Source organism: Coregonus lavaretus (assembly GCF_964263955.1).
Source record: "Coregonus lavaretus genome assembly, chromosome: 17".
NCBI classification, from domain to species: Eukaryota; Metazoa; Chordata; class Actinopteri; order Salmoniformes; family Salmonidae; genus Coregonus; species Coregonus lavaretus.
This window is the reverse complement of record NC_140004.1, coordinates 26,110,930-26,380,826: the sequence shown is the minus strand read 5'-3', so window position 1 is coordinate 26,380,826 and position 269,897 is coordinate 26,110,930. Positions and strand designations below refer to the sequence as shown.

General features: G+C 43.9%; 4 protein-coding genes and 4 pseudogenes across 8 annotated transcripts; 6 read left to right on the top strand and 2 right to left on the bottom strand.

The window, feature by feature from the left end:
• Positions 1-1,190: 1,190 nt before the first annotated feature.
• LOC311144892 (protein adenylyltransferase FICD-like) lies at positions 1,191-3,587 on the bottom strand. The gene is made up of 3 exons (XM_084181062.1): positions 3,416-3,587; positions 2,775-3,121; positions 1,191-2,495 (listed from the first exon to the last, which is right to left on the bottom strand). Exons 2-3 carry the CDS (start codon positions 3,046-3,048, stop codon positions 1,399-1,401), a joined length of 1,371 nt encoding a protein of 456 aa, XP_084037188.1. The 5' UTR covers positions 3,049-3,121; positions 3,416-3,587; the 3' UTR covers positions 1,191-1,398.
• A 77,722-nt stretch (positions 3,588-81,309) lies between these two features.
• On the top strand, positions 81,310-84,146 carry LOC311144502 (chemerin-like receptor 1). The gene is made up of 2 exons (XM_084180528.1): positions 81,310-81,420; positions 81,869-84,146. The coding sequence occupies exon 2, from the start codon at positions 81,889-81,891 to the stop codon at positions 82,900-82,902; it is 1,014 nt and encodes a 337-aa protein (XP_084036654.1). The 5' UTR covers positions 81,310-81,420; positions 81,869-81,888; the 3' UTR covers positions 82,903-84,146.
• Positions 84,147-97,679: 13,533 nt separating this feature from the next.
• LOC311144351 (chemerin-like receptor 1) lies at positions 97,680-102,209 on the top strand (annotated as a pseudogene). Its single transcript has 2 exons — positions 97,680-98,570; positions 101,948-102,209. The product of its transcript is annotated as a chemerin-like receptor 1 (transcript).
• A 12,021-nt stretch (positions 102,210-114,230) lies between these two features.
• On the top strand, positions 114,231-116,858 carry LOC311144350 (chemerin-like receptor 1; annotated as a pseudogene). Its single transcript has 2 exons — positions 114,231-114,392; positions 115,990-116,858. The product of its transcript is annotated as a chemerin-like receptor 1 (transcript).
• A 14,132-nt stretch (positions 116,859-130,990) lies between these two features.
• On the top strand, positions 130,991-133,618 carry LOC311144349 (chemerin-like receptor 1; annotated as a pseudogene). Its single transcript has 2 exons — positions 130,991-131,152; positions 132,750-133,618. The product of its transcript is annotated as a chemerin-like receptor 1 (transcript).
• Positions 133,619-149,395: 15,777 nt separating this feature from the next.
• On the top strand, positions 149,396-152,362 carry LOC311144348 (chemerin-like receptor 1; annotated as a pseudogene). Its single transcript has 3 exons — positions 149,396-149,557; positions 151,155-151,434; positions 151,774-152,362. The product of its transcript is annotated as a chemerin-like receptor 1 (transcript).
• Positions 152,363-162,084: 9,722 nt separating this feature from the next.
• Positions 162,085-165,810, top strand: LOC311144239 (chemerin-like receptor 1). Its single transcript, XM_084180247.1, has 2 exons — positions 162,085-162,114; positions 162,996-165,810. The coding sequence occupies exon 2, from the start codon at positions 163,008-163,010 to the stop codon at positions 164,049-164,051; it is 1,044 nt and encodes a 347-aa protein (XP_084036373.1). The 5' UTR covers positions 162,085-162,114; positions 162,996-163,007; the 3' UTR covers positions 164,052-165,810.
• A 7,264-nt stretch (positions 165,811-173,074) lies between these two features.
• LOC311144521 (sialate:O-sulfotransferase 2-like) lies at positions 173,075-240,635 on the bottom strand. The gene is made up of 9 exons (XM_084180547.1): positions 240,492-240,635; positions 208,352-209,329; positions 201,056-201,170; positions 195,943-196,127; positions 193,016-193,137; positions 192,660-192,834; positions 183,546-183,710; positions 183,208-183,408; positions 173,075-174,749 (listed from the first exon to the last, which is right to left on the bottom strand). Exons 2-9 carry the CDS (start codon positions 208,746-208,748, stop codon positions 174,391-174,393), a joined length of 1,719 nt encoding a protein of 572 aa, XP_084036673.1. The 5' UTR covers positions 208,749-209,329; positions 240,492-240,635; the 3' UTR covers positions 173,075-174,390.
• Positions 240,636-269,897: the final 29,262 nt, after the last annotated feature.

Here is a 269,897-nt window from a genome sequence, read left to right as displayed (position 1 = left end):
AGTGCTAGGGCAAAAACCTAAATGTGCACACCAGGGGCGGGGCCCAGGACTGAGTTTGGGAAACCCTGGCCTAATCTAGTTTAAGAGACTACAAATGTTTGATCTTTAGAAGTCGCTTTCTGTTTTGTCAAATACTAAAATATGGTGTATGCACATTGTATGGTCATTTAAAAATAATTTTGTTGTCATGGTGTTTTCATTTTTCTATTATTAGAACAAATGTAAACTAAACTTTTTTTTTTAACAATTGTCAATACAACTTTCTCTGACGAGATTGTACTTGGTCTATTTTTGTTCAGTGATTATTTTATTTACTGCTTGTTCCAAGTTTTACACTTGTCATTTGGGTGTTGTAAAATTGTCATTTTGTTGCTGTTTCTGGCCTAAAGTTGTTTATTAAAGTAATTCAAATAGATGTTTGAGTTTTTAAACTTAACTAAATCACATTCAACAGGTAATAAAATAATTTATTTTGTAGTAAATAAATAAACTCAAATACATGAAAGTGCTTCAGTAAAATATCAGACGGTATGACCCACTTGGATAAGCTACATTACATCACCGTTCGTCGACACCGAACAGGTGATCTGCTGCGCACAGCCAATGTTTGTTGGTCTGTCTTGTCCGTAAGGGAGAAACATCTAATCAGAATCACAGAACTCAATCTTATCTCAGACATGTACACATACTGTATTACCCATTCGTAACACTTGCAGTTATTGTAATGAATTCGCTAATAAAAAAAACTGATAACAGATGGATAGAATGCAGTTATAGGCCTAAATGTTCTTTAGAAGCTACACTAAAAACAATGAGTAGCATTGCCAAGAGTATGAAACAGCCCCATTTGAGTCTTTGCCAACAAATTCATGACCCTTATGTTAACTTTTTTTTTTTTTTACATTTGTCCCTTATTAACAATCTACAGCTGAAAATGTGTTGTTTTCTAAATCACAACCCAACATAATTAGTTCAAAACACCTGCACCACAGGAGGTTGGTGGCACCTTAATTGGGGAGGACAGGCTCGTGGTAATGGCTGGAGTGGAATGGTATCAAATACGTCAAATACATGGTTTGATGCCATTCCATTTACTCCGTTCCAGCCATTTATGAGCCGTCCTCCCCTCAGCAGCCTCCACTGACCTGCACCTCAAGCTACCTGGTATGAGGAAACCTTAAACCATGAGATATGGGAATATTTGTTTTATGTAAAGATGCAATTTCCCTGTAAAAATGGGCAAGGTCATGCTATCATTTTGACACAGGGCTGCTATTAGTAATACATAAATCAACTGACATATCTTTACACTTAGAGCAGGATTAACCCCAAATTAGTTATCTAAATAAAAAGAGAAATACAAAGCCAAACAGTCATGCACCCTCCCTCCCGCCCCACTCACTCCCGTCCCCTCTCACGGTTGTGGACAGGTATGGTTTGTTTGCAGTTTGGACAGGCTTGGTGGTGGCTGGAGCCAGGCAGCCCCACAGGGTGCTCAGTGGTGGCGATCAGCAGGGTATCCAGGGTGATCTCTGTGCATTTGGCTATGAAGCGGATGAAGGGGCGGACGTCGCCTTCGTTGGCAGTGTCCAGGACGGCGTAGTACTCTGACCTTTGCTCTTTGCGGATGGTGATGGGTGGGTAGCGTGCCTGCATGAGCACCAGGTTCATTAGCAGCCGTGATGTACGTCCGTTCCCGTCCACAAAGGGGTGCACGTACACCAGCTTATAGTGCGCAAGCGCTGCATACTCCACGGGGTGCAGCTGTAGGGCCTCCTCTGAGTTGAGCCACTGCACCAGGTCCTGCATGTGGCGCTCCAGGTCCTGGGGGTGGGGTGGGATGTGGTGGCCTACAAACACCTGGCTGGTACGCAGCCGCCCACCCTCCACAGGGTCTGTATAGCCCAGCACGCGCCGGTGGATCTCCAGGATGTCATTGACAGTGATGGCCCCAGCTCGGGACAGCAGCGTGGTGTTGATGTACTTCATGGCCGCGTCCACACCGATGACCTCGTTCTGCTCCTGCAGGCTCTTGCCGGGTACGGCGTAGCGAGTCTCAATGATATGGCGGATCTCAGACAGAGTGAGTGTGTTGCCCTCTATGGCCACTGTGTGGTAGATGTGGTGGTAGTATGTTTCCTCCATGACACGTCTAAGAGCAGAGTTACCTTTGGGGATGGACATCAGCCTGCGTACTTTGCTGTCGATAACCCCAAAGTGGCGTTGGTCGATTTCCTCCACCAGGGGGAGTGTGCGGTCACGGCTCACCAGGGCCCTCTCGTTGCATGGTGAGATGGCCAGGGCCTTGGTATACAGATGGTCCGCCTGGACAACGTCCTTCTCTTCCAGAATGGTCCCCAGCTCCGTCAGAGCTTCCACAAAGTCTGGGTTCATGTTGAGTGCATGCACCAACAGCTTGTGGGCCTTCTCTCTCTTCCCCTGCTTCTTCATCTCCACAGCCTGTTGCAGGGCTGCCTTGGCCTCCAGCTGGGTCTCTGCAATCAGCACACACCAAATACATTGCATAACCAGGCTGTGCTGTCCAAGACATGTATTAACCCATTCAAAAAAGGTGATTTCATATTTGTACTTTCAAATATGAATCATGAACCGAAGAGTATGGAGGGTGTTATCCTCCCACCCTTAATACACTCTGGAAATGAATTATCCCTATTAGCTGACGGTTGTATTTTCTTTTTGAACAGTGCACTACCACCAACCATTGATTTAGTTCTTACAACCAGAAGTATATTTCATGACAGCTTCACACTTACCTATACTGGGCTTGGCCCTAAGGGGCAGGAGATCAAGGGCTGTAAAGGGGACAGTGAGGCTGGTGGACTGGACAGTGGGGCGCTGAGTTTTACCCCACAGCTGGCAGTGCAACTGGGCAATCCCCTTTAGAGTGGCACAGCATTGGTCCTCCACCCCCACCATGGGCATCAACAGCGCCACCAGAGAGCCCAGGAACAGGCAGAGCAGCGGTCCCCATCCGCCAAGGAGATGGCCACTTGTGTACCGCCACCACACCGTTAATGCAGCCATCATCACTGATGATAGTATCCTCCATTCTCAAGTGACACGTCCCCCATCTATTCGAGTTGGGCTAGTCGAGGAACAGCTGTGTAGAAGAGAGGCAGAAGCAATTTTCACACAGAATTGATGGTCGTTTCATTTTGACAACTGTGTGCATGTCAAACGAAAAACTGCGGAGGCAGTCTTTAGCTAACGTAGAGCTAAAATGTGTTAAATTGAGTAGCTAAATTAGTAAGCCTAACTAGCTATATGGCTAAATATAAATCACAGGATACATAGCTAGCTACTGGCAGTATTTTCGACAAACTAGGCTAGTACTGCAAAGACGGCACTGACAGCTGTTAGCTAGCTAGCAAAGCATCTTCATCAGCGTACTCACCATATTACACCATTCTTGACTAGAAATCAAACAACAAGCTACGTATAAATGTTAAATAAAAGTATCAGTCTCTAAGTAACCACTATCGTTTGTAGACTAAATATACATTAAGTAGCTAAAGCGCAGCTTCGCTAGCTATGAACGTCTTGTAAATACACATCATCAACTTCCTGGGAAAACAGGCCTGGTATATATGCTGGAATATGATTGGTCACAACAAGATTGTTCCTTGCTGTTCATTGGCTCAGATCTCCCAAGCATGCTTTTATTCAGCAAAACAAACACCGGGTCGTAGCTGTCGTTGATTGGATGTTTACTGCAGTACTGTACAAATTGTGCTCTCTTTGCCTGATGAAAATGTAGGCCTATTACCTATTAACCAGAGTTAACAGTATATAATGTAATAACTGTCAGGTTATTATGACAATATAATTTGGTGAGTAAATCGTTATGCATTGATTAAATAGGTCGACCTGTATTGTATAAGCAGCAACCTAGCCTAGCCTGCAGCCTATGTTGACAGTCAGCACTGAATAACTAACTTGGTGATCATGCAACGCTTCTAACACTACTCCTAAATTGCAAATTGGCCTATAGATATTCCCATTTTATTTTACCATGAGAGTCAGTGCTGAGAAGCATCCTCTACCAGTTTGAGCATGTGGGTAATAGGGTCATTTCACTAAATGAGTCCCTTTTGGGTATTGTAACCCCTGTAAAAAAACTGTTTTATTTCACCACATTTTTATATTCTGTCATGAGCACGTGTTCAACTTAATAAAAAACATGTTTTCCCATCTCAAGAGGTTAAATAAAAAAATGACTAAGTACCAAATAAAGTAACACGGTTGACCGTAACTGGTTTGACGATTTCATATTTAATCAGTCTTGAATACCCTTGTGAGAGGGGGAATGGAAGCCCGTTACATGGAGGGGCAATTGAATTCAAGCTTCACCTCAAAAATGTTTATTGTTAAAAAAATTCTAGCCTGTCTATCTATGGGTAACAGGGTTGACATGTTTAAAAAACCATATTAAAATTAGAGTTCATTTCACGTAACAGGGTTTACCTTAAAATGAGGGACAGGTTGTTGTTTTTTTTTACCTTAAAATGAATCACTAATCACATGAAATAAATAATAATTTTCAGAAATTACTTTGTCAAAGCAACAAAATAACCAGGGCTTTACAATGATGGTGAAAACATGGAGAAATGTTGGGGTTAAGTGAGTTCAAATCTTCCTAGAAGTCACAGAGAGTACACAGAGGGACATGCCAAAATGCTGAATTTATTGCATTTTCCATGTGGTCTATATTAAAGGACACTTAATTTAATATAACAGGCTTTTCAAATGTAAAATTGCTGCACAATTTCTACTTAGAATATCAAAGGGACTCATTTCGTGGAACGACTCAATATCAACTCTCTCAGAGGAGACAACTACTAGCAAAGACATCCTTGCCCCCAGAACACTGGTTAATTACTTTCCATGATCTCCTGATTAATTATAGATCCAGCAGCTATTACAGAGAATTAAAACACATCAGTATTCTGTCCCCTGGCTTCCTGCGAGCTTTGAGATCAACAGTGACAAGGCACAATTGTGTCATGAGCTGGATAGTTCACTCTCTCTAACTCTCACTCAAACATATCCCACGGACAGACACAGTGCCTTAAGAAAGTATTGACTTATTCCACATTTTGTTGTGTTACAGCCTGAATTCAAAATGGATACAATATATTTTATTTCTCACCCATCTACACACAATACACCATAACGACAGAGTGAAAACATGTTTGTGCAAATTATTTGAAAATGAGAACAGAAATATTTCTCTAATATATTTGTCTCTAATAGCTTGCACACCTGGATTGTACAAAATTCTTCAAGCTCTGTCAAATTGGTTGTTGATCATTGCTAGACAACCATTTTCAAGTCTTGCCATAGATTTTCAAGCAGATTTAAGTCCAATCTGTAACTCGGCTACTCAGGAACATTCACTGTCTTCTTGGTAACTCCAGTGTAGATTTGGCTTTGTATTTTAGGTTATTGTCCTGCTGAAAGGTTAATTAATCTCCCAGTGTCTGGTGGAAAGCAGTCTGAACCAGGTTTTCCTCTAGCATTTTGCCTGTGCTTAGCTCCATTCTACTCCCCAGTCCTTAACGATTATAAGCATACCTATAACATGATTGCAGCCACCACTATGCTTAAAAATATGGAGAGTGGTACTCAGTAATGTGTTGTATTGGATTTGCCCCTAACATAACACTTTGTATTCAGGACAAAAAGTGAATTCCTTTGCCACATTTTTTGCAGTATTACTTTAGTGCCTTGTTGCAAAAATGATGCATATTTTAGAATATTTGTATTATGTACAGGCTACCTTATTTTCACTGTTATTTAGGTTAGTATTGTGGAGTTACTATAATGTTGTTGATCCATCCTCAGTTTTCTTGTATCACAGCCATTAAACTCTGTAACTGTTTTAAAGTCACATTTGGCCTCATGTTGAAATCCCTGAGCGATATCCTTCTTCTCCGGCAACTGAGTTAGGAAGGACGTCTGTATCTTTTTAGTGACTGGGTGTATTGATACACCATCCAAAGTGTAATTAATAACTTGACCAGCCACCCGGACAGCTGATGAAACGGAGGAGTATTTCTGTCTGTAATAAAGCCCCTTTGTGGGGGAAAACTCATTCTGATTGGCTGGGCCTTGCTCCACAGTGGGTGGGCCAATGCGCCCCTTATATTTTTGTTCAGTATAATAACTTCACCATGCTCAAAGGGATATTCAATGTCTGCTTTTTTTTTTTTTTACCCATCTACCAATAGGTGCCCTTCATTGCGAGGCATTGTAAAACCTCCCTGGTCTTTATGGTTGAATTGGTCTTTATGGTTGAATCTGTGTTTGAAATTCACTTTTCGACTGAGGGACCTTACAGATTATTGTATGTGTGGGGTACAGAGATGAGGTAGTCATTCAAAAATCATGTTAAACACTATTATTGCACACAGAGTGAGTCCATGCATTTTATTATGTGACTTGTTAAGCACATCTTTACTCCTGAACTTATTTAGACTTGCTATAACAAAGGGGTTGAATACTTATTGACTAAAGACATTTCAGCTTTCCATTTTAAATTAATTTGTATACATTTCAAAAACATGATTCCACTTTGACATTATGGGGTATTGTGTGTAGGCCATTGACACACAATCTCAATTTAATCAATTTTAAATTCAGGCTGTAATACAACAAAATGTGGAATAAGTCAAGGGGTGTGAATGCTTTCTGAAGGCACTGTACATTGTTCCACCTGATCATATCTCCTTAGTCCTTGTATTGAATGGATCTGGTGTAGGCCTATCAGCTAAACCAATTTTTTATTGACTCACTGATAATCCAGTCATTGTCGCCTTGAGTAGGTGTTAATTGGAAATTGAAGGGCTATTTCTTTCCGGAAAATACAGTGGATATTTGCAATGTGTAGCATTAGCATATTAATAAACATCTATAGGCAATACTGTGTGATCAGATAAACCCCTCAAGTGTCATGCTTAGCTCTCTCTCCCTGTTACAGCTCAATTAGAGTCCAGGCAGTGTGGAGGGCCTCAGAGGAACACCAGCCAGCGGTGTAATGCAGGAACAGGCTTTGCATGTAATTAGACTGGCACAAGCCAAACCTCTGGGGGAGCAGTTGATTCTGCTCATTTTGATAGGTTAATGAGAGCCCTGTTTTGTAGATCCCTGCTACTGGAGGCTATGAAGGAAATTCATTAAAAGGCATACAGCAAAATATGCATTTGCAGAGAAATATACTTAAAATGTCCTCCTACTACTGATTTCCATTTAAAGCACTGATAAGCCTGATTGAGGTGACAGCTAGTCATAGGTCTCAGATCGATCTGCAACAGACCCACAGGATTTCCCCATAATTCAGTCTTTGTATTTCCATTTGATCTGGATACTTACATTCTAATTTATACAATCACCTTTTAGTCAGTCACTGTAAAGCTGTATAAAATGTTCATATTCTGATCTGTAATATGTTTTTTTTTCATGAGCTGTGAATTTCTCTGTAGTTTCACTTATAAACAGGGGAGGTCAGTATTGCCATACTCTTTACATTTTTCAAAGCCGAATTACTGTGTTTGATAACAGTAATATCATTGAACAACAAGAGTAACACTGCTGCCACAGTGTTACTGCATCATTACCATCGTGAAATATGTTGCCTCTTGTTTTTCCCCACACTGATAAAATCATTGTGATTATTACACCAACAATTTATCATTGGTTTATAGGAGTGGTTCCCAACTCCGGTCCTCCAGTACCCCCAACAGCACACATTTTTGTTGTAGCCCCCAGAAAAACACACCTGGTTCAACTCATTGAGGGCCTGATGATTAGTTGACAAGTTGAATCAGGTGTGCTTGTCTGGGGCTACAATAAAAATAAGTACCTTTGTGGGGACTGGAGTTGGGAACCACTGGTTTATAGTAATGTATCCCTCCCTCTTTTGATTAGATTTTAGGTGTACTCTTTTGGACCTCCTGGGGTACTACTGACTGAGGATGCATCGTTCCGTGTTCACTGTTAACATTGCATGATGGTGTGAATCGATCCCCTGCTACAATCAAAAGCCACCACTGATCAACATCATCAAAGCTGATGGGTAGGCTATAAATAACACCTCGATCCAACTGAGTGCTACACAAACCTCAAGGGAGGACATTTTGTGTAAACGCTGAATGTTACTGATGAGAAAAGGAGGGCATGATATGTTACGAATTGCAATTCATACTGTTAGGTTCTTAACACAGAGTAATGACTCAGACGGATGAATAAAAAAAGCGCAAGCCAAGTTTATTCATACCATTGGGTCATACAGATGCAAAGACGAGATACAAGCACATATATTTATAATGTCCAAGCACATATATTTATAATGTCCAAGCACATATATTTATAATGTCCTACTAGGTGGGGTAAACTTTTACAAATTTAGACAGCCAATACATCTCTGATGCTAGGCAGGAACTTAACTGGTTCCTCTCACTGGTGTAGTCATGGCCCTGCCTGATGCTAGAACCTTCATGGGTGTGGAGGTGTACGTGTGTGAGATAGGGCTGTAGTAGGAGGGCCGTTGGGGTGGGCCCCTCTGGCCTCCCACCCAGAGGTTTCTTCTCACTTCATCTGTTGACTTGACCTCGAGCTGAATTCCTCGCTCCTTCCTAGTCCCGCAGCTGGCCTACCTTATCAGAGACTGTTGCCCTTCGCCTCCCTCAGTAACTTTCCATACACATTCCTTATTCAACCTTCACTGATAGTTATCATACATTTAACGTAATCAATAAGTTGTTTTATAGCGACAGGAATAAGTATATTTCAAGTTAGAACTCAACAGTGTTATGAATTCGCAAAACGTATGATATGTTACAAATTCTAATTTGTTGTGGTTAATGTTAGCTAGGTGGCTAATGCTAACATTAGCTAGGTGGCTAACGTTAGCTGGGTTAGGGTTAGAGTTTAAAGGGCTAAGGTTAGGGGAAGGGTTAGCTAACATTTTAAGTAGTTGCAAAGTAGCTCAAAAGTAGTTGCTAATTATCTAAAATGCTAAAGTTGTCCATGATGAGTTTCGAACACACAACCTTTGTGTTGCTAGACATTCACGTTATAAAACTCAGCCCTTTTTCAGGACACTGTCTTTCAAAGATAATTAGTAAAAATCCAAATAACTTCACAGATCTTCATTGTAAAGGGTTTAAACACTGTTTCCCATGCTTGTTCAATGAACCATAAACAATTAATGAACATGCACCTGTGGAACCCATGAAGGTTCTAGCATCAGGCAGGGCCAAGGAATACCTGGGATAGGATAAAGTAATCCTTCAACCCCCCCTTACCAGATACTGACTGTTGCTTTAATTTTGACCCCACCCTTGTGCAGGGACACATTATTCCATTTCTGTTAGTCACATGTCTGTGGAACTTTATGTTTATGTCTCAGTCAGTTTATGTCTCAGTTGTTGAATCTTATTATGTTCATACAAATATTTACAAATGTTAAGTTTGCGTAAAATAACAGTTGACAGTGAGATGTGAGAGTTTAGTTAAGGTTAGGAGTTAGGTTAAATGGTTAGGGAAAGGGTTAGCTAACATGCAAAGTAGCTAAAAAGTAGACGTTTGAACTGTATAACCGCCCTACTAATTTCAGTGTCCTAGATTTACATTTACTATGTTACGTCTAGTTTTATGAGACCAGGCTACACAGACAGACACTTAATACATGCATGCAGGAGTATAAACACGGCCTTCCCAACAGGCTGAGGAAATTAATGAAACATGGTTTTATCTGATGTGTTTTGAGTGGTTTTCATCTTTTGAGAGATGTATGTCATCATCTTCTGGAGAAGTTATGAGGAATTAGATTAAAACAAACGATTATTGATGTGCGATAGGACAGGGTGTATATCTGCATCATGTTTTGTGTGAAATTAATATTTTTGGATTGCTGATTTATAATTTAATGTTAACGACATATATACTTTCTCTTCCAGGAGAATGGGGATTTCCTTATATCTCATTGGGATGTTTCAAAAGTATGTAGGCTAGGTGGAACAGTTAGTAAAATTAGGCAGTCTTATGTTAGGTCATAAGAGGGAGCTACCAAATTAAATAAGGCCTGGCAATTTTTTGAGGTTTTCCAATAGGGTTTCTCAGATAACCACACACAACCCACCTAGTATGAGGTTTTAGATAGGTTTTTTTTATTTTGATTTTAGTGGGTCTTAAAGGGGCACACACATAATTGTATGATGTGAGTTTTGGGTAAACATGTCATTTATTTTGAGAAGAAATGTCATGGGGACTTCATGTACGCTTGGGATGCATAACATGGTATAAGGCAGTATGTAGAGAAGGCCTGTCTAGGAAACTAGTGAAAATGTGCACTTTCTAATATCAAGGTTTCTACTGACTGGTATGAAGACAGGATGAAGTAGCATAGGGTGTATCATCTAACAATGTTCTGAAGACTTTCTTTCAAAGGGTGAAGGCTTCTCGGCCAGAACTAACAGTAGAATCTGGGCATTTTCTGTGCTGTGGAGACTATGTGGCAGTAAAGGATTAAAGTAGTCAGAGCTGGACAGAATCTAGGGGGAGAGCAGGGACTCAACTTCCCTATTGGTACGCTGCAAGAAGGACACACTACACAGAGCGATGCTAACAGAAATTGGGAAGTATATTAGAAATTGGTATTAAGAATAATTGGTAAAACATAATCATTTGAATAAGTATTTGATCCCCTGCTGATTTTGTATGTTTGCCCACTGACAAAGACATGATCAGTCTTATATATTAATGGTATGTTTATTTGAACAGTGAGATATAGAATAACAACAAAAAAATCCAGAAAAATGCATGTCAAAAATGTTATAAATTGATTTGCATTTTAATGAGGGAAATAAGTATTTGACCCCTCTGCAAAACATGAGGGGTCAAAGCATTCTGAAACTCATCATAACAGTCTAGTCTTACGAGACCAGGCTACACAGACAGACATACAGACAAACACTTAATACATGCATGCAGGAGTATAAACACAGCCAGCTCCAGCTGTTTGTGTCTTCTGCGGGGCCAAGGGAAAGTGTGATTTATAGCATGAGAGAGCTCTCCTCTGCAACCTCACGCAGTTCTAGCAGCCAAGTGTATTTACTGTAAAGGCTCCATCCTGCTCTCAATCGAATTGGGTTGGAGGTGTACGAGAGAGATAAATATTGTTCATTTATGTATTACTTCATATACTGTACATTGCTTTGCCAACAGTGGCAACCACCCATTCATGCCAATAAAGCATTTATTAGAGCAAGAGATATCAATCCTTGGGAGAACTTTAATCAAAATGTTACAGATAAAAGCATATCTGCTGTAGGGAGATATAATGCTGTTAAACTGTCAAACCCCCCTTGCCCTCATACTGTGTGCTATATATGGCAGGTTTGAAGATAGAACCCTGAGTATATGCAATTCTCTCTTCACCAGCCCACATATATTATTACAGGTGTGCCTTGGAGGAGAAGGCCTTCCATAATTCATGACACAAGCCAAGGTCTTATATTGCTGGCCCATGGCAAACAGATATTCTGAGAGAAAAAAACTACCCCAAAGGTTCATCCTTTCATGTGATGATTCAAAGCTTTTATTCCCTCATCTGAAGAAATGTCAGAGGGAGAAGAGAGGTGTCTCTTCACCCCATTTCCCGTAGACAGTCTACTTAGTATGCCATCTAGGTGTGCAACACCATCCCACGCATCCAAACTGCGTGTTTGCGGCTATTTTTACCTTGGCTGTGTGACGGTACTTCAGAGCTGGAATAAATCAGAAGTCCTTCTTCCATCTGTTGTACAGCACATCCTGCTTGATATTGTACAGTGGTATATCTGCTTATGACCACTGGAGCAGAGATAATTCAGAGCCTGAAACCACTATAGTAGGAAGCCAGTTATTATAAATCTCTCATTGATTCTGTGCTTATGAGATTACTGTGTTATAGTTCAGGCAGGGTGTGTCTCTGAGAGACTGCCAATGTTTAGCACTACAATTAAGTCCTACAGGTAAAAGCAACATGTCAAAGTTGTTATTGATGCAAGATCAAAGTTTTACTTTGACTTAAGTTACAGCCATTTAAAACTGATTTGGTCAACTGTAACATTTGATCTCTGTACCAACATCACATGTTATCTAGAGAACTAGATGAATTGCACTGGTAAGTCAATGATAGGGGAGAGTGGGGTAAATTGAGCAATTTTTTACATTCAGCATCACTCAGTCAAGGGAAATACAATATTATTTCTAACAAAGATATCTACATATATTTCAGGATGTTGTGTATCCCTGGAAATAATCAGAATTCATGTGAACATTACAGTTTTGAAAACACAGCTTACCGGGTATGGGGTAAGTTGAGCCCCAAGACAGGGTAAGTTAAGCTGCCTACACATTTCTGTACTGAATGAAATATTTCAACTAGCTTTTAAAACCATCTATCTTTATTTCCCGAACACAATTCATCACAATCGTTTTTATGTCTTAAGTATATTTTAACACCGGCTCAACACCTAACAAACACTTTGTACTGCCTTGCATTACACCTGGGAAGAAAACACTTCAATTTGCTCAATTTGTCACTGGCTCAACCATTGGCTCAACTTACCCCAAGGCAAACAGTTTGACTATATTAGCACACAAAGCAACAAGGATGCGCTTTCATGCTAGGTTTAGGACCTTATATTGAAGCTTATATCAATCTTAAAATGATCTACTTCGTTTTAGATACAAGCATCATGAAACCTTTAACACAATAAATTCATCTGACTTGGTGAAAATCATTTTTATGAACCTAACTTGCTTACCATTTTTTTTCATGTTATATCTTCCTTTACAGACTCCATGAAATGATGACCTCATCCTAAATATTTGGTCAAATTCTAAATTTAATGAATGGTTTCCTAGAAACAAGCGTGGCTCAACTTACCCCACTATCCCCTAAGTCTTACAATACGTTTCTCTCATTCAGACGGTTAACATAAGTCATCTGAGGACAATGATAATTAAATCTCCATCACATAGGGCGGAGCTTTCAACCCGTGTGGCCTCTTCAGACATTTAACAGTGATACTGGCATGCTTGGCTAAAGCCCCTGCTACGCCACAGCGTTAAGACTTTTATAAAGAGCCCATCAAATCAGACTAAAGGGCCACTGCAGAGGAATAAACTGACAGGGCCAGGGAGGCTGCTGGGGGAGGGCCATGGAGCGGCAGGGACAGGCATGGTCAGGGAGAATCTAGGCTCATGGGCAGACACGTCGTAACCTGGACTGAGTTGAACAGCAGGAGGTGTGGCTCTAATTCAGTAGGTGCAGCTGCAGAAGGGTGAACAGACAGTTGTTGAATCAAGTCTCTACAGATTTAAGTACAATGCATAAAGTAATGCCATGGGAGTTGGTGTACAAAGAAATTGCAATACCATTGAACAAGATTAAGAAATGGGATGTCTTTATGTAAATGTCTATCTTACTGCACATCCACATCAAATCAATTTAGCATAACAGAACACACAATTTGTTCACTGAAGGAGTCGGATTAATCTATATTAGAGGAGCATGGTGAATAATTTCATTGCTTTAACAGATGGTAACTGAAGTACAGTGAGGGAAAAAAGTATTTGATCCCCTGCTGATTTTGTACGTTTGCCCACGATCAGTCTATAATTTTAATGGTAGGTATATTTGAACAGTGAGAGACAGAATAACAACAAAAAAATCCAGAAAAACGCATGTCAAAAATGTTATAAATTGATTTGCATTTTAATGAGGGAAATAAGTATTTGACCCCTCTGTAAAACATGACTTAGTACTTGGTGGCAAAATGCTTGTTGGCAATCACAGAGGTCAGACGTTTCTTGTAGTTGGCCACCAGGTTTGCACACATCTCAGGAGGGATTTTGTTCCACTCCTCTTTGCAGATCTTCTCCAAGTCATTAAGGTTTCAAGGCTGACGTTTGGCAACTCGAACCTTCAGCTCTCTCCACAGATTTTCTATGGGATTAAGGTCTGGAGACTGGCTAGGCCACTCCAGGACCTTAATGTGCTTCTTCTTGAGCTACTCCTTTGTTGCCTTGGCCGTGTTTTGGGTCATTGTCATGCTGGAATACCCATCCACGACCCATTTTCAATGCCCTGGCTGAGGGAAGGAGGTTCTCACCCAAGATTTGACGGTACATGGCCCCGTCCATCGTCCCTTTGATGCGGTGAAGTTGTCCTGTCCCCTTAGCAGAAAAACACCCCCAAAGCATAATGTTTCCACCTCCATGTTTGACGGTGGGGATGGTGTTCTTGGGGTCATAGGCAGCATTCCTCCTCCTCCAAACACGGCGAGTTGAGTTGATGTCAAAGAGCTCGATTTTGGTCTCATCTGACCACAACACTTTCACCCAGTTCTCCTCTGAATCATTCAGATGTTCGTTGGCAAACTTCAGACGGGCCTGTATATGTGCTTTCTTGAGCAGGGGGACCTTGCGGGCGCTGCAGGATTTCAGTCCTTCACGGCGTAGTGTGTTACCAATTGTTTTCCTGGTGACTATGGTCCCAGCTGCCTTGAGATCATTGACAAGATCCTCCCGTGTAGTTCTGGGCTGATTCCTCACCGTTCTCATGATCATTGCAACTCCACGAGGTGAGATCTTGCATGGAGCCCCAGGCCGAGGGAGATTGACAGTTATTTTGTGTTTCTTCCATTTGCGAATAATCGCACCAACTGTTGTCACCTTCTCACCAAGTTTGGCGATGGTCTTGTAGCCCATTCCAGCCTTGTGTAGGTCTACAATCTTGTCCCTGACATCCTTGGAGAGCTCTTTGGTCTTGGCCATGGTGGAGAGTTTGGAATCTGATTGATTGCTTCTGTGGACAGATGTCTTTTATACAGGTAACAAGCTGAGATTAGGAGCACTCCCTTTAAGAGTGTGCTCCTAATCTCAGCTCGTTACCTGTATAAAAGATACCTGGGAGCCAGAAATCTTTCTGATTGAGAGGGGGTCAAATACTTATTTCCCTCATTAAAATGCAAGTCAATTTATAACATTTTTGACATGCGTTTTTCTGGATTTTTTTGTTGTTATTCGGTCTCTCACTTTTCAAATAAACCTACCATTAAAATTATAGACTGATAATTTCTTTGTCAGTGGGCAAACATACAAAATCAGCAGGGGATCAAATACTTTTTTTCCCTCGCTGTAAGTCAATGGACAGATTTGGCACCATGACTTGCTGACAAAAACAAAATTGTCTAAATTAGTTTTTAATTGCAGGATAACGGCTCATCTAATGACTCAGGAAATGTGAGTGTTCTCCAGTGATAGTGTACCTTGTTTATGTTGAAAGACAAGGCTACCGAACCCAAGACAAGTCGGGGAACCTACTGTAGTCTGTAGATTATAATGGGATTTTTTATTTTATTTATATAATTATTTCTTTTTTGGTCTGATATTTATTTCCTGGATTGAGCTATTGTACAAATCCCCCAAAGTGTGTGTGTATGTGTTTACAAAAGTACTTGCAAAAGTATTCATCCCCTTGGCATTTTTCCTATTTTTGTTGCATTACAACCTGTAATTTAAATTGATTTTTATTTGGATTTCATGTAATGGACATACACAAAATAGTCCAAATTGGTGAAACTTGTTTCAAAAAAATAAATAACGGAAAAGTGGTGTGTGCATATGTATTCATCCCCTTTGCTGTGAAGCCCCTAAATAAGATCTGGTACAACCAATTACCTTCCGAAGTCTCATCATTAGTTAAATAAAGTCCACCTGTGTTCAATCTGTGTCACATGATCTGTCACATGATCTCAGTATTTATACACCTGTTCTGAAAGACCCCAGAGTCTGCAACACCACTAAGCAAGGTGCACCACCAAGCAAGCGGCACCATGAAGACCAAAGAGCTCTCCAAACAGGTCAGGGACAAAGTTGTGAAGAAGTACAGATCAGGGTTGGGTTATAAAAAAATCTGAAACTTTGAACATTCCAAGGAGCACCATTAAATAATGGAAAGAATATGGCACCTGTCAGAGTGGTGTGTGTAGATGAGGAAGGAATCAAACGCAGGAAACCAGGAGGACTCTCACAGAACTTTAGTCAAAATCTGACAGGCAAGAAACGTCAACCCAACCGGGTGGCGCAAACAGATTACGCACGAAACACTGTGCGGAGAAAACAAGAAAAAGCGCACGCAGTGCGAACTCTCGTAAAACCTACGAGCGACTCAAAATATCGAGCAACAGCTGACAACAAGACAATCACGCATAACACCTGACCCAAACACACGAACTAAATAAGGGAAACAATTAAGACACAAATAAGGGACAGGTGTTATGAAACAGACAAAACCAAAAGAACATGAAACATAGAACGGTGGCAGCTAGTACTCCGGAGACGACGACCGCCGAAGCCTGCCCGAACAAGGAAGAGGAGCAGCCTCGGCCGAAACCGTGACAGTACCCCCCCCTTGACGCGCGGCTCCAGCCGTGCGCCGACCCGGAGCTCGGGGACGACCCGGACGACGCGGAGCAGGGCGCGCAGGATGACCCCGATGGAAATCGGTCAGTAGGGACTGGTCTAAGACGTCCCTCCTTGGCACCCAGCACCGCTCCTCCGGGCCGTACCCCTCCCACTCCACGAGATATTGAAGACCCCCCATCCGGCGTCTAGAATCCAGGATGGACCTCACGGTGTACGCCGGAGCCCCCTCGATGTCCAACGGGGGCGGAGGAGTCTCCTCAATCTCAAAGTCCTGGAGTGGACCAGCTACCACCGGCCTGAGGAGAGACACATGGAACGAGGGGTTAATATTTTTGTAATCAACAGGTAGTTCTAACCTATAACTCACCTCGTTCAATCTCCTCAGGACTTTAAATGGCCCCACAAACCGCCGACCCAGCTTCCGGCAGGGCAGGCGGAGGGGCAGGTTTCTGGTTGAGAGCCAGACTCGATCTCCAGGTGCGTACACTGGCCCCTCACTGCGGTGTAGGTCGGCGCTCGTCTTCTGTCGACGTATGGCACGCTGCAGATGGACGTGTGCAGCGTCCCACGTCTCCTCCGAGCGCCGCACCCACTCATCCACAGCGGGGGCCTCGATCTGGCTCTCATGCCATGGTGCCAGAACCGGCTGGTACCCTAATACACACTGAAAAGGGGTTAGTTGGGTGGAGGAGTGGCGAAGAGAGTTCTGTGCCATCTCGGCCCAGGGCACATATCTCGCCCACTCCTCCGGCCGGCCCTGACAGTATGACCTCAGAAACCTACCCACATCCTGGTTGACACGTTCAACCTGCCCATTACTCTCCGGGTGGTACCCCGAGGTAAGGCTTACCGAAACCCCCAACCGTTCCATAAATGCTCTCCACACCCTAGAGGTGAACTGGGGGCCTCGGTCAGACACTATATCCTCGGGTACCCCGTAATGCCGGAAGACATGGGTGAACAGAGCCTCAGCGGTCTGTAGGGCAGTGGGTAGACCCGGCATGGGAAGGAGACGACAGGCCTTAGAGAACCGATCCACAACGACCAGGATGGTAGTATTCCCCTGTGAGGGGGGGAGGTCGGTAACAAAATCCACCGAGAGGTGGGACCAGGGTCGTTGTGGAATAGGCAGGGGTTGTAACTTACCCCTGGGCAAATGTCTGGGCGCCTTACACTGGGCACACACCGAACAGGAGGAAACATAAATCCTCACATCCCTAGCTAACGTTGGCCACCAGTACTTCGTGCTAAGGCAGTGCACTGTCCGGCCGATACCCGGATGGCCAGAGGAGGGGGACGTATGAGCCCAACAAATGAGGCGATCGCGTACCTCGAGCGGAACGTACGTCCGACCCACAGGACACTGTGGAGGACTCGGGTCGGTGCGTAACGCCCGCTCGATCTCACCATCAACCTCCCACACCACCGGAGCAACCAGACAAGACTCCGGTAGTATGGGCGTGGACTCAACTGACCTCTCCTCTGCGTCATACCGCCGAGACAGAGCATCTGCCTTCCCGTTCTGGGACCCAGGGATGTATGTGATCTTAAACACAAACCGGACTAGGAACATAGTCCAACGAGCCTGGCGAGGATTCAGTCTCCTAGCTGCCCGGATGTACTCCAGGTTACGATGGTCAGTTAGAATGAGGAAAGGGTGTTGAGCCCCCTCGAGCCAATGCCGCCACACCTTTAGGGCCTGTACCACGGCTAACAGCTCCCTGTCTCCTACGTCATAATTCCGCTCCGCCGGACTGAGCTTCTTGGAGTAGAACGCACAGGGACGGAGTTTAGGTGGAGTGCCAGAACGCTGGGAAAGAACGGCCCCTATCCCGGCCTCTGACGCGTCCACCTCTACTTGGAACGGTAAAGAAGGATCCGGATGCGCCAACACCGGCGCCGAGGTAAACAGGTCCTTTAGTCTCCCAAATGCCCTGTCCGCCTCAGCTGACCACCGCAAGCGCACCGGACCCCCCTTTAACAGAGACGTTATGGGAGCTGCCACCTGTCCAAAACCCCGGATAAACCTCCGGTAATAATTCGCAAAACCCAAGAACCGTTGCACCTCCTTCACAGTGGTTGGGGTCTGCCAATTACGCACAGCTGACGCCCGGTCTACCTCCATCTTCACCCCTGACGCAGACAACTGGTAACCCAGAAAGGAGACCGACTTCCGGAAAAACAGACATTTCTCTGCCTTGACATATAGGTCATGCTCCAACAGTCTCCTCAATACTCGGCGCACCAGGGCTACATGCTCAGCACGGGTAGGACTATACACCAGAATGTCGTCGATGTACACAACTACTCCCTGTCCCTGCATGTCCCGGAAAATCTCATCGACGAAGGATTGGAAGACTGAGGGAGCATTCATCAACCCATATGGCATGACTAGATACTCGTAGTGTCCGGAAGTCGTGCTAAACGCTGTCTTCCATTCATCGCCCGCTCGAATGCGTACCAAGTTATATGCGCTCCTAAGATCCAATTTTGTAAAGAACTGCGCACCGTGCAGTGACTCCGTCATAGTCGCAATCAGAGGAAGTGGATAGCTGTACTTCACTGTGATCTGATTGAGACCGCGGTAATCAATACACGGGCGCAGACCTCCATCCTTTTTCTTTACAAAAAAGAAACTTGAGGAAGCGGGTGAAACGGAGGGCCGTATGTATCCCTGTCTCAGAGACTCAGAGATGTATGTCTCCATAGCCTTTCTCTCCTCTTGAGACAAGGGATACACATGGCTTCGCGGGAGAGCTGCTCCTGACTGGAGATCTATCGCACAATCCCCCCGTCTATGAGGCGGCAGCTGCGCCGCCCGAGTCTTACTGAACGCCAGTGCCAAATCCTCATACTCGGGGGGAATCTGCAGTGCTGGCATTAGATTCGGACTCTCCACCGAGGTCGCCCCTATGGAAACACCCAGACACCGCCCCTCACATTGAGCAGACCACCCTTTAAGAGCTTTCTCTCGCCACCTAATAATAGGGTCATGAGTCATCAACCAGGGAAGACCCAGCACTACCGGATACGCAGGAGAGTCAATCAGATAGAGCTGAATTCTCTCCTCATGACCCTCCTGCGCCGTCATCTGAATGGGTGCTGTGACTTCCCTAATCAACCCAGACCCTAACGGACGGCTATCTAGGGCATGGACGGGGAAAGGTTTATCCACGGGAAGGAGGGGAATCCCTAACTCTATACAGAACTGGCGATCTACAAAATTCCCAGCTGCGCCTGAATCTACCAGCGCCTTATGCTGGGAACGAGGTGCAACCTGTGGGAAACAAACAGGCAAGGTTAGGTGCACGACAGAAAGCTCTGGGTAAGCAGGGCGCCTACTCACCTGGGGGGACCCCCCAATGCGTGACCTGCCATCTCCCTCACTGGAGGACCCGCCCCAACACCTAGCCGCGGTGTGTCCTCCACGACCACAGTTGGTGCAAGGGCCGGGTCCCCTCGGGCTCCTCCTCCTCCGTTCCCTAGCGCCAGCACCTCCGAGCTCCATAGGGCTCGGCTCGGAGGTGCTGGAGAGTGGAATGGGCGAACCCCCCCCTCCGGGACGCCCACGGGTGGCGAGCAGGGTATCCAGCCGGATGGCCATGTCGACCAGCTGGTCGAACGTCAACGACGTGTCCCTGCACGCCAACTCTCGCTGGACGTCCTCCCGGAGGCTGCAGCGGAAATGGTCGATAAGGGCCCGCTCATTCCACCCTGCATCAGCCGCTAGGGTCCGGAACTCTAAGGCAAAGTCCTGGGCGCTCCTCATCCCCTGTCGGAGGTAGAACAGACGTTCCCCCGCCGCCTTCCCTTCCGGTGGATGGTCGAACACAGCACGGAAGCGGCGGGAGAACTCCGCATAGTTCGTAGTAGCGGCGTCCATTCTCCTCCACTCGGCGTTGGCCCACTCCAACGCCTTGCCGGTGAGACAGGAGATGAGGGCTGAGACGCTCTCGTGTCCCGAGGGCGCCGGGTGGACGGTGGCGAGGTAGAGCTCCACCTGCAGCAGGAATCCTTGACACCCGGCAGTGGAGCCGTCGTACGCCCTCGGGAGCGAGAGCCGAATCCCACTAGGTTCCGGAGATGAGACGGGGGGGCTGGCCGATGGGGCTGGTTCGGTTCCTGGAGGGGTGGGAACCCCGCTGGTCTCCCATCGGTGCAGAGTATTCATCACCCCCTCCAGGGCATGACAGACCTGGTTGATGCGGTCCTCCTGACCACGAAGACGTTCAGCCATCTCGGCCGTCGGCGCGGTCGCTCCTGCTGATTCCATGTTGGGGATGCGTGATTCTGTCAGAGTGGTGTGTGTAGATGAGGAAGGAATCAAACGCAGGAAACCAGGAGGACTCTCACAGAACTTTAGTCAAAATCTGACAGGCAAGAAACGTCAACCCAACCGGGTGGCGCAAACAGATTACGCACGAAACACTGTGCGGAGAAAACAAGAAAAAGCGCACGCAGTGCGAACTCTCGTAAAACCTACGAGCGACTCAAAATATCGAGCAACAGCTGACAACAAGACAATCACGCATAACACCTGACCCAAACACACGAACTAAATAAGGGAAACAATTAAGACACAAATAAGGGACAGGTGTTATGAAACAGACAAAACCAAAAGAACATGAAACATAGAACGGTGGCAGCTAGTACTCCGGAGACGACGACCGCCGAAGCCTGCCCGAACAAGGAAGAGGAGCAGCCTCGGCCGAAACCGTGACAGCACCAAAACAAACCTGCCAAGAGAGGGCCGCCCACCAATACTCACAGACCAGGCAAGGAGGGCATTAATCAGAGAGGCAACAAAGAGACCAGAGATAACCCTGAAGGAGCTGCAAAGTTCCACAGCGAAGATTGGAGTATCTGTCCATAGGACCACTTTAAGCCGTACACTCCACAGAGCTGGGCTTTACGGAAGAGTGGCCAGAAAAAAGCCATTGCTTAAATAAAAAAATAAGCAAACACGTTTGGTGTTCGCCAAAAGGCATGTGGGAGACTCCCCAAACATATGGAAGAGGGTACTCTGGTCAGATGAGACTAAAATTGAGCTTTTTGGCCATGAAGGAAAACGCTATGTCTGGGGCAAACCCAACACCTCTCATCACCCCGAGAACACCATCCCCACAGTGAAGCATGGTGGTGGCAGCATCATGCTGTGGGGATGTTTTTCATCGGCAGGGACTGGGAAACTGGTCAGAATTGAAGGAATGATGGATGGCTCTAAATACAGGGAAATTCTTGAGGGAAACCTGTTTCAGTCTTCCAGAGATTTGAGACTGGGATGGAGGTTCACCTTCCAGCAGGACAATGACCCTAAGCATACTGCTAAAGCAACACTCGAGTGGTTTAAGGGGAAACATTTAAATGTATTGGAATGGCCTAGTCAAAGCCCAGACCTCAATCCAATTGAGAATCTGTGGTATGACTTAAAGATTGCTGTACACCAGCGGAATCCATCCAACTTGAAGGAGCTGGAGCAGTTTTACCTTGAAGAATGGGGAAAAAATCCCAGTGGCTAGATGTGCCAAGCTTATAGAGACATACCCCAAGTTTCACAATAAAACATATTTTGCATCTTCAAAGTGGTAGGCATGTTGTGTAAATAAAATTATCCTTACCCCCAAAAAATCTATTTTAATTCCAGGTAGTAAGGCAACAAAGTAGGAAAAATGCCAAGGGGGGTGAATGCTTTTGCAAGCCACTGTACATGCATATACGAACAAATGGACATATCTCGGAATCATTCAAGTTATCAAGAGGGACAAGACAGGGAGGCCCTTTGTCTAGATATTTATTTTATTTAGCCACAGAACCCCTAGCATCAATAATTAGAACTCATGGCTCAATCCGGGGCATAGAGATTGGTGGAGATCAACGTGTGATATCATTGTATGCAGATGACATTTTACTTTACTTATCTGAACCAGAACAATCTCTGTCATCTATTTTACTACTGATCAGGATTCAAAGTGAATTGGGAGAATTTCTAATTATGATTTCTCAAGTTTAGAAAGTACATTTAAGTGGAAATGGACAAAGACACATGAAATAAACCATGTATTTAGATTGTAGGTAGGTATTGTAGTTAGGTATTATAGGTAGTTTACTCAGGTAGTTATTGTAGGTTATTGTAGGTAATTATTGTAGGTAAGGACTGTATTCGGCGGACCCCGGCGAAGCACGAGGCTAGCTTACCCACTACTTGGACCAACAAAGCTAGCTAGCTAGCGGGTAGCTACTGGTAACTTTTAGCAACAGTGGTTAATTGTTTCCAATGTTATTTCACGCTTAAGAGTACCTGTGATTGAGCCAGCTAGCCGTCACCATTCAGCTGTTTTTCTAACCTCATTATCATTAACGTTAGGTGGTTGGTAGCTGCTGTACTTAATTACGGCTACTGATTGCAGTCTGCCAGTTTGGCTTTATACATAGCTTGGGCTTTGTCGAGTAAGGCTTAAACTATGTATTTAGATTGTAGTTAGGTATTATAGGTAGGCATCGTGGGCTGTATATTATTAAGTAGTATAGGTAGGCATCGTGGGCTGTTGTGGGTAGCTGTTGTGTAGTTATTGTAGGTTACTTTTGTATTCGGCGGTGCCGGGTGTAGCACGAAGCTAGCTAGCTAACTCACCTCCTGGATTAGCTGGCGAGTAGCTATTAGCAACGGTAGCAACTAAAAGCCGGGTGTAGCACGAAGCTAGCTAGCTAACTCACCTCCTGGATTAGCTGGCGAGTAGCTATTAGCAATGGTAGCAACTAAAAACAATATCCTTTTAGCCAGCTACATTCGTTCGCAGCGACGCCGTTTTTCAAACAAAGTCAACACAGCAGCCATTGCTAGCTAGCCAACACTACCAACTGGCTGTACTGTGGTAGCTAAATACAATATCTTTGTGCTAGCTACCCAACGTTTAATCATTGCTGCGTTATGAAAGGTAAGCTTGGCTTCTTATATGGTGTTGAGTTAAGCTTAAACCATGTATTTAGATTGTAGGTAGGTATTGTAGTTTGGTATTATAGGTAGCTTACTCAGGTAGTTATTGAAGGTTATTGTAGGTAATTATTGTAGGTAAGTATTGTATTCGGCAGACCCCGGCGAAGCACGAGGCTAGCTTACCCACTACTTGGACCAACAAAGCTAGCTAGCTAGCTAGCGGGTAGCTACTGGTAACTTTTTGCAACTGTGGTTAATTGTTTCCAATGTTATTTCATGCTTAAGAGTACCTGTGATTGAGCCAGCTAGCTGCTACCATTCAGCTGTTTTTCTAACCTCATCCGAGGCATTAACGTTAGGTGGTTGGTAGCTACTGTACTTAATTACAGCTACTGATAACAGTCTGCTGTAGTTTACAACAATTCTAATTTCTAAAGTGGAAGTTGGGAGAGTTTTACTCGGGTGGTTCAGTGAAACAATTATAGTTTCTGAGGTGGAAGTTGGGAGAGTTATATATATTTTTATTTTATTTTTTTGGTGAGGGAGGCCTGCTCTCTCCCTTCCCAGATGTTTAGTTCATTTCATTCCGATCTCCTCTGCATTATTGTAGCCATCTGCTGCAGCCTGTCAACTATGCCTCTGCCTATCCCTGTTCTCTCCTCTCCGCACAGGCCATACAAACGCCTCACACCGCGTGGCTGCTGCCTCTCTAACCTGGTGGTCCCTGCACGCACCACACACCTGGAGTTCCAGGTCTCAGGCAGCCTCTGGAACTGCCGTTCTGCCGCCAACAAGGCTGACTTCATCCCAGCCTATGCTACCCTCCAGTCCCTCGACTTCCTGGCGCTGACGGAAACATGGATTACCACTGAAAACACTGCTACTCCTACTGCTCTCTCCTCGTCTGACCATGTGTTCTCGCATACCCCGAGAGCATCTGGTCAGAGGGGTGGTGGCACAGGAATCCTCATCTCTCCCAAGTGGTCATTCTCAATTTTTCCCCTAACCCATCTGTCTATCTCCTCATTTTAATTCCACGCTGTCACAGTCACTAGCCCATTTAAGCTTAATATCCTTGTCATCTATCGCCCTCCAGGTTCCCTTGGAGAGTTCATCAATGAGCTTGACGCCTTGATAAGTTCCTTTCCTGAGGATGGCTCACCCTTCACAGTTTTGGGGGATTTCAACCTCCCCACGTCTACATTTGACTAATTTCTCTCTGCCTCCTTCTTTCCACTCCTCTCCTCTTTTGACCTCACCCTCTCACCATCCCCCCCCCACTCACAAGGCAGGCAATACGCTTGACTTCATCTTTACTAGATGTTGCTCTTCTACTAATCTCACTGCAACTCCCCTCCATGTCTCCGACCACTACTTTGTATCCTTTTCTCTCTCGCTCTCCTCCAACACTACTCACTCTGCCCCTACACAGATGGTAACGCGCCGCCGCAACCTTCGCTCTCTCTCTCCCACTACTCTCTCCTCTTCCATCCTATCATCTCTTCCCTCTGCTCAATCCTTCTCCCTCCAATCTCCTGATTCTGCCTCCTCAACCCTCCTCTCCTCCCTTTCTGCATCCTTTGACTCCCTGTGTCCCCTATCCTCCCGGCCGGCTCGGTCCTCCCCTCCAGCTCCGTGGCTTGATGACTCATTGCGAGCTCACAGAACAGAGCTCCGGGCAGCTGAGCGGAAATGGAAGAAAACTAAACTCCCTGCCGACCTGGCATCTTTTCACTCCCTCCTCTCTACATTTTCTTCATCTGTTTCTGCTGCTAAGGCCACTTTCTACCACTCTAAATTCCAAGCATCTGCCTCTAACCCTAGGAAGCTCTTTGCCACATTCTCCTCACTTTGAAAAGAAGGTTGACGACATCCGATCCTCGTTTGTTAAGTCTAATGACACTGTTGTTAAGTCTAATGCTCACACTGCCCTACCCTATGCTTTGACTTCTTTCTCCCCTCTCTCTCCAGATAAAATCTTGCGACTAGTGACTGCAGGCCGCCCAACAACCTGCCCGCTTGACCCCATCCCCTCCTCTCTTCTCCAGACCATCTCCGGTGACCTTCTCACCTCGCTCATCAACTCATCCTTGACCGCTGGCCATGTCCCTTCCGTCTTCAAGAGAGCGAGAGTTGCACCCCTTCTCAAAAAACCAACACTCGATTCCACTGATGTCAACAACTACAGACCAGTATCCCTTCTTTCTTTCCTTTCCAAAACTATTGAGCGTGCCGTCTTTAGCCAACTCTCTTGCTATCTCTCTCAGAATGACCTTCTTGATCCAAACCAGTCAGGTTTCAGAACTGGTCATTCAACTGAGACTGCTCTTCTCTGTGTCACGGAGGCTCTCCGCACTGCTAAAGCTAACTCTCTCTCCTCTGCTCTTGTCCTTCTAGACCTGTCTGCTGCCTTTGATACAGTGAACCATCAGATCCTCCTCTCCACCCTCTCCGAGCTGGGCATCTACGGCGCGGCTCACTCCTGGATTGCGTCCTACCTGACCGGTCGCTCCTACCAAGTGGCGTGGCGAGAAGCTGTCTCCGCACCACGTGCTCTCACCACTGGTGTCCCCCAGGGCTCAGTTCTAGGCCCTCTCCTTTTCTCCCTATACACCAAGTCACTTGGCTCTGTCATATCCTCACACGGCCTCTCCTATCATTGCTACGCTGACGATACACAACTAATCTTCTCCTTTCCCCCTTCTGATAACCAGGTGGCGAATCGCATCTCTGCATGTCTGGCCGACATATCAGCATGGATGATGGATCACCACCTCAAGCTGAACCCTGGCAAGACGGAGCTGCTCTTCCTCCCGGGGAAGGACTGCCCGTTCCATGATCTCGCCATCACGGTTGACAACTCCGTTGTGTCCTCCTCCCAGAGCGCGAAGAGCCTTGGCGTGACCCTGGACAACACCCTGTCGTTCTCCGCTAACATCAAGGCGGTGACCCGATCCTGCAGGTTCATGCTCTACAACATTCGGAGAGTACGACCCTGCCTTACACAGGAAGCGGCACAGGTCCTAATCCAGGCACTTGTCATCTCCCGTCTGGATTACTGCAACTCGCTGTTGGCTGGGCTCCCTGCCTGTGCCATTAAACCCCTACAACTCATCCAGAATGCCGCAGCCCGTCTGGTGTTCAACCTTCCCAAGTTCTCTCACGTCACCCCCCTCCTCCGCACACTCCACTGGCTTCCAGTTGAAGCTCGCATCCGTTACAAGACCATGGTGCTTGCCTATGGAGCAGTGAGGGGAACGGCACCTCCGTACCTTCAGGCTCTGATCAGTCCCTACACCCAAACGAGGGCATTGCGTTCATCCACCTCTGGCCTGCTGGCTTCCCTTCCTCTGCGGAAGCATAGTTCCCGCTCAGCCCAGTCAAAACTGTTCGCTGCTCTGGCACCCCAATGGTGGAACAAGCTCCCTCACGACGCCAGGACAGCGGAGTCACTCACCACCTTCCGGAGACATTTGAAACCCCACCTCTTTAAGGAACACCTGGGATAGGATAAAGTAATCCTTCTACCCCCCCCCCCCCCCCCAAAAAAAAAAAAAAAAAAAGTATAATTGTAAAGTGGTTATCCCACTGGCTATAGGGTGAATGCACCAATTTGTAGTCGCTCTGGTTAAGAGCATCTGCAAAATGACGTAAATGTGCCCTTGAGCAAGGCACTTAACCCTAATTGCTCCTGTAAGTCGCTCTGGATAAGAGCGTCTGCTAAATGACTAAAATGTAAATGTAAAAAATGTAAATACCTGGGTGTACCGATACCATGCAATCTGGAGGAGGCATATAAAATCAATGACGTTCCTTTTAATAGATAAGATTGAATCCGATGTTCAGAGATGGAGCTCTCTCCCTATTTCTTTGTTAGGTAGGGTCAATATAATCAAAATGAATATATTACTAAGGTTGACGTATTTATTCCATCCAACTTTTTAAAATAAAATAATGGCCTGCTCCAACTTTATTTGGAATGGAAAGACCTAGAATCAAATTGACTGTTTTACACTTACCCTATAAATCTGGAGGACTACCTCATATGAAGATGTATTACTGGGTTGCACAACTGCGTTCACTTAAACAATGGACAGCAGACCATCCTTGTGCATGGAGGACTGCCAAAGCCACAAAAGTAATACCTTATGATCTAAAATATATTAACTTCTTCGGGTCCAAGTTGTTGAAGAAAAAAACTGACAATCCAATGATTCTCAATTCCATTTGTATTAGGGAAAATGTACATAAATTCATGCGGTGGAAAGAACCAACATCGCCAGGCACCCCTATTTGGAATAACCCCACCTTAACTCCAGTGTTTAATGACAGCGCCTTTAAGTCCTGGTTTCAAAGTTGCATCATTAATTTTGAACATGTGTGTACTGGTGCACGGGTCAGCTGTTTGTTCACCTGCACCCACCCGCAATTGCTAATCCATCTGCAACTGCCCGACTATACAGTGCCTTCAGAAAGTATTCATACCCCTTGACTTATTCCACATTTTGTGTTTCAGCCTGAATTCAAAATGGATTAACAATACCTCATTTATTGACAACGAATTGTAAAACATTTTTTTACATAAGTATTCACACCCCTGAGTCAATACTTTGTAGAAGCACCATTGGCAGTGATTACAGCTGGGAGTCTTTCTGTGTAAGTCTCTAAGAGCTTTCCACACCTGGATTGTGCAACATTTGCCCATTTTATTCTTTTCAAAATTCTTCAAGCTCTGTCAAATTGGTTGTTGATCATTGCTAGACAACCATTTTCAGGTCTTGCCAAATATTTTCAATTACACTGAACAAAAATATAAATGCAACATGCAACACTTTCAAAGATTTTACAGTTCATATAAGGAAATCAGTCAATTGAAATAAATTCATGAGGCCCTAATCTTAGTGCTTGAGGCGTCACTACAGACCCCCTGGTTCGATTGCAGGCTGTATCACAACCGGCCGTGATTGGGTGTCCCATAGGGCGGCGCACAATTGGCCCAGCGTTGTCCGGGTTTGGCCGGTGTAGGCCGTCATTGTAAATAAGAATTTGTTCTTAACTGACTTGCCTAGTTAAATGAAGGTAAAATAAATATAAGTAAATTCATCTGTTGGTCACAGATACCTTTAAAAAAAGGTAGGGGCTAGGATCAGAAAACAAGTCTATCTGGTGTGACCACCATTTGCCTCATCTCCTTCACATAGAGTTGATCAGACTGTTGATTGTGGCCTGTGGAATGTTGTCCCACTCCTCTTAAATGGCTGTGCAAAGTTGCTGGATATTGTCGGGAACTGGAGCATTCTGTCGTACACGTCGATCCAGTGCAACCCAAACATGCTGAATGGGTGACTTGTCTGGTGAGCATGCCGGCCATGGAAGAACTGGGACATTTTCAGCTTCCAGGAATTGTATACAGATCCTTAAGACATGGGGCCGTGCATTATCATGCTGAAACATGAGGTGATGGCAGCGGATGAATGGCACGACTATGGGCCTCAGGATTTCTTCACGGTATCTCTGTGCATTCAAATTGCCATTGATAAAATGCAATTGTGTTCATTGTCCTTAGCTTATGCCTGCCCATACCATAACCCCACCGCCACCATGGGGCACTCTGTTGACATCAGCAAACCGCTCGCCCACACGACGCCATACACTCTGTCTCCCATCTGCCAGGTACAGTTGAAACTGGGATTGAACCGTGAAGAGCACACTTCTCCGGTGTGCCAGTGGCCATGGAAGGTGAGCATTTGCCCAACGAAGTCGGTTACGACGCTGAACTGCAGTCAGGTCAAGACCCTGGTGAGGACGACAAGCATGCAGATGAGCTTCCCTGAGATGGTTTCTGAGTTTGTGCAGAAATTCTTCAGTTGTGCAAACCCACAGTTTCATTAGCTGTCTGGGTGGCTGGTCTCAGATGATCCCGCAGGTGAAGAAGCCGGATGTGGAGATCCTGGGCTGGCGTGGTTACACGTGGTCTGCGGTTGTGAGGCCTTTGACATACTGCCAAATTCTCTAAAACGTTGGAGACTGCTTATGGTAGAGAAATTATCATTCAATTCTCTGGCAACAGCTCTGGTGGACATTCTTGGAGTCGGCATGCCAATTGCACACTCCCTCAACTTGACATCTGTGGCATTGTGTTGTGTGACAAAATTATTGTCCCCAGCACAAGGTGCACCTGTTTAATCAGCTTCTTGATATGCCACACCTGTCAGGTTGATGGATTATCGATTATCTTGGCAAAGGAGAAATGTTCACTAACAGGGATGTAAACAAATTTGTGCACACCATTTTAGAGAAAAGCTTTTTGTGTATATGAAAAATGTCTGCTATCTTTTATTTCAGCTCATGAAACATGGGACTGACACTTTACATGTTGCATTTATATTTGTGTTCAGTGTATGTTCGGCTATACACCTTCAGTAAAATAACCAAAGACCTTGCTGTTTAATGTTATCTGCAGCTATTCTCCCAGTCACTTTGACTGAGAACACAGTCAAAAGATCTCTGATCTGCAGAACAGTGACATCATATAGCTAACCCTCTGGGTGAGAATTCACAACAACACTCCAGTTGAAAATAGAGCATGATTGAAAGGGAATTCTCTTTGAGGCAGAATGAGCAAAGGCTCAGGGAAACATGAAGTTATGAGATGGATGACCCTCGGGTCATAATTTGGGCTAATTCTGCGTCCATCTGGCATATGCTGAGCAGAAACCTCTCGGCTGCAAGAATAGGATAAAACTGTGTGGGTGAAGGGATGAAATCCCTGATGAATGCTAATTCAGAGCACTTAGTGCAGATGCAATTAAATGCTTATGTCACTTTGGCATTATTATTGAAATGAAAGTCTTACAAAAACAGGTTAGGCGCCTGTTTATCTGGGACAAATTCATATTCTGTTATCTCCCGGCTCAGTGCTTCTACGTTATTGCTATGCATGGTACGTGAACAACGGGCCAGCGGTGAGAGACCGGCATACTGTACATACCCCTCACCAGGCAAATTGTATAATGTCTCTTTTACGTGTAGGTACTAGTGTTTGTATGATCTGCATAGGGATGAATCAATGATGTGATACCTGCACTATGCTGGTATAAGATAGACAATTCATCACGTCAGGTATCATGTGTGTGCTCACAACACAGGCCTGTGAACACAGAAGCAGCACGAGATCCCCCTCCAGACTGAGACTGATACAGAGTGCTCCATTACAGACAATTAAAAAAACACACTGGTCTCAAGAGATAGAGAATCTATCCAACCACTGGGAGAGAGAAAAGAGAGACCTATCAGGCTCAGTGAACAAATCTTTCTGGCACAGACACACACACTCTCTCTGTCCCCCTCTCCCCAGACTCTCTCTCTTCTTGGCCCAGCTTTTAAGAGCTGTGCTCCTGTCTGTGGAGAGGCTTTGTTCTGGGTGACAGAGCTGGGTGTCACAGATGGAGGGATCTCCTTAAACTGTCAGAGGGAGAGAGCGAGCGGGGGAGAAAGATGAAGGGATGGCCACTCTCTTTTCCGTTTGAGTATGGATGGCTCAGAGGGCAGGGAATGGGGGGGGGGGGGGAGTGGATGGAGAGAAGGCCTCCCTGATGTACTCATTCCACAGCTATTTCAGTGTCCGACTTTGCCTCGCGCTCAGAATGAGAATTGGCTGCCTGTTATAGTGAACATAAATCAACATGCAATATATTGTACTGTATAATCCGAGCGAGCATACAACAAATATGCTTTTACAAACAGTTTATGGTAATGTCCTTATCAAATAATTTCTGACCTCTAACCCTACTCCAAATCCCACAGTTGTGTCCCAACTGACCCTGCCTTGTTCAGCATGGTTCAGTGAACTATTGCATCAGCTATGTGGATAGCTCATTCTGCAGAGAGGTTAGGCCACACACCAGTAGACTGGGAGGATGGATTGGGAAGATAATCACTCTTAATGCTATGCGCTTCCAAAATTAGACAACTAGGCCTGCGGGAGAGGGGCTTTTTTCCACATGACTTTCTGTCTATAGTCTCCACAGTTGGCATGATTAATTAAGTTTAAAAAAAAAAATTATTTAAATTTTTTTTATTTCACCTTTTATTTAACCAGGTAAACCAGTTGAGAACAAGTTCTCATTTACAACTTCAACCTGGCCAAGATAAAGTAAAGCAGTGCAATAAAAACAACAACAACAACACAGTTAGATATGGAATAAACAAAATCAAAACGTACAGTCAATAACACAATAGAAAATCTATATACAGTGTGTGCAAATGTAGTAAGTTATGGAGGTAAGGCAATAAATAGGCCATAGTGCAAAATAATTACAATTTACATTTACGTCATTTAGCAGATGCTCTTATCCAGAGCGACTTACAAATTGGTGCATTCACCTTATAGCCAGTGGGATAACCACTTTACAAATTATTATTTTTTATTTTTGGGGGGGGGGTTAGGATTACTTTATCCTATCCCAGGTGTTCCTTAAAGTGGTGGGGTTTAGTATTAACACTGGAGTGATTGATGTGCAGAAGATGATGTGAAAATAGAGATACTGGGGTGCAAGTGGGCAAAATAAATAACAATGTAAATAACAATATGGGGATGAGGTAGTTGGGTGGGCTAATTACAGATGGGCTGTGTACAGGTGCAGTGATCGGTAAGCTGCTCTGACAACTGATGCTTAAAGTTAGTGAGGGAGATAAGTGTCTCCAGCTTCAGAGATTTTTGCAGTTCGTTCCAGTCATTTGCAGCAGAGAACTGGAAGGAATGGCGGCCAAAGGAGGTGTTGGCTTTGGGGATGACCAGTGAGATATACCTGCTGGAATGCATACTACGGGTGGGTGTTGCTATGGTGACCAATGATCTAAGATAAGGCAGGGATTTGCCTAGAAGTGATTTATAGATGACCTGGAGCCAGTGGGTTTGGCGACGAATATGTAGTGAGGGCCAGCCAACGAGAGCGTACAGGTCACAATGGTGGGTAGTATATGGGGCTTTGGTGACAAAACGGATGGCACTGTGATGGACTACATCGAATTTGCTGAGTAGAGTTTTGGAAGCTATTTTGTAAATGACATCGCCAAAGTCAAGGATCGGTAGGATAGTCAGTTTTACAAGGGCATGTTTAGCAGCATGAGTGTAGGAGGCTTTATTGCGGAATAGGAAGCTGATTCTAGATTTAACTTTGGATTGGAGATGCTTAATGTGAGTCTGGAAGGAGAGTTTACGGTCTAACCAGACACTTACAGTGGGGAGAACAAGTATTTGATACACTGCCGAATTTGCAGGTTTTCCTACTTACAAAGCATGTAGAGGTCTGTAATTTTTATCATAGGTACACTTCAACTGTGAGTTGAAGTGTACCTATGAAAATCACATTGTATGATTTAGTAATTAAGTAGTTAATTTGCATTTTATTGCATGACATAAGTATTTGATCACCTACCAACCAGTAAGAATTCCGGCTCTCACAGACCTGTTAGTTTTTCTTTAAGAAGCCCTCCTGTTCTCCACTCATTACCTGTATTAACTGCACCTGTTTGAACTCGTTACCTGTATAAAAGACACCTGTCCACACACTCAATCAAACAGACTCCAACCTCTCCACAATGGCCAAGACCAGAGAGCTGTGTAAGGACATCAGGGATAAAATTGTAGACATGCACAAGGCTGGGATGGGCTACAGGACAATAGGCAAGCAGCTTGGTGAGAAGGCAACAACTGTTGGCGCAATTATTAGAAAATGGAAGAAGTTCAAGATGACGGTCAATCACCCTCGTTCTGGGGCTCCATGCAAGATCTCACCTCGTGGGGCATCAATGATCATGAGGAAGGTGAGGGATCAGCCCAGAACTACATGGCAGGACCTGGTCAATGACATGAAGAGAGCTGGGACCACAGTCTCAAAGAAAACCATTAGTAACACACTACGCCGTCATGGATTAAAATCCTGCAGCGCACGCAAGGTCCCCCTGCTCAAGCCAGCGCATGTCCAGGCCCGTCTGAAGTTTGCCAATGACCATCTGGATGATCCAGAGGAGGAATGGGAGAAGATCATGTGGTCTGATGAGACAAAAATATAGCTTTTTGGTCTAAACTCCACTCGCCGTGTTTGGAGGAAGAAGAAGGATGAGTACAACCCCAAGAACACTATCCCAACCGTGAAGCATGGAGGTGGAAACATCATTCTTTGAGGATGCTTTTCTGCAAAGGGGACAGGACGACTGCACCGTATTGAGGGGAGGATGGATGAGGCCATGTATCGCGAGATCTTGGCCAACAACCTCCTTCCCTCAGAAAGAGCTGGGTCTTCCAGCATTACAACGACCCGAAACACACAGCCAGGGCAACTAAGGAGTGGCTCCGTAAGAAGCATCTCAAGATCCTGGAGTGGCCTAGCCAGTCTCCAGACCTGAACCCAATAGAAAATATTTGGAGGGAGTTGAAAGTCTGTATTGCCCAGCGACAGCCCCGAAACCTGAAGGATCTGGAGAAGGTCTGTATGGAGGAGTGGGCCAAAATCCAAGCTGCAGTGTGTGCAAACCTGGTCAAGACCTACAGGAAACGTATGATCTCTGTAATTGCAAACAAAGGTTTCTGTACCAAATATTAAGTTCTGCTTTTCTGATGTATCAAATCCTTATGTCATGCAATAAAATGCAAATTAATTACTTAAAAATCATACAATGTGATTTTCTGGATTTGTGTCTCTCACAGTTGAAGTGTACCTATGATAAAAATTACAGACCTCTACATGCTTTGTAACTAGGAAAACATGCAAAATCGGCAGTGTATCAAATACTTGTTCTTCCCACTGTAGGTATTTGTAGTTGTCCACATATTCTAAGTCAGACCCGTCGAGAATAGTGATTCTAGTCGGGTGGGCGGGTGCCAGCAGCGTTCGATTGAAGAGCATGCATTTAGTTTTACTAGTGTTTAAGGCAGTTGGAGGCTACAGAAGGAGTGTTGTATGGCATTGAAGCTCGTTTGGAGGTTTGTTAACACAGTGTCCAATGAAGGGCCAGATGTATACAAAATGGTGTCGTCTGCGTAGAGGTGGATCTGAGAGTCACCAGCAGCAAGAGCGACATAATTGATATACACAGAGAATAGAGTCGGCCTGAGAATTGAACCCTGTGGCACCCCCATAGAGACTGCCAGAGGTCCAGACAACAAGCCCTCCGATTTGACACATTGAACTCTATCTGAGAAGTAGTTGGTGAACCAGGCTAGGCAATAAGAATGTGGTGATTGACAGAGTCAAAAGCCTTAGCCAGGTCGATGAAGACGGCTGCACAGTACTGTCTTTTTTATCGATCGCGGTTATTATATCATTTAGGACCTTGATCGTGGCTGAGGTGCACCCATGACCAGCTCGGAAACCAGATTGCATAGCGGAGAAGGTACGGTGGGATTCGAAATGGTCGGTGATCTGTTTAACTAGGCTTTCAAATACTTTCGAAAGGCAGGGCAGGATGGATATAGGTCTGTAACAGATTGGATCTAGAGTGTCACCCCCTTTGAAGAGGGGGATGACCGCGGCAGCTTTCCAATCTCTGGGGATCTCAGATGATACGAAAGAGAGGTTGAACAGGCTAGTAATAGGGGTTGCGACAATTCCGGCTGCTAATTTTAGAAAGAAAGGGTCCAGATTGTCGAGCTAAGCTGATTTGTAGGGGTCCCGATTTAGAAGCTCTTTCAGGACATCAGCTATCCAAATTTGGGTGAAGGAGAAGCGGGGGGGGGGGGGGGCAAGTTGCAGCGGAGGGTGCAGAGCTGGTGGCCGGGGTAGGGGTAGCCAGGTGGAAAGCATGGCCAGACGTAGAAAAAATGCTTATTGAAATTCTTCATTATCGTAGATTTATCGGTGGTGACAGTGTTTCCTAGCCTCAGTGCAGTGGGTAGCTGGGAGGAGGTGCTCTTATTCTCCATGGACTTTACAGTGTGTGGTGTCTGAGCAATTTGTGACTTTGCTAACGTTTGCAAATGGTATCTTAGAGGATGTTGATTCAGCTTAGGAGAGCATCTGGAGAGCAGTTCTATAGGGGCACCCTAAAACAGAGGAAGTCTGTTGTGTGGAGTCATGGTATTGGTATGTAGGGGAAACCACCCATATCATGTTAAAGATTATAAATACTTGGTTGGGACAAAGGAGGACAGAACAACATATTATTTTGGGTCCGTTGTTCTCCAGATGCCTGCAGATGTCTGTAAATTTACGCTGAAATCTTTTGAAATAATAAACCTTTATAATCAAAGTACAGTGTAAGCGGACTCCTTGTTCTCACAGCATAATTAGCAACATATATTTAGATACCACAAGTGTCCCAAAACATTTTGGAGTTAGTGCTACAGGATGCACATTTCTGTTTGAAAAAGCTAGCCTTTGCTTTCCTAACTGATTGTATATATTGGTTCCTGACTTCCCTGAAAAGTTGCATATCGCGGGGGCTGTTCGATGCTAATGCAGTATGCCACAGGATGTTTTTGTGCTGGTCAAGGGCAGTCAAGTCTGGGGTGAACCAGGGGCTATATCTGTTCTTAGTTCTGAATTTCTTTGAATGGGGCATGCTTATTTAAGATGGAAAGGAAAGCACCTTTGAAGAACATCCAGGCATCCTCTACTGACGGAATTAGGTATCCGGGCCAGGTCAATTAGAAAGGCCTGCTCGCTGAAGTGTTTTAGGAAGCGTTTGACAGTAATGAGGGGTGGTCGCTTGACCGCGGACCCATTACGGACGCAGGCAATGAGGCAGTGATCGCTGAGATCCTGGTTGAAGACAGCGGAGGTGTGCTTAGAGGGTAAATTAGTCAGGATGATATCTATGAGGGTGCCCATGTTTACGGATTTAGGGTTGTACCTGGTAAATTCCTTGATCATTTGTGTGAGATTGAGGGCATCTAGTTTAGATTGTAGGAAGGCCGGGGTGTTAATCATATCCCAGTTTAGGTCACCAAGCAGTACGAACTCTGAGGATAGATGGGGGGCAAGCAATTCACATATGGTGTCCAGGGCACAACTGGGGGCTGAGGGAGGTCTGTAGCAAGCGGCAACAGTGAGAGACTTATTTCTGGAAAGGTGGATTTTTAGAAGTAGATGCTCAAACTGTTTGGGCACAGACCTGGATAGTATGATAGAGCTCTGCAGGCTATCTCTACAGTAGATTGCAACTCCGCCCCCTTTGGCAGTTCTATCTAGACGGAAAATGTCCATTCCGAACTACAACATTTCTGAATTTTTGGTGGCCTTCCTAAGCCAAGATTCAGACACTGCTAGAACATCAGGGTTGGCAGAGTGTGCTAACGCAGTGAATAACTCAAACTTGGGGAGGAGATGTCGTATCGGATGAGTGGTGGCAATTATTGCTGATGAACAAAAGGAGTCTGCTCATACTGAACGTTGATCATAAGGTTTATTCAGATCACAAGCTTCAGCATGAGTGACAGGTGACATGACACCCGGAGAGTGACGCCTCAGAATGGCTGCTCGTTCTGCCCTCTCCTTCGTTTTCCCCCCTATTTATCTCCCTCTTCTGGCCAATCACCAGTCTCCCCTGGGGCGTCACCCTAAAACATTCCCTTTTGATACTAACATAAACAACATTCCTTTCTTCATGAAAAACATTTAACAAAGACATAATCTTAATACACTACATATTTCCCCCCTTCGAGACAAACTAAAAGTCTCGAAAACAAACAGAATAGGATTATGACTAGTAACCATTTATCTTATTGAGTATCTTTAACATTAAACCAAAAACATTCTCCTCTAGAGTGTAAATACCTTTCTATGAGATATGAACAACTGTTTATGAAGTGTGAATACATTACTATGACATATGAACAAATCTTTATGGATTGTAAGAGCGAAAAACTGTCCGGCAACCTTCCATCCATCAATCAAGACAGTAAAATTCTCTCACGGTCCCTCTGCCCCAGGCAACCACCTTCGGTACTCCAGATAAACTCATAACCCATGTAAATGCATTTGAAACTATGATGCAATTAAATACACATGTAAGCCCCTGCAAACAAAATCCTATCCAAAAACATCCACTTGTAAGGCTGGTCAACCCATTGGACCTTACAGTGAACCTCTCCCTGCCTAAATTCCTGTCCCTAAACACCACCGAAATAAACAAAAACATCTAAAATCCTCACATGTATTCAATAACATCAAACATCATTCTACAAAAATTAATACCTAAGAATATGACACAGTTATGTATTACACATGTCTATATTTCATTGCAGACACTGGAATGTAGTCCACTACACTTCATCTCCCCGTAGTCTCCTCTTCCAATGGACTGTTGATGATGGAATCGGCCACACCCTCCTTGTTTCATCTCCTCCAATCATATTGTCCTTTCATATTGTCCCTTCATATTGTCCCTGTTTGAGTATTTCAATCTCCATATGTTCCCCAAATGCTTCTGGAAGAAAAGAAAAAGACCAAACAGTATCTTTTGCAAAACAACACTTTCAAATTGACCATCAATATCAACTAAGAATATAAAAATGATATATAAATGATGCATGAATCACATAAACCCATTCCCCCCTTTGATTCATAAATCATACTACAAATCACACCAATATTGAAAAAATTTGTTTTTTTTTAAATGATCAAATAATCAAAAATGATATTTATCCATTCAGTTCCACTTGTCCATCTTTATCCAGATCAGGAACAGTCAACACCGGCATCTAAGTGTTGTCTCCAGACATCACTCTCCAACCTATCTCAATATCATAGCTTTCTCAAAGGTCAGTAACAAATTACAAACCTCACACACAGTGTTATCAAAGCTGCCATTAAATGTAACCCATCACTGCCCCTACTGGCCTACCTGATCTTGCAACCAAATCTTCTCAGATCTCCCAAACACATCCCTTATATTCTTAAATGCATATATAACACTCGTGACATTATCTTGACTCAAAATATCTACTAATATTATCAATATGATCTTACCAAATGTTACACCATACCATGGAAAAAGTCCCCCCTTCTCCCTTAGATTTATCCTTCACTGATAGGCTTGAAGCCTATGACATGTAGCCATGTCTCTTTTCATCCAATTTCAAATATAGCTTCAGATTTCTGTCCGGTGCTACCCCTCTTATAATGGTAGAAACCTCATATGGAAGCTTCAACGTATATGTAACAAAATCCTGTCTATCCATAGGGTAAGAATATATATGCTTTATCACCACAAACCCTCCAAATATCTCTAAAATTCCCCATAGTCACATTGTCAGGCAAAAGCTAATCTTTTAACCATCAAAGTCCTGCTGTTCCTACTACCTGGTACATAAAAAGTAACATATTTCTCATTACTACCCTTAAGGTCATACATACCCAAAGTTATCATATAACATCACAATCTGATATTCCCACAAACATACCCCTTACCTCATATGTTTTATTAGAACAAACAACTTTTAGCCCTCAATGGTTACACCTCAAATGCTTCAGTTACGCTGTTACCTGATTTTTCTTTACCATCCAACAAATTCACACAAGTTAATTCACTTAACCCAATTACACCTAACCCTAGGCTTAAACAAATGTTTTGACAACGACATTATTTTATCTGTTACTGATTGTTGCTGATACCACAGTCATGACAAAGCATAAAATTGACACATACTTGATAGAACGACCGTCTCTAACATGTTTGGTGGTGGAATTATCACCAGACATGGACCCTCTAGATTCCTCACTGATCTTACAGAATGAGTTAACCGCTGGAACCAAAGATTCCTACCTCTAATTTTCACAACAGAAGAATCAAACCACTCCCTTTAGTTTCTCTCTCCCCTAACGAGCGGTACTGCAGATACCTCTCCTTGTCTGTCATTAAAATCAAAGACCTCATCCTGTATCTCCATGATAGTATCACTATTTCAGATGAATCTATATTGTTCTCTACTACTATCTGCTCTCCTATTTTAACCCTATTCGTCTTGCTACCCCCTTTAATTTCAGAAAAGTTGTCGGTGTCATACTTCCTACATTTGCTTATTGCCATCGTATCCTTAATCCCTTCCAAAGTTACCATTAAAGTAGTTGATTTAGCTGATGTATCAACACTCTTCACTACCGATATCCTATGTGTATTATTTACTGTTGGAGTGACTACTGTAACATATTCTTCCTGAACTCCCTTGGTGACTGTGAAACTTCAACAGATTTCAAATCTTCCATCATAAGCGTCACTTTACGAATTACATATCCTTTTAACCAATAATTCTTAACCGGAACAACTTCTAATGCTTGCCCTAGATAAGTATACTTTTTCTCCATAATTATCTCTCCATATGGGAGGAACGTCCCCATCCTAACCCTAACAAGTATTTTTTTCCCTAAAATTGGTGCTGTATTGGTTCCCTTATAATCAAATGCGATATATTTATGGCTTTAATAACTATCAATGTTGAAAGAGTTAAATTGCTTCTCACTGTTGTTATAATAGACTGAAGTGTTAATGTCCTTAGTTACTTCTAGTTTTTCCCAAAGAAAAGTTGTCTTTGCTTGTACTTCCATCTATCACCACTAGTGTAAACTTTTGATTATAAAAATACACCTATAATTACCTTGATCTCCCTACTCTAAAGTGTCCTTCACCACTGTTCTCTCTCTCTTACTACTAACTTTGAAACGTAGCTTACTGTCTTAGAGTTCCTTCAACCTAGTTCTCCTAACTTATTTTAATCTAATATTTTCCTCCTAACCTTTTAAAAACCTTTTCCACTGATTTATTCACAAAATCCCTTTACCACCAAATGTAGACTATGTGATTGGGAAAGTTCCCACCTGTTTCTGACTTCTTCACACACAGACTTGGCAAAACGACTAAACACCCTTTTAGCCTAGCATGAAATCTCTTGGTGTAAGAATGTAACCCCGAATAACAGTCTCCCCTTTTAACTTTATTTTTCAGACAGATTGTCTAATAGACAGTCGTCTAGTGTACATCTTATTGTACAATTCAATTTAAACAATGCATCTCTTCCCAACACTGCAATAGATTTATGTCCTAATATTAGTATGTCTATTTTAATTTCTCTTTGAGTTCTTATAGCATAGCTCAATTGGTTCCCTAAGAGTAATTAGCTGTTTACTACCTCAAATCCCTATCCTAATTAGTCAATTTTACATAGTGAGATGTTTAACCTCTTTAGGCTGAACACAGATAAGTTTTTCCACTATTCACCATCACTTCTAATGGTCGGTTTTTACTTCAATTGTTAGCTATTTTCTCTTCTTCTCTAATCGATGCTCTCAGCTGACACCCCCCTTCCGGATCTTCTAGGCACTAACAGGTGATCTTCACTTGCTCCTTTATCTTCCTCTGTTGTTTTCTCCTGACGCATTTCCATCACAGGTAAAGTACCCAATCTGTCCACAATTATAACAGTCTTCTGAAAGTTGCTGGAAGGGTAGCTGAAATCTTCCTCCTCCTTCTAAGCCTTCTCGTCCTCTTCCTCTCCAATTCTGTGTCTGTCCAGAAACTGGCTGTGGATATGGAACATTTGGTACCCCCCTTGGCTGGTACAATTGCATTTGATATTGTTCAGTTGAAGCTGTAACAGTGATTGTTGATTTGGTTCACTCTGATTCTTCATAACCAAAGCTTCTCTTCTCCACCAGTTGTATGATTGAGTTTTCTGAGAGCTTCTTCGTCCTGTTCTTTCTTCTTCTCCAATTCTTGGGATCCTCTCAGCAGTTTCTCCTCTTCTGTATCTTCAGCTGTGTTACTTCTAAACTATTTGCTTTATCCAGGCATGATAAACATCGGTCTATATATCTATTTCTTCTTTGCTAGTCATTGTAGGATAAAATCCTCTTGAACATAAAGCACCTTTAATCTCCAAATCTTCATCGCTTTCTTCATCTTTGCTTTCATCAGAGATCAAATCTCGTGTATCCTTCTTCCTTCAACTTCCATCAGAGATCAAATCTCTAGTATCCTTCTTCTTTCCTCTCTTGCCAACTTCCTTCTGATCACAGAGTCATATCCACCCATGACCTCTTCATCATCCTCATCTTCTTTAAGTTCCATCCTCCTTAACCTCCCTCTTTTCTTCCAGACATCTCATTTTCTTCTTCATCGTCGTTTCTGCTTGTCCTCTATCTATTATTCGTTCATCTTCATCTCTGATGTAATAATCACCCTCCTGGATGATCACCGGAAGCTGAGAATAAACATCCCTAAGCTCTACTCCCTAAGCTCTACTTCCTTCTCATAAGGTGGGTGTCTTTTTGCTGAATCCGTATGTGAGAAAGGTGTACTAACTTCTGCCATTAGTTTCTCCTAACACTACTTTAGTTAAAGGATTACTATTTTTCCCCTATATCAACCCTTTTATATTCCTTTATTGTGAATTATTTTATTTTAGCCTGTATAGCCTATGGCTTCCCCCCCTGTAATTATTTTTTAAATAAATCAATTAAAAATCATGAATAATTAAAACCAATTTGTATTCCTATATCACCAATTTATCAATTAGTGTTGGCTATCTTACCACAACCCATCAAATGCAAGTAAATGTAAGTTAGTCAACTTCAAAGCAATCCCAAAAACAAAGCCTTCTAACCTTACAACCCTTTGATTTTTATCAATTCCATTGTTTAATATGCACCCAAGTATCTTAATTGCAGAATAATGTCAGTACCTGATTTCCAACACAATTCCAATCAAACCCCAGTGATGCACAGAGCCTCCAAAATGCAATTTTTAATGAATCATTTGCCAAGCCTATGTAAAATTGTCATAACATCACATATTTTGTAAGGGATGATTTTGTGAACTAGCCTGATATCTGATCCTCTGCCGCGTCACACCTTGTCACGTGACGCACGTCAGTCACACGTTAGCCCCTCCTCTCTCCTGTCGTATCGTATTGCTCCTCTCATATGACAGAAAAACAGTGACACAGAATAACATTTTAGTAGTCAATGCAATCACTGAGTTATCTCAACCATATTCAACATTCCTTCGTTCACCCATTATTCACTCTAAGACTAAACTCAGAACTAAATAGATCGCTCAAAAACATTTTTATTTTATTTTAATCCGTCACTTAATTTAATTCAATTTATTATAATCCGTTACCATATATCTAATTTATAAATTCAATAGGTCACAAAACAAGTTTCATCTTTAACCCGCCGATGTAACAACTAGAAGATTCGTGTTAAAATTTCTCCTTTGTCTGTCTATTTCTCTGTCTCCCCCTCGCAGGGTAACCCCAGATGGGACCTATGACCTTTACCCACAATGCAGTTTTGTAGTCTTAGCACATAACCTCATGTCGTAGTTTTAGCCCCGTAAAATCAAGCGCATGCGCACATCCCCTTAACCCCATGCTTACCACACTAGAGAACGCCAGCGTTCTACCTTAGTTCTCTATTTTACCCTTATAGCCAGACAATAACACATAACAGAACTCACATTTGCGTAGAACTTTCAGTTCCCCCCACATACAAACAAGTTTAAGAGGCTTGAATCCATCGCAGTGGACCTCTAAGGTTATCCGTTAGCATGTAGCACGCAACACAATTAGCATTTAGCAATTAGCATTTAGCATTAGCTTTAGGTACAATGTGACACAACACACATTTAGCATTTAGCATTAGCATTAGCCTTTAGCCAACTGCGGCCTACAACATGTAACAAACCCGCATTGCGTCTTAAATTGATTACTGTTTCGTTTGTCCTAAATTTATTCTGCCGTGAGTATGGCTATTTCTATGAGCGATCCCCCCCATGCAAATATCCCGTCGGACAGAAGATGAGCAAGCAATCCCCAAGAAAATGTCCCACCAACCCCAGTCCAAGACTGACCTGAAAACTCCTAATGCGTTGCCAGGATTTTGTGGCCCACCATGCGGTCGCCCCGTTCGTCACGAGGGCTTATCTAAACCTGCAATGCTCTAAAATTGTATACATATCTTGGCCCCGATTGTTCTTGACTTACTATTCAAGCAACACATCTCTACAAACAATCCATAAACTCTAACCACTTTTGCGCTGTTTTTAAAATTGTATAATGATTAGCCAGACCCCCCCAGTCATCAGCAAAAACGCCACCCGAGGCACGGTCGTAATGGTACATTCCTCCAGTGTACACAAGCAGTAACAAAACTAACAACTTAGCTGTGAGGAACACTCACCCTGGTCGGGTCATGACTCCCGACCGAAGTTAGCTTGAGTTCGCTTGGCGGCTGCAAATGCAGCAGAGGAGGATTGCAGACCACTCCTGGCTAGCTCGCCATTTGTCGTATCGGATGAGTGGTGGCAATTATTGCTGATGAACAAAAGGAGTCTGCTCATACTGAACGTTGATCATAAGGTTTATTCAGATCACAAGCTTCAGCATGAGTGACAGGTGACATGACACCCGGAGAGTGACGCCTCAGAATGGCTGCTCGTTCTGCCCTCTCCTTCGTTTTCCCCCCTATTTATCTCCCTCTTCTGGCCAATCACCAGTCTCCCCTGGGGCGTCACCCTAAAACATTCCCTTTTGATACTAACATAAACAACATTCCTTTCTTCATGAAAAACATTTAACAAAGACATAATCTTAATACACTACAGAGACTTCTGATGTTAACATGCAAGAAACCAAGGCTTCTACTGTTACAGAAGTCAACAAATTATAGCGCCTGGGGGGTAGGAGTGATACTGGGCGCTACAGGGCCTGGGTTAACCTCTACATCACCAGAGGAACAGAGGAGGAATAGAATAAGGATACGGCTAAAGGCTTTAAGAACTGGTCTTCTAGTGCGTTGGGTACAGAGAAAGGGGGCAGATTTCCGGGCGTTGTAGAATAGATTCAGGGCATTATGTACAGACAAGGATATGGAAGGATTTGAGTACAGTGGAGGTACACCTAAGCATTGGGTAACTATGAAAGAGATAGCATCACTGGAGGTACCGATTGAGCCGGTCTCCGCGTGTATGGGGGGTGGGACAAATGAGCTCTCTGAGGCTGGTTGAGCTGAACTTGGGGCTCTACAGTGAAATTGTATAATAAGAACTAACCCAAACAGCAATAGGCTAGGCATATTGACATGGGAGAGAGGCATAACGCAATCACAGGTGTTATTCGAGAGGGCTAAGACAACAACTGGTAATGTCGATGAAAGTTTGGGCTGAGGCTAAACAGATAAACAGGATGGGGTACCGTGTAAAGGAACAGTCCAGCAGGCATTAGCTGTGTAGCTGAGTGATCATAAGGTCCAGTGAACAGCACTAAGTAAGTCCGGGAGCAGATCGTAGGTTGCTAAAGCACAGGCGAGCAGGAGGCACGGCTGTTGATTGCGCGTGCTAGTGGGCCGGGGCTAGCAGATGGATCTTCGTGGTCGTCGCAACGGGAAGCCTCATCAGACGATTACGTCAGCAGACCAGACACGATGGATTGGCAGGGCTCCGTGTCGACACTAGGAGGTCCCGTCCGGTTGACAGAGAGGTAGATAGCCGGGAGATGGGCCTGGCTCGAGGCTAGCTCAAGGCTAACTGGTACGTCAGGAAGTGGATATTAGCCAACAACAGCCATTCAGTTGCAGCTAGCTAGTTGCGATGGTCCGGTGTTGGGGTCCAGTGATTCAGTGATTCCGGCAGAAAATCCGATATGCTCTGGGTTGATAGCACGCTGTGCAGACTGGACGATAATTGCCCAGGCTAGAGCTGGCTGGTAGGTACTGCAGGCCACGGACAGTGCTGAAGACCGCTAACGGTGGCTAATAGCAAGTAGCTAGTTAGCTGGCTAGTTTCAGCCGTAGGTTCTTGATAAAAATAAAGAAATAATTGAATCCGTTCCACATTGGGTGAGGCGGGTTGCAGGAAAGTATATTTAGTTAAAGGATGGAAAGTGAGAGAGAGAAATATATACGAATAAAAGACAAAAAACAAAAAAAACAGGCTAGTTACACGAGGACACAACACAATACATGACCGCACTACTATGCCATCTTGGAAACAACAAGATGGCAACACTTGATGCTCTTATCCATCCTTCCTCTTTACCTCATTGACACAGCCCCCTGAGGGTAGCTATTCACATTGAGGCATCCTTTATGAATGGCTGAACACAGAGGATACTCTCCCTCTCTCTTTCTGTGGGCATACAGTAGCTGTGTGTGTAGGCCAGGGACAGCCAACCTGGACTCAGGAGTAGACGTAACATAGTAAATGTAAATCCAGGACACTGCAATTAGTATGGTATTGTAATGATGTCATGTTATAGGATTGTGAGGACAGAGGAAGAGTTAAGAGATGAGTGGTTTGGGGCCATGAAGTCTACATTCCATTATGTCAAGGTAGATGAGTGATGTTTAGGATACTGACTTGGGGTAAAGAGTGATGAACATCAAAGACAGGGAGTGCCCATGGAGACTTGCCAGATGTATGCCAGGAAGAGGGTAATAAAGGGTATATAAGGTAGAGTGTCTTCTTTGTTCAAGAGTTCAACTGACGAAGGGCAAAGCTATGTCCGTTGGTTAGATGAACCCACAAGCTCGTGATTCAATAAATACTTGGTATGAAATCTCCACAGAATGTCTAAGTATATCCTTGCATCCTTGATTCTTTGATACCTGAGAAACTCATCATAACAGGTATGTATTAATTAGTGGATGTACATCATCCATTTTGTATTATATGTTACGAATTGCAATTCGTAAGATATGTTACGAATTTGCTAAACGTATATGTGACGAATTCCAATTTTGTTTTGACTAACGTTAGCGAGGTGGCTAGGGGTTAGGGTTAAGGTTAGAAGGTCGGTTGAAAGGTTAAGGTTAGGGATGAGATTCGAACACACATCCTTTTGAGTTGCTAAACATTTGCGTTATAAGCCCACCCAGCCACCCCGACCAACCACCCTAATTTAGTTTTTGCGATAAGTAACCTGTCTTATGTAACCATACCAAACGTAACATATCATACTAATTTGAGTGTCCCAAATTTATATTTACTATGTTACGTCTAGTCTATGAGACCAGTCTGGGACAGCAGGCACTTTCTGAGAAAAGTGAATCAGTGTAGAACATTGAAGTAAATTAGGACCTACCCAACTCTTTATTTAATTTTTTCTTGTGATTACCCCCCTTCCCCTGTTCATCAATACCATATTCATTGATCAGTTCTAGAGAGTCTAAGGAACACTATAGCTATGTAAATGTGGAACAAAGAACCTCTGCATAACAATCCCCAGAAAATAAAATTCAATATAACAATCTTTATAGAATGATCAATAACATTTATGTTTTCTGTCAAATAACCTATTGTAGGCTAGCCACAGTGGCAGTCTCCTGTGGTGTGGTACCTAGCGATTCCTCTGAGATAATTGTATACTATTGGACTCCAGCAGTGCCACCAGCTGATGAAGTGGTGTATGGGCTACAGTAGCGTGCAGAGTGACAGGAGATAGAAATAGCCCAGAACAGAAACCTCAGGCCTCTGCTGTAGGGCAACAACTACCAGAGGCCTCCAAGGGACTCCTGTTTCACTTACCAACAATAATCACCATCCGACATCTGCTTTCTCCTGTACAGCCAAATGAACCAGATATGAATCCCAAATGGCACCTTATTACCTTGTTAGTGCACTACTTTACTACCATAGGGCTCTGGTCAAAAGTAATGCTCTATATAGGGAATAGGGTGCCACTTGAGATGCAGCCCAGGAGTCAAATACTAACAGGGACATGTCTCAGTACACAGAGATCACTCAGCTTCTGTGGGTGGCAGGAAAATATAATCTTATCATACACAGAGAGAACGTGAGGTGGTTGTCTGGTGGGTTGACTTGATTGGTTGTTATCACACATGTTTTGAAGTAAAGTACTTGCCTGAAATTTACTGGAAACCATACATGAAAAATAACACTGAAAATATTAAATGCAATTCCTTTGTTTAACAGCTATACTAGGTAGATTCGGAGGGGCTTGTTCACCTGCAGTGGGGTAAAACGAAAACTAAGGAAGGTAGTCTCAAATCCTCCCTGTAACAAGACCCATTACAATAAGCAATGTGGTTATAATGGCATACTGATATATGCCATTTATATGCACCATGAGATGCCTTTCCAGTATTTTTCCTGTCCAGTTTTTATTTCATGTTCTGTCTATGGTTGGTCAGGGAAGAGAATTGAGTTGTGTTATAATATGCCTCAGATGTAATGTTTTCCTCAAACACAAAGATGAGTGGATATCAAATGATCTGAACAAGCATTTCACAATAACATCTGCTAACCATGTGTATGTGACCAATACATTTGATTTGAATAAGCTGCCAGCAGGTGGGGGGTTAGGGGGGGCTGGGGGCACCAATTGCATTGTCATTCGATTAATCATCACAGTCCCATATGGCGGTTAAGCATGGCGCTTCCATCTGGCGACATGCTCCTTGTAATATCAAAACAAATACCCAGAGGCACTCCCAATCCCTCAAGCACCACATCTGCAAGGCCTGTGAATAGTTGATGTGCTCAATCCCCCAGAACCAGGGTGTGAAAGCTTCAGCAGCATATCCACTCTAACAGTTCTGTATGAGTGGATATCAAAGGAAATTGGCCTCAGCCCAACTGCTCCACAGGCCTGCATGAATTGAAATATGACAGGGAAGGTTTTGTGGGACGTTACTGGTCCCTTTGCTCATTATTTGAAGCATAGCCACAATGATAATGCATATCCAGTTGTGCTTATGCATGGGATGGCAGATTATTAATGTCAAACCAGAAACAGAAGTGCCTGAGGAGCATGTGTAATCTGAGTGTGTGGGTATTGATCTGGACCACTGGGAATTGAGTTTCACTGTGCTGGAAGTCAGAGGACATTGCTGAGTAAGTAGAGGATTACATGTATGATGTTCAGAAGAATAGGATATGAGAATAACTGAAAGAATGAACCCACTAGGCTTGATCCCGAAGCACATCATTCAAGGTCACTATTAGGTATAATCTTAAAGGCCCAATGCAGCCGTTGTTATATCAATATAAAATCATTTCTGGGTAACAATTAAGTACCTTACTGTAATAGATTTCCATTAAAATTGACAAAAACAGCTTTTTAGCAAAACACTGTTTCTCAAGCAAGAATTATGCTAGGACTGTCTGGGAGTGGTCAAAGTGGGGAGGGTAAAACTGAAAACTAGCTGTTATTGGCAAAGCGGTTTGGAACTCTGTTATTGGTCAAGCAACTATCAGGAAACATTTTTTCACACTTTTACATTGTTAGTTTCATCAGCTTTGTACAATATGATATAAAACATAGGAAAAACAGAATCTCGACTGCACTGGGCCTTTTAAAAATTAAGTCTAAAGAAAAATGTTTGATATTCTGCTTTCTTGAATGGCACATTTCTATGTCGCTTCTGAGTGGTTTGTGGAGAATGTGTCATGCCCTGACATTGAGATCTCTAGTTGAGTTGGTCAGGGTTTGAAATCTAGTTTATATGTTTCTATGTTGGCCGGGTGTGGTTCCCAATCAGAGGCAGCTGTCGGTCGTTGTCTCTGATTGGGGATCATACTTAGGCAGCCATGTTGCCTACCTTACCTTGGCGAAGGAAGAAGCCCAGGCAGGAGAGAAAAAACAGCGACTCAAAAGGTCCCGATCACGAAGGAAGCCCGAGAGGCAGCCCCAATAAAAAAAAATTGGGGGGGGCACACGGGGGGGGGGGGGTTGGCGGAGCAGCAGGAGGCCCTGGAAGGGCTGATTGTGGAGCGGGAGATAGCGATAGAAGAAGCCACTATGATAGATGCCCTCCAAGACCCGCAGCTCAGTACTCTGAGAGAGGAGACCACCGCCTTACGGGAGCTGTTAGTTAAGAGGGAGAAGATGCTCTCCCTTCAGAAGGAGGCGCTGCAGGAGGCCCACAGGGAGAAGGAGTCAGTGGATGCACGGAGAGAGGAGCTGGCCAGGCAACAGGAGGAGCTGAGAGAGGAGTTAAACCTCCAGCAGCAGAGAGCTCAGTCCTTAGAGCAGAGGCTGGCGGAGCCAGGTTTAGCAGAGCCAACTCCCTGCACTCGCTTTGAGGAGCGTGTGACCGTGCAGGCACCAGGCTATGCGCCAGCTTTACGCACTGTGCCACCAGTGCGCCTTCACAGACCGGTACGGCCCGTACCTGCTCCTCGCACCAAACCAGTGGTGCATGTCTCCAGTCCGGTACGGCCCGTACCTGCTCCTCGCACCAAACCAGTGGTGCGTGTCTCCAGCCCGGTGCGCCCCGTACCTGCTCCTCACACCAAACCAGTGATGCGTGTCTCCAGTCCGGTACGGCCCGTGCCTGCTCCTCGCACCAGACCAGTGGTGCGTGTCTCCAGCCCGGTAAGGACCGTAACTGCTCCTCGCACCAAACCAGTGGTGCGTGTCCCCAGCCTGGTACGCCCCGTACCTGCTCCTCGCACCAAACCAGTGGTGAGTGTCCCCAGCTTGGTACGGCCCGTGCCTGCTCCTCGCACCAAACCAGTGGTGCGTGTCCCCAGCTTGGTACGGCCCGTGCCTGCTCCTCGCACCAAACCAGTGGTGCGTGTCCACAGCCCAGTGCGTCATGTGCCAGCGCCCCGCACTTGCCGGGCTCCAGTGATGATCCATGGCACGAAGCCTCCAGTGATGATCCATGGCACGAAGCCTCAGTGATGATCTATGGCACAAAGCCTCCAGTGATGATCCATGGCACGAAGCCTCCAGTGATGATCCATGGCACGAAGCCTGAGTGATGATCCATGGCACGAAGCCTCCAGTGATGATCCATGGCACGAAGCCTCCAGTGATGATCCATGGCACGAAGCCTCCAGTGATGATCCATGGCACGAAGCCTCCAGTGATGATCCATGGCACGAAGCCTCCATTGATGATCCGAAGCCAGTCCAGCTCCGGTCAGCTGCTTCACTCCAGTGCCAGAGCAGTCCGCTCCACCGGTGCCTAGTCCAGCTCCGGTTATCTGCTCCCTACCAGAGCCGGGGCAGTCCACTTCACCGGTGCCTAGTCCGGGTCCGGTCGTCTACTCTTCCCCCATGCCGGAGACATCCGCTCCACCGGGGTCCGAGCCGGAGCCAGACGTCAACCCCTCTCCAGGGTCGGGGTCTACCACACCAGGGTCCAGACAGGACTTGGTGCATTGCGGGAGGACTGCTGGGCCGGGACCAGATGTCAGCCCCTCTCCAGGGTCGAGGGCTCCCACACCAGGGTCCAGACAGGGCCAGGCGTGCAAAGGGGAGGCAGGATGGGAGAAGAGTTTACTGCCTACGTCACGTCCGAAGCCGGAGCCAGAGCCGCCACCGAGGCTGGATGCCCACCCGGACCCTCCCCTAATGAGTCAGGTTTTTGCGGCCGGAGTCCGCACCTTTTTTTGGGGGGGGGGGGGGGGGGTACTGTCACGCCCTGACATTGAGATCTCTAGTTGAGTTGGTCAGGGTGTGAAATCTAGTTTATATATTTCTATGTTGGCCGGGTGTGGTTCCCAATCAGAGGCAGCTGTCGGTCGTTGTCTCTGATTGGGGATCATACTTAGGCAGCCTTGTTGCCTACCTTAGTTGTGGGATCTTGTTTCTGTTTGGCTTGTTTGATGTTTAGCCTCTTGAACTTCATGTTCTGATTTTGTTATTTTGTCGGTGTTTATTAAAATAAACGACTGTACGCATACCACGCTGCACCTTGGTCCGATCCTTTACACAACGAACGTGACAGAATGTGCTGAAACTGGGAGGTGTAAACTCTCTTGTGAGAGGCATCTGCTGTGAAGAAGCATCTCGCCTTTAATTCATGAGCTGTTTTCACCCTGCCCACGCACAAACTGTCTTGTTAGAAGCACAACCAATGGATGGAAGATACACAAAATTAGAGCAGGGGGAAATGACAGCCACCACAGTTATGCCCTCAAAGCATCTGAAAATGGAACCAAAATCTGTCTGCAAAACAATTTGTAACCTTAGTTGTGTGGAGGCACAGGGCTGTCACAACTTCCGCCGAGGCTGCCTCCCTTCCTTGTTCGGGCAGGTTTCGGCATTCATCGTCACCGGCTTACTAGCTACTGCCGATCCATTTATCATCACTCCATTTGTCTTGTCTAATTAATCACACACACCTGGTCCTTATCCCCAATTAGTCATTGTATAAGCGTTCCCTCTGCTTCCTTGTCTGTGTGGGTGATTGTTTGTTGTGAGCTGTGTGTAGCTCTTTTGAGCTACCCTTACCTTGTTGTTTGCCAGGGTAAATATTTCCCCTGTGCCTGAGTTTTGTTGTCGCATGCTTGCGCAACTGTTTATCAACGGAATAAACTTTTGGGACGCGTATTACTCTCCTGCGCCTGACTCCTATCACACGCATCACAGAATCACCCACCCGCTATGAAGTCAGCGGGAGAAGAGCGCATGCCTGGAGTCGTGGCACGGGTCCAGGAGCACTCCACGATGCTGGCCAGCTTGGGGGAAGCGATGGATCGGGTTCTTCAGGTAGTCCAACGCCTGGAGGGGAACAGACCCGATCTGTCGAGACCAGCTGGCCAACCAGATCCAGACACCTACTCCCCAGGATCCAAATATCTCGACCACGGGCGTTTGAGGTATTGAACACCCACACTCGTTCAGAGCCCTCTGCTGCGCACTGTAAAATACTCGTCTCCTTTCTTGAGCACATGGATGTTCCCAGGTGTAAGGCGCTAGTCGATTCAGGTGCAGCTGGGAACTTTATGGACAGGGCATTCACACACCGTATAGGCATTCCATTGATTCCCCTATCCATTCCACGGCCCATCAGAGCACTTAATAGTCGACCATTAGGGTCCGGGTAAGGAAGTTACTGCACCAGTCACCATGATTATCCAGGAGAATCATTGTGAGCAGGTGACTTTTTCCATTATTGAGTCTCCTGCTTTCCCTGTGGTATTAGGTATCCCTTGGCTAGCACTCCACAACCCCACCTTTTCATGGCCGCAGAGGGTTCTCACGGGGTGGTCGCGAGACTGTCAGGGTAGGTGTCTAGGTGTTTCTGTTGATGCAACCACGGTGGAAAGTCCAGACAGTACCTCCACTGGGCGCATTCCCCCTGAATACCTAGATCTGGCGCAAGCGTTCTCTAAAAAGCAGGCTACTAAATTACCACCTCATCGGGCGGGGGATTGCGCGATAAACCTCCGGGTAGACGCTGTCCCTCCCAGGAGTCATATATACCCCCTGTCACAGGCTGAAACGGTGGCTATGGAAACATATGTCACCGCGTCCCTGCGCCAGGGGTATATACGTCCCTCCACTTCACCCGCCTCCAAGTTTCTTCTTTGTGAAGAAGAAGGACGGAGGTCTGCGCCCGTGCATTGATTATCGACCACTGAACAGGGAGACGATAAGATTGAGTTATCCTCTCCCCCTCATTCCTTCAGTGATTGAATCAATGCATGGGGCGTGCTTCTTCACCAAATTAGATCTCAGGAGTGCGTACAACCTGGTGCGTATCCGAGAGGGAGATGAGTGGAAGACAGCATTCAGCACAACCACGGGGCATTATGAATACCTGGTGATGCCCTATGGTTTGGTGAATGCTCCCTCAGTTTTCCAGTCCTTTGTGAACGAGGTGTTTCGGGACATGCTTGTGTGGGTGATTGTTTGTTGTGAGCTCTGTGTATTTCGGTTGAGCTACCCTTGTTGTTTGCCAGGGTAGATATTTCCCCTGTGCCTGAGTTTTGTTGTCGCATGCTTGCGCAACTGTTTATCGACGGAATAAACTTTTTGGATGCGTATTACTCTCCTGCGCCTGACTCCTTCTATCACACGCATCACAAGGGCAAATGTCATAATCTGAACAGCACACAACTCGCAGCAGGGTGGGACTACTGGTATAACAGGATCCCACTGTGATTACATGCAGAAATCCTCCCTGAGCCCAGCCAGGTCTGTCTGGGGAGCTGTGGCACTAATTGACCTCTTACAGTGTCATCGGATGTTTCTGATTGCAATAACAGGATTTAGATTTATGGCCAAAGCCAATAGAGTAATCGCATAAAACCTCAAGCCCTCTGAGTCGGCTTCTTATTGGTTTAATTTCATTAATCCAAATGCTTGCTTTTTTTTCTTCATGTTTCAACTCACTGTCCAATTGGCTTGTTCAGATGAGAGCGAGTGTAGATAAGAGATTGACTTCTTAATCCTCTATGATAATAATGATGATAACGGCCAATGTGTCCCTCTGATGTGCCTTGCCATTGGAAATTTAGAGAGCAGCATCTGTAATCCCCACTTGGATCACTTGAGTGACCCTGTAGATTGGTTGCTATGGCAGGTAGCCAGCTGGTGTGGTAAGGAAGATAACAGTGAGACCTATTATTATGGTAAAGGCCATTTTTATCTGTTTTGCTATTTGTATTTTATTGCTGAGCATGGTGCCAACAGATTAGATATTTCTGCTTTACATTCCCAAAAGCCAGGCAGAAAGGCAAACCCTTTGCTAAGTGTTCTGTTCCAGACAAATCTGCTATGAATTATCTTACAAACACCCATAAAATTGTCTGTAGTCTTCTTGACAATCTGGCCATATTAGAGCCAATGTTCTTTCTTACCCAATTACATTTAAGTTCTTTCCAGTCATGTCCCCAGTCTCATGCAATTACCTCCTTACTTATCTCCTCTCCTTTCTCCTCCTCCTCCTCTCTCTACACATCTCCTCTCTCCTCTTCTCAGAGATGTGGATGCAGGGACTGTGACCATGCTGCCGTGTTAAACCAGGTCAGACCACTGAACCAGACTGCTGTGCCATGCTTCGTTTCCAGTCTGACAAGCTTCTGACTTTCCAAATGCCTCTGTTCCAAGCGAGATGTCCCCCTGGCTAATGCGTGACCTTCCCTCCACTGAGTTGGTTGGTACAGCACTGCAGTTATTTAGCTGGATGCTTCTCTGCCTCTCTGTGTGTCCCTCAGGAGCTCTCTCAGCTCGGTCTTAAACACAACCACCACTCTGCATCTCATATCTGGTCTTATTATTTCTCAGCATTGTAGAGAGAACAACTCATTTCTAGTGCACAGATACCTGTGAATACATTTTCTCAGCCGGCTCCATGAATTTCAAGCAGTGATTTCTAGAGCCAATACATCTTTGAGGCTCATTTTTGGGATAAAAATCTAAGTGACAGCATAGCGAGGCTGGGAGTAATGGGGTGAAAGATTCAATATGAAAAATCCCATTCATGCAAACAAAGAACTGTTGAGCAGAAAGAACTGTGGATTGTAGAGCATAGTGAAACAGTAGGCAATACTGTACAGTGCTGGGGTTCAGAGTGTGGGGTGAAGGTCCAGTCACAGTATAATGGTCAGATATGAACTAGAGACTAGGGGTTGGAGAGTCCTACTGCTCACACTATAAATGTGTGAGAGAAAAGGAGAGCCATGGTTTTCCTGGCATCCCTCCCTCCCCTGCCTATGTGGATAAAGCCTGTTAATGTAAAGATGTAACACAGAGCCATGTTGGCCCATCTGTGCTTATGACTGTCGGCACACTGCCAGCTCTAATCCTCCAGGGTGTTAACTGGGAAACCGTGTGTGTTTGTGAGTGCATCTCTGTGTGTGTGACTATGTGCATTCCAAATATATGCATGCTATTCCCCTACATAATCCATATGGTAGTCATATGGTTCCACACAAATACTATTTTTCCAGGTTAAACTAAGGTCATACACCAGATACAGTATTAATTGCTCCAGACATGTCTGTGCTGTTCTTGTTAAAGTTCAACGGTCGTTACAGCCGTTACTCATAGCCTGCCTCTAGTTTTCCAAGCCCCACACACACATTTACTGGCTGGCCAAACTACGCATTCCCCTCACTCACTGGAAAAATCATTTTGACAAAGTGTCCAACCCCTGAGCCCAGTGAACTTTTTTTCCATTGGAGGTCACAGGGTTTGGGCAAGCAGCATCAGCTAGCTAGAGTTGGGTATTTTGTTACGTATAGCAATGTTCAGAGCGCAAAATCAATAGCAACAGCAAGAGCCATTGTTTGCTTTGGCAATGTAAGTGGTAAAACTTTCCATGCCAATAAAGTATTTTAAATTGAATTGAATCAATAGCACTGGCACACATGTGAGAGATGGGGGGCCATATGTATGACCTGAGTCTATTTAGATAACAGGCTAATTAATGTATCTAATGAACTACTGTGTGGGTAAATAGAGTTGGAGCAAAGAGTGTTTTGTCTGCAGTGAGGGTGTTACAGTGGGGAAAAAAAGTATTTAGTCAGCCACCAATTGTGCAAGTTCTCCCACTTAAAAAGATGAGAGGCCTGTAATTTTCATCATAGGTACACGTCAACTATGACAGACGAAATGAGGAAAAAAAATCCAGAAAATCACATTGTAGGATTTTTAATGAATTTATTTGCAAATTATGGTGGAAAATAAGTATTTGGTCAATAACAAAAGTTTCTCAATACTTTGTTATATACCCTTTGTTGGCAATGACACAGGTCAAACGTTTTCTGTAAGTCTTCACAAGGTTTTCACACACTGTTGCTGGTATTTTGGCCCATTCCTCCATGCAGATCTCCTCTAGAGCAGTGATGTTTTGGGGCTGTCGCTGGGCAACACGGACTTTCAACTCCCTCCAAAGATTTTCTATGGGGTTGAGATCTGGAGACTGGCTAGGCCACTCCAGGACCTTGAAATGCTTCTTACGAAGCCACTCCTTCGTTGCCCGGGCGGTGTGTTTGGGATCATTGTCATGCTGAAAGACCCAGCCACGTTTCATCTTCAATGCCCTTGCTGATGGAAGGAGGTTTTCACTCAAAATCTCATGATACATGGCCCCATTCATTCTTTCCTTTACACGGATCAGTCGTCCTGGTCCCTTTGCAGAAAAACAGCCCCAAAGCATGATGTTTCCACCCCCATGCTTCACAGTAGGTATGGTGTTCTTTGGATGCAACTCAGCATTCTTTGTCCTCCAAACACGACGAGTTGAGTTTTTACCAAAAAGTTATATTTTGGTTTCATCTGACCATATGACATTCTCCCAATCCTCTTCTGGATCATCCAAATGCACTCTAGCAAACTTCAGACGGGCCTGGACATGTACTGGCTTAAGCAGGATTTGAGTCCCTGGCGGCGTAGTGTGTTACTGATGGTAGGCTTTGTTACTTTGGTCCCAGCTCTCTGCAGGTCATTCGCTAGGTCCCCCCGTGTGGTTCTGGGATTTTTGCTCACCGTTCTTGTGATCATTTTGACCCCACGGGGTGAGATCTTGCGTGGAGCCCCAGATCGAGGGAGATTATCAGTGGTCTTGTATGTCTTCCATTTCCTAATAATTGCTCCCACAGTTGATTTCTTCAAACCAAGCTGCTTACCTATTGCAGATTCAGTCTTCCCAGCCTGGTGCAGGTCTACAATTTTGTTTCTGGTGTCCTTTGACAGCTCTTTGGTCTTGGCCATAGTGGAGTTTGGAGTGTGACTGTTTGAGGTTGTGGACAGGTGTCTTTTATACTGATAACAAGTTCAAACAGGTGCCATTTAATACAGGTAACGAGTGGAGGACAAAGGAGCCTCTTAAAGAAGAAGTTACAGGTCTGTGAGAGCCAGAAATCTTGCTTGTTTGTAGGTGACCAAATACTTATTTTCCACCATAATTTGCAAATAAATTCATTAAAAATCCTACAATGTGATTTTCTGGATTTCTTTTCTTCTCAATTTGTCTGTCATAGTTGACGTGTACCTATGATGAAAATTACAGGCCTCTCTCATCTTTAAGTGGGAGAACTTGCACAATTGGTGGCTGACTAAATACTTTTTTCCCCCACTGTATGTGATAACATGATAGTTTGTGAGGGTGATGCAGTGTTAGTGATAACATGAGGTTATTTCTCCCTAAGGATTTCAATAAAGAACAGCAAAAAAAAGGACTAGGCCAAAAATGGGTATCTGTATGTATCTGATTCCATTGACAAAACTATGGTCATTATATAACAAAGTATGTGCTATTTAATCTAACTTTTTAAAAATGGAGGGACAAATGGTTGTCTTAAGAATAATGCAATTTCTGTGCCCCAAAGGTTACCAATACCACTAGCCTACTATTTAATAGTGAGAATTTACTATTGAAATTGGACCACAAGAATAGGAAACAGCTGATTTCTTCAGGTAGTTCTGTGAGTTGACAAAACAAGCAGAGAGAGTCCTTTCAGAAATCATGTCAGTATTTGTTTTAATACCCCAGTCCAGGACCGTATAAGGCAACACCATCAACCACTGACTGAGGGTCAAATAACAATTGTAGTAACACAAAAGTGCATTAAATCATATTAAGGGACAAATTGTTGTATTTTTAGATTAATGCCAGTTCTGTGCCCTAAAGGTTACCACTACACATAATAACCATCCATTTATTACCTCATATTTCAAATATCCTCTCATTTAATCTCCATTGTTGAGCTGGATTTTAGGTAAGCAGATTTCTGCAAGGGAGCACATAGCCTAATGCATTTCTCTTCCACTCTAATCTATATAATGGCTTTGAGTATGCTTTCATGCATGGGGAGAACACTAGAACACTCAAGTTACTATAAAAGACAATCCAAATGGCATACTAATTGACAGGACCGGAATCTGATGTGGATATTAGGGCAGAGTAGGAAAACAAGAGAAGGGCAGAGCACACTCCCCCTGCCAGGGGAGAGAAACAAGCCCTGATTCTGCGCTGCAATTATATTCATGACGACAGACTGCTTAAAAGGATAGTTCACCTAAATTACACATTTTGTTTCCTTACCCTGTAAGTAGTCTATCAACAAGGTATGACAGCAATTCATGCTTTGGTGTAGCTTCCCTGTACTGTTTCCACATGCTAACGTTTTAGCATTTGTGGCACAAATCCCATTCAAGTCATAGGACCGATATTAGCATTTTTTTCCGCACATGTCCAAATCATCTAAAGTATCATCAATTAATTGATTTGAAGCTCAACAAAGTCACATGTAGATGATTTGAACATGATGCACAAAAAATGCTAATATTGGACCCATGATTTGAATGGGATTTGTGCCACAAATGCTGAATGGCTGTAGGTTCAGATGGATTACCAGGACGCATGCGCTGACCAGCTGGCAAGTGTCTTCACTGACATTTTTAACCTCTCCCTGACCCAGTCTGTAATACCTACATGTTTCAAGCAGACCACCTAAGTCCCTGTGCCCAAGAACGCCAAGGTAACTTGTCTAAATGACTATCGCCCCGTAGAACTCTCATCTGTAGCCATGAAACGCTTTGAAAGGCTGGTCATGGCTCACATCAATGCAATTATCCCAGACACACTGGACCCACTTAAATTCGTATACTGCCCCCACAGATCCACCGACGACGCAATCTCTATTGCACTCCACACGGCCCTTTCCCACCTGGACAAAAGGAACACCTACGTGAGAATGCTGTTTATTGACTATAGCTCAGCTTTCAACACCATAGTGCCCACAAAGCTCATCACTAAGCTAAGGACCCTGGGACTAAACACCTCCCTCTGCAACTGGATCCTGGACTTCCTGACCGACCGCCCCCAGGTGGTGTGGGTAGGTAACAACGCATCCGCCACGCCGACCGTCAACACGGGGGCCCCTCAGGGGTGCGTGCTTAGTCCCCTCCTGTACTCCCTGTTTACCCACAACTGCGTGGCTGCGCACGACTCCAACACCATCATTACATTTGCAGACGACATGATGGTGGTAGGCCTGATCGCCACCGATGATGAGACAGCCTACAGGGAGGAGATCAGGGACCTGGCAGTGTGGTGCCAGGACAACAACCTCTCCCTCAATGTCAGCAAGACAAAGGAGCTGATAGTGGACTACAGGAAATGCTGCTTTCCTCTCAGGAGGCTGAAAAGTTTTGGCATGGGATCCTCAAAGAATTATACAGCTGCAGCACTGAGAGCATCTTGACTGGCTGCATCACCGCTTGGTATGGCAACTGCTTGGCATCCGACCGTGAGGCGCTACAGAGGGTAGTGCGTACAACCCAGTACATCACTTGGGCCGAGCTCCCTGCCATCTAGGACGTCTATACCACGCTGGGTCTCCATCCACCCAAGACCTAATGTTCTCTCTGCTACCGCATGGCAAGCGGTATCAATGCACCTAGTCTGAAACCAACAGGACCCTGAACAGCTTCTACCACTAAGCTATAAGACTGCTAAATAGTTAGTTCAATCATAGTTTTTTGTTGGTATTTTGGTATTTTATTAGGATCCATATTTACTGTTGCGAAAGCAGCAGCTACTCTTCTTGGGGTCCACATGAAACATGGCATAGTACAGAACATTAATAGACATGAACAGCTCAAGGACAGAACTACATCAATTTAAAAATGGCACACGTAGCCTACATATCAATACATACACACAAAATATCTAGGTCAAATAGGGGAGAGGAGTTGTGCTGTGAGGTGTGTTGCTTTATCTGTTTTTTTCAAACCAGGTTTGCTGTTCATTTGAGCAATATGAGATGGAAGGGAATTCCATGCAATAATGGCTCTATATAATACTGTATGCTTTCTTGAATTTGTTCTGGATTTGGTGACTATGAAAAGACCCCTGGTGGCATGTCTGGTGGGGTAAGTGTGTGTGTGTCAGAGCTTTGTGTAAGTTGACTATGCAAACAATTTTGAGTTTTCAACACATTGTTTCTTTATAAAATAAGTAATGCAGTCAGTCTCTCCTCAACTCTTAGCCAAGAGAGACTGGCATGAATAGTATTTATATTAGCCCTCTGATTACAATGAAGAGCAAGACGTACCGCTCTGTTCTGGGCCAGCTGCAGCTTAACTAGGTCTTACCTTGCAGCACTCGACCACACGACTGGACAATAATCAAGATAAGACAAAACAAGAGCATACAGGACTTGCTTTTTGGAGTGCTGTGTCATAAAAGCAGAGCATCTCTTTATTACGGACAGACCTCTCCCCATCTTTACAACCATTGAATCTATATGTTTTGACCATGACAGTTTACAATCTAAGGTAACACCAAGTAATGTAGTTTCAACTTGTTCAACAGCCACACCATTCATTACCAGATTCAGCTATGGTCTAGAACTTAGGGAATGATTTGTACCAAGTATAATGCTCTTAGTTTAAGAGATGTTCAGGACCAGTTTATTGCTGGCCTCCCATTCCAAAACCGACTGCAACTATTTGTTAAGAGTTTCAGTGACTTCATAGCTGTGGTTGCTGATACGTACACTACCGTTCAAAAGTTTGGGGTCACTTAGAAATGTCCTTGTTTTCGAAAGAAAATCAATTTTGTTGTACATTAAAATAACATCAAATTGATCAGAAATACAGTGTAGACATTGTTAATGTTGTAAATGGCTATTGTAGCTGGAAACTGCTGATTTTTAATGTAATATCTACATAGGCGTACAGAGGCCCATTATCAGCAACCATGAGTCCTGTTCCAATGGCACGTTGTGTTTGCTAATCCAAGTTGATCATTTTAATAGGCTAATTGATCATTAGAAAACCCTTTTGCAATTATGTTAGCGCAGCTGAAAACTGTTGTGTGATTTTAAAGAAGCAATAAAACTGGCCTTCTTGAGACTAGTTGAGTATCTGGAGCATCAGCAATTGTGGGTTTGATTACAGGCTCAAAATGGCCAGAAACAAATAACTTTCTTCTGAAACTCATCAGTCTATTCTTGTTCTGAGAAATGAAGGCTATTCCATGCGAGAAATTGCCAAGAAACTGAAGATCTCGTACAATGCTGTGTACTACTCCCTTCACAGAACAGCGCAAACTTGCTCTAACCAGAATAGAAAGAGGAGTGGGAGGCCCCGGTGCACAACTGAGTAAGAGGACAAATACATTAGTGTCTAGTTTGAGAAACAGGCGCCTCACAGGTCCTCAACTGGCAGCTTCATTAAATAGTACCCGCAAAACACCAGTCTCAATGTCAACAGTGAAGAGGCGACTCCGGGATGCTGACCTTCTAGGCAGAGTTGCAATGAAAAAGCCATATCTCAGACTGGTCAATAAAAAGAAAAGATTAATGGGCAGTCTGAGATATGGCTTTTTCTTTGCAACTCTAAAAATGTTTGGTTGGAGACTGCGCCATTGGCCACGTACACTACACCCCCCCCCCCCCCCCCCCCCCAGAGGAGAGAGGGCAGAGCAAGGTGTTAAAGAGCGACTGCCCCTAAAAAGCAACTTCTTCTTTTGAAAATGGCCTATGTGGCATCGTTATGAGTCAAACATTTATTCTAGTGACATAATTGACTACAAAGTGTAAATAGGATAATTTTGGTCATAAAGTCAGTGTCATCCAAAACGGAGATTTGCGAGATGATAGGAAAAAATGGTATGTCACGGAATGAAGGGTACCGTAACAGTTTTCTGTGGTTTGGGTTTATTTGAATCCTGCCCACATGCCCACAGCTAGCAGCAGCCAAATAATCATCAATTCAGAGCACAGCTGCTCGAGACCCGATCGTAATGCCCTTTAGTCAATTTGGTTTGACATTCGATATCCCTACGCGACTAGTTAGGGCCCATCAGTAAATTACACAATGTATATGGGATAATATTTTAAAAGGTCAATAGCTCCAAATTTCAATGACTTAACCTCAAGCCAACTAGAAATTCACTGCGTGGCTTTGCACGACACCAACTCCAAGTTTGCTGACGACGTTACGGTTGTAGGCCTGATAACCAACAACGACGAGTCAGCCAATAGGGAGGAGGTGAACTGGTATTGTGGTGCCAGTACTGTAGTAAACACACAATAGATGTATAGTTCTAAGCGTTGATAACTTCTAATTTGTATACATATGAGTGTTAAAAATCAGGAAGTGGAAGTATTGTTCTGTTTTAGATATCTACCACATTGCTGACAGAAGTTATTGAAAAATGTGTGAAGTTGTTCTTTAAAAAATTGGTCCATGTAAATGTTTTTCAGAGGTGTTTATTTGTAAGACTGTAATATACTATTAATGGCTGTAATATAATGAAGACTTTGTTATTTGCTGCTGTACATTGCAGTAGAGCGAAAGAGGAAAGGAATGCAGTTTTGTAAAATTCCCTTCAACATCTTGCAGATAAAAAACAAACAATGGTTGCTGGTTGTGCCCTACTCCCAGTCTTAATATTGGGGAACATCAGTACCTGTAAGGGTGTGATTAGTGTGGCTCTACGCTACCTTTCTATACCCATAGCAAAGATTCATTACTTGTGCTTTGTTTTACAGGGGATATTGAGACTATTTTTGGCCCTAGAAGAGTGATTATTTATCTATTGATTTTATTGATTCCTCTACTGAGGTCTCTCTCCCTCTTTATCTCTCTCACTTTGTCATTCCCTTTCTGTCTCCCTCTCTTGCTCTTTTGTGTGTATTTGCGTGTGTGTGATACTCTAGAGTAGTAGTTATGTTTGCGCACAATTCAAACACTAAAGCGGGTGTCAAACTCATTCCATGGAGGGCCTAGTGTCTGCTGTTTTTTGTTTTTTTCCTTTCAATTAAGACTTAGACAACCAGGTGAGGGGAGTTTCTTACTATTTAGTGACCTTAATTCATCACTCAAGTACAGGGGAGGAGCGAAAACCCAAAGACACTCGGCCCTCCGTGTAATGAGTTTGACACGTGCTCTAAAAGCTGAAATGGCTTGACTGGCTTCCTCTCTGTCCTATACAGTGCAAAAGTATTCATCCCCCTTGGCGTTTTTCCTATTTTGTTGCATTACAACCTGTCATTTAAATGGGTGTTTATTTGGATTTCATTTAATGGACATACACAAAATAGTCCAAATTGGTGAAATGAAAAAAATAACTTGTTTCAAAACATAAATAACGGAAAAGTGGTGCGTGCCTATGTATTCACCCCGTTTGCTATGAAGCCCCTAAATAAGATCTGGTGCAACCAATTACCTTCAGAAGTCACATAATTAGTTTAAATAAAGTCCACCTGTGTGCCATTTAAGTGTCACATGATCTGTCACATGATCTCAGTATACATACACACACCTGTACTGAAAGGCCCCAGAGTCTGCAACACCACTAAGCAAGGGGCACCACCAAGCAAGCGGCACCATGAAGACCAAGGAGCTCTCCAAACAGGTCAGGGACAAAGTTGTGGAGAAGTACAGATCAGGGTTGGGTTCTAAAAAAATATCAGAAACTTTGAACATCCCACGAAGCACCATTTAAATCCATTATTAAAAAATGGGAAGAATATGGCACCACAACAAACCTGCCAAGAGAGGGCCGCCCACCAAAACTCACGGACCAGGCAAGGAGGGCATTAATCAGAGGCAACAAAGAGACCAGAGATAACCCTGAAGGAGCTGCAAAGCTCCACAACGGAGATTGGAGTATCTGTGTCACGCCCTGACTCAGGGGACTCTTATATGTTGAGTCAGGGTGTGAATATTCTATGTTGTGTTTTCTATGTTTCAGTCTAGGTGTTGTATATCTATGTTTGGCCGGGTGTGATTCCCAATCAGAGACAGCTGTCGCTCGTTGTCTCTGATTGGGGATCATACTTAGGCAGCCTGTTGGCATGCATTAGTTGTGGGATCTTGTTCCGTGTGTAGGCTTGTTTTGTGTTCAGCCTTAGGACTTCACGTTTGGTTTGGTTTGTTGTTTTGTTGTGTGTTTATCGGTGCAATAAACATGTACGCATTTCACGCTGCGCCTTGGTCTGACCCGTCCTTCAACGAACATGACAGAAGATCCCACCAAACACGGACCAAGCAGCGTGCCCAGGAGCAAACACCCTGGACACAGGTGGGGAAGATTTGGTGTTGGGAGGAGATATTTGCGGGGAAAGGACCCTGGGCGAAGAAGGAAGCCCAGGCAGGAGAGGAGCAACGGCCACACAGAAGGCGCCGGCCGAGGAGGAAGCACGAGAGGCAGCCCCAAAAAACATTTTTGGGGGAGGGCTAAAGGAGTGGTCGGGGAGCGAGAGAGAAGAGCCCCGACCACTGCACCCAGTGGGTTTCCAGATTGAGTCCCTACGACCATGGGAAGAAGAGTGGGAACAGTATTATACTGAGGAGTCGGAGGATGACGACAACGATGAGTTTCTGTTCCCTAACTCGTGGGGGCTCCCGGAGGAGTCCTCACTGGAGGAGGAGTGGATCTGCAGGGTAAGAGAGGAGGCCACCATATTACGGGGGCTGATAGATAGATAGAATAGAGCGGGAGAGATCATTCAAGAGGAGGCACTGCAGGAGGCTCGTAGGGAAAAGGAGGAAGTAGAGGCACGGAGAGAGGAGCTGGTTAGGCAGCATAAGGAGCGGGGGTTAATAAAGGAACCCAGGTATGCGGAGATACGCACTGTGTCACCAGTGCACCTTCCCAGTCAGGCCCGGCCCGTTCCTGCTCCTCGCACCAAGCCAGTGGTGCGTGTTCCCAGTCCGGCCCGGCCTGTTCCTGCTCCTCGCACCAAGCCAGTGGTGCGTGTTCCCAGTCCGGCCCGGCCTGTTCCTGCTCCTCGCACCAAGCCAGTGGTGCGTGTCGCCAGTCCGGCCCTGCCCGTTCCTGCTCCTCGCACCAAGCCAGTGGTGCGTGTTCCAAGTCCGGCCCGGCCTGTTCCTGCTCCTCGCACCAAGCCAGTGGTGAGTGTCGCCAGTCCGGCCCGGCTCGTTCCTGCTCCTCGCACCAAGCCAGTGGTGTGTGTTCCCAGTCCGGCCCGGCCTGTTCCTGCTCCTCGCACCAAGCCAGTGGTGCGTGTCGCCAGTCCGGCCCGGCCCGTTCCTGCTCCTCGCACCAAGCCAGTGGTGCGTGTCGCCAGTCCGGCCCGGCCCGTTCCTGCTCCTCGCACCAAGCCAGTGGTGCGTGTTCCCAGTCTGGCCCGGCCTGTTCCTGCTCCTCGCACCAAGCCAGTGGTGAGTGTCGCCAGTCCGGCCCGGCTCGTTCCTGCTCCTCGCACCAAGCCAGTGGTGCGTGTTCCCAGTCTGGCCCGGCCTGTTCCTGCTCCTCGCACCAAGCCAGTGGTGCGTGTCGCCAGTCCGGCCGGCCCGTTCCTGCTCCTCGCACCAAGCCAGTGGTGCATGTTCCTAGTCCGGTCCGGCCCGTGCCTGCTCCTCGCACCAGACCAGTGGTGCGTGTGTCCAGTCCGGCACAGCCCGTACCCGTTCCACTCTGGAGCCAGAGCAGTCCGCTCCACCGGGGTCTAGTCCAGCTCCGGTCAGCGGCTCCAGTCCGGAGCCTGAGCAGTCCACTCCACCGGTGCCCGGTCCAGCTCCGGTAAGCGGCTCCAGTCCAGACCCAGACGTCAGCCCCTCTCCAGGTTCGGGGTCTCCCACACCAGGTTCCAGACAGGGCTTGGAGTATCGTGGGAGGAAGGAGAGGGGAAGCAGCGCGCTGAGGTCCAGACCAGGGGCGCAACAGGGAGGCGGAGAGTATGTGGTCATCACGCCCAGAGCCGGATCCGCCTCCGAGGCGGAATGTCCACCTGGCCCCTACCCTGTTATGTCCTCTGTAGCTCAGCTGGTAGAGCACGGCGCTTGTAACGCCAAGGTAGTGGGTTCGATCCCCGGGACCACCCATACACAAAAATGTATGCACGCATGACTGTAAGTCGCTTTGGATAAAAGCGTCTGCTAAATGGCATATTATTATTATCATTATTATTATGACCACAAAGGTCGGAGTCCGCACCTTTGTGGGGGGGTACTGTCACGCCCTGACTCAGGGGACTCTTCCGTGTGTAGGCTTGTTTTGTGTTCAGCCTTAGGACTTCACGTTTGGTTTGGTTTGTTGTTTTGTTGTGTGTTTATCGGTGCAATAAACATGTACGCATTTCACGCTGCGCCTTGGTCTGACCCGTCCTTCAACGAACGTGACAATCTGTCCATAGGACCACTTTAAGCCGTACACTCCACAGAGCTGGGCTTTACGGAAGAGTGGCCAGAAAACTGCCATTGCTTAAAGAAAAACAAACAAAAAAAAACACGTTTGTTGTTGGGAGTGGGAGACTCCCCAAACATATGGAAGAAGGTACTCTGGTCAGATTAGACTAAAATTGAGCTTTTTGGCCATCAAGGAAAACGCTATGTCTGGCGCAAACCCCAACACCTCTCATCACCCCGAGAACACCATCCTCACAGTGAAGCATGGTGGTGGCAGCGTCATGCTGTGGGGATGTTTTTCATCGGCAGGGACTGGGAAACTGGTCAGAATTTAAGGAATGATAGATGGAGCTAAATACAGGGAAATTCTTGAGGGAAACCTGTTTCAGTCTTCAAGAGATTTGAGACTGGGACGGAGGTTCACCTTCCAGCAGGACAATGACCCTAAGCATACTGCTAAAGCAACACTCAAGTGGTTTAAGGGGAAACATTTAAATGTATTGGAATGGCCTAGTCAAAGCCCAGACCTCAATCCAATTGAGAATGACTTCAAGATTGCTGTACACTAGCGGAACCCATCCAACTTGAAGGAGCTGGAGCAGTTTTGCCTTGAAGAATGGGCAAAAGTCCCAGTGGCTAGATGTGCCAAGCTTAGAGACATACCCCAAGAGACTTGCAGCTGTAATTGCTGCAAAAGGTTGCTCTACAAACTATTGACTTTGGGGGGGGGGGGGGGGGTGAATAGTTATGCACGCTCAAGTTTTCAGTTTTTTTTGTCTTATTTCTTGTTTGTTTCACAATAAACAATATTTTGTGGTAGGCATGTTGTGTAAATCAAATGATACAAACCCCCAAAAAATCCATTTTAATTCCAGGTTGTAAGGCAACAAAATAGGAAAAATGCCAAGGGGGGTGAATACTTTCGCAAGCCACTGTATCAAGCAGGACACTTCTTGAGGGATCTAAGCAGAGCTGCATAATTAGCTTGATACATCCTGAGAGTTTTTAAAGAAATCACACAGTCCCTGTATGGGGGAGTTTCAGGTCCCTCTGTGTCAAATCTAAATCAAGAGACCTGTGGCCTCATTTATCAATATTGCATAGAAACTATTCTAAAATACTACTTATGAACAGCATTTTAGATTGTTCGTACGCATAGAAAAACAGTGATTTATCAAACAATCCCACGAGCTGCATACGCACACCGGTAGGCGATAACAATTGATAAATACCAATTGCTCTCAGCCTCAGTGCTCGTACACGACCTTCGCTATTTGCATTTTGAAACGCCCCTAATTAACCATATATGGTCAGTCATCCTTTTCAAGCCCATGGGTAATATACAACGCTGTACCATTAAATACAACAGCGTAACCAAAAAAGCTAGGAAAAAATACCTTTTATGAGACTGAAAAAGAGGTGCTAGTGTCAGATTGAGTACAACAACGGATTTATTTGGCTGCTTCTGTTGTGGCTTGACCAGTAAAAATAAAAACATAGCTACAAAGAGAGGACCATTAGGACAATTTAAAGTTGCCTTAGCAATGGCAAATATACACTGAGTGTACAAAACATTTAGGAGTGTACAAAACATGCTCTTTCCATGACATAGACTGACCATGTGAAAACTATGATCCCTTATTGATTTCACCTGTTAAATCCACTTCAATCAGTGTAGATGAAGGGGAGGAGACAGGTTAAAGAAGAGACAATTGAGACAAATCAAATCAAATCAAATCAAATCAAATTTTATTGGTCACATGCGCCGAATACAACAGGTGCAGACATTACAGTGAAATGCTTACTTACAGCCCTTAACCAACAGTGCATTTATTTTAAACAAAGAAAAGTAAGAATAAAACAACAACAAAAAAGTGTTGAGAAAAAAAGAGCAGAAGTAAAATAAAGTGACAGTAGGGAGGCTATATATACAGTAAAATAAAGTGACAGTAGGGAGGCTATATATACAGGGGGGTACCGTTGCATAGTCAATGTGCGGGGGCACCGGCTAGTTGAGGTAGTTGAGGTAATATGTACATGTGGGTAGAGTTAAAGTGACTATGCATAAATACTTACATGGACTGTGTATGTGTGCCATTCAGAGGGTGATGGTAGTATGGTAGGAGGTGCCAGGCGCACTGGTTTGATTGTGTTAAGAACTGCAACGCTGCAGGGTTTTTCACGCTCAACAGTTTCCCGTATGTAACAAGAATGGTCCATCACCCAAAGGACATCCAGCCAACTTGACTCAACTCTGGGACGTATTGGAGTTAACATGGGCCAGCATCCCTGTGGAACACTTTCGACACCTTGTAGAGTCCATGCCCTGATGAATTGAGGCTGTTCTGAGGGCAAAAGGGGGTGCAACTCAATATTAGGGAGGTGTTCATAATGTTTTGTACACTCAGTTTACTTCAAATGAGTAGGCAACACTCACCAAAAAGCCATCCATCCTCAACAGCTCCCTCCTGTAGGCATATAGGCCAACATTGCTGTTCTGCAGAATGAGCTAAATTAGTTGTACGTTCCACCTTGCCCCCACATTCAGCAGTGTCGTTTGCGCATCACATAACCTATCACCTGCACATAAACAGTGGAAGCCTTTTCTGTTCACATAGTTGAAATCATTTTGCGGTGGTGATTTTATGGTGATGTGGGTGTCGTCTATTGCTATTGTTCGGATTCTGGAACCCATTGATGGTATTATGGAAAAGAAACCCCTCTTGACTTCAACCTGTTGTGCGATGGTGTATGGACATTGTATGTGTTATTGTTCGTTTTGCCAATGATTGCATTCAAACCCTTACAAAAAAGTCCTGCAGGAATTTAACCTTTTGTGAAGGAATTGTACAGGTGTCCTGTAGCATTGACAAAACCCTGCAGGAAAAGTCCCTGATGCAGGAGTATGACTTGTCCTGTAGAAATGTTGAAAATCCTGCACAAACATGACAATTCCTGCAGGACCGAACCCTGCAGGATTTTGAAGTGCCTGCAGGATATGGCAATTCCTGCAGGACCATGTACATTCTTGCAGGAATCATGCAGGACCAAGTACATTCCTGTAGGAATCATGCAGGTCTGAAACCTTCAGGATTTTGATATTCGGACAGGATATGGCAATACCTGCAGGACCAAATACATTCCTGCAGGAATCCTGCAGGATTTTGATATTCCTGCAGGATATGGCAATTTTCAACTTAACTACAGGATTTGAGATACAGTATGTTGTGACAACAGAGAAAAGATACTTTTGAAATATAGTGCAATATCAGATATTTCAACTCAGCAGATGAGAACTGTAATATGGTCCTCTGTAGCTCAGCTGGTAGAGCGCGGCGCTTGTAACGCCAAGGTAGTGGGTTCGATCCCCGGGACCACCCATACACAAAAAATAAATAATGTATGCACGCATGACTGTAAGTCGCTTTGGATAAAAGCGTCTGCTAAATGGCATATTATTATATTATTAATAAATGACAATGTCCACATGCAATAAATATAGTGGATACTATTTTTATTTGATAGATACCAACACAATTGATAATGGATTCAGTAGGCCCACAGTTCAGTCAATGTAATAATGCATTTATATATCATGCTGCCAGTTTAAGAAACACCTTCATTCATACATACTCTGAATAAATAAATACAATGTAAAAAAAGGTTGTATACAGTTAAGTTAAGCGGTTCAACCCTTTCTCAGTCTACCTCCCATTTGTTGGGAGGTAGATCACAGCCACATCACATAGGCCGAGTCAGGCTAAAGTGAAGGTTGTAGGCCAGGAGTTCCCAACCTGTCGTCCACTGACCACTGCTTTTGTCTGTGATCTGGTGGTCCCCGGAAAGGAGAAGGTTGAGAACCACTGTTGTAGGCTATCAGTTAGCATTTTGAAGAACTCACTTTTTAAAACCTGTATTTTCAATCGATTCAAGGAGTTTTTCCTCAGAGGTAGTTTGATAGCCAGAGTGATGCATTTTGATTTAAAATAAGTCCACCACAGTTTGTTTCTGACCCAAGACGGTAGGCTTGGCCTAAAAAGTATTTTAAATAGAAGCTGAATAGAATCGTTTTTTCCCTCCCCACTCGCTCACAAATAAGTGCTTTTTTGGATCGGCCTCGGTTGATGTGTGTGTGTGTGTGTGTGTATATATACACTACCGTTCAAAAGTTTGGGGTCACTTAGAAATGTCCTTGTTTTCCATGAAAACATACAGTTGAAGTCGGAAGTTTACATACACCTTAGCCAAATACATTTAAACTCAGTTTTTCACAATTCCTGACATTTAATCCTAGTAAAATGTCCCTGTTTTTGGTCAGTTAGGATCACCACTTTATTTTAAGAATGTGAAATGTCAGAATAATAGTAGAGAGAATTATTTATTTCAGATTTTATTTCTTTCATCACATTCCCAGTGGGTCAGAAGTTTACATACACTCAATTAGTATTTGGTAGCATTGCCTTTTAAATTGTTTAACTTGGGTCAAACGTTTCGGGTAGCCTTCCACAAGCTTCCCACAATAAGTTGGGTGAAATTTGGGCCATTCCTCCTGACAGAGCTGGTGTAACTGAGTCAGGTTTGTAGGCCTCCTTGCTCGCACATGCTTTTTCAGTTCTGCCCACACATTTTCCCTAGGCTTGAGGTCAGGGCTTTGTGATGGCCACTCCAATACCTTGACTTTGTTGTCCTTAAGCCATTTTGCCACAACTTTGGAAGTATGCTTGGGGTCATTGTCCATTTGGAAGACCCATTTGCTTCTAAAGCTAATGGGTCTTAAGTTTCTGCCATCGTCTCTTATAACCAAAAAGAGCTTCTGGATATCAGGACAGCGATTACTCACCTCGTATTGGACGAATAATTTTTCTTCAACGAGGCGGCCGCGAAGGATATCCTACAGACACCCGACAAGGCCCAAATCCCCGTCATTCGCATGAGGAAGAGACGGAGATATCGTGGACGTAGGTCGGGGTGACTTGTAAGGATCCGACGGCGAGTGAGTAAACTGCCGCTCCCATCAATCCTATTAGTGGATAAGAGCGTCTGCTAAATGACTAAAATGTAAACCAATTTCTGTGTTCATGCAAGTGACTGACTGAACAAATCCTCACTATCAGTAGCTGCAATTTGGCAGTACGCCTAGGCCTACGTTTTGAGAATGGAAGATCTCAGTTCCAAGGTCTCAGCTTAGAGATAAGTAGCCTCGTGAGGTATTGGTCTGTCACATGTTATGAACCAGTATTGGTTGGTCTCATGAATGAAACAAAACGCTAATGATGAATTAATTATGCTAAATCATGCAAATATAACTTGTCTGTGTATTGCCGTATATAAGACAACTGCTGGGACTGCCCCAGCAGAGCTCTTGGTCGTCATGTGTACATATGGTGCATTGAGTTGTTTGGAAACTCTCCAGCACGCTGACAATAAACAATGGTTCATTTAAGATTGACTTAGTGTCCCTAGTGGTAATTTCCACGACATGGTGTAGAATTTCCACGACACAGCCAACAAATACAGTTGTGGCTTGCACCTCTGTCATCAACCTGTACTTTGGTATTGTTCCCATATATTGAGCCTACCCTGTAGTCTTGTGGTAAGAGTTTCTGTTTTGAAGTCAGAAGGTTGGGTGTTCGATCCTGGCCAAGCCATACCAAGTTTCTAGAAAATGTGACTGTATGAGTCTTTGTTAGGCACTCAGCATTAAATATATTGCACAGTGGATATTTTAAACACCACCCCCAAATTTCTGACCTGTTGAGGAACTACATTCTCATTTTACATAAAAACCTGTCAACTTCTAGTATGGCTAAGTGATTATTGCAGTTACTTTTCGTCACAAAGGTTGAGCGTTCAAATCCCTTCTGTGACAAATTCACTACTGTTTAATGGTGTCAGTCTACCTTCTAAGTTCATGCAATTTCAATTGCTATGTTTTACCTGAATGGACGGATGCTGGCGGTCTTGGGTCACGCGGCGATCGACGTCGCTCTCGGATGAGCTGTCCTGTGGGGAAGAGCCATGCATGTCAGGTGACTGTTGCAACTGTCAGTAATGTTTCAGAAAGGAGTGAGTGTGTGTGTAGCACTGCTATGCTGTTTTACCAGAGTGGATTACTTACTGTAGCTCAGAGTGGTCCTCTGTAGCTCAGCTGGTAGAGCACGGCGCTTGTAACGCCAAGGTAGTGGGTTCGATCCCCGGGACCACCCATACACAAAAAAAAAATGTATGCACGCATGACTGTAAGTCGCTTTGGATAAAAGCGTCTGCTAAATGGCATATTATTATTTATTATTATTTACTTGTAGCCATGGCTTATAAGCCGTTTTCCTCTTCCAATCTAAAGATTAAGGATACAGCACAGACAAAATACAACCAATCGTCATTATCAGTAGACAGTTTTGGTAGACTGTCCATATAGGTACATTCGATTTGTTATGAATGTCTGAAAATCATCCAGTAGCTACCTTTCTTGTTGTTGACCCGTGGCCATCTCCTTTTCGTCCGTCTTGGGACTGACGTAGGTTATTGGAGGTAGGCCTTCAATTCCATAACTATTTCTATAGGCTAGATGAAATGAATGGAGCAGAATAGGTAAGAAGGCATTGAAAAGGAGATTAAAATAGTGAACCAAGATACCCAGAACAGTGTTTCCCCTAGGATGGTAGTAGGCCAATGGCACGGTTTTAGAGGCCCTCTTGGCTGCAGAGATAACATTTTGCTATTTTAAAGCTAGTTTCCTGCAATTCTACACATTTTCCCATGGCTTATGTCGTGTTCTTATGCTATTTTACATTTTTTGTAATTCTGCAAACACTCTTATCCAGAGCGAGTGCATACATTTTTGTACTTTTTTCGTACTATGAGTGACTCAGACATTATATCAAAATCAATGGGGGCCCCATGCCATTTAAAAAATGGTTTATTCTCCCTGACTGTCTAGTTTTTATTTAGGTTATTCTTAGTTCTCAGAGATTATCTTATTAAAAAATATATTGCTCCATTATATTTTCATTGGATTTAGTCGTTTAAGTTTACGCAGATTTCTTTTAACCATCCCGCTTTTTTATTTAAAAAAAAATGGAACTGGCTCTCATGAGGACCGCCACAGGAAAGGAAGACCCAGAGTTACCTCTGCTGTGGAGGATAAGTATATTAGAGTTAACTGCACCACAGATTGCAGCCCAAATAAATGCTTCACTGGGTTCAAGTAACAGACACATCTCAACATCAACTGTTCAGAGGAGACTGCGTGAATCAGGCCTTTATTTATTTAACTAGGCAAGTCAGTTAAGAACAAATTCTTATTTACAATGACGGCCTATCCCGACCAAACCCGGACGACGCTGGGCCAATTGTGGGCTGCCCTATGGGACTCCCAATCACGGCCAAATTCCAGCAAAGAAACAACTACTAAATGACACCAATAAGAATAAGAGATAAGAAGAAGAGACTTGCTTGGACCAAGAAACACGAGCAATGGACATTAGACTGGTGAAAACCACTGTGTCTTTGTCAGACGCAGAGTAGGTGAACGGATGATCTCCGCATGTGTGGTTCTGAAAACAGCTAGCTGGTCTGTACATGCGCTGAGGGCTTGGCTAGGGATGCCGTCTGGGACAGCAACCTTGCGAGGGCTAACATATTCTAGTCCACGTTATCAAAACAGTCTTGGAGCATGGATTCTGATTGGTCAGACCAGCAGAACATCCCTCTTGAGACTTTGTTTGTAGGAGAGAAGGAGCAAAATGGAGTCATGGTCAGATATGCAGAAAGGAGGACGGGAGATGGCCCTATACCAATGTCGAAAAGGCGTGTAGCAGTGGTCCAGCATAGAATCTCTGCGAGTTGGATAGTCAATGTATTGATAGTAATTCGGGGGCACGGTTCTCAAATTACTTTTGTTAAAGTCCCCCACGACAATGAACGCTGCCTTCGTGTACGCGGTCTCCAGTTTGTTCAGGGTCCAATGAAGATCTTTGAGTGCATTTTTGGTGTCTGCTTGGGGTGGGATGTATACAGCCGTGGCGATAATCCCTGAGAACTCTCTCTCGGAAGGTAAGAAGGGCGACATTTGATGACCAAGTATTCCAAGTCGGGAGAGCAGAAGCTTGCAAGTCCCTATACGTTTCCCCCATCGCATCACTTGTTATTGGTCATAAAGCAGAGCCCTCCGCCTTTGTTCTTGCCAGAGAGAGCGCTCTTCCTATCCGCTCGATGAACTGTAAAACCCGCTGGTTGTACCCATTTGGATGTCATAGGAAAACCAGGTCTCAGGAAAACAGAGTATGTTGCAGAATCTGATGTCCCTCTGGAAGGAGATCCTCGTTCTGAGTTCGTCAAGTTTATTCACTAATGATTGAACATTGGCGAGTAGTATGCATGCATTGGAGGCTCTGGAACCAACCCTCTCACCTCACACATCCCCCCCAGTCATACCCCTGATTCATCATCCTGGAACTCTAGACAGTTTGGTAATCAAGGGATCTGAGCTGTAAAACAAATTAAACGATTTGCTCTGAAATGTAGAGCGTTCTGTTCTGTTGTAGGCCTCGGTTGAATGCTAAATAATTGCTTTGTTTCTCACTTCCACCTTGTGTCCTAGAGTGGGTCTCTGGTGTGCTTTCGCCTCTATTTTCAGTACTACCTTTCTAAAATATTGTTGTTATGGACAGTGAATTTATGACTGACCAATTAATGGTAATATGTTAATAGGACATTTGACACTTCAGCTCTCTCTATAATTCCCTACAAGAAACACTGCTCTTCTTTAGCATGCTCTTCCTTAGCATGGTGAATTTTGCAAATGTATCTTCAGAGGCCTTTTCAGGAGTGCGTTTCAAGTAATTCTTTATAGCCTATTACAACACTTCCACTTGAATTAGGGAAAGATATCTATCAGGTTAAATCAAGGTAAGAATGTGAGGGATACACCACCACCAAATGTTTTAACATGATAATAGTATCTGAAGTGGAGAATAGCTTCAGGCTCAACATGCACGTTTAGACAAAACAAATCTGGTATTGGCGCCTCAAACATTTAATAAATGGGTAGAAATATGTTTGAAGAGCTTGATGTTTCTTTTGCAGAGTTGTAATCAAATACAGTCATTCCTGTAGTGGTAGGTAGGCTACGGGAAAGTGAATAGATAATTGTTCCTTCACTTGAGACTGACAATGACCCTCTGTAGCTCAGTTGGTAGAGCATGGCGTTTGCAATGCCAGGGTTGTGGGTTCGATTCCCACGGGGGGCCAGTATGAAAAAGTATGAAAATGTATGCACTCACTAACTGTAAGTCGCTCTGGATAAGAGTGTCTGCTAAATGACTAAAATGTAAATTTAGAAAGGGAGTCTGGATTACACCCAAACTACAACACTGCCCCAAGCCCCTAAACAGAACCATGTGAGACCATGTTTTGCTGAGGAAACACAATGCACATTGATATGAAATATGGAGAGCCCTCTTCCTGTCTGGCATGTTTCCCAGACAGCCTCCTAAAGAGGCAGTTCAAGGCCAACAGGAAATCGAGCCTGAATCCCCCTCAAGTTTTCCCAGGGAGAGACTGCCAGAAACCAAGCCATTGTTGTGTGTACTGGTTAATTATTTGTAGCTAGACCTTCATTAGGAAATCTAATCTGCAGGGTACATGAGCAGGCCTCCATGTACTCCAAGGTTAAAAGTGACTTTGCTGAAGTACGTCAAGGTGGGTCAGATAGGCTGTGACATGCAGTAGGCACTGCTGCAATTAAGTATTTACACACAGAGGCGTCATGCCCATAGGCGGCACAGGGGCACATGTCCCCTCAGATTTGTCCTGTTTTTTTTTTTTTATACTACTAGCCACTTAGCAATTTTATGAAGTTGGCTTTAGCTATCCCTGATAGGTACCCAACCTCATAACTAGCTACCAAGAAGCCATTTCAGGCTATCAATCACGTTAGAGTAGCTAGCCTGTCTAACCATCTTAGCTGGCATGCCTGCTGGCAAGGTTGGTAGACTTTAGAAAAGCAAGCAATAACTAAATATACTGAATAAGACACACATTCCTTTCAATATTTTACACAGATTAACAGATGCAGAAAAGCATATTTAGTTTCTTTAAAAAAGAAACACCAGTCAGGAGGATGGACACAGCTCAAGAGGTATGCTTAGATATGCAGAAAAATAATCATAAAGATTATGGCTCTAGATTGCAGGGAAAAAGCTGTTTCAGGTGTTTGAAAAATGCAAAATTCTCCAACTTAAGGACAGGGCAGCATGAACACTACGGCCCCTCTCCTCCAACTGTGGGATACTACTCAGCACCAGGTGGGGTCACATCCCCAACAACCCAGCATGTGGATTATTCTTCTACGTTGGAGTACCAGGGAATTGCAACACCGTGGACATCGCTGCATACGTCATATGGAGTACAGGAAGCCCGTTTTTCCCGTATTGAACAGAATATACAGAGTCGTCTTCGCATTATGCAACAGAAGAAAACAGTATGAAAAATTTATGCACTCACTAAGTGTAAGTCGCTCTGGATAAGAGCGTCTGCTAAATGACTAAAATGTCTAAAATGTTAAAGAAGACCAAATCCCGGGCTTCCTCCTGTCAGGGGCGCCCTCTCCAACAGGTTGCAGTGGAAAACATGGGACAGTCATATGGAGGCCAGCAGCAAGAAGTTGTCTCTTCGGCCCGGCACCGTTGCTAGGTGTGACTGTGACTATTGGGTGTGACTATATTGCCTCTCCAGCCCCGGCACCATTGTCGGGCACGGCTGCGACTGAGACCGGGCAGGGACATGTCATGTCCTCAGCCCCCGCTGGTCCTCAGGAGTTGCCTGCTTCAGAGACTGAGCCCACACCAGATGTCATTCCCAATCCCCCCCCCCCCCCTCCACTGCTGTGGAGTCTGGGGGAATCCTCTCCCTGACTCGGGTGGCCTGTGTGATTCCAGCAGCATCTCCACACGGTAGTGAGCCTATGTTGCTGACTGGACCCTGTTCCTCACCACCACCACATCATCACCAGCCAAAGCTATCCAGTGAGCCGCCGCCAGTGGCAGAGGCCCTGTCTGCTGCTACCTTTGATGACCGGTCCAACCCTGACCTGGCCACACCCCTGTCACCAGCTACTGACAGTACAGCTTCACCTGACCCAGCCACAGCCCTGGGTCCTGTTCGGGGTGTCCAGGATGCCCCTGCCCAGCATGCACCACCTGACCGAGCTCCAGTCCTGGTCCTGCTGGACTCAACCCCCGACGTGACTGTGGGGGACACACCAGTCCTCATCGAGGGCGGCCACCCAGACTTCGCCCCCCAGTGTCCTGTCCCAGGGGTACTACCTACTACTGCTCCTGGGGTCCGAGCTGATCCACAATCTGCCCTGGACTCACCAGCACTGCCTCCTGATCTGGCCCTGACCCTGGGTCTACCATTGGGGCCTGCCCTGGGTTTCAGTTGGGGAACCGCCGATGCCATGCATGTTCTTCTCTGCTGGGGCATGGCCCGCCTCAGTTGGGGACGCGCTACCGCAACCGCTGGGCTCTAGACTGACATTCTGGTAGGGAATTCCTTATTTTGTAAATATGCTGCTTATATTTAGAGGTGGATCTTACGAATTCCTGCCAGTGACTGTTATCAGCACCTCACAACCCTGAGCTGCACACTCCAATCCCCATCCCACCACGACCGGAGCCTGAGAACCTAGGGAGTACCATAAACCTGCCTCTCAAACTCTCCCTGACCTGTGTGACCTGTGCCCTGATATGTTGCTAGGGAGGTTACTAATAAGTCTGGCTGCACAACTGATTGGCAAACGTTTTGCAAATTGAGAAATCATGTGACTAAACTGAATAAAAAGAAGAAGAAACAACACTATGAAACAAGGATAAATGACATAAAGAATGATAGTAAAAAGCTTTGGAGCACCTTAAATGAAATTTTGGGAAAAAAGGCAAACTCAGCTCCATCATTCATTGAATCAGATGGCTCATTCATCACAAAACCAACTGATATTGCCAACTACTTTAATATTTTTTTCATTGGCAAGATTAGCAAACTTAGGCATGACATGCCAGAAACAATTGCTGACACTACACATCCAAGTATATCTGACCAAATTATGAAAGACAAGCATTGACATTTTGAATTCCGTAAAGTGAGTGTGGAAGAGGTGAACAAATTATTGTTGTCTATTATCAATGATAAGCCACCGGGGTCTGACAACTTGGATGGAAAATTGCTGAGGATAATATTGGACGATACTGCCACTCCTATTTGCCATATTTTCAATTTAAGCCTATTAGAATGTGTGTGCCCCCAGGCTTGGAGGGAAGCAAAAGTCATTCCGCTACCTAAGAACAGTAAATCCCCCTTTACTGGCTCAAACAGCCAACCAATTAGCCGGTTACCAACCCTTAGTAAACTATTGGAAAAAAATGTGTTTGACCAGATACAATGCTATTTTACTGTAAACAAATTGACAATAAACTTTCAGCATGCTTATAGAAAAGGACATTCAACAAGGACAGCACTTACACAAATGACTGATGACTGGCTGAGAGAAATTGATGATAAAAAGATTGTGGGGGCTGTTTTGTTAGACTTCAGTGTGGCTTTTGACATTATCGAGCATAGTCTGCTGCTGGAAAAACGTATGTGTTATGGTTTTACACCCCCTGCTATAATGTGAATAAAGAGTTACTTGTCTAACAGAACACAGAGGGTGTTCTTTAATGGAAGCCTCTCAAACATAATCCAGGTAGAATCAGGAATTCCCCAGGGCAGCTGTCTAGGCCCCTTGCTTTTTCCATCTTTACTAATGACATGCCACTGGCTTTGAGTAAAGCCAGTGTGTCTATGTATGCGGATGACTCAACACTATACACGTCAGCTACTACACCAACTGAAATAAATGCAACACTTAACAAAGAGTTGCAGTTTCGGAATGGGTGGCAAGGAATAAGTTAGTCCTGAATATTTCCAAAACTAAAAGCATTGTATTTGGGTCAAATCATTCACTAAACCCTAAACCTCAACTACATCTCGTAATGAATAATGTGGAAATTGAGCAAGTTGAGGTGACTAAACTGCTTGGAGTAACCCTGGATTGTAGACTGTCATGGTTAAAGCATATTGATACAACAGTAGCTAAGATGGGAAGAAGTATGTCCATAATTAAGCGCTGCTCTGCCTTCTTAACAACACTATCAACAAGGCAGGTCCTACAGGCCCTAGTTTTGTTGCACCTAGACTACTGTTCATTAGTGTGGTCAGGTGCCACAAAGAGGGACGTGGGAAAATTGCAGTTGGCTCAGAACAGGGCAGCACAGCTGGCCCTTAAAAGTACACGGAGAGCTAACATTGATGGCATGCATGTCAGTCTCTCCTGGCTCAGAGCGGAAGAGAGATTGACTTCATCACTGCTTGTTTTTGTGAGAGGTGTCGACAAGCAGACACCCATGCATACCCCACAACACATGCCACCAGAGGTCTCTTCACAGTCCCCAAGTCCAGAACAGACTATGGGAGGCGCACAGTACTACATAGAGCCATGACTACATGGAACTCTATTCCACATCTGGTAACTGATGCAAGCAGTAGAATCAGATTTAAAAAACAGGTAAAAATACACCTTGTGGAACAGCGGGGACTGTGAAGAGACACACACACACATGTACACTCACTCTACACATACGTACACATGGATGTTGTATTGTAAATATGTGATAGTGGAGTAGTGGCCTGAGGGAGCACACTAAATGTATTGGGTAAAGTGTTATGAAATATAATGTCATGTAATATTTTAAATTGTATATAACTGCCTTAATGTTGCAGGACCCCAGGAAGAGTGGCTGCTGCCTTGGCAGCAGCTAATGGGGATCCTTAATAAATACAAATACTACGGGGCCGGACATCTGCCCATCCTGACTCTGCAGGTCACACAATACTTGCAGTCTCCCTCAAGCAGTGGCAGAGAGCAACATCTTATGAAAGAGGTCTGTGTGTTTAGAGTCTGTTCCCCGGCTCTAAAGACCTTCAATACTCTTGAGAGCAGTAGCGCTCTTTATCTCAATAGAAATACTGCATACAATAAAGGAACATTTAGCATAAAAAACATCTAGATAAATGAATATCATTGTGAATATGTACCATCCAGCTATCGCCAAAATAATGCAGTCTTATTTAGATCAGATTGTATGGGACATGCTGAACACTAGAGCCCTGTCTGTTAAAACATGCCACAATGCAAGTCAAGTTCATGCATTACAAATTATTATGAATATGTTTTGTTCCCATAGCACAAAGCGCTAAAATATTGTCATAAAGAATACGTTTTCCAATCTCAAGAGGTTAAATAAAATAAAGGACTATAGTAAGTACCTAAGAAGTCTACCAGTTTGAGCGGGTGGGTAATAGGGACGTTTCACGAAATGAGTCCCTTTTGGGTAGTATAACTTAGTGAAAAAAACGTATTTCACCTCATTTTAACATTCTGTCATGAAGTGCACATGTTCAACTTCATAAAAAACATGTTTTCCCATCTCTTAGGTAAAAAATCAGCTCACCTGCTTTTACACTATGATTTGACCGTAGATGTTCAATGTTTCTTTTGAAAAAATTTGTTTTAAAATAATAGTTTCACCATATTAAAACAAGAGTTCAGTTCATCTAACAGGGTTGTTCTTAAAATGAGGGACAGGCATAAATGAATCATTAATCACATTAAATAAATAATCTTCCAAAACGAATTTGTCAAAACAACAAAATAACTAGGGCTTTACAATGATGGTGAAAACTTGGAGAAATGTTGGTTAAGTAGGGTAAAATCTTCCTAGAAGCACGGAGGGACATGTCAAAATGCTGAATTTGAGCACTTTACCAAGTCTTTATTCATAAAACAAATCTGACTTATTGAGTTCTCTATGTGGTTTATATTAAAAGGCACTTCATTTAATATAACAGGCTTTTAAAATTAAATATTGGTGCTCAATTTCTATTTAAAATATCAAAGGGACGCAAAGGGACTCTGTTAGTGAAATGGCCCGCCTTATGTAATCAGTTCCGCATTCCTTCCTGTGGAGTATTGTTTTTTTTAATGTTGCATAAAGGGATCAGTGATAACATCACTTGAATACTTTTTGGGAAGCTGCACTTTTTCTCTACGGAATATTCTGCATCTGTTCACTAAGGTAAGGTTAACTTTGGTGGGAATCTTTACACCAACAGCATGTGTTCGTCTTGTGTTCCTTTAAACTCTTATCTTAGACCATACAGTATCAGCAACACTTCTGAACTGGAAGCTGTTAACTTCCAGACATTAGGACCATTGCTATTGCCACTCTTAGGCTACAAACAACTTGTTTGACGGAATGGCTTTTCAATTAGCATAACATTCACTTAAACTTAGCATTTTGTTGATTTATGTGTTGTGTTGAATATATCCAGTCTTAAGAAAAGTTGCAGTGGTCAAGTACAACATGGACAATCTGCATGTTTTTATTTTATATCTAGCAACATAAACATTATTTACTGATCAACTGGAATGAAGGAGCATTTCATGTTCTTTTAGTTAGCATTAAGATGCAGTCATTGCAGACAGGACCTGTTCTGACAAGCATTGCATTCCTTTTTTCTTAGGGTAAAAAACTACTGAAATCATGGTTGCCTCAATCAACACATCTGACTATGATGACTACAATGATTTAGTGGTGTTACCATCTCAGTCCCCAGTCATCTATGAGATGTATCAGATGAGGACTGGCTTTAGATTTATGTATGTGTCGGTCTACTCAGCCAACCTTCTACTGGGTCTACTGCTCAACTCTGCTGTCATCTTCATGAGTGTCTGGAAATACAGGTCCAAGAAGAAGCTGAGTCGACGGATGTTGATCCTTGGCCTGGCTACCACCCACCTCATCTTCTGCCTCTTCACCCCACTTTACCTGATCAGTGCCTGGAACTACTTCTCCTGGACATTTGGGAAGGTTGTCTGCAAGCTGGGGTCCTACGTGATGTTTATGAACATGTTCTCTGCCTCAGTAATGATCACTTTCTGGAATGTGCGCTGGTGTGTCCCCAGATGTTTTGAACACCACATGTCCAGCAGCGTGGTTCTGCTGTCCTTGTTCATTGGGGCCATACTGAGCGCCCCCTCTTTACTGTCCAGGGAGGTTCAGTACACTGCTGATGGATACGTCTGCCTTGACAACTATGATTATACTGAACAATCTCAGATCTCTAAAGAGGGTAAGGAGAGAATGATGGCTGTGGTGATCTGTCGCTTACTTTTCGGGCTGCTGCTCCCTTTGGGTGTGACATGTGTCAGCTGTTGCTGCATGAACAGTAGGGGAAACAATCAAGTGAGGTCATTGGTTATTCGACCTGTGACTATTGCCCATTTCCTATGCTGGGCTCCTGTCCTCTGTCTCTCTATGCTACAAGTCACAGTGGGGACAGACAACAGATGGTTCAGATACACATTGTCCCCAGCCACTGCCCTGTCAGTCTTAAACAGCTGCATCTATCCTATCATCTGCATCTGGCAAGGAAATAAAGAACTGAAGCGTAACTTTCACTCACAGCCTGAGAGGACCCCTCAGACAGAGGACAAAGGAGAGGAGGGCCATGAGATGACTTGCCTGGATAGAGAGGACAATGTCCTTGAACAGTAATGGGAATACAACATACTGTAAATGCAATTTGCAATTGAATAACATTTCCAGCTTGAAATATACTTGTAAATACTGGTATCATGCAAAATATATAATATTTTGGCCAATATTTTCTATGAATTGTAATAAATACTCACAGTATGTATAATTACACATTGTTCTAAATCCCTCTTGATCAAGGTAACAAATGACTTATTTTTTAAAAACCTGTATTAATTTCCTATTCAAATGCATATTAAATAAAGATTTGACAAAATATATAACCATGAACATGTCTGAAAATATCTCATTTTGAATTAAATGTTACAATATGCCATGGGAAAAATATCCCTTGAAAAAAAAGTGACATTTTTTTTTTCACGTTTTTTACTGTATTACATTTACAGTATGTTATTTACATACAGTATGTTCACATGTTAACAGCACCTTTTCACGTGAGGAGAACATCTTTTTTTTATCATGTGAAAATCGAATTTAAAGTTAAACATGTGAAACACTTTAACATGTGAAAATCTAACTTTCACATGTTGAATTGCAATTTCACATGTGCACTCCAAAAAAGATTTAGGCTGCTGTTAAGTTTGTTAACATTACACCAGGGGTAGGCAACTACATCCAGCTGCAGGCTTATTTTTGTCGGAGCGAATGGTCGGGGGCCGGAAATTAATTAATTATAATTTGTACACTGCAAATTCTCCACAACCTAGCCCAAAAAGCGATTGTATTTGAAAATAACATTCATTTCATACATTGATTACATTGAGACATGATCACATATGTCAATTTTTTTAATTTGTGGGAATACTTGGGAACATACTTCCTAATTTGTTTTGTTTCGTTTTGGGGCTGAATTCCTGGTGATTCCAACCCCCACTCAAAACTTTGGGGGGCCTGTCATGCCAAATAATGTCCCCCGGCCAAAAAGTGTCCCGCTCTATGTCACAATGGGATTCGATAAACTAAAAAGTGTCCTAATGATGACCTAATGATTGGAATTTTGGAGATCATTACAGCCTAAATGAAGTTCTTTTCATCATCGCTATGCAAACAAGGCTGATTTCCGTGACAATTTTGCTGTTTAAACAAGTTTTATTTAGCTAATAAAATGAAAACATTACTTTGAACTACTTTTGGGTACCTTGTTAACATTACAACATGAAATCCATGTCTTAACCGTTGCTACGTTTTGGAAATGGCAAATAAAACGTGTAATCTGCTTGACATATTAAAGTTACTTACCTTACAGATCACGAAGTCGGCTAATTTCCACCCCATTCATATGCAAATCCTTTTGATTCATACACTGGATTGTCTGGCTGTCATGTTTTTTTTTAACCTGCCCTTACCTTATCTACACTGAAATAATATAATTTCAGTAGTCCTCTATCATGATTCATTTTTTTCTATCTCGCATAGCTCATTAGTACACCCTTGTGGTTGAAAAAATATATATTCAACCAAAAGGGTGTACTAATGAGCTATGCGAGAGAGAAAAAAATGAATTATATATACATTTACATTATTTAGCAGACGCTCTTATCCAGAGCGACTTACAGTTAGTGAATACATTTTTTTTTTTTTATACTGGCCCCCCGTGGGAATCGAACCCACAACCCTGGCGTTGCAAACGCCATGCTCTATCAACTGAGCTACATCCCTGCCGGCCATTCCCTCACCTACCCTGGACGACGCTGGGCCAATTGTGCGCCGCCCATGAGTCTCCCGGTCGCGGCCGGCTGCGACAGAGCCTGGATTCGAACCAGGATCTCTAGTGGCACAGTTAGCACTGCAATGCAGTGTTTTAGACCACTGCGCCACTCAGGAGACATATATATATATATATACAGTGGGGAGAACAAGTATTTGATACACTGCCTATTTTGCAGGTTTTCCTACTTACAAAGCATGTAGAGGTCTGTCATTTTTATCATAGGTACACTTCAACTGTGAGAGACGGAATCTAAAACAAAAATCCAGAAAATCACAATGTATGATTTTTAAGTAATTAACTTGCATTTTATTGCATGACATAAGTATTTGATCACCTACCAACCAGTAAGAATTCCGGCTCTCACAGACCTGTTAGTTTTTCTTTAAGAAGCCGTCCTGTTCTCCACTCATTACCTGTATTAACTGCACCTGTTTGAACTCTTTACCTGTATAAAAGACACCTGTCCACACACTCAATCAAACAGACTCCAACCTCTCCACAATGGCCAAGACCAGAGAGCTGTGTAAGGACATCAGGGATAAAATTGTAGACCTGCACAAGGCTGGGATGGGCTACAGGACAATAGGCAAGCAGCTTGGTGAGAAGGCAACAACTGTTGGCGCAATTATTAGAAAATGGAAGAAGTTCAAGATGACGGTCAATCACCCTCGGTCTGGGGCTCCATGCAAGATCTCACCTCGTGGGGCATCAATGATCATGAGGAAGGTGAGGGATCAGCCCAGAACTGCACGGCAGGACCTTGTCAATGACCTGAAGAGAGCTGGGACCACAGTCTCAAAGAAAACCATTAGTAACACACTACGCCGTCATGGATTAAAATCCTGCAGCGCACGCAATGTCCCCCTGCTCAAGCCAGCGCATGTCCAGACCCGTCTGAAGTTTGCCAATGACCATCTGGATGATCCAGAGGAGGAATGGGAGAAGGTCATGTGGTCTGATGAGACAAAAATAGAGCTTTCTGGTCTAAACTCCACTCGCCGTGTTTGGAGGAAGAAGAAGGATGAGTACAACCCCAAGAACACCATCCCAACCGTGAAGCATGGAGGTGGAAACATCATTCTTTGGGGATGCTTTTCTGCAAAGGGGACAAGACGACTGCACCGTATTGAGGGGAGGATGGATGGGGCCATGTATCGCGAGATCTTGGCCAACAACCTCCTTCCCTCAGTAAGAGCATTGAAGATGGGTCGTGGCTGGGTCTTCCAGCATGACAACGACCCAAAACACACAGCCAGGGCAACTAAGGAGTGGCTCCGTAAGAAGCATCTCAAGGTCCTGGAGTGGCCTAGCCAGTCTCCAGACCTGAACCCAATAGAAAATCTTTGGAGGGAGCTGAAAGTCCGTATTGCCCAGCGACAGCCCCGAAACCTGAAGGATCTGGAGAAGGTCTGTATGGAGGAGTGGGCCAAAATCCCTGCTGCAGTGTGTGCAAAGCTGGTCAAGACCTACAGGAAACATTTGATCTCTGTAATTGCAAACAAAGGTTTCTGTACCAAATATTAAGTTCTGCTTTTCTGATGTATCAAATACTTATGTCATGCAATAAAATGCAAATGAATTACTTAAAAATCATACAATGTGATTTTCTGGATTTTTGTTTTAGATTCCGTCTCTCACAGTTGAAGTGTACCTATGATAAAAATTACAGACCTCTACATGCTTTGTAAGTAGGAAAACCTGCAAAATCGGCAGTGTATCAAATACTTGTTCTCCCCACTGTATATACAGTACCAGTCAAAAGGTTGGACACACCTGTTCGTTCAAGGGTTTTTCTTTATTTTGTAGAATAATAGTGAAGACATCAAAACTATGAAATAACACATATGGAATCATGTTGTAACCAAAAAAGTGTTAAACAAATCAAAATATATTTTATATTTGAGATTCTTCAAATGGACACCCTTTGCCTTGATGACAGCTTTGCACACTCGTGGCATTTTCTCAACCATTTTCACCTGAAATGCTTTTCCAACAGTCTTGAAGGAGTTCCCACATATGCTGAGCACTTGTTGGCTGCTTTTCCTTCACTCTGCGGTCCGACTCATCCCAAACCATCTCAATTGGGTTGAGGTCGGGGGATTGTGGAGGCCAGGTCATCTGATGCTGCACTCCATCACTCTCCTTCTTGGTCAAATAGCCCTTACACAGCCTGGAGGTGTGTTGGGTCATTGTCCTGTTGAAAACCAAATGACAGTCCCACTAAGCCCAACCAGATGGGATGGCGTATAGCTGCAGAATGCTGTGGTAGCCATACTGGTTAAGTGTGAATTCTAAATAAATCACAGACAGTGTCACCAGCAAAGCACCCCCACACCATCACACATCCTCCTCCATGCATTATGGTGGGAAAAAACCATGCGGCGATCATCCGTTCACCCACACCGCGTCTCACAAAGACACGGCGGTTGGAACCAAAAATCTCAAATTTGGACTCCACTGGTCTAATGTCCAATGCTCGTGTTTCTTGGCCCAAGCAGGTCTCTTCTTCTGATTGGTGTCCTTTAGTAGTGGTTTCTTTGCAGCAATTCGACCATGAAGGCCTGATTCACACAGTCTCCTCTGAACAGTTGATGTAGAGATGTGGATGTCACTTGAACTCTGCGAAAAATTCATTTGGGCTGCAATTTCTGAGGCTGGTAACTCTAATGAACTTATCCTCTGCAGCAGAGGTAACTCTGGGTCTTCCATTCCTATGGCGGTACTCATTAGAGCCAGTTTCATCATAGCGCTTGATGGTTTTTGCGACTGCACTTGAAGAAATGTTCAAAGTTCTTGAAATTTTCCATATTGACTGACCTTCACGTCTTAAAGTAATGATGGATGGTCATTTCTCTTTACTTATTTGAGCTGTTGTTGCCATAATATGGACTTGGTCTTTTACCAAATAGGGCTATCTTCTGTCTTCCCCCCTTTTATTTTTATTTATTTCACCTTTATTTAACCAGGTAAGCCAGTTGAGAACAAGTTCTCACTTACAACTGTGACCTGGCCAAGATAAAGCAAAGCAGTGCGATAAAAACAACAACACAGAGTTACATATGGGGTAAACAAAACATAAAGTCATAAATACAACAGAAAATATATATACAGTGTGTGCGAATGTAGTAAGTTATGGAGGTAAGGCAATAAATAGGCCATAGTGCAAAATAGTTACAATTTCGTATAACACTGGAATGATAGATGTGCAAAAGATGATACTCTTGTGCAAATTAGCAAAATAAATAACAATATGGGGATGAGGTAGTTGGGTGGGCTAATTTCAGAAAGGCTGTGTACAGGTGCAGTGATCGGTAAACTGCTCTGACAACTGACGCTTAAAGTTAGTGAGGGAGATAAGAGTCTCCAGTTTCAGAGATTTTTGCAGTTCGTTCCAGTCATTGGCAGTAGAGAACTGGAAGGAATGGCGGCCAAAGGAGGTGTTGGCTTTGGGGATGACCAGTGAGACATACCTGCTGGAGCGCAGACTACGGGTGGGTGTTGCTATGGTGACCAGTGAGCTAAGATAAGACGGGGATTTGCCTAGCAGTGATTTATAGATGACCTGGAGCCAGTGAGTTTGGCGACGAATATGTAGTGAGGGCCAGCCAACAAGAGCGTACAGGTCACAATGGTGGGTAGTATATGGGGCTTTGGTGACAAAACGGATGGCACTGTGATAGACTACATCCAATTTGCTGAGTAGAGTTTTGGAGGCTATTTTGTAAATGACGAAGTCAAGGATCGGTAGGATAGTCCGTTTTACGAGGGCATGTTTGGCAGCATGAGTGAAGGAGGCTTTGTTGCGAAATAGGAAGCCGATTCTAGATCTAACTTTGGATTGGAGATGCTTAATGTGAGTCTGGAAGGAGAGTTTACAGTCTAACCAGATACCTAGGTATTTGTAGTTGTCCACATACTCTAGGTCAGACCCACCGAGAGTAGTGATTCTAGTTGGGTGGGCGGGTGCCAGCAGCGTTCGGTTGAAAAGCATGCATTTAGTTTTACTAGCGTTTAAGAGCAGTTGGAGGCCACGGAAGGAGTGTTGTATGGCGTTGAAGCTTGTTTGGAGGTTTGTTAACACAGTGTCCAAAGAAGGGCCAGATGTATACAAAATGGTGTCGTCCGCATAGAGGTGGATCCGAGCGTCACCAGCAGCAAGAGCGACATCATTGATATACACAGAGAATAGAGACGGCCCGAGAATTGAACCCTGTGGCACCCCCATAGAGACGGCCAGAGGTCCAGACAACAGGCCCTCCGATTTGACACATTGAACTCTATCTGAGAAGTAGTTGGTGAACCAGTTGAGGCAGTAATTTGAGAAACCAAGGCTATTTAGTCTGCCAATAAGAATGCGGTGGTTGACAGAGTCGAAAGCCTTGGCCAGGTCGATGAAGACGGCTGCGCAGTACTGTCTTTTATCGAGCGCGTTTATAATATCGTTTAGGACCTTGAGCGTGGCTGAGGTGCACCCATGACCAGCTCGGAAACCGGATTGCATAGCGGAGAAGGTACGGTGGGATTCGAAATGGTCGGTGATCTGTTTGTTAACTTGGCTTTCAAATACTTTCGAAAGGCAGGGCAGGATGGATAAAGGTCTATAACAGTTTGGATCTAGAGAGTCACCCCCTTTGAAGAGGGGGATGACCGCGGCAGCTTTCCAATCTCTGGGGATCTCAGACGTTATGAAAGAGAGGTTGAACAGGCTAGTAATAGGGGTTGCGACAATTTCGGCGGCTAATTTTAGAAAGAAAGGGTCCAGATTGTCTAGCCCAGCTGATTTGTAGGGGTCCAGATTTCTCAGCTCTTTCAGAACATCAGCTGTCTGAATTTGTGTGAAGGAGAAGCGGGGGGGGGGGGGGGGGGGGGGGGGGCATGGGCAAGTTGCAGCAGAGGGTGCAAAGCTGGTGGCCGGGGTAGTGGTAGCCAGGTGGAAAGCATGGCCAGCTGTAGCAAAATGCTTGTTGAAATTCTCGAATATTGTAGATTTATCGGTGGTGACAGTGTTTCCTAGCCTCAGTGCAGTGGGCAGTTGGGAGGAGGTGGTCTTATTTTCCATGGACTTTACAGTGTCCCAAAACGTTTTGGAGTTAGTGCTACAGGATGCAAATTTCTGTTTGAAAAAGCTAGCCTTTGCTTTCCTAACTGATTGTGTATATTGGTTCCTGACTTCCCTAAAAAGTTGCATATCGCGGGGGCTGTTCGATGCTAATGCAGAATGCCACAGGATATTTTTGTGCTGGTCAAGGGCAGTCAAGTCTGAGAAGAACCAGGGGCTATATCTGTTCTTAGTTCTGAATTTTTTGATATGGGGCATGCTTATTTAAGATAGAGAGGAAAGCACTTTTAAAGAACAACCAAGCATCCTCTACTGACGGAATGAGGTCAATATCCATCCAGGATACCCGGGCCAGGTCAATTAGAAAGGCCTGCTCGCTAAAGTGTTTTAGGGAGCGTTTGACAGTGATGAGGGGTGGTCGTTTGATTGCGGACCCATTATGGACGCAGGTAATAAGGCAGTGATCGCTGAGATCCTGGTTGAAGACAGTGGAGGTGTATTTAGAGGGTACATTTGTCAGGATGATATCTATGAGGGTGCGCATGTTTACAGATTTAGGGTTGTACCTGGTAGGTTCGTTGATAATTTGTGTGAGATTGAGGGCATCTAGTTTAGATTGTAGGAAGGCCGGGGTGTTAAGCATATCCCAGTTTAGGTCACCAAGCAGTACGAACTCTGAGGATAGATGGGGGGCAATCAGTTCACATATGGTGTCCAGGGCACAGCTCGGGGCTGAGGGGGGTCTATAGCAAGCGGCAACAGTGAGAGACTTATTTCTGGAAAGGTGGATTTTTAGAAGTAGAAGCTCAAACTGTTTGGGCACAGACCTGGATAGTACGATAGAGCTCTGCAGGCTATCTCTACAGTAGATTGCAACCCCACCCCCTTTGGCAGTTCTATCGAGACGTAAAGTATTGTAGTTGGGGATGGACATTTCTGGTGGCCTTCCTAAGCCAGGATTCAGACACTGCTAGAACATCAGGGTTGGCGGAGTGTGCTAACGCAGTGAATAACTCAAACTTAGGGAGGATGCTTCGGATATTAACGTGCAAGAAACCAAGGCTTTTACGATTACAGAAGTCAACAAATGATAACGCATGGGGAGTAGGAGTGATACTGGGGGCTACCGGGCCTGGGTTAACCTCTACATCACCAGAGGAACAGAGGAGGAGTAGAATAAGGATATGGCTAAAGGCTTTAAGTACTGGTCTTCTAGTGCGTTGGGTACAGAGAAAAAAAGGGGCAGGTTTCCGGGCGTTGTTGAATAGATTCAGGGCATTATATGTACTGAAAATGATATGGAAGGATATGAGTAAACCTAAGCGTTGGGTAACGATGAAGGAGATAGCATCACTGGAGGCACCGATTGAGTCGGTCTCCGCGTGTATGGGGGGTGGGACAAAGGAGCTATCTAAGGCAGGTTTAGCTGGGCTGGGGGATCTACAGTGAAATAGTACAATAAGAAATAACCGAAACAGCAATAAGCAAGGCATATTGTCATGGGAGTAATTCGAGAGAGCTAAGACAACAGCTGGTAATGGCGACAAAGTTTGGGCTGAGGCTAAACATAAACAGGATGCGGTACCGTAAAAAGGAACAGTCCAGCAGGCATCAGCTGTATAGCTGAGTTATCATAAGGTCCGGTGAAAAGCAATAGGATAGTTCGGAGGTAGTTCAGGGGCTGCTATAGCACTAGCGAGCAAGAGGCCACGGCTAGCGTGTGCTAGCGGGCCGGGGCTAGCAGATGGATCTTCGTGGTCGACGTCGTAACGGGAAGCCTGTTGTAACCACATCAGACGATTTCGTCGGCAGACCAGTCGTGTTGGATCGGCGGGGCTCCGTGTCAACACTAGGAGGTCCCGTCCGGTTGACAGAGAGGTAGATAGCCGGGAGATGGGCCTGGCTCAAGGCTAACTCAGGGCTGATTAGCCAACCACAAAACGTCAATTTGGTTGCAGCTAGCTAGTAGCGATGAATCCGGTGTTAAAGGTTCAGTGATTCCGGCAGAAAAAACGATATGTTCAGGGTCGATAACGCGCTGTGCAGACAGTGCAGACTGGCCGAATAATAGTCCAGGTTAGAGCTGGCTGGCTGGTAGGTTGTCACGATCGTTACAAGATGAAGCGGACCAAGGCGCAGCGTGATAAGCGTACATACTTTATTTAGTACTTAACACCCGAACAAAACAACAAAACGATACGTGAAGTCCTGAGGTTATAACACACAAACCTTAACGGATCAAGATCCCACACAGACTGGTGCCAAACGGCTGCCTAAGTATGGTTCCCAATCAGAGACAACGAACTACAGCTGCCTCTGATTGGGAACCACCCTGGCCAACATAGATCTACATGAAAAAAAAAAAGAAAACAGGCTATTTACATAAAGGACACTACAGAAAACACGACCGCACTGCTATGCCATCTTGGTAGTGCCCTACCTTTTCACAACACAACTGATTGGCTCAAACGCATTAAAAAGGAAATAAATTCTACAAATTAACTTTTAAGCAGGCACACCTGTTAATTGAAATGCATTCCAGGTGACTACCTCATGAAGCTGGTTGAGAAAATGCCAAGAGTGTGCAAAGCTGTCATCATGCAAAGGGTGGATATTTGAAGAATCTCTAATATAAAATACATTTTGATTTGTTTAATACTTTATTGGTTACTACATGATTCCATATGTGTTATTTCATAGTTTTGATGTCTTCACGATTGTTCTACAATGTAAAAATAAAGAAAAACCCTTGAATGAGTACGTGTCCAATCTTTTGACTGGTAGTGTATATAAAAACAATATCTAAAAAGATCCACACTCGTACTCACATACTCCTAGAATATATTCTACAGCATAAACAAATCCAAGTCAATGTGAGGCATGCTACAGCATTCTCCCACTTTATCTCCCTCTCTCACAAGCACGTGTTTATACACACAACACAACACAACACACACAACACCTGGTGGGAAAGCCCAAACATTCTGAATTCATTTACAAATACAGGTCTTTGAAGCTAATCTTGTTTAGTCTGAAATCCTAACTGGTTTCTTTGATTGAATGTTTAGTTTGTGGGAACTGTAGAATTGTTATTTTTTACCTTTTGCTGTGGAATAAGTGTGGTCCTTCATATTATGAATTTAATCACTTTTTGACTGCACCCTTTTTGATTTGAATGAAACCTTCCATACATGTTTGCCCATGGTAGAAGTGGTCAGAAAGTGCTCAAAGATTGCCCATTTTGCATACCCCAACCTACCATGACACATCCCCACCCTACCATGACACATGTCTGTGGAATGTGTACACATGTACTTGTGAGAGAGGGAGAGAAAGAGGGAGATGTGGGGTATCTTTTGACCAATGGGTAAAATATGTTAATTGTGTAGACAATCCTATAAGAAAACAAACCAATGGTCCAAACTTCATGTCTCTATCATAATCCGTTCAAAGGTTATTGGTGTTTTTACCCTTGTATATTGGCCAGAATTAGGGTGACTAAATCAATGGAGGCAAGAGAAAAAAGTTGGCAAAAATCTGGAAAATTGCATTGTATTAGCTAGGCTGGAGTCTGTGCATGAATGAAGGCTACTGGCTACCTGGCAGGCTCACTTTCCCATTGAACTCGTCATCTTTCTTCTCCAATCAGCAGGACATAAAACAATATAGAGGTAAGATGGATATCGATTTTGAGTCATGACATTAAGTATTTTCAAAATATTTTATTATAGGGGGGGAATTCAAAATATATGTACATATTGGTCCAGGATATATTTATGAAATATGTAACTTGAGCACATCATAGAATATGTATGTAAATATATTTTTAAAATATATGTGAATGAAAAAAAAGTCATGCTGAATTGTAATGTTGAGTCTATTGACCTCTGGTACCTTGGCATTAGGTTTCCAAAGTGGGGTTTGCGGAAGGGTACCAAAAAATGTCTGCAGCCTTAAATGTCCCCAAGAACACAGTGAGTAGCAATGTTTTCTTGATAACATGAGCAAGGAAATGGTGATTCGATAGTATTTCGGTCTCTATGTTGCTGGTAATTTGCTAATGCAGCGCAATCTGTATCGATAGTAGCTATCACTGTGTGTCGCGAAGCTGCAAGGCAATATCAGTGATACATTTTACGGTGTCATCTCAGTCACGTTACTTAGTGATTTGCGCCGGCTGTCACCACACTTTGTTACATGACTTCTGATCATTATCTTGGAACCCTATTCCCTTACACAGTTAAACTAGAAACGCATTTACAGTGGGGAAAAAAAGTATTTAGTCAGCCACCAATTGTGCAAGTTCTCCCACTTAAAAAGATGAGAGAGGCCTGTAATTTTCATCATAGGTACACGTCAACTATGACAGACAAATTGAGAATTTTTTTTCCAGAAAATCACATTGTAGGATTTTTTATGAATTTATTTGCAAATTATGGTGGAAAATAAGTATTTGGTCACCTACAAACAAGCAAGATTTCTGGCTCTCACAGACCTGTAACTTCTTCTTTAAGAGGCTCCTCTGTCCTCCACTTGTTACCTGTATTAATGGCACCTGTTTGAACTTGTTATCAGTATAAAAGACACCTGTTCACAACCTCAAACAGTCACACTCCAAACTCCACTATGGCGAAGACCAAAGAGCTGTCAAAGGACACCAGAAACAAAATTGTAGACCTGCACCAGGCTGGGAAGACTGAATCTGCAATAGGTAAGCAGCTTGGTTTGAAGAAATCAACTGTGGGAGCAATTATTAGGAAATGGAAGACATACAAGACCACTGATAATCTCCCTTGATCTGGGGCTCCACGCAAGATCTCACCCCGTGGGGTCAAAATGATCACAAGAACGGTGAGCAAAAATCCCAGAACCACACGGGGGGACCTAGTGAATGACCTGCAGAGAGCTGGGACCAAAGTAACAAAGCCTACCATCAGTAACACACTACACCGCCAGGGACTCAAATCCTGCAGTGCAAGACGTGTCCCCCTGCTTAAGCCAGTACATGTCCAGGCCCGTCTGAAGTTTGCTAGAGTGCATTTGGATGATCCAGAAGAGGATTGGGATAATGTCATATGAAACCAAAATATAACTTTTTGGTAAAAACTCAACTCGTCGTGTTTGGAGGACAAAGAATGCTGAGTTGCATCCAAAGAACACCATACCTACTGTGAAGCATGGGGGTGGAAACATCATGCTTTGGGGCTGTTTTTCTGCAAAGGGACCAGGACGACTGATCCGTGTAAAGGAAAGAATGAATGGGGCCATGTATCGTGAGATTTTGAGTGAAAACCTCCTTCCGTCAGCAAGGGCATTGAAGATGAAACGTGGCTGGGTCTTTCAGCATGACAATGATCCCAAACACACCGCCCGGGCAACGAAGGAGTGGCTTCGTACGAAGCATTTCAAGGTCCTGGAGTGGCCTAGCCAGTCTCCAGATCTCAACCCCATAGAAAATATTTGGAGGGAGTTGAAAGTCTGTGTTGCCCAGCGACAGCCCCAAAACATCACTGCTCTAGAGGAGATCTGCATGGAGGAATGGGCCAAAATACCAGCAACAGTGTGTGACAACCTTGTGAAGACTTACAGAAAACGTTTGACCTGTGTCATTGCCAACAAAGGGTATATAACAAAGTATTGAGAAACTTTTGTTATTGACCAAATACTTATTTTCCACCATAATTTGCAAATAAATTCATAAAAAATCCTACAATGTGATTTTCTGGATTTTTTTCCCTCATTTTGTCTGTCATAGTTGACGTGTACCTGTGATGAAAATTACAGGCCTCTCTCATCTTTTTAAGTGGGAGAACTTGCACAATTGGTGGCTGACTAAATACTTTTTTTCCCCACTGTAAGTAACGTGAAGACTGGTCGGAATTAGTGTGTTGTATAGCTAATCTGCAAGAGTAGGTTTAGGCTGATTTATTAGCCATGTTCTGTCATGCATTTTACGTAGGTAGTCCCTGTCGGTCAATATTTGCATTCTAGTAGTATTATTCTAGTGACAGCATATTCTTATTCTATCATATGCTATTGTGTTGTATGCTATTGTAGTGATCACTAAATTCTAGTCATGTATTAGCTCCTGTTATTCATTAATCTTCTGCTTGCATTATCTTCATGTCTTACATACTTTTAAAAAAATAGTTACTTTTAAAAATGTATTACATTCAGTCATCCAGCAGACACTCCCACCCAGTCGAATTGGGGAACCGAACCAGCGACCTCCCGGCCACCGGCCCAAGCTCCCAACCGCCAGGCCACCAACCATCCAAGATCCACCCCCACAGTTCCCCTCAAGTGCTGCCCCTCAACAATCCAAGACCCACTGACAGTTCCCACTGTAAACCTTGTACAGGCTTCCTTTTCAGTTTGTTACTTACTTTAGTATTGTGGAATAACTACAATGTTGTTGATCCATCCTCAGTTTTCTCCTATCACAGCCATTAAACTCTAACTGTTTTAAAGTCACCATTGTCCTCATGGCTCTCCGGTAACTGAGTTAGGTAGGACGCCTGTATCTTTGTAGTGACTGGGTGTATTGATACACCATCCAAAGTGTAATTAATAACTTCACCATGCTCAAAGGGAAATTCAATGTCTGCTTTTTTTTAAACCCATCTACCACTAGGTGCCCTTCTTTGCAAGGCATTAGAAAACCTCCCCAGGTCTTTGTGGTTGAATCTGTGTTAAACTACAATCTGTAGCCATGAAGGGCTTTGAAAGGCTGGTCATGGCTCACATCAACACCATTGTCCCAGACACCTTGGACACACTCCAATTTTCATAACGCCCCAACAGATCCACAGATGATGCAATCTCTATTGCAATCCACACTGCCCTTGCCCACCTGGACAAGAGGAACACCTATGTGAGAATGCTGTTCATTGACTACAGCTCAGTGTTCAACACCATAGTGCCCTCCAAGCTCATCACTAAGCTAAGGACACTGGGACTGAACACCTCCCTCTGCAACTGGATCCTGGACTTCCTGACGGGCTGCCCCCAGGTGGTGAGGGTAGGCAACAATACATCCGCCACGCTGACCCTCAACACCGGGGCCCCTCAGGGGTGCATGCTTAGTCCCCTCCTGTTCAACAACTGTGTAGCCGTGAACGACTCCAACACCATCAAGTTTTCAGACGACGCGATGGTGGTAAGCATGATCACAGATGACAATGAGACAATGTGTTTGTACGGTATATCATAAGTGACAGTCAAAGCTGTATTGACAAGGTCTGTAAGGTAGGCTATTGTCTTTCCCTTCCTTCTGGAACCATTATTTCAGATAATCTGATGTTGGCTGGGCTCCCCGCTTGTGCCCTCAAACCCTTGCAACTTATCCAGAATGCTGCAGCCCACATGGTTTTCAACCTTCCCAAGTTCTCCCATTTCACCCCGCCCCTCCGCACACTCCAATAGCTTCCAGTCGAAGCTCACATCCACTACAAGACCATGGTGCATGCCTATAGAGCAGCAAGAGGAACTGCCCCTCCCTACCTTCAGGCTATGCTCAAACCCTATACCCGAACCTCTAGATAAGATCTTAAGTTAATTGATTGTCAAGTACTGTTGGGATGTTTTCAGTGCTTGCAAAACATACAGTATGTTAGATTTTCAAGTAGGCCTAAAGACGTCAGTATTTTATCTTTTTTTAAGAGCACTCTTCAGTACTTTTCAGATATTTTATTGAAGAGATAGGACAGAGTAACATAACGATAGTGAGGTGAAAGTTTGACAACGTAGCGATGGGTCTGGAATTTGAACCCACATGGTCATGAGCACATATAGTACATTTATGTGTTGAAGGTGGTGCTGTTGACCACTAGACCACCTCAGACGTGTTTGAAGTGGATATGTTCAGAAACAGACATGTAGATTACCCATGTGTACAAGACAGACTCTGAAGGAGGAAGTAGGGGTAGAGAACTAGGGGTGATCAAAATCGTTTCCTAACTACAATATCTTGTCTTGACAGCCAAGAAGCCAAAGAACTGCTACACAATGGAGGATTCTGAAACCATTTATGGTTTTGATTATGAATATGGGCATTACAGCAATTACACCTATGACAATGTTACTCCTCATGAGGAGAAGGTAGCTTTCAAAACCCACAAGTCATGCTTCACGGAGGTTTCATGCGTCTCCCTCATGGTGGTCAATGTGGTTATATTCTTGCTAGGGGTTTGTGGGAATGGGGTGGTCATCTGGATCGCTGGTCTCAAGATGAAAAAGATGGTCAACACCACCTGGTACCTCAGCCTGGCAGTCTCCGACGTCATATTCTTTGCCTGTCTACACTTCAACATTTACACGGTAACAAAGGAGTGGATCTTTGGGCTCTTCATGTGCAAGTTCACCTCTTTTGATATTCCTGAACATGTTCAGCAGCATCATCCTCCTGGTCGTCGTCAGTGTTGACCGCTGTGTGTCAATTATGTTTCCAGTGTGGGCTTAGGACCACTGCACCATTTTCAAGGCCTTTGTATTGGTGGTCCTGGCCTGGGTTGCCTATGTCGCACTCAGCATCCCCTCCTTGGTGTTCAGCGACGCCAAGACTCATGTAGGGAAGAGCATGTGTTTCAATAACTACACCGACCAACATAGCCACAAGACGATCGCAGGGGGTTCATCAGGGGGTTTATGCTCCCATTCCTCATCATCTTCTGTTACTGTCATCATCCTGCAACTGAGAACCAACCGGATGATGAGCAAGCCCTTCGAAGTTGACTGCCCTGATAGCCTGATAGCCACGTTCTTCATCTGCTGGCTGCCCTACCATGTCTTTGTTTTGCTTGAGTTGATCCACCAAAGCTACGACCTGGAGGTTATAAGAGCTGGACTGATGGTGGGTAACACTGTAGCCACAGCTAACAATTTCCTCAACCCAATACTGTATGTTTTCATCCATCTTAGACAGCTCCATAGTGTCTAAGATGGAGAATGCCATGGGAGAGGAGGGCTGCACCACCAGCCACTACCTCTCCAGGTCCAGCTCCATGGAGAGCAGCCGCAGGGACTCCACACATATCTAAATGTCTGAGGATGGTAAGGCCTCAGTGGCGGCAGAGACTAAGAACACAATTTTGTTCAGCAATGCTTTGCCTTGTTGAAAAGTCATGTAAGGTGTATTTTCACTTGAGGGTCTAAGAGACTAATGATAATTGTCATGCATTTGTACAATCACAAGTCGTGTTCTTTGTCTCTTGTTAACATTCTGTCCAACCAGTTTGATTTGTTTCTCTCATGAGCAAACTGAGTATTGTGATGAGTACTGAGGATATGAAGAGGCAGGACGCAGACGCAGGAATCAACAATGTAAAGGTTTACTTAACACTGAGCAAGAGAACAACAAAGAGCGAGTACACGACAAGACACTGACAATCACACACAACACAACACTGAACAGTCCAGGGCTATATAGGGGTGGTGATGAGCTGAGGTGCAGGTGCGCTGGAGGTGATTAGGGCATTGGGTTTCCATTCCGGTGTTGCTGATGTGGTGCGCTCAGACCGGTGGCTCAGTAGACCGGCGAATCAGAGTGCCGGAGGGGAGCAACAGGAGGAGACGTGACAAGTATGGTCTTGTGAAGATATTGGTCACACTTTATTTGGATAATCCAGATAACCTTAATGTTTCTTATACAAATAAGTAATGCAGTCAGTCTCTCCTCAACTCTTAGCCAAGAGAGACTGGCATACATAGTATTCATATTAGCCCTCTGGTTACAATGATGAGCATGACGTGCCGCTCTGTTCTGGGCCAGCTGCAGCTTAACTAGGTCTTTCCTTGCAGCAGTCGACCATACGACTGGACAATAATCAAGATGAGACAAAACTAGAGCCTGCAGGACCTGAAACATACAGATGTAGGATCTTAATTTGTGCCAGTTTTCTGCAGCAGCAACAGGAAATGTGAATTATAATTTGGGTTATACATTTTTGTAGGGGTTGATAAATGTAAATGTGGAAATTTAAAACCCCAGACTTTTTAAACCTCAAATACACTACGTTTTACATTTCCTGCATTTTGTCTGAATTGTATCTTTAATTTTGCCTTAGATATTGCAGACATCTATACACAACATATCGTCCAGCCCTATCCCAAAAACATAATTTGACTTCAGGGTCCAAAAGGGTAATGAATTGTGTAAAAATACAAGCATTTTTCTGTTCAATCTACCTGTTTGATTTGTTTTTCTATAAATACAATGAGTATACAATCTTGTATTGTAGATATTGTAACATGTTTCTGGTTATTTTTGTAAATAGTCATGGGAAACTGAAAAAGAAGCTGCTTGCTTTTAATGAACTGAGAAGCAGCACCAGGCTGTTTGTGTTGTGTGTGGTGAGTGCATTTTTCTGATTAAATCCAATGTTTTGACGAATAGATAATTAACTGGTATACAGTGCATTCGGAAAGTATTCAGACCCTTTGACTTTTTCTACATTTTGTTACATTACAGCCTTATTCTAAAATTGATTAAATTATTATTTTTTGCTAATTTATTAAAAATAAAAAACATACCTTATTTACATAAGTATTCAGACCCTTTGCTACGAGACTCGAAATTTAGTTCAGTTGCATCCTGTTTCCATGGATCATCCTTGAGATGTTTCTACAACTTGATTGGAGTCCACCTGTGGTACATTCAATTGATTGGACATGATTTGGAAAGGCACACACCTGTCTATATGAGGTCCCACAGTTGACAGTGCATGTCAGAGCAAAAACCAAGCCATGAGGTTGAAGGAATTGTAAGTAGAGCGCTGAGACAGGATTGAGTCGAGGCACAAATCTGGGGAAGAGTATCAAAAAATGTCTGCAGCATTGAAGGTCCCCAAGAACACATTGGCCTCTATCATTGTTAAATGGAAGACTCTTCCTAGAGCTGGCCGCCCGGCCAAACTGAGCAATCGGGGGAGGAAGGCCTTGGTCAGGGAGATGGCAAGAACCTGATGGTCACTGATAGAGCTCCAGAGTTTCCAGAAGGAAAACCATCTCTGCAGCACTCCACCAATCAGGCCTTTATGGTAGAGTGGCCAGACCGAAGCCATTTCTCGGTAAAAGGCACATGACAGCCTATTTGGAGTTTGCCAAAAGGCACCTAAAGACTCTCAGACCATGAGAAACAAGATTCTCTGGTCTGATGAAACCAAGATTGAACTCTCTTTGGCCTGAATGTCAAGCGCCACGTCTGGAGGAGACCTGGCACCATCATGCTGTGGGGATGTTTTTCAGCGGCAGGGACTGGGAGACTAGTCAGGATGGGAAAGATGAACGGAGCGCTCAGGACCTCAGACAGACTTCACCTTACAACAGGACAATGACCCTAAGCACACAGCCAAGACAACGCAGGAGTGGCTTTGGGACAAGTCTCTGAATGTACTTGAGTGGCCCAGCCAGAGCCTGGACTTGAACCCGATCAAACATCTCTGGAGAGACCTGAAAATAGCTGTGCAGCAGCGCTTCCCATCCAACCTGACAGAGCTTGAGAGGATCTGCAGGGAAGAATAGGAGAAACTCCCCAAATACAGTTGTGCCAAGCTTGTAGCGTCATACCCAAGAAGATTCGAGGCTGTAATCGCTGACAAAGGTGCTTCAACAAAGTACTGAGTAAAAGGTCTGAATATTTTTTTTTTTTTTTTTTGGTGCAAACATTTGTAAACTTGTTTTTGCTTTGTCATTATGGGGTATTGTGTGTAGATTGATGGTGGAGGGGGGGGGGGGGGCATTTTAATCCATTTTAGAATAAGACTAACGTAACAATGTGGTAAAAGTCAAGGGGTCTGAATACTTTCCGAATGCACTGTACACTAAATAGGCTTTATTTTGTTCAATAGTCATTCCATACTGTCTTTTTCATGCAAATTGCTGTATATCAAATTAAAAGTCATACCTGCAGTTGTGACCAACACAAATTGTTGTGTCAAATAATCATTCTACTTATGCCATGAATCTAGGGTGAACAGTTTATTGGAAAAGTGCGTGTTAAACATGAGTTTATCAAGAGTTACAAAACAACGAACCTGCAGTCTCTGATGTCCAAAGTCTCCAATTTAATGTTATGTACTGTGTGCTGTGCCTGAACAGTACCATATTAAGGTGTAGTCTACTGTCGATTTAGTATAATTCAAAGTTAAGGTAAATTATATTTTCTCTTAAGTCAAATTTCCCAATTGCATGTACATTTTAGTTCCTGAATTTAAAAAAATTTAAAAGGAAATTACTCAATAATTGTTCACAGTTTCGTCATGTAACCACAACCACAGATGGCACAACAAGTGCTTTACCAAATACCCATCCCAAAACAGCCACCTAACTGTAGCTGTCAGTCGATTTGTCAGTGGCTTTGTGCTCCCGCTCCTCATCATCTTCTGCTACTCTGTCATCATCCTGGGACTGAGGACCAACAGGATGACCAGGTCCTCCAAGGCCTTCAGAGTCATGACTGCACTGATAGCCACGTTCTTCATCAGCTGGCTGCCCTGCCATGTCTTCATCAATCTGGAGCCAGATATTAAAATTATCTAACCATTATTCATGAAGGGCTAAAGATATCTGCGACTCTTGCTAGTGCAAACAGTTGCCTGAACCCATTTCTGTATGCATTAGTGAGCAAAGATTTCAAGCAGAAATGCTGGAGCTCTTTAGTCTCTAAAATAGAAAATGCCTACAAATGTCAGATTGCCTTTCAACAAATACTGTAATTACAGGGCAAGTGTATGCTCCTTAAGGACATGTCCATATTGCCAATCCAATGACAAGGATCGTGACAAGAATTAATAGAATATTCGTTCTATGTTATCTACAGTACCAGTCAAAAGTTTGGAGTCACCTACTCATTCAAGGGTTTTTCTTAATTTTTTTTACAATTTTTTACATTGTAGAATAATAGTGAAGACATCAAAACTATTAAATAATACATATGGAATCATGTAGTAACCAAAAAAGTGTTAAACAAATCAAAATATATTTTATATTTGAGATTCTTCAAATACCCACCCTTTGCCTTGATGACAGCTTTGCATTCTCTCAACCAGCTTCACCTGGAATGCTTTCCCAACAGTCTTGAAGGAGTTCCCACATATGCTGAGCACTTGTTGCCTGCTTTTCCTTCACTCTGCCGTCCGACTCATCCCAAACCATCTCAATTGGGTTGAGGTCGGGGGATTGTGGAGGCCAGGTCATCTGATGCAGCACTCCATCACTCTCCTTCTTGGACAAATAGCCCTTACACAGCCTGGAAGTGTGTTGGGTCATTGTCCTGTTGAAAAACAAATGATAGTCCCACTAAGCCCAAACCAGATGGGATGGCGTATCGCTGCAGAATGCTGTGGTAGCCATGCTGGTTAAGTGTGCCTTGAATTTGTGACCAGCAAAGCACCCTCACACCATAACACCTCCTCCTCCATTCTTTACAGTGGGAACTATACATGCGGAGATCATCCGTTCACCCACACCTCATCTCACAAAAATAACATTCATTTCATACATTGATTACATTGAGACATGATCACATATGTCAATTTTTTTAATTTGTGGGAATACTTGGGAACATACTTCCTAATTTGTTTTGTTTCGTTTTGGGGCTGAATTCCTGGTGATTCCAACCCCCACTCAAAACTTTGGGGGGCCTGTCATGCCAAATAATGTCCCCCGGCCAAAAAGTGTCCCGCTCTATGTCACAATGGGATTCGATAAACTAAAAAGTGTCCTAATGATTACCTAATGATTGGAATTTTGGAGATCATTACAGCCTAAATGAAGTTCTTTTCATCATCGCTATGCAAACAAGGCTGATTTCCGTGACAATTTTGCTGTTTAAACAAGTTTTATTTAGCTAATAAAATGAAAACATTACTTTGAACTACTTTTGGGTACCTTGTTAACATTACAACATGAAATCCATGTCTTAACCGTTGCTACGTTTCGGAAATGGCAAATAAAACGTGTAATCTGCTTGACATATTAAAGTTACTTACCTTACAGATCACGAAGTCGGCTAATTTCCACCCCATTCATATGCAAATCCGTTTGATTCATACACTGGATTGTCTGGCTGTCATGTTTTTTTTTTAACCTGCCCTTACCTTATCTACACTGAAATAATATAATTTCAGTAGTCCTCTATCATATGATTCATTTTTTTCTATCTCGCATAGCTCATTAGTACACCCTTGTGGTTGAAAAAATATATATATTCAACCACAAGGGTGTACTAATGAGCTATGCGAGAGAGAAAAAAATGAATTATATATATATATATATATATATAGGTGTGTCCAAACTTTTGACTGGTACTGTATATATATGTATATATATATATACAGTACCAGTCAAAAGTTTGGACACACCTGTTCGTTCAAGGGTTTTTCTTTATTTTGTAGAATAATACTGAAGACATCAAAACTATGAAATAACACATATGGAATCATGTTGTAACCAAAAAAGTGTTAAACAAATCAAAATATATTTTATATTTGAGATTCTTCAAATGGACACCCTTTGCCTTGATGACAGCTTTGCACACTCGTGGCATTTTCTCAACCATTTTCACCTGAAATGCTTTTCCAACAGTCTTAAAGGAGTTCCCACATATGCTGAGCACTTGTTGGCTGCTTTTCCTTCACTCTGCGGTCCGACTCATCCCAAACCATCTCAATTGGGTTGAGGTCGGGGGATTGTGGAGGCCAGGTCATCTGATGCTGCACTCCATCACTCTCCTTCTTGGTCAAATAGCCCTTACACAGCCTGGAGGTGTGTTGGGTCATTGTCCTGTTGAAAACCAAATGACAGTCCCACTAAGCCCAACCAGATGGGATGGCGTATAGCTGCAGAATGCTGTGGTAGCCATACTGGTTAAGTGTGAATTCTAAATAAATCACAGACAGTGTCACCAGCAAAGCACCCCCACACCATCACACATCCTCCTCCATGCATTATGGTGGGAAAAAACCATGCGGCGATCATCCGTTCACCCACACCGCGTCTCACAAAGACACGGCGGTTGGAACCAAAAATCTCAAATTTGGACTCCACTGGTCTAATGTCCAATGCTCGTGTTTCTTGGCCCAAGCAGGTCTCTTCTTCTGATTGGTGTCCTTTAGTAGTGGTTTCTTTGCAGCAATTCGACCATGAAGGCCTGATTCACACAGTCTCCTCTGAACAGTTGATGTAGAGATGTGGATGTCACTTGAACTCTGCGAAAAATTCATTTGGGCTGCAATTTCTGAGGATGGTAACTCTAATGAACTTATCCTCTGCAGCAGAGGTAACTCTGGGTCTTCCATTCCTATGGCGGTACTCATTAGAGCCAGTTTCATCATAGCGCTTGATGGTTTTTGCGACTGCACTTGAAGAAATGTTCAAAGTTCTTGACATTTTCCATATTGACTGACCTTCATGTCTTAAAGTAATGATGGATGGTCATTTCTCTTTACTTATTTGAGCTGTTGTTGCCATAATATGGACTTGGTCTTTTACCAAATAGGGCTATCTTCTGTCTTCCCCCCTTTTATTTTTATTTATTTCACCTTTATTTAACCAGGTAAGCCAGTTGAGAACAAGTTGAGGTAGTTGGGTGGGCTAATTTCAGAAAGGCTGTGTACAGGTGCAGTGATCGGTAAGCTGCTCTGACAACTGACGCTTAAAGTTAGTGAGGGAGATAAGAGTCTCCAGTTTCAGAGATTTTTGCAGTTCGTTCCAGTCATTGGCAGTAGAGAACTGGAAGGAATGGCGGCCAAAGGAGGTGTTGGCTTTGGGGATGACCAGTGAGATATACCTGCTGGAGCGCAGACTACGGGTGGGTGTTGCTATGGTGACCAGTGAGCTAAGATAAGACGGGGATTTGCCTAGCAGTGATTTATAGATGACCTGGAGCCAGTGAGTTTGGCGATGAATATGTAGTGAGGGCCAGCCAACAAGAGCGTACAGGTCACAATGGTGGGTAGTATATGGGGCTTTGGTGACAAAACGGATGGCACTGTGATAGACTACATCCAATTTGCTGAGTAGAGTTTTGGAGGCTATTTTGTAAATGACGAAGTCAAGGATCGGTAGGATAGTCCGTTTTACGAGGGCATGTTTGGCAGCATGAGTGAAGGAGGCTTTGTTGCGAAATAGGAAGCCGATTCTAGATCTAACTTTGGATTGGAGATGCTTAATGTGAGTCTGGAAGGAGAGTTTACAGTCTAACCAGATACCTAGGTATTTGTAGTTGTCCACATACTCTAGGTCAGACCCACCGAGAGTAGTGATTCTAGTTGGGTGGGCGGGTGCCAGCAGCGTTCGGTTGAAAAGCATGCATTTAGTTTTACTAGCGTTTAAGAGCAGTTGGAGGCCACGGAAGGAGTGTTGTATGGCGTTGAAGCTTGTTTGGAGGTTTGTTAACACAGTGTCCAAAGAAGGGCCAGATGTATACAAAATGGTGTCGTCCGCATAGAGGTGGATCCGAGCGTCACCAGCAGCAAGAGCGACATCATTGATATACACAGAGAATAGAGACGGCCCGAGAATTGAACCCTGTGGCACCCCCATAGAGACGGCCAGAGGTCCAGACAACAGGCCCTCCGATTTGACACATTGAACTCTATCTGAGAAGTAGTTGGTGAACCAGGCGAGGCAGTCATTAGAGAAACCAAGGCTATTTAGTCTGCCAATAAGAATGCGGTGGTTGACAGAGTCGAAAGCCTTGGCCAGGTCGATGAAGACGGCTGCGCAGTACTGTCTTTTATCGATCGCATTTATAATATCGTTTAGGACCTTGAGCGTGGCTGAGGTGCACCCATGACCAGCTCGGAAACCGGATTGCATAGCGGAGAAGGTACGGTGGGATTCGAAATGGTCGGTGATCTGTTTGTTAACTTGGCTTTCAAATACTTTCGAAAGGCAGGGCAGGATGGATATAGGTCTATAACAGTTTGGATCTAGAGAGTCATCCCCTTTGAAGAGGGGGATGACCGCGGCAGCTTTCCAATCTCTGGGGATCTCAGACGTTATGAAAGAGAGGTTGAACAGGCTAGTAATAGGGGTTGCGACAATTTCGGCAGCTAATTTTAGAAAGAAACGGTCCAGATTGTCTAGCCCAGCTGATTTGTAGGGGTCCAGATTTTTCAGCTCTTTCAGAACATCAGCTGTCTGAATTTGTGTGAAGGAGAAGTGGAGGGGGGGGGGGGCATGGGCAAGTTGCAGCAGAGGGTGCAAAGCTGGTGGCCGGGGTAGTGGTAGCCAGGTGGAAAGCATGGCCAGCTGTAGCAAAATGCTTGTTGAAATTCTCGAATATTGTAGATTTATCGGTGGTGACAGTGTTTCCTAGCCTCAGTGCAGTGGGCAGTTGGGAGGAGGTGCTCTTATTTTCCATGGACTTTACAGTGTCCCAAAACGTTTTGGAGTTAGTGCTACAGGATGCAAATTTCTGTTTGAAAAAGCTAGCCTTTGCTTTCCTAACTGATTGTGTATATTGGTTCCTGACTTCCCTAAAAAGTTGCATATCGCGGGGGCTGTTCGATGCTAATGCAGAACGCCACAGGATGTTTTTGTGCTGGTCAAGGGCAGTCAAGTCTGAGGAGAACCAGGGGCTATATCTGTTCTTAGTTCTGAATTTTTTGATATGGGGCATGCTTATTTAAGATTGAGAGGAAAGCACTTTTAAAGAACAACCAAGCATCCTCTACTGACGGAATGAGGTCAATATCCATCCAGGATACCCGGGCCAGGTCAATTAGAAAGGCCTGCTTTCTAAAGTGTTTTAGGGAGCGTTTGACAGTGATGAGGGGTGGTCGTTTGATTGCGGACCCATTATGGACGCAGGTAATAAGGCAGTGATCGCTGAGATCCTGGTTGAAGACAGTGGAGGTGTATTTAGAGGGTACATTTGTCAGGATGATATCTATGAGGGTGCCCATGCTTACAGATTTAGGGTTGTACCTGGTAGGTTCGTTGATAATTTGTGTGAGATTGAGGGCATCTAGTTTAGATTGTAGGAAGGCCGGGGTGTTAAGCATATCCCAGTTTAGGTCACCAAGCAGTACGAACTCTGAGGATAGATGGGGGGCAATCAGTTCACATATGGTGTCCAGGGCACAGCTCGGGGCTGAGGGGGGTCTATAGCAAGCGGCAACAGTGAGAGACTTATTTCTGGAAAGGTGGATTTTTAGAAGTAGAAGCTCAAACTGTTTGGGCACAGACCTCGATAGTACGATAGAGCTCTGCAGGCTATCTCTACAGTAGATTGCAACCCCACCCCCTTTGACAGTTCTATCGAGACGTAAAATATTTTAGTTGGGGATGGACATTTCTGGTGGCCTTCCTAAGCCAGGATTCAGACACTGCTAGAACATCAGGGTTGGCGGAGTGTGCTAACGCAGTGAATAACTCAAACTTAGGGAGGATGCTTCGGATATTAACGTGCAAGAAACCAAGGCTTTTACGATTACAGAAGTCAACAAATGATAAGGCATGGGGAGTAGGAGTGATACTGGGGGCTACCGGGCCTGGGTTAAACTCTACATCACCAGAGGAACAGAGGAGGAGTAGAATAAGGATATGGCTAAAGGCTTTAAGTACTGGTCTTCTAGTGCGTTGGGTACAGAGAAAAAAAGGGGCAGGTTTCCGGGCGTTGTTGAATAGATTCAGGGCATTATATGTACTGAAAATGATATGGAAGGATATGAGTAAACCTAAGCGTTGGGTAACGATGAAGGAGATAGCATCACTGGAGGCACCGATTGAGTCGGTCTCCGCGTGTATGGGGGGTGGGACAAAGGAGCTATCTAAGGCAGGTTTAGCTGGGCTGGGGGATCTACAGTGAAATAGTACAATAAGAAATAACCGAAACAGCAATAAGCAAGGCATATTGTCATGGGAGTAATTCGAGAGAGCTAAGACAACAGCTGGTAATGGCGACAAAGTTTGGGCTGAGGCTAAACATAAACAGGATGCGGTACCGTAAAAAGGAACAGTCCAGCAGGCATCAGCTGTATAGCTGAGTTATCATAAGGTCCGGTGAACAGCAATAGGATAGTTCGGAGGTAGTTCAGGGGCTGCTATAGCACTAGCGAGCAAGAGGCCACGGCTAGCGTGTGCTAGCGGGCCGGGGCTAGCAGATGGATCTTCGTGGTCGACGTCGTAACGGGAAGCCTGTTGTAACCACATCAGACGATTTCGTCGGCAGACCAGTCGTGTTGGATCGGCGGGGCTCCGTGTCAACACTAGGAGGTCCCGTCCGGTTGACAGAGAGCAGCATTCTCCCACTTTATCTCCCTCTCTCACAAGCACGTGTTTATACACACAACACAACACAACACACACAACACCTGGTGGGAAAGCCCAAACATTCTGAATTCATTTACAAATACAGGTCTTTGAAGCTAATCTTGCTTAGTCTGAAATCCTAACTGGTTTCTTTGATTGAATGTTTAGTTTGTGGGAACTGTAGAATTGTTATTTTTTTAACCTTTTGCTGTGGAATAAGTGTGGTCCTTCATATTATGAATTTAATCACTTTTTGACTGCACCCTTTTTGATTTGAATGAAACCTTCCATACATGTTTGCCCATGGTAGAAGTGGTCAGAAAGTGCTCAAAGATTGCCCATTTTGCATACCCCAACCTACCATGACACATCCCCACCCTACCATGACACATGTCTGTGGAATGTGTACACGTGTACTCAGTGGCGGCTCCTGAAAAAATTCTCAGGAGGGGCAATTTTTCTGATGATTTAGGTGACCTACACACATTTTAAAAAAGATATGTCCAGCAACAACATGAAGACAGGGGCAGCATATAAGTCAATACCAGAAGCATTTATTGACTGATCTGGGGAGATGGATTCCAGTTTCTGTGACAGATTATAAATAATCTCTGATGCCTTTGTTATATTAGCTTTTGGTTGAATGTACTGTCGTAGAAAATATATAATGTTATAGCTTGGTCTGACTAAAATCTTGTGCATGACCCATTTTGTGTTGGGCCTTTGTATTCAATACAATGAACAAGAGTCCTATCTTGTCAGCCTTGTCAGCAGGTGGCTAAGGATAACACCCACGCCATAGGTCTCTCAGTTCTTCCAACTCACGAGTTCTTGCCCTGAGGACACACACACACACACCCACACACACACACACACACACACACACACACATCATCACTGATAAACACACACACACACACACACACACATCATCACTGATAACAAACACACACACACACACACACACACACACACTGATAACAAACACACACACACACACACACACACACACACAAATCCTCTTCTCTTAGGCTGAACATCTGAAGACAGAGAACCCGACTCAGAGCCAATGCAACAGTGACACTAGCCTGGAGGTGACCTCGCCCAACTCATCAGGACCAATCAGAAGATCAGAACTACTAGATTCAACCTACTTCATTTTATTGTATAAAATGTCAGCACACAATGTTTAGGGGCTCTTCTGATAAACTCCCTACGAGTTTGACGAACGGGTCCGTGCACGCGATTCCAGATATCTTTACCTCTGAATAAACTGCCTTATATTATACAATTATCCACCTTGTCCAAAAATCTCTACTTGGTCTCCGTTCTCCAGTAAACTTGTTTTATCAACAATAGTAAGGTTCAATGACACAGAAAGCAGTTCAATGTCGGGGTACAGAGTCGCTCTCTTACCAGGATCGCGGTCCGCTCTGACCAGGGTGAAGCCGGCCGGCTGTAGTATTGTCTCCCAGCTGTATTGGGATTCCGCTGCCAGCAGCGTTTTCATTATTTAGTCCGTTCGTAGCGGGTATGTACACGATCAACAAGATCAGTCCAAAACCGAAGATCAGTCCAAAGCAGAATGTTTGCAGAATGTTTGTAAACTAAGTCTACAAATTAAAAACATAAAATAACGCCACACTGCAGATCGCAACATAGACGCTGCTAGCCGCCATTGTCTTAGTTACGTTCAACGTTACGTCACGTATGACGAAAGCGCGTAAGTGCATGCCCACAGACCCCCATAGAGAATGTATTGAAAGCTTTGAAATGTGAAAAAAATATATTTTACATGACAGGCTATGAGAGACTTCTGGGCGATTTTCAACCTGACTGAAATCGCCCAAAAAACGGGCGGGGCCATTTGAAGCACGACTTTAGCCTGATTTGACATTTAGTGGCTGGCAGATCAGACGTGAACACTGATAACTGCTGTTGCCGTGATATAATTGATTAGAAAAAAAATCCCTTCCTTTTCCCGTTTGGCAGTGCGTCGCCCATATCGCCCTATTGAACAAGCCGTCCCTGCGTGTACTTGTGAGAGAGGGAGAGAAAGAGGGAGATGTGGGGTATCTTTTGACCAATGGGTAAAATATGTTAATTGTGTAGACAATCCTATAAGAAAACAAACCAATGGTCCAAACTTCATGTCTCTATCATAATGCGTTCAAAGGTTATTTGTGTTTTTACCCTTGTATATTGGCCAGAATTAGGGTGACTAAATCAATGGAGGCCAGAGAAAAAAGTTGGCAAAAATCTGGAAAATTGCATTGTATTAGCTAGGCTGGAGTCTGTGCATGAATGAAGGCTACTGGCTACCTGGCAGGCTCACTTTTCCCATTGAACTCGTCATCTTTCTTCTCCAATCAGCAGGACATAAAACAATATAGAGGTAGGATGGATATCGATTTTGAGTCATGACATTAAGTATTTTCAAAATATTTTATTATAGGGGGGGAATTCAAAATATATGTACATATTGGTCCAGGATATATTTATGAAATATGTAACTTGAGCACATCATATAATATGTATGTAAATATATTTTTAAAATATATGTGAATGAAAAAAAAGTCATGCTGAATTGTAATGTTGAGTCTATTGACCTCTGGTACCTTGGCATTAGGTTTCCAAAGTGGGGTTTGCGGAAGGGTACCAAAAAATTTCTGCAGCATTGAATGTCCCCAAGAACACAGTGAGTAGCAATGTTTCCTTGATAACATGAGCAAGGAGATGGTGATTCGATAGTATTTCGGTCTCTATGTTGCTGGTAATTTGCTAATGCAGCGCAATCTGTATCGATAGTAGCTATCACTGTGTGTCGCGAAGCTGCAAGGCAATATCAGTGATACATTTTACGGTGTCATCTCAGTCACGTTACTTAGTGATTTGCGCCGGCAGTCACCACACTTTGTTACATGACTTCTGATCATTATCTTGGAACCCTATTCCCTTACACAGTTAAACTAGAAACGCATTTAAGTAACGTGAAGACGGGTCGGAATTAGTGTGTTGTATAGCTAATCTGCAAGAGTAGGTTTAGGCTGATTTATTAGCCATGTTCTGTCATGCATTTTACGTAGGTAGTCTCTGTCGGTCAATATTTGCATTCTAGTAGTATTATTCTAGTGACAGCATATTCTTATTCTATCATATGCTATTGTGTTGTATGCTATTGTAGTGATCACTAAATTCTAGTCATGTATTAGCTCATGTTATTCATTAATCTTCTGCTTGCATTATCTTCATGTCTTACATACTTTAAAAAAAATAGTTACTTTAAAAAATGTATTACATTCAGTCATCCAGCAGACACTCCCACCCAGTCGAATTGGGGAACCGAACCAGCGACCTCCCGGCCACCGGCCCAAGCTCCCAACCGCCAGGCCACCAACCATCCAAGATCCACCCCCACAGTTCCCCTCAAGTGCTGCCCCTCAACAATCCAAGACCCACTGACAGTTCCCACTGTAAACCTTGTACAGGCTTCCTTTTCAGTTTGTTACTTACTTTAGTATTGTGGAATAACTACAATGTTGTTGATCCATCCTCAGTTTTCTCCTATCACAGCCATTAAACTCTAACTGTTTTAAAGTCACCATTGTCCTCATGGCTCTCCGGTAACTGAGTTAGGTAGGACGCCTGTATCTTTGTAGTGACTGGGTGTATTGATACACCATCCAAAGTGTAATTAATAACTTCACCATGCTCAAAGGGAAATTCAATGTCTGCTTTTTTTTAAACCCATCTACCACTAGGTGCCCTTCTTTGCAAGGCATTAGAAAACCTCCCCAGGTCTTTGTGGTTGAATCTGTGTTAAACTACAATCTGTAGCCATGAAGGGCTTTGAAAGGCTGGTCATGGCTCACATCAACACCATTGTCCCAGACACCTTGGACACACTCCAATTTTCATAACGCCCCAACAGATCCACAGATGATGCAATCTCTATTGCAATCCACACTGCCCTTGCCCACCTGGACAAGAGGAACACCTATGTGAGAATGCTGTTCATTGACTACAGCTCAGTGTTCAACACCATAGTGCCCTCCAAGCTCATCACTAAGCTAAGGACACTGGGACTGAACACCTCCCTCTGCAACTGGATCCTGGACTTCCTGACGGGCTGCCCCCAGGTGGTGAGGGTAGGCAACAATACATCCGCCACGCTGACCCTCAACACCGGGGCCCCTCAGGGGTGCATGCTTAGTCCCCTCCTGTTCAACAACTGTGTAGCCGTGAACGACTCCAACACCATCAAGTTTTCAGACGACGCGATGGTGGTAAGCATGATCACAGATGACAATGAGACAATGTGTTTGTACGGTATATCATAAGTGACAGTCAAAGCTGTATTGACAAGGTCTGTAAGGTAGGCTATTGTCTTTCCCTTCCTTCTGGAACCATTATTTCAGATAATCTGATGTTGGCTGGGCTCCCCGCTTGTGCCCTCAAACCCTTGCAACTTATCCAGAATGCTGCAGCCCACATGGTTTTCAACCTTCCCAAGTTCTCCCATTTCACCCCGCCCCTCCGCACACTCCACTAGCTTCCAGTCGAAGCTCACATCCACTACAAGACCATGGTGCATGCCTACAGAGCAGCAAGAGGAACTGCCCCTCCCTACCTTCAGGCTATGCTCAAACCCTATACCCGAACCTCTAGATAAGATCTTAAGTTAATTGATTGTCAAGTACTGTTGGGATGTTTTCAGTGCTTGCAAAACATACAGTAATAATAATAATAATATGCCATTTAGCAGACGCTTTTATCCAAAGCGACTTACAGTCATGCGTGCATACATTTTTGTGTATGGGTGGTCCCAGGGATCGAACCCACTACCTTGGCGTTACAAGCGCCGTGCTCTACCAGCTGAGCTACAGAGGACCACGTACAGTATGTTAGATTTTCAAGTAGGCCTAAAGACGTCAGTATTTGATCTTTTTTTAAGAGCACTCTTCAGTACTTTTCAGATATTTTATTGAAGAGATAGGACAGAGTAAAATAACGATAGTGAGGTGAAAGTTTGACAACGTAGCGATGGGTCTGGAATTTGAACCCACATGGTCATGAGCACATATAGTACATTTATGTGTTGAAGGTGGTGCTGTTGACCACTAGACCACCTCAGACGTGTTTGAAGTGGATATGTTCAGAAACAGACATGTAGATTACCCATGTGTACAAGACAGACTCTGAAGGAGGAAGTAGGGGTAGAGAACTAGGGGTGATCAAAACCGTTTCCTAACTACAATATCTTATCTTGACAGGGATTGCAAGCCAGCGAACTGCTACACAATGGAGGATTCTGAAACCATTTATGGTTTTGATTATGAATATGGGCATTATAGCAATTACACCTATGACAATGTTACTCCTCATGAGGAGAAGGTAGCTTTCAAAACCCACAAGTCATGCTTCACGGAGGTTTCATGCGTCTCCCTCATTGTGGTCAATGTGGTTACAGTGGGGAAAAAAAGTATTTAGTCAGCCACCAATTGTGCAAGTTCTCCCACTTAAAAAGATGAGAGAGGCCTGCAATTATCATCATAGGTACACGTCAACTATGACAGACAAAATGAGATTTTTTTTCTCCAGAAAATCACATTGTAGGATTTTTAATGAATTTATTTGCACATTATGGTGGAAAATAAGTATTTGGTCAATAACAAAAGTTTCTCAATACTTTGTTATATACCCTTTGTTGGCAATGACACAGGTCAAACGTTTTCTGTAAGTCTTCACAAGGTTTTCACACACTGTTGCTGGTATTTTGGCCCATTCCTCCATGCAGATCTCCTTTAGAGCAGTGATGTTTTGGGGCTGTCGCTGGGCAACACAGACTTTCAACTCCCTCCAAAGATTTTCTAAGGGGTTGAGATCTGGAGACTGGCTAGGCCACTCCAGGACCTTGAAATGCTTCTTACGAAGCCACTCCTTCGTTGCCCGGGCAGTGTGTTTGGGATCATTGTCATGCTGAAAGACCCAGCCACGTTTCATCTTCAATGTCCAAACTGATGGAAGGAGGTTTTCACTCAAAATCTCACGATACATGGCCCCATTCATTCTTTCCTTTACACGGATCAGTCGTCCTGGTCCCTTTGCAGAAAAACAGCCCCAAAGCATGATGTTTCCACCCCCATGCTTCACAGTAGGTATGGTGTTCTTTGGATGTAACTCAGCATTCTTTGTCCTCCAAACACGACGAGTTGAGTTTTTACCAAAATGTTATATTTTGGTTTCATCTGACCATATGACATTCTCTTCAAGATCATCCAAATGCACTCTAGCAAACTTCAGACGGGCCTGGACATGTACTGGCTTAAGCAGGGGGACACGTCTTGCACTGCAGGATTTGAGTCCTTGGCGGCGTAGTGTGTTACTGATGATAGGCTTTGTTACTTTGGTCCCAGCTCTCTGCAGGTCATTCACTAGGTCCCCCCGTGTGGTTCTGGGATTTTTGCTCACCGTTCTTGTGATCATTTTGACCCCACGGGGTGAGATCTTGCGTGGAGCCCCAGATCGAGGGAGATTATCAGTGGTCTTGTATGTCTTCCATTTCCTAATAATTGCTCCCACAGTTGATTTCTTCAAACCAAGCTGCTTACCTATTGCAGATTCAGTCTTCCCAGCCTGGTGCAGGTCTACAATTTTGTTTCTGGTGTCCTTTGACAGCTCTTTGGTCTTGGCCATAGTGGAGTTTGGAGTGTGACTGTTTGAGGTTGTGGACAGGTGTCTTTTATACTGATAACAAGTTCAAACAGGTGCCATTAATACAGGTAATGAGTGAAGGACAGAGGAGCCTCTTAAAGAAGAAGTTACAGGTCTGTGAGAGCCAGAAATCTTGCTTGTTTGTAGGTGACCAAATAATTATTTTCCTCCATAATTTGCAAATAAATTCATAAAATATCCTACAATGTGATTTTCTAGATTTTTTTTCCTCAATTTGTCTGTCATAGTTGACGTGTATCTATGATGAAAATTACAGGCCTCTCTCATCTTTTTAAGGGGGAGAACTTGCACAATTGGTGGCTGACTAAATACTTTTTTCCCCCACTGTATATTCTTGCTAGGGGTTTGTGGGAATGGGGTGGTCATCTGGATCGCTGGTCTCAAGATGAAAAAGATGGTCAACACCACCTGGTACCTCAGCCTGGCAGTCTCCGACGTCATATTCTTTGCCTGTCTACACTTCAACATTTACACGGTAACAAAGGAGTGGATCTTTGGGCTCTTCATGTGCAAGTTCACCTCTTTTGATATTCCTGAACATGTTCAGCAGCATCATCCTCCTGGTCGTCGTCAGTGTTGACCGCTGTGTGTCAATTATGTTTCCAGTGTGGGCTTAGGACCACTGCACCATTTTCAAGGCCTTTTTATTGGTGGTCCTGGCCTGGGTTGCCTATGTCGCACTCAGCATCCCCTCCTTGGTGTTCAGCGACGCCAAGACTCATGTAGGGAAGAGCATGTGTTTCAATAACTACACCGACCAACATAGCCACAAGACGATCGCAGGGGGTTCATCAGGGGGTTTATGCTCCCATTCCTCATCATCTTCTGTTACTGTCATCATCCTGCAACTGAGAACCAACCGGATGATGAGCAAGCCCTTCGAAGTTGACTGCCCTGATAGCCTGATAGCCACGTTCTTCATCTGCTGGCTGCCCTACCATGTCTTTGTTTTGCTTGAGTTGATCCACCAAAGCTACGACCTGGAGGTTATAAGAGCTGGACTGATGGTGGGTAACACTGTAGCCACAGCTAACAATTTCCTCAACCCAATACTGTATGTTTTCATCCATCTTAGACAGCTCCATAGTGTCTAAGATGGAGAATGCCATGGGAGAGGAGGGCTGCACCACCAGCCACTACCTCTCCAGGTCCAGCTCCATGGAGAGCAGCCGCAGGGACTCCACACATATCTAAAAGTCTGAGGATGGTAAGGCCTCAGTGGCGGCAGAGACTAAGAACACAATTTTGTTCAGCAATGCTTTGCCTTGTTGAAAAGTCATGTAAGGTGTATTTTCACTTGAGGGTCTAAGAGACTAATGATAATTGTCATGCATTTGTACAATCACAAGTTGTGTTCTTTGTCTCATGTTAACATTCTGTCCAACCAGTTTGATTTGTTTCTCTCATGAGCAAACTGAGTATTGTGATGAGTACTGAGGATACGAAGAGGCAGGACGCAGACGCAGGAATCAACAATGTAAAGGTTTACTTAATACTGAGCAAGAGAAAAACAAAGAGCGAGTACACGACAAGACACTGACAATCACACACAACACAACACTGAACAGTCCAGGGCTATATAGGGGTGGTGATGAGCTGAGGTGCAGGTGCGCTGGAAGTGATTAGGGCATTGGGTTTCCATTCCGGTGTTGCTGATGTGGTGCGCTCAGACCGGTGGCTCAGTAGACCGGCGAATCAGAGTGCCGGAGGGGAACAACAGGAGGAGACGTGACAAGTATGGTCTTGTGAAGATATTGGTCACACTTTATTTGGATAATCCAGATAACCTTAATGTTTCTTATAAAAAGAAGTGATGCAGTCAGTCTCTCCTCAACTCTTAGCCAAGAGAGACTGGCATACATAGTATTCATATTAGCCCTCTGGTTACAATGATGAGCATGACGTGCCGCTCTGTTCTGGGCCAGCTGCAGCTTAACTAGGTCTTTCCTTGCAGCAGTCGACCATACGACTGGACAATAATCAAGATGAGACAAAACTAGAGCCTGCAGGACCTGAAACATACAGATGTAGGATCTTACTTTGTGCCAGTTTTCTGCAGCAGCAACAGGAAATGTGAATTATAATTTGGGTTATACATTTTTGTAGGGGTTGATAAATGTAAATGTGGAAATTTAAAACCTCAGACTTTTTAAACCTCAAATACACTACGTTTTACATTTCCTGCATTTTGTCTGAATTGTATCTTTAATTTTGCCTTAGATATTGCAGACATCTATACACAACATATCGTCCAGCCCTATCCCAAAAACACAATTTGACTTCAGGGTCCAAAAGGGTAATGAATTGTGTAAAAATACAATAATTTTTCTGTTCAATCTACCTGTTTGATTTGTTTTTCTATAAATACAATGAGTATACAATCTTGTATTGTAGATATTGTAACATGTTTCTGGTTATTTTTGTAAATAGTCATGGGAAACTGAAAAAGAAGCTGCTTGCTTTTAATGAACTGAGAAGCAGCACCAGGCTGTTTGTGTTGTGTGTGGTGAGTGCATTTTTCTGATTAAATCCAATGTTTTGACGAATAGATAATTAACTGGTATACAGTGCATTCGGAAAGTATTCAGACCCTTTGACTTTTTCTACATTTTGTTACATTACAGCCTTATTCTAAAATTGATTAAATTATTATTTTTTGCTAATTTATTAAAAATAAAAAACATACCTTATTTACATAAGTATTCAGACCCTTTGCTACGAGACTCGAAATTTAGTTCAGTTGCATCCTGTTTCCATGGATCATCCTTGAGATGTTTCTACAACTTGATTGGAGTCCACCTGTGGTACATTCAATTGATTGGACATGATTTGGAAAGGCACACACCTGTCTATATGAGGTCCCACAGTTGACAGTGCATATCAGAGCAAAAACCAAGCCATGAGGTTGAAGGAATTGTAAGTAGAGCGCTGAGACAGGATTGACTCGAGGCACAAATCTGGGGAAGAGTATCAAAAAATGTCTGCAGCATTGAAGGTCCCCAAGAACACATTGGCCTCTATCATTGTTAAATGGAAGACTCTTCCTAGAGCTGGCCGCCCGGCCAAACTGAGCAATCGGGGGAGGAAGGCCTTGGTCAGGGAGATGGCAAGAACCTGATGGTCACTGATAGAGCTCCAGAGTTTCCAGAAGGAAAACCATCTCTGCAGCACTCCACCAATCAGGCCTTTATGGTAGAGTGGCCAGACCGAAGCCATTTCTCGGTAAAAGGCACATGACAGCCTATTTGGAGTTTGCCAAAAGGCACCTAAAGACTCTCAGACCATGAGAAACAAGATTCTCTGGTCTGATGAAACCAAGATTGAACTCTCTTTGGCCTGAATGTCAAGCGCCACGTCTGGAGGAGACCTGGCACCATCATGCTGTGGGGATGTTTTTCAGCGGCAGGGACTGGGAGACTAGTCAGGATGGGAAAGATGAACGGAGCGCTCAGGACCTCAGACAGACTTCACCTTACAACAGGACAATGACCCTAAGCACACAGCCAAGACAACGCAGGAGTGGCTTTGGGACAAGTCTCTGAATGTACTTGAGTGGCCCAGCCAGAGCCTGGACTTGAACCCGATCAAACATCTCTGGAGAGACCTGAAAATAGCTGTGCAGCAGCGCTTCCCATCCAACCTGACAGAGCTTGAGAGGATCTGCAGGGAAGAATAGGAGAAACTCCCCAAATACAGTTGTGCCAAGCTTGTAGCGTCATACCCAAGAAGATTCGAGGCTGTAATCGCTGACAAAGGTGCTTCAACAAAGTACTGAGTAAAAGGTCTGAATATTTTTTTTTATTTTTTTTGGTGCAAACATTTGTAAACTTGTTTTTGCTTTGTCATTATGGGGTATTGTGTGTAGATTGATGGTGGAGGGGGGGGGCATTTTAATCCATTTTAGAATAAGACTAACGTAACAATGTGGTAAAAGTCAAGGGGTCTGAATACTTTCCGAATGCACTGTACACTAAATAGGCTTTATTTTGTTCAATAGTCATTCCATACTGTCTTTTTCATGCAAATTGCTGTATATCAAATTAAAAGTCATACCTGCAGTTGTGACCAACACAAATTGTTGTGTCAAATAATCATTCTACTTATGCCATGAATCTAGGGTGAACAGTTTATTGGAAAAGTGCGTGTTAAACATGAGTTTATCAAGAGTTACAAAACAACGAACCTGCAGTCTCTGATGTCCAAAGTCTTCAATTTAATGTTATGTACTGTGTGCTGTGCCTGAACAGTACCATATTAAGGTGTAGTCTACTGTCGATTTAGTATAATTCAAAGTTAAGGTAAATTATATTTTCTCTTAAGTCAAATTTCCCAATTGCATGTACATTTTAGTTCCTGAATTTAAAAAAATTGAAAAGGAAATTACTCAATAATTGTTCACAGTTTCGTCATGTAACCACAACCACAGATGGCACAACAAGTGCTTTACCAAATACCCATCCCAAAACAGCCACCTAACTGTAGCTGTCAGTCGATTTGTCAGTGGCTTTGTGCTCCCGCTCCTCATCATCTTCTGCTACTCTGTCATCATCCTGGGACTGAGGACCAACAGGATGACCAGGTCCTCCAAGGCCTTCAGAGTCATGACTGCACTGATAGCCACGTTCTTCATCAGCTGGCTGCCCTGCCATGTCTTCATCAATCTGGAGCCAGATATTAAAATTATCTAACCATTATTCATGAAGGGCTAAAGATATCTGCGACTCTTGCTAGTGCAAACAGTTGCCTGAACCCATTTCTGTATGCATTAGTGAGCAAAGATTTCAAGCAGAAATGCTGGAGCTCTTTAGTCTCTAAAATAGAAAATGCCTACAAATGTCAGATTGCCTTTCAACAAATACTGTAATTACAGGGCAAGTGTATGCTCCTTAAGGACATGTCCATATTGCCAATCCAATGACAAGGATCGTGACAAGAATTAATAGAATGTTCGTTCTATGTTATCTACAGTACCAGTCAAAAGTTTGGAGTCACCTACTCATTCAAGGGTTTTTCTTAATTTTTTTTACAATTTTTTACATTGTAGAATAATAGTGAAGACATCAAAACTATTAAATAATACATATGGAATCATGTAGTAACCAAAAAAGTGTTAAACAAATCAAAATATATTTTATATTTGAGATTCTTCAAATACCCACCCTTTGCCTTGATGACAGCTTTGCATTCTCTCAACCAGCTTCACCTGGAATGCTTTCCCAACAGTCTTGAAGGAGTTCCCACATATGTTGAGCACTTGTTGCCTGCTTTTCCTTCACTCTGCCGTCCGACTCATCCCAAACCATCTCAATTGGGTTGAGGTCGGGGGATTGTGGAGGCCAGGTCATCTGATGCAGCATTCCATCACTCTCCTTCTTGGACAAATAGCCCTTACACAGCCTGGAAGTGTGTTGGGTCATTGTCCTGTTGAAAAACAAATGATAGTCCCACTAAGCCCAAACCAGATGGGATGGCGTATCGCTGCAGAATGCTGTGGTAGCCATGCTGGTTAAGTGTGCCTTGAATTTGTGACCAGCAAAACACCCTCACACCATAACACCTCCTCCTCCATGCTTTACAGTGGGAACTATACATGCGGAGATCATCCGTTCACCCACACCTCATCTCACAAAAATAACATTCATTTCATACATTGATTACATTGAGACATGATCACATATGTCAATTTTTTTAATTTGTGGGAACATACTTCCTAATTTGTTTTGTTTCGTTTTGGGGCTGAATTCCTGGTGATTCCAACCCCCACTCAAAACTTTGGGGGGCCTGTCATGCCAAATAATGTCCCCCGGCCAAAAAGTGTCCCGCTCTATGTCACAATGGGATTCGATAAACTAAAAAGTGTCCTAATGATTACCTAATGATTGGAATTTTGGAGATCATTACAGCCTAAATGAAGTTCTTTTCATCATCGCTATGCAAACAAGGCTGATTTCCGTGACAATTTTGCTGTTTAAACAAGTTTTATTTAGCTAATAAAATGAAAACATTACTTTGAACTACTTTTGGGTACCTTGTTAACATTACAACATGAAATCCATGTCTTAACCGTTGCTACGTTTCGGAAATGGCAAATAAAACGTGTAATCTGCTTGACATATTAAAGTTACTTACCTTACAGATCACGAAGTCGGCTAATTTCCACCCCATTCATATGCAAATCCGTTTGATTCATACACTGGATTGTCTGGCTGTCATGTTTTTTTTTTAACCTGCCCTTACCTTATCTACACTGAAATAATATAATTTCAGTAGTCCTCTATCATGATTCATTTTTTTCTATCTCGCATAGCTCATTAGTACACCCTTGTGGTTGAAAAAATATATATATTCAACCACAAGGGTGTACTAATGAGCTATGCGAGAGAGAAAAAAATGAATTATATATATATATATATATAGGTGTGTCCAAACTTTTGACTGGTACTGTATATATATGTATATATATATATACAGTACCAGTCAAAAGTTTGGACACACCTGTTCGTTCAAGGGTTTTTCTTTATTTTGTAGAATAATAGTGAAGACATCAAAACTATGAAATAACACATATGGAATCATGTTGTAACCAAAAAAGTGTTAAACAAATCAAAATATATTTTATATTTGAGATTCTTCAAATGGACACCCTTTGCCTTGATGACAGCTTTGCACACTCGTGGCATTTTCTCAACCATTTTCACCTGAAATGCTTTTCCAACAGTCTTGAAGGAGTTCCCACATATGCTGAGCACTTGTTGGCTGCTTTTCCTTCACTCTGCGGTCCGACTCATCCCAAACCATCTCAATTGGGTTGAGGTCGGGGGATTGTGGAGGCCAGGTCATCTGATGCTGCACTCCATCACTCTCCTTCTTGGTCAAATAGCCCTTACACAGCCTGGAGGTGTGTTGGGTCATTGTCCTGTTGAAAACCAAATGACAGTCCCACTAAGCCCAACCAGATGGGATGGCGTATAGCTGCAGAATGCTGTGGTAGCCATACTGGTTAAGTGTGAATTCTAAATAAATCACAGACAGTGTCACCAGCAAAGCACCCCCACACCATCACACATCCTCCTCCATGCATTATGGTGGGAAAAAACCATGCGGCGATCATCCGTTCACCCACACCGCATCTCACAAAGACACGGCGGTTGGAACCAAAAATCTCAAATTTGGACTCCACTGGTCTAATGTCCAATGCTCGTGTTTCTTGGCCCAAGCAGGTCTCTTCTTCTGATTGGTGTCCTTTAGTAGTGGTTTCTTTGCAGCAATTCGACCATGAAGGCCTGATTCACACAGTCTCCTCTGAACAGTTGATGTAGAGATGTGGATGTCACTTGAACTCTGCGAAAAATTCATTTGGGCTGCAATTTCTGAGGATGGTAACTCTAATGAACTTATCCTCTGCAGCAGAGGTAACTCTGGGTCTTCCATTCCTATGGCGGTACTCATTAGAGCCAGTTTCATCATAGCGCTTGATGGTTTTTGCGACTGCACTTGAAGAAATGTTCAAAGTTCTTGACATTTTCCATATTGACTGACCTTCATGTCTTAAAGTAATGATGGATGGTCATTTCTCTTTACTTATTTGAGCTGTTGTTGCCATAATATGGACTTGGTCTTTTACCAAATAGGGCTATCTTCTGTCTTCCCCCCTTTTATTTTTATTTATTTCACCTTTATTTAACCAGGTAAGCCAGTTGAGAACAAGTTCTCACTTACAACTGTGACCTGGCCAAGATAAAGCAAATCAGTGCGATAAAAACAACAACACAGAGTTACATATGGGGTAAACAAAACATAAAGTCATAAATACAACAGAAAATATATATACAGTGTGTGCAAATGTAGTAAGTTATGGAGGTAAGGCAATAAATAGGCCATAGTGCAAAATAGTTACAATTTCGTATAACACTGGAATGATAGATGTGCAAAAGATGATACTCTTGTGCAAATTAGCAAAATAAATAACAATATGGGGATGAGGTAGTTGGGTGGGCTAATTTCAGAAAGGCTGTGTACAGGTGCAGTGATCGGTAAGCTGCTCTGACAACTGACGCTTAAAGTTAGTGAGGGAGATAAGAGTCTCCAGTTTCAGAGATTTTTGCAGTTCGTTCCAGTCATTGGCAGTAGAGAACTGGAAGGAATGGCGGCCAAAGGAGGTGTTGGCTTTGGGGATGACCAGTGAGATATACCTGCTGGAGCGCAGACTACGGGTGGGTGTTGCTATGGTGACCAGTGAGCTAAGATAAGACGGGGATTTGCCTAGCAGTGATTTATAGATGACCTGGAGCCAGTGAGTTTGGCAACGAATATGTAGTGAGGCCCAGCCAACAAGAGCGTACAGGTCACAATGGTGGGTAGTATATGGGGCTTTGGTGACAAAACGGATGGCACTGTGATAGACTACATCCAATTTGCTGAGTAGAGTTTTGGAGGCTATTTTGTAAATGACGAAGTCAAGGATCGGTAGGATAGTCCGTTTTACGAGGGCATGTTTGGCAGCATGAGTGAAGGAGGCTTTGTTGCGAAATAGGAAGCCGATTCTAGATCTAACTTTGGATTGGAGATGCTTAATGTGAGTCTGGAAGGAGAGTTTACAGTCTAACCAGATACCTAGGTATTTGTAGTTGTCCACATACTCTAGGTCAGACCCACCGAGAGTAGTGATTCTAGTTGGGTGGGCGGGTGCCAGCAGCGTTCGGTTGAAAAGCATGCATTTAGTTTTACTAGCGTTTAAGAGCAGTTGGAGGCCACGGAAGGAGTGTTGTATGGCGTTGAAGCTTGTTTGGAGGTTTGTTAACACAGTGTCCAAAGAAGGGCCAGATGTATACAAAATGGTGTCGTCCGCATAGAGGTGGATCCGAGCGTCACCAGCAGCAAGAGCGACATCATTGATATACACAGAGAATAGAGACGGCCCGAGAATTGAACCCTGTGGCACCCCCATAGAGACGGCCAGAGGTCCAGACAACAGGCCCTCCAATTTGATACATTGAACTCTATCTGAGAAGTAGTTGGTGAACCAGGCGAGGCAGTCATTAGAGAAACCAAGGCTATTTAGTCTGCCAATAAGAATGCGGTGGTTGACAGAGTCGAAAGCCTTGGCCAGGTCGATGAAGACGGCTGCGCAGTACTGTCTTTTATCGATCGCATTTATAATATCGTTTAGGACCTTGAGCGTGGCTGAGGTGCACCCATGACCAGCTCGGAAACCGGATTGCATAGCGGAGAAGGTACGGTGGGATTCGAAATGGTCGGTGATCTGTTTGTTAACTTGGCTTTCAAATACTTTCGAAAGGCAGGGCAGGATGGATATAGGTCTATAACAGTTTGGATCTAGAGAGTCATCCCCTTTGAAGAGGGGGATGACCGCGGCAGCTTTCCAATCTCTGGGGATCTCAGACGTTATGAAAGAGAGGTTGAACAGGCTAGTAATAGGGGTTGCGACAATTTCGGCAGCTAATTTTAGAAAGAAAGGGTCCAGATTGTCTAGCCCAGCTGATTTGTAGGGGTCCAGATTTTTCAGCTCTTTCAGAACATCAGCTGTCTGAATTTGTGTGAAGGAGAAGTGGAGGGGGGGGGCATGGGCAAGTTGCAGCAGAGGGTGCAAAGCTGGTGGCCGGGGTAGTGGTAGCCAGGTGGAAAGCATGGCCAGCTGTAGCAAAATGCTTGTTGAAATTCTCGAATATTGTAGATTTATCGGTGGTGACAGTGTTTCCTAGCCTCAGTGCAGTGGGCAGTTGGGAGGAGGTGCTCTTATTTTCCATGGACTTTACAGTGTCCCAAAACGTTTTGGAGTTAGTGCTACAGGATGCAAATTTCTGTTTGAAAAAGCTAGCCTTTGCTTTCCTAACTGATTGTGTATATTGGTTCCTGACTTCCCTAAAAAGTTGCATATCGCGGGGGCTGTTCGATGCTAATGCAGAACGCCACAGGATGTTTTTGTGCTGGTCAAGGGCAGTCAAGTCTGAGGAGAACCAGGGGCTATATCTGTTCTTAGTTCTGAATTTTTTGATATGGGGCATGCTTATTTAAGATTGAGAGGAAAGCACTTTTAAAGAACAACCAAACATCCTCTACTGACGGAATGAGGTCAATATCCATCCAGGATACCCGGGCCAGTTTAATTAGAAAGGCATGCTTTCTAAAGTGTTTTAGGGAGCGTTTGACAGTGATGAGGGGTGGTCGTTTGATTGCGGACCCATTATGGACGCAGGTAATAAGGCAGTGATCGCTGAGATCCTGGTTGAAGACAGTGGAGGTGTATTTAGAGGGTACATTTGTCAGGATGATATCTATGAGGGTGCCCATGCTTACAGATTTAGGGTTGTACCTGGTAGGTTCGTTGATAATTTGTGTGAGATTGAGGGCATCTAGTTTAGATTGTAGGAAGGCCGGGGTGTTAAGCATATCCCAGTTTAGGTCACCAAGCAGTACGAACTCTGAGGATAGATGGGGGGCAATCAGTTCACATATGGTGTCCAGGGCACAGCTCGGGGCTGAGGGGGGTCTATAGCAAGCGGCAACAGTGAGAGACTTATTTCTGGAAAGGTGGATTTTTAGAAGTAGAAGCTCAAACTGTTTGGGCACAGACCTGGATAGTACGATAGAGCTCTGCAGGCTATCTCTACAGTAGATTGCAACCCCACCCCCTTTGACAGTTCTATCGAGACGTAAAATATTTTAGTTGGGGATGGACATTTCTGGTGGCCTTCCTAAGCCAGGATTCAGACACTGCTAGAACATCAGGGTTGGCGGAGTGTGCTAACGCAGTGAATAACTCAAACTTAGGGAGGATGCTTCGGATATTAACGTGCAAGAAACCAAGGCTTTTACGATTACAGAAGTCAACAAATGATAAGGCATGGGGAGTAGGAGTGATACTGGGGGCTACCGGGCCTGGGTTAAACTCTACATCACCAGAGGAACAGAGGAGGAGTAGAATAAGGATATGGCTAAAGGCTTTAAGTACTGGTCTTCTAGTGCGTTGGGTACAGAGAAAAAAAGGGGCAGGTTTCCGGGCGTTGTTGAATAGATTCAGGGCATTATATGTACTGAAAATGATATGGAAGGATATGAGTAAACCTAAGCGTTGGGTAACGATGAAGGAGATAGCATCACTGGAGGCACCGATTGAGTCGGTCTCCGCGTGTATGGGGGGTGGGACAAAGGAGCTATCTAAGGCAGGTTTAGCTGGGCTGGGGGATCTACAGTGAAATAGTACAATAAGAAATAACCGAAACAGCAATAAGCAAGGCATATTGTCATGGGAGTAATTCGAGAGAGCTAAGACAACAGCTGGTAATGGCGACAAAGTTTGGGCTGAGGCTAAACATAAACAGGATGCGGTACCGTAAAAAGGAACAGTCCAGCAGGCATCAGCTGTATAGCTGAGTTATCATAAGGTCCGGTGAACAGCAATAGGATAGTTCGGAGGTAGTTCAGGGGCTGCTACAGCACTAGCGAGCAAGAGGCCACGGCTAGCGTGTGCTAGCGGGCCGGGGCTAGCAGATGGATCTTCGTGGTCGACGTCGTAACGGGAAGCCTGTTGTAACCACATCAGACGATTTCGTCGGCAGACCAGTCGTGTTGGATCTTGGGGGCTCCGTGTCAACACTAGGAGGTCCCGTCCGGTTGACAGAGAGCAGCATTCTCCCACTTTATCTCCCTCTCTCACAAGCACGTGTTTATACACACAACACAACACAACACACACAACACCTTGTGGGAAAGCCCAAACATTCTGAATTCATTTACAAATACAGGTCTTTGAAGCTAATCTTGCTTAGTATGAAATCCTAACTGGTTTCTTTGATTGAATGTTTAGTTTGTGGGAACTGTAGAATTGTTATTTTTTTAACCTTTTGCTGTGGAATAAGTGTGGTCCTTCATATTATGAATTTAATCACTTTTTGACTGCACCCTTTTTGATTTGAATGAAACCTTCCATACATGTTTGCCCATGGTAGAAGTGGTCAGAAAGTGCTCAAAGATTGCCCATTTTGCATACCCCAACCTACCATGACACATCCCCACCCTACCATGACACATGTCTGTGGAATGTGTACACGTGTACTTGTGAGAGAGGGAGAGAAAGAGGGAGATGTGGGGTATCTTTTGACCAATGGGTAAAATATGTTAATTGTGTAGACAATCCTATAAGAAAACAAACCAATGGTCCAAACTTCATGTCTCTATCATAATGCGTTCAAAGGTTATTTGTGTTTTTACCCAGAATTAGGGTGGCTAAATCAATGGAGGCCAGAGAAAAAAGTTGGCAAAAATCTGGAAAATTGCATTGTATTAGCTAGGCTGGAGTCTGTGCATGAATGAAGGCTACTGGCTACCTGGCAGGCTCACTTTTCCCATTGAACTCGTCATCTTTCTTCTCCAATCAGCAGGACATAAAACAATATAGAGGTAGGATGGATATCGATTTTGAGTCATGACATTAAGTATTTTCAAAATATTTTATTATAGGGGGGGAATTCAAAATATATGTACATATTGGTCCAGGATATATTTATGAAATATGTAACTTGAGCACATCATAGAATATGTATGTAAATATATTTTTAAAATATATGTGAATGAAAAAAAAGTCATGCTGAATTGTAATGTTGAGTGTATTGACCTCTGGTACCTTGGCATTAGGTTTCCAAAGTGGGGTTTGCGGAAGGGTACCAAAAAATGTCTGCAGCATTGAATGTCCCCAAGAACACAGTGAGTAGCAATGTTTCCTTGATAACATGAGCAAGGAGATGGTGATTCGATAGTATTTCGGTCTCTATGTTGCTGGTAATTTGCTAATGCAGCGCAATCTGTATCGATAGTAGCTATCACTGTGTGTCGCGAAGCTGCAAGGCAATATCAGTGATACATTTTACGGTGTCATCTCAGTCACGTTACTTAGTGATTTGCGCCGGCAGTCACCACACTTTGTTACATGACTTCTGATCATTATCTTGGAACCCTATTCCCTTACACAGTTAAACTAGAAACGCATTTAAGTAACGTGAAGACGGGTCGGAATTAATGTGTTGTATAGCTAATCTGCAAGAGTAGGTTTAGGCTGATTTATTAGCCATGTTCTGTCATGCATTTTACGTAGGTAGTCTCTGTCGGTCAATATTTGCATTCTAGTAGTATTATTCTAGTGACAGCATATTCTTATTCTATCATATGCTATTGTGTTGTATGCTATTGTAGTGATCACTAAATTCTAGTCATGTATTAGCTCATGTTATTCATTAATCTTCTGCTTGCATTATCTTCATGTCTTACATACTTTTAAAAAAATAGTTACTTTAAAAAATGTATTACATTCAGTCATCCAGCAGACACTCCCACCCAGTCGAATTGGGGAACCGAACCAGCGACCTCCCGGCCACCGGCCCAAGCTCCCAACCGCCAGGCCACCAACCATCCAAGATCCACCCCCACAGTTCCCCTCAAGTGCTGCCCCTCAACAATCCAAGACCCACTGACAGTTCCCACTGTAAACCTTGTACAGGCTTCCTTTTCAGTTTGTTACTTACTTTAGTATTGTGGAATAACTACAATGTTGTTGATCCATCCTCAGTTTTCTCCTATCACAGCCATTAAACTCTAACTGTTTTAAAGTCACCATTGTCCTCATGGCTCTCCGGTAACTGAGTTAGGTAGGACGCCTGTATCTTTGTAGTGACTGGGTGTATTGATACACCATCCAAAGTGTTATTAATAACTTCACCATGCTCAAAGGGAAATTCAATGTCTGCTTTTTTTTAAACCCATCTACCACTAGGTGCCCTTCTTTGCAAGGCATTAGAAAACCTCCCCAGGTCTTTGTGGTTGAATCTGTGTTAAACTACAATCTGTAGCCATGAAGGGCTTTGAAAGGCTGGTCATGGCTCACATCAACACCATTGTCCCAGACACCTTGGACACACTCCAATTTTCATAACGCCCCAACAGATCCACAGATGATGCAATCTCTATTGCAATCCACACTGCCCTTGCCCACCTGGACAAGAGGAACACCTATGTGAGAATGCTGTTCATTGACTACAGCTCAGTGTTCAACACCATAGTGCCCTCCAAGCTCATCACTAAGCTAAGGACACTGGGACTGAACACCTCCCTCTGCAACTGGATCCTGGACTTCCTGACGGGCTGCCCCCAGGTGGTGAGGGTAGGCAACAATACATCCGCCACGCTGACCCTCAACACCGGGGCCCCTCAGGGGTGCATGCTTAGTCCCCTCCTGTTCAACAACTGTGTAGCCGTGAACGACTCCAACACCATCAAGTTTTCAGACGACGCGATGGTGGTAAGCATGATCACAGATGACAATGAGACAATGTGTTTGTACGGTATATCATAAGTGACAGTCAAAGCTGTATTGACAAGGTCTGTAAGGTAGGCTATTGTCTTTCCCTTCCTTCTGGAACCATTATTTCAGATAATCTGATGTTGGCTGGGCTCCCCGCTTGTGCCCTCAAACCCTTGCAACTTATCCAGAATGCTGCAGCCCACATGGTTTTCAACCTTCCCAAGTTCTCCCATTTCACCCCGCCCCTCCGCACACTCCACTAGCTTCCAGTCGAAGCTCACATCCACTACAAGACCATGGTGCATGCCTACAGAGCAGCAAGAGGAACTGCCCCTCCCTACCTTCAGGCTATGCTCAAACCCTATACCCGAACCTCTAGATAAGATCTTAAGTTAATTGATTGTCAAGTACTGTTGGGATGTTTTCAGTGCTTGCAAAACATACAGTAATAATAATAATAATATGCCATTTAGCAGACGCTTTTATCCAAAGCGACTTACAGTCATGCGTGCATACATTTTTGTGTATGGGTGGTCCCAGGGATCGAACCCACTACCTTGGCGTTACAAGCGCCGTGCTCTACCAGCTGAGCTACAGAGGACCACGTACAGTATGTTAGATTTTCAAGTAGGCCTAAAGACGTCAGTATTTGATCTTTTTTTAAGAGCACTCTTCAGTACTTTTCAGATATTTTATTGAAGAGATAGGACAGAGTAAAATAACGATAGTGAGGTGAAAGTTTGACAACATAGCGATGGGTCTGGAATTTGAACCCACATGGTCATGAGCACATATAGTACATTTATGTGTTGAAGGTGGTGCTGTTGACCACTAGACCACCTCAGACGTGTTTGAAGTGGATATGTTCAGAAACAGACATGTAGATTACCCATGTGTACAAGACAGACTCTGAAGGAGGAAGTAGGGGTAGAGAACTAGGGGTGATCAAAACCGTTTCCTAACTACAATATCTTATCTTGACAGGGATTGCAAGCCAGCGAACTGCTACACAATGGAGGATTCTGAAACCATTTATGGTTTTGATTATGAATATGGGCATTATAGCAATTACACCTATGACAATGTTACTCCTCATGAGGAGAAGGTAGCTTTCAAAACCCACAAGTCATGCTTCACGGAGGTTTCATGCGTCTCCCTCATTGTGGTCAATGTGGTTACAGTGGGGAAAAAAAGTATTTAGTCAGCCACCAATTGTGCAAGTTCTCCCACTTAAAAAGATGAGAGAGGCCTGCAATTATCATCATAGGTACACGTCAACTATGACAGACAAAATGAGATTTTTTTTCTCCAGAAAATCACATTGTAGGATTTTTTATGAATTTATTTGCACATTATGGTGGAAAATAAGTATTTGGTCAATAACAAAAGTTTCTCAATACTTTGTTATATACCCTTTGTTGGCAATGACACAGGTCAAACGTTTTCTGTAAGTCTTCACAAGGTTTTCACACACTGTTGCTGGTATTTTGGCCCATTCCTCCATGCAGATCTCCTTTAGAGCAGTGATGTTTTGGGGCTGTCGCTGGGCAACACAGACTTTCAACTCCCTCCAAAGATTTTCTAAGGGGTTGAGATCTGGAGACTGGCTAGGCCACTCCAGGACCTTGAAATGCTTCTTACGAAGCCACTCCTTCGTTGCCCGGGCAGTGTGTTTGGGATCATTGTCATGCTGAAAGACCCAGCCACGTTTCATCTTCAATGTCCAAACTGATGGAAGGAGGTTTTCACTCAAAATCTCACGATACATGGCCCCATTCATTCTTTCCTTTACACGGATCAGTCGTCCTGGTCCCTTTGCAGAAAAACAGCCCCAAAGCATGATGTTTCCACCCCCATGCTTCACAGTAGGTATGGTGTTCTTTGGATGTAACTCAGCATTCTTTGTCCTCCAAACACGACGAGTTGAGTTTTTACCAAAATGTTATATTTTGGTTTCATCTGACCATATGACATTCTCTTCAAGATCATCCAAATGCACTCTAGCAAACTTCAGACGGGCCTGGACATGTACTGGCTTAAGCAGGGGGACACGTCTTGCACTGCAGGATTTGAGTCCTTGGCGGCGTAGTGTGTTACTGATGATAGGCTTTGTTACTTTGGTCCCAGCTCTCTGCAGGTCATTCACTAGGTCCCCCCGTGTGGTTCTGGGATTTTTGCTCACCGTTCTTGTGATCATTTTGACCCCACGGGGTGAGATCTTGCGTGGAGCCCCAGATCGAGGGAGATTATCAGTGGTCTTGTATGTCTTCCATTTCCTAATAATTGCTCCCACAGTTGATTTCTTCAAACCAATCTGCTTACCTATTGAAGATTCAGTCTTCCCAGCCTGGTGCAGGTCTACAATTTTGTTTCTGGTGTCCTTTGACAGCTCTTTGGTCTTGGCCATAGTGGAGTTTGGAGTGTGACTGTTTGAGGTTGTGGACAGGTGTCTTTTATACTGATAACAAGTTCAAACAGGTGCCATTAATACAGGTAATGAGTGAAGGACAGAGGAGCCTCTTAAAGAAGAAGTTACAGGTCTGTGAGAGCCAGAAATCTTGCTTGTTTGTAGGTGACCAAATAATTATTTTCCTCCATAATTTGCAAATAAATTCATAAAAAATCCTACAATGTGATTTTCTAGATTTTTTTTCCTCAATTTGTCTGTCATAGTTGACGTGTATCTATGATGAAAATTACAGGCCTCTCTCATCTTTTTAAGGGGGAGAACTTGCACAATTGGTGGCTGACTAAATACCTTTTTCCCCCACTGTATATTCTTGCTAGGGGTTTGTGGGAATGGGGTGGTCATCTGGATCGCTGGTCTCAAGATGAAAAAGATGGTCAACACCACCTGGTACCTCAGCCTGGCAGTCTCCGACGTCATATTCTTTGCCTGTCTACACTTCAACATTTACACGGTAACAAAGGAGTGGATCTTTGGGCTCTTCATGTGCAAGTTCACCTCTTTTGATATTCCTGAACATGTTCAGCAGCATCATCCTCCTGGTCGTCGTCAGTGTTGACCGCTGTGTGTCAATTATGTTTCCAGTGTGGGCTTAGGACCACTGCACCATTTTCAAGGCCTTTGTATTGGTGGTCCTGGCCTGGGTTGCCTATGTCGCACTCAGCATCCCCTCCTTGGTGTTCAGCGACGCCAAGACTCATGTAGGGAAGAGCATGTGTTTCAATAACTACACCGACCAACATAGCCACAAGACGATCGCAGGGGGTTCATCAGGGGGTTTATGCTCCCATTCCTCATCATTTTCTGTTACTGTCATCATCCTGCAACTGAGAACCAACCGGATGATGAGCAAGCCCTTCGAAGTTGACTGCCCTGATAGCCTGATAGCCACGTTCTTCATCTGCTGGCTGCCCTACCATGTCTTTGTTTTGCTTGAGTTGATCCACCAAAGCTACGACCTGGAGGTTATAAGAGCTGGACTGATGGTGGGTAACACTGTAGCCACAGCTAACAATTTCCTCAACCCAATACTGTATGTTTTCATCCATCTTAGACAGCTCCATAGTGTCTAAGATGGAGAATGCCATGGGAGAGGAGGGCTGCACCACCAGCCACTACCTCTCCAGGTCCAGCTCCATGGAGAGCAGCCGCAGGGACTCCACACATATCTAAAAGTCTGAGGATGGTAAGGCCTCAGTGGCGGCAGAGACTAAGAACACAATTTTGTTCAGCAATGCTTTGCCTTGTTGAAAAGTCATGTAAGGTGTATTTTCACTTGAGGGTCTAAGAGACTAATGAGAATTGTCATGCATTTGTACAATCACAAGTCGTGTTCTTTGTCTCTTGTTAACATTCTGTCCAACCAGTTTGATTTGTTTCTCTCATGAGCAAACTGAGTATTGTGATGAGTACTGAGGATATGAAGAGGCAGGACGCAGACGCAGGAATCAACAATGTAAAGGTTTACTTAACACTGAGCAAGAGAACAACAAAGAGCGAGTACACGACAAGACACTGACAATCACACACAACACAACACTGAACAGTCCAGGGCTATATAGGGGTGGTGATGAGCTGAGGTGCAGGTGCGCTGGAGGTGATTAGGGCATTGGGTTTCCATTCCGGTGTTGCTGATGTGGTGCGCTCAGACCGGTGGCTCAGTAGACCGGCGAATCAGAGTGCCGGAGGGGAGCAACAGGAGGAGACGTGACAAGTATGGTCTTGTGAAGATATTGGTCACACTTTATTTGGATAATCCAGATAACCTTAATGTTTCTTATAAAAATAAGTAATGCAGTCAGTCTCTCCTCAACTCTTAGCCAAGAGAGACTGGCATACATAGTATTCATATTAGCCCTCTGGTTACAATGATGAGCATGACGTGCCGCTCTGTTCTGGGCCAGCTGCAGCTTAACTAGGTCTTTCCTTGCAGCAGTCGACCATACGACTGGACAATAATCAAGATGAGACAAAACTAGAGCCTGCAGGACCTGAAACATACAGATGTAGGATCTTAATTTGTGCCAGTTTTCTGCAGCAGCAACAGGAAATGTGAATTATAATTTGGGTTATACATTTTTGTAGGGGTTGATAAATGTAAATGTGGAAATTTAAAACCCCAGACTTTTTAAACCTCAAATACACTACGTTTTACATTTCCTGCATTTTGTCTGAATTGTATCTTTAATTTTGCCTTAGATATTGCAGACATCTATACACAACATATCGTCCAGCCCTATCCCAAAAACATAATTTGACTTCAGGGTCCAAAAGGGTAATGAATTGTGTAAAAATACAAGCATTTTTCTGTTCAATCTACCTGTTTGATTTGTTTTTCTATAAATACAATGAGTATACAATCTTGTATTGTAGATATTGTAACATGTTTCTGGTTATTTTTGTAAATAGTCATGGGAAACTGAAAAAGAAGCTGCTTGCTTTTAATGAACTGAGAAGCAGCACCAGGCTGTTTGTGTTGTGTGTGGTGAGTGCATTTTTCTGATTAAATCCAATGTTTTGACGAATAGATAATTAACTGGTATACAGTGCATTCGGAAAGTATTCAGACCCTTTGACTTTTTCTACATTTTGTTACATTACAGCCTTATTCTAAAATTGATTAAATTATTATTTTTTGCTAATTTATTAAAAATAAAAAACATACCTTATTTACATAAGTATTCAGACCCTTTGCTACGAGACTCGAAATTTAGTTCAGTTGCATCCTGTTTCCATGGATCATCCTTGAGATGTTTCTACAACTTGATTGGAGTCCACCTGTGGTACATTCAATTGATTGGACATGATTTGGAAAGGCACACACCTGTCTATATGAGGTCCCACAGTTGACAGTGCATGTCAGAGCAAAAACCAAGCCATGAGGTTGAAGGAATTGTAAGTAGAGCGCTGAGACAGGATTGAGTCGAGGCACAAATCTGGGGAAGAGTATCAAAAAATGTCTGCAGCATTGAAGGTCCCCAAGAACACATTGGCCTCTATCATTGTTAAATGGAAGACTCTTCCTAGAGCTGGCCGCCCGGCCAAACTGAGCAATCGGGGGAGGAAGGCCTTGGTCAGGGAGATGGCAAGAACCTGATGGTCACTGATAGAGCTCCAGAGTTTCCAGAAGGAAAACCATCTCTGCAGCACTCCACCAATCAGGCCTTTATGGTAGAGTGGCCAGACCGAAGCCATTTCTCGGTAAAAGGCACATGACAGCCTATTTGGAGTTTGCCAAAAGGCACCTAAAGACTCTCAGACCATGAGAAACAAGATTCTCTGGTCTGATGAAACCAAGATTGAACTCTCTTTGGCCTGAATGTCAAGCGCCACGTCTGGAGGAGACCTGGCACCATCATGCTGTGGGGATGTTTTTCAGCGGCAGGGACTGGGAGACTAGTCAGGATGGGAAAGATGAACGGAGCGCTCAGGACCTCAGACAGACTTCACCTTACAACAGGACAATGACCCTAAGCACACAGCCAAGACAACGCAGGAGTGGCTTTGGGACAAGTCTCTGAATGTACTTGAGTGGCCCAGCCAGAGCCTGGACTTGAACCCGATCAAACATCTCTGGAGAGACCTGAAAATAGCTGTGCAGCAGCGCTTCCCATCCAACCTGACAGAGCTTGAGAGGATCTGCAGGGAAGAATAGGAGAAACTCCCCAAATACAGTTGTGCCAAGCTTGTAGCGTCATACCCAAGAAGATTCGAGGCTGTAATCGCTGACAAAGGTGCTTCAACAAAGTACTGAGTAAAAGGTCTGAATATTTTTTTTTTTTTTTTTTGGTGCAAACATTTGTAAACTTGTTTTTGCTTTGTCATTATGGGGTATTGTGTGTAGATTGATGGTGGGGGGGGGGGGGGGGGGGGCATTTTAATCCATTTTAGAATAAGACTAACGTAACAATGTGGTAAAAGTCAAGGGGTCTGAATACTTTCCGAATGCACTGTACACTAAATAGGCTTTATTTTGTTCAATAGTCATTCCATACTGTCTTTTTCATGCAAATTGCTGTATATCAAATTAAAAGTCATACCTGCAGTTGTGACCAACACAAATTGTTGTGTCAAATAATCATTCTACTTATGCCATGAATCTAGGGTGAACAGTTTATTGGAAAAGTGCGTGTTAAACATGAGTTTATCAAGAGTTACAAAACAACGAACCTGCAGTCTCTGATGTCCAAAGTCTTCAATTTAATGTTATGTACTGTGTGCTGTGCCTGAACAGTACCATATTAAGGTGTAGTCTACTGTCGATTTAGTATAATTCGAAGTTAAGGTAAATTATATTTTCTCTTAAGTCAAATTTCCCAATTGCATGTACATTTTAGTTCCTGAATTTAAAAAAGTTTAAAAGGAAATTACTCAATAATTGTTCACAGTTTCGTCATGTAACCACAACCACAGATGGCACAACAAGTGCTTTACCAAATACCCATCCCAAAACAGCCACCTAACTGTAGCTGTCAGTCGATTTGTCAGTGGCTTTGTGCTCCCGCTCCTCATCATCTTCTGCTACTCTGTCATCATCCTGGGACTGAGGACCAACAGGATGACCAGGTCCTCCAAGGCCTTCAGAGTCATGACTGCACTGATAGCCACGTTCTTCATCAGCTGGCTGCCCTGCCATGTCTTCATCAATCTGGAGCCAGATATTAAAATTATCTAACCATTATTCATGAAGGGCTAAAGATATCTGCGACTCTTGCTAGTGCAAACAGTTGCCTGAACCCATTTCTGTATGCATTAGTGAGCAAAGATTTCAAGCAGAAATGCTGGAGCTCTTTAGTCTCTAAAATAGAAAATGCCTACAAATGTCAGATTGCCTTTCAACAAATACTGTAATTACAGGGCAAGTGTATGCTCCTTAAGGACATGTCCATATTGCCAATCCAATGACAAGGATCGTGACAAGAATTAATAGAATGTTCGTTCTATGTTATCTACAGTACCAGTCAAAAGTTTGGAGTCACCTACTCATTCAAGGGTTTTTCTTAATTTTTTTTACAATTTTTTACATTGTAGAATAATAGTGAAGACATCAAAACTATTAAATAATACATATGGAATCATGTAGTAACCAAAAAAGTGTTAAACAAATCAAAATATATTTTATATTTGAGATTCTTCAAATACCCACCCTTTGCCTTGATGACAGCTTTGCATTCTCTCAACCAGCTTCACCTGGAATGCTTTCCCAACAGTCTTGAAGGAGTTCCCACATATGCTGAGCACTTGTTGCCTGCTTTTCCTTCACTCTGCCGTCCGACTCATCCCAAACCATCTCAATTGGGTTGAGGTCGGGGGATTGTGGAGGCCAGGTCATCTGATGCAGCATTCCATCACTCTCCTTCTTGGACAAATAGCCCTTACACAGCCTGGAAGTGTGTTGGGTCATTGTCCTGTTGAAAAACAAATGATAGTCCCACTAAGCCCAAACCAGATGGGATGGCGTATCGCTGCAGAATGCTGTGGTAGCCATGCTGGTTAAGTGTGCCTTGAATTTGTGACCAGCAAAGCACCCTCACACCATAACACCTCCTCCTCCATTCTTTACAGTGGGAACTATACATGCGGAGATCATCCGTTCACCCACACCTCATCTCACAAAAATAACATTCATTTCATACATTGATTACATTGAGACATGATCACATATGTCAATTTTTTTAATTTGTGGGAATACTTGGGAACATACTTCCTAATTTGTTTTGTTTCGTTTTGGGGCTGAATTCCTGGTGATTCCAACCCCCACTCAAAACTTTGGGGGGCCTGTCATGCCAAATAATGTCCCCCGGCCAAAAAGTGTCCCGCTCTATGTCACAATGGGATTCGATAAACTAAAAAGTGTCCTAATGATTACCTAATGATTGGAATTTTGGAGATCATTACAGCCTAAATGAAGTTCTTTTCATCATCGCTATGCAAACAAGGCTGATTTCCGTGACAATTTTGCTGTTTAAACAAGTTTTATTTAGCTAATAAAATGAAAACATTACTTTGAACTACTTTTGGGTACCTTGTTAACATTACAACATGAAATCCATGTCTTAACCGTTGCTATGTTTCGGAAATGGCAAATAAAACGTGTAATCTGCTTGACATATTAAAGTTACTTACCTTACAGATCACGAAGTCGGCTAATTTCCACCCCATTCATATGCAAATCCGTTTGATTCATACACTGGATTGTCTGGCTGTCATGTTTTTTTTTTAACCTGCCCTTACCTTATCTACACTGAAATAATATAATTTCAGTAGTCCTCTATCATATGATTCATTTTTTTCTATCTCGCATAGCTCATTAGTACACCCTTGTGGTTGAAAAAATATATATATTCAACCACAAGGGTGTACTAATGAGCTATGCGAGAAAGAAAAAAATGAATTATATATATATATATATATATAGGTGTGTCCAAACTTTTGACTGGTACTGTATATATATGTATATATATATATACAGTACCAGTCAAAAGTTTGGACACACCTGTTCGTTCAAGGGTTTTTCTTTATTTTGTAGAATAATAGTGAAGACATCAAAACTATGAAATAACACATATGGAATCATGTTGTAACCAAAAAAGTGTTAAACAAATCAAAATATATTTTATATTTGAGATTCTTCAAATGGACACCCTTTGCCTTGATGACAGCTTTGCACACTCGTGGCATTTTCTCAACCATTTTCACCTGAAATGCTTTTCCAACAGTCTTAAAGGAGTTCCCACATATGCTGAGCACTTGTTGGCTGCTTTTCCTTCACTCTGCGGTCCGACTCATCCCAAACCATCTCAATTGGGTTGAGGTCGGGGGATTGTGGAGGCCAGGTCATCTGATGCTGCACTCCATCACTCTCCTTCTTGGTCAAATAGCCCTTACACAGCCTGGAGGTGTGTTGGGTCATTGTCCTGTTGAAAACCAAATGACAGTCCCACTAAGCCCAACCAGATGGGATGGCGTATAGCTGCAGAATGCTGTGGTAGCCATACTGGTTAAGTGTGAATTCTAAATAAATCACAGACAGTGTCACCAGCAAAGCACCCCCACACCATCACACATCCTCCTCCATGCATTATGGTGGGAAAAAACCATGCGGCGATCATCCGTTCACCCACACCGCGTCTCACAAAGACACGGCGGTTGGAACCAAAAATCTCAAATTTGGACTCCACTGGTCTAATGTCCAATGCTCGTGTTTCTTGGCCCAAGCAGGTCTCTTCTTCTGATTGGTGTCCTTTAGTAGTGGTTTCTTTGCAGCAATTCGACCATGAAGGCCTGATTCACACAGTCTCCTCTGAACAGTTGATGTAGAGATGTGGATGTCACTTGAACTCTGCGAAAAATTCATTTGGGCTGCAATTTCTGAGGATGGTAACTCTAATGAACTTATCCTCTGCAGCAGAGGTAACTCTGGGTCTTCCATTCCTATGGCGGTACTCATTAGAGCCAGTTTCATCATAGCGCTTGATGGTTTTTGCGACTGCACTTGAAGAAATGTTCAAAGTTCTTGACATTTTCCATATTGACTGACCTTCATGTCTTAAAGTAATGATGGATGGTCATTTCTCTTTACTTATTTGAGCTGTTGTTGCCATAATATGGACTTGGTCTTTTACCAAATAGGGCTATCTTCTGTCTTCCCCCCTTTTATTTTTATTTATTTCACCTTTATTTAACCAGGTAAGCCAGTTGAGAACAAGTTCTCATTTACAACTGTGACCTGGCCAAGATAAAGCAAAGCAGTGCGATAAAAACAACAACACAGAGTTACATATGGGGTAAACAAAACATAAAGTCATAAATACAACAGAAAATATATATACAGTGTGTGCAAATGTAGTAAGTTATGGAGGTAAGGCAATAAATAGGCCATAGTGCAAAATAGTTACAATTTCGTATAACACTGGAATGATAGATGTGCAAAAGATGATACTCTTGTGCAAATTAGCAAAATAAATAACAATATGGGGATGAGGTAGTTGGGTGGGCTAATTTCAGAAAGGCTGTGTACAGGTGCAGTGATCGGTAAGCTGCTCTGACAACTGACGCTTAAAGTTAGTGAGGGAGATAAGAGTCTCCAGTTTCAGAGATTTTTGCAGTTCGTTCCAGTCATTGGCAGTAGAGAACTGGAAGGAATGGCGGCCAAAGGAGGTGTTGGCTTTGGGGATGACCAGTGAGATATACCTGCTGGAGCGCAGACTACGGGTGGGTGTTGCTATGGTGACCAGTGAGCTAAGATAAGACGGGGATTTGCCTAGCAGTGATTTATAGATGACCTGGAGCCAGTGAGTTTGGCGACGAATATGTAGTGAGGGCCAGCCAACAAGAGCGTACAGGTCACAATGGTGGGTAGTATATGGGGCTTTGGTGACAAAACGGATGGCACTGTGATAGACTACATCCAATTTGCTGAGTAGAGTTTTGGAGGCTATTTTGTAAATGACGAAGTCAAGGATCGGTAGGATAGTCCGTTTTACGAGGGCATGTTTGGCAGCATGAGTGAAGGAGGCTTTGTTGCGAAATAGGAAGCCGATTCTAGATCTAACTTTGGATTGGAGATGCTTAATGTGAGTCTGGAAGGAGAGTTTACAGTCTAACCAGATACCTAGGTATTTGTAGTTGTCCACATACTCTAGGTCAGACCCACCGAGAGTAGTGATTCTAGTTGGGTGGGCGGGTGCCAGCAGCGTTCGGTTGAAAAGCATGCATTTAGTTTTACTAGCGTTTAAGAGCAGTTGGAGGCCACGGAAGGAGTGTTGTATGGCGTTGAAGCTTGTTTGGAGGTTTGTTAACACAGTGTCCAAAGAAGGGCCAGATGTATACAAAATGGTGTCGTCCGCATAGAGGTGGATCCGAGCGTCACCAGCAGCAAGAGCGACATCATTGATATACACAGAGAATAGAGACGGCCCGAGAATTGAACCCTGTGGCACCCCCATAGAGACGGCCAGAGGTCCAGACAACAGGCCCTCCGATTTGACACATTGAACTCTATCTGAGAAGTAGTTGGTGAACCAGGCGAGGCAGTCATTAGAGAAACCAAGGCTATTTAGTCTGCCAATAAGAATGCGGTGGTTGACAGAGTCGAAAGCCTTGGCCAGGTCGATGAAGACGGCTGCGCAGTACTGTCTTTTATCGATCGCATTTATAATATCGTTTAGGACCTTGAGCGTGGCTGAGGTGCACCCATGACCAGCTCGGAAACCGGATTGCATAGCGGAGAAGGTACGGTGGGATTCGAAATGGTCGGTGATCTGTTTGTTAACTTGGCTTTCAAATACTTTCGAAAGGCAGGGCAGGATGGATATAGGTCTATAACAGTTTGGATCTAGAGAGTCATCCCCTTTGAAGAGGGGGATGACCGCGGCAGCTTTCCAATCTCTGGGGATCTCAGACGTTATGAAAGAGAGGTTGAACAGGCTAGTAATAGGGGTTGCGACAATTTCGGCAGCTAATTTTAGAAAGAAACGGTCCAGATTGTCTAGCCCAGCTGATTTGTAGGGGTCCAGATTTTTCAGCTCTTTCAGAACATCAGCTGTCTGAATTTGTGTGAAGGAGAAGTGGAGGGGGGGGGGCATGGGCAAGTTGCAGCAGAGGGTGCAAAGCTGGTGGCCGGGGTAGTGGTAGCCAGGTGGAAAGCATGGCCAGCTGTAGCAAAATGCTTGTTGAAATTCTCGAATATTGTAGATTTATCGGTGGTGACAGTGTTTCCTAGCCTCAGTGCAGTGGGCAGTTGGGAGGAGGTGCTCTTATTTTCCATGGACTTTACAGTGTCCCAAAACGTTTTGGAGTTAGTGCTACAGGATGCAAATTTCTGTTTGAAAAAGCTAGCCTTTGCTTTCCTAACTGATTGTGTATATTGGTTCCTGACTTCCCTAAAAAGTTGCATATCGCGGGGGCTGTTCGATGCTAATGCAGAACGCCACAGGATGTTTTTGTGCTGGTCAAGGGCAGTCAAGTCTGAGGAGAACCAGGGGCTATATCTGTTCTTAGTTCTGAATTTTTTGATATGGGGCATGCTTATTTAAGATTGAGAGGAAAGCACTTTTAAAGAACAACCAAGCATCCTCTACTGACGGAATGAGGTCAATATCCATCCAGGATACCCGGGCCAGGTCAATTAGAAAGGCCTGCTTTCTAAAGTGTTTTAGGGAGCGTTTGACAGTGATGAGGGGTGGTCGTTTGATTGCGGACCCATTATGGACGCAGGTAATAAGGCAGTGATCGCTGAGATCCTGGTTGAAGACAGTGGAGGTGTATTTAGAGGGTACATTTGTCAGGATGATATCTATGAGGGTGCCCATGCTTACAGATTTAGGGTTGTACCTGGTAGGTTCGTTGATAATTTGTGTGAGATTGAGGGCATCTAGTTTAGATTGTAGGAAGGCCGGGGTGTTAAGCATATCCCAGTTTAGGTCACCAAGCAGTACGAACTCTGAGGATAGATGGGGGGCAATCAGTTCACATATGGTGTCCAGGGCACAGCTCGGGGCTGAGGGGGGTCTATAGCAAGCGGCAACAGTGAGAGACTTATTTCTGGAAAGGTGGATTTTTAGAAGTAGAAGCTCAAACTGTTTGGGCACAGACCTGGATAGTACGATAGAGCTCTGCAGGCTATCTCTACAGTAGATTGCAACCCCACCCCCTTTGACAGTTCTATCGAGACGTAAAATATTTTAGTTGGGGATGGACATTTCTGGTGGCCTTCCTAAGCCAGGATTCAGACACTGCTAGAACATCAGGGTTGGCGGAGTGTGCTAACGCAGTGAATAACTCAAACTTAGGGAGGATGCTTCGGATATTAACGTGCAAGAAACCAAGGCTTTTACGATTACAGAAGTCAACAAATGATAAGGCATGGGGAGTAGGAGTGATACTGGGGGCTACCGGGCCTGGGTTAAACTCTACATCACCAGAGGAACAGAGGAGGAGTAGAATAAGGATATGGCTAAAGGCTTTAAGTACTGGTCTTCTAGTGCGTTGGGTACAGAGAAAAAAAGGGGCAGGTTTCCGGGCGTTGTTGAATAGATTCAGGGCATTATATGTACTGAAAATGATATGGAAGGATATGAGTAAACCTAAGCGTTGGGTAACGATGAAGGAGATAGCATCACTGGAGGCACCGATTGAGTCGGTCTCCGCGTGTATGGGGGGTGGGACAAAGGAGCTATCTAAGGCAGGTTTAGCTGGGCTGGGGGATCTACAGTGAAATAGTACAATAAGAAATAACCGAAACAGCAATAAGCAAGGCATATTGTCATGGGAGTAATTCGAGAGAGCTAAGACAACAGCTGGTAATGGCGACAAAGTTTGGGCTGAGGCTAAACATAAACAGGATGCGGTACCGTAAAAAGGAACAGTCCAGCAGGCATCAGCTGTATAGCTGAGTTATCATAAGGTCCGGTGAACAGCAATAGGATAGTTCGGAGGTAGTTCAGGGGCTGCTATAGCACTAGCGAGCAAGAGGCCACGGCTAGCGTGTGCTAGCGGGCCGGGGCTAGCAGATGGATCTTCGTGGTCGACGTCGTAACGGGAAGCCTGTTGTAACCACATCAGACGATTTCGTCGGCAGACCAGTCGTGTTGGATCGGCGGGGCTCCGTGTCAACACTAGGAGGTCCCGTCCGGTTGACAGAGAGCAGCATTCTCCCACTTTATCTCCCTCTCTCACAAGCACGTGTTTATACACACAACACAACACAACACACACAACACCTGGTGGGAAAGCCCAAACATTCTGAATTCATTTACAAATACAGGTCTTTGAAGCTAATCTTGCTTAGTCTGAAATCCTAACTGGTTTCTTTGATTGAATGTTTAGTTTGTGGGAACTGTAGAATTGTTATTTTTTTAACCTTTTGCTGTGGAATAAGTGTGGTCCTTCATATTATGAATTTAATCACTTTTTGACTGCACCCTTTTTGATTTGAATGAAACCTTCCATACATGTTTGCCCATGGTAGAAGTGGTCAGAAAGTGCTCAAAGATTGCCCATTTTGCATACCCCAACCTACCATGACACATCCCCACCCTACCATGACACATGTCTGTGGAATGTGTACACGTGTACTCAGTGGCGGGTCCTGAAAAAATTCTCAGGAGGGGCAATTTTTCTGATGATTTAGGTGACCTACACACATTTTAAAAAAGATATGTCCAGCAACAACATGAAGACAGGGGCAGCATATAAGTCAATACCAGAAGCATTTATTGACTGATCTGGGGAGATGGATTCCAGTTTCTGTGACAGATTATAAATAATCTCTGATGCCTTTGTTATATTAGCTTTTGGTTGAATGTACTGTCGTAGAAAATATATAATGTTATAGCTTGGTCTGACTAAAATCTTGTGCATGACCCATTTTGTGTTGGGCCTTTGTATTCAATACAATGAACAAGAGTCCTATCTTGTCAGCCTTGTCAGCAGGTGGCTAAGGATAACACCCACGCCATAGGTCTCTCAGTTCTTCCAACTCACGAGTTCTTGCCCTGAGGACACACACACACACACCCACACACACACACACACACACACACACACACACACACACATCATCACTGATAAACACACACACACACACACATCATCACTGATAACAAACACACACACACACACACACACACACACTGATAACAAACACACACACACACACACAAATCCTCTTCTCTTAGGCTGAACATCTGAAGACAGAGAACCCGACTCAGAGCCAATGCAACAGTGACACTAGCCTGGAGGTGACCTCGCCCAACTCATCAGGACCAATCAGAAGATCAGAACTACTAGATTCAACCTACTTCATTTTATTGTATAAAATGTCAGCACACAATGTTTAGGGGCTCTTCTGATAAACTCCCTACGAGTTTGACGAACGGGTCCGTGCACGCGATTCCAGATATCTTTACCTCTGAATAAACTGCCTTATATTATACAATTATCCACCTTGTCCAAAAGTCTCTACTTGGTCTCCGTTCTCCAGTAAACTTGTTTTATCAACAATAGTAAGGTTCAATGACACAGAAAGCAGTTCAATGTCGGGGTACAGAGTCGCTCTCTTACCAGGATCGCGGTCCGCTCTGACCAGGGTGAAGCCGGCCGGCTGTAGTATTGTCTCCCAGCTCTATTGGGATTCCGCTGCCAGCAGCGTTTTCATTATTTAGTCCGTTCGTAGCGGGTATGTACACGATCAACAAGATCAGTCCAAAACCGAAGATCAGTCCAAAGCAGAATGTTTGCAGAATGTTTGTAAACTAAGTCTACAAATTAAAAACATAAAATAACGCCACACTGCAGATCGCAACATAGACGCTGCTAGCCGCCATTGTCTTAGTTACGTTCAACGTTACGTCACGTATGACGAAAGCGCGTAAGTGCATGCCCACAGACACCCATAGAGAATGTATTGAAAGCTTTGAAATGTGAAAAAAATATATTTTACATGACAGGCTATGAGAGACTTCTGGGCGATTTTCAACCTGACTGAAATCGCCCAAAAAACGGGCGGGGCCATTTGAAGCACGACTTTAGCCTGATTTGACATTTAGTGGCTGGCAGATCAGACGTGAACACTGATAACTGCTGTTGCCGTGATATAATTGATTAGAAAAAAAATCCCTTCCTTTTCCCGTTTGGCAGTGCGTCGCCCATATCGCCCTATTGAACAAGCCGTCCCTGCGTGTACTTGTGAGAGAGGGAGAGAAAGAGGGAGATGTGGGGTATCTTTTGACCAATGGGTAAAATATGTTAATTGTGTAGACAATCCTATAAGAAAACAAACCAATGGTCCAAACTTCATGTCTCTATCATAATGCGTTCAAAGGTTATTTGTGTTTTTACCCTTGTATATTGGCCAGAATTAGGGTGACTAAATCAATGGAGGCCAGAGAAAAAAGTTGGCAAAAATCTGGAAAATTGCATTGTATTAGCTAGGCTGGAGTCTGTGCATGAATGAAGGCTACTGGCTACCTGGCAGGCTCACTTTTCCCATTGAACTCGTCATCTTTCTTCTCCAATCAGCAGGACATAAAACAATATAGAGGTAGGATGGATATCGATTTTGAGTCATGACATTAAGTATTTTCAAAATATTTTATTATAGGGGGGGAATTCAAAATATATGTACATATTGGTCCAGGATATATTTATGAAATATGTAACTTGAGCACATCATAGAATATGTATGTAAATATATTTTTAAAATATATGTGAATGAAAAAAAAGTCATGCTGAATTGTAATGTTGAGTCTATTGACCTCTGGTACCTTGGCATTAGGTTTCCAAAGTGGGGTTTGCGGAAGGGTACCAAAAAATTTCTGCAGCATTGAATGTCCCCAAGAACACAGTGAGTAGCAATGTTTCCTTGATAACATGAGCAAGGAGATGGTGATTCGATAGTATTTCGGTCTCTATGTTGCTGGTAATTTGCTAATGCAGCGCAATCTGTATCGATAGTAGCTATCACTGTGTGTCGCGAAGCTGCAAGGCAATATCAGTGATACATTTTACGGTGTCATCTCAGTCACGTTACTTAGTGATTTGCGCCGGCAGTCACCACACTTTGTTACATGACTTCTGATCATTATCTTGGAACCCTATTCCCTTACACAGTTAAACTAGAAACGCATTTAAGTAACGTGAAGACGGGTCGGAATTAGTGTGTTGTATAGCTAATCTGCAAGAGTAGGTTTAGGCTGATTTATTAGCCATGTTCTGTCATGCATTTTACGTAGGTAGTCTCTGTCGGTCAATATTTGCATTCTAGTAGTATTATTCTAGTGACAGCATATTCTTATTCTATCATATGCTATTGTGTTGTATGCTATTGTAGTGATCACTAAATTCTAGTCATGTATTAGCTCATGTTATTCATTAATCTTCTGCTTGCATTATCTTCATGTCTTACATACTTTAAAAAAAATAGTTACTTTAAAAAATGTATTACATTCAGTCATCCAGCAGACACTCCCACCCAGTCGAATTGGGGAACCGAACCAGCGACCTCCCGGCCACCGGCCCAAGCTCCCAACCGCCAGGCCACCAACCATCCAAGATCCACCCCCACAGTTCCCCTCAAGTGCTGCCCCTCAACAATCCAAGACCCACTGACAGTTCCCACTGTAAACCTTGTACAGGCTTCCTTTTCAGTTTGTTACTTACTTTAGTATTGTGGAATAACTACAATGTTGTTGATCCATCCTCAGTTTTCTCCTATCACAGCCATTAAACTCTAACTGTTTTAAAGTCACCATTGTCCTCATGGCTCTCCGGTAACTGAGTTAGGTAGGACGCCTGTATCTTTGTAGTGACTGGGTGTATTGATACACCATCCAAAGTGTAATTAATAACTTCACCATGCTCAAAGGGAAATTCAATGTCTGCTTTTTTTTAAACCCATCTACCACTAGGTGCCCTTCTTTGCAAGGCATTAGAAAACCTCCCCAGGTCTTTGTGGTTGAATCTGTGTTAAACTACAATCTGTAGCCATGAAGGGCTTTGAAAGGCTGGTCATGGCTCACATCAACACCATTGTCCCAGACACCTTGGACACACTCCAATTTTCATAACGCCCCAACAGATCCACAGATGATGCAATCTCTATTGCAATCCACACTGCCCTTGCCCACCTGGACAAGAGGAACACCTATGTGAGAATGCTGTTCATTGACTACAGCTCAGTGTTCAACACCATAGTGCCCTCCAAGCTCATCACTAAGCTAAGGACACTGGGACTGAACACCTCCCTCTGCAACTGGATCCTGGACTTCCTGACGGGCTGCCCCCAGGTGGTGAGGGTAGGCAACAATACATCCGCCACGCTGACCCTCAACACCGGGGCCCCTCAGGGGTGCATGCTTAGTCCCCTCCTGTTCAACAACTGTGTAGCCGTGAACGACTCCAACACCATCAAGTTTTCAGACGACGCGATGGTGGTAAGCATGATCACAGATGACAATGAGACAATGTGTTTGTACGGTATATCATAAGTGACAGTCAAAGCTGTATTGACAAGGTCTGTAAGGTAGGCTATTGTCTTTCCCTTCCTTCTGGAACCATTATTTCAGATAATCTGATGTTGGCTGGGCTCCCCGCTTGTGCCCTCAAACCCTTGCAACTTATCCAGAATGCTGCAGCCCACATGGTTTTTAACCTTCCCAAGTTCTCCCATTTCACCCCGCCCCTCCGCACACTCCACTAGCTTCCAGTCGAAGCTCACATCCACTACAAGACCATGGTGCATGCCTACAGAGCAGCAAGAGGAACTGCCCCTCCCTACCTTCAGGCTATGCTCAAACCCTATACCCGAACCTCTAGATAAGATCTTAAGTTAATTGATTGTCAAGTACTGTTGGGATGTTTTCAGTGCTTGCAAAACATACAGTAATAATAATAATAATATGCCATTTAGCAGACGCTTTTATCCAAAGCGACTTACAGTCATGCGTGCATACATTTTTGTGTATGGGTGGTCCCGGGGATCGAACCCACTACCTTGGCGTTACAAGCGCCGTGCTCTACCAGCTGAGCTACAGAGGACCACGTACAGTATGTTAGATTTTCAAGTAGGCCTAAAGACGTCAGTATTTGATCTTTTTTTAAGAGCACTCTTCAGTACTTTTCAGATATTTTATTGAAGAGATAGGACAGAGTAAAATAACGATAGTGAGGTGAAAGTTTGACAACGTAGCGATGGGTCTGGAATTTGAACCCACATGGTCATGAGCACATATAGTACATTTATGTGTTGAAGGTGGTGCTGTTGACCACTAGACCACCTCAGACGTGTTTGAAGTGGATATGTTCAGAAACAGACATGTAGATTACCCATGTGTACAAGACAGACTCTGAAGGAGGAAGTAGGGGTAGAGAACTAGGGGTGATCAAAACCGTTTCCTAACTACAATATCTTATCTTGACAGGGATTGCAAGCCAGCGAACTGCTACACAATGGAGGATTCTGAAACCATTTATGGTTTTGATTATGAATATGGGCATTATAGCAATTACACCTATGACAATGTTACTCCTCATGAGGAGAAGGTAGCTTTCAAAACCCACAAGTCATGCTTCACGGAGGTTTCATGCGTCTCCCTCATTGTGGTCAATGTGGTTACAGTGGGGAAAAAAAGTATTTAGTCAGCCACCAATTGTGCAAGTTCTCCCACTTAAAAAGATGAGAGAGGCCTGCAATTATCATCATAGGTACACGTCAACTATGACAGACAAAATGAGATTTTTTTTCTCCAGAAAATCACATTGTAGGATTTTTAATGAATTTATTTGCACATTATGGTGGAAAATAAGTATTTGGTCAATAACAAAAGTTTCTCAATACTTTGTTATATACCCTTTGTTGGCAATGACACAGGTCAAACGTTTTCTGTAAGTCTTCACAAGGTTTTCACACACTGTTGCTGGTATTTTGGCCCATTCCTCCATGCAGATCTCCTTTAGAGCAGTGATGTTTTGGGGCTGTCGCTGGGCAACACAGACTTTCAACTCCCTCCAAAGATTTTCTAAGGGGTTGAGATCTGGAGACTGGCTAGGCCACTCCAGGACCTTGAAATGCTTCTTACGAAGCCACTCCTTCGTTGCCCGGGCAGTGTGTTTGGGATCATTGTCATGCTGAAAGACCCAGCCACGTTTCATCTTCAATGTCCAAACTGATGGAAGGAGGTTTTCACTCAAAATCTCACGATACATGGCCCCATTCATTCTTTCCTTTACACGGATCAGTCGTCCTGGTCCCTTTGCAGAAAAACAGCCCCAAAGCATGATGTTTCCACCCCCATGCTTCACAGTAGGTATGGTGTTCTTTGGATGTAACTCAGCATTCTTTGTCCTCCAAACACGACGAGTTGAGTTTTTACCAAAATGTTATATTTTGGTTTCATCTGACCATATGACATTCTCTTCAAGATCATCCAAATGCACTCTAGCAAACTTCAGACGGGCCTGGACATGTACTGGCTTAAGCAGGGGGACACGTCTTGCACTGCAGGATTTGAGTCCTTGGCGGCGTAGTGTGTTACTGATGATAGGCTTTGTTACTTTGGTCCCAGCTCTCTGCAGGTCATTCACTAGGTCCCCCCGTGTGGTTCTGGGATTTTTGCTCACCGTTCTTGTGATCATTTTGACCCCACGGGGTGAGATCTTGCGTGGAGCCCCAGATCGAGGGAGATTATCAGTGGTCTTGTATGTCTTCCATTTCCTAATAATTGCTCCCACAGTTGATTTCTTCAAACCAAGCTGCTTACCTATTGCAGATTCAGTCTTCCCAGCCTGGTGCAGGTCTACAATTTTGTTTCTGGTGTCCTTTGACAGCTCTTTGGTCTTGGCCATAGTGGAGTTTGGAGTGTGACTGTTTGAGGTTGTGGACAGGTGTCTTTTATACTGATAACAAGTTCAAACAGGTGCCATTAATACAGGTAATGAGTGAAGGACAGAGGAGCCTCTTAAAGAAGAAGTTACAGGTCTGTGAGAGCCAGAAATCTTGCTTGTTTGTAGGTGACCAAATAATTATTTTCCTCCATAATTTGCAAATAAATTCATAAAATATCCTACAATGTGATTTTCTAGATTTTTTTTCCTCAATTTGTCTGTCATAGTTGACGTGTATCTATGATGAAAATTACAGGCCTCTCTCATCTTTTTAAGGGGGAGAACTTGCACAATTGGTGGCTGACTAAATACTTTTTTTCCCCACTGTATATTCTTGCTAGGGGTTTGTGGGAATGGGGTGGTCATCTGGATCGCTGGTCTCAAGATGAAAAAGATGGTCAACACCACCTGGTACCTCAGCCTGGCAGTCTCCGACATCATATTCTTTGCCTGTCTACACTTCAACATTTACACGGTAACAAAGGAGTGGATCTTTGGGCTCTTCATGTGCAAGTTCACCTCTTTTGATATTCCTGAACATGTTCAGCAGCATCATCCTCCTGGTCGTCGTCAGTGTTGACCGCTGTGTGTCAATTATGTTTCCAGTGTGGGCTTAGGACCACTGCACCATTTTACATTTACATTACATTTTAGTCATTTAGCAGACGCTCTTATCCAGAGCGACTTACAGTTAGTGAATACATATATATATATTTTTTTATACTGGCCCCCTGTGGGAATCAAACCCACAACCCTGGCGTTGCAAACGCCATGCTCTATCAACTGAGCTACATCCCTGCCGGCCATTCCCTCCCCTACCCTGGACGACGCTGGGCCAATTGTGCGCCGCCCATGAGTCTCCCGGTCGCGGCCGGCTGCGACAGAGCCTGGATTCGAACCAGGATCTCTAGTGACACAGTTAGCACTGCGATGCAGTGCCTTAGACCACTGCGCCACTCAGGAGTACAATTTTCAAGGCCTTTGTATTGGTGGTCCTGGCCTGGGTTGCCTATGTCGCACTCAGCATCCCCTCCTTGGTGTTCAGCGACGCCAAGACTCATGTAGGGAAGAGCATGTGTTTCAATAACTACACCGACCAACATAGCCACAAGACGATCGCAGGGGGTTCATCAGGGGGTTTATGCTCCCATTCCTCATCATTTTCTGTTACTGTCATCATCCTGCAACTGAGAACCAACCGGATGATGAGCAAGCCCTTCGAAGTTGACTGCCCTGATAGCCTGATAGCCACGTTCTTCATCTGCTGGCTGCCCTACCATGTCTTTGTTTTGCTTGAGTTGATCCACCAAAGCTACGACCTGGAGGTTATAAGAGCTGGACTGATGGTGGGTAACACTGTAGCCACAGCTAACAATTTCCTCAACCCAATACTGTATGTTTTCATCCATCTTAGACAGCTCCATAGTGTCTAAGATGGAGAATGCCATGGGAGAGGAGGGCTGCACCACCAGCCACTACCTCTCCAGGTCCAGCTCCATGGAGAGCAGCCGCAGGGACTCCACACATATCTAAAAGTCTGAGGATGGTAAGGCCTCAGTGGCGGCAGAGACTAAGAACACAATTTTGTTCAGCAATGCTTTGCCTTGTTGAAAAGTCATGTAAGGTGTATTTTCACTTGAGGGTCTAAGAGACTAATGATAATTGTCATGCATTTGTACAATCACAAGTCGTGTTCTTTGTCTCATGTTAACATTCTGTCCAACCAGTTTGATTTGTTTCTCTCATGAGCAAACTGAGTATTGTGATGAGTACTGAGGATACGAAGAGGCAGGACGCAGACGCAGGAATCAACAATGTAAAGGTTTACTTAATACTGAGCAAGAGAAAAACAAAGAGCGAGTACACGACAAGACACTGACAATCACACACAACACAACACTGAACAGTCCAGGGCTATATAGGGGTGGTGATGAGCTGAGGTGCAGGTGCGCTGGAAGTGATTAGGGCATTGGGTTTCCATTCCGGTGTTGCTGATGTGGTGCGCTCAGACCGGTGGCTCAGTAGACCGGCGAATCAGAGTGCCGGAGGGGAGCAACAGGAGGAGACGTGACAAGTATGGTCTTGTGAAGATATTGGTCACACTTTATTTGGATAATCCAGATAACCTTAATGTTTCTTATAAAAATAAGTAATGCAGTCAGTCTCTCCTCAACTCTTAGCCAAGAGAGACTGGCATACATAGTATTCATATTAGCCCTCTGGTTACAATGATGAGCATGACGTGCCGCTCTGTTCTGGGCCAGCTGCAGCTTAACTAGGTCTTTCCTTGCAGCAGTCGACCATACGACTGGACAATAATCAAGATGAGACAAAACTAGAGCCTGCAGGACCTGAAACATACAGATGTAGGATCTTAATTTGTGCCAGTTTTCTGCAGCAGCAACAGGAAATGTGAATTATAATTTGGGTTATACATTTTTGTAGGGGTTGATAAATGTAAATGTGGAAATTTAAAACCCCAGACTTTTTAAACCTCAAATACACTACGTTTTACATTTCCTGCATTTTGTCTGAATTGTATCTTTAATTTTGCCTTAGATATTGCAGACATCTATACACAACATATCGTCCAGCCCTATCCCAAAAACATAATTTGACTTCAGGGTCCAAAAGGGTAATGAATTGTGTAAAAATACAAGCATTTTTCTGTTCAATCTACCTGTTTGATTTGTTTTTCTATAAATACAATGAGTATACAATCTTGTATTGTAGATATTGTAACATGTTTCTGGTTATTTTTGTAAATAGTCATGGGAAACTGAAAAAGAAGCTGCTTGCTTTTAATGAACTGAGAAGCAGCACCAGGCTGTTTGTGTTGTGTGTGGTGAGTGCATTTTTCTGATTAAATCCAATGTTTTGACGAATAGATAATTAACTGGTATACAGTGCATTCGGAAAGTATTCAGACCCTTTGACTTTTTCTACATTTTGTTACATTACAGCCTTATTCTAAAATTGATTAAATTATTATTTTTTGCTAATTTATTAAAAATAAAAAACATACCTTATTTACATAAGTATTCAGACCCTTTGCTACGAGACTCGAAATTTAGTTCAGTTGCATCCTGTTTCCATGGATCATCCTTGAGATGTTTCTACAACTTGATTGGAGTCCACCTGTGGTACATTCAATTGATTGGACATGATTTGGAAAGGCACACACCTGTCTATATGAGGTCCCACAGTTGACAGTGCATGTCAGAGCAAAAACCAAGCCATGAGGTTGAAGGAATTGTAAGTAGAGCGCTGAGACAGGATTGAGTCGAGGCACAAATCTGGGGAAGAGTATCAAAAAATGTCTGCAGCATTGAAGGTCCCCAAGAACACATTGGCCTCTATCATTGTTAAATGGAAGACTCTTCCTAGAGCTGGCCGCCCGGCCAAACTGAGCAATCGGGGGAGGAAGGCCTTGGTCAGGGAGATGGCAAGAACCCGATGGTCACTGATAGAGCTCCAGAGTTTCCAGAAGGAAAACCATCTCTGCAGCACTCCACCAATCAGGCCTTTATGGTAGAGTGGCCAGACCGAAGCCATTTCTCGGAAAAAGGAACATGACAGCCTATTTGGAGTTTGCCAAAATGCACCTAAAGACTCTCAGACCATGAGAAACAAGATTCTCTGGTCTGATGAAACCAAGATTGAACTCTCTTTGGCCTGAATGTCAAGCGCCACGTCTGGAGGAGACCTGGCACCATCATGCTGTGGGGATGTTTTTCAGCGGCAGGGACTGGGAGACTAGTCAGGATGGGAAAGATAAACGGAGCGCTCAGGACCTCAGACAGACTTCACCTTACAACAGGACAATGACCCTAAGCACACAACCAAGACAACGCAGGAGTGGCTTTGGGACAAGTCTCTGAATGTACTTGAGTGGCCCAGCCAGAGCCTGGACTTGAACCCGATCAAACATCTCTGGAGAGACCTGAAAATAGCTGTGCAGCAGCGCTTCCCATCCAACCTGACAGAGCTTGAGAGGATCTGCAGGGAAGAATAGGAGAAACTCCCCAAATACAGTTGTGCCAAGCTTGTAGCGTCATACCCAAGAAGATTCGAGGCTGTAATCGCTGACAAAGGTGCTTCAACAAAGTACTGAGTAAAAGGTCTGAATATATATATATTTTTTTTTTGGTGCAAACATTTGTAAACTTGTTTTTGCTTTGTCATTATGGGGTATTGTGTGTAGATTGATGGTGGAGGGGGGGAGCATTTTAATCCATTTTAGAATAAGACTAACGTAACAATGTGGTAAAAGTCAAGGGGTCTGAATACTTTCCGAATGCACTGTACACTAAATAGGCTTTATTTTGTTCAATAGTCATTCCATACTGTCTTTTTCATGCAAATTGCTGTATATCAAATTAAAAGTCATACCTGCAGTTGTGACCAACACAAACTGTTGTGTCAAATAATCATTCTACTTATGCCATGAATCTAGGGTGAACAGTTTATTGGAAAAGTGCGTGTTAAACATGAGTTTATCAAGAGTTACAAAACAACGAACCTGCAGTCTCTGATGTCCAAAGTCTCCAATTTAATGTTATGTACTGTGTGCTGTGCCTGAACAGTACCATATTAAGGTGTAGTCTACTGTCGATTTAGTATAATTCAAAGTTAAGGTAAATTATATTTTCTCTTAAGTCAAATTTCCCAATTGCATGTACATTTTAGTTCCTGAATTTAAAAAATTTTAAAAGGAAATTACTCAATAATTGTTCACAGTTTCGTCATGTAACCACAACCACAGATGGCACAACAAGTGCTTTACCAAATACCCATCCCAAAACAGCCACCTAACTGTAGCTGTCAGTCGATTTGTCAGTGGCTTTGTGCTCCCGCTCCTCATCATCTTCTGCTACTCTGTCATCATCCTGGGACTGAGGACCAACAGGATGACCAGGTCCTCCAAGGCCTTCAGAGTCATGACTGCACTGATAGCCACGTTCTTCATCAGCTGGCTGCCCTGCCATGTCTTCATCAATCTGGAGCCAGATATTAAAATTATCTAACCATTATTCATGAAGGGCTAAAGATATCTGCGACTCTTGCTAGTGCAAACAGTTGCTTGAACCCATTTCTGTATGCATTAGTGAGCAAAGATTTCAAGCAGAAATGCTGGAGCTCTTTAGTCTCTAAAATATAAAATGCCTACAAATGTCAGATTGCCTTTCAACAAATACTGTAATTACAGGGCAAGTGTATGCTCCTTAAGGACATGTCCATATTGCCAATCCAATGACAAGGATCGTGACAAGAATTAATAGAATGTTCGTTCTATGTTATCTACAGTACCAGTCAAAAGTTTGGAGTCACCTACTCATTCAAGGGTTTTTCTTAATTTTTTTTTACAATTTTTTACATTGTAGAATAATAGTGAAGACATCAACACTATGAAATAATACATATGGAATCATGTAGTCACCAAAAAAGTGTTAAACAAATCAGAATATATTTTATATTTGAGATTCTTCAAATACCCACCCTTTGCCTTGATGACAGCTTTGCATTCTCTCAACCAGCTTCACCTGGAATGCTTTCCCAACAGTCTTGAAGGAGTTCCCACATATGCTGAGCACTTGTTGCCTGCTTTTCCTTCACTCTGCCGTCCGACTCATCCCAAACCATCTCAATTGGGTTGAGGTCGGGGGATTGTGGAGGCCAGGTCATCTGATGCAGCACTCCATCACTCTCCTTCTTGGTCAAATAGCCCTTACACAGCCTGGAAGTGTGTTGGGTCATTGTCCTGTTGAAAAACAAATGATAGTCCCACTAAGCCCAAACCAGATGGGATGGCGTATCGCTGCAGAATGGTGTGGTAGCCATGCTGGTTAAGTGTGCCATGAATTTGTGACCAGCAAAGCACCCTCACACCATAACACCTCCTCCTCCATGCTTTACAGTGGGAACTATACATGCGGAGATCATCCGTTCACCCACACCTCAACTCACAAAGACACAGCGGTTTGAACCCAAAATCTCCAATTTGGACTTGTCGTGGTAATTATTTGAATCAAAGGAGAGACTTTTGGATTTCCTCAAGACAATATAACTTTATTATCGATTAATTACTGCAGTAATGTAGTTAGTCGGTAACCGCCTTGGAGGTGATCACTGAGAACTCAGAAGAGCAGAACTGAGGTTAGAGCTCTTATAGCAAAGACACATCCTTCTGAATACATGACAAACAGCAGATGTGTGGAATGGGTCAAAAGGTACATTGTGCTCTCATGCAACAGACATCAAGATTTACATGGAGCCACATATCTGTCTCTAGTTCATTTAATGATTGTTTATACAGAAATACTAATATAACCTAGAACACTAGGTCAATCCCTCAAATGATTAAGTCCAGTGTTCATCTTCCATATAGGATAAATAAACTGGAAATTGGATCTCCCTTGCACCGACACACAGGCACACAGACACAAATCATGGAATGGAATGGAAAACCCTATTATGTTCCCTCTCAGAAGAACAGACAGTGTGAATGTACTAATATATCTAATACATTCTAATATAAAAGTAATGTGATTAACAATAATGTTGTAATTCTACGACAGACTCCAGACCAAAGGACACATTTCCACCCGTCTAATGTCCATTGCTTGTGTTTCTTGGCCCAAGCAGGTCTCTTCTTCTTATTGGTGTCCTTTAGCAGTGGTTTCGTTGCAGCAATTTGACCATGAAGGCCTGATTCACACAGTCCCCTCTGAACAGTTGATGTTGATGTGTCTGTTACTTGAACTCTGTGAAAAATTCATTTGGGCTGCAATTTCTGAGGCTGGTAACTCTAATGAACTTATCCTCTGCAGCAGACGTAACTCCGGGTCTTCCATTCCTGTGGCGGTCCTCATGAGAGCCAGTTTCATCGTAGCACTTGATGGTTTTTGCGACTGCACTTGAAAAACTTTAAAAGTTCTTGAAATGTTCAGTATTGACTGACCTTCATGTCTTAAAGTAATGATGGACTGTCGTTTCTCTTTGCTTATTTGAGCTGTTGTTGCCATAATATGGACTTGGTATTTTACCAAATAGATCAAACACAAACTTAGACGGATTATTCAGATTTAGCTGGCTTTAGATACTTACAATAATCTATCCACTCAGAAATCGTCTGTTTGGAATTATGAATTTAAGATTTATTTTCACAACACAACTGATTGGCTCAAATGCATTAAGGAAATCAATTCCACAAATTGACTTTTAAGGAGGCACACCTGTTAATTGAAATGCATTCCAGGTGACTACCTCATGAAGCTGGTTGAGAGAATGCCAAGAGTGTGCAAAGCTGTTTGTTTAACACTTTTTTAGGTTACTACATGATTCCATATGTGTTAGGTCATAGTTTTGATAAAAATAAAAGAAAAACCGTTGAATGAGTAGGTGTGTCCAAACTTTTGACTGGTAGTGTTTATCAGCTGCAATGCAAACCACCATATGCAAACCTTTTCACCACCAAAAATGAGCAACAATGTGTTGAATAATGTATGTATGTTGACAGGATGTCCATAGTATTTGTATTTCCTGCCACACATCACCCATCTTATGGACAGGTTTTTGTGTAATCAGATTTGTACCATGAAATGTAATTCAGCCCACCGTGCCAACATTCATCTGTCAGATCATTTGCTGTGACACTGAAAGGTCAAGTGTAATTAAATATCCTATAGAGGAGCTGAGAATCCAGCCTGGTCTCATAGACTAGACGTAACATAGTAAATGTAAATCCGGAACGTTGAAATTAGTATGATACATTACGTTTGGTATGGTTACATAGGACAGACGGTTACTTAAGGCAAACGTCTAGCAAACCAAAGGTTGCGAGTTTGAATCTCATCACGGACAACTTCAGCATTTTAGCAAATTAGCAACTTTTCAACCAATAACTACTTTTTAGCTACTTTGCAACTACTTAGCATGTTAGCTAACCCTTCTCCTAACCCTAACCTTAACCCTTTAACCTAACTCCTAAACCTAACCTTAACCCTTAGCCTAGCTAACGTTAGCCAGCTAGCCACCTAGCTACAATTCGTAACATATCACATGTTTTGCGAATTTGTAACATGTTGTATGTTTTGAAAATTCATGACATACACTACTGTTCAAAGTTTGGGGTCACTTAGAAATGTCCTTGTTTTTCGAAAGAAAAGCAATTTCTTTGTCCATTAAAATAACATCAAATTGATCAGAAATACAGTGTACACATTGTTAATGTTGTAAATGGCTATTGTAGCTGGAAACAGCTGATTTTTTTATGGGATATCTACATAGGCGTACAGAGGCCCATTATCAGCAACCATCAGTCCTGTGTTCCAATGGCACGTTGTGTTTGCTAATCCAAGTTTATCATTTTAAAAGGCTAATTGATCAGCTTCATTAAATAGTATCCGCAAAACACCAGTCTCAACGTCAACAGTGAAGAGGCGACTCCGGGATGCTGACCTTCTAGGCAGAGTTGCAAAGAAAAAGCCATATCTCAGACTTCCCATCTTAATCTTTTATTTTTATTGGGCCGTACGCATTACACTCTGTAGTGCCTTGCGGTCGGAGGCCGAGCAGTTGCCATACCAGGCGGTGATGCAACCAGTCAGGATGCTCTCGCTGGTGCAGCTGTAGAACTTTTTGAGGATCTGAGGACCCATGCCAAATCTTTTCAGTCTCCTGAGGGGGAATAGGCTTTGTCGTGCCCTCTTCATGACTTTCTTGGTGTGTTTGGACCATGATAGTTTGTTGGTGATGTGGACACCAAGGAACTTGAAGCTCTCAACCTGTTCCACTACAGCCCTGTCGATGAGAATGTGGGCGTGCTCAGTCCTCTTTTTTTTCCCTTTGTCCACAATCATCTCCTTTGTCTTAAGCACATTGAGGGAGAGGTTGTTATCCTGGCACCACACGGCCAGGTCTCTGATCTCCTCCCTATAGGCTGTCTCATCATTGTCGGTGATCAAGCCTATCACTGTTGTGTCGTTGGCAAACTTAATGATGGTGTTGGAGTCGTGCCTGGCCATGCAGTCATGGGTGAACAGGGAGTACAGGAGGGGACTGAGCACGCACCCCTGAGGGGCCCCCGTGTTGAGGATCAGCATGGCAGATGTGTTGTTACCTACCCTTACCACCTGGGGGCGGCCCGTCAGGAAGTCCAGGATCCAGTTTCAGAGGGAGGTGTTTAGTCCCAGGGTCCTTAGCTTAGTGATGAGCTTTGAGGGCACTATGGTGTTGAATGCTGAGCTGTAGTCAATGAATAGCATTCTCACATAGGTGTTCCTCTTGTCCAGGTGGGAAAGGGCAGTGTGGAGTGCAATATAGATTGCATCATCTGTGGATCTGTTGGGGCAGTATGCAAATTGGAGTGGGTTTAGGGTTTCTGGGATAATGGTGTTGATGTGAGCCATGACCAGCCTTTCAAAGCACTTCATGGCTGCAGACGTGAGTGCTACGGGTCGGTAGTCATTTAAGCAGGTTATCTTTGTGTTCTTGGGCACAGGGACTATGGTGGTCTGCTTGAAACATGTTGGTATTACAGACTCAGTCAGGGACATGTTGAAAATGTCAGTGAAGACACTTGCCAGTTGGTAAGCGCATGCTGGGAGTACACGTCCTGGTAATCCGTCTGGCCCTGCGGCCATATGAATGTTGACCTGTTTAAAGGTCTTACTCACATCGGTTACAAATGAGATGAGTAAAGCAAAAATATGTAAACATTATTAAAGTGACTAGTGTTCCATTATTAAAGTGGCCAGTGATTCCAAGTCTATATAGGGCAGCAGCCTCTACGGTGCAGGGTTATGTAACCGGGTGGAAGCTGCCTAGTGATGGCTAGTTAACAGTCTGGTGGCTTTGAGATAGAAGCTGTTTTCTCCGTCTCCGTCCCAGCTTTAATGCACCTGTACTGACCTTGCCTTCTGGATGATAGCGGGGTGAACATGCAGTGGCTCGGGTGGTTGTACTTGATTATCTTTTTGGCCTTCCTGTGACATTGGGTGCTCTAGGTGTCCTGGAGGGCAGGTAGTTTGCCCCCTGTGATGCGTTGGGCAGACCGCACTACCATCTGGAGAGCCCTGCGGTTGCGGGCGGTGCAGTTGCTGTACCAGCCGATGATACAGCCCGACAGGATGCTCTCAATTGTGCATCTGTAAAAGTTTGAGGGTTTTAGGTGCCAAGCCAAATTTCTTCAGCCTCCTGAGGTTGAAGAGGAGCTGTTGCGCCTTCTTCACCACACTGTCTGTGTGGGTGGACCATTTCAGATCGTCAGTGATGTGTACACCGAGGAACTTGAAGCTTTCCACCTTCTCCACTGTGGTCCCATCGATGTGGATAGGGGCGTGCTCCCTCTGCTGTTTCCTGAAGTCCACGATCAGCTACTTTGTTTTGTTGACGTTGAGTGAGAGGTTATTTTCCTGGCACCACACTCCAAGGGCCCTCACCTCCTCCCTGTAAGCTGTCTCGTCATTGTTGGTAATCAGGCCTACTACTGTTGTGTCGTCTGCCAACTTGATGATTGAGTTGGAGGCGTGCGTGGCCACTTAGTCAAGGGTTAACAGGGAGTACAGGAGGGGGCTGAGCACGCACCCTTGTGGGGCCTCTGTGTTGAGGATCAACGAAATGGAGGTGTTGTTTCCTACCTTCACCACCTGGGGGCGGCCCGTCAGGAAGTCCAGGACCCAGTTGCACAGGGCGGGGTTCAGACCCAGGGCCCCGAGCTTAATGATGAGCTTGGAGGGTACTATTGTGTTGAATGCTGCGCTATAGTCCTGTGTTAATACTCAGGTTGAACAATACATGGAAAACTTGTGTAGCTCAGTTGGTAGAGCATGGCGTTTGCAACGCCAGGGTTGTGGGTTTGATTCCCACGGGGGGCCAGTAGGATTTTATTTTTTACAAAAAAAACAAAAAATATATGCACTCACTAACTGTAAGTTGCTCTGGATAAGAGCGTCTGCTAAATGACTAAAAATGTAAAAATGTAAAACGCATTTCACTCAACCGCTGTGTGACTGAATATGAACTCATTGGAAGTTGGAATTGTTAATTTATTTGTAAAAACTCAAGCATTGTTCTGTTCAATCTACCTGTTTAATTTGTGTCTCTGATGAATAAGATGAGTAGGCTATGATCTTGTATTGGACCATGTTTGTGGTTATTTATGTAAATATTCAGGGTAAACCACAAAGAGAAGCTGCTTCTTAAAAGGAAATGACAAGCAGAAAGAGTATTGCCACATGCTAAACTCCATTTATGATTCTGCAGCAGGCTGTTTCTGTTGTGTGGTGAGTGCCTTTTTCTGATTAAATCCAATGTTTTGAGAGATGGAATGTCAATTGATATTCACTTATTAGGCTTTATGTTAACTTCGTTACAGTATTGTTTTTGTTTCATGCATTTCTATTTATTTATCTAATTAAAAGTCATAAATACCTGTAGTTGTGACAGAAACAAACTGTGTCCAACCATCTTTGTGTATTTATACCATGAATCCAGGGTGAACAGTTTATTTGAAAAGTGAATGTAATTACATGAGTTTATCAAGAGTTGCAAAACAAGATTCAGAATACATGAACCTGCAGCCTCTGTAATATCCAAAGGGCCGAAGTCAATGTTATGTGTTAAATGCTGTGCCTGACCAGGTTTAGGTGGAGGCTGCAATTCAAAGTTGAGCTTTATTTTCTCTTCATTCTAATTTTGAAATTGCATGTCAATTTCAGTTACTGAATTTAAATCAATTTGAAAAGGAAATAACTCCTACAATAGGTAATCATATAAAAGCTTAAAACAAAGTGCAGATAACTTGTGCCTTCAAGTAAATCATGCATTTGTGTCAATGAGAGATTTTCATGACATAATCTGCCATTTAATGGCAATGTGTTTTAGTTTTTTTGCTGTTTCAACTTTTTATTTGTTTTACCCCATGGACATAAAATGGTATGAATATAGTACAATGTAACTAATATTTTATCACCTAGTTAACTTAACAACATGTTCTGAGTTGACACAGCTAAAGCAGCTGGGTAACTTTTTCAATAACATTCAAAATACTGACATTTCACTCCTCAAATCTTAAATTAATGTGTTGAATGCAATGATATCCAAAGGTCTGACTGTTTGTTTTCTCTACGATGAAGCTGATTTTTTTATACTTGTGTTTGGACAGAACAAGAGAGCAATGGAAACATTCACATTAGACACATTTTCAATGACTGACTATTATTATGATGATAGCAGCCCCCCTCCTAATCATTCCTCATTTGGCCAACCATCGGATCCGTCAGACAGTTCACAAGGGGGCTGGGTCATACTCCTTGTGGTCAATGTGGTTATCCTACTGCTTGGGGTTTTTGGGAATGGGGTGGTCATCTGGATCGCTGGTCTCAAGATGAAAAAGACTGTCAACACCACCTGGTACCTCAGCCTGGCCATCTCCGACTTCATATTCTGTGCCTGTCTCCCCTTCAACATAATCTCCATGGTAACAAAGGAGTGGATGTTAGGGCTCTTCATGTGCAAGTTCACCTCTTTTGTGATATTCCTCAACATGTTCAGCAGCATCTTCCTCCTGGTCGTCATCAGTGTTGACCGTTATGTACTTGTCGTATTCCCAGTTTGGGCCCAGAACCAGCGAACTGTGAGGAGGGCCTCTGTAGTTGTGGTTCTTGCCTGGGCTATCTCTGTTGCACTGAGCATTCCCTCCACAGTGTTTCGTCAGGTAACCACAGATGGCACAACAAAGTGCTTTAATGATTACCCATACCGAAACCGTCACATAATTGTAGCTGTCAGTCGATTTGTCAGTGGCTTTGTGCTCCCACTCTTCATCATCATCTTCTGCTACTCTGTCATCATCCTGCGACTGAGGACCAACAGGTTGACCAGGTCCTCCAAACCCTTCAGAGTCCTGACTGCACTAATAGCCTTGTTTTTCATCAGCTGGCTTCCATACCATGTCTTCATCATTCTGGAATTTGGAGCCAGCGATCAAACTTCTCTAACTGTTATTCATGAATGGCTAAAGATATCTGCGACTCTGGCTAGTGCAAACAGTTGCATGAACCCATTTCTGTATGCATTCATGGGCAAAGACTTCAAGCAGAAATGCTGGAACTCTTTCCTTTCTAAGATTGAAAATGCTTTTGATGAGGAGGAAGGCTCTTCAAGGAGTAGAAGGACCTCTTTCTCCCAGGCTGATTCAAAAGTTAATACAAATGTCTGATTGCCCTATAATTACAGTATTTGTTGAAAGGCAAACTTATGCCCCTTAAGTAAATTTTATGTATTGCCAATACAATAACCCATTAAGGTCCATGGTTGTGACAATATCAGGTTTGCTCTGTGTTATCTTAGCCAAATGTAATGCAAACAATGCACACTTTTTAACCATGAGGAAATAACACATTTAAATGTGTTTTCTGTAACACCCACACAATTCTTGTAACGGTATTGTTCAAATGTAGTTTAACGTAATTTTCATCACCACTCAAGTAATATAAGCAACAATATTGTACTGTATATTAACAGTAAGTTAGCAGCATGTGCATTTCCTGCCATGCATCACCCATCTTTTGGTTGACAGGTTTTTGTGTAATCAGATTTGTACTATGAAATGTAATTCAGCCCACAGTTTCCAACACTCATCTGTCAGGTTGTCTGCTGTGACACTGAAAGGTCAAGTGTAATTACATATCCTATAGAGGAGCTGAGAATCTTATTGACGAGCCCTGTGTTTATACTTCACAAAACCGCTGTATGTCAACTATTTATTTTGGATGAGCGTGAAGCCATTGGAACTTCATACTGTACTAATATCCCTTACAAATTGTGAAATAGCTGTTTTCACATGTTGAGCTGAAACTTTCTCATGTGAATCCATATGTTCACATGTATTACATTTAGAGTTCACAAGTTAACACCACCTTTTCACATGTGAGGAGAATAACATGTTTTCCCCTCACGTGAATTGCAAGTTCACGTGAAAAATGCAGTTTCACATGTAAAAAACATTCATGTAAAAATCTAACTTTCACATATGTAATTGCAAGTTCACATATGGGGTGAAATAGTGTTATTCTCCTCCCATGTTAAGAGGTGGTGTTAACATGTTGCAGTAGCAATGTTTCCACATGTGGAATTGCAAATTATGTAATGCCATTCTGTAAAAAGGTAACTGAGTATAATAATTCCAGTGTGTTAAAAAATAATTATGGAGCCATCGATTTTTATTGTATTCCTCCGTGGTGTTGCATTGATATACATGTATACTTAACGCTACCACTAGGGGGAGGCATTCGGAGTGTTACTGCTGCAGGCGCATGCCTCGCTTCTTCATACGTTGGTCCGTGAGCTAGCTAGCTCGCTGTTTCTCCTTATTTTTAATATTCTGTTTTCCGGATTGTATTCATGGTTACGTTTTCAAAATCTAGAGATAACATTTTTAACTGAACTGTAATTAGTTTTCTGGTCATTTTGATGTATATTTAAATTGTTTTGACCAAGTGAAAAACAAGTATGTTTTTTTCCATTAACATGAGTATAGACAAGCTAGCTAAGTAACTAGCTAGCTAGCTCACTTTTGTGTGCAAGTCAATGATAACATGTTGGCATCTGATTATTTTTGTTATTTCTTTTATACTTTTTGGGGCTTTTAAATGGTAAAAAAAATACAAACAAGGGCTCATATTGAGCGTATTTCCATGTGTACATATGAACCACGCTAATTATATGTATTTTAGAATGCATTTTTTTATTAAATCTATATCTAATAGCCGCATGCTAATTTCTAACTGCTAGCTAGCTGCCATTTCGTCCTAGCTAGCTAGTTTTAGCTTCTATTATATTAATGTATTTGAAATGTGTGAATGTGTTTGCTATTGGAATGAATGTAAACAGATGATTTTCTACAAAAATATGATTTTGAACGGTCAATATTCTGAGATTGAGTGAAATGTGGAATAAATATACATTGGAAGAGAACCCTAGCGAAAATAAGTTTAGTCTTCGTGTCTCCTTATTTATCCTGTTTAACATGTCAAAATTCACATTAAAATGTGAAGCACCATAAATCATGGTTGTTCATGTTCACTGGTTGGTTTCTAATCTCAGGGTTTTAATCCCGGCAGTTACAAAAACTCACATGTGAAATGTATAATATCACATGTGAAATTTGGGGAAACCACGTCTGAGTTATGTGAAAAATTAACATGTGAAATTTCAATTAACAGGTGTGCCATGTTAAAAGTTAATTTGTGGAATTTCTTTCCTTCTTAACCCTCCCGTTGTCCTAGGGTCAAAATGACCCGCCACTGTGTTGAACCAACTTTATTTAATTTTTATATTTTTGGGATCATTTGTGAGAAGGAGGCAGTGAGACTTTAAAGAAAGTATCACTGCCTCCTTCTCACAAATTATCCAAAAAATAATTTTTTTAAATAATGTTGGTTCAACACAGTGGTGGGTCATTTTGACCCTAGGACAACGGGAGGGTTAATGCCAATCAGTTGTGTTGTGACAAGGTAGGGGGGGTATACAGAAGATAGCCCTATTTGGTAAAAGACCAAATCCATATTATGGCAAGAACAGCTCAAATAAGCAAAGAGAAATGACAGTCCATAGTAAAAAATAAAGAAAAGTCCTTGAATGAGTTGGTGTTCTAAAACTTTTGACCGGTAGTGTACATTCAAATGTGACACCCCCTTTCAGATAGTGCCAGCCTGTTAATGAAAGTCAGAGCCACTTAAAGTTAAAGTCTGTGTCCAAAAATTGAAGTGATCATCTGTCCCATAATAGTTGTTGCATTACAAAGACATGTTTTATTTTGTTGCACGTACTATAAAAATATATGTGTATGTGTGTGTGTGTGTGTGTGTGTGTGTGTATATGTGGTACCAGTCAAAAGTTTAGACACACCTACTCATTCCAAGGTTTTTCTGGAAGACATCAAAACTATGAATTAACACATATGGAATCATGTAGTAACCAAAAAAGTGTTAAACAAATCAAAATATATTTTATATTTGAGATTCTTCAAATAGCCACCCTTTGCCTTGATGACAGCTTTGCACACAGGTAGGGGAGGTATACAATTGAAGTCGGAAGTTTACATACACCTTAGCCAAATACATTTAAACTCAGTTTTTCACAATTCCTGACATTTAATCCTAGTAAAATGTCCCTGTCTTAGGTCAGTTAGGATCACCACTTTATTTTAAGAATGTGAAATGTCAGAATAATAGGAGAGACAATGATTTATTTCAGCTTTTATTTCTTTCATCACATTCCCAGTGGGTCAGAAGTTTACATACACTCGATTTGTATTTGTTAGCATTGCCTTTAAATTGTTTAACTTGGGTCAATCGTTTCGGGTAGCCTTCCTCAAGCTTCCCACAATAAGTTGGGTGAATTTTGGCCCATTCCTCCTGACAGAGCTTGTTTAACTGAGTCAGGTTTTTAGGTCTTGCTCGCACACGCTTTTTCAGTTCTGCCCACAAATGTTCTATAGAATTGAGGTCAGGGCTTTGTGATGGCCACTCCAATACCTTGACTTTGTTGTCTTTAAGCCATTTTGCCACAACTTTGGAAGTATGCTTGGGGTCATTGTCAATTTGGAAGACCCATTTGCGACCAACCTTTAACTTCCTGACTGATGTCTTGAGATGTTGCTTCAATATATCCACATAATTTTCCTTCCTCATGATGCCATCTGTTTTGTGAAGTGCACCAGTCCCTCCTGCAGCAAAAGAAACCCCACAGCATGATGCTGCCACCCCCGTGCTTCACGGTTGGGATGGTGTTCTTCGGCTTGCAAGGTACTCCCTTTTTCCTCCAAACAAAACGATGGTCATTATGGCCAAATAGTTATATTTTTGTTTCATCAGACCAGAGGACATTTCTCCAAAAAGTATGATCTCTGTCCCCATGTGCAGTTGCAAACCGTAGTCTGGCTTTTTTATGGCGGTTTTGGAGCAGTGGCTTCTTCCTTGCTGAGCGGCCTTTCAGGTTATGTCGATATAGGACTCGTTTTACTGTGGATATAGATACTTTTGTATCTTTTTCCTCCAGCATCTACACAAGGTCCTTTGCTGTTGTTCTGGGATTGATTTGCACTTTTCGCACCAAAGTAAGTTCATCTCTAGGAGAAAGAACGCGTCTCCTTCCTGAGCGGTATGACGGCTGCGTGGTCCCATGGTGCTTATACTTGCGTACCATTGTTTGTATAGATGAATGTGGTACCTTCAGGCTCCCAAGGACGAACCAGACTTGTGGAGGTCTACCATTTTTCTTCTGAGGTCTTGGCTGATTTCTTTTGATTTTCCCATGATGTCAAGCAAAGACGCACTGAGTTTGAAGGTAGGCCTTGAGATACATTCACAGGTACACCTCCAATTGACTCAAATTATGTCAATTAGCCTATCAGAAGTTTCTATAGCCATGACATCATTTTCTGGAATTTTCCAAGCTGTTTAAAGGCACAGTCAACTTAGTGTATGTAAACTTCTGACCCACTGGAATTGTGATACAGTGAATTATAAGTGAAATAATCTGTTTGTAAACAATTGTTGGAAAACTTACTTGTGTCACGCACAAAGTAGATGTCCTAACCAACTTGCCAAAACTATAGTTTGTTAACAAGAAATGTGTGGAGTGGTTGAAAAACGAGTTTTAATGACTCCAACCTAAGTGTATGTAAACTTCCGACTTCAACTGTACATGTGTCCAAAAAAACACACATTTCCTGAGCTTTCTTATATCTCCTAGATATAGGCAGTGGCGTGTATTCATGGATGCCAAGGGAAGCCAGGCTTCCCCATAAAAAAAATAAAAACATACATTATTTTATCTTTCGTCTCTCTGTGTTTCATAATTTTTCTTCAATTCGCAAGAGACTGAATGTATCTCACCGGAGAAAGCATCAAAGCGAGCGAAACAGTGCCACTCTGTCTCTCTACAGAGGCCATCTAACTGAGGCTGTCTGGTCCAAACGAGTATGACATTGTTACAGCCCGTAGCATTGAATGGAATGCAAGGGAAGCCAGCGAGCATTTGGCCTCCCTTGATAAAAAAGTATAGAAATTTGCAAATCAGCGTTGAGCTAAACTGAGCGAGCTTAATTGTGAATGGTCCTGGCGCACAAAAGAAAAAGTGTCAAGGGAAGCCAGCTTGGATTTTGGCGCCACTCCTATCAAATCGCATTGAGAGTATTCGTCATTGACCGAAACAACTTGAATTGCTGTATCTCATTGTGTTTTTGTCCTCCGGTGGCTAGCTAGCTAGCTAGCTAAAATTGTCCCTTTCCTAAATTAGCCATGGATGGAGATAGGGATTTGGACTTTTGGTTTTACTTAATTCTCTGTACTGGCCAATGATTATAACAGCGATTCTGATCCAACCATTAATTCATACATTATTGATCCCCTGGCCTGAGAGGATGGAACTTCAACATGTAGCTAGATGTAGAAGGCTAACGTTAACTAGCTAGCTAACGTTGCCCATGAATGGAAGTTCGGCTAGCGAGCAAGCATTTTAGCCAGGTAACCTAGGACAACAAAAAATTAAAGCGTGTACTTTATGACAGAGTGTTAGGCGTTTTGAAAGTAGGGTGAGTCAACATATTTTTCTACTTGCACGAACGCGCACTCACACACAGAAATCAGAACCATGGACAGCCACATCATATTCAGCTTATGTTGATTGGACTAAATTGTTTTTGATGTCTTTTAGTATCAGACTGTATCAGACTAAGCAGAGGTGATTTGATGATGTTGAAATGGTGCTGGAATAGTGGAGGCAGCTCTTGTTTTCTTTGCAACTTGCAGTAACTCTCTGTGGTTCTAAATCAGTAGTTGTTTAGCGGTCCGAAAATGGCGGAAACATTAACATACTTGACCATGCTGTAGGTCATGTAATGTCTGTTACATGCAATATGCTTTGTGGACTAAACCGGACAGAGGTTGCTATCTGGTTTTGTGATAAAACAAAGGTGTGATTTAATTAATTCTGCCACTCTGTCTTCTTATTGTCTCGGCCTTTAGGCTTATATATCACGGTCGCAAGGCATATGAATGAACAAGTTATAGAGCAAACAATGCAATTATTGCATAACATTGGTTGTAATATGACTTTTTTTTATGGCTTCCCCAGTGATTTTACCCACACACCACTACTGGATATAGGACAGATACTTCAAAACCTTATTCCCTTTTTATAAAATTTTTTGACTGTCCTTTTTGCCATTTATGAATGTATATTCAATGCGTTTCTATGGGCTATAGTAGTAATGGCCAAATTCAATTTTTTATCAAATAATGTTATATTTTTTGCTTATCTAAAGGCGTCCTAAAATGTTTAATCCAATAGCTAAATGATCTATGGTATGACCATCTTAAAACAATTCCATATGTTAGCTTAGTAGACTTTTAGTTAAATAATCAACCTACATTATCTCTTCATTATGATGTCAATCATACAGACACAAAATTAAAAAATACATTTTTAAGGAGATTTTTGCAAACAAAATGCTGTGTGTTTGAGTCAATTAAGGCAGGCAAACTTATAAGTTGTTAAAGACAACTTATGCTCCCCATGAGTTGTCTTTAATGTAACTAGTTATCACTTGAAGTATTATACTATGTGGGTATGCTTGATAACTCAACGGTGTTGAATAACATTCCTCTGCCACAAAGTGTGGTGGCATACTATCATTGATTGTAAACCCCAGCCTGTATTGAAATCTACAGTTCCTTCAGAAAGTATTCACACCCCTTGACTTTTTCCACATTTTGTTGTGTTACAGCCTGAATATATATATATATATATATTTTAGATTGTTTGTCACTAGCCTACACACAATACCCCATAATGTCAAAGTGGAATTATGTTTTTCAAAATTTTTACAAATTAATATAAGTCAATAAGTATTAACCCCTTTGTTATGGCAAGACAAAATAAGTTCAGGAGTAAAGATTTGCTTAACAAGTCACTCTGTGTGCAATAATAGTGTTTAACATGATTTTTGAATGACTACCTCATCTCTGTACCCCACACATACAATTATCTGTAAGGTCCCTTAGTTGAGCAGTGAATTTCAAACACAGAGTCAACCACAAAGACCAGGAAGGTTTTCCAATGCCTCGCAAAGGAAAGCCCCTATTGGTAACACTTTGGATGGTGTATCAATACACCCAATCACTACAAAGATACAGGAGTCCTTCCTAACTCAGTTGTCGGAGAGGAAGGAAACCGCTCAGGGATTTCACCATGAGGCCAATGGTGACTTTAAAACAGTTACAGAGTTTAATGGATGTGATAGGAGATAACAACATTGTAGTTTCTCCATCATACTAACCTAATTGACAGAGTGAAAAGAAGGAAGCCTGTACAGAATAAACTATTCCAAAACATGCATCGTTTGTAACAAGGCACTAAAGTAATACTGCAAAAAAATTGGCAAAGCAATTAACTTTTTGTCCTGAATACAAAGTGTTATGTTTGGGGAAAATCCAATACAACGCATTACTGAGTACCACTCTCCATAATTTCAAGCACATTGAGGGCTACATCATGTTATGGGTATGCTTGTAATCGTTATGGGCTGGGGAGTTTTTCAGGTTAAAAATAAATGGAATAGAACTGAGCACATGCAAAATCCTAAAGGAAAACCTGGTTCAGTCTGCTTTCCACCCGACACTTGGAGATTAATTCACCTTTCAGCAGGACAATAACCTAAAACTCAAAGCCAAATCTACAATGGGGTTGCTTTACCAAGAAAATATTTTATGTTCCTGAGTGGCCGAGTTACAGTTTTGATTTTAATCTACTTGGAAATCTAGACCTGAAAATGGTTGTCGAACAATGATCAACAACCAATTTGACAGAGCTTGAAGAATTTAAAAAAGAATAATGTCCAAATGTTGCACAATCCAGGTGTGGAAAGCTCTTAGAGAGTTACCCAGCTGTAATCGCTGCCAAAAGTGTGATCTACAAAGTGTCAATACTTGTGAAAATGAGATATTTCTGTAATTCATTTTCAATAAATTTGCAAGATGGGTGAGATTATTATTTTTTTCATCCATTTTGAATTCAGGCTGTAACACAACAAAATGTGGAACAAGTCAAGGCGTATTAATACTTTCTGAAGGCACTGTATTAGTCCAATGGAAATCTGTTTGAGTTTTCAAGTGGTCTATCATTTCAGACACAGTAGTTGCATTAATTGCATAACTACATCCTTGGTATTTTGTTTTCATAAGTTAGAACACTTTCGACACTAGTGCGTCTGGTGATGCATTAAGTGGCCAATTTAATTAAGCAATAAGGCCCGAGGAGGTGTGGTATATGGCCAATATACCACGGCTAAGGGCTGTTCTTATTCCCGACGCAACGCGGAGTGCCTGGACACAGCCCTTAGCCGTGGTATATTGACCATATACCACAAACCCCTGAGGTGCCTTATTGCTATTATAAACTGGTTACCAACGTATTTAGAGCAGTAAAAATAAATGTTTTGTCATACCCATGGTATACGGTCTGATATACCACAGCTGTCAGCCAATCAGCATTCAGGGCTCGAACCACCCAGTTTATAATATCAAATATCATCAACAATATATTCACATTGCCAATAATATTTGATGTTACTACTAATTTAATTTCCCCTACATTTCAAATTAAGGCCAACAGCCAGCTGACAGGAAAGGCACTGCATTATCATTTTGCTTCAAACCACCATTGTGAGAAAAAGCAACTAGCTCTGCAGAGTCATTTGGCAGAAGTTGTAGTTTCGAAATAGCGCTGTTTACAGAAAATGACGTTCAATTAATCCACAATAAATTCATAGTGCGCAGTGTGGCTGGCTGGCCACCACTGAGGAGACAAATGAACAAGCAGTCATTGAGTCAATCAGTAGAATCAAGGCTAGTTATTGAAAGGGCTGTCTTGACAAGAGGCAGGAATATTCCATAGAGCCTGATGGTCAAAACAAACTGTGGAGGGTTTATTATTCAGTGTTCCAGAGCTGTTGTCAGTAACCAGAAGGACTTCTGTACAGACAAAATACATCAGTAGGACTGATACAGCACAGTTTTATGTGAGGCCACTGCTTCAGAAAACTAGAGATGCTGTATGATAGTGTTGTATCACCTCAGGCTCTCCTCATAGGAATACTGCTGAAGAATGAGGAGAAGAGAGGGGAGACCTGTCCTCATGGTGTGTCCGCAGGGATGGATGGAGAGACAAGTGTCTAGTTCCATTCATTGCCTCTTCTAGATGGATTTGGGGCTCTATTCAATCAGATCCGCTTTAGCCGACATCCGATAGCGGTTAGAGCTTTCAAATCCACCCAGCCAGCACAGCCACAAGTGGCTCCTGGCATAATACCTGAAACGGACATTGCTATTGGATCACACGGAGTCGCATTATCAGAAATCCCATGCAGCCTTGTTTACAAATTAGAACACTGGAATGTGAGATGTAATCTTCACCTCGATTAGGATGATAGAAATCCTCATTATTTCGTTTATGATTTTTCAATTCGAGCGTAGTTATATAGCCTGCACTTTCTCGTTCTGAACTTCTAACTCGAGTGGGGAGGGTGTCGCTTCATGACAATGATCGCAAGAGCAGCTGCTCACCGATTTTGAAGGCTCCAATGCAGTTCCACCTCTGACTCGCCAAATCATCCGCTATTTGTGTGTCTGCTATTGCCAGTTAACTCTTTATCTGATTCAATCTAGGCCTTCGTTGCTTTCGCAATTGGTTGCTTGGTTGGTTGCTTTCGCCAACCAAGTCACATTTAGAACAGTTTGGACCACATCCTCATTTTAAGTCCAGTAGCTTTCAAACATACAGTATTCAGCAAACAGAAGTATACATATAGCATTTGTCGTCTCTCTAACAAAACAAAACATTTAGTTGAAAATGACAGACCATTAAAATGTTTTGTGACCATTTTTAACCCATTTCATGAAAGAGTATTTGTTATTCTAATCTGTGATAGCAGCAGATCCTATTCGATAACATACATTATGCATAGAAATAGACTTCTTACAGTTCTTTTTAATCATCAATTTCAGATTAGCAGGACTTTGCTCCTTGAGGTCAGTTGACAGTAATCCAGCCATTATGTACTTGGATGTGCTTCCAACACAGCTACTGTACCTTCATGTTAAGTCATAGTGCACAACACATACATGTGCATAGAGGGGGAAGTGCTTCTCATTGGTCCTTATTTGAGTTCCCCAATGAATGCATGTTCATCAGCCAAGTAGCTAAATGTCATTTCTAAAGCAGTATACAGTATGATGCTGTTGTCCTAATCAATATGGTTGTGTGTCTGTCAGTTAAACTAATAAAGAAAAGGGATGTGCGAAAGAAGGAGACAAATAAAGAGGTGGAGGGGAACAGGGAAGTGCTTTAAATACAACTGTATTTCCTACACATAGATTTTCAGTTCATGTGACTTTTTGGACATAGATGCCATTAATCCCAGAACGATGTGGGAAGGGAAGGGCTATAAGAAGAGTGAGAAAGGGAGAGAGAGAGGAAAAGGAAAGGAACTCATATCATCTTGAAGTCGGTCGGTACTCCTTGGGCACCCCGGCAATGTTCCTCTTCTTAAGGGCAGCGTCTACAGTCATGACCAGTTCGTCAATGCTAGCACGCATCTCGGGTGTGTACGGGTCATACTCCAGTTTACGCAGGCCGGAGCGCTTAAAATTGCCGTCCTTCTGTCCCTCTACACAGAGCAGGCGATCCTCGGCCACCTCCAGGCCCAGAAACAGGACCATGCCCTTGAGCTTGGAGAACAGCTCCCTCTTCAGCTCCTCAAAGTGGACCACGTGGACATTCCTCCCATAACGCAGCCAGTCTAGTGTGTGGGATGCCCACCAAGGAGCATAGTTCTTCACAAACTCAGGCCACTCTGTAAAACAACACAGAACACAGGAAGCAGATTATAAGTTGTTTCTCAGAAATGATCTTGACAATGCAAGATCATTATCGAGTATTGTGAGAAGGCCTAAAATCTTATTTAAGGGTACACAATTGAGCTCCGGGATATATCAAAGTATAAATTATTCTAATACAAAATGAGGAGAAAACACCTATAAATGGGGCACTATTGGCTGAATGAACAGCCCAGGGAACAGCAGTAAAGAATACAATTTGAGAGAAGCAGGTCATTTCTGCGGCTCTGTACATCCCCAGGGATTCCTGGGTAGTGGATACAGCAGAGGAGGCCTCTCTTCCAGCAGGCACATCTTTTTTTTTCAGCAGGCAATTAAGCTGGGAGGAAAGGTACCCACCCCTCCCCCATCCCCTTTCCCTGCAGAATAATCATCAAACACTGATGTTATTTCATTTAAGAGGTCTGGTGCAATTCACCCAGTGTAATCACAGCACATAATGCATTCTCTGAGACACAGGCTTCGTTGAGGGGATTAAATTAATGACATGGAACAAAGCAAGTTTTAGTCCTTTTAGCAGACAGACAGACCTGCTGCAGTCTGGGAGGCTCAGGATTTACCACCAGGGTCAATGAAGAGCTGCATCGGAGAACATACTGTTGAGAAGGTGACAGCTAAGACAGGGATCTACTGTTGTGGCACCAGTAGGTCTACCAACACCCTACAGTCTACACTATCGTTCAATTGGCTGTTAAGACAGTTCACTGCACCATACCCTTTTGGAATACTTTACTGGAGAAACTTTTCAATCATTTATAAGCAACAGTCCATAAAGGAATTGGCAGGCAAAGCCAGCGCTGCATTAGCATGTACTAGGAGGAGAGGGATGGTTGTTAAAGTGTAATCTCTGCTGAGTTAGCAGTGGAGGCTTGGGGATTCAGATGATATGGGAGTGGAAGCTACACTGCCACAGTGAACTATAAAATAACATTGCATGTTAAAGTGCAGCAGTGAAGCAGAGAAACTGTCTGCCACAGTTCTCTTCTCAGATAGCAACACAAAATCTGGAGGCCCAAAACACCACAGCTATTGAATCCCTTTTGAACAAACCTCATGTCTTGTATGCCAGGCCCAGGAAGGGTTGGTAAATAAATACAGTAGACTGTCCTAATCAGAGAAGGATAGCACAATTCAACCATTTAAATGTAGTATGTGAATGGATAGAGGTTTGTTTGCTTGTCAGTCAGTTGGGATTTAGTTAGAAGTCAGAATGTGCAGTTCATTTCTTGCCATGAACCAAGGTTGTTGAGCTCCTCTGGACATCAGGAAGTACAGAATGTTAGCCTCTAAGCACAATATGGAAATGTGAAAGTAGTTGGGGCCCTAATACAGTACAGTGAAAGGAGCTGCATGAATAACTGAATTATGTAGCCAAGGGACAATTGTTGGTTTAGAGATTGTCGGATAATCTTTTTGACAAATTCAATCATCCACGTAATCTTTCAGAGACCACTTCCGAATATGACACATAGCCTACTGATACTTATGCATGTGTAACATTCAAACTCTGGCCAAAATAAGTTATGCCCCCAAGGTAATTGTATGAGGCTACAGTGCGTTGAAAGGTGACAGTAACTCTAACGTCATAACACCCTACGGGCCTGGATCAGGTGATCACACAGCTGGGCACAGCCCTTACATAATGTCCTGCTGACTCAGATATTCCATCCCAAATTACACCCTATTCCCTATTTAGTGCAATACCCGTATGGGCTCTGGTCTAAAGTATTGAACTTTATAGGGAATATGGTGTCATTTGGAGCATGCCAGAGACTATGCTTCCCTCCAGATCACAACTGGCAGCTGTCAGAAAGCCTTTTCTCTCTCTAACGCTCTCACATCATCTCTACACCAACAAATAAAGGAGAAACAATCATGGCTGACAGCAGTCCGAATCCGCGGATGTTTTCGAATGCTGGGGTCTGCAAGTCTTCATCTCTCTCCCAGGAAAATCTATTTAACGACAGACAAACTCACAGGAGATTTCAGATAGGAGCCGGTTGTCATGGTTACTGACACACTGGAGTGTGTCGAGGGAAAAATAGATAATGCGACAACACAACATCAAAAAATGTCTGCCTGTTGGAGAAGCTGAAATTGAGAAAATCTTACAACACGATAAACTTTTTTATTTTATTTTTTATCACAAGACAATTCAAATGAAAAAAGGGATTGTGGAGTCTAGAAAGTGAGAAAGTGAGCAGAGAAACTGTTTACTCAAACTTGTATTTTGGAGCAAACATGCAAAGAGAAGTTTTCCCTCTGAAAAGGTCTTATCCATTACTCTTATCTTACCAACATATACCAATGGATACTCAAAAATGTACACTGAGTGTATAAAACATTAAAAACACCTTCCTAATGTTGAGTCCCAAGGCTTCCAAATCCTTCTTTAACCCGTCTCCTCCCCTTAGTCTACACTGATTGAAGTGGATTTAACAAGTGACATCAATAAGGGATCATAGCTTTCACCTGGATTCACCTGGTCAGTCTATGTCATGGAAAGAGCAGATGTCCTTAATGTTCTGTACACTCAGTGTATACGCATGTATTACACATCTGCTGTGCTGCTCTCACAAAGCATAGATTAGGCAATATGAGAAACTAAGGTTCACACTACCCAAAACTACAGTGACAACATACTGGCACTTCCTCTAGATCATGAGTAAGGTCTTATCTGACTTCTCATTTTCTGGTCTCTCTTAGTGTTAAAGCAGAAGACAGATCTCAAAACCCCATTCTATCATTCAGACATTAAAAGCCTTTGAGTTTACCAAATTAGTTGATAAGGAGAGAGCCACTGAAAATCGGCACACAGTAGCAAATAAAACAAATAAAAATAAAAATGCCACATGCGCCGAATACAACAGGTGTAGACGTTACCGTGAAATGCTTATGTCACGATCGTCGAACAGAGATGAGGACCAAGGCGCAGCGTTGCAGGCAAACATACTCTTTAATAGAGACACGATCAAAAACGACAAAACGAAAACGTGACAGTTCACGGTCTAACACAACAGACTAGAAACAAGATCCCACAAACTCTGTGGGGAAACAGGCTGCTAAAGTATGGTTCTCAATCAGAGACAACAAGCAACAGCTGAATCACGTTGCCTCTGATTGAGAACCACACTGGCCAACATAGAACAACAATACTAGAATGTGAAACCTAGAACAAAACACATAGACCGCGCCCACCAAATACCACAGGGGAGGGACCGGGTGGGCACTCCGCTTAGGCGGCGGATCCGGCTCCGGGCCTGATCCCCGCTCCCTCTCCAACCCCCCAAGGTACCCCTGGTCCGGTCTGGCCCCGCTGGCCGGAGCTGGACTGCACACTGGTGGAGCGGATTGCTCTAGCTCCGGCGTGAAGCATCTGACCGGTGCCACCGGTGGAACAGGCACGGGCCGTGCCGGACTGACGACGCACACCACTGACTTGGTGTGGGGAGCAGGAGCGGGCCGAGCCGGGCTGTCGAAGCGCACCCCTGACTTGGTGCGGGGAACAGGCACGGGCCGTGCCGGACTGACGACGCACACCACTGGCTTGGTGTGGGGAGCAGGAGCGGGCCGAGCCGGGCTGTCGAAGCGCACCCCTGACTTGGTGCGGGGAGCAGGAACGGGCTGAGCCGGGCTGACGAAGCGCACCACTGACTTGGTGCGGGGAGCAGGAACGGGCCGAGCCGGGCTGACGAAGCGCACCACTGACTTGGTGCGGAGAGCAGGAACGGGCCGAGCCGGGCTGACGAAGCGCACGGGGAACAGGCACGGGCCGTGCCGGACTGACGACGCACACCACTGGCTTGGTGTGGGGAGCAGGAGCGGGCCGAGCCGGGCTGTCGAAGCGCACCCCTGACTTGGTGCGGGGAGCAGGAACGGGCCGAGCCGGGCTGACGAAGCGCACCACTGACTTGGTGCGGGGAGCAGGAACGGGCCGAGCCGGGCTGACGAAGCGCACCACTGACTTGGTGCGGAGAGCAGGAACGGGCCGAGCCGGGCTGACGAAGCGCACCACTGACTTGGTGCGGGGAGCAGGAACAGGCCGGGTCGAGCTGGCGACGCGCACCGTAGACTTGGTGCGAGTGGCAGGAACAGGCCGGACCGTACTGGGAACACACACCACTGGCCCTACGTGGGGATCAGGAACAGGCCGGACCGGACTGGCAACACACGCCAGTACCTCTCGCCGTGCCTCTACATCCTCCTTCCCCCTGGTGACCAGTGACTCCCGTAACCTGGCGGCCTCCTGCTGCCCCGTCGTCCACGGCGTTAGCCACCCCCTAAAAAATGTATGGGCTTCACTCCTACCCGTGGACCAGGTCTCCATGCTTCTCGCCAGCCTTTCGCCCTTCTGCCTCCACGTCAAGCCCCTCTCTTCCTCACCCGGCTAGACCCAGTCGAGGAGGCGCTGGATCTCCGCTAGGGATTTCCCTGGCGATGGCTCCTCGACCCGCTGCTTGGTCCAGTTCTGGTGGGATCTTCTGTCACGATCGTCGAACAGAGATGAGGACCAAGGCGCAGCGTTGCAGGCAAACATACTCTTTAATAGAGACACGATCAAAACGAAAACGTGACAGTTCACGGTCTAACACAACAGACTAGAAACAAGATCCCACCACTCTGTGGGGAAACAGGCTGCTAAAGTATGGTTCTCAATCAGAGACAACAAGCAACAGCTGAATCACGTTGCCTCTGATTGAGAACCACACTGGCCAACATAGAACAACAATACTAGAATGTGAAACCTAGAACAAAACACAGACTTTACACACCCTGGCTCAACATATTAGAGTCCCCAGAGCCAGGGCGTGACAGCTTACTTACAGCCCTTAACCAACAATGCATTTCTATTTTAATAAAAAAGTAAAATAAAACAACAACAACAAAAAAGAGCAAAAGTAAAATCAAATAACAGTAGGGACGCTATATACAGGGGGGTACCGGTGCAGAGTCAATGTGCGGGGGCACCGGCTAGTTGAGGTAATATGTACATGTGGGTAGAGTTAAAGTGACTATGCATAAATAATTAACAGAGTAGCAGCAGTGTAAAAATATGGGGTGGGGGTGGGGGGTCAGTGCAAATAGTCTGGGTAGCCATGATTAGCTGTTCAGGAGTCTTATGGCTTGGGGGTAGAAACTGTTGAGAAGCCTTTTGGACCTAGACTTGGCGCTCCGGTACCGCTTGCCGTGCGGTAGCAGAGAGAACAGTCTATGACTAGGGTGGCTGGAGTCTTTGACAATTTTGAGGGCCATCCTCTGACACCGCCTGGTATAGAGGTCCTGGATGGCAGGAAGCTTGGCCCCAGTGATGCACTGGGCCGTACGCACTACCCTCTGTAGTGCCTTGCGGTCGGAGGCCGAGCAGTTGCCATACCAGGTGGTGATGCAACCAGTCAGGATGCTCTCGATGGTGCAGCTGTAGACGTTTTTGAGGATCTGAGGACCCATGCCAAATCTTTTCAGTCTCCTGAGGGGTAATAGGCTTTGTCGTGCCCTCTTCACGACTGTCTTGGTGTGTTTGGACCATGATAGTTCGTTGGTGATGTGGACACCAAGGAACTTGAAGCTCTCAACCTGTTCCACTACAGCCCCGTCGATGAGAATGGGGGCGTGCTCAGTCCTCTTTTTTTTCCTGTAGTCCACAATCATCTCCTTTGTCTTGGTCAGGTTGAGGGAGAGGTTGTTATCCTGGCACCACACGGCCAGGTCTCTGACCTCCTCCCTATAGGCTGTCTCATCATTGTCGGTGATCAGGCCTACCACTGTTGTGTCGTTGGCAAACTCAATGATGGTGTTGGAGTCGTGCCTGGCCATGCAGTCATGGGTGAACAGGGAGTACAGGAGGGGAATGAGCACGCACCCCTGAGGGGCCCCCGTGTTGAGGATCAGCGTGGCAGATGTGTTGTTACCTACCCTTACCACCTGGGGGCGGCCCGTCAGGAAGTCCAGGATCCAGTTGCAGAGGGAGGTGTTTAGTCCCAGGATCCTTAGCTTAGTGATGAGCTTTGAGGGCACTATGGTGTTGAATGCTGAGCTGTATTCAATGAACAGCATTCTCACATAGATGTTCCTCTTGTCCAGGTGGGAAAGGGAAGTGTGGAGTGCAATAGAGGTTGCATCATCTGTGGATCTGTTGGGGCAGTATGCAAATTGGAGTTGGTCTAGGGATTCTGGGATAATGGTGTTGATGTGAGCCATGACCAGCCTTTCAAAGCACTTCATGGCTACAGAAGTCAGTGCTACGGGTCGGTAGTCATTTAGGCAGGTTATCTTAGTGTCCTTGGGCACGGGGACTATGGTGGTCTGCTTGAAACATGTTGGTATTACAGACTCAGTCAGGGACATGTTGAAAATGTCAGTGAAGACACTTGCCAGTTGGTCAGCACATGCTCGGAGTATACGTCCTGGTAATCCGTCTGGCCCTGCGGCCTTGTGAATGTTGACCTGCTTAAAAGTCTAACTCACATCGGCTACGGAGAGCGTGATCACATCGTCATCCGGAACAGCTGGTGCTCTCATGCATGCTTCAGTGTTGCTTGCCTCGAAGCGAGCATAGAAGTGGTTTAGCTCATCTGGTAGGCTTGTGTCACTGGGCAGCTCGCGGCTGTGCTTCCCTTTGTAGTCTGTAATAGTTTTCAAGCCTTGCCACATCCGACGAGCGTCAGAGCTGGTGTAGTACGATTCAATCTTAGTCCTGTATTGACTCTTTGCCTGTTTGATGGTTCGTCGGAGGGCATAGCGGGATTTCTTATAAGCGTCCGGGCTAGAGTCCCGCTCCTTGAAAGCGGCAGCTCTACCCTTTAGCTCAGTGCAGATGTTGCCTGTACGGTCACTGTGGGGATGACATCATCGATGCACTTATTGATGAAGCCAGTGACTGATGTGGTGTACTCCTCAATGCTATCTGAAGAATCCTGGAACATGTTCCAGTCTGTGCTAGCAAAACAGTCCTGTAGCTTAGCATCTGCGTCATCTGACCACTTTTTTATTAACCGAGTCACTGGTGCTTCCTGCTTTAGTTTTTGCTTATAAGCAGGAATCAGGAGGATAGAGTTATGGTCAGATTTGCCAAATGGAGGGCGAGGGAGAGCTTTGTATGCGTCTCTGTGTGTGGAGTAAAGGTGGTCTAGAGTTTTTTTTCCTCTGGTTGCACATTTAACATGCTGGTTGAAATTAGGTAGAACGGATTTAAGTTTCCCTGCATTAAAGTCCCCGGCCACTAGGAGCGCTGCCTCTGGATGAGTGTTTTCCTGTTCACTTATGGCCTTATACAGCTCATTGAGTGCAATCTTAATGCCAGCATTGGTTTGTGGTGGTAAATAGACAGCTATGAAAAATATAGATGAAAACTCTCTTGGTAAATAGTGTGGTCTACAGCTTATCATAAGATACTCTACCTCAGGCGAGCAAAACCTAGAGACTTCCTTAGTATTTGATTTTGTGCACCAGCTGTTGTTTACAAATATACACAGACCGCCACCCCTTGTCTTACCGGAATCAGCCATTCTATCCTGCCGATGTAGCGTATATCCCGTCAGCTGTATGTTGTCCATGTCGTCGTTCAGCCACGACTCGGTGAAACATAAGATATTACAGTTTTTAATGTTCCGTTGGTAGGATAACCGTAATCTTAGGTCATCTAATTTATTTTCAAATAATTGAACATTGGCTAATAGTATTGATGGAAGAGGCAGTTTACTCGCTCGCCGTCGGATCCTTACAAGGCACCCCGACCTACATCCACGATATCTCCTTCTCTTTCTCCTGCGAATGATGGGGATTTGGGCCTTGTCGGGTGTCTGTAGGATATCCTTCGTGTCCGACTCGTTGAAGAAAAAGTCTTCATCCAATACGAGGTGAGTAATTGCTGTCCTGATATCCAGAAGCTCTTTTTGGTTATAAGAGACGTTGGCAGAAACATTATGTACAGAATAAATTACAAATAACGTGAAAAAACACACATAATAGTACAATTGGTTAGAGGGCTGTAAAACGGCAGCCATCTTCTCCGGCGCCATCTCCAACTAATCATGATAGGGAAAGGGCACATCTACTGTATGCCAAGCATGTTCATATCTGTTGAGTTCACCTATTCATGACTCATCAGTATGCAGACAATTGGGTAACACTTTACATTACCCTTATTACTGTGTAACTATCCTCATGTAATTACTATGTAACAGTTTTGCAATTACTCATTATTGTACTTACACTGTACTTACAGCAGTAACCCTATTAACCTTAGCCCTAACCCTAACCCTAGTCTCATGTCCACACCCTGGCTCAACCCCAACCCTAACCCTAAGTACAGTGTAAATATAGTGATATAAAGAGTAATGACAATAGTTGTTACACTGTAATTACACCAATAATTACATAGCAATAAGGGCACTGTATCATTGGCTGAAGTCCCACCTTTCCCTCTCCAGTGGGCCTGCGAGGCAAATCCAATATGGCCGCCGTACTTGCGGTTGAACTCAGCCATGAGGGCCTTATAAGGGTTGCGGATCATGACGATGCTGGCGTCAAAGGCTTCAATCTCCTTCTTGCCGCTCTCATGTGTTTTAATGCAGACGGTCCTACCACTCCGCCAATGGTCTCGCTCACCTTTGAAGCCTTTTAAAAGAAAAAACAACAACGACAAAACATTAACATGCTTAATAGTGTAATTTTGGCTGTTTAAGTGACTGCATGACTTCCCAATGTATGACTACCCAGTACCCATGTCACCTGTTACCTCCAGGTTACAGTACCTTTGTTGTAGAGGGAGCCATCAAAGTAGTAGCTGCCTGTGTAGAAGCCAGTGGCCAGCTCTATGAGGTGGCGGGCCCAGGTGTTGCCAGCCCCGGGGAAGCTGGCCAGGGCCATCAGCTGCTTAGAACGCGTGGGCAGGAAGTGCCGGTCCATACAACGGTTATCTGAGGAAACACAGGAAAGAACACTGGTCACACACGTGACACACTATAATACATGATGAAATGAAATACACAGAATTATTTGTGTTCCTTCCAAAAAATCTATTATGAACCAGACACAAACTTTAAATACAACACTATAGCTGGACAGTGAGTGAGAATGTCAAAGGGCCTATGTACTTTAGCATGACAGTAGGAATCTCAAAGGGCCTCTGTAAGCCCCTGAATGACTGGTGAACAAAGAAAGCTATTTCAGGGTCATACATCCTACATTTAAAATTTTTGAGAAGGGGGATTATTTAAGATGTTCTTTGAGGAGGTAGGGTTTCAGGTGCTTTCGGAAGATGGGCAGGGACTCTGCTGTCCTAGCTTCAGGGGGAAGCTGGTTCCACCATTGGGGTGCCAGGACAGAGAAGAGCTTGGACCTGGCTGAGCGGGAGCTGCCCTCCTGTAGGGGTGGGAGGGGCCAAGAGACCAGAGGTGGCAGGACGGAGTGCTCAGGTTGGTGTGTAGGGTTTGAGCAGAGCCTGAAGGTAGGGAGGGGGCAGTTCCTCTTGCTGCTCCGTAGGAAAGCACCATGGTCTTGTAGTGGATGTGAGCTTCGACTGGAAGCTAGTGAAGTGTGCGGAGGAGCGGGGTGACATGGGAGAACCTGGGAAGTTTGAAAACCAGGCGGGCTGCAGCATTCTGGATAAATTGCAGGGGTTTGATGGCATAAACGGGGAGCCCAGCCAACAGCGAGTTGCCGTAGTCCAGACGGGAGATGACAAGTGCCTAGACCTAGAGCAGACAGGTGCTTCTACTACAGAGAAAGAATAGGGCAAAGGTAATGTATATCGCTTTTGAAATCCAGTCATTGCGTCAAATGTCCTGCACTGTACAACACAATGCACTAGAGATTGACTCAGTAGATGTGTAAGCTTTGTTAATCACCCTTGATACAAGTTCCTGCTTAGCAACAGTGTAATAGAAAGGGAAAGGGGGATACATAGTCAGTTGTACAACTGAATGCAACGCTCCTACCTTCCAGGCTACCTGCCGCCCCTCATAGTATCACTTTTACAGTATAGACATTTTCACCTCAACCAGCACATTGACTTGGTACCGGTTCTCCTTGTATATAGCCTCGTTATTGTAATTTTTTATGTTACTATTTCCTTTTTTTTGTCTGTGCAAATGTTCTTACTTTTTAACTCTGCATTGTTGGGAAAGGGCTCATGAGTAAGCATTTCACGGTAGAATCTACACCTGTTGTATATGTGACAAATACACTTTGATTTGATTCGATCACACAATGACTGTGTAATGCAAATTAATGATAACAGAATGAAAGTTTGCCTACTTTTAGTAGGCTACACAAGGCATTGGGCCTACTACTGCCACATACAACTTTTTAAAAAATGTAGGCCTTTCTGAAATGCAGCCATATTGTCAAAATAACCGATGTGGATGTGGTGGAGGAGTCAGGCGCAGGACACAGAGGATTAGTCCAAAAGACTTTACTAGTCCAAAGTGCAACAAAACAATACACGACCTCGAAAACAAACGGAGGCGAGGGAATTACGCAACATGCGTAACACAATAAACAGAACTAACAGAGCGCAAACACGCAGCTCCGCACGACAGGCAAACAACAACACACAATCTAACTAATACAAAACAGGGAACTTATAAGACACGTAATCAGCACACAAACAGACACAGGTGTACAAGACAGACTAAAGCAATCACACCACGAAACATACAACGGTGGCAGCTAGTACTCCGGGGACGGCGAACGCCGAAGCCTGCCCGAACCAGGAGGAGGAGCAGTCTCGGCCGAAACCGTGACAGTACCCCCCCCTTGACGCGCGGCTCCAGCCGTGCGCCGACCCCGGCCTCGGGGACGGCCAGGAGGACGCGGACCCGGGCGCGTGGGATGCCCACGGTGGAACTCAGTCAGGAGGGATGGATCGAGGATGTCCCTCCTAGGCACCCAGCACCGTTCCTCCGGACCGTACCCCTCCCACTCCACGAGATACTGGAGACCACTCATCCGGCGCCTCGAGTCCAAGATGGTCCGGACCCTGTACGCCGGGGCCCCCTCGATGTCCAAAGGGGGCGGAGGGGTCTCTCCTATCTCATCTTCTTGGAGTGGGCCAGCTACCACCGGCCTGAGAAGAGACACATGGAACGAGGGGTTAATATTTTTGTATTCAATAGGCAGTTGTAACCTGTAACACACCTCGTTCAATCTTCTCAGGACTTTGAAGGGCCCCACAAACCGCCGACCCAGCTTCCGGCAGGGCAGGCGGTGCGTACACCGGTCCCTCACTGCGGTGGCGATCGGCGCTCGCCTTTTGTTGACGGATGGCCCGCTGCAGATGGACATGGGCAGCGTCCCACGTCTCCTCCGAGCGCCGAATCCACTCGTCCACCGCAGGGGCCTCGATCTGGCTCTCGTGCCACGGTGCCAGGACCGGCTGATACCCTAAAACACACTGGAAAGGTGTTAAACCGGTGGAGGAGTGCCGGGGGGAGTAGGGTCGGCATGCAGTGCCCGCTCGATTTCCGTATCGACCTCCCATACCACCGGAGCCACCAGACAAGACTCCGGCAGTATGGAAGTGGGCTCAATGGACCTCTCCTCTGTGTCATACCGCCGGGACAGGGCGTCTGCCTTACCGTTCTGGGACCCTGGGATGTATGTGATCTTAAAAACAAACCGGGTCAGGAACATGTTCCACCTAGCCTGACGAGGGTTCAATCTCCTAGCTGCCCGGATGTACTGCAGGTTACGGTGATCGGTCAGAATGAGGAAAGGGTGTTGAGCCCCCTCAAGCCAATGCCTCCACACCTTTAGGGCCTGGACTACAGCTAACAGCTCCCTGTCCCCAACGTCATAATTGCGCTCCGCCGAGCTGAGTTTCTTAGAGTAGAACGCAGAGGGGCGGAGCTTAGGTGGCGTGCCGGACCGTTGTGACAGGACTGCCCCAATACCGGTCTCGGACGCGTCTACCTCTACTTGGAATGGTAAAGAGGGATCCGGATGCGCCGGCACCGGGGCCGAGGTGAACAGGTTCTTCAGTTTGACAAATGCCCTGTCCGCCTCAGCTGACCACTGCAGACGAACCGGACCCCCCTTTAACAGGGACGTAATGGGCGCTGCAACCTGTCCAAAGCCCCGAATAAACCTCCGGTAGTAATTAGCAAAACCCAAGAACTGCTGCACCTCTTTTACAGTGGTTGGAGTTTGCCAATTACGCACGGCCGACACACGGTCTACCTCTATCTCCACACCAGACGCGGACAACCGATAACCCAAAAAGGAGACGGACTCCTGGAAGAACAGGCATTTCTCTGCCTTGACGTACAAGTCATGCTCCAACAGTCTTCTCAACACTCGGCGCACCAGGGCTACATGCTCGGCTCGTGTAGAAGAGTACACTAGGATGTCGTCGATGTACACTACCACACCCTGCCCATGCATGTCCCGGAAAATCTCGTCAACAAAGGATTGGAAGACTGAAGGAGCATTCATTAGCCCGTATGGCATGACGAGATACTCGTAATGACCCGAGGTGGTGCTAAATGCCGTTTTCCATTCATCCCCCTCCCTAATGCGCACCAGATTGTACGCGCTCCTGAGATCCAACTTTGTGAAGAATTGCGCTCCGCGTAATGACTCCGTCATAGTCGCAATCAGTGGAAGAGGGTAACTGTACTTAACCGTGATCTGATTGAGACTACGGTAATCAATACACGGGCGCAAACCCCCGTCCTTCTTCTTCACAAAGAAGAAACTCGAGGAAACCGGGGAAGTGGAGGACCGTATGTATCCCTGTGCCAAGGACTCGGCTATGTAAGTCTCCATAGCCGCTGTCTCCTCTTGAGACAGGGGATACACACGGCTCCGCGGAAGAGCCGCTCCTGTTTGTGATTTATCACACAGTCCCCCTGTCTATGAGGTGGTAGCCGTGTTGCCCTCGTCTTGCTGAACACGAGTGCTAAGTCCTCATACTTAGGGGGAATGCGCATTGCGGGCACTTGGTTCGGACTCTCAACCGAGGTCGCCCCTAAGGAAACACCTAGACATCTCCCTACACACTGGGCAGACCACTCCATAAGAGCCCTCTGTTGCCACGCAATGGTAGGATCATGGGTGCTTAACCAGGGAAGCCCCAACACCACGGGGTACGCAGGAGAGTCAATCAGATAAAACTGAATGATCTCCTCATGACCCCCCTGCGTCGTCATAGTAAGTGGTGCTGTGACTTCTCTGATCAGCCCCGACCCCAACGGCCGGCTGTCTAAGGCGTGGACAGGAAAGGGGGCTTCTACCGGCCGAAGGGGAATTCCAAACCTATAACAAAATGCCCGATCAATAAAATTCCCAGCTGCGCCTGAATCTACTAGCGCCTTATTCTGGGAATGAGGGCCACCTGTGGAAATCTCACAGGAATACTCATGTGACCAACAGAAAGCTCTGGGTAAGTGGGGCGCCTACTCACCTGAAATGACTCCCCAGTGCGTGACCTGTTGTCCCCTCTCCCAGGAGACCCTCCCCAGCACCTGGCCGCGGTGTGTCCTCCACGGCCACAGTTGGTGCAGGGGGTGGCCCCCCTCGGGTTCTCTCTCCTCCTCTCTCTAGCGCCAGCACCCCCGAGCTCCATGGGAATCGGATCGGAGGTGCTGGAGGGTGGAATGGTCGGCCCCCACTCGGGACGTCCGCGGGTAGCCAGCAGGGTGTCGAGACGTATGGAGATGTCCACCAACTGGTCGAATGATAGGTTGGTGTCCCTGCAGGCCAGCTCACGACGAACGTCCTCTCGTAGGCTGCACCGGTAATGGTCGATGAGGGCCCTCTCATTCCACCCCGCATCCGCCGCTAGCGTCCGGAACTCCAGTGCGAACTCCTGTGCGCTCCTCTTCCCCTGTCGGAGGTGGAACAGACGCTCCCCCGCCGCTTTCCCTTCAGGTGGGTGATCGAAGACAGCCCTGAAGCGGCGGGAGAACTCCGCGTAGGTGATGGTAGCGGCGTCTATTCCCCTCCATTCGGCGTTGGCCCACTCCAACGCCTTGCCGGATAGACAGGAGATGAGGGCGGAGACGCTCTCGTATCCCGAGGGCGCTGGGTGTATGGTAGCCAGGTAGAGTTCCAGCTGCAGGAGGAACCCCTGACACCCGGCTGCAGAACCGTCATATGCCCTCGGGAGCGAGAGCCGAATGCCACTGGGTTCCGGTGCTGAGAGAGGAGGACTGGCCGTTGGTGATGGGATGGAGTAAGAAGGCGTAGGCACCTCTCCAGTCACCAACCGGCGCAGAGTGTTGGACACCTCGTCCATGGCGGCCCCAAGTTGCCGGATCATGGTGTCTTGATAGCTGATCCGCTCTTCCAGCGACTTGGGTGCCGCCGCTGCTCTTGCTGACTCCATAGTTGGGTGTGTTGTTCTGTCAAAAGAACCGATGTGGATGTGGTGGAGGAGTCAGGCGCAGGACACAGAGGATTAGTCCAAAATACTTTACTAGTCCAAAGTGCAACAAAACATTACACGACCTCGAAAACAAACGGAGGCGAGGGAATTACGCAACATGCGTAACACAATAAACAGAACTAACAGAGCGCAAACACGCAGCTCCGCACGACAGGCAAACAACAACACACAATCTAACTAATACAAAACAGGGAACTTATAAGACACGTAATCAGCACACAAACAGACACAGGTGTACAAGACAGACTAAAGCAATCACACCACAAAACATACAACGGTGGCAGCTAGTACTCCGGGGACGGCGAACGCCGAAGCCTGCCCGAACCAGGAGGAGGAGCAGTCTCGGCCGAAACCGTTACACATATACACAACAACTGTCATTTTGCACACAAGAAATCATGCTATGTTGAAGAGAAGCACCACGAAGACTGATAGCCCAGGCTTTTTACCTGACTGGTTTTTCAAAGACAGCTTGAAATGTAGCCTACACGTTTTGTGCTCTTGTAGGAAGAAGCAGTAAGTCACCTTTGCTGACCTATAATTATCTCTAACTGGGCTAATAACTCGCTAACTAGCAAAGAATATCAACAAATGTGCACACGCGCAGCTCTGCACTCTTGATTTGAAAAGTACATTAATTGATCTGAAAACGCTCATGGGCTACCCCGCCAATATAGTTTTACTCCATTGCACTCTGGCTCTGCCTACAACAAAATCCCAGACTCAAGCTTGCAAAGTTAGATTTGTTTTGGTTTGTTGCATTGAAAAGGGGCTAATATAATGTTGATTAGATCACAGAAAAAACATGATCTATATAGTGCAAACTAATGAGGCGAACTCAGTGAAGTTCAATCTCTTGCGTCTCTGCACAGCCTGGCATTTCTTCTGCGCCGCAGTCCTGAAGGAGGTGCGCACGTGCGCAGCTTAGAGGGAACATTGGTCATGTTAGGCTGGTGTTCCGCTACAAATTTCCTTCACAATAGACATGTCATCTTGTAACTGTGCATCAAACATAGTGATCATAAATGTTGACACTGTATATGACATGAGTTTTATGATATGGAAATGTGAAGTGCACATTTGGACACAGGGGTGTTTGGCTTGCTTGTATGACATCAAAGCTATATTTATTATAATCCTCAACTTCTTATCTTTCAAAATACATCTAGTCATCTTAATTTACAGCATTTTCCTCACTCAGACAACAAAACTTGCAAAAGTCGCCCAATTAGCAGGCGGGACGGTGGCAACTTCTTGTCGCATGAGGTGCTTAAGTTCAGAATGGCTGTCAGTGAAACTCAACTCCTCTGTTGTCAAAAACTACAGACCAGTATCGCTTCTTTCTTTTCTTTCCAAAACACTTGAGCGTGCCGTCTTTGACCAACTCTCTAGCTATCTTTCTCAGAACTATTTTCTTGACCCTAACCAGTCAGGCTTCAAGACGGGTCACTCAACCGAGACTGCTCTTCTCTGTGTCATGGAGGCTCTCTGCACTGCCAAAGCTAAATCTCTATCCTCTGTTCTCATCCTCCTAGATCTATCTGCTACCTTCAACACCGTCAACCATCAGATCCTCCTCTCCACCTTCTCAGGGCTGGACGTCTCAGGCTCTGCACACTCTTGGATTGCATCCTACCTGGCAGGCCGCTCCTACCAGGTGACGTGGAGAGGATCTGTGTCTGCTCCACATACTCTCAAGACTGGTGTCCCCCAGGGCTCTGTACTAGGCCATCTCCTATTTTCTCTATACACCAAGTCACTTGGCTCTGTCATATCCTCACATGGTCTCTTCTAGCATTGCTATGTGGATGACACTCAACTACTTTTCTCCTTCACCCTTTCTGACACCCAGGCTGCGACACACATCTCTGCGTGCCTGGCAGGTATCTCAGCTTGGATGTCGGCCCACCACCTCAAGCTCAACCTCGACAAGACGGAGCTGCTCTTCCTCCATCACAGTTGACAACTCCACGGTGTCCCCCTCCCAGGCTGAAAATAACCTTGACGTGACCCTGGACAACACCCTGTTGTTCTTTGCAAACATCAAAGCAGTGACACGCTCCTGCAGGTTCATGCTCTACAGCATCCGTAGAGTAGAAGCGGCGCTGGTCCTAATCCAGGCCCTTGTTTTCTCCCGTCTGGTCTACTGCAACTCGCTGATGGCTGGGCTCCCCGCTGGTGCCATCAAACCCCTGCAACTTATCCAGAACCCTCCAGCCCGCCTGGTGTTCAACCTATCCAAGTTCTCCCATGTAACCCCGCTCCTCCGCACACTCCATTGGCTTCCAGTTGAAGCTCACATCCACTACAAGACAATGGTACTTGCCTACGAAGCAGCAAGAGGAACTGCCCCTCCCTACCTTCAGGCTATGCTCAAACCCTACACCCCAACCTGAGCACTCCACTCTGCCATCTCTGGTGTCTTGGCCCTCCCACCTCTACGGGAGGGCAGCTCCCACTCAACCCAGTCCAAGCTCTTCTCTGTCCTGGCACCCCAGTGGTGGAACCAGCTTCCCCCTGCCCATCTTCCGAAAACATCTGGAACCCTACCTCTTCAAAGAGTATTTTAAATAATCCCACAGCACCCCTTCTCACCACTAGCTTTGACTTTGCTGATAGCTACTTTATTGAGGAAATATTTACATTTCTGTGATATGTGGTTGTTCCACCTAGCTATCTTAACTGTAAGTCTGTAACTGTACGTCGCTCTGGATAAGAGCATCTGCTAAAAAAATGTAAAAACCATACAGCACTGTGAAGTGCAGAGCCTGAGCTATGACGTTATTAATAGCATGTTACTTACAGCCACTGCGCCCAATTTAGGTGCTTCTCAGTGCCCAAATCTGCCATTTTAAAGGGCTACGGAAGCAAGAGATGCTTCAGTACATCAGTAATGTGTGCTGAGACAGCTGGGGATGCACTTCCTCATACTGGAGCAGAAAATAAAGGTCACATGAAACATGGCCAGTGAATAGTATTAAATATATTGTTAAGCAACTACACAGTAGGCTTCCTTTTTTGAGTTGCTTTGACTGTGGTTTTTAATGGTATCCTTATATATTGTGACTGGTCCAGACCAATATGTTGTTGTACACTGTTTATTAGAGTCTCTATATCCGCTTCTGAATGTAAGAAGAGCTGCTGCAGCACTAAGGCAGCATTGCTCACAGCCTCTCTGAGCATCCATTCGCTGAAGTGTGAGAAAGCAGCGTGGGGTGATGGTGTGAAATAAGTGAGCTAGCTGTTTCACAAGAACACCCTCCCCACACTGGCCCATGCTCAGAAATACTGCCACTCCTGTGCCACTTTCAGCACTCTGTCAATCTCTTCTACTCAAAGAGCATCAATACAAATCTATGGAAATCCATCCTTTAATATGAATGACATTGGTAATGGTAATTGATGTAGTCGTATCCAGTCATTACAACTAGAAAGGGTTTAGAATGATGAGGTCAGTGGCACATAGTGACTAGTTTACCTTGGACCTGTGTCTGGTACACCACAAAGTATTCGTCATTCCCACAGCTCTCAAACTCCTCGCCACGGCAGCGGTGCAGGCACATGTCCTCATCCTCCATCTCATGGAGGGAGAAGTGGGGGGTGGGGAACCCACAGAGACACCTGTCTCCAGCCAGGACTGCTAGGGACAGCTCCTTGAGGGCAGGAAGGAGGGAGGAGAGGGACGTTAGAGGGAGAAAGATGTACGCATATGATACACATGCACACAACCTCTCTCTCTCTCTCTCTCTCTCTCTCTCTCTCTCTCTCTCTCTCTCTCAGCACCAAGCAAACAGACATCAAAATCTGACATCACAACATGCACATTTCCCTCACCTTCTCTGTGCACATGTCCACACACTTCTCCACTGAAATGTTCTGGATGACAGCGCTAACGGGCAGTGCCAGTGTGACGTTGTCAGGTCTGTGGAAGCACCCCTTAAAGATGGCGCTCCCATCTGAACCAAGGAGAAACACAACAAACACAACATACTACATTAGTATCGATCACTAACCCATTTTCATGTGTGTTCTGACTGAACAAAACTTTCAGTTTGACCCCTATAGTATCCATCGAACCCTCCCTTGGCCTTGCTAGGAACCTAATACAGAGCATGAGGCCCTGACGCAGCAGCGGCCTGCCCTGAGCCGTTACCATCACATCAGGGACTGCCTGGCTCTCCTGCACTGGCTGTCTAAACAACCTTTATCCCCAGGCTATCCCTATGGACAACCACAGTGCAAACAGGCCCAGCCATACTGTAGAACAGCAAATAACAGGCCCAGCCATACTGTAGAACAGCAAATAACAGAACCAGACATACTGTAGAACAGCAAATAACAGAACCAGCCATACTGTAGAACAGCAAATAACAGAACCAGCCATACTGTAGAACAGCAAATAACAGAACCAGCCATACTGTAGAACAGCAAATAACAGAACCAGCCATACTGTAGAACAGCAAATAACAGAACCAGTCATACTGTAGAACAGCAAATAACAGAACCAGCCATACTGTAGAACAGCAAATAACAGAACCAGCCATACTGTAGAACAGCAAATAACAGAACCAGTGATACTGTAGAACAGCAAATAACAGGGAAGTGGGCAGTCTGTGTAGGTTATGCACCAAGAGAGGCGAGAAAACTCATTGGTATGTACAGACAGCAGGGCACTATAGCCAATATATTTTCCATGGCAGGTGGTCCGTGTGTTGAAGACCTGGAGGAGTTAGTCATAGTGTGTGAGGGACTAAATGTATTTTAGATGTGACTCCTGCCTCCAGCACTCTCACAGCTGCATACAGGGGAGGAGAGACAATCCAGCACCAGCACCTTGATACCCAATCTGTTTCTTACTTTCTCTCACTCTTTATCTTTTGTCTTATGCTTTCAATCAAAAATACATAAACACAACATGTAAAGTGTTGGTCCCATGTTTCATGAGCTGAAATAAAAGATCCCAGAAATTTTCCATATGCACAAAATGCTTATTTCTCTCAAATTTTGTACACAAATTTGTTTACATCCCTGTTAGTGAGAATTTCTCCTTTGCCAAGATAATCCATCCACCTGACAGTTGTGGCATATCAAGAAGCTGATTAAACAGCATGATCATTACACAGGTGCACCTTGTGTCTCAAGTTGAGGGAACGTGCAATTGGCATGCTGACTACAGAAATGTCCACCAGAGCTGTTGCCTGGGAATTAAATGTTCATTTCTCTACCATAAGCTGCTTCCAACGTCGTTTTAGAGAATTTGGCAGTACATCCAACCAGCCTCACAAACGCATACCACGTGTAACCATGCCAGCCCAGGACCTCCACCTCTGGCTTCTTCACCTGCGGGATCGTCTGAGACCAGCCACCCGGACAGCTGATGAAACTGTGGGTTTGCACAACTGAAGAATTTCTGCAGAAACCGTCTCAAGGAAGCTCATCTGCGTGCTCGCCATCCTCACCAGGGTCTTGACCTGACTGCAGTTTGGCGTCGTAGCCGACATCAGTGGGCAAATGCTCACCTTCGATGACCACTGGCACGCTGGAGAAGTGTGCTCTTCATGGATTAATCCCGGTTTCAACTCTGCCAGACAGATGGCAGACAGCGTGTATGGCGTTGTGTGGGCAAGCGGTTTGCTGATGTCAACGTTGTGAACAGAGTGCCCCATGTTGGCGTGGGGTTATGGTATGGGCAGGCATAAGCTACGGACAACGAACACAATTGCATTTTATCGATGGCAATTTGAGTGCACAGAGATACCGTGACGAGTTCCTGAGGCCCATTGTCATGCTGTTCATCCACCGCCATCACTTCATGCTTCAGCATGATAATGCACAGCCCCATGTCGCAAGGATCTGTACACAGTTCCTGGAAGCTGAAAATGTCCCAGTTATTCCATGGCCTGCATACTCACCAGATATGTCACCCATTGAGCATGTTTGGTATGCTCTGGATCAACGTGTACAACAGCGTGTTCCAGTTCCCGCCAATATCCAGCAACTTCGCTCAGTCATTGAAGAGGAGTGGGACAACATTCACAGGCCACAATCAACAGTCTGATCAACTCTGTGCAATAGAGATGTGTCGCAATGCATGAGGCAAAAGGTGGTCACACCAGATAATGATCCACGCCCCTAGCTTTTTTTAAAGGTATTTATGACCAACAGATGCATATCTGTGTTCCCAGTCATGTGAAATCCATATATTAAGGCCTAAGGAAATTGATTTCCTTATATGAACTGTAACTCAGCAAAATCTTTGAAGTTGTTGCATGTTGGTTTATATTTTTGTTCAATATATATATTAGCCCAAGGCCATGAGAACCAGAGCACCTTTCTGTTTCTGCAGCAGGTACTGCAATCCGTGTTGGAGGTGTCAGAGCATGCATACACACATTGAAAAAGAGAATTGCTCAGCAATCTGCAATAAGGGGGCTTTAGCAGACAGGAAAAAATAGAAATAACAACAATCACAATGTTGTTATTGTAACCCTGAATATAAACAAGCTTGGTGCCTCTTCCCTGAGCAATAGATATACTGCCAAAGATTGCACATTGGTGGCTATGATCTTGGGAGAGGAAGAAGGGGTGGAGATTGAGTGGGAGGAGAGGGAGGAGGAGCCTCTCCCCTGTGGCCTCTGAACATCCCCTCACACTCAACTCCTCGTTGTACCGCAGCTCACGACATATCCATTTCCCCTCAGATGGTTACATGGATAAACAGACAACAGCGTGCAGTGTGGTGATGGGTGGTTGAGACTCACAGCGGCGTGCTGACTCCTGGCTCAGCTCAAGTCTGTAGATTGACAGGCGGTTGGCCCCTCCACACAGGTTGCCCTTCTCGCCCTTACACTCCATGTTGCATTCACTCTCAGAGGCATTGGGGGCCTGGATCTTGTGGCCACAGTAGCACTCCGCCCCAAACTCTAGGCCTGAATACAGGTAGCCCCTGGTGAAAGGGAAACAGAGGGGGTAACGTTAATATCATCAATAATAACAGAGAGGCTCAGGCTTACACAAAAATATTCAGCATTGGTTGCAACTAATGCAGCGAGACTCTCAGGGCTTCTAGTGGTTACTACCTACAGGGCTGGTTCCAGGCATAAGCTATATATATATATATATATATACACTACCAGTCAAAAGTTTGGACACACCTACTCATTCAAGGGTTTTTTCTACATTGTAGAATAATAGTGAAGACATCAAAACTGTGAAATAACACGCATGGAATCATGTAGTAACCAAAAAAGTGTTAAACAAATCAAAATATATTTTATATTTGACATTCTTCAAAGTAGCCAACCTTTGCCTTGATGACAGCTTTGAAGCCCTATTTGGTAAAAGACCAAGTCTATATTTATGGCAAGAACAGCTCAAATAAGCAAAGAGAAATTAGTAGGTGTGTCCAAACTTTTGACTGGTACTCTCTCTCTCTCTCTCTCTCTCTCTCTCTCTCTCTCTCTCTCTCTCTCTCTCTCTCTCTCTCTCTCTCTCTCTCTCTCTCTCTCTCTCTCTCTCTCTCTCTCTCTCTCTCTCTCTCTCTCTATATATATATATATATATATATATATATATATATATATATATTGGAACTTACTATTGAGAGTAAGAATATAAGAATACACCAGTTGCAATTTCTAAATTTGGTAGTGCATCAGCTGTTTTTCTCTTCTTATGTCAGTCACTGACAGCAATTAGCCTTGTCAGACACCGACTGGGCATGCAGGTCACGTGCCCAGGGGCCCTGACCTTAAAAAAAAAATGTTTTAATCTTTATTTTAACAGGGAAAAACAGACTGAGACCTGGATCTCTTTTACGGGTGTGCCCTGTGTAAACATGTTGACATGTACAGTTTTAGACATACAGACAAGAACATTTCAAACATACAAAACAAAAAACACAATTCAACAGAAACAATCACAGACAACATCATATTGATTCTCCATAACATTTTTAAAATGGGCAAGGGACACCAGAGTGTCTAACTTAAGTTGGATCTGCAGTTTGTTCCATAAATAAGGTGCAAAGGAACTGAAGGCAGTCCTACCCAACTCTGTGGAGACCACAGAAGTCTCTAATGTAATCCACATCTGTGATCTGGTTTTAAAATTAGTATATCTAGTGGAAATTAATGATGATATATATGGAGGTAGTTTTAAAAGAAGTGCTTTATAAATAAACAAGAGAGCATGTTGCTCTCGCCTCACAGATAGAGAGGCCCAACCCACATGTTGATATAGGAAACAGTGATGAGTTTTGTAACTATCACCCGTGATAAACCTGAGTGCACAATGGTAAATAGCATCCAGTGGTTTTAATGTGTTTGCCGATGCATGCATATAGATAATATCACCATAATCTAAAACGGACATAAAAGTAGCCTGCACAATTTGTTTTCTATTTACGGAGGACAGGCAAGCCCTGTTTCTGTAAAGGAACCCTATCTTGAATTTGATATTTTTTCCCAATTCAGTAACATGTTTTTTAAAAGAAAGCCTATCATCTAACCATACCCCTAAGTATTTATATGCAGAGACCTGTTTGATTTGAGTACCATCCAAGCTAGTGATTACAAAAGTGTTTCTAATTGAGAGTTTAGACCTAGAAAAAAACATGAGATTTGTTTTCTTTGCGTTTAAAACAAGTTTAAGCTGTAAAAGAGACCGCTGTAGTCTCCTAAAATCAGACTCCAACTGCATTAAAGCTTGGTCCGCTGTTGGAGCAATAGAGTACATCACTGTGTCATCTGCATATAAATGGAATTTACAATATCTGACATCATCACCAATGTTGTTTATATAAAGTGAGAACAATAGTGGGCCAATTATTGAACCCTGAGGGACCCCTTTAAGTAACTGTAAGGGGTCAGACTTGACCCCGTCGACCATGACGGCCTGAGTTCTATTTTTAAAATAGTCATAAAACCATCGACAGGCATCAGTGCCCAGTCCTATAGATGACAGCTTACTCAAAAGGATAGCATGGTCTACAGTGTCAAAAGCTTTTGACAAATCTACAAACAACGCAGCACAGTGCTTTCTATCATCTAAGGCATTTGCAAAATCATTTACAACAAGCATAGTGGCCGATGTGGTACTGTGTTTAGATCTAAAACCAGATTGATTGGGGCTAAAAATACTGTTAACAGAAAGAAAAGATTGTAACTCGATTATGCATGCAACTGCAAGACGCGCATGACCCTCTCTCTCAGCAGCGCTCTATACAGAGTCAGTCCACTAATAGGGTGAATGACTCATAGACAGTCAGTTGGGTAACCAGCAGTAACCTCACTCGCCCTCTCCAAGATGAAGAGAGCTCTCTGGGTGGACAAGGTCAGAATCAGAGAGAGAGTGTGTGCTTTAATACTGCACCAAGACACCAGAGCTTGTTTTTCGGGTGATGCTGATTATGAGTCCATACACAGTACAGTATTCTGGAAGGCTCTATCCATCAAACACACAAGGCCTGTACACTCCCTGGGGAACAGTAACCTGGCAGTGGCACATGAGGGATGCACACTTGACTCCTGAGATGCCTTCATAGTGCCAATAGATGGCCAGCACAACACAGCCTTTACCCTGAAGAAATCATGCAGACTGCCAATCAAGGAAAGCTAGCTAGTCACCATGGTGCACTTCTCTGCTTCATTGATATGTCTGTACAGTGCCTTCAGAAACTATTCACACCCATTGACTTATTCCACATTTTGTTGTGTTACAGCCTGAATTCAAATGGATTAAATATATGTTTTTCTCACCCATCTAAACACAATACCCCATAATGACAAAGTGAAAACATGTTTTTAGAAATGTTTGCTAATTTATTGAAAATTAAATACAGAAATATCTTACTTACATAAGTATTCACACCTCTGAGTCAATACATGTTAGAATCACCTTAGGCAGCGAGTACAGCTGTGAGTATTTCTGGGTAAGTCTCTAAGAGCTTTGCACAGCTTTGAGACATTTATTTCCTTCTTAATGCGTTTGAGCAAATCAGTTGTGTTGTGACAAGATATGGGGGGGTATACAGATGATAGCCCTATTTGGTAAAAGACCAAGTCCATATTATGGCCAGAACATCTCAAATAAGCAAAGAGAAACGACAGTCCATCATTAGTTTAAGACATGAAGATCAGTCAATACGGAACATTACAAGAACTTTGAAAGTTTCTTCAAGTGCAGTCGCAAAAACCATCAAGCGCTATGATACAACTGGCTCTCATGAGGACCGCCACAGGAATGGAAGACCCAGAGTTACCTCTGCTGCAGAGGATAAGTTCATTAGAGTTACCAGCCTTAGAAATTGCAGCCCAAATAAATACTTCACAGAGTTCAAGTAACAGACACATCTCAACATCAACTGTTCAGAGGAGACTGTGTGAATCAGGCCTTCATGGTCGATGTGTTGCAAAGAAACCACTACTAAAGGACACCAATAAGAAGAAGAGACTTGCTTGGGCCAAGAAACACGAGCAATGGACATTAGACGGGTGGAAATTTGTCCTTTGGTCTGGAGTCCAAATTTTAGATTTTTGGTTCCAACCGCTGTGTCTTTGTGAGATGCGGTGTGGGTGAACGGATGATCTCTGCATGTGTATTTCCCACCGTAAAGCATGGAGGAGGAGGTGTTATGGTGTGGGGGTGCTTTGCTGGTGACACTGTCTGTGATTTATTTAGAATTCAAGGCACACTTAACCAGCATGGCTACCACAGCATTCTGCAGCGATACGCCATCCCATCTGGTTTCGGCTTAGTGGGACTGTCATTTTCAATAGGACAATGACCCAACACACCTCCAGGCTGTGTAAGGGCTATTTGACCAAGAAGGAGAGTGATGGAGTGCTCCATCAGATGACCTGGCTTCCACAATACCCCGACCTCAACCCAATTGAGATGGTTTGGGATGAGTCGGACGGCAGAGTGAAGGAAAAGCAGCCAACAAGTGCTCAGCATATGTGGGAACTCCTTCAACACTGTTGGAAAAGCATTCCAGGTGAAGCTGGTTGAGAGAATGCCAAGAGTGTGCAAAGCTGTCATCAAGGCAAAGGGTGGGTATTTGAAGAATCTCAAATATAAAATATATTTTGATTTGTTTAACACTTTTTTGGTTACTACATGATTCCATATGTGTTATTTCATAGTTTTGATGTCTTCACTATTATTCTACAATGTAGAAAATAGTAAAAAATAAAGAAAAACCCTTGAATGAGTAGGTGTGTCCTAACTTTTGACTGGTACTGTATATATATATATATAATCTCCTCCACTCTTTCTCTCCTCTCCTGTGAGTCAGCGGTGGGTGTTGGGCTGAGCCGTTGGGCTGAAACGTCCATAGGGAGCGAGAAGGAGAGGGGGAGGCAAGGCGAAGCGGGAGAAAGAGATGATATGAAGAAAATGATATAAGTAGGAAAGAGGCAGGCAAAGAGAGAGAGAAAGAGAGAGAGAGAGAGAGAGAGAGAGAGAGAGAGACAGAGAGAGAGAGACAGAGAGACCGAGAGAAAGCGAAAGAGAGACAGTAAGAGAGAAAGAGAGAGTGAAAGAGACCGAAAGAGAGAGAGAAAGAGAGCGAGCGAAAGAGAGAGAAAGAGAGCCAGAAAGAAAGAGAACGAGAGAGAGAAAGAGATAGAGAGAAATAATGTGGAAAAGGTATGGACAGTACAGTTATCGAGAGCTATGGAGCTAATGTGAAGGAGAAAAGAGAGAGAGGGAGAGGGTGTGAGACTATGTATGACAGCTGGCACAAGGCCCTACATTCCTTAGACATGCAGGACTAATCTCATCCTGCCAGACATGTTAATCTACACTCAGGCATACAACCTTTACTCCTCACTCCCATCCTGTGTTTGTTAGTTTTTATATTCCCAGGCCTACCTTTCAGCACAGTTGTCCTGGCAACGGAAGACCGTCATTTTCTTGTAGTCAAAAAAGGACACTCCCCTGAGTGCTCTTTTCGCAGTGTCGTCGATATAGCAGCCGATGTAATTCGCTTTAAGAGAGAAGAACAAAACATTTCTCATAACAAATCAAAAATGCACAATTCAAGCAGAGCAATATTATGGGAGACAAGGGAGAGAGGCAATAATACAGTTTTGGGTAGAACACGAAGAAAAATTGGCGTTTAACAAGTTATTTCCAATGGTAATTGCTTATCAATACAGTCATGGTAAATTATAGATTTAACAGAAAAAAATATTGTAGCAAAAATTCTGTAGAGACATTCTGTATATTAGTAAAATAACTTTAAAGTCAAATCCAACATGATCATCAATCTGCTCCATACAGTGAAGACATATTGAGGGCAACGCTGCTGCTCAAGGAATCAACACCAGACGGGCATGTTTATTTAATAATAAAGACACACAACCCCTTCTAGTGGCCTGTTACTGCAACGGCACTCAATACACTTCCTGACTTATTCAAAGTGAGTAGGTAGGGACTGAGGTAGGGAGGGGGGAGGGAGGAAAGGCTGGTAATGTCATTCTGCAGTGGGACTGGCTGATCCTTCCACCCTTACTTCCTGCTCTGTCTGTGAGGTAGCATGATGGATAGACCAATCCCAAACCTACACCAGCTGTCCCCTGCAATCTCCAAATGGGGGAGGGGGGAGATGGTTGCACAATGCACATTCTAAACCACCACATTAAACCACCACATCACATTACATTACCTGTAAATACACCTCCGCTGTCTTCAACCAGGATCTCAGCGATCATTGCCTTATTGCCTGCGTCCGTAACGGGTCCGCGGTCAAACGACCACCCCTCATCACTGTCAAACGCTCCCTAAAACACTTTAGCGAGCAGGCCTTCCTAATTGACCTGGCCCAGGTATCCTGGATGGATATAGATCTCATTCCGTCAGTAGAGGATGCCTGGTTGTTCTTTAAAAGTAATTTCCTCTCAATCTTAAATAAACATGCCCCATTCAAAAAATACAGAACTAAGAACAGATATAGCCCCTGGTTCTCCTCAGACTTGACTGCCCTTGACCAGCACAAAAACATCCTGTGGCGTATTGCATTAGCATCAAATAGCCCCCGCGATATGCAACTTTTCAGGGAAGTTAGGAACCTGTATACACAAGCAGTCAGGAAAGCAAAGGCTAACTTTTTCAAACAGAAATGTGCATCCTGTAGCACTAACTCCAAAACGTTTTGGGACACTGTAAAGTCCATGGAGAATAAGAGCACTTCCTCCCAGCTGCCCACTGCACTGAGGCTAGGAAACACTATCACCACCGATAAATCTACAATAATCGAGAATTTCAACAAGCATTTTGCCATGCTTTCCACCTGGCTACCACCACCCCGGCCACCAACTCTGTACCCTCCGCTGCAACTTGCCCATGCCCCCCCCCCCCCCCCCCGCTTCTCCTTCACACAAATGTAGACAGCTGATGTTCTGAAAGAGCTGCAAAATCTGGACCCCTACAAATCAGCTGGGCTAGACAATCTGGACCCTTTCTTTCTAAAACTAGCCGCCAAAATTGTCGCAACCCCTATTACTAGCCTGTTCAACCTCTCTTTCATAACGTCTGAGATCCCCAGAGATTGGAAAGCTGCCGTGGTCATCCCCCTCTTCAAAGGGGGTGACACTCTAGATCCAAACTGTTACAGACCTATATCCATCCTGCCCTGCCTTTCGAAAGTATTTGAAAGCCAAGTTAACAAACAGATCACCGACCATTTCGAATCCCACCGTACCTTCTCCGCTATGCAATCCGGTTTCCGAGCTGGTCATGGGTGCACTTCAGCCACGCTCAAGGTCCTAAACGATATTATAACCGCGATCGATAATAGACAGTACTGTGCAGCCGTCTTCATCGACCTGGCCAAGGCTTTCGACTCTGTCAACCACCGCATTCTTATTGGCAGACTAAATAGCCTTGGTTTCTCAAATTACTGCCTCGCCTGGTTCACCAACTACTTCTCAGATAGAGTTCAATGTGTCAAATCGGAGGGCCTGTTGTCTGGACCTATGGCAGTCTCTATGGGGGTGCCACAGGGTTCAATTCTTGGGCCGACTATTTTCTCCGTGTATATCAATGATGTCGCTCTTGCTGCTGGTGACTCTCAGATCCACCTCTACGCAGACGACACCATTTTGTATACATCTGGCCCTTCATTGGACACTGTGTTAACAAACCTCCAAACGAGCTTCAATGCCATACAACACTCCTTCAGTAGCCTCCAACTGCTCTTAAACACTAGTAAAACTAAATGCATGCTCTTCAATCGAACGCTGCTGGCACCCGCCCACCCGACTAGAATCACTACTCTCGACGGGTCTGACCTAGAGTATGTGGACAACTACAAATACCTAGGTGTCTGGTTAGACTGTAAACTCTCCTTCCAGACTCACATTAAGAATCTCCAATCCAAAGTTAAATCTAGAATCGGCTTCCTATTTCGCAACAAAGCCTCCTTCACTCATGCTGCCAAACATGCCCTCGTAAAACTGACTATCCTACCGATCCTTGACTTCGGCGATGTCATTTACAAAATAGCCTCCAACACTCTACTCAGCAAATTGGATGTAGTCTATCACAGTGCCATCCGTTTTGTCTCCAAAGCCCCATACACTACCCACCACTGTGACCTGTACGCTCTTGTTGGCTGGTCCTCACTACATGTTCGTCGTCAAACCCACTGGCTCCAGGCCATCTATAAATCACTGCTAGGCAAATCCCCGCCTTATCTTAGCTCATTGGTCACCATAGCAGCACCCACCCGTAGTCTGCGCTCCAGCAGGTATATCTCACTGGTCATCCCCAAAGCCAACACCTCCTTTGGCCGCCATTCCTTCCAGTTCTCTGCTGCCAATGACTGGAACGAATTGCAAAAATCTCTGAAGCTGGAGACTTATCTCCCTCACTAACTTTAAGCATCAGTTGTCAGAGCACCTTACCGATCACTGCACCTGTACACAGCCCATCTGAAATTAGCACACCCAACTACCTCATCCCTATATTGTTATTTATTTTGCTCTTTTGCACCCCAGTATCTCTATTTGCACATAATCTCTTGCACATCTAGCATTCCAGTGTTAATAGTAATTGTAATTATTTTGCACTATAGCCTATTTATTGCCTTACCTCCATAACTTGCTACATTTGCACACACTGTATATATATATTTTCTGTTGTATTTTTTGACTTTATGTTTTTTTACCCCATATGTAACTCTGTGTTGTTGTTTTTATCGCACTGCTTTGCTTTATCTTGGCCAGGTCGCAGTTGTAAATGAGAACTTGTTCTCAACTGGCTTACCTGGTTAAATAAAGGTGAAATAAAAATAAAATAAAATGATTGTAATAATCTAAAAGGCGGGTTGAGCGGCAGCATGTGGTGCTCTGTAGGTCCTGGGCAGTAATCTTCCTCCCAGACATAGTAGCGGAGCGGACTGAGCATGATCACTAATCTGCTTTAGGACAAAGGGAAGCAGTGATTTAGCTAAACTGAACTGCACTTCAATGGGGCTGACCATCCGCCTTCCTTTTTTGTGCTGAGTTTATGAAATGAAATAATCAGATCAGAAGCCAGTCATTCAGGGAAGCAGAGATACACTCCCCGCGGCTCTATATTCCAGCATTTTGGATTGGAGATTCAATGTTTCATATGATGCAACAGTACAGAATGTCACCTTTTATTTGAGAGTATTTTCATACATATCTGTTTTACCGTTTAGAAATTAAAGTACTTTATGTATCTAGTCCCTCCATTTGAAGGTGTCATAAGTATTTGGACAAATTCACTTATAGACTATTTGCATTGACCCCCCCACCTTTGTTTTTACACTGCTGCTACTCGCTGTTTATTATCAATGCAGTCACTTTACCCCTACCTACATGTACAAACTACCTCGACTAATGTTACTTTAGTTTGTTTAGTAAATATTTTCTTAACTCTATTTTATTAAAACAGCATTGTTGGTTAAGGGCTTGTAAGTAAGCATTTCACGGTAAGGTCTACACCTGTTGTATTCGGTGCATGTGACAAATACAATTTTATTGATTGATCGCTCTACATTAATATAGAAATGTTCAGAAAAATATTCGATTTTTATTTACTGTAATGTCGAAGGAGTCAGGCGCAGGAGGGTACATCACAGAATAACAGGCTTTATTCCGCAATTACAGAGTTATGCAGAAATGCGTAAAAACACTCTAGTGCGCAAAACAGGCACACTGGAAAATATCCCGGCGATACAAAATACACGGCGCTCCACCGATCTTCACTATCCTCCACAATAAACAATCACACACAAAGACAAGGGGGCAGAGGGAACACTTATACAGGTACTGATGAGGGGATATGAACCAGGTGTGTGTAATAAACACAAAACCAATGGAATGATGAGATGTGGAGCGGCAGTGGCTAGAAGGCCGGTGACCACAAACGCCGAAGCCTGCCTGAACAAGGAGAGGTGGCAGCTTCGGAGGAAGTCGTGACATTTACAATAGAAGTGACTCCAAAATGACACAATACAATATTTACCATTAATTTATATTGGGCACAACATAATTAAAAGCACAACCAAAACAAACTGCAAATGCATCCATCAACTTTGTATAGTCACAAGCTTGATGTAGGGACCAAATACTCAACTTCTGACTACTTTAATACACTATAAGTGAATTTGTCCAAATACTTATGACACCTTCAAATGGGGGAACTACATACATAAAGTGCTTTCATTTCTAAACGGTAAAACAAATATGTATGAAAATACCCTCTAAAAGGTGACAGTCTGTATTGTCGCCTCATATGAAACATGTATTTTTATCCAAATTGCTGGAGTATAGAGCCAAATTAGTTTTAGCTTCACTGTCCAAATACTGTAAATACGTAGGGGAGTATATGCAGGTTGTGATGTAAGCACAGTCATGTGGCAGGAAGACAACAGACACAAATATGAACGCTATACTGTATGAACGAATAATGTGTATGCAGATGTATGGCAGGAGTGTAGGGCAATCATTCAGCCACCTTATAGTTGTATCAGAAGATCTGGTGCTGACAAGTGATGGATAGGGGTTCCATTTCAATCAGCTGTGTTTTTTCCTCTCGATTTCACAAACAAAATCACAGACATTTTAGAAACAATCTGCCTCTCTGAGTTTGAAGCCACAGTATGAGCTTACTGTCTCCACTCTCCTATCATGTTATTATCTGATCATATAATCTTGTTATATGTACAGTAATGCTCTGGCCTCATGAGGGATGTCAACACATAACATTCATCTGTACTGGATAACAACAATACACTTGCTGGATTATTCCTTAAAATAGGGTAGATGAGGTGGTTGGAGACATGGGGACCACAGTATTTGCGTAATGTTTCTTTCAGACAGTGTGTGTGTGTTTTCTCTGTGTGTGTGTGTGTGTGCGCGTGCGTGTGTGCTCGTGCATGCATGTGTGTACGGTGGGGAGCAGGTTGCGTGTGGCTGCTCTTGAAGAGAACATGACAAGGGCCTGGCGCTGTGGGACAGAGGAGTCATGGATGAAGGGGAAAGCACTAATTACGGCAGCAGGTAGCCTAGCTGTTAGAGGGTTGTGCCAGTAATAGAAAGGCCGCTAGTTCTAATCCCAGAGACACTGTGAAAAATGTGTCGATGTGCCCTTGAGCAAGTCATTTAACTCTAATTGCTCCAGCGTCGCCGTTGATAATGGCTGAGCCTGTTTGTGACCCCACTCTCCGAAGGTGTCTCAGGGGAGTTGTAATATGTAAAAAAAGTGACATTATGTACATGAGTGAAATAGGACAAACATAAGCACACACCAAATTATTATTATTATTATTATAATACATACTATGTAGAGATCTTTTAATCCCCAGCTATAATACATGTACTATGTAAAGCATGTTTGTGCTTCTCTCAATCCGAATGCCACAAAAAGAATCACTGTGCAAATCAATTCCAATCAGGAAGTGCTTGTGCTTGTAATACATATGTCTCTAATGCATAGGCTTACTATATGTAGCTAGTTATCCTCGTACTATGAAGGATAATATTATATTTCTATGATTATACAGTAAACTGCTGCCCTCTGGTATAAATTCTACTATATACTTTATCGTCCAGTATGGGAAGTGTAAAGATCAATGCGGAGGATAACATGATTAGATGTGAGGGAATCAGGGCACGGTTCTGCGCTGTGCTGGGCTCTCCTGGCAGTACCAGCTGCTCACAGCTGCCAGCCATGCGGAGTCCCAGGCTAAATTCATCTCCATCACTTTAGTGGAGCTCAAGCCAGCTCTTTTTGGGAAAGGTTAATTGCCATGGACATGCTACATGTGGCCCATGAAAACGAGCGGTGCAGGATTTTACCAAAGATCTATGCTTAGAAACCTTCTGTTGGGAGTTGGAGCCCTTCAAACATCAGGCTGGATTAGCCTAATGGGCAGGTATGGAGACAATCCTCAAATTAGCTTTTTTCTATTTTTTTCCCAGAGATTTTGTGGTTTGGTTCCAAGTCACTTGTCTGTGGCATCTGGGAATCTAGTAAATATTTACAATGTCACACACGGAGTTGCTAGGGATAGCTCTATGATATGGGTAAACGTACATAATAAAATATGGGGAAAACCTGCTATCACTGTGAGACGAATCAGTACGTTCTTAATATCCCCCCGCATAATCATGCTTAATGGCCTGCTGGTGGGTATTGACTGACTGTGGCTAAGGAGGACCAGGGTGGGTGGGACCATTTAACTAACTAAGTTCTAGATCTCCCTGGGAGAGAGAGAGGAGACACTCTGTTCACAAAGGCTCTTCATCTCTCTGGAGAGGCATCACCTGAAGTGCCAATTACCTCTTAAATATATAGTCACAATATCCAGGCACATTAACCTTGAGCAACACTGAGTGTGAATGTGTATGTGCCTATGTGTCTGTGTGTATAGTGGAATATCTTTCATAATGCGAATACTCAAGGTGAATTTAGGTATGATAGTCACTAAAACTGACAGTTTATTTCTTCAGGCTGTTTATTTCTTCAGTCGGTCTATAAACCTGTTATTTTTTATATATAAAAAAAAAAACTGTAGTCAGAGGTGTTTTTATGAGATACTGATTGTTATGTATAAAATCAAGTTAAGAGTACTAACAGCACAAACCATGTAGGTACTGTCCAGCTAGTACATCTCGACATAAACTGTTAACTCACCCCGTCCGTCGTCAAGATCTTTGGCGTTGCGTCCTTTGAGGGCGCGGTTCCAGCTGCTGGTGTAGTCTCCTCCCCGGGCCCTCCAGTCATGGCTGTCCTTCCCAGCAGCTCCTTTCATCCAGGGAGGGCTGTACCTCCGCGGGGTGGGTCTGCGGTTCTCCTTGAACACCCTCCCCATCATCCCTACCCGCCGGCCGTCTGAGGAGGCTGCCCTGTTCCCCATCTCAGATGCCACCAGGGGGTCCCGTCCCCCATTGGCCCCCGTGGAGCTGTCCCCTACGAAGCCAGAGTGCAGGAACACTAGGCTCCCGGCTGTCAGGTAGAGGAGGATGAAGGAGAAGAAGCGCACAGGTTTCCTCCGGAAGTAGCGCTGGATCTTCAGCAAAGGCCTAGCCATGCTGGCTCCCCCTGCCGCTCAGTCACAACGTCCCAGAGAGACAAAACCATAAAGCAGCAGGACAACACCCCCTAAAGCTACTGTGAGGTCCAATCACACAGGAGAGAGTCACAATAAAAAATCTCAATCCAATTCTGGGAGGGGAAAAATAATTACCTATCAGGCTAAAACATACAACAAAAACATACAACAAAGGTGTGTTGTGCTCCTGAGTGTGTGTATGGGATCTCTGCATGAGGTCTGTCCACACTCCCCGTGGAGGTGTGTGTGGTGCTGGAGAGTATGTCTCCAGTGTGTGTCTCTCTACGTTCCCACTGAGAGTACATCAGGAGGACAGAGAGCTGACGGTGGGGCCATGGCAGAAAAGGTGAGCGGCTCAGACTGAAAGACGATCACCGAAGTAGCATTACTTCCCTCCTGCTATCGACCTCCGGCTGGCGCCTCCCCGGCTCCACAGAGGCCCTTTCCCCCGTTGCGCAGATGGAAGAGGCTTTAATTCACTCTCTGAGCTGAGACCCTTGTACCTTTGTGTGTCCAGCCATTCACCGTGACGGTCTGTGAAGGAGGTTGAGGCTCGCCATCTGAAAGTATAATAAGAAGCATTAATCCTCTCTGTGGGCTCCTACCACACACACCACCTCCCCACCTCTTCAGCATCACTCAACCGTCATGCACCAGAAGGTAAAGAAATAAACAAACAAAATAGCTTAACACAATCAAAGCAGAAGCAGTGGCAAACAACACATTAGGGTGGATGAGAATCCTTGGGCTGTGGTTGTTGTTGTCTTCAGTTCATAAACCCAATGTGGGTGGTCCTCTCTGTTCCAACCAGCTCTGAGCTCTACAGGCTTCTTTATCTCTGCTAAATGAAACTGGAATGGGAACATTGGATGGGGAGGGGAAACAGAGGAGTTCTACCCTGTGGCATCTCCACTGATTCTATTTCTGTTAATCAAGGTGTCTCAGTAGGTAATTACAAATGTCCAACAATAGAGTCTAGCAGTCTAGTTAACATCCTCTTCATCATGGATGGTATGAGTTGCTGAATTGGAGAACATATTTTATTGTCATTCTTCTCTCTTTCTCAGATCAGGATCTGGCTACATTCTTTATCTTCAGTGCATTACACATGAAGTTAATGTTTCCTCTGGGATTCAATTTGTAATAAAAACAATTATGACATCTCAATCTAATTCAACAACTCGATCACGCAAGGGTGATTTGTTTGCAGCAACTGTAAGAATTTGCCATCATTCTTAAATTAAAATCACTTGGAGCTGATTTCCTGGTGTGTTTAGTGTATTATGTCCAATAAAAAACAATTTTTAAAATGTATTTATTAAAAACAATTCCTGAAAACTTGGGGGGCCAAATAAAACCAAGCGCGGGCCAAATTCAGCCCACGGGCCGCCAGTTGGGGAACCCTGCTGTAGGGGCTGAGTGCCCACTCCCCAGGTCCTCTCTATCCCTGTGAAAGGCCTCTCTGTTCTGTTCTGTCCAGGGCCACAGCGGCACTTGGCTGGGAGGGGATTCACACTGAGGTGGTAACGGAACACCATCCAGAGGCCCATGGAATTTTCCAGAATCCCCATGGCGACACTCGCCCCTGTGCCTTGCTGTTTGGTTCAGGACAAGTCAACAAAGCACCTGTGTCACCTGAAACCCCCAGCAACCCAGAACAACCCCCTCTCCCTGTCTGCATTACCCCCCTGGTGGTCTGTGTACGATCCAGGACCATCCTGGGGAGTGGGTCACATCCAGGTGTGGACAGAAACCACAAGATTAATACCAGGAATGTGTCCAAAATGGCACCCTATTACCTTTTTAGCACTATAGAGAATAGGGTGCTATTTGGGACGCACTCCAGGCACCTCTGGGTTATTATGAGTGGGACTCTTCTGAGCTCTTTATTTCTGTAAGCTGATGAGGACTGAGAGGAACCAGGAACAGTCAATATGTTAGTTTGTTGACTTTGACTTTATTTAGCTTAATGCTATTGATCAATTACTCAGCTAATATGCTCTGGTATCAAGATAGATCATGAATCAGAGGTGTGTGAAGCTAATGTAATCTGTCAGCTCAGGTCAAATTAAGTTTAGACACACACAACATGTCACCACTCTCTCCACACAGTATGAATGGTAGTTCCTCAGTGACAAGGCAGGGCCTGGTTGTGCTTGACTGAAGCATGGGGATGATGAGGTTAGTGAAATATGAGTACATGGTCAGAGTGAAGTGAAGTGAATTGCAGCCTGGTGTTCATGGCTGGGACCCCTGAACTAAAACAACCCACTGGACGTTCATATGAGCTGTACAAACAGTGAGGCGAAAGGATCTACAGTACCCAGCATTGGAGCTATAAGGGCAGTTCAGACTGATTCACTTATTCGGCTCCCTGTTGTCCAGCCCACTGTTTATTACTAAGCAAGTATTTATACGTGGTAAATGAGCTAGAAATTGAAAACCACATTCTTCTGTGTCCTTCTCCTTGGTCCTTGTTCTTCAGAGAAGAGCATATCGATTTGAAGGAATAGAAAAAACTCTGTCACTCTTTCAGAATACTACCTTAGTGGGTAGTGAAACACTAACCTCCCTATCTGCACTCTGAGTCATCCTATTGTCCTTATAAGGCATGTGTATACACCCAATGGTTTGTGGAATTTAGGTGTTGAGGTCAGAGCAGGTTTTCGGGGTGGAGGTTATCTTGATACTGGGAGCACGTCTGCTCAGATAAATCAACCTTTTGTCATGCCTGATATTGGCTTTTCATCACTACAGCTTACAGACTCAGAGGCCTTAATAAAAGGTACTACAGTACATGTAGAGGTACTAAATGAACTTCCTCTCTCTCTCTCTGTCTCTCTCTGTCTCTCTCTCTCTCTCTCTCTCTCTCTCTCTCTCTCTCTCTCTCTCTCTCTCTCTCTCTCTCTCTCTCTCTCTCTCTCTCTCTCTCTCTCTCTCTCTCTCTCTCTCTCTCTCTCTCTCTCTCTCTCTCTCTCTCTCTCTCTCTCTCAATTCAAATCAATTCAATTTTCAATTTAAGGCTTATTGGCATGGGAAACGTATGTTAACATTGCCAAAGCAAGTGAAGTAGATAGTGAACAAAAGTGAAATAAACAATAAATATTAACAGTAAACATTACACTCAAAAGTTTCAAAAGAATAAAGACATTTCAAATGTCATATTATGTATATATACAGTGTTGTAACAATGTGCAAATAGTTAAAGTACAAATGGGAAAATAAATAAATATGGGTTGTATTTACAATGGTGTTTGTTCTTCACTGGTTGCCTTTTCTTGTGGCAACAGGTCACAATCTTGCAGCTGTGATGGCACACTGTGGTTTTTCACCCAGTAGATAAGGGAGTTTATCAAAATTGGGTTTGTTTTCTAATTCTTTGTGATCGCTGTCTCTCTCTCTCTCTCTCTCTCCTCTCTCTCTCTCTCTCTCTCTCTCTCTCTCTCTCTCTCTCTCTCTCTCTCTCTCTCTCTCTCTCTCTCTCTCTCTCTCTCTCTTCTCTCTCTCTCTCTCTCTCTCTCTCTCTCTCTCTCTCTCTCTCTCTCTCTCTCTCTCTCTCTCTCTCTCTCTCTCTCTCTCTCTCTCTCTCTCTCTCTCTCTCTCTCTCTCTCTCTCTCTGTCTCTGTCTCTGTCTCTGTCTATGACTAGCATTTTCGACAACCTAAGATTGGCATGTGAAGCCAGGGGCAGAACACTCCTGTTGGTGGGTGGTTGGGTAGAATGATAAAGGGCACACATCTGGTAGCAGATACATACACAGGCTCTTGCACGCACACACACACAAGGCATACAAACACACACACACGCGCAATCACGCACGCACGCACGCACACATGCAAAGCACCTGTCATGAAATGATGAAGACGGAATTAGAACGAGGCCGTATAGTTGAACATTCCACCATAACTTTTACTGTTTACTCACAGGAGCTTCGCTGTCAACATTGGAGGGAATACTAGTCCAAAGGCCGGCAAATGGCAATATTGAGTCGTTTCATCTTACCGTCCAAAGGCAGTAGCTAATAAGATCTCCATTCAGGTTGAAAGGCGTCTATTTCCTCCTTAACTTGATTGAATGGCGAGAAGACAAAAAATTAATTGAGAAAATATGCGCACTTTCTTTCTGAAACACCATTTTACACCACCATGCTAGAGTGACTTATGCCTAGGAATGCTAGTCTTGGATGTTGCGTATCGCGTTTAGCCAATCAGGTTGCAGCAGTCTGTTGTTTACCCCTGGCTGAACGCGGGGCGCAACTATCACAAAATATTAAAGATGCGCCATTGAGAGCATTCTGTCGGGCTGCATCACCGCCTGGTACGGCAACTGCACCGCCCGCAACCACATGGCTCTCCAGAGGGCGGTGCGGTCAGCCCAATGCATCACCGGGTGCACACTGCCTGCCCTCCAGCACCCGGTGTCATAAGAAGGCCAAGAAGATCATGAAGGACCTCAGCCACCCGAGCCACGGCCTGTTCACCTTACTACCATCTAGCAGACGGTGACAGTACAGGTGTATCAAAGCCAGGACCGAGAGACTGAAAAACAGCTTCTATCTCCAGACCATCAGACTGTTGAACAGCCATCATTAGCCGGCCACCGCCCGGTACTCTGCCCTGCACCTTAGAGACTGCTGCCCCATGTATATAGAGACATTGAACACTGGTCACTTTAACAATGTTTACATATTGTTTTTTTACTCACTTTATATGTATTCACTGTATTCTAGTCATGACTCATGGCTCATTCTATATAACTACTGCTGTACACACCTTTTCTATTCATATACTGTCCATACTGTCTATACACACCATGTATATATATTTATATTCCGGACTCTGACATTGCTCTGACATATTTCTTATATTATTTGGATTATGTGTGTATTGTTATTGTATTGCAAGATATTACTGCACTGTTGGAGCTAGAAACATACGCAATTCGCTGCACCTGCAATAACATCTGCAAATCTGTGTACGCGACCAGTAAACTTTGATTTGATTTGAAATTGTAAAAATAGGCGAGGTTTAGCCATAATTAGGACTGTGGCTGTAGTAACAGGTGACAACTGTTTCGAAGGCGCATCAACCGGTTAATTCCGGACTGGATCACGAACTAAACAGGGAAGTGAAACGTTTTAAATGCTTTACTGGACGGTTGAAGGACCAATATTTCTGGGTTTTAATCTCACTCCTTTTTAACGTACTGGCTATACATGGCTCACTGCTTTTAAACACGGACACATATTTTTGAAAGAATGGACGACTGCTTTTAAAGTATTGACAATTGATGTTGAAGCTTGGATTATTACTGCTATCTATTGATTTGAAGAGGTGATTATCATGAGTGCAACAATTCCTCAGCCTTGTGAGCAAACTGTTGAGACCAGAGGAGGCTGCTGGGAGGAGCTATAGGAGGATGGTCTCATTGTAATGGCTGGAATGGTTAAATGGAACGGTATCAAACACATCAAACATATGGAAACCTTATGTTTGACTCTGTTCCATTTATACTATTCCAGCCATTACAATGAGCCGTCCACCTATAGCTTCTCCCACCAGCCTCCTCTGGTTGAGACATATTTACTGTTCCCTGTTTCTTCGTGCCTCAGGCCCATTCAGAAGAGCCGGATCTGGGCTCTATCTACTAGAAGGAGCAGGAGTAAAAGAAGGATCGGAGTGGACTGGGCAGGCTGCCCAAATTCTCCTACCCTATAAAACATGAAAAACAATATTTCCCTTTTATGGAATTGATTCCACCCTAACCCCTTTATATGGGTGGCCTACAGCATTTCTTTAATACATTTTCCAATCTACCTACGTTTTGCTGAAATCTTGCCTCCTTGTGTTTCATGGTTACTGTGGCTCCCAACTGTCACTAGAACTTGAACCTTTTACCTTACTGTGATTGTTTTCTATTAAAATTGTCAAAAAGAAACAAAAATTGATTCTTGGCAAAGAGCAATTTCTCAAGCAATAATTTTGCTAGGACTGTCTAGGAGTGGTCTGAGTTTAGTTTAGTTTAGTTTATTAGGATCCCCATTAGCTACTGCACATGCAGCAGCTACTCCTACTGGGTTCCACATAAAACATACAAATACATGACAAAGTACAGAACAGTTATAGACATGAACAACATAAGATATTAAATAAAATAAAATGTTTAAATAAAATAAGAGTAGCTCAGTTGGTAGAGCATCGCACTTGCAACGCCAGGGTTGTGGGTTCGTTTCCCACGGGGGGCCAGTATGAAAAAATTTATGCACTCACTAACTGTAAGTCGCTCTGGATAAGAGCGTCTGCTAAATGACTAAAATGTAAAATTATATATTGGAAAGATACCAAGAGACAACAAAAATACTATTTACACACTTCATATATACATATTCATATTCATATATACAGTACAGTTAAATTAGATATTTAGAAAGAGGAGAGGTGCTGTGATACAATAGTTTTTTAAAGCTAAACTTGCTTTTTGCCTGAGTAACCTCTTGTGGCAGAGCATTCCACAATTACATGGCTCTATACATAACTGAGGGACGCATTCAATCTGTTTTTGGTTTGGGTACTATGAAGAAACCCATAGTGGCGTGTCTGGTGGGGTATGTATGTCTGTTTGAAGTGTATGCAAATAGATTATACAAGTGGTTAGGCATTTTCAACACACAAATGCTTCTTAAAAAGACTAGAAAATAAATTGTCAATTTCTCCTAAAACCTCAACCATGAAAGACTATCATGAGTGGGGAGGGGGAAACTAAAAACTAGCTGTTATTTGTAGAGAGATTTGGAACTCTCTTTCTTATTGGTCTATTAAGTAATTTGCCACCTGATGATGTCACCAGGCTGTCCAAAACTCCATCCCACCAAAACAGCCTGAAATTTCAGGCGGTCTTTTCAAACAGCTCTTACACTAAAAGGGCATTATCATAACTTTCACAATTTCACAGTATTATTCCAACCTCATTGTGTGGAAGTACAGTATATATAAAACACACAGCAAAATCACGTTTTTGATAGCACTGGCCCTTTAAGAGCACTCATGCTCCAAACCAGGTGCCAGGTGCCATAGTTGGGTACTTTATGACACACACATACACACACACACAGACAATCACCCTATTCATTATTTCTAAGCACATAATGGAAAAAATGTAATTGAACTTCAAACTTCACTTGATTAGAGCATTTCTAATTTGCAGGGTCAAATTATTTTATTAAGAGTGGTCACTGACTTCAAAGTAGACATTGAAACACAGATTTTGGATGGCTTTGACAGAGGGCTCTATTTTAACAAACTTAACACAACGGTTAAACTTAGTGCTGGCAGTAGCATTACAGGTTTGGGGGTGTGTTAGAAATATATTTGCTATTTTCAGAACCTAAATTATTGGCACAGTAGCTGGCGGTGGCACGAAAGGGCTGGGTTTTGATTAATAAACATGTTGTGGGCCGCTCACTGGCCAATCAGAACGTGCTCCATGGCTAAATATGTGGTTGCTTCAGTTTGTGTATTTATAGCCTTTTATGTATTGACTGTCATCAACTTCAATTAGAATGTTAGTCCATTATAGCTTAATTCGTTAAATAGATTGCATTGCATTTGAGCCATGTACTTTCTCGCCATAAACCCATGGATGTTGAGTCTTTATAATAAGTTCGATTTTTAATTAAATGAAAAACAACCAATCTGCTTCACCAACAACAATATTTCTAAATAGGATTGGGTCAGAAGCATTATATCAAAAATCCAGTGGAGGCTGATGAGGGGAGAACGGCTCATATAAATGGATGGAACGGAGCAAATGGAATGGCATCAAAACATGTGTTTGATGTATTTGATACCCTTCCATTAATTACTCTCCAGCCATTACAACGACCCCGTCCTCCCTAATTAAACCTCCTGTGCATAAATCGCTTCTCTTGTTCAGTGGCACTGTGTGCCCATGTAGGCACTGTGTGCTCAATGTCTTTATGTATACAAAATACTAGGCTCCTGTCAATTGTATCGTTGCCTACGTGCGAGGCAGATAAAAAAAAATATATCTGCTGGCATTATAGGATGGGATAGTTTGGAGGAGTACGCTTTGTTATTAATCGGACGAGGGGCGTTCTTTGAAAATGGTGATGGATAGCCTACTCCGAAACAAGCGAAATGAAGTATGAAGGTATGTGAATTGTGACTAATGAAAAAGCATGAGGGCAAAACCTCCAACCAAATATCGCTTAGGGCCCCCTAAAGGCTAGAGCCCGCCCTGGCTGCACTTCCCCTCTCAAAATCCATGCCATTATCAACTGTGTTACCTTTTTGTGGGTCTTAAAACTTCCCGTTAGCGCTGCATGAAATTGTCACTTTTGCACATGTTTTTAAGGACACACCTAAAATATTGCCACCCCTCCCACCTCAGCGCAAGTGATCTGATGTTAGACAGATAAATTGCTTGACCTGGCATTGGGGGCTGGAAAATGCACCTGTTTTTACATGTCGAAATTGCAAACTAACGTGCGTTTGACACTTGCGCCACCTTAGCGCCAGCCGAAAAATAGAGACCAGCGAGACAGAAGAGATAGGAGGGGGCAGAGAGCAACAGGTGTCCTCACATTCTGTTATTGCAAATTACAATGTTTATATGAGCTATAAGAGGCCCTTGTTGCGGCACTTTCTGAACCTCCTCCAGTACTATCCAGAAATGATTGAGAAAAATGGGAGCATTACTTTTTGTGGAGAGCAGAGGAAAAGGGTTGGGAGAGTAGTTGAGGAGAAAGGGGAGGGGGGTAGTGGTGAGAGTGGGGAATCTGGCAGCCAAGTCATGGCTGAGCCATCAGTCATACAGGACAGGCGCTAGGCCTCTGATTGGCCATTAATTCACATTCATATTAAATGAGCCAGCAAATATTTAATCAGAGCGGATTCTTGGAGGAGAAATGTCAGAGTTAATCGTTAAGCTCAGCGCATGCAGTGGGCCATGGCGCTGCAGGACACTCCATAAATATACTTAATATCTGCCCTGGAACTTGAGCGCTAGGCACACAGCCATCCTGACAGGCAGTCCCCTCCCTCTGTGACACCTCACTCAGGGAACAAATCTACTGGGACTACCTGCCCTGACCACTGGCCTGTCTGTCCTACCCTGTCCTACCCAGTCCTACTTTGATGGCTTTTTGATAGCTCTGTCACAAGCTTCTTATATGGCTTCCCCATATGACACTCAGTTAACAATCTAATATAGCTTTCCCACTGTGCAGATACCAAATGGATTAGAATGACTGGATGGATTCAGTTAGCTTCCACTAGGTTTTAGAGACAGTGTATTGGGTTTTAGAGACATGATTGGGATTTAGAGATAGTAGCTTGAGTGGCAGTGTGAGCATTATTTGTAGAGGAGTGGAGTGCAATGGTGCAGTATTAGTGGTTAAAGCTGTTAAAGAAGGCGAGGGAGAGAGAAAGTCAGTAGCAGTCTGAAGAGTGTTTATGTCTTTTAGATAGGTGGCTGAGTTAGTCCTGTTTAAATGCCATGTATTTGGCCCCAGATGAGGATAATACAGACCACTTATATATTATTCAATTTAAACTACTTATTAAATATGTTTTCATTCACTATCCTTATTTGTCTATGTAAGGTTATTTGATTATCTATTGTTTAAACCACGTACAGAGAGACCTTTCTGTAGATATTATTTTCATGATTTCATGCATCATGAAGGGGACAATCCCATATTGTTTCCATAAATGTATTTAAAAAAAGTATCATGTTCCAATACCAAGACAACAAATTGGGTAGAAATGTCCTGGCAATGAATGACATTCTGATGAGAGGGAATTGGAGAACTATGTTGTGCCGCACATCAATAAAATAAAACAAATCAGTCCCAGGAAATAATATTTTCCCATGGTCAAACAACTATGACATGAAACATGTGGTTTGGCTTGGACCTAACATATGTATCCAATTTCCGATATTTTGAATTTTCTTCGCCAAGACCCCATTCCACTCCTGAATTCTTGGGAAACAGAGAGAGGCTCTTAAACAGTTAGACCAAGGCTGCGTCTCAAATGGCACCCTAAAGGCAACTGGCTCCTATGGGCCCTGGTCAAAAGCAGTGCACTATATAGGGAGGGAATAGGGTGCATTTTGGTACTCAGACGAGGGGCCAGCATGGGGGTGACGAGAGGACTATGTGGGGCTGACGAGTGGACTGTGTGGGCCTGACGAGAGGACTGTGTGGGGCTGACGAGAGGACTGTGTGGGCCTGACGAGAGGACTGTGTGGGGCTGACGAGAGGACTGTGTGGGGCTGACGAGGGGCCAGTGTGGGGCTGACGAGAGGACTGTGTGGGGCTGACAAGGGGCCAGTGTGGGACCAACCCTCCAGAAGGCCCCTTCTTGTCCAAGACACAGCTAGCAGCACTGATAGCAGTCATTAACAATAATAGAGAATAGATACAGACAGATTACTACAGCACTCTAGTATTCAGCACTACCATCGCCAAGAACAAGAGGGTATCAGGTGCACGTGCGCCACTATGCAACAGAGGAAATTGTTTGTGAGGGCCTCTGTGTATACGTGTGAGCCTGTGTGTGCCTGTATGTGTGTGTGCATGTGAACAAAATATGCATGTGAACAAAGCCAACCTCCATCTCTCCCTACATTCCATAATTGTCCATCAGGCACTAAATTGGTTAAAAGCATAGCATTATCTCCTGTTAAACAGGCACGACACTCCCCTTTACTCAGGGGCCCCTCTTTCCGTTCTCCTCTCCCAATATACAGTATTTACCTTGCTGGCTGCCGGTATGCATCAGCCATGGCTGTCAAACCAAATCACACTAAAGACCACATTCCTTCCCCAGTGATAACAATGACCATGTTTACTTTAGAATCTAGTGCAGTGATTGCACGTCCCCTGCCTCCCACTCTCATAGTGCATTCAATCCCTTTGGGAGCATGGCTGATGGGAGCCTGCTTTATAGGTATGCCAGCACAGACACCTGTGGAAATCAGCCATGTTTTAAAGAGCACCACACTGATTGAGTGTTAAAGCTACCATTTTTTCCTAAAAGCAATGGTGGTCAATGCATTGGATTTCATTTGGGATCATTAAAGGATCGTCATTTGGTGAGCAGAAGATTGTAAAAGTACCATCGAAGCAGGAGTAAACACTTAATATATATATATATAAATATATAAAACACCTAAACCAAGCTCTTCGTGAATCTATTGATACAGTATCCCAAGACAATGCTTTAACTGAGGTTTGAAAATGAAGACCCATTCCAGGCTTAGCTCCTCAGTGACCCAGCTCTTTATACATATTACCACAAATGGTGTCTTTGCAGTGTTACTGGAGCCTTGAAAACTGTTGTGCCCAGGATGTCCCGGTAATATAAGTATTGAGGGGCAGTGGGGCCAGAGCTCGGGAGCCGCTCTGTTTGCTCTGTGTCTCTGGCAGTGGTGCAGTGGCAGTCAGCCACACAACGTGGGGCGTGGGTTTCAAATCTTTGTGCCAACCATTTTAATTAGACCCATGTTTGATCCTAGAGTGTGCTGACCGGCCTCAGTGATTGGCTCAATTCCCAATACAATTAATTAATGGTAGCCACTCAAAGGCTGTGGAAGCTCGTCAGTGGGGCTGTGTGGGAGAATCCCCAGACATTTCCTGTCTTTTCGTTTGATGGTCCTCTGAAGCTAACAAAAAGAGGCTGTTATCACTAGTGCTACTTTACTATCTATCAGTCTCTCATAAAGTAACACAAGGAACTATGTTGTCCCTGGCGAAACACTGTTTATTACGGTTAGTGACATGATTCTTTGACACATTTACATTTACATTTTAGTCATTTAGCAGAAGCTCTTATCCAGAGCGACTTACAGTTAGTGAGTGCATATATACGGGACTACACATAAGTTGTACAGATGTGTCTAACACTAGCTGTAGTGGGTACAGTGTCTAACACTATCTGTAGTTGGGTACAGTGTCTAACACTATCTGTAGTGGGTACAGTGTCTAACACTATCTGTAGTGGGTACAGTGTCTAACACTATCTGTAGTTGGGTACAGTGTCTACACTATCTGTAGTTGGGTACAGTGTCTAACACTATCTGTAGTGGGTACAGTGTCTAACACTATCTGTAGTTGGGTCTCACAAACTATCCAGAGGCAGCGCTGCAATTACCACAAGACAGTGAACAGCAGCCAGACAGTAAATATCTTGAACACCAGTCATAGTCTGAATACCTACAGCTCTTCAGATGAGCCATAATTGTCAACATCTGTCTATGGGAGAGATACCGTATATAGCCTATAGAGATCGGGTGGAAGATACAGTTCTAACTGTGATAATATTCAACACCTCCCTTGGTGAGGTTAGCAAAGAAATGTTATTTACTGCTACAAGGGAAGGAGGAAAACCAAAGTAGAAATGTAAGACGGGTGGAAAATGAAGGATGTAAGGAAAAGGCAGTACGGTGATGAGAAGGAGACAAAGAGGGGCATCATGCAATAGCACATTTAGAATGTTTGTAAACAAGTGAATTCTTACACAGTGGCACGCATTGAAGTGGCAGATGCCAATCATTCCCATGTATTTGGCACAAAAAGGCTCCAACAGACCAATCACAGGATGGGGTTTTAGGTCAGCCATATAAAGCTTAGAAATTAAGCTCATGGATGGCAGGGAAAAGGCTCATTGTAATCCTTATAATACTCAAGGGACCATTAATCTCATTGGTGTCCTTTTTACAGTGAAAGAGAAGAGGTAAATAAAAGGCCCCAAAAATAATGTAATCCTATCCTATCCTGTAGCAACTGGCCCTGTACAGTAGCCTTAGCTGAGTGTGTTGTAATGGAGTAACTACATTGGTGATGAGAAATATTTTCTGAGCATATGGTGCAATGGAAACTACAGAGTAAAAATAAATGGGCAGAAAGGGATAATAGCTTTCTTTTGATTATGGAAAGTGCACAAGAGCAGTGCGGTGCAGGTTCCACCTACCATTCACACAAAAGCTGAATCAGCTTTCTTTTTGTTCCACAGGACAATAGGCTGTGTGAAAACACAATCTATCCATGAAGCTTTTCGCTTTAGGGCGAGAGGGAGGGAAGGAGAGAGGGAGGGAAGGAAGAAAGGAGAGAGAAATAGAGAAAGAGAGGGAGCGAGTGTGATTGAGAGAGTGAGAGAGCGACAGAGATAGTTAATAAAACAGTGCAGCAGCCCCTTCACCTTTACAGGTTGAGATGAACCAAACCAGAGAAGGAGCCATTGATGGGATGGACCCAACAGAGGTGGTTCTGTCATCTTGTCCTCCTTATCCATGTGTCACTCTGACCCTACAGCCTCAAATCTGGGAAAATACCTCGGATTCCTCAACTCCTCTGAGCCTCTCTCCACCCAGCCCACCCAGCACCCCGCCCGGCAGCCCTAGACAGACATTTGAAAAACAATTGAATGAATTGGCCCTCTCTGATGGCTCTCTAAAAGAAGTAATTATGTGCAGTACTGCTGAATGGGGAAGCTCTGTCAATGGGAGATCAAATGATGTCTTCCACTACCAGACTGAACAAAGCGATCATTCAGGGCCCACAGAATATCTGTATTTTTCCTCTGGAGGGAAGCGTTTCCCCTTGGTTCCAGCGTTCCCACTCGCAGGATCCCTTGGCTTTAATTCCTAAATAAATCTATGTTATTCTATGAAATTCAGTCCACTGTGATTGAAAGGAGAGACGTTTTGGGTCATAGTGGGTTTAGTCTGTGGAAATATAGGGAGGGCAAGGAGGAGGATGTGTGTTTGGAATTGAAGGCAATTGCAGCAATTTGCAGCAGCACTTCAGAAATATCATATTTTAGACACCCTTTAAAAACAGTCTGAACATCTAATTACATATCTGTGTACAATGCAAGTTCAAGGCTCCCAACAAATGACTAGCTTTACAGTAGTTATAGTAGAGATCCATCTTAATAAATCAAGAAAAATCACACACACACACACACACTTGGAGTCATTAATTAACTGAAAGGAATGCTCTACTTTTTCCATATTGACCGAACAGGAAGCCACATCAGTGAGACTGCCAGAGAGCTAGGTTGAAGATGACAAAGGTTAAGACAACAGGATTCTAATATCCCATAACTCTTTGCAACAATGGGACCGGCTATGCTAGTTAGCAACGGTGGTAGTAGTTATCAACGGCACTGGTCCAATGAATGTGTTTATTTTCTAACGCTGCCACATGGAATTATTACGTTGTCTTAACCTGTATATTTTCGACCTAGCCAGAGAGGGGGAAGCAGCTCCCACTCTCTCCCAACTCATACATTACACCATATCTGGAGAGTGGAATAAATATACAATTACCATTACTTCCTTGATAGCAGATTCACTTAGTGTGTGTCTCATTACTCAACATGTTCCGTACAATCTAATACAGCCTTGTACATACTGTACCCAAAACCATACTATCTAATACAGCCTTGTACATACTGTACATAAAACCATACTATCTAATACAGCCTTGTACATACTGTACCCAAAACTATACTATCTAATACAGCCTTGTACATACTGTACCCAAAACCATGCTATTTAATACAGCCTTGTACATGCTGTACCCAAAACTATACTATCTCATACAGCCTTGTACATACTGTACCCAAAACTATATTATCTAATACAGCCTTGTACATACTGTACCCAAAACTATACTATCTAATACAGTCTTGTACATACTGTACCCAAAACAATGCTATTTAATACTGCCTTGTACATACTGTACCCAAAACTATACTATCTCATACAGCCTTGTACATACTGTACCCAAAACTATACTATCTAATACAGCCTTGTACATACTGTACCCAAAACTATACTATCTAATACAGCCTTGTACATACTGTACCCAAAACTATACTACCTAATACAGCCTTGTACATACTGTACCCAAAACTACACTATCTAATACAGCCTTGTACATACTGTACCCAAAACTATACTATCTAATACAGCCTTGTACATACTGTACCCAAAACTATACTATCTAATACAGCCTTGTACATACTGTACCCAAAACCATACTATCTAATACAGCCTTGTACATCCTGTACCCAAAACTATACTATCTAATACAGCCTTGTACATACTGTACCCAAAACTATACTATCTAATACAGCCTTGTACATACTGTACCCAAAACTATACTATCTCATACAGCCTTGTACATACTGTACCCAAAACTATACTATCTAATACAGCCTTGTACATACTGTACCCAAAACTATACTATCTAATACAGCCTTGTACATACTGTACCCAAAACTATACTATCTAATACAGCCTTGTACATACTGTACCCAAAACTACACTATCTAATACAGCCTTGTACATACTGTACCCAAAACTATACTATCTAATACAGCCTTGTACATACTGTACCCAAAACCATACTATCTAATACAGCCTTGTACATACTGTACCCAAAACCATACTATCTAATACAGCCTTGTACATACGGTACCCAAAACCAAATCATGTGTGGCCTGATCATAGATTCCAAATACACTGAAAACAGAACCTGTAACTAATGCTGTAAATTGGATACTAATCCAATATCCTGGCCACTCATTACTCCACACCACTGCATGTCCTGTGTTCTTACACACAGTCTGGATTTAATTAATGATCCAACAACATGGGCAAATATATCTGGATGTTGCTGGTATAAGCCTCGGCATAGAGAGATGGTCCAGCTATTCATTCGTCAGAAAGGTGCATTCACCCCAGCCTTATCTTCACTCTACTTAGCAAGTAAATCAGACGGTAACAAACACATTGATCCAATCAGAGCCTGCTGCTATTGACTGAGTGGGAGAAAAAGAGGGAGAGTGTAAGGTTCTGTATTTGTTTTCTTAGTTCACCTTGTGTTCTTGTACGTAGCCCTGTTTTTTTGTGTTCTTGAACGTAGCCCTGTTTCTTTGTGTTCTTGAACGTAGCCCTGTCTTTCATTTTTTTTCATTGATTTCACCTGTGTTAGTTACTCACCTGGTCTCATCAGCTCCTTATTTAGTTAAATTCTTTCTGTTTGTGCCTTGTGAGGTAATGTTCGTTTTGACTCTACTAAGTCTTTTCCTAGCTTGTTTGTGAGAACCAGTTATAGCCTTCAGTCCTAGTTTTGTTTCACCTGCCTGTTTGCCTACCTGTGTATGACCATTGCCTGCCTGTGACCACGGTTCCTGCCCGCAGGTACAGGTAAAACGATAGCTTGTGCTGTACATGTGGTTTTACCTGTACCTGTGGTTTTACTTGTATCTATAGTTTTACCTGTACCTGTGGTTTTACTTGTATCTATAGTTTTACCTGTACCTGCGGTTTTACCTGTACCTGCGGTTTTACCTGTACCTGCGGTTTTATTGTCTCTTCTGACATGTTCTTTTGAATGTAGATTTCAGAAAATGACAGAATGCACCTTTAGATGAAATTCTAATGTGAAAACCTGAATGACAAACTGAAACCTGACTTAAACAGCAGCCAATGATCCCCTAAAGCCCAGACACAGTTAAAGAGCCAACCAGCCATCTCACATATGGGCTCACCTGACCTCTTTGACTCCTGTTAATCTAAATATAGTAGCTGTTTATTTCTGAACAGAATTAGTCACCAACGCCCCCATCCTGTCCATTGACATGCACAAACACATGCACGTACGCATGAGTGTGTAGATAATGTCAAGACGGTGGCATGAGCAGGTCTCAGCTGGACGGCAGTTGAATCTGAATTGTGTAAAGCGTTAACCTGCTTCCCCTTGTGGAAAAAACATGAATTACACGTGACCGCGTGAAGTGTTCCAAAAACACATGTTTTCATGTGATCACACATGATCTTATGTGAAGTTAATGTGATAACGTGACAACATGTAAAGCAACATGTCATAACACCAAACTACAGATGTGAAGTGTTCCAAAAACACATGTTTTCACATGAAATTTCACGTGAAATCATGTGATTTTCCACATGTGAAATCATGTGGTTTTTCTGTAAGGGTCCCACTCCCACCCGTCCCTCATTACTGTCCACCATCCCCTCTGGCAAAGCCGTCTCCTCCTTTTTGCATCAACACCTCAGCTACAGGGAGCATAATAAGATTCCACATGAACAAAACAGCCGTTCTGAGCTGCCGCACCAGCATGATGATGAAATTATAATACTTGACCTTTGAGTAGTATATCTTAGGATATCTTACCGCATGAACCTTTAAGTGCTTCCTACTGAACATTAACGTCTATGTCTATTAACGTCTATTAATGTCTATCTCTCCTTTCAACATTCAATATGCAATACTCCTCCTCTTGGCTGTGTGATAATGTCTCAAGGCCCATTCAGATAGGATGACACATGATAGTCTCGTGTAGCTCAGTTGGTAAAGCATGGCGCTTGCAATGCCAGGGTTGTGGGTTCGATTCCCACGGGGGACCAGTATGAACAATTTATGCACTCACTAACTGTAAGTCGCTCTGGATAAGAGCGTCTGCTAAATGACTAAAATGTAAAACTAAAAAATGATTAGTGGGGGAGCAGAAAGTTGTCTGTCTGTCTGCCTCTAGAGCAGGATGTGCTTATACTGTGACGGACACAAGGAACAAACAGTGTCCTGTTTTAACAGCCTGGGAGTCTAATGAAACCGAAAAGGCACATTCAAAATTGGCACTTTTCACATTGCAGCAGAAAATGGCTGCTGGGACAAAAATTACTTGGCACAGTGTGAGCTAAATACAGTTATACTTGAGTATATTATACTGTACTGTACATGAATTGTATTGGTCACATACACATATTTAGCAGATGTTATTGCGGGTGTCCATTTCAGCTTTCCAAATAGTCCTTAATTGTGGACTGCTTTTAATGCACTATTTTCTATACATGTACAGAAAGCACAATGTCCTCACAATGTCCATGGACTCTACACTCTGTTTATAGTTCTCCTCAAGGAAAACCTGAACAGCCTAATTAGTATTTTGAGCTATAGAGATTGAGCAGACTGCAGAGGCCTTGGCCTGAACCTTAGCACACAAAGAGAGGGTATGATGAGGATGAGAAGAGACGTGTGTGTGAACCTACCTCTCACCCTGATGAACACTGCTTTACCACTGAAGTGGATTGCCTCCAAAAGCCCAGGGTATTTCCTCTTTTCATCGGAGCTCTGCAATAGTGAGCAGTCATGTCAGGCAGTGGCCAGGACCCACAGGGCTGGATGTACTTGTTTGGGGGGAGAGAGAGGGTGATGGGGCGGTTTGGGGTTGAGAGTTCCGTGAGCATGCCTCCTCTTGCGGAACGGCCAATGAACCATGGGCCTACTCATCACGCCAATCTGCCTGAAAAGGCTGAGTAGCACCGGCAGCCGGATATCATCACAGCCACATTAATTAAAGATGCCCATCGTTAGAGTGAGTCCCTGTTGCTCGCTGCTGTTTCTATTTCTGGAAGACTGTTGTTGTCATTATTGTTGTTGCTCTTTTTGCCTCTTCACTCAGACAGGAAGGAAGAAGCTAATGAAGGTGTGCAGCCCTAAAGGGTTGATGGATAATGAAGAGGAGCATGGTGAAATCTACTGTAACCTCAATCTCCTATCCAACACTGGAAATTAAGAATTTAGAAAGTGCATTCCTGTTGCACACCACAAATTAGTGTAGGTGCTGCCCTTTAGTGGTCAAATTCCCAGATTCTTAGTAAACTGATTAAACAAAAGGAAAAGGTGCAACACTACTGATCAGTTAATAATCAGTATCATTGCTTTTCAGGTCTCAGAATGCAATGCCTTTTTCTGTCCATGCAACAGAATATCACATGACATGAGATTGAGGAAAAGGAAATTGGGGAACTGCAGCTTTTGCATTTTATGGGGCGGTATGCATGTGTTGTGTGTCCAGTGGAGAGTGGTGTGATATAAGTGTGTGCTGCTGCCGCAGAAGGGAGAATACATGCAGCTGGGCTGCAGACAGTATGACATCTGCTGAGACGTGCTCTGGGCTCACAGAACTGAGGAAGCCTCTGTACTGCAGCCTCTCACTCACAGAATGAATAAAATATGAAGTGCACAAAGCACTCAAGTCCTAGCTGAAATGGAGAGAGAGAGATTACATTCTCTCTCATTCTCTCTCTCCCTCTCAGGGGAAGTGGCCATGCAGAGATGTAGAAGAGACTTGGAGGAAAAGAGAATAAAACTGATGAAGAGGAAGAGAGAAAAGAGGGGGGTAGAGGAAGGCAAGGGGGAAATTGTATGAGGCTCTTCACAGAGCCATGAAGCTTGCTAAGGGAACATAGTAGTAATAAATCCTAATTCAAACATTGCTTTAAATATGGGTATGATGAGAGGAGAGTAGTGTATTCAGGGGCAAGCACTTTGTCCCTGAACACACACCATGCATGCCAACACACATAATTTCTATACAGCTTCCTCCATCTGGGTTGAGGGCTATATTCAACAGAATAATAGTATAACATCCACTTGGGGTTTGAACCATCATCCATCCACAGAAGTCACACAGCCTTTTCGCCTAGGTATAATCATACCAGCAACACTTGAGGTTACGTTCCCCATGAATAATTCATAGCTACATACTGTAGTAGCAGCAATATAGCACTCCCAACCCTGGCCTCAATCTAACCTTTCAGCAAGGCCTCATTTACGTCCGTGTGGCTGCATGGGGGAATGTTTCCACCAGGGAGTCAGTGAGGGACTGAGTGAGCTGAGTCATCCTCAGGCACATCTATAAGAGACCTGGCACTGACACATGCTGTCAACACAGAGTAGACACAGGAACTGATGGGAGCCGACATGCCATGGGCCCTGCCACGTGGCCGACCAGGCACGGTGTAATAATGTGACACTACACATCTCACCAGACCTATGTGACTTCACTGACAGATGGAGAATGAATGAGCATGCTTACTGCTTATCACCAGACTGGAAACAATGGTAGGCTAATACTTAAAGGTCCAATGCAGATGTTTTTATCTCAATATCAAATCTTTTCTGGGTAACAATTAAGACATGCTTAGAGCCTTATCCTATTTGATGCTTGTAGTGCAGGAGCCAACTCTTTGTGTTCGAACAATGTGGAATGGTAACAATTGCAGGTCTTATAGTAAAAAGACAGAGCTTGGCTACTGCATTACTTTACATTACAAAATCCTAGTCATGAAGAGCATAAAAAATATTGTAAGAACATTTAAGGTTCACTCTTCATGTAATTGTTCCCAACGGAGCATAACCAACTGTGGGTTCCTCATTATTACACGTTTAACCACTTATCCCATGATAATTGTTTTATTCCTCGTGTTATTATTTTTCTACTATTCTACTCTCTTTTTTACTCGCTACACTGTTGGGAAGGGCCCGTAAGTAAGCATTTCACTGTTAGTCTACACCTGTTGTTTACGAAACATGTGACAACTAAAATTTGATTTGATTTTAATTGAATTACACAGCAGTAACAGGCTTGCTGTATGTAGAGACTCTTAGCAGGAACAGTGGGATGCAACCCGTGATTTTGCCAGGAACTTCACTTCACAGTATTCTGACAAATCTGCATGGCAGGTGTGACAGCCCAATTAGGGCCCAGCGAGCACAGGGGAGAGGAGAGGAGATCTGATAGGCTGCTGCCTCTCCCTGTAGACAGACATACCCACAGGGGATCTCTCTTCTCATATCCTTTATCAGACCAACCACTTGTGCTGCATTGGAGGGAGGAAGGGAGCATTATGACGAAAGGGCTCAGAAATATTTCTTCCCTTTCCTCTTTTAAGTGAAGCCTGTCTGATTCTTCACAGAGCTTTCTGAATATGGGTTTGGATCCGCTGTGTCAGTCCATTTCCTACTGTCCCGACATCACTGGGATGCATTGCAGATTCACCATGGTTCTCTACATAACTAGTACTTAAATTGGTAAACTAGATTATTGTGCATGAAGATTATTGTGAAGATGAGGTATGTGTAACTTACTACAGACCATCCTATAGTTGCATTCTTCTACCAGCAAGGGGAAGATCTGGGTAATATCTGCAACTTGTTACCCAAACAGTCTGAATTCACCAGACAGAAACTGTAGCTCAAAACAAAAATATAAATTATTAAATAAATGCTGTGTTTATCTTTCTTCCCACATGATCCAGCGCTCATCAGCCTAAGGAGGCATTAATTACTTTAATATGGGAATTAAATTCAGAATGGAATATAATTGCATGGAAATCTCCAAGCTTTGGAAGTTGTGTGTTAAATATCAATGGGGCTTTGGTTTAAGGCTCAGCATTAGCCCAAGATAAATGGCTCTCTGCGTTACACACTGGAGCCAGTAACTACATCTCCCTGCTCTAAGATGTGCTGAAAGTGGAACCAGAGAACTAAAAGTCTGTGTTTTAGGAGGATGGGTGTTGGCAGGTAGCGCCCTCTTCGTAAACCAGGTAGAGAAAACAGGATCCAGCAGTTTCATGCAGACAAAGGGTTGTTTGTGTGTCAGCAACCAAGTTCAAGAATGAACAAGAGGGTCTGTTATTGTAGGTCAGTAATTACAGTTGGCTGATGTCCTAATCCCTATGACTGGCCGTATCTCAAGGTGAGCCATTGACTACATAATGGACTATTCTTTCTCTCTTTTTCCCCTCTCTCCATCTCCCTCACTCGCTAATTCTCTAGTTTCCCCACTCTCTTTCTCTTTGTCACACACACACACTTCTCAATGTAGATATTCATGAGGGGAGAGTAGTGTTAGAGTTGGCATTGACGAAGGTAAAGTAGAGTAGTGTTAGAGTTGGTATTGACGAAGGTAGAGTAGAGTAGTGTTAGAGTTGGTATTGATGAGGGGAGAGTAGAGTAGTGTTAGAGTTGGTATTGATGAGGGTAGAGTAGTGTTAGAGTTGGTATTGATGAGGGGAGAGTAGTGTTCGAGTTGGTATTGATGAGGGGAGAGTAGTGTTAGAGTTGGTATTGATGAGGGGAGAGTAGTGTTAGAGTTGGTATTGATGAGGGGAGAGTAGTGTTAGAGTTGGTATTGATGAGGGGAGAGTAAAGTAGTGTAAGAGTTGGTATTGATGAGGGGAGAGTAGTGTTAGAGTTGGTATTGATGAGGGGAGAGTAGTGTTAGAGTTGGTATTGATGAGGGGAGAGTAGTGTTAGAGTTGGTATTGATGAGGGGAGAGTAAAGTAGTGTTAGAGTTGGTATTGATGAGGGGAGAGTAGTGTTAGAGTTGGTATTGATGAGGGGAGAGTAGTGTTAGAGTTGGTATTGATGAGGGAATCACGTGATTAGGCCTTGGGAAGGTCCTTCTACAGTGGCTGACTACCAGACCTAATCAGGCATTTTGGGTTAATAAGCATGTGTGTGTCAGGGAAGAGCTTAATAGCATATGCATTATCAACTTCAACTCTGCCAACTGAGAAGACCTGGCATTAACCTTTCATAACCAGTTGATTGATGGATGATGTGAATGCTGGGTATGATGAGCATACAGGTACTGGCCTGTTCTGATAACTTTTTCTGCAATACGATGTCTAATAAGTAGATGACTGACAAAGCAAAATGAATACATTTAAATCATCAAAACACAACACCAATTGAAGTTCAAGGATACATATAAGGAGGGTATGAGCCTGCTGTTGATAACCACATTACAGTATATAAACAAGCCACCTCTAAACACAACTGGCCTTTTGAGTGGATTCACACACTGACTAGCAGTTACATTAATGACCTTGGCTAATGACGATAATGATGACAAATCATCTCCTTGTTTCTAAGACGGTGCTGACAGTGGCCGTGTCCCTGCCCTTTCTACGGCGTCCCGCAGTCATCCATTACCATTGGGATGCCTCTAACACAGCTGATCCATCATCCTTCCTCCTCGGTGGGCAGACCCCACAGCTAATGGCCAGGCAGACACCGTTAGAGATTGTGGTGGCAGAATTCTCCACAACAAGATGTTAACAAAGTGGAGTGACAGACTCCACAGCGCTCAGGGAAACACACTGGTGATTCACTGACAGCTGTATCCCAGCATGCTGGACCCCCCAGCCACACACACACACACACACCAGTACCAGTACCAGCCCACCCACCACCACCTTCCTAGAACCGTACACTAGTCACGGGCGGGCGGGCTAAACAACCTCCTCCCCCTCAGCAGGGTGCCCTGCTCTATCTGCTGTCTGAGGCCCAGCGGAGAAGCAGGTGTTACTCTGAGTGGGAATGCCTGGGTTCACATCCTTCAGAGAGGTGTGAGAAGGAACATCTGTACACACACTGGCTCTTAAAACTCCTCAGAGTAGCAACATCAGCATAAACAAAACATGAAAGGGTTAGATGAGGATGAAGTGAATGAAATGCATAATGACGACATACACACACACACACACAAATAACTATATACGCACGCACACACACCCACACGTGTGCACACACACAACACACACACACACACACACAATGTCAATGTCATACCCCATTAGGACATCATCTTGTTACTTAAGTCTCATGTTTGAGGGTTTTCCCATAGTCTGGCCTTTCTCCACATAATGTTAACTTACCATTTTCAGGCAGTTATTACTTGAGTATTAGTTACTGAAAAATCCAACTGTTATGATTATCCCGGTCTGAGCAAAAAATCTGGCTGAGATATTAATACAGCAAGGCTAACCCTCAACTGGCCTTCCCTGTAACTGATCAAAGAGTCTTGCAGATAATCCCCACTCCAAAATCATCTTGTCCTTTAAGGAAACATTAGCAGGAAAATAGAGCATTTTCCTCTGTGCCACAAAGGAGAACATGAAACATATAGTCATACTTACTTATACTAGAAACAATCACAGAGCTGTCATTGTTTCTGTCATTTCCTTTAGAAAAACATCATATGACTGAGCCATCACTATATCAGACAAGTCCTGTGTCTCACTGTTTATAGAGGCCATATATGAGACAATGCCTAATTAACCTGTCTGGATTTGGAGGCATTGAGATGATGGATGTGTATTATTCACTGTTCTTTACTTCAACCCCTGATTCAACTCCTTATTATACAGTGGGGAAAATAAAAAAAGTATTTAGTCAGCCACCAATTGTGCAAGTTCTCCCACTTAAAAAAATTAGAAAGGCCTGTAATGTTCATCATAGGTACACGTCAACTATGACAGACAAATTAAGAGAAAAAAAATCCAGAAAATCATATTGTAGGATTTTTAATGAATTTATTTGCAAATTATGGTGGAAAATAAGTATTTGGTCACCTATAAACAAGCAAGATTTCTGGCTCTCACAGACCTGTAACTTCTTCTTTAAGAGGCTCCTCTGTCCTCCACTCGTTACCTGTATTAATGGCACCTGTTTGAACTTGTTATCAGTATAAAAGACACCTGTCCACAACCTCAAACAGTCACACTCCAAACTCCACTATGGCCAAGACCAAAGAGCTGTCAAAGGACACCAGAAACAAAATTGTAGACCTGCACCAGGCTGGGAAGACTGAATCTGCAATAGGTAAGCAGCTTGGTTTGAAGAAATCAACTGTGGGAGCAATTATTAGGAAATGGAAGACATACAAGACCACTGATAATCTCCCTCGATCTGGGGCTCCACGCAAGATCTCACCCCGTGGGGTCAAAATGATCACAAGAACGGTGAGCAAAAATCCCAGAACCACACGGGGGGACCTAGTGAATGACCTGCAGAGAGCTGGGACCAAAGTAACAAAGCCTACCATCAGTAACACACTACGCCGCCAGGGACTCAAATCCTGCAGTGCCAGACGTGTCCCCCTGCTTAAGCCAGTACATGTCCAGGCCCGTCTGAAGTTTGCTAGAGTGCATTTGGATGATCCAGAAGAGGATTGGGAGAATGTCATATGGTCAGATTAAACCAAAATAGAACTTTTTGGTAAAAACTCAACTCGTCGTGTTTGGAGGACAAAGAATGCTGAGTTGCATCCAAAGAACACCATACCTTCTGTGAAGCATGGGGGTGGAAACATCATGCTTTGGGGCTGTTTTTCTGCCAAGGGACCAGGACGACTGATCCGTGTAAAGGAAAGAATGAATGGGGCCATGTATCGTGAGATTTTTAGTGAAAACCTCCTTCCATCAGCAAGGGCATTGAAGATGAAACGTGGCTGGATCTTTCAGCATGACAATGATCCCAAACACACCGCCCGGGCAACGAAGGAGTGGCTTCGTAAGAGGCATTTCAAGGTCCTGGAGTGGCCTAGCCAGTCTCCATATCTCAACCCCATAGAAAATCTTTGGAGCGAGTTGAAAGTCCGTGTTGCCCAGCGATAGCCCCAAAACATCACTGCTCTAGAGGAGATCTGCATGGAGGAATGGGCCAAAATACCAGCAACAGTGTGTGAAAACCTTGTGAAGACTTACAGAAAACGTTTGACCTGTGGCATTGCCAACAAAGGGTATATAACAAAGTATTGAGAAACTTTTGTTATTGACCAAATACTTATTTTCCACCATAATTTGCAAATAAATTCATTAAAAATCCTACAATGTGATTTTCTGGATTTTCTTTCTCATTTTGTATGTCATAGTTGATGTGTACCTATGATGAAAATTACAGGCCTCTCTCATCTTTTTAAGTGGGAGAACTTGCACAATTGGTGGCTGACTAAATACTTTTTTTCCCCACTGTAAATGACAGGTCATAGATCTGCTGTTCTGTCTGTCTATGATTCTTCTGAATGTCTGAAACATTCAGCCTTATTCTGCTCCAAAACAGCATTTGACAATGAGTACAGAAAACCATCCATTCCCTCTATCTAATGTGCCACTTTACTGAGACACTGCACTGACGAATCCCAGCGAACAGCGAGGAGCCATTGTCCACATGCCAGAGCTTTGGCTCACCACTGATTCTCAGTTTTTTATAGCCAGGCTATTTCTGTATACACTCTAATGAGAATCTTGGCATCCATTCATGATGACGAAATATCGATAGAGAGAAAGCACATCATCAAACATACATACAGTAAAGTACAGTGCCTTCCCATAATGCAGCAGGGTTCAGAGGGTTTCATTGCTATGACAAGCTCAGACATGGATGTTCTCCTTCATGTCAGCTCCCCTGGTGATCTTCACAGACCAGAGCCACTGGTTCTGATCCATGAGGAGTCACTGAGAGGTCACCAAGAGGATAAAGAGATAAGGAAGCAATATAAACGCTGATGGAATTCAAAGCCTTCTTCTTCACTGTGATGCTGGACACTGTGCTGCTCTGGTCATGGCTCTACAGAGGGCTGCATATCCGAGGGGCTTTAAAGTGCTCCATTGGGCTGGGTGCTAAGCCTGCTAGCAATAAACCCCTCTGAAATTCAAAATTAAATACTACAGGTAACTGCCAAAATAAAGGAAACACCAACATAAAGTGCCTTAATAGGCTGTTGGGCCACCACGAGCCCCCTGAAAAGCTGCAATGCGCCTTGGCATAGATTCTACAAGTGTCTGGAACCCTATGGGAGGGATGCGACACTGTTCTTCCATGAGAAAATTCCATAATTAGGTGTTTTGTTGATGGTGGTGGAAAACACTGTCTCAGGCGCCGCTCCAGAATTTCCCAAAAGTGTTCAATTGGGTTGAGATCTGGTGACTGAGACACACACACACACACACACATCCTTTAAACCCCTTATGCTCCTTTGAGAGCCCTCTTTCAAAGTCACTGGGATCTATTCTTCTAGCCGTGGTAGCCAAAATAATGGGCTACTGGGCGTTTTTATGTATGACCCAAAGCATGATGCTTAATTAATTCAGGAACCACACCTGTGTGGAAGCACCTGTTTTCAATCAACTTTGTATCCCTCATTTACTCAAGTATTTCCTTTTTTTGGGCAGTTACCTTTATTTACATACTATATTTTGAAAAACTGTTTTCTGAAAGATTCTTGGAAGGTTGACAGGAATGAGCACTCACAACTAACGTGTCAGCTGGCCTGGTGGATAATTGGAATGAATGAATTTTCAGTATTCTCCTGAGAATGCTGAGAATTCAATAGTTTTGATATTGAAAGAGACGAATGCGTAATACTACAAAATACTGTACCATTCAATCCAATAACAGTCATTAAAAGCACCTGGCTGATTCTTTTTCCAAGCTAACTGCGAGGGGGCGAGAGGAACATTATTCAGATATGCTGTTGCTGCTTGGCACAGCCTCACTCAGAATTGAAACCTCCTTGAGCGTTCCTGTCGCTAGCCTGTCCCCTCATTGTCAGCCTCAGGCTAGTAGATGGCTGGGGGGCGGGAAGGCTTCTGGCAGCTACCGTAAAGATAAAACAATTTTTTTAATGTATGTAAATTGTAAAGTATTTTGTCTGTAATGTCTTTTTTTGTCTAAAATTGTCAAAGACTCCAGCCACCCTAGTCATAGACTGTTCTCTCTGCTACCGCACGGCAAGCGGTACCGGAGCACCAAGTCTATGTCCAAAAGGCTTCTCAACAGCTTCTACCCCCAAGCCATAAGACTCCTGAACAGCTAATCATGGCTACTCTGACTATTTGCACTGCCCCCCCCCCCCACCCCCACCCCATCTTTTTACGCTGCTGCTACTCTGTTAATTATTTATGCATAGTCACTTTAACTCTACCCACATGTACATATTACCTCAACTACCTCAAATAGCCGGTGCCCCTGCACATTGACTCTGCACCGGTACCCCCCTGTATATATAGCCTCCCTACTGTTATTTTATTTTACTTCTGCTCTTTTTTTCTCAACACTTTTTTGCTGTTGTTTTATTTTACTTTTTTATTAAAGAAGAAATGCATTGTTGGTTAAGGGCTGTAAGTAAGCATTTCACGGTAATGTCTACACCTGTTGTATTTGGCGCATGTGGTAAATAACATTTGGTTTGATTTGATTTGATTTGATATGTCGGACCCCAGAAAGACTAGCTGTCGCCATTGGTGTCGGCTAATGGGGATCCTAATAAATTAAATCCAAATGTAATTTCTCAAAATGTGTGACTTATAATTCATCCATCTCATCTAAAAGTACAAGGTGTTGACACTTATATAATATACAGCCTGCCATTAATAGTGGGTACTCGGTTTTATACCCCGTATCTCGAGAGCATGATGACAATAGAAAAGGACCCATGAGCACCAACATGTGAAGTTCATAGGAGCATATCAAATTGGGTGTCAAATGGAAGCTAAGACTCTATATTTTTGGGAAATGAAGGCATAGATTCATTTTTCAACCATTTTCCATCTTAAAAATTTGACATAAGTAAAGGCTTTGCTTTCTGGATAAACAGATGAAAATAGGTTTTAAAACACATCTACCAGAAAAAGTCTTAAAGGGTATCAGAAATACATCAAAACACAATAATGTTGACGTAAACACCCATGCAAACTAACACCAACACTTATATTTAGTTTTGGAGATATTGTTTACCTTCTGTAAGTTTAAGAAATATTGCCTTGTGCATTGTAATTCTGTTACCAAAAACCCACATATCTTTAAGATATTTTCTAATTTGTCATGAGGAGGGAGGATAATGAAAGTTCACAGAAGGTAGACCTACCAATTAGTTATAGTGATTTTACTCAAATCTATTTTGTTTATGAATTATTAAGTGATTAAAACTCATAATTCCGTTATCCAAATTGGTAACTGAATTATTGCAACTGAATTGGCTACAATGCGAAATCATAATAGTCACCTGCTACTGTGATCCCTTCCACTGGCATACTGTTATGTTCAACTCATAACTGTTTTCTTTATCTTTCTGTCATCTGGTGGTCAAACCATGGGTTTTAAAACAGTCTGGACAACTCCTCCCTCTCTCCCTCTCTCTCTCCCTCTCTCTCTGCCTCTCTCTCTCCCTCTCTCTCTCCCTCTCTCTCTGCCTCTCTCTCTCCCTCTCTCTCTCCCTCTCTCTCTCTCCCTCTCTCTCTCCCTCTCTCTCTCTCTCTCTCCCTCTCTCTCTCACTCTCCAGTTAATGTCACCTCTCCCAGCTCTTACTGACACCTACCTATGAGCCCCCTCTCTTTCCATTTACTGTAACCAGCATCCTCACCCACTGAGCACCGACCGACACCGGACGTCCATAGACGTCGAAAAGTTGTTGAAATTTGGTCAGTCCACCCTGGCCTTGATGTTAACGACTAGACCAAATCTGAACCTATCATAGACATATATTTCCCAAGTTTAGATAGTACAGTACAATACAGTACATTGAGTAGAGCACAGTAGAGTGCAGTACAATACAGTACAGTAAAGAAAAGTATAGTATAGTAGAGTAGAGTAGAGTACAGTACAGTATATTGTATTGTACTCTACTGTACTGAAGTATGCTCTACTGTACTGTACTGAACTGTACTGAACTCTGCTCTGCTTTGCTGTGCTGTATTGTACTGTGCTGTACTCTACTGTGCCCTGCTGTGCTGGGCTGTGATGTCCAAACTTGTGAAACAGAGAATGACGTTCATATCCATTATTACGCATTTAAGTGTAGTACAGATCAGGGACCCATGATGTTATTCCGTTACCGGGTGTAAATTCACCTCACAAAATAGATGTTTTCATACTCAAGGTGCCATGTTATAGCTGACACCCCTATCTTTCCATAGACATCTCTGAATCTTAATTCGGAGCAGATATTTAACAGAGATTTTGGAAAACGTGGTTGCATAAAAACCTGAGGGGGATTTGACCGTAATTCCATTACCAAAGTTTGCATCTGCACAGTTCTTCCACTGAATTCGTTTTTGTACGTTTTTCTGTGGAAATTGTTAAAAGTAGTCCTTGTGCATAGAGTTGTATGGTTTGTTAAACTTTTAAATCAATGGCTTTTGTTTGTCATACATTTCCGTTACCGTGGAATTGCCCATAGGCTACTTTACAATGGCAACAGTCAGAGCAATTCCCAGCATTAATAACTGGGCATTTCACAGCCTTGTGGTCATTTTACAGACTTAACAAATTGCTATTCTGTTATTTTGACCCAAGAAAGCTATTAAATGTGGGAATGTCTGCTTGCCTCAAGTCCTTACTGAATAAATATGCCTCTGGAGAGCACCTGCTGACAGATGATGATGCTTCATGATAAATACCACTGAATATCACTTCAGTCAATTGCCCCATTACTGAGCTGCCACAAAGGAGAATACATCTCATAACATATATCTAACCATGTCATTAGCTCTAGTAACAGAACAACCGAGGGTGAAGGAAGTGAAAGCAGGAAGTCAGGAAGGCAGAGAGGCAGGCAGATTTCCTCTGCTCTCTGAGGTGGATCTGCAATTCATTACGCTAGTTAAACATTGGCATGAGGGCTCTAAAGAAAGTCCAACTACTTCACACTTTGGATAAAGTGAGAGTGACGATGTGTTCATTCTCAAGGCCACATGATATTTACATAGAGCCAGCCCTCCAGAACAGGCAGGGGAATAATTACATGCAGCCTAGCTGAGCCACTGATTGGGCATGATGACACATGCTGGGATGAGTTGGCTACTGGTGGAGACTAGGGATCTCTCACATTTCCATTAGCACTTAACTAATCCAAATGAACCCTGCATGTATCACAAGGTGTTGTTGTGAGATCCACACTACGTTCAGTGTTGGCAGTCACAAATTAAACTAATTGATCTTATTTGGTGTTGAGGGGAATCAGATAGATATAGATAGCATCACATGCCAAGTCCAAAATTAAATAACTTGCTAATGGGACTATTGTTTTACCCTCTTTCTGACTTGATTTTGTCTAATTGATTACAGTGGCTTCATTCATATATCATTACACTGTCAGTTAGTTATTTTAGACAGATGTGCTTGGTTTGTAATATATGTAGAACATATGCAAGAAAATTAATTAAATAAAACTGTTCTTGCTTTTAGAGTCTGTTAGAATAAATAAAGCAGGCATTCTGGTCTGGTAATGGTAGGCCCTCAAGGAAATCTTGACACCATCTGTTATGTTTCCCATTTCAGCTCAGTGATAATAACTATTTCCACCATTAGCTACCAGTGGTAATTTGGTTTTTGATTTTTATTAGGTTTCCCATTAGCCAACGCCAATGGCGCGACAGCTAGTTATACTGGGGTCCGACATATACCGAAAAATAACAGACAAAATACTTTACAATTTACATACATTTAAAAACATTAACATGTAGTGTGTGTGTGTGTGTGTGTGTATGTGTGTGTGTGTGTGTGTGTGTGTGTGTGTGTGTGTGTGTGTGTGTGTGTGTGTGTGTGTATCTATCAATTACACATACATGTCAGTACATACAGTACACACAAAATGTACTAATGGTCTACTTTTAATAAGCTATTGGCTGTAGGCTACATTCAGATGTTTGTATTACTTACATTCATGTCAGAGCCCACTACAGCATACATAAAGATCCAAGGGGAGAGAAGAGGACCAATGATGAGTAGTGAACAAGTTGTAACTGCATGGGTTTGCTGAAATTACACTACACTGTCTGAAAGTCAACAATTGTGATGGGGCACATTTCTCAGATGTTATCCAGTAGAAACTAGCTAATAGAAACAGATTTTATACATTTTAAATCTGCTGATAGATGATATAGCCTACAATAAATTACAATTTAAATATAAATCTGTTTATAGAAAACGACCATAATAGCCTAAAATTGTATATCTAGTAAAAATAAATAAATCAATGTTTGACAACTTCATTGAACTAAATAAAATATGATAAGGTGCATAACCTACCTCAAATAGGAGTCATGAGAGAGAAATCCGAAGGAGAGTCATCCGTTACTGCATATTCGGAAATCTTTCGCTGAACCTAATGGAAAGACGCAACTCTGAAATAAGAATCGGTCTGATACAGCTCTCAATCACAATCTTGGTCCGTGTTCGGTGAAAATTCCTCACAAAATCAAGACAATAGATCCAGTGGTAGTCTAAATGTTGCGATAGGGTAACTCATTTATGGATTCACCATAACGTCCGTGCGTCTGTCCTCTGTCACTGCGATTCTCAATCCCGTTACAAACCAATCTCTGTCCAGTTCAAAACAGCATTCTGTGGATGCTGCCACACGCTTATTTACAAGGAGAGAAGGCAGAATAGCATTGAAGCAAATCAAATTATGTTGATCACGGTACGCAGGAGACTATCCTTTCCGTACCCCGTAATCTGCTGTTAGGTCAAAGTCGGTATGATGCAGCCAGCGTGTCACGGTGAGGCGACTTGTCTCTCCGTGTCCAGACCGCCTGTCAAACAGCCCTGCGGATCGCGCACACCACAGCGGTAACCGCGCTCTGCGCTCCACACAGGCCGACAGCACTGCCTACTGTATTTAAAGAGACACAGCAGAAAAGACGCGCAACCAAGGGCGCAATGATTGTGGATTTCACTGTGCGTTTTTCTATTCCATATATGAAACATTATAAACCATATAGGCTGCCCTACACGTCAAACGAATCATGATACATTTATCCTACAGTTTGAGCTATTTATGTACGTTCATGTCTTGAATGAATTATATGGGCCCTGCATGTCTGAGCATTGTCACCTTGACATAATGACAGATTAGCTTCTACTGTGTAATGTCACAACAATACACCAACACATCCTACCTCTAATTCTGTTTTCATGATTTCTCTAACATGGAATCTCTACAGTTTACAGCAGTTGGCTTGAGAGTCATACTAGCCTAATGAAAGTCAATGGTAGAGTGGCCAGGGGGACAAAGGTCTATCTAATACCCAGGTGGGCCATCTAACCTGATCCCCACTGCTTTTAACATTGTATGAACCTAAGAGCTGTGACTGCAGTAGGCAAGGGCAGAGACATGACTGTGACCCTTTATTCTCTCTCTCTCTCTCTCTCTCTCTCTCTCTCTCTCTCTCTCTCTCTCTCTCTCTCTCTCTCTCTTCTTTCTCTCTCTTTCTCTCCCTTCCTCTCCTTTATTTATTTACATTTTGAGGGGCGTTGCTGACTTGAACCACAATGTTCAAGTTTTTACTTCTCCCGAAATAAGTCAGTACAAAAGAAATAGAGCCCGCACACTCACATATGGAATTGTTTTAAGATACCATGAATCATTTAGCTATTTGATTTTGAATTGTAGGACCCCTTTAGGTATCCCCAAAAAATCTAAAACAATTATTTGATAAAATATTGAATTTGGCCCATAGAAATGCATTTAATAACAAACACTATATAAACTAGTGACCCACAGTGTTTGTCATTATACCCTGATGAAGACAGCTTGTCTGTCGAAACGTTGGTTATTAGGTCTTTAAATTATTGAATCTGAGCTCCTAGAGTGTGCGGCTCTCCTTTTCTTTTTCAGGGATTGAGACGCAAAAAACCTGATATCTTTAGCTTAAATTTACTGTTTTTATGGGGATTTTCTTTATTATGCTACTTAGATTGACGCACAGGTGTGGGCACAGGTGCATCAATAGACTCTTAAGGATTATTTAATAATCAAACAACGTTTCGATCCTACAAGGATCTTCCTCAGGTCATTTCACCAGAAGTGTACCACACCGATTTTTATAGACATAAGACAAGCAACTATAAGCACGGTCTATACATATTTAAGTTGAAAGGGGCAGCACAAAAAAATTATATATACAGTACCAGTCAAAAGTTTGGACACACCTACTGATTCAAGGGTTTTTCTTTATTTTTTACTATTTTCTACATTGTTATTGTAGAATAATAGTGAAGACATCAAAACTATGAAATAAAAAAGTGTTAAACAAATCAAAATGTAATTCATATTTGAGATTCTTCAAATAGCCACCCTTTGCCTTGATGACAGCTTTGCACACTCTTGGCATTCTCTCAACCAGCTTCACCTGGAATGCTTTTCCAACAGTCTTGAAGGAGTTCCCACATATGCTGAGAACTTGTTGACTGCTTTTCCTTCACTCTGCGGTCCGACTCATCCCAAACCATCTCAATTTGGTTGAGGTCGGGGGATTGTGGAAGCCAGGTCATCTGATGGAGCACTCCATCACTCTCCTTCTTGGTAAAATAGCCCTTACACAGCCTGGAGGTGTGTTGGGTCATTGTCCTGTTGAAAAACAAATGATAGTCCCACTAATCCCAAACCAGATGGGATGGCGTATCGCTGCAGAATGCTGTGGTAGCCATGCTGGTTAAGTGTGCCTTGAATTCTTAATAAATCACAGACAGTGTTACCAGCAAAGCACTCCCACACCATAAACCTCCTCCTCCATGCTTTATAGTGGAAAATACACATGCAGAGATCATCCGTTCACCCACACCGTGTCTCACAAAGCCACGGCGGTTGGAACCAAAAATCTCAAATTTGGACTCCAGACCAAAGGACACATTTCCACCAGTCTAATGTCCATTGCTTGTGTTTCTTGGCCCAAGCAAGTCTCTTCTTGGTGTCGTTTAGTAGTGGTTTCTTTGCAGCAATTTGACCATGGCCTGATTCACACAGTCTCCTCTGAACAGTTGATGTTGAGATGTGTCTGTTACTTGAACTCTGTGAAGCATTCCCGTGGCTATGGATATGTTACGAATGATATGTTACGAATTGGCAAAACAGACAATATGTTACGAATTTGCAAACGTACTATATGTTACGAATTTTGCAAAACATACAATATGTTACGAATTGGCAAAACATACAATATGTTAAGAATTTGCAAACATACTATACAGTGGGGAAAAAAAGTATTTAGTCAGCCACCAATTGTACAAGTTCTCCCACTTAAAAAGATGAGAGAGGCCTGTAATTTTCATCATAGGTACACGTCAACTATGACAGACAAAATGAGAAAAAGAAATCCAGAGAATCACATTGTAGGATTTTTATTGAATTTATTTGCAAATTATGGTGGGAAAAAAGTATTTGGTCACCTACAAACAAGCAAGATTTCTGGCTCTCACAGACCTGTAACTTCTTCTTTAAGAGGCTCCTCTGTCCTCCACTCGTTACCTGTATTAATGGCACCTGTTTGAACTTGTTATCAGTATAAAAGACACCTGTCCACAACCTCAAACAGTCACACTCCAAACTCCACTATGGCCAAGACCAAAGAGCTGTCAAAGGACACCAGAAACAAAATTGTAGACCTGCACCAGGCTGGGAAGACTGAATCTGCAATAGGTAAGCAGCTTGGTTTGAAGAAATCAACTGTGGGAGCAGTTATTAGGAAATGGAAGACATACAAGACCACTGATAATCTCCCTCGATCTGGGGCTCCACGCAAGATCTCACCCGTGGGGTCAAAATGATCACAAGAACGGTGAGCAAAAATCCCAGAACCACACGGGGGGACCTAGTGAATGACCTGCAGAGAGCTGGGACCAAAGTAACAAAGCCTACCATCAGTAACACACTACGCCGCCAGGGACTCAAATCCTGCAGTGCCAGACGTGTCCCCCTGCTTAAGCCAGTACATGTCCAGGCCCGTCTGAAGTTTGCTAGAGTGCATTTGGATGATCCATAAGAGGATTGGGAGAATGTCATATGGTCAGATGAAACCAAAATAGAACTTTTTGGTAAAAACTCAACTCGTCGTGTTTGGAGGACAAAGAATGCTGAGTTGCATCCAAAGAACACCATACCTACTGTGAAGCATGGGGGTGGAAACATCATGCTTTGGGGCTGTTTTTCTGCAAAGGGACCAGGACGACTCATCCGTGTAAAGGAAAGAATGAATGGGGCCATGTATCGTGAGAGTTTGAGTGAAAACCTCCTTCCATCAGCAAGGGCATTGAAGATGAAACGTGGCTGGGTCTTTCAGCATGAGAATGATCCCAAACACACCGCCCGGGCAACGAAGGAGTGGCTTCGTAAGAAGCATTTCAAGGTCCTGGAGTGGCCTAGCCAGTCTCCAGATCTCAACCCCATAGAAAATCTTTGGAGGGAGTTGAAAGTCCGTGTTGCCCAGCGACAGCCCCAAAACATCACTGTTCTAGAGGAGATCTGCATGGAGGAATGGGCCAAAATACCAGCAACAGTGTGTGAAAACCTGGGGAGAACTTGCACAATTGGTGGCTGACTAAATATTTTTTTTCCCCCACTGTATGTTACGAATTTTCCAAATGCATGATGCGTTACGAATTCTAGCTAAGTGGCTAGGTGCCTAACGTTAGCTAGCTGGCTAACGTTATTTAGGCTAGGGGTTAGGGTTAGGGGTTAGGGTTAAGGTTAGGGTTAAGTTTAGGAGTTAGGTTAAAGGGTTAATGTTAGGGTTAGGGTTAGGGGAAGGGTTCGTTAAAAGGGTTAAGGTTAGGGTTAGGGGAAGGGTTAGCTAACATGCTAAATAGCTGCAAAGTAGCTGCAAAGTAGTAAGTAGTTGAAAGGTTGCTAATTAGCTAAAATGCTAAAGTTGTCCGTAATGAGTTTCAAACTCGCAAACTTTGGGTTGCTAGAAGTTCATGTTATACACCCACCCATCCACCACGACTAACCACCCTACTTTTGTTTTTGTTCAGTAAACATCTGTCTTATGTAACCATACCAAACGTAACATTTCATACTAATTTGAGTGTCCCGGATTTACGTTTACTATGTTGCGTCTAGTCTATGAGACCAGGCTGAAGTACGTGGTGGAGCTCATGAGTGTGCGGGCTCTATTTAGTTTATACCGACTTGTTATTGCTCACCCATCTACAAGGAGCAGTTAGTCTGCTGACACTAAATAACAGACATGACAGTGCACATTCAAAACCACAGCATCATAATCTAAGGGTATGCAGGGGGACAATGGTTTCTCCCTGCACTGTGGCCCCTGGTAGTGTCACCTCCCATTAATGTCACCTAGCTCTGTGGTGAACGGGAAGACTGTGGTCAACATACAGAAAGAGCTTGACCTGTCCACTGAGTCCCAGTCAGATTACTCATGCTGAAGCAGGCAGGGTCATGCCTCTGTCTCATCTACTGTATGTCAAAAGCCTCTGGGACTTGGGAGTAAAAGGACCAGACAGCATCTTGCGTTTATGTGCATGCTTGTTTGATATGCCAAAGGTAAGGTTTATTTCTGTAAATGTTTTTGTCCATCAACAGCACAGGTCACATACTGTAAACCTGGGTTGATCTGCAAGAGGTTGAGAAATGACATACTGTTAGTTTAAGACATGGTTATGTGCACATCACATCATGACCTCCTGTACCTTTACAGGAGATGACCCAGAGTGCGTCCCAAATTGCACCCTATTCCCTATAGAGCACCTCTTTTGACCAGAGCCCTATAGGCCCTAACCAAAGTAGTGCACTATATAGGAATTAGTTCCATTTCGGATGCAGACCCACAATGGAGTAAAGGGCTGTGTCTGTTCTCCTCTCCCAGAACCCCTCTTCTTTATGGATGAGGCCTTAGAGCCATTGGCAGAGGGCACTCTGGCCAGAGATAAGGAGCCAGGTCAGGTCAGGTCAGAAGTCAGGTGTCAGGGCCCAGTGGCCCACCCATGGATGGTCAGGTGGTACCTCATAAGTCAGCAGTCAAAGCATTCAGTCAGTCAGCTGGTTGTGTGTTGACCCATGATTTGTCTGCCCCCCTGATACATAGACAGAGGAAAACGATAAAGAATCCATTGTTTAGAAATCTGTTCACTCTAAAATGGGATTGATGGAAAGGCAGGGTTGGACAGATTTTTCCTGCTCACTCTTTTGTCTGATGCAATCAATCACATTATTCAGAGGCCATTACTTCCCCTTTGATTCATTCACAGTTATGTCTGTTCCTATGTCAGGACAGGAGAAATCCTAACATACAGTGGGGGAAAAAAGTATTTAGTCAGCCACCAATTGTGCAAGTTCTCCCACTTAAAAAGATGAGAGAGGCCTGTAATTTTCATTATAGGTACACGTCAACTATGACGGACAAAATGAGGAAAAAAATCCAGAAAATCACATTGTAGGATTTTTAATGAATTTATTTGCAAATTATGGTGGAAAATAAGTATTTGGTCAATAACAAAAGTTTCTCAATACTTTGTTATATACCCTTTGTTGGCAATGACACAGGTCAAACGTTTTCTGTAAGTCTTCACAAGGTTTTCACACACTGTTGCTGGTATTTTGGCCCATTCCTCCATGCAGATCTCCTCTAGAGCAGTGATGTTTTGGGGCTGTCGCTGGGCAACACGGACTTTCAACTCCCTCCAAAGATTTTCTATGGGGTTGAGATCTGGAGACTGGCTAGGCCACTCCAGGACCTTGAAATGCTTCTTACGAAGCCACTCCTTCGTTGCCCGGGCGGTGTGTTTGGGATCATTGTCATGCTGAAAGACCCAGCCACGTTTCATCTTCACTGCCCTCGCTGATGGAAGGAGGTTTTCACTCAAAATCTCACGATACATGGCCCCATTCATTCTTTCCTTTACACGGATGAGTCGTCCTGGTCCCTTTGCAGAAAAACAGCCCCAAAGCATGATGTTTCCACCCCCATGCTTCACAGTAGGTATGGTGTTCTTTGGATGCAACTCAGCATTCTTTGTCCTCCAAACACGACGAGTTGAGTTTTTACCAAAAAGTTCTATTTTGGTTTCATCTGACCATATGACATTCTCCCAATCCTCTTCTGGATCATCCAAATGCACTCTAGCAAACTTCAGACGGGCCTGGACATGTACTGGCTTAAGCAGGGGGACACGTCTGGCACTGCAGGATTTGAGTCCCTGGCGGCGTAGTGTGTTACTGATGGTAGGCTTTGTTACTTTGGTCCCAGCTCTCTGCAGGTCATTCACTAGGTCCCCCCGTGTGGTTCTGGGATTTTTGCTCACCGTTCTTGTGATCATTTTGACCCCACGGGGTGAGATCTTGCGTGGAGCCCCAGATCGAGGGAGATTATCAGTGGTCTTGTATGTCTTCCATTTCCTAATAATTGCTCCCACAGTTGATTTCTTCAAACCAAGCTGCTTACCTATTGCAGACTCAGTCTTCCCAGCCTGGTGCAGGTCTACAATTTTGTTTCTGGTGTCCTTTGACAGCTCTTTGGTCTTGGCCATAGTGGAGTTTGGAGTGTGACTGTTTGAGGTTGTGGACAGGTGTCTTTTATACTGATAACAAGTTCAAACAGGTGCCATTAATACATGTAACGAGTGGAGGACAGAGGAGCGTCTTAAAGAAGAAGTTACAGGTCTGTGAGAGCCAGAAATCTTGCTTGTTTGTAGGTGACCAAATACTTATTTTCCACCATAATTTGCAAATAAATTCATTAAAAATCCTACAATGTGACTTTCTGTACCTATGATGAAAATTACAGGCCTCTCTCATCTTTTTAAGTGGGAGAACTTGCACAATTAGTGGCTGACTAAATACTTTTTTTCCCCACTGTATGTTGTGTATTGGTGTGTTCTATGCTATTCTTATACTTTGTACTGAACTTGTGGAGATATAAGGTACCAGTCAAATGTTTGGACACACCTACTCTTTCAAATCAAATCAAATCAAAATCAAATCAAATTTTATTGGCCACATGCGCCGAATAAAACAGGTGTAGACATTACAGTGAAATGCTTACTTACAGCCCTTAACCAACAATGCATTTCTTTTTTAATAAAAAAAGTAAAATAAAACAACAACAGAAAAGTGTTGAGAAAAAAAGAGCAGAAGTAAAATAAAATAACAGTAGGGAGGCTATATATAAAGGGGGGTACCGGTGCAGAGTCAATGTGCGGGGGCACCGGCTAGTTGAGGTAGTTGAGGTAATATGTACATGTGGGTAGAGTTAAAGTGACTATGCATAAATAATTAACAGAGTAGCAGCAGCGTAAAAAGATGGGGTGAGGGTGGGGGGTCAGTGCAAATAGTTCGGGTAGCCATGATTAGCTGTTCAGGAGTCTTATGGCTTGGGGGTAGAAGCTGTTGAGAAGTCTTTTGGACCTAGACTTGGCACTCCGGTACCGCTTGCCGTGCGGTAGCAGAGAGAACAGTCTATGACTAGGGTGGCTGTGTCACGCTCTGGCTCCGGGACTTTGTATTTTGAGCCAGGGTGTGTTCGTTTTGGTTGTGTTTTGTTTGGTTGGGTTGTCATTGGTTGTGTTTTCCTTGTTTGGTCAAATGACTCCCAATCGGAGGTAACGAGTGTCAGCTGTCGGCTCGTTATCTCTGATTGGGAGCCATATTTAAACTGTCTGTGTTCACCTTGTGTTTGTGGGTTTTTGTTCCATGTTCTGTCAGTGTTACAGAGGACTTCACGTATCGTTCTTTATTTGTTGTTTTGTTCCAGGCTTTAATTAAATAAAGTCATGTTCGCTCAACGCGCTGCGCTTTGGTCTACTCATTCGTCAGACGATCGTGACAGAAAAACCCACCATACAACGACCAAGCAGCGTGTCCAGGAGTCGGCAGCCTGGTCATGGGAGGAAGCGCCAGGAAAGGAGATAGAGAGGCTGGCGATGGCCCAGGTGGGCAAAGTGTGGTCCTGGGAGGACATGCTCGGGGGCAAGGGACCTTGGGGTAGGATCAAGGCCCTGGCGAGAGAGGAGCAGCGGCGTCAGCAGTGCCATCGTCGGACGGACGAGAGGCACCCCCAATAATTTTTTAGGGGGGGGCACACGGCATGGGCGACTGGGCAGCAGGAGGCTGCCACAGGGCGAAATAGGAGAAGAGGAGAGAAGGCCACCGGGTTACGGGAGCCATTGGCGAGAGGAGGGAAGGAGTTCGTAGAGGCACGGCGAGAGGGACTGAGGTGGATTGCCAGTCCTGTCCGGCCCGTTCCTGATCCCCGTTTAAAGCCAGTGGTGTGTGTTCCCAGTACGGTCCGGCCTGTCCCTGCTCCACGCATCAAACCTACGGTGTGCGTCGCCAGCCCTGCCCGGCCTGTTCCTGCTCCACGCACCAAGTCTACGGTGTGCGTCGACAGCCCTGCCCGGCCTGTTCCTGCTCCACGCACCAAGTCTACGGTGTGCGTCGACAGCCCTGCCCGGCCTGTTCCCGCTCCACGCACCAAACCTACGGTGTGCGTCGACAGCCCTGCCCGGCCTGTTCCTGCTCCACGCACCAAGTCTATGGTGTGCGTCGACAGCCCTGCCCGGCCTGTTCCTGCTCCACGCACCAAGTCTACGGTGTGCGTCGACAGCCCTGCCCGGCCTGTTCCTGCTCCACGCACCAAGTCTACGGTGTGCGTCGACAGCCCTGCCCGGCCTGTTCCTGCTCCACGCACCAAGTCTACGGTGTGCGTCGACAGCCCTGCCCGGCCTGTTCCTGCTCCACGCACCAAGTCTACGGTGTGCGTCGACAGCCCTGCCCGGCCTGTCCCTGCTCCACGCACCAAGCCTACGGGGTGCGTCGTCAGCCCGACCCGGCCTGTTCCTGCTCCACGCACCAAACCTACGGTGTGCGTCGCCAGCCCAGCCCGGCCTGTCCCTGCTCCACGCACCAAGCCTACGGTGTGCGTCGCCAGCCCAGCCCGGCCTGTTCCTGCTCCACGCACGAAGCCTACGGGGTGCGTCGTCGGCCTGGTTCAGCTCGTTCCTGCTACTCGCACCAAGCCAAGGGTGCGAGTCGTCAGCCTGATCCAGCCCATTCCTGCTACTCGCACCAAGCCAAGGATGCGAGTCGTCAGCCTGGTGAGGTCCGTTCCGGCTCCACGCACCAAGCCAAGGGTGCGTATCGTCAGCCAGGTCCGGTCCGTTCCTGCCTCACGCGCCGAGCCAAGGGTGCGAGTCGTCAGCCTGGTCCAGCCCATTCCTGCTACTCGCACCAAGCCAGGGATGCGAGTCGTCAGCCTGGTGAGGTCCGTTCCGGCTCCACGCACCAAGCCAAGGGTGCGTATCGTCAGCCAGGTCCGGTCCGTTCCTGCCTCACGCGCCGAGCCAAGGGTGCGAGTCGTCAGCCTGGTCCAGCCCATTCCTGCTACTCGCACCAAGCCAGGGATGCGAGTCGTCAGCCTGGTGAGGTCCGTTCCGGCTCCATGCACCAAGCCAAGGGTGCGTATCGTCAGCCAGGTCCGGTTCGTTCCTGCCTCACGCGCCGAGCCAAGGGTGCGAGTCGTCAGCCTGATCCAGCCCATTCCTGCTACTCGCACCAAGCCAAGGATGCGAGTCGTCAGCCTGGTGAGGTCCGTTCCGGCTCCACGCACCAAGCCAAGGGTGCGTATCGTCAGCCAGGTCCGGTCCGTTCCTGCCTCACGCGCCGAGCCAAGGGTGCGAGTCGTCAGCCTGGTCCAGCCCATTCCTGCTACTCGCACCAAGCCAGGGATGCGAGTCGTCAGCCTGGTGAGGTCCGTTCCGGCTCCACGCACCAAGCCAAGGGTGCGTATCGTCAGCCAGGTCCGGTCCGTTCCTGCCTCACGCGCCGAGCCAAGGGTGCGAGTCGTCAGCCTGGTCCAGCCCATTCCTGCTACTCGCACCAAGCCAGGGATGCGAGTCGTCAGCCTGGTGAGGTCCGTTCCGGCTCCATGCACCAAGCCAAGGGTGCGTATCGTCAGCCAGGTCCGGTTCGTTCCTGCCTCACGCGCCGAGCCAAGGGTGCGAGTCGTCAGCCTGGTCCAGCCTGTTCCTGCTACTCGCACCAAGCCAAGGGTGCGAGTCGTCAGCCTGGTCCAGCCCATTCCTGCTACTCGCACCAAGCCAGGGATGCGAGTCGTCAGCCTGGTGAGGTCCGTTCCGGCTCCACGCACCAAGCCTAGGGTGCGTATCGTCAGCCAGGTCCGGTCCGTTCCTGCCTCACGCGCTAAGCCAGGGGTGCGCGTCGTCAGTCCTGATCCAGCCAGCTGGGTCAGATCGGATCGGGGCCATTACGGGGGGATTGAAGTAGGGTGGTGGTCAAGCCCGGAGCCGGAGCCGCCTCCGAGGAGCAACACCCACCCAGCCCTCCCCTATTTGGGGTTTTGAGGCGCGGTCGCAGTCCGCGCCTTTAGGGGGGGGTACTGTCACGCTCTGGCTCCGGGACTTTGTATTTTGAGCCAGGGTGTGTTCGTTTTGGTTGTGTTTTGTTTGGTTGGGTTGTCATTGGTTGTGTTTTCCTTGTTTGGTCAAATGACTCCCAATCGGAGGTAACGAGTGTCAGCTGTCGGCTCGTTATCTCTGATTGGGAGCCATATTTAAACTGTCTGTGTTCACCTTGTGTTTGTGGGTTTTTGTTCCATGTTCTGTCAGTGTTACAGAGGACTTCACGTATCGTTCTTTATTTGTTGTTTTGTTCCAGGCTTTAATTAAATAAAGTCATGTTCGCTCAACGCGCTGCGCTTTGGTCTACTCATTCGTCAGACGATCGTGACAGGCTGGAGTCTTTGACAATTTTGAGGGCCTTCCTCTGACACCGCCTGGTACAGAGGTCCTGGATGGCAGGAAGCTTGGCCCCAGTGATGTACTGGGCCATACGCACTACCCTCTGTAGTGCCTTGCGGTTGGAGGCCGAGCAGTTACATTTACATTTATATTTACATTTTAGTCATTTTAGCAGACGCTCTTATCCAGAGCGACTTACAGTTAGTGAATACCTTTATTTTTTTATATTTTTTTTATACTGGCCCACCGTGGGAATCGAACCCACAACCCTGCCGTTGCAAATGCCATGCTCTATCAACTGAGCTACATCCCTGCCGGCCATTCCCTCCCCTACCCTGGACGACGCTGGGCCAATTGTGCGCCGCCCATGAGTCTCCCGGTCGCGGCCGGCTGCGACAGAGCCTGGATGTGTTACCATACCAGGTGGTGATGCAACCAGTCAGGATGCTCTCGATGGTGCAGCCAAATCTTTTCAGTCTCCTGAGGGGGAATAGGCTTTGTCGTGCCCTCTTCACAACTGTCTTGGTGTGTTTGGACCATGATAGTTCGTTGGTGATGTGGACACCAAGGAACTTGAAGCTCTCAACCTGTTCCACTACAGCCCCGTCGATAAGAATGGGGGCGTGCTCAGTCCTCTTTTTTTTCCTGTAGTCCACAATCATCGCCTTTGTCTTGGTCACATTGAGGGAGAGGTTGTTATCCTGGCACCACACAGCCAGGTCTCTGACCTCCTCCCTATAGGCTGTCTCATCGTTGTCGGTGATCAGGCCTACCACTGTTGTGTCGTCTGCAAACTTAATGATGGTGTTGGAATCGTGCCTGGCCATGCAGTCATGGGTGAACAGGGAGTACAGGAGGGGACTGAGCCCGCACCCCTGAGGGGCCCCCGTGTTGAGGGTCAGTGTGGCAGATGTGTTGTTACCTACCCTTACCACCTGGGGGCGGCCCGTCAGGAAGTACAGAATCCAGTTGCAGAGGGAGGTGTTTAGTCCCAGGATCCTTAGCTTAGTGATGAGCTTTGAGGGCACTATGGTGTTGAATGCTGAGCTGTAGTCAATGAATAGCATTCTCACGTAGGTGTTCCTCTTGTCCAGGTGGGAGAGGGCAGTATGGAGTGCAATAGAGGTTGCATCATCTGTGGATCTGTTGGGGCGGTATGCAAATTGGAGTGGGTCTAGGGTTTCTGGGATAATGGTGTTGATGTGAGCCATGACCAGCCTTTCAAAGCACTTCATGGCTACAGACGTCAGTGCTACGGGTCGGTAGTCATTTAGGCAGGTTATCTTAGTGTCCTTGGGCACGGGGACTATGGTGGTCTGCTTGAAACATGTTGGTATTACAGACTCAGTCAGGGACATGTTGAAAATGTCAGTGAAGACACTTGCCAGTTGGTCAGCACATGCTCGGAGTACACGTCCTGGTAAGCCGTCTGGCCCTGCGGCCTTGTGAATGTTGACCTGCTTAAAAGTCTTACTCACATTGGCTACGGAGAGCGTGATCACATCGTCATCCGGAACAGCTGGTGCTCTCATGCATGCTTCAGTGTTGCTTGCCTCGAAGCGAGCATAGAAGTGGTTTAGCTCGTCTGGAAGTCTTGTGTCACTGGGCAGCTCGCGGCTGTGCTTCCCTTTGTAGTCTGTAATAGTTTTCAAGCCCTGCCACATCCGACGAGCGTCAGAGCCAGTGTAGTACGATTCAATCTTAGTCCTGTACTGACTCTTTGCCTGTTTGATGGTTCGTCGGAGGGCATAGCGGGATTTCTTATAAGCGTCCGGGTTAGAGTCCCGCTCCTTGAAAGCGGCAGCTCTACCCTTTAGCTCAGTGCGGATGTTGCCTGTAATCCATGGCTTCTGGTTGGGGTATGTACGTACGGTCACTGTGGGGACGACGTCATCGATGCACTTATTGATGAAGCCAGTGACTGATGTGGTGTACTCCTCAATGCTATCTGAAGAATCCCGGAACATGTTCCAGTCTGTGCTAGCAAAACAGTCCTGTAGCTTAGCATCTGCGCCATCAGACCACTTTTTTATTAACCGAGTCACTGGTGCTTCCTGCTTTAGTTTTTGCTTATAAGCAGGAATCAGGAGGATAGAGTTATGGTCAGATTTGCCAAATGGAGGGCAAGGGAGAGCTTTGTATGCGTCTCTGTGTGTGGAGTAAAGGTGGTCTAGACTTTTTTTTCCTCTGGTTGAACATTTAACATGTTGGTAGAAATTAGGTAGATCTGATTTAAGTTTCCCTGCATTAAAGTCCCCGGCCACTAGGAGCGCTGCCTCTGGATGAGCGTTTTCCTGTTCACTTACGGCCTTATACAGCTCCTTCAGTGCAATCTTAATGCCAGCATTGGTTTGTGGTGGTAAATAGACAGCTATGAAATATATAGATGAAAACTCTCTTGGTAAATAGTGTGGTCTACAGCTTATCATAAAATACTCTACCTCAGGCGAGCAAAACCTCGAGACTTCCTTAGTATTTGATTTTGTGCACCAGCTGTTGTTTACAAATATACACAGATATACCGGAGTCAGCCGTTCTATCCTGCCGATGTAGCGTATAGGCCGCTAGCTGTATGTTGTCCATGTCGTCGTTCAGCCACGACTTGGTGAAACATAATATTTTACAGTTTTTAATGTCCCGTTGGTAGGATAACCGTAATCTTAGGTCATCTAATTTATTCTCAAATGATTGAACATTGGCTAATAGGATTGATGGAAGAGGCAGTTTACTCGCTCGCCGTCGGATCCTTACAAGGTACCCCGACCTACGTCCATGATATCTCATTCTCTTTCTCATGCGAATGACAGGGATTTGGGCCTTGTCGGGTGTCTGTAGGATATCCTTTGCGTCCGACAGGTTGAAGAAAAAATCTTCGTCCAATACAAGGTGAGTAATCGCTGTCCTGATATCCATAAGCTCTTTTTGGTTATAAGAGACGATGGCAGAAACATTATGTACAGAATAAATTACAAATAACGCGGAAAAATTGGTTAGAGGGCTGTAAAACGGCAGCCATCTTCTCCGGCGCAATTCTATTCAGGGTTTTTCTTTGTACTAAAACTATGAAATAACACATATGGAATCATATAGTAACCAAAAAAGTGTTAAACAAATCCAAATATATTTTATATTTGAGATTCTTCAAATTAGCCACCCTTTACCTTGATGACAGCTTTGCACACTCTTGGCATTCTCTCAACCAGCTTCATGAGGTAGTCACCTGGAATGCATTTCAATTAAAAGGTGTGCCTTCTTAAAAGTTAATTTGTGGAATTTATTTCCTTCTAAATGCATTTGAGCCAGTCAGTTGTGTTGTGACAAAGTAGGGGTGGTATACAGAAGATAGCCCTATTTGGTAAAAGACCAAGTCCATATTATGGCAAGAACAGCTCAAATAAGCAAAGAGAAATGACAGTCAATTTCAAGAACTTTGAACGTTTCTTCAAGTGCAGACGCAAAAACCATCAAGCGCTATGATGAAACTGGCTCTCATGAGGACTGCCACAGGAAAGAAAGACCCAGAATTACCTCTGCTGCAGAGGATAAATTCATTAGAGTTAAATGCACCTCAGATTACAGCCCAAATAAATGCTTCACAGAGTTCAAGTAACAGACAAATCTCAACATCAACTGTTCAGAGGAGACTGTGTGAATCAGGCCATGGTCGAATTGCTGCAAAGAAACCACTACCAAAGGACACCAATAAGAAGAAGAGACTTGCTTGTGCCAAGAAACACGAGCAATGGACATTAGACCGGTGGAAATCTGTCCTTTGGTCTGACGAGTCCAAATTTGAGATTTTTGGTTCCAACCACTGTGTCTTTGTGAGACGCAGAGTAGGTGAACGGATGATCTCCGCATGTGTGGTTCCCACCGTGAAGCATGGAGGAGGAGGTGTGATGGTGTGGGGGTGCTTTTCTGGTGACACTGTTGGTGATTTATTTAGAATTCAATGCACACTTAACCAGCACGGCTACCACAGCATTCTGCAGCGATACGCCATCCCTTCTGGTTTGCGCTTAGTGGGACTATAATTTGTTTTTCAACAGGACAATGACCCAAAACACACCTCCAGGCTGTGTAAGGGCTATTTTACCAAGAAGGAGAGTGATGGAGTGCTGCATCAGATGACCTGGCCTCCACAATCACCCGACCTCAACCCAAATGAGATGATTTGGGATGAGCTGGAGCGCAGAGTGAAGGAAAAGCAGCCAACAAGTGCTCAGCATATGTGGGAACTCCTTCAAGACTGTTGGAAAAGCATTCCTCATGAAGCTGGTTGAGAGAATGCCAAGAGTGTGCAAAGCCGTCAACAAGGCAAAGGGTGGTTACTTTGAAGAATCAACAATTTAAAATATATTTTCATTTGTTTAACACTGTTTTGGTTACTACATGATTCCATATGTATTAATTCATAGTTTTGATGCCTTCACTATTATTCTACAATGTAGAAAATAGTAAAAATAAAGAAAAACCTTTGAACGAGTAGGGGTGTCCAAACATTTGACTGGTACTGTACACCAACCTTTTTTATTATTCAACAAGATTTGAAGATCCACACGTGGAATAATACATTTGTATTATACACGAGGGGGCACATACCCAGAACACAATCATATAATCAGGGATTTACAAGAAAACTTGTTCAACAGTTCATGGCATTTCCATTGGATCACATGGATTTCCAAAGGTTCATACAGTGCATTCGGAAAGTATTCAGACCCCTTGACTTTTTCTACATTTGTTACGTTACAGCCGTATTCAAAAAATTTCCCTCATCAATCTACACACAATACCCCATAATGGCAAAGCAAAAACAGGTTTGTATAAATCTTTGAAAATGTATTAAAAATACAAAACTGAAAGATCACATTTACATAAGTATTCAGACCCTTTACTCAGTACTTTGTTGAAGCACCTTTGGCAGCAATTACAGCCTCAAGTCGTCTTGGGTATGACACTATAAGCTTGGCACACCTGTATTTGGGGAGTTTCTCCCATTCTTCTCTGCAGATCCTCTCAAGCTCTGTCAGGTTGGATGGGGAGCGTCGCTGCACAGCTATTTTCAGGTCTCTCCAGAGATGTTAGATCGGGTTCAAGTCCGGGCTCTGGCTGGGACACTCAAGGACATTCAGAGACTTGTCCCGAAGCCACTCCTGCGATGTCTTGGCTGTGTGCTTAGGGTTGTTGTCCTGTTGGAAGGTGAACCTTGGCCCCAGTCTGAGGTCCTGAGTGCTCTGGAGCAGGTTTTCATCAAGGATCTCTCTGTACTTTGCGCCGTTCATCTTTCCCTCGATCCTGACTATTCTCCCAGTCCCTGCCACTGAAAAACATCCCCACAGCATGATTCTGCCACCACCATGCTTCACCGTAGGGATGGTGCCAGGTTTCCTCCAGACGTGACGCTTGGCATTCAGGCCAAAGATTTTGATCTTAGTTTCATCAGACCAGAGAATCTTGTTTCTCGTGGTCTGAGAGTCTTTAGGTGCATTTTGGCAAACTCCAAATGGGCTATCGTGCCTTTTACTGAGGAGTGGCTTCCGTCTGGCCACTCTACCATAAAGGTCTGATTGGTTGTAGTCCCGTGTAGCTCAGTTGGTAGAGCATGGCGTTTGCAATGCCAGGGTTGTGGGTTCGATTCCCACGTGGGGCCAGTATGAATTAAAAATATATATATATGCACTCACTAACTGTAAGTTGCTCTGGATAAGAGTGTCTGCTAAAATGTAATTGGTGCAGAGATGCAGACCCGTCGCCAGACCTCAGTCTTAAGGGGGGCATATGAAATGCATGGGAGGGCAGGGCACAATTGTTATTAGCCTACAGTACATATATTTAATAATAAATTCCCTCAAGTGGGGGGGCACAAGCATTTTTGGGGGCGGGCCCGGCCCCCTATGGCCCGCCCATAGCGACGGGTGTGCAGAGATGGTTGTCCTTCTGGAAGGTTCTCCCATCTCCACAGAGGAACTGGAGCTCTGTCAGAGTGACCATTGGGTTCTTGGTCACGTCAATGACCAAGGCTCTTCTCCCCCGATTGCTCAGTTTGGCCGGGTGGCAGGCTCTAGGAAGAGTCTTGGTGGTTCCAAACTTCTTCCATTTAAGAATGATGGAGGCACTGTGTTATTGGGGACCTTTAATGCTGCAGAAATTTTTTGGTACCCTTCCCCAGATCTGTGCCTCGACACAATCCTGTCTTGAAGCTCTGTGGTCAATTCCTTCAACCTCATGGCTTGATTTCTGCTCTGCCATGCACTATCAACTGTGGGACCATATATAGACAGGTGTGTGCCTTTCCAAATCATGTCCAATCAATTGAATTTACCACAGGTGGACTCCAATCAAGTTGTAGAAACATCTCAAGTATGATCAATGGAAACCTGAGCTCAATTTCGAGTCTCATAGCAAAGGGTCTGAATACTTATGTAAATAAGGTATTTCTGTTTTTTATTTTTTATAAATTTGCAAACATTTCTAAAAAACAGTTTTTGATTTGTCATTATTTGGTATTGTGTGTAGATTGATGAGGATTTGTATTTATTTAATCAATTTTAGAATAAGGCTGTAACGTAACAAAATGTGGAAAAAGTGAAGGGGTCTGAATCCTTTCCGAATGCACTGTAGGACATGTTTAATGTAAATACTGTTTTTCTTCTCTCTTCTTTTCGTGGACATGTGATGTGTCGGCAAAATGTTTTGCTTTTTGCAATGTAAAATGAAAGAGAATGTACAACTTCAGTCATCCAGAATACTCATATTATTTTAAATATAAAAGATGTAATGATTTCATGATCATATTTTACTTGGAAGACACATTCACACTCTACTTGTATGGCATAATGTTTTACACATTTTCCACTGTTCATATTCACGCAAGTTCAAACACAATACAAATAAAGCCCTGAAGGCCAATACAAACCGTTAAAAAAATTATATGTATGATTTTATATCCCATTACTATTAGTATTCATAGAGAGGTCCCCATCCAGAACCCATCTCTGCTTTTATCCTGTAAACACGGGTCTCAGGGGAAATCTAAGGCTACAGCTATGGTGTAGCTCTCTACAGACAGCATGCAGATTCCTCTTTGTCTCGCTATGGGAAAGAGAAAGGGCACCTCATCTGTCATTGAACACCTTTAGAACAGTAAACATGTATTCCATGACCATTACCGCAGAACACTGGACTGCTGTTCGTCATTTCTGATCATGAGAAATAGTCCTCTGGCTTAGATGTCACATCAAATGCCAGGTGCGAGAGACCTGATATTTATGTGAACAACCCCCCTCTTAATGGTAGTTCTCCTCTTAATGGTAGCTCTCCTCTTAATGGTAGCTCTCACACAGTCCCCATTTGTAACTGCATCTTTCAAAAGCACCATTGTCAGGGAGCCAGCCATTGTTTGAGTCTGTTCTTAATGCATTTTTTGAATTGTTAAATCTGTATTAATAATCATGTAAGATCCGGTTAAGGTAAAGTTCCTGGGTGGGAACCTCCAGCACCGTAGTAACAATACAATCTCAGTAACTCTACCACCTCATACAGCTGTAGGAACTTCATTTGACCACCCTGTTGCAGGAGAACTTTCCTACAATGCAGGACATTTTTTAAACTTGTAGTGTATTTCCACTTGATTTTCCCTTACGAAAAATGTATCAACCCCTACAAAAACGTCCATGAATTATAATCCATTTAATAATTCAAATGTCCTGTTGCTGTAGGATTATTTTACTGCTGTAGCAAACTGGCTCAAATTAAGATCCTACATATGTATGAAAGGTGTACATGATTTGCTTAAAAACATCAAAGCAATCTCTCTCCTTGGAGAAGGTACATTCAACATCACATAAATATTATTCACGGGAATCCGTACCTAACAAACAGGACACTTTTAAATACATTTGGCCTAAATTAATTATTCCACACAGAGGCCTTTTACTGACAGTTGCTGGAACAGAGAGACAGTGTCATGTGTCATTGTAATGCTGGCCCAAAACAACATATTCTCATTGTACTCCGAACACCATATCCTCTGCCCTTTGGCCTCTCTTAGATGTGTTCTGGAATCCATTCGTAACATAATATTCTATCAAACATTTATTCACAGACCAGTTTCATCTCTTTTTTAAATTCTTGAAAAATATATATACAGTGAGGGAAAAAACGTTTGCCCACTGACAAAGAAATGATCAGTCTATAATCTTAATGGTAGGTTTATTTGAACAGTGAGAGACAGAATGAGCACATGACTATAAGTCGCTTTGGATAAAAGCGTCTGCTAAATGGCATATTATTATATTATATTATTATGTCAAAAATTTATAAATTGATTTGCATTTTAATGAGGGAAATAAGTATTTGACCCCCTCTCAATCAGAAAGATTTCTGGCTCCCAGGTGTCTTTTATACAGGTAATGAGCTGAGATTAGGAGCACACTCTTAAAGGGAGTGCTCCTAATCTCAGCTAGGCCACTCCAGGACCTTGAGATGCTTCTTATGGAGCCACTCCTTAGTTGTCCTGGCTGTGTGTTTTGGGTCGTTGTAATGCTGGAAGACCCAGCCACGACCCATCTTCAATGCTCTTACTGAGGGAAGGAGGTTGTTGGCCAAGATCTCGTGATACATGGCCCCATCCATCCTCCCCTCAATACGGTGCAGTCGTCCTGTCCCCTTTGCAGAAAAGCATCCCCAAAGAATGATGTTTCCATCTCCATGCTTCACGGTTGGAATGGTGTTCTTGGGGTTGTACTCATCCTTCTTCTTCCTCCTTCCTATTTTTGTCTCATCAGACCACATGACCTTCTCCCATTCCTCCTCTGGATCATCCATGGTCATTGGCAAACTTCAGACGGGCCTGGACATGCGCTGGCTTGAGCAGGGGGACATTGCGTGCGCTGCAGGATTTTAATCCATGATGGCGTAGTGTGTTACTAATGGTTTTCTTTGAGACTGTGGTCCCAGCTCTCTTCAGGTAATTGACCAGGTCCTGCCGTGTAGTTGTGGGCTGATCCCTCACCTTCCTCATGATCATTGATGCCCCACGAGGTGAGATCTTGCATGGAGACCCAGACCGAGGGTGATTGACCGTCATCTTGAACTTCTTCCATTTTCTAATAATTGCGCCAACAGTTGTTGTCTTCTCACCAAGCTGCTTGCCTATTGTCCTGTAGCCCATCCCAGCCTTGTGCAGGTCTACAATTTTATCCCTGATGTCCTTACACAGCTATCTGGTCTTGGCCATTGTGGAGAGGTTGGAGTCTGTTTGATTGAGTGTGTGGACAGGTGTCTTTTATACAGGTAATGAGTTCAAACAGGTGCAGTTAATACAGGTAATGAGTGGAGAACAGGAGGGCTTCTTAAAGAAAAACTAATAGGTCTGTGAGAGCCGGAATTCTTACTGGTTGGTAGGTGATCAAATACTTACAGTGGGGAAAAAAGGATTTAGTCAGCCACCAATTGTGCAAGTTCTCCCACTTAAAAAGATGAGAGAGGCCTGTAATTTTCATCATAGGTACACGTCAACTATGACAGACAAAATGAGGAAAAAAATTCCAGAAAATCACATTGTAGGATTTTTAATGAATTTATTTGCAAATTATGGTGGAAAATAAGTATTTGGTCAATAACAAAAGTTTCTCAATACTTTGTTATATACCCTTTGTTGGCAATGACACAGGTCAAACTTTTTCTGTAAGTCTTCACAAGGTTTTCACACACTGTTGCTGGTATTTTGGCCCATTCCTCCATGCAGATCTCCTCTAGAGCAGTGATGTTTTGGGGCTGTCGCTGGGCAACACGGACTTTCAACTCCCTCCAAAGATTTTCTATGGGGTTGAGATCTGTTGACTGGCTAGGCCACTCCAGGACCTTGAAATGCTTCTTACGAAGCCACTCCTTCGTTGCCCGGGCGGTGTGTTTGGGATCTTGTCATGCTGAAAGACCCAGCCACGTTTCATCTTCAATGCCCTTGCTGATAGAAGGAGGTTTTCACTCAAAATCTCACGATACATGGCCCCATTCATTCTTTCCTTTACATGGATCAGTCGTCCTGGTCCCTTTGCAGAAAAACAGCCCCAAAGCATGATGTTTCCACCCCCATGCTTCACAGTAGGTATGGTGTTCTTTGGATGCAACTCAGCATTCTTTGTCCTCCAAACACGACGAGTTGAGTTTTTACCAAAAAGTTATATTTTGGTTTCATCTGACCATATGACATTCTCCCAATCCTCTTCTGGATCATCCAAATGCACTCTAGCAAACTTCAGACGGGCCTGGACATGTACTGGCTTAAGCAGGGGGACACTTCTGGCACTGCAGGATTTGAGTCCCTGGCGGCGTAGTGTGTTACTGATGGTAGGCTTTGTTACTTTGGTCCCAGCTCTCTGCAGGTAATTCACTAGGTCCCCCCGTGTGGTTCTGGGATTTTTGCTCACCGTTCTTGTGATCATTTTGACCCCACGGGGTGAGATCTTGCGTGGAGCCCCAGATCGAGGGAGATTATCAGTGGTCTTGTATGTCTTCCATTTCCTAATAATTGCTCCCACAGTTGATTTCTTCAAACCAAGCTGCTTACCTATTGCAGATTCAGTCTTCCCAGCCTGGTGCAGGTCTACAATTTTGTTTCTGGTGTCCTTTGACAGCTCTTTGGTCTTGGCCATAGTGGAGTTTGGAGTGTGACTGTTTGAGGTTGTGGACAGGTGTCTTTTATACTGATGACAAGTTCAAACAGGTGCCATTAATACAGGTAACGAGTGGAGGACAGAGGAGCCTCTTAAAGAAGATGTTACAGGTCTGTGAGAGCCAGAAATCTTGCTTGTTTGTAGGTGACCAAATACTTATTTTCCACCATAATTTGCAAAGAAATTCATTAAAAATCCTACAATGTGATTTTCTGGATTTCTTTTTCTCAATTTGTCTGTCATAGTTGACGTGTACCTATGATGAAAATTACAGGCCTCTCTCATCTTTTTAAGTGGGAGAACTTGCACAATTGGTGGCTGACTAAATACTTTTTTTCCCCACTGTATGTCATGCAATAAAATGCAAATGAATAACTTAAAAATCATACAATGTGATTTTCTGGATTTTTGTTTTAGATTCCGTCTCTCACAGTTGAAGTGTACCTATGATAAAAATTACAGACCTCTACATGCTTTGTAAGTAGGAAAACATGCAAAATCGGCAGTGTATCAAATACTTGTTCTCCCCACTGTATGTAACATTGTATTGGTTGCAAGAATTTTGTATAATAATTTAAATTGAAAAATTATACGTTTTGAATCCAGCGTCGTTATGCGTATCAGTTCATAAACCATGTGCCATGGAATCGGTACATCGAAAATCTCTTCCCAACTATTTTGCAATATTGATGATATAATTTACTAAAATTATACCTTCTTTAAACATTTTATAGAAAAAATAATATTTTTTATCATTTAGTATATTTCAGTTTAACCACAATATTTGTTGTATTATTTGTTCTATCTTTTCTGGTGGATTAAACTGAAATTGCAACCAACATTCTATGGCTTGTTTTAAAAATAACTATATTTTGGAGATTATTTAGTTTTCAAATAACCGAAAGTGAGGGGTTGTAATCTGAATAAAGGGAAAAAGGCCATTCTTGAACATTCATCTCTTACTCCATTGTCTATCCCTATAACCAGTAGTTATGGTATTCTGTCTGAGAGAGGGGGGAGGGGTCAGGGGGAGAATAACAGTCACTATTGATGCCTCTTTTCACATAAGTCACACTGTTCCCCTGTGTTAAATGATAGCAGAGAGAGAGAGAGAGAGAGAGAGAGAGAGAGAGAGAGAGACAGAGACAGAGACAGAGACAGAGACAGAGACAGAGACAGAGACACAGAGAGAGACACAGAGAGGACAAACAGCAAAAAAAATATACATGATCAAATGCAAATCTTAGAATCAACTATTAAAGACTACCTTAACCCACTGGATTCTCCAATTACATTGAATGAACTACAGGACAAAATACAAACCCTCCAACCCAAAAAGGCCTGTGGTGTTGATGGTATCCTCAATGAAATGATAAAATATACAGACCACAAATTCATTAAAATCATTAAAATGCAAATCAATTTATAACATTTTTGACATGCGTTTTTCTGGATTTTGTTGTTGTTATTCTGTCTCTCACTGTTCAAATAAACCTACCATTAAAATTATAGACTGATCGTGGGCAAACGTACAAAATCAGCAGGGGATCAAATACTTTTTTCCCCTCACTGTACTTCAGTTACCATCTGTTAAAGCAATGAAATTATTCACCATGCTCCTCTAATATAGATTAATCAGACTCCTTCAGTGAACAAATTGTGTGTTCTGTTATGCTAAATTGATTTGATGTGGATGTGCAGTAAGATAGACATTTACATAAAGATATCCCATTTCTTAATCTTGTTCAATGGTATTGCAATTTCTTTGTACACCAAGTCCCATGGCATTACTTTATGCATTGTACTTAAATCTGTAGAGACTTGATTCAACAACTGTCTGTTCACCCTTCTGCAGCTGCACCTACTGAATTAGAGCCACACCTCCTGCTGTTCAACTCAGTCCAGGTTACGACGTGTCTGCCCATGAGCCTAGATTCTCCCTGGCCATGCCTGTCCCTGCCGCTCCATGGCCCTCCCCCAGCAGCCTCCCTGGCCCTGTCAGTTTATTCCTCTGCAGTGGCCCTTTAGTCTGATTTGATGGGCTCTTTATAAAAGTCTTAACGCTGTGGCGTAGCAGGGGCTTTAGCCAAGCATGCCAGTATCACTGTTAAATGTCTGAAGAGGCCACACGGGTTGAAAGCTCCGCCCTATGTGATGGAGATTTAATTATCATTGTCCTCAGATGACTTATGTTAACCGTCTGAATGAGAGAAACTTATTGTAAGACTTAGGGGATAGTGGGGTAAGTTGAGCCACGCTTGTTTCTAGGAAACCATTCATTAAATTTAGAATTTGACCAAATATTTAGGATGAGGTCATCATGTCAAGTTTGGTTCATACCAATGATTTTCACCAAGTCAGATGAATTTATTGTGTTAAAGGTTTCATGATGCTTGTATCTAAAACGAAGTAGATCATTTTAAGATTGATATAAGCTTCAATATAAGGTCCTAAACCTAGCATGAAAGCGCATCCTTGTTGCTTTGTGTGCTAATATAGTCAAACTGTTTGCCTTGGAGTAAGTTGAGCCAATGGTTGAGCCAGTGACAAATTGAGCAAATTGAAGTGTTTTCTTCCCAGGTGTAATGCAAGGCAGTACAAAGTGTTTGTTAGGTGTTAAAAGGGTGTTAAAATATACTTAAGACAAAAAAACGATTGTGATGAATTGTGTTCGGGAAATAAAGATAATGGTTTTAAAAGCTAGTTGAAATATTTCATTCAGTACAGAAATGTGTAGGCAACTTAACTTACCCTGTCTTGGGGCTCAACTTACCCCATACCCGGTAAGCTGTGTTTTCAAAACTGTAATGTTCACATGAATTCTGATTATTTCCAGGGATACACAACATCCTGAAATATATGTAGATATCTTTGTTAGAAAGAATATTGTATTTCCCTTGACTGAGTGATGCTGAATGTAAAAAATGGCTCAATTTACCCCACTCTCCCCTATCATTGACTTACCAGTGCAATTCATCTAGTTCTCTAGATAACATGTGATGTTGGTACAGAGATCAAATGTTACAGTTGACCAAATCAGTTTTATATGGCTGTAACTTAAGTCAAAGTAAAACTTTGATCTTGCATCAATAACAACTTTGACATGTTGCTTTTACCTGTAGGACTTAATTGTCTCTCAGAGACACACCCTGCCTGAACTATAACACAGTAATCTCATAAGCACAGAATCAATGAGAGATTTATAATAACTACTACTACTATAGTGGTTTCAGGCTCTGAATTATCTCTGCTCCAGTGGTCATAGGCAGATATACCACTGTACAATATCAAGCAGGATGTGCTGTACAACAGATGGAAGAAGGACTTCTGATTTATTCCAGCTCTGAAGTACCGTCACACAGCCAAGGTAAAAATAGCCGCAAACACGCAGTTTGGATGCGTGGGATGGTGTTGCACACCTAGATGGCATACTAAGTAGACTGTCTACGGGAAATGGGGTGAAGAGACACCTCTCTTCTCCCTCTGACATTTCTTCAGATGAGGGAATAAAAGCTTTGAATCATCACATGAAAGGATGAGCCTTTGGGGTAGTTTTTTTCTCTCAGAATATCTGTTTGCCATGGGCCAGCAATATAAGACCTTGGCTTGTGTCATGAATTATGGAAGGCCTTCTCCTCCAAGGCACACCTGTAATAATATATGTGGGCTGGTGAAGAGAGAATTGCATATACTCAGGGTTCTATCTTCAAACCTGCCATATATAGCACACAGTATGAGGGCAAAGGGGGGTTTGACAGTTTAACAGCATTATATCTCCCTACAGCAGATATGCTTTTATCTGTAACATTTTGATTAAAGTTCTCCCAAGGATTGATATCTCTTGCTCTAATAAATGCTTTATTGGCATGAATGGGTGGTTGCCACTGTTGGCAAAGCAATGTACAGTATATGAAGTAATACATAAATGAACAATATTTCTCTCTCTCGTACACCTCCAACCCAATTCGATTGAGAGCAGGATGGAGCCTTTACAGTAAATACACTTGGCTGCTAGAACTGCGTGAGGTTGCAGAGGAGAGCTCTCTCATGCTATAAATCACACTTTCCCTTGGCCCCGCAGAAGACACAAACAGCTGGAGCTGGCCTCAGCCTGTTGGGAAGGCTGTGTTTATACTCCTGCATGCATGTATTGCATGTATTAAGTGTTTGTCTGTATGTCTGTCTGTGTAGCCTGGTCTCGTAAGACTAGACTGTTATGATGAGTTTCTGGTATTGAGAAGTTCAGAATGGAAGAGAGTATGTTACACAGATGGATATTTGATTCAGTCATTATTTAATGGTCACAATATTGATTCAATGACAGGCTGCACGTGCTTTGCCTCTTGCCATCTGAATGACTTCCATAGAAAATCTCTCAGCTTATATAATGCACTTCCACTCTATTCTTATCTTACATAGTTGCTAACCATCATTGACTGTCACTCATCTACCACCATATCATGTGCCTCCTTGGTGTCGTGTGGCACCCTAGCCAGGCCATTCCATCACGTACCCATCCTAAGATTAGCACCAGTGGCCCCCAATCTATCTTGGCACACTGACCTTCTGTTACTCATTTTGACACCACTAACACATGGCTTGTCCTTGTTCTCTGTCCACATACAGTGAGGGAAAAAAGTATTTGATCCCCTGCTGATTTTGTATGTTTGCCCACTGACAAAGAAATGATCAGTCTATAATTTTAATGGTAGGTTTATTTGAACAGTGAGAGACAGAATAACAACAACAAAAATGCATAAAAACGCATGTCAAAAATTTTATAAATTGATTTGCATTTTAATGAGGGAAATAAGTATTTGACCCCCTCTCAATCAGAAAGATTTCTGGCTCCCAGGTGTCTTTTATACAGGTAACGAGCTGAGATTAGGAGCACACTCTTAACGGGAGTGCTCCTAATCTCAGTTTGTTACCTGTATAAAAGACACCTGTCCACAGAAGCAATCAATCAGATTCCAAACTCTCCACCATGGCCAAGACCAAAGAGCTCTCCAAGGATGTCAGGGACAAGATTGTAGACCTACACAAGGCTGGAATGGGCTACAAGACCATCGCCAAGCAGCTTGGTGAGAAGGTGACAACAGTTGGTGCGATTATTCGCAAATGGAAGAAACACAAAAGAACTGTCAATCTCCCTCGGCCTGGGGCTCCATGCAAGATCTCACCTCGTGGAGTTGCAATGTTCATGAGAACGGTGAGGAATCAGCCCAGAACTACACGGGAGGATCTTGTCAATGATCTCAAGGCAGCTGGGACCATAGTCACCAAGAAAACAATTGGTAACACACTACGCCGTGAAGGACTGAATTCCTGCAGCGCCCGCAAGGTCCCCCTGCTCAAGAAAGCACATATACAGGACCGTCTGAAGTTTGCCAATGAACATCTGACTGATTCAGAGGAGAACTGGGTGAAAGTGTTGTGGTCAGATGAGACCAAAATCGAGCTCTTTGGCATCAACTCAACTCGCCGTGTTTGGAGGAGGAATGCTGCCTATGACCCCAAGAACACCATCCCCACCGTCAAACATGGAGGTGGAAACATTATGCTTTGGGGGTGTTTTTCTGCTAAGGGGACAGGACAGCTTCACCGCATCAAAGGGACGATGGACGGGCCATGTACCGTCAAATCTTGGGTGAGAACCTCCTTCCCTCAGCCAGGGAATTGAAAATGTGTCGTGGATGGGTATTCCAGCATGACAATGACCCAAAACACACGGCCAAGGCAACAAAGGAGTGGCTCAAGAAGAAGCACATTAAGGTCCTGGAGTGGCCTAGCCAGTCTCCAGACCTTAATCCCATAGAAAATCTGTGGAGGGAGCTGAAGGTTCGAGTTGCCAAACGTCAGCCTCGAAACCTTAATGACTTGGAGAAGATCTGCAAAGAGGAGTGGGACAAAATCCCTCCTGAGATGTGTGCAACCACCAGGGGCCAACTACAAGAAACGTCTGACCTCTGTGATTGCCAACAAGGGTTTTGCCACCAAGTACTAAGTCATGTTTTGCAGAGGGGTCAAATACTTATTTCCCTCATTAAAATTCAAATTAATTTATAAAATTTTTTACATGCATTTTTCTGGATTTTGTTGTTGTTATTCTGTCTCTCACTGTTCAAATAAACATACCATTAAAATTATAGACTGATCATTTCTTTGTCAGTAGGCAAACGTTAAAAATCAGCAGGGGATCAAATACTTTTTTCCCTCACTGTATACAGGATGCTACCCTACACAACATAACCTTCATTCCAAACCAAAACTCCAAACCTACAACCTGATTTTGGACGGAATGACCTGGAAGGCTTTCTACTACCAAGGATTACTATTCTCAAACTATACAGCAAATGCTCTGGCAAACAAATAGAAACCTGAAAACACCATCCAACCTGGAACTGAGTGAGTAATGTTTAGTATGAAGCTATTTTTCACTTTCAAAAACCAAGAAGAAAAATACATTACAATGATATATTTTACTTTATAAGGACTGAATGCTAAGGCTACCAAGCTTGCTAGTACAAAGAGATACAATTTCAATTAGCACTGACGTGTGAAGTGAGAGGTGTCAAAGCCCTTGAGCCCAACAATGGCAGGAGAGTCGCACAGTCTACCCCAACCAAATGGAGAGGCCTTAGAAGCACCCCCTCGCTGTTCAGAGGTCATTAAAATACAGTACCCTCTGAATGTAAAAAACGACAAGACACGAAAAGAGTACAAATTGAAACTTATTTTGGGGAAGCAGGAGACACTTTTTGCTGATTTGTATAAAAATGGGAACATAAGCAACCTTATCTTCCACACAGACCATCCCCTGGCATGGCACAGTGCAATACTAGCACACTACCCCTCTGTTAAGAGGGGGGGTGTTAGCGATGGGTGGAAACTCAGGATACTGGACAACGAGGACTCTGAGTCGTCTAATATTAATCTCTATAAATCTGGAACCGTTTTGGTTCAAGGCAGCACCAAACAGTTCCAGCTGGACTTTCACCTAATCAAAGAAATAGCTCAGCAGGAGAAGCTCTCCCTTGAGAAAGATACCCCTACCCCGAGCGGGTCAGACCAGACCTCTTCATTAAATAACCCCACAGAGCAACCCCAAGCAGAAAGTCAACTTCCCAGCACAGAGTACTACTCCCTCATTGAAATTAAGGATAAATTCACCCAGCTGGAGGTAAGGCAGGTGGAGCTGGAACAGCAGGTGAACACACTCCAGTCAGCACAAACCCAGACAACAGTCCAGCACAACAAC

Bases quoted from the DNA above. Each gene is read 5' to 3' on its own strand.
- LOC311144892 (XM_084181062.1), bottom strand. From the start codon at position 3,048: ATGATGGCTGCATTAACGGTGTGGTGGCGGTACACAAGTGGCCATCTC. The intron at 2,496-2,774 runs GTAAGTGTGAAG...TGCTGATTGCAG, and splicing joins TAGGGCCAAGCCCAGTATAG to AGACCCAGCTGGAGGCCAAG.
- LOC311144502 (XM_084180528.1), top strand. From the start codon at position 81,889: ATGGTTGCCTCAATCAACACATCTGACTATGATGACTACAATGATTTA.
- LOC311144239 (XM_084180247.1), top strand. From the start codon at position 163,008: ATGGAAACATTCACATTAGACACATTTTCAATGACTGACTATTATTAT.
- LOC311144521 (XM_084180547.1), bottom strand. From the start codon at position 208,748: ATGGCTAGGCCTTTGCTGAAGATCCAGCGCTACTTCCGGAGGAAACCT. The intron at 193,138-195,942 runs GTGAGTCTCAAC...TCCTTGGTTCAG, and splicing joins CCAGGAGTCAGCACGCCGCT to ATGGGAGCGCCATCTTTAAG. The intron at 183,711-192,659 runs GTAAACTAGTCA...GTGTTTCCTCAG, and splicing joins GTACCAGACACAGGTCCAAG to ATAACCGTTGTATGGACCGG.